The sequence below is a fragment of the Coregonus lavaretus genome (genome assembly GCF_964263955.1).
Source record: "Coregonus lavaretus genome assembly, chromosome: 15".
Taxonomy (NCBI): domain Eukaryota; kingdom Metazoa; phylum Chordata; class Actinopteri; order Salmoniformes; family Salmonidae; genus Coregonus; species Coregonus lavaretus.
The window spans coordinates 28,489,940-28,778,297 of NC_140002.1; the positions used below are offsets into that span (position 1 = coordinate 28,489,940).

A 288,358-nucleotide genomic window follows, 5' to 3' on the forward strand; every position below is an offset into this window, starting at 1 on the left:
GTTAACATCTAAGCCTCCTCCCTAAGTTTGAGTTATTCACTGCGTTAGCACACTCCGCCAACCCTGATGTTCTAGCAGTGTCTGAATCCTGGCTTAGGAAGGCCACCAAAAATTCAGAAATGTCCATCCCCAACTACAACATTTTCCATCTCGATAGAACTGCCAAAGGGGATGGGGTTGCAATCTACTGTAGAGATAGCCTGCAGAGCTCTATCATACTATCCAGGTCTGTGCCCAAACAGTTTGAGCTTCTACTTCTAAAAATCCACCTTTCCAGATAAGTCTCTCTCTGTTGCCGCTTGCTACAGACCCCCCTCAGCCCGAGCTGTGCCCTGGACACCATATGTGAACTTATTGCCCCCCATCTATCCTCAGAGTTCGTACTGCTTGGTGACCTAAACTGGGATATGCTTAACACACCGGCCAACATACAATCTAAACTAGATGCCCTCAATCTCACACAAATTATCAACGAACCTACCAGGTACAACCCTAAATCTGTAAACATGGGCACCCTCATAGATATCATCCTGACAAATTTACCCTCTAAATACACCTCCGCTTTCTTCAACCAGGATCTCAGCGATCACTGCCTCATTGCCTGCGTCCGTAATGGGTCCGTGGTCAAACGACCACCCCTCATCACTGTCAAACGCTCCCTAAAACACTTTAGCGAGCAGGCCTTTCTAATTGACCTGGCCCGGGTATCCTGGATGGATATTGACCTTATTCCGTCAAGTAGAGGATGCCTGGTTGTTCTTTAAAAGTGCTTTCCTCTCAATCTTAAATAAGCATGCCCCATTCAAAAAATTCAAAACTAATAACAGATATAGCCCCTGGTTCTCCTCAGACTTGACTGTCCTTGACCAGCACAAAAACATCCTGTGGCATACTGCATTAGCATCGAACAGCCCCCGCGATATGCAACCTTTCAGGGAAGTCAGGAACCAATATACACAATCAGTTAGGAAAGTAAAGGCTTGCTTTTTCAAACAGAAATGTGCATCCTGTAGCACTAACTCCAAAAAGTTTTGGAACACTGTAAAGTCCATGGAGAATAAGAGCACCTCCTCTCAACTGCTCACTGCACTGAGGCTAGGAAACACTGTCACCACCAATAAATCTACAATAATCGAGAATTTCAACAAGCATTTTGCTACGGCTGGCCATGCTTTCCACCTGGCTACCAGTACTCCGGCCACCAGCTCTGCACCCGCCAATGTAACTTGCCCATGCCCCCCCCCCCCCCGCTTCTCCTTCACACAAATTCAGACTGCTGATGTTCTGAACGAGCTGAAAAATCTGGACCCCTACAAATCAGCTGGGCTAGACAATCTGGACCCTTTCTTTCTAAAATTAGCCACCGAAATTGTCGCAACCCCTATTACTAACCTGTTCAACCTCTCTTTCGTAACGTCTGAGATCCCCAGAGATTGGAAAGCTGCCGCGGTCATCCCCCTCTTCAAAGGGGGTGACACTCTAGATCCAAACTGTTACTGATCATTTCGAATCCCACCGTACCTTCTCCGCTATGCAATCCGGTTTCCGAGCTGGCCATGGGTGCACGTCAGCCACGCTCAAGGTCCTTAACGACATTATAACCGTGATCGATAAAAGACAGTACTGCGCAGCCGTCTTCATTGACCTGGCCAAGGCTTTCGACCCTGTCAATCACTGCATTCTTATTGGCAGACTAAATAGCCTTGGTTTCTCAAATGCCTGCCTCGCCTGGTTCACCAACTACTTCTCAGATAGAGTTCAATGTGTCAAATCGGAGGGCCTGTTGTCTGGACCTCTGGCAGTCTCTATGGGGGTGCCACAGGGTTCAATTCTCGGGCCGACTCTATTCTCTGTGTATATCAATGATGTCGCTCTTGATGCTGGTGACACTCGGATCCACCTCTATGCGGATGACACCATTTTGTATACATCTGGCCCTTCATCTGGCCCTAACAAACCTCCAAACGAGCTTCAACGCCATACAACACTCCTTCCGTAGCCTCCAACTGCTCTTAAACACTAGTAAAATTAAATGCATACTCTTCAACCGAACGCTGCTTGCACCCGCCCACCCGACTAGAATCACTACTCTCGGCGGGTCTGACCTAGAGTATGTGGACAACTACAAATACCTAGGTGTCTGGTTAGACTGTAAACTCTCCTTCCAGACTCACATCAAGCATCTCCAATCAAAAGATGCTTGGCTTTATCTTGGCCAGGTCGCAGTTGTAAATGAGAACTTGTTCTCAACTGGCTTAGCTGGTTAAATAAAGGTGGGGGGGGGGGGGGGGGGGGGGGGGTAGGCATGTTGTGTAAATCAAATTATACAAACCCCCCCAAAATAGGAAAAATGCCTCTGTTCCCCATTGTCCTTGTCAATTATTGTCACGTCTGTTGGTCTCGTGAGTACCCTGTATTGTGCTCTTTTTATTACGGGTCTCGTCCCGTGTATTGTTTAGAGGTTTACACCTCTCTCTTTTGTTTTGGGCTTCGTCCCCGTCGTTTTTCATGACGTACCTTGTGCTGGGTGGAGTAATAAAAAATCCTAATACATATTCCTGCGCCTGTCTTCTAATCATTATAGAACCTGACAGAAGAATCGACCCCGCAAAATGGAGACAGCGGGAAAGGCAGAGCTGGCGACCATCGTAGAGACAGTCCACCATCCCGAGGACTGTCTCTCCAGACTTGGCAGTGCCATGGACAGCGTGCTGGCAACCATCCTGCATTTGGAGAGGAATGTGCATTCCCTCCAGTCTCCAGCACTGGTTCTGGCACCAGCCTCCACACCACCACTACCTACCTCCGTCCCATCTGAGCCAGTCCGCGGAATACCCCTGTCCCTCCCGGAGCGCTTCGATGGCGTGCCAGCGAGATGCAAGGGATTCCTTCTGCAATGCGACCTGTACCTTGCTCACTATGCCGACACTGTCTCCGGGAGAGACAGGGTTGCTACAGTCATCTCGGCACTGACCAGAAGGGCCCTGGACTGGGGTGCCGTGGTCTGGGAAACGGGCGAACCCGAGGTCGAGTCCTACGAGCGCTTCACCCACCTCTTCCACTCGGTGTTTGATCATCCTGTGGAGGGCCGAGAGGGGGGTGAGCGTCTACTCCGACTACACCAGGGATCTAGGACCGCCTCGGAGTTCACCCTGGAGTTCCGGACCATCGCGGCCTCCACCGGATGGAACGAGTCGGCTCTGGTCACCGTTTTCTGCAGCGGACTGCAGGAGGAGGTACAGATGGAGTTAGCCTGCCGTGATGAAAACCTGTCACTCAACCTGCTCATCAGCATGGCGATCCAGTTGGACAATCTCCTCCGGTCCCGACGAAGACCTGGAATCTGGGCCTCTGCTCCTATTGTGGAGAAAGGGGTAATTTCTCCCCGACCTGCCCTCTATCCACTAATAGGCAAGGAGGTGACAAGCCAGGGAATTCCCCTGCTCCAACCCAGGTAGGATGCAAGATCTCCTTTCCTTTTTTTGTCAACTCAACTAGTGTGCTTTCCATTAAATTCCCTGAATACCCTAGCCCCTCACTCCCGTTAGCTCTGATTGATTCTGGAGCTGTCGGGAATCTTTTAGATAGCGCACTGGCCGCTGCATTACGCATTTCTTTGGTTCCCCTACAGTTACCCATTCCTGTTCGAGCCCTGGATAATCGTCCAATAGGGACGGGGCTCGTACATCACATCACTGTTCCCGTTTCTCTGCTGACTCATTTAGAACAGATCACCTTTTTGACACCCCCACGCACCCTGTTGTTTTAGGTCTCCCCTGGTTGAGTTGGCATAAGCCTGTTATTTCCTGGTCTGAGAGGAGACTGCTGGGTTGGTCGAAGGAGTGTCAGGGGAGGTGTCTCGCGGTGTCTGTCAACACCACTACGGTGGAAAGTTCGGACCATGCCACTCAAGTGGATTTACTGGAGGAATACCAGGATCTGCACCGGTTATTCTCTAAGACTCGAGGCTACACGCTTGCCTCCTCATTGCCCCTGGGACTGTGCATTTGACCTGCTGTCTGATGCAGCCCTCCTGAGAGGACACGTCTATCCCCTCTCCTACGCTAGACCGAGGCAATGGAGACCTACATACAGGAGAGCCTATAGCAGTGGTTTATCCGCCCCTATACGCCACCAGCCTCCTCAAGCTTATTTTTTGTTAAGAAGAAAGATTGATTATCGAACAGTGAATAAAGCCACCGTGAAGTTCAGCTATCCTTTACCCCTCACCCCCCATCATCGTCAAGGTGGATGCCTCCGAAGTAGGAGTCAGGCAGTGCTGTCCCAGCGCACTGGAACCCCTCTAAAACTGCGGCCCTGTGCCTTCTAATCCAAGCAGCTGAGCCCCACCCAGAGGAACTACGACGTAGGGGACCGGAACTCTTGGCGGTCAAGAAGGCTCTGAAGGCATGGAGGCACTGGCTGGAGGGGTCCAAACACCCTTTCCTAGTGTGAATGGACCACCACAACCTGGAGTACATCAGGGCAGTGAAGAGGCTATACCCGATACAGGCCAAGCGGGCTCTATTCTTCACCAGGTTCTAATTCACGCTTTCCTATAGGCCAGGCTCGAAGAACGTGAAGGTGGACGCCCTGTCTCGCCTCTATGACGCAGAGGAGAGGAGACCCCAATCATCCCTCCGTTCCGTATCATCATGGCAGTGGTGTGGGACATACAGCAGGCCCTGCGCACGGAACCTGCATCTGTACAGTGCCCGGAGAACCGCACCTACGTGCCAACGGATGTGCGGGCCCGCCTCCTTTCCTGGGCGCACACGGCGCCTATGTCGGGTCATCGTGGGATAGGCCGTAACATCGCCTGCCTGACTGAGAAGTACTGGTGGCCCACCTTGGCTAGGGACGTCCGGGTTTACGTCTCTTCCTGCTTCATCTGTGCCCAGTCTAAGACACCCAGACCCCTCCCTTAGGGAAAGCACCTTCCCCTGCCAGGTCCACAACAACCCTGGTCTCACCTCTCGGTGGATTTTGTCACTGACCTTCCCCCCTCCCAGGGGAACACCACCGTTCTCATGGTTGTGGACCGGTTTTCCAAAGCTTGTCGCCTCCTTCCTCTGCCTGGGCTCCCGTCGGCCATGCAAACCGTGGAGGCTCTTTTTAAGCACGTTTTCCGGCAATGTACATACACCTTAGCCAAATACATTTAAAGTTTTTCACAATTCCTGACATTTAATCCTAGTAAACATTCCCTGTCTTAGGTCAGTTAGGATCACCACTTCATTTTAATAATGTGAAATGTCCGAATAATAGTAGAGGATGATATATTTCAGCTTTTATTTATTTCATCACATTCCCAGTGGGTCAGAAGTTTACATACACTCAATTAGTATTTGGTATTGTTGCCTTTAAATTGTTTAACTTGGGTCAAACGTTTCGGGTAGCCTTCCACAAGCTTCACACAATAAGTTGAATGAATTTTGGCCCATTCCTCCTGACAGAGCTGGTGTAACTGAGTCTGGTTTTTAGGCCTCCTTTCTTGCACATGCTTTTTCAGTTCTGCCCACAAATGTTCTATAGGATTGAGGTCAGGGCTTTGTGATGGCCACTCCAATACCTTGACTTTGTTGTCCTTAAGCCATTTTGCCACAACTTTGGAAGTATGCTAGGGGTCATTGTCCATTTGGAAGACCCATTTGCGACCAATCTTTAACTTCCTGACTGATGTCTTGAGATGTTGCTTCAATATATCCACATAATTTTCCTTCCTCATGATGCCATCTATTTTGTGAAGTGCACCAGTCCCTCCTGCAGCAAAGCACCCCCACAGCATGATGCTGCCACCCCCGTGCTTCACGGTTGGGAGGGTGTTCTTCGGCTTGCAAGTCACCCCCTTTTTCCTCCAAACATAACGATGGTCATTATTTGCCAAACAGTTCTATTTTTGTTTCATCAGACCAGAGGACATTTCTCCAAAAAGTATGATCTTTGTCCCCATGTGCAGTTGCAAACCGTAGTCTGGCTTTTTTATGGCGGTTGTGGAGCAGTGGCGTCTTTCTTTCTGAGCGGCCTTTCAGGTTATGTTGATATAGGACTCTTTTTACTTTGGATATAGATACTTTTGTACCTGTTTCCTCCAGCATCATCACAAGGTTCTTTGCTGTTCTTCTGGGATTGATTTGCACTTTTCGCACCAAAGTACGTTCATCTCTGAGCGGTATGACGGCTCTGTGGTCCCATGGTGTTTATACTTGCGTACTATTGTTTGTACAGATGAATGTGGTACCTTCAGGCGTTTGGAAATTGCTCCCAAGGATGAACCAGACTTGTGGAGGTCTATAACTTTTTTCTGAGGTCTTGGCTGATTGCTTTTGATTTTCCCATGATGTCAAGCAAAGAGGCACTGAGTTTGAAGGTAGGCCTTGAAATACATCCACAGGTACCCCTCATATTGACTCAAATGATGTCAATTAGCCTATCAGATGCTTCTAAAGCAATGACATCATTTTCTGGAATTTTCCAAGCTGTTTAAAGGCACAGTCACCTTCGTGTATGTAAACTTCTGACCCATTGGAATTGTGATACAGTGAATTATAAGTGAAATAATCTCTCTGTAAACAATTGTTGGAAAAATTACTTGTGTCATGCACAAAGTAGATGTCCTAACCGACTTGCCAAAACTATAGTTTGTTTACAAGAAATGTGTGGAGTGTTTGAAAAACGAGTTTTAATGACTCCAACCTAAGTGTATGTAAACATCCGACTTCAACTGTACGTGTTTGTTTTGGGCTTCGTCCCCATCGTTTTTCATGACGTACCTTGTGTTGGGTGGAGTAATCAAAACCCCTAATACGTATTCCTGAGCCTGTCTTCTAATCATTATACAACGTGACAGCCACCCCTATTTGCCATGTCTTTAACCAAACCCTAAGGGAGTGTGTGTGTCCACAGGCATGGAAGGAAGTAATTCCACTACCTAAAAATAGCAAAGCATGCGTTTCTGGTGCTGACAGCCGACCAATCAGTTTGCTGCCTGTTCTTAAAAATAAAATAGTATTGGTCGCGTACACACATTTTGTAGATGTTATCTCAGGTGCAGCGAAATGCTTATTTTTCTAGCTCCAACAGTGCAGTAATACAGAACAATACACACTAATCCCCCAAAATAAATGAAAGAAATCAAGACATTTGAGAATAAGCGATATCAGAGTCTGGAATATAAATATACACCGAGTGTAAAATCATTAGGAACACCTTCCTAATATTGAGTTGCACCCCCTTTGGCCCTCAGAACAGCCTCAATTCGTTGGGGGCATGGTCTCTACAAGGTGTCAAAAGTATTCCACAGGGATGCTGGCCCATGTTGTCTCTTTGGGTGGTGGACCATTCTTGATACACACAGGAAACTGTTGAGCATGAAAAATCCAGCAGCATTGCAGTTCTTAACACATTCAAACCGGTGCGCCTGGCACCTACTACCATACCCCGTTCAAAGGCACTTCAATATTTTGTCTTGCCCATTCACCCTCTGAATGGCACACATACACAATCGATGTCTCAATTGTCTCAAGGCTTAAATATCCTTCTTTAACCTGGCTCCTCCCCCTCTACACTGATTGAAGTGGATTTAAGAAGTGACATCAATAAGGTATCATAGCTTCCACCTGGATTCACCTGGTCAGTCTACGTCATGGAAAGAGCTGTTCCTAACGTTTTGTACACTCAGTGTATATGTACACTACCGGTCAAACGTTTTAAAACACCTACAAATTCTAGGGTTTGTCTTTATTTTTACTATTTTCTACATCGTAGAATAATAGTGAATACATCAAAACTGTGAAATAACACATATGGAATCATGTAGTAACCCAAAAAATCTTAAACAAATCAAAATATATTTGAGAATTGAGATTCTTCAAATAGCCACCCTTTGCCTTGATGACAGCTTTGCACACTCTTTGCATTCTCTCAACCAGATTCACCTGGAATGATTTCACAACAGTCTTGAAGGAGTTCCCACATACGCTGAGCACTTGTTCGCTGCTTTTCCTTCACGCTGCTGTCCGACTCATCCCAAACCATCTCAATTTGGTTGAGGTCGGCGGATTGTGGAGGCCAGGTCATCTGATGCAGCACTCCATCACTCTCCTTCTTGGTAAAATAGACCTTACACAGCCTGGAGGTGTGTTGGGTCATTGTCCTGTTGAAAAACAAATGATAGTCCCACTAAACCCAAACCAGATGAAACTCATGAAGCTGGTTGAGAGAATGCCAAGAGTGTGCAAAGCTGTCATCAAGGCAAAGGGTGGTGTGAGAGTGTGATTTGAAGGAGTCAGGCGCAGGAGGGTAAATCACCAAATACAGAGTTTATTCCGTAGGAAACAGTTACGCTGGATAGCGTCAACAAAATACAGGCACACGGGGAACAATAGCCCCGGAAATACAAGGTACGGGTAGCTCAACCGAGCTACACTCAACTCACAAATAACAATCACCCACAAGGACAAGGGGCCAGAGGGAACACTTATTCATGGACTAATGAGGGGATATGAACCAGGTGTGTAATTGACAAGACAAGACAAATGGAATGATGATATATGGAGCGGCAGTGGCTAGTAAGCCGGTGACGACGAACGCCGAAACCTGCCTGAACAAGGAGGGGAGGCAGCCTCGGCGGAATTCATGACAGGTGGCTATTTGAAGAATCTCAAATATAAAATATATTTGACTTGATTAACACTTTTTGGGTTACTACATGATTCCATATGTGTTCTTTCATAGTTTTGATGTCTTCACTATTATTCTACAATGTAGAAAATTGTAAAAACATTTAATCAAGATAAACCCTTGTGTTCTAAAACTTTTGACCGGTTGTGTATGAATAATGTGTAAATAGTATTTTTGTTGTCTCTTGGTGTCTTTCCAACATATATCTCTTATTACATTTTTCTTTTGAATTTAATATAATATTTTATGTTGATCTTGTCTATAACTGTTCTCTACTTTGTCATGCATTTTTACGTTTTATGTGAACCCCAGGAAGAGTAGCTGCGGCATGTGCAGTAGCTAATGGGGATCCTAATAAACTAAACTCTCCCTCTCTCGCTCTTGCTCTCTCACTCTCTTGCTCTCTCTCTCTCCCCTGCTCTGACTGTCCTAAATCACCTTACCAATCATTGTGTTTACAGCCTTGTCTTGGGGGGCCTCCACCTCCTGCAGAGAGAGGTAAGGGTATCTCAGCTGAATGGGTCAAAAACACATACACACACATATTTCACTTCATGGGTATTCTACTCATTTGTTTGCAGGAAGTGACGTTTGGATAACATTTAGCCTTTAATATTGCCCTTTGACATGACAAATCAAAAATGTTTTCTATCTATGTCTGTTTCAGGTTGTGTCCAGTTTGGGCAGAGGGGAGTAAAGAGGGCTACAGAATAGAGGGCAACATTTCTCTGTTTACAGTCAATATTGTTCCAAATCAGTTATTCATGGACTTAATAAGGAATCTGGTTATGGTTGATTTAAAATTATGTTTGACAGCCGATCTGGGAAAAGTTAATCTAGTCTGTTTTGGTAACATTACAGTTAATGCAGCGATAATAAACTCAGGCTTATCTTCATCTGAGTAATTCGATTAGAGTCATTGATTTGTTTATTGACACAATTACTATTGGTACTTTTGGAGAGAACAATATACTGGAAAGCCTCTCTGGGAGTCATTGTCATGGAGAATCTGTCACCTTGCCATCTTGTTTCTGTAGAATTATGAGTAGATGCTTAGTTCTTAAACTAGGGGACTAGATAGATAGATGTAGGGGTAGAAATGTCACTATGCTTTCCTATGCTTTCCCCTACTGTACCTGCCTGCTTGCTTTCACTGCCTGTCCTCTGATGTGCCTCGCACACGTCCTGAACAATCTGCGCCTAACAACCTGCCCGTCCCAGGCGCTGTCTGTCAGCCCTGAGAAGATGGAGTGGCCGGCTGCATGTGGCGGCGGCGGTGGCGACGGCAGACACAGCTGTGCAGATGTTGTTACTGCGACAGGGTGGCGGAGCAGGCGAAGGGAGGAAGTTGGGGGGGGGGGGGGGGGGGGGGGGGGGGGGGGGGGGGGGGGGGAGTGTGGGAAGGAGGCACAGCCATCCCAACATCTGTGTGCCCTGTGGGAACTACGAAGCAGCACTTTGCAGGAAAGCCAGTCTAGTGGTGTGATACCCTGAGCCCCAGTAAGGATACACTGTATGAGACACTGACAGATAGGGTGGAATAGCACTTAGCACAACAAATTGTTCAGGGTGCTGCTCTCTGCTCTACAGACCTAGGTTAAAATAGTATTTGTTTTCTTTCAAATGTTTAGCTGTGCTTGATTGAGCTTGTCTGGCACAATGGAGCCAATGGAATAGTCCCAAAAGCAAATCCTGCCTATCTGGCACGCTAGGCAAGCTCAATTGAATGCTCTAATTATTTGAAAGAGAACAAATAGTATTTGAACCCATTTCTGGTTCTCTGAGGCTAAGACACCAGGGTAGGTCTCCGGCATAATACTCAGATCCACAGTTAAGATATACCAACAACAAATATAATGACATTTAGGCAGAGGTGGAAAGATAACTAACATATCCTATTCAATTAGATGTATTGTTACTATAATGACATTTTACTCAAATAGAAGTAATAATAATAATAAGTAAAACTACATGTGTAAAAACGACTAAGGTAAAAGTAGAAAGTAGATCACTTAAAAAGTACTCAGAGTAAAAGTAATGTAGGTTCTTTTAAAATAAAAACATTGATCTTGATAATTAACTAATTTCTCTAAGGTTACCTGAACTTTGTTACACATTATATTTTTCATGCAATAAATAGAAAAAGGAGGAGAGGAAATATATGTACAGTATGAACTAAGTTCAGTTATTGTGTAAGTTGAGCTGATTTTCAAAGTGAAACAAGTCTATCCTGGCTCGCTTTGCAGTAAAGAGCAGTCCAGCACAGCTAAAAATATGCTTACAGGCAGCAGAGGCAGGCAGGTCTGTGCTCAGTTTGAGAGACAGCTTCTTTATGTATGGAAAGGATTGAAGCAAGTCAATCTTGTCTGATACACAGGCAAGGTACCCATCCAGCTCCCCTGTACCTTGTGGCCTTTTGGGCATCAGTAATGACAGGAAAATCATCTTTAACAAATGCTGAAGAACATATGCACATCCAGGTACTTTTTGCAGATGCTGGAGTTACAGGTGAATAAAAAGGAAAACGCCGCACACCGCTGCTCATGCTCCCAGGTGATTTTATTATAACAACGTTTCTACCCTTACAGTGCCTTGCAAAAGTATTCACCCCCCTTGGCGTTTTTCCTATTATGTTGCATTACAACCTATAATTTAAATAGATTTTTATTTGGATTTCATGTAATGGACATACACAAAATTGTCAAAATTGGTGAAGTGAAATGGAAAAAAATAACTTGTTTCAAAAAATTCTAAAAAATACATTACGGAAAAGTGGTGCGTGCATATGGATTCACCCCCTTTGCTATGAAGCCCCTCAATAAGATCTGGTGCAACCAATTACCTTCAGAAGTCACATAATTAGTTAAATTATGTCACATCTAAGTGTCACATGATCCGTCACATGATCTCAGTATATATACACATGTTCTGAAAGGCCCCAGAGTCTGCAACACCACTAAGCAAGGGGCACCACCAAGCAAGCGGCACCATGAAGACCAAGGAGCTCTCCAAACAGGTCAGGGACAAAGTTGTGGAGAAGTACAGATGAGGGTTGGGTTATAAAAAACATCCCACAGAGCACCATTAAATCCATTATTATAAAATGGAAAGAATATGGCACCACAACAAACCTGCCAAGAGAGGGCCACCCACCAAAACTCACGGTCCAGGCAATGAGGGCATTAATCAGAGAGGCAACAAAGACACCAAAGATAACCCTGAAGGATAACCCTGAGGTGCAAAGCTCCACAGCAGAGATTTGAGTGTCTATCCATAGGACCACTTTAAGCCGTCCACTCCACAGAGCTGGGCTTTACGGAAGAGTGGACAGAAAAAAGCCATTGCTTAAAGAAAAAATAAGCAAACACATTTTGTGCTCGCCAAAAGGCATGTGGGAGACTCCCCAAACATATGGAAGAAGGTACTCTGGTCAGATGAGACAAAAATTGAGCTTTTTGGCCATCAAGGAAAACGCTATGTCTGGCGCATACCCAACACCTCTCATCACCCCGAGAACACCATCCCCACAGTGAAGCATGGTGGTGGCAGCATCATGCTGTGGGAATGTTTTTCATCGGCAGGGACTGGGAAACTGGTCAGAATTGAAGGTATGATGGATGCCGCTAAATACAGGGAATTTCTTGAGGGAAACCTGTTTCAGTCTTCCAGAGATTTGAGACTGGGACGGAGGTTCATCTTCCAGCAGGACAATGACCCTAAGCATACTGCTAAAGCAACACTCAAGTGGTTTAAGGGGAAACATTTAAATGTCTTGGAATGGCCTAGTCAAAGCCCAGACCTCAATCCAATTGAGAATCTGTGGTTTGACTTGAAGATTGCTGTACACCAGCGGAACCCATCGTACTTGAAGGAGCTGGAGCAGTTTTTCCTTGAAGAATGGGAAGAAATCCCAGTGGCTAGATGTGCCAAGCGTATAGAGACTTACCCCAAGAAACTTGTAGCTGTAGTTGCTGCAAAAGGTGGCTCTACAAAGTATTGACTTTGGGGGGGGGGTATATATAGATCTAGCTAGCTAGACTGTTAGCTAACACTTATCAACTGGTTTTGCAGGCTGAAATATGGCGCGTTGGGATACTATTGGAAACTTTAAAATGTGTAACAAGCATTCGTTGTTACACCCCTGTAATTACAAACTGCAATTACCACCAGTTACATGTTGTTATTACAGTCTAACTATGAATTATTACAATTTATTACAATACTCGTTACAGTGTAATTACAGTGCATTCGGAAAGTATTCAGACCCCTTCCCTTTTTCCACATTTTGTTACGTTACAGCCTTATTCTAAAATTGATTAAATAAATAAAAATCCTCATCAATCTACACACAATACCCCATAATGACAAAGCGATACCCCATGATAAAAAACAGAAATACCTTATTTACCTAAGTATTCACACCCTTTGCTATGAGACTCGAAATTGAGCTCAGGTGCATCCTGTTTCCATTGATAATCCTTGAGATCTTTCTACAACTTGATTGGTACACCTGTGGTAAATGTGTAAGTCGCTCTGGATAAGAGCGTCTGCTAATTTACGTAAATGTAATGTAAATTCAATTAATTGGACATGATTTGGAAAGGCACACACACACACACACACGTCTATATAAGGTCGCCACACACACGTCTATATAAGGTCGCACAGTTGACAGTGCATGTCAGAGCAAAAGCTCAGCCATGAGGTCGAAGGAATTGTCCGTAGAGCTCTGAGACAGGATTTTGTCGAGGCATAGATCTAGGCAAGGTTACCAAAAAATGTCTGCAACGTTGAAGGTCCCCAAGAACACAGTGGCCTCCATCATTCTTAAATGGAAGAAGTTTGGAACCACCAAGACTCTTCCTAGAGCTGGCCGCCCGGCTAAACTGAGCAATCGTGGGAGAAAGGCCTTGGTCAGGGAGGTGACAAAGAACCCGATGGTCACTCTGACAGAGCTCCAGAGTTCCTCTGTGGAGATGGGAGAACCTTCCAGAAGGACAACTATCTCTGTAGCACTCTACCAATCAGGCCTTTATGGTAGAGCGGCCAGATGGAAGCCACTCCTCAGTAAAAGGCACATGACAGCCCGCTTGGAGTTTGCCAAAAGGCACCTAAAGGTCTCTCAGACAGTGAGAAACAAGATTCTCTGGTCTGATGAAACCAAGATTAAACTATTTGGCCTGAATGCCAAGCGTCATGTCTGGAGGAAACCTTGCACCATCCCTAAGGTGAAGCGTGTGTGTGTGTGGCCTGTCATGGCTGATGTGTCCGTCCCTGAATGTTGTCCCTCCACCACCACCTTGCTGGCCACTTGTTACAGTCTGTGACGTGTGTCAGATAGCCCTTCATTACCACCACTGCCCCTCACATACACTCGTGCACAGACACACACATACAGAGGGAAGGGGAGGGTGGAGAGGGGGAGAAAGACTACAAGGTAGAGAAGGAATTAACGAAAATAAATAAATAGGACTAAATACATTTGACCACACCGATAAGGTCAGCCATGTGCCGTGGTTACTAAGCAACGCTGCTGCCACCCGGTGTTGGACAGTTGCGAATCGGAGAAGTCAAACTCAAAGATGTTTATTACAGCTGGTAGTATGACAGGCCAGTGGGCACACCACGTCATTTCAATGTGGAGAATTGGGTAATATTTGGTAGATACGTTGATCAATGAGATTCCAAACTATTTTCACCCACTGAAAAATACAGCCAACAGTTTGTTGAATTCCCAATGTGTTATCACTATTCTTTCAACCATCTAAAAGCACAACCAAATTCCAATGGAAAATCAATGTCAGATCAGGGATGTAGCTCAGTTGGTAGAGCATGGCGTTTGCAAAGCCAGGGTTGTGGGTTCGATTCCCACGGGGGGCCAGTATGAAAAAAACAAAAAAACATGTATGCACTCACTAACTGTAAGTCGCTCTGGATAAGAGCGTCTGCTAAATGACTAAAATGTAAATGTATTGTTGGAGCTAGAAAAACGTCAAAGAAAAAGGGAAATAGTTGCTGTCAAAAAGGGGTAATACTCTGTATTAATAGTACTTGTTTTTGCTCATGTTTGGGTTCCCTGTGTTGCCAACCAGAAATGTGGGAGATTGGGAGAATGTGAGATATATGGTAGGGTAATCTTTGGCATTTTGTAATAATTTAATTATAGTCAAGAGGTATTGTGCTTGTTTCAGCCTGAGGGAGTCGCTTACTCTAGTTGTTGCTTCACCCGCTCTCACTCTACAGTGGCTCTCCCACTAGCCTGCTTAGTCAGTGAGTCAGTTGAATAAGAGGGCCAACTGAAGAGAGAAGCACCAGATTACAAATAATTTAAAACCTTATCTTCATGGTGAACGAGTTATAAAGCATAGGATATGAAACACCAAGTTAAGTCTGAGTGTAATTATATTATTGTTGTAATTTTTTTATGACGTTTTGATACTTTAATTAATTTATAAAAGTTAGCATAGAAGCTAAAATCGGCTAACGTTAGCTCCAGTCAAGCTAGCCTGTCATAGTCATGGTGACAAAGGACTCCAAGGTACATTCACACAGAGAGTGTAAACAAAGGGAAACATTGTAACTTGCTGTTATTAGGGATATGTTGAGAATGACATGGGGTGTGTTCGTAAATGTAATCTGGCCATCTACTCTGATTTCAGAGCACTCTCGTCTGAGTGTGCAAGTGCGCAGAATAACTTATGAATTTACAAACGCTCAACAGCCGTTCAATATGGCCAGTGTCAGTAAATGTTGGCAAACAATCGTAATTAAATTGTTGCCAGCAGCACAGTTACAGTCACCAACGCTCTGGATAACATGAAAACAGCCTAACCAGCTCTGCTAGGGCGAGTAAAATGGTCAGAGTGAAGTGTTCTTTCATTTGTTTCTGGAAGTAGCTAGCAAGCTAGCCAATGTTAGCCAGTTAGCTTGGATGCAGTTGTGAGGTCAGAATGCTCGGATCATCCCTACTCCTCGGACAGAGCGTTCAGTGTGTGCTCTGAACGTTCCGAGAGCGAAACGCTCTGAATTTACAAAAGCCCAGAGCACACTCTCAGCGCACTCTGGTAGTCCAGATTGAATTTATGAACACACCCATGATGAAAATGTATTTAGGGAGCGGTTGAAATTTACATAATTGTTACCCGAAGGAAAATGGGGGAGGGTCATGCTTTTTAAATTTCAGTCAGGGGGAGGGTCATGTAATTTGTAATCAATTAAATGTCATATTGCTCAGTGTTTGAGAATGAGTTGCTTATTATATCTTGATGTGTGCCCAATGCTGCCCCTCATCCCTGATTCTCTGCTGGGAGCGCAATATCAAGTGCGCCAAGTGTGGTCTCAATCAAATGATCCATAGCCTATAGTATAGGCCGGGGTAGGCAGCCCTGTTCCTGGAGTGCCGCAGGTACGGCAAGAATTTGTTCCAACTGGGCACCACACCTGACCAACTGAGCTAATTTGATAATTTCAGTGATTGCCTAAATTCAACACACCTGGTCTTCCAGGTCGGTTAAATCAAAAACATGACGTGGCACTCCAGGACCAGGGTTGCCTACCCCTGTTATAGGCTATAGGCCTAAGCTATACGAAGAGCATCCTCGGAGAAGCAAAGGGCAAAGTTATATTTCTAAGAAAATGCATTTCCTTCCCAAGTTTCTGTGCTGCTGGGATGGTGTATATAAAACTAGGCTACACTGCAATACACACTGCATTGGATAGGCTATCCCAATCATGAGCGCTTCCCTGCTCTTGCTGATGTAAACCCTTTTGTGCTGCCTAACCAATGGCTGTGCTGTGTATGATGGCACTTCAGGAGGTGAGTCAAAGGCTTCTTCCAAAAATGCAATATCTGTGCGCGCGGACTAGGCCTACTGATGTTCAGTTTGAGAGGGAGAGTGCGAAGATGAGAAGGCGGACCGGAGGTAAGCTTGCTACTGCTATAATTGATTTTGATAAAAAAACAATTTGTTTCGTTGCCTATAATGAAGCTATTTATCAGTTATTGACTGCACAATAAGCCATATTCGATTACTATGAAGAGGCAGCCGCGGACATGGACAGCACATTGGTGCTGAAAGTAGGCTAATTCGAAAATACCTAATTCATTTAAACAGTCTTCATTTTAATTTGACTTTAGGCTACTAACAACAAGAGGGCTTTTTGTTGGAGCCTATTTCTTCCTATTCAAGAAATAAAAGGTATGCCTACCTGTTTGACAGACAAAATTATAGTCTACTATCCATAGATTGTGTCAGCCAATTCCTTCAGTCACCATGCACTCCTTAAAATATCTCAGTGTCAGTGAATAGCTTGGTGTGTTAAGTTAAAACCAGGGCTCAAATTGAGGGAGTATGTGAGGGTATGTGATGGTAAATGGCTAAAAGCATAGGCATACCCCTTGTTAGCTTAAAGGGGAAGTTCACCTAAAAAACACTTCTGTGCCCTTTATAACACTTGCCTGGTCGTTTGTCAGTAAATTGAGAAGAGCGTGGGGCCTAGGATCGAGCCTTGGGGTACTCCGTTGGTGACAGGCAGTGGCTGAGATAGCAGATGTTCTGACTTTATACACTGCACTCTTTGAAAGAGGTAGTTAGCAAACCAGGCCAAAGACTCCTCAGAGACACCAATACTCCTTAGCCGGCCGACAAAGACGGAATGGTCTACCATATGCGTAGAATCAAGGGCAATGGTGACATCATTTAGGACCTTTAAGGTTGCAGTGACACATCCATAACCTGAGCGGAAACCAGATTGCATACCAGAGAGAATACTATAGACATCAAGAAAGCCAGTCAGCTGAATATTGACAAGTTTTTCCAACACTTTTGATAAACAGGGCAAAATAGAAATTGGCCTATAACAGTTAGGATCAGCTTGATCTCCCACTCCTGCAATGTCTTGGCTTTGTGCTTAGGGTCGTTGTCCTGTTGGAAGGTGAACTTTTGCCCCAGTCTGAGGTCCTGAGCGCTCTGGAGCAGGTTTTCATCAAGGATCTCTCTGTACTTTGCTCTGTTCATCTTTGCCTCTATCCTGACTAGTCTCCCAGTCCCTGCCATTGAAACACATCCCCACAGCATGATGCTGCCACCACCATGCTTCACCGTAGAGATGGTGCCAGGTTTCCTCCAGACGTAACGCTTGGCTTTCAGGCCAAAGAGTTAAATCATGGTTTCATCAGACCAGAGAATCTTGTTTCTCACGGTCTGAGAGTCTTTAGGTGACTTTTGGCAAACTCCAAGCAGGCTGTCATGTGCCTTTTACTGAGGAGTGGCTTCGATCTGGCCACTCTACCATAAAGGCCTGATTGGTGGAGTGCTGCAGAGATGGTTGTCCTTCTGGAAGGTTCTCCCATCTCCACAGAGGAACTCTAGAACTCCATTGGATTCTTGGTCACCTTCCTGACCAAGGCCCTTCTCTCCCAATTGCTCAGTTTGGCCGGGCGGCCAGCTCTAGGAAGAGTCTTGGTTGTTCCAAACATCTTCCATTTAAGAATGATGGAGGCCACGGTGTTCTTGAGGACCTTCAATGCTGCAGACATTTTTTGTACCTATCCCCAGATCTGTGCCTCGACACAATCCTGTCTCGGAGCTTTACGGACAATGCCTTCGACTTAGCTTGGTTTTTGTTCTGACATGCACTGTCAACTGTGGGACCTTATATAGATTACATTATTGGGTATTGTGTGTAGATTGCTGAGGATTATTTTTTTTAATCCATTTTACAATAAGGCTGTAACGTAACAAAATGTGGAAAAAGTCAAGGGGTCTGAATACTTTCCGAAGGCATTGTACATATGAAAACAGTATGTAAACATTATTAAAGAGACCAGTGATTCGATGTTTATGTACATAGGGCAGCAGCCTCTAAGGTGCAAGGTTGAGTAACCGGGTGGTAGCCGGCTAGTGATGGCTATTTCACAGTCTGATGGCCTTGAGATAGAAGCTGTTTTTCAGTCTCTTGGTCCCAGCTTTGATGCACCTGTACTGACCTCGCCTTCTGGATGATAGCGAGGTGAACGGGCCGTGGCTCGGGTGGTTGATGTCCTTGATAATATTTTTGGCCTTCCTGTGACATCGGGTGCTGTAGGTGTCCTGGAGGGCAGCCAGTGTGCCCCCGGTGATGCATTGGACTGACCGCACCACCCTCTGGAGAGCCCTGCTGTTGCGGGCAGTGCAGTTGCCGTACCAGGCGGTGATCCAGCCCGACAGGATGCTCTCAATTGTGCATCTGTAAAGGTTTGTGAGGGTCTTAGGGGCCAAGCCAAATTTCTTCAGCCTCCTGAGGTTGAAGAGGAGTTGTTGCGCCTTCTTCACCACACTGTCTCTGTGGGTGGACCATTTCAGATTGTCAGTGATGTGTACGCAGAGGAACTTGCGGTCCCAGCGATGTGGATAGGGGCGTACTCCCTCTGCTGTCTCCTGAAATCTACGATCAGCTCCTTCATTTTGTTGACTTTGAGGGAGAGGTTATTTTCCTGGCACCAGTCCGCCAGGGCCCTCACCTCCTCCATTTAGGCTGTCTCGTCATTGTTGGTAATCAGATCTACTACTGTTGTGTCGTCTGCATACTTGATGATTGAGGTCGAGGCATGCGTGGCCACGCAGTCATGGGTGAACAGGGAGTACAGGAGGGGGCTGAGCACGCACTTTTGTGGGGTCCCTGTGTTGAGGATCAGCGTAGTAGAGATGTTGTTTCCTATCTTCACCACCTGGGGGAGGCCCGTCAGGAAGTCCAGGACCAAGTTGCATAGGGCGGGGTTCATACCCAGGGCCCCGAGCTTAATGATGAGCTTGGAGGGTATTATGGTGTTGAAGGCTGAGCTATAGTCAATGAACAGCATTCTTACATAGCTATTCCTCTTGTCCATATGGGATAGGGCAGTGTGCAGTTCAATGTCGATTGCATTGTCTGTGGATCTATTGGGGCAGTATGCACAGTCCTTTTGAGCGGGCCGCGTCGATGGCACTGTGTTATACTCAAAGCGGGCGAAGAAGGTGTTTAGCTTGTCTGGGAGCAAGACACTGGTTGGTTTTCCCTTTGTAATGCGTGATTGTCTGTAGACCCTGCCACATATGTCTTGTGTCTGAGCCGTTGAATTACGTCTCCCCTTTGTCTCTGTACTGACGTTTTGCCTGTTTGATTGCCTAATGGAGGGAATAACTACACTGTTTGTATTCGACCATATTCCCAGTCACCTTGCCGTGGTTAAATGCGGTGGTTCACACTTTCAGTTTTGCGCGAATGCTGCCATCTATCAACAGTTTTTGATTTGGGTAGGTTTTAATAGTCACAGTGGGAACAACATCCCCTATACACTTCCTTATGAACTCAGTCACCGTGTCTGTGTATACGTCAATGTTATTCTCAGAGGCAACACAGAACATATCCCAATCTGTGTGATCAAAACAATCTTGAAGCATGGATTCCGGTTGGTCAGACCAGCGATGAATAGACCTTAGCACGGGTACTTCCTATTTGAGTTTCTGCCTATAGGAAGGGAGGAGCAGAATGGAGTCATGATCTGATTTGCCAAAGGGAGGGCGGTGGAGGGCCTTGTAGCCATCCCAGAAGGGAGAGTAACAGTGGTCTAGAGTCTTTGAAGCGTGAGTACTACAGGCAATGTGTTGATAGAACTTCGATAGCGTTTTCCTCATATTTGCTTTGTTAAAGTCCCCAGCTACAATAAATACGGCCTCAGGATATGTGGTTTCCAGTTTGCACAAAGTCCAGTGTAGTTCCTTGAGGGCCGTCGTGGTATCGGCTTGAGCGGGAATATACACGGCTGTGACTATAACCGAAGAGAATTCTCTTGGGAGGTAATACGGTCTGCATTTGATTGTGAGGTATGCTAGGTCGGGTGAACAAAAGGACTTGAGTTCCCGTACGTTATCACAATCACACCATGAGTAGCTAATCATAAAACATACACCACTGTCTTTCTTCTTCCCGGAGAGTTCTTTATTCTTGTCTGTGCAATGTACTGAGAACCCAGCTGGCTGTATGGACGGGGACAGTATATCCGGAGAGAGCCATGATTCTGTGAAACAGAGTATGTTACAGTCCCTGATGTTTCTCTGGAAGGAGATCCTCACCCTGAGGTCGTCTACTTTATTGTCCAGGGACTGATCATATACTCGGAAGCGGTGGATGGTGTGCACGCCTCCTGAGTCGGACTAGAGTCCACTCCGAATACCGCGGCGTCATGGAGCAGCCTCTGGGATAAGTTCAATTGCCCTGGGGGGTACAAACAAAGTATCCAGTTCGGGAAAGTCATATTTATGGTCGCAATGCTCGTGATTTACCACCGCTCTGATATCCAGAAGTTCTTCCAGCTGTACAGTGGGGGGAAAAAGTATTTAGTCAGCCACCAATTGTGCAAGTTCTCCCACGTAAAAAGATGAGAGAGGCCTGTAATTTTCATCATAGGTACACGTCAACTATGACAGACAAATTGAGATTTTTTTTTGTTTAATTTATTTGCAAATTATGGTGGGAAATAAGTATTTGGTCACCTACAAAGAAGCAAGATTTCTGGCTCTCACAGACCTGTAACTTCTTCTTTAAGAGGCTCCTCTGTCCTCCACTCGTTACCTGTATTAATGGCACCTGTTTGAACTTGTTATCAGTATAAAAGACACCTGTCCACTACCTCAAACAGTCACACTCCAAACTCCACTATGGCCAAGACCAAAGAGCTGTCAAAGGACACCAGAAACAAAATTGTAGACCTGCACCAGGCTGGGAAGACTGAATCTGCAATCGGTAAGCAGCTTGGTTTGAAGAAATCAACTGTGGGAGCAATTATTAGGAAATGGAAGACATACAAGACCACTGATAATCTCCCTCGATCTGGGGCTCCACGCAAGATCTCACCCCGTGGGGTCAAAATGATCACAAGAACGGTGAGCAAAAATCCCAGAACCACACGGGGGGACCTAGTGAATGACCTGCAGAGAGCTGGGACCAAAGTAACAAAGCCTACCATCAGTAACACACTACGCCGCCAGGGACTCAAATCCTGCAGTGCCAGACGTGTCCCCCTGCTTAAGCCAGTACATGTCCAGGCCCGTCTGAAGTTTGCTAGAGTGCATTTGGATGATCCAGAAGAGGATTGGGAGAATGTCATATGGTCAGATGAAACCAAAATAGAACTTTTTGGTAAAAACTCAACTCGTCGTGTTTGGAGGACAAAGAATGCTGAGTTGCAATCAAAGAACACCATACCTACTGTGAAGCATGGGGGTGGAAACATCATGCATTGGGGCTGTTTTTCTGCAAAGGGACCAGGACGACTGATCCGTGTAAAGGAAAGAATGAATGGGGCCATGTATCGTGAGATTTTGAGTGAAACCCTCCTTCCATCAGCAAGGGCATTGAAGATGAAACGTGGCTGGGTCTTTCAGCATGACAATGATCCCAAACACACCGCCTGGGCAACGAAGGAGTGGCTTCGTAAGAAGCATTTCAAGGTCCTGGAGTGGCCTAGCCAGTCTCCAGATCTCAACCCCATAGAAAATCTTTGGAGGGAGTTAAAAGTCTGTGTTGCCCAGCGACAGCCCCAAAACATCCCTGCTCTAGAGGAGATCTGCATGGAGGAATGGGCCAAAATACCAGCAACAGTGTGTGAAAACCTTGTGAAGACTTACAGAAAACGTTTGACCTGTGTCATTGCCAACAAAGGGTATATAACAAAGTATTGAGAAACTTTTGTTATTGACCAAATACTTATTTTCCACCATAATTTGCAAATAAATTCATTAAAAATCCTACAATGTGATTTTCTGGATTTTTTTTCTCATTTTGTCTGTCATAGTTGACGTGTACCTATGATGAAAATTACAGGCCTCTCTCATCTTTTTAAGTGGGAGACCTTGCACAATTGGTGGCTGACTAAATACTTTTTTTTCCCCACTGTATGTAATAACACAAAACATTTTCTGGGCTAATAATGTAAGAAATAACACACAAAAAAACAAAATACTGCAAAGTTGCTTAGGAACTAGAAGCAGAGCTTCCATGTCTGTCGGCGTCATCTTTAGATTGGCCTTTTAATGTCCCCAGCACAAGGCACCTGTGTAATGATCATGCTGTTTTTCCGCCCCCGCGGAAATCTAATTAGCAAAATAAATAAATCCCCATAAAATTGTGTCAGTTTAAACTAGAGATATGTTTTTTTTTGCATTGAATACGTCTCAATCCACTAAATCTGCCTATGTCACACTTCTGCATCTGAGGTGAAAGGTGACAGAGTTAGAGTGGTGTTTGTCAGACCACGAGACATCCCAAAAATCGGTCTTCTCACAAAATCGTCTGTAGCGTCTATGACCCCTCTATGGAAAGATGAGACTCTCACTAACACTTTGGTGTCCTCCCTTTTGCTCTACGACCTCCACGTGTCAGGAGACTCGTCGAACTCGGTACAGCCGATCTGCAAACTTATGTCTGTAGCGTCCGAACCGTTTCGGCTACACTAATATTACATTTTACATTTTAGTCATTTAGCAGACACTCTTATCCAGAGCGACTTACAGTTAGTGAGTGCAGACATTAAAAAAAAATATATATATATATTCTGGCCCCCCGTGGGAATCGAACCCACAACCCTGGGGTTGCAAGCGCCATGCTCTACCAACTGAGCTACACGGGGCCCACATATGACCCCACTGTGCAAAGGTGAGACTCTCACGAACATGTACATGTCGGTTATTTTGCTCTAGGACACACACAGGCCTCACAAGACTCATCTGAAGGTCCCACGGTACCAGTTGAAAAAAGTTATGTAAGTATACAGTGCATTCGGAAAGTATTCAGACCCCTCCTTTACCTTTTCCACATTTTGTTACATTACAGCCTTATTCTAAAATGCATTAAATCATTTTTTTCCCTAATCAGTCTTCACACAATACCCCATAATGACAAAGCAAAAACATGTTTTTAGACATGCTAATTTTGTAAAAATATCACATTTACATAAGTATTCAGAACCTTTACTCAGTACTTTGTTGAAGCACCATTGGTAGCGATTACAGCATCGAGTCTTCTTGGGTTTGACGCTACAAGCTTGGCACACCTGTATTTGTGGAGTTTCTCCCATTCTTCTCTGCAGATCCTCTCAAGCTGTCAGTTTTTTTATTTTTTTATTTAATTAGACAAGTCAGTTAAGAACAAATTGTTATTTACAATGACGGCCTACCAAAAGGCAAAAGGTCTCCTGCGGGGATGGGGGCTGGGATAAAAAAAAATATATAGGACCAAACACACAACACAACAAGAGAGACAACACAACACTACATAAAGAGAGAAATAAGACAACAACATAGTTGGCAGCAACTCACGACAACACAGCATTGCAGCAACCCAACATGAAAACAACATGGTAGGAAAACAACATGGCAGCAGCACAACATGGTAGCAGCACAAGACATGGTACAAACATTATTGGGCACAGGCAACAGCAGAAAGGGCAAGATGGTAGAGACAACAATACATCACGCGAAGCAGCCAGAACTATCAGTAAGAGTGTCCATGATTGAGTCTTTGAATGAAGAGATGGAGATAAAACTGTCCAGTTTGAGTGTTTTTTGCAGCTCGTTCCAGTTGCTAGCTGCAGCGAACTGGAAAGAGAAGCGACCCAGTGTGTGCTTTGGGGACCTTTAACAGAATGTGACTGGCAGAATTGTTGTTGTATGTGGAGGATGAGGGCTGCAGTAGGTATCTCAGATAGGGGGGAGTGAGGCCTAAGAGGGTTTTGTAAATAAGCATCAACCAGTGGGTCTTGCGACGGGTATAAAGAGATGACCAAAGTTTGCTGCTTCAGTGTTTTTAGATATTTTTGTCAGATGTTACTATGGTATACTGAAGTATAATTACAAGCATTCCATAAGTGTCAAATGCTTTTATTGACAATTACATTAAGTTTATGCAAAGAGTCAATATTTGCAGTGTTGACCCTTCTTTTTCAAGACCTCTGCAATCCGCCCTGGCATGCTGTCAATTAACTTCTGGGCCACATCCTGACTGATGGCAGCCCATTCTTGCATAATCAATGCTTGGAGTTTGTCAGAATTTGTGGGGTTTTGTTTGTCCACCCGCCTCTTGAGGATTAAGGTCTGGGGAGTGTCCTGGCCATGGACCCAACATTTCTATGTTTTGTTCCCCGAGCCACTTAGTTATCACTTTTGCCTTATGGCAAGGTGCTCCATCATGCTGGAAAAGGCATTGTTTGTCACCAAACCGTTCTTGGATGGTTGGGAGAAGTTGCTCTCGGAGGATGTGTTGTACCATTCTTTATTAATGGTTGTGTTATTAGGCAACATTGTGAGTGAGCCCACTCCCTTGGCTGAGAAGCAACCCCACACATGAATGGTCTCAGGATGCTTTACTGTTGGCATGACACAGGACTGATAGTAGCGCTCACCTTGTCTTCTCCAGACAAGCTTTTTTCCAGATGCCCCAAACAATTGGAAAGGGGATTCATCAGAGAAAATGACTTTACCCAGTCCTCAGCAGTCCAATCCCTGTACCTTTTGCAGAATATCAGTCTGTCCCTGATGTTTTTCCTGGAGAGAAGTGGCTTCCTCGCTGCCCTTCTCGACACCAGGCCATCCTCCAAAAGTCTTTGCCTCACTATGCGTGCAGATGCACTCACACCTGCCTGCTGCCATTCCTGAGCAAGCTCTGCACTGGTGGTGCCCCGATCCCACAGCTTAATCAACTTTAGGAGACTGTCCTGGTGCTTGCTGGACTTTCTTTGGGGCCCTGAAGCCTTCTTCACAACAATTGAAGCTCTCTCCTTGAAGTTCTTGATGATCCGATAAATGGTTGATTTAGGTGCAATCTTACTAGCAGCAATACCCTTGCCTGTGAAGCCCTTTTTGTGCAAAGCAATGATGACGGCACGTGTTTCCTTGCAGGTAACCATGGTTAACAGAGGAAGAACAATGATTTCAAGCACCACCCTCCTTTTAAAGCTTCCAGTCTGTTATTCTAACTCAATCAGCATGACAGAGTGATCTCCAGCCTTGTCCTCGTCAACACTCTCACCTGTGTTAACGAGAGAATCACTGACATGATGTCAGCTGGTCCTTTTGTGGCAGGGCTGAAATGCAGTGCATGTTTTTTGGGGATTAAGTTCATTTTCATGGCAAAGAGGGAGTTTGCAATTAATTGCAATTCATCTGATCACTCTTCATAACATTCTGGAGTATATGCAAATTGCCATCATAAAAACTGAGGCAGCAGACTTTGTGAAAACTAATATTGGTGTCATTCTCAAAACTTTTGACCACGACTGTTCTGTCTAGCCATACTCCCAAGTACTTGTATGAGGTGTCTACCTCAAGCTCTAAACCTTCAGAGGCAGTAATCACACCGGTGGGGAGAGGGGCATTCTTCTTACCAAACCACATTACCTTTGTTTTGGAGGTGTTCAGAACAAGGTTAAGGGCAGAGAAAGTTTGTTGGACACTATGAAAGCTTTGTTGTAGAGCGTTTAACACAAAATCCGGGGAGGGGCCAGCTGAGTACAAGACTGTATCATCTGCATATAAATGGATGAGAGAGCTTCCTACTGCCTGAGATATATTGTTGATGTAAATTGAGAAGAGTGTGGGGCCTAGGATCGAGCCTTGGGGTACTCCCTTGGTGACAGGCAGTGGCTGAGATAGCAGATGTTCTGACTTTATACACTGCACTCTTTGAGAGAGGTAGTTAGCAAACCAGGCCAAAGATCCCTCAGAGACACCAATACTCCTTAGCCGGCCAACAAGGATGGAATGGTCTACCGTATCAAAAGCTTTGGCAAAGTCAATAAAAATAGCGCCACAACATTGCTTAGAATCAAGGGCAATGGTGACATCATTTAGGACCTTTAAGGTTGCAGTGACACATCCATTACCTGAGCGGAAACCAGATTGCATACCAGAGAGAATACTATAGACATCAAGAAAGTTTTTCCAACACTTTTGATAAACAGGGCAAAATAGAAATTGGCCTATAACAGTTAGGATCAGCTTGATCTCTCCCTTTAAATAAAGGACGCGCCGTGGCTGCCTTCCAAGCAATGGGAACCTCCCCAGAGAGGAGAGACAGGTTAAGAAGGTCAGATACAGGCTTGGCGATGATAGGAGCTGCAACCTTAAAGAAGAAAGGGTCTAAAGGGTTTGATGGGGAGTGTTGCTGCACAGAAATGTTCAGGTCTCTCCAGAGATGTTCGATCGGGTTCAAGTCCGGGCTCTGGCTGGGCCACTCAAGGACATTCAGAGACTTGTCACGAAGCCACTCCTGCGTTGTCTTGGCCTTGTGCTTAGGGTCGTTGTCCTGTTGGAAGGTGAACCTTCGCCCCAGTCTGAGGTCCTGAGCACTCTGGAGCAAATATTTTGTTACTTTTTTAAATCAAATAGCTAAATGATCCTTGGTATGACCTTCTAAAAACAATTCCATATAGCTTAGTAAACAAAAACTCCCCCGGCCTATACAGGGCTTAGACTCTGATGGGTTAAACAGCTTCTTGATATTCCACACATGTCAGGTGGATATCTTGGCAAAGGAGAAATGCTCACTAACAGGGATGTAAACAAATGTGCAACATTTGAAAGAAATTAGCTTTTTGTTCATATGGAACATTTCTAGGATATTTTATTTCAGCTCAAGAAACATGGGACCAACACTTTACATGTTGTGTTTATATTTTGATCAGTATAACTACCCAGACTATCTGCATTGACCCTTTTTGCACCAACTTTTTTGGATCATCACATACGCTGCTGTAACTGTCTATTATCTGTCACTTTATTCGTAGTTGTATGTACATACAGTATCTACCTCAATTACCTCGTACCCCTGCACATCAACTCGGTACTGGTACCCCTTGTATTTAGCCAAGTTGTCATTACTCATTGTGTATTTATCATTACTTTTATTATTATGTGTTATTACTTTGCTTTTATTTCTCTATTTTCTCTCTCTTTCTGCATTGTTGGGAATGGCCCATAAGTAAGTCTCCACCTGTCCTACTCATGGACCTTAACTAGGGAAAGTAATTTTATGCAATCAGTAGCACTACAGAAAACTGTGATGCCTAGTAGAAAATAATATACTATTTCATATCAGTATTGTTATAATGAAAAAGGGAATTGCATCACAAAGCAAAACGTTACCGTTAACAGTAGTAGCTAAGCTAAAAACACCACAAATTAGTTGAGGAAATGGCAAATTAATAACGTTATAAATAACTTTCTGGTGACTAGCTACAGGTGTTAGCAACTTAGCTAGCTAGCAACATACCTTGAATGGTTGGAGCTTTCCAGTCCATGGTGGAAAGACGGTGGAAACAGAACCCGGTTTCAACCGGTCCCCATTGTAGTCAGTGGCCACAAAGTGATCACTGGACACGGTCAACCGCAGCTGGTGAATGACTTCAGGCGTCGTATCGACACCAGGGTGTCAGATGGCCTGCAGCCATGCCTGACTCAAAGCTCCATCGCGGTCAGGAAAAAAGTGGAAATGTGTAGTATATTTGTATCTGACTGAAACATTATTGCACCCGGGTACAATGCACTTCATTTTGGCCAACGTCACTCAGCTACTCAATTACTAACGTTATTCGCCAAGACTTACTTTACTTCAGAGATTACTAACTGCTAGCCTAGCTAGCTACCATCTTTGTTTACTTCCTTTTGTTCTGATTTCCTTTCTTGAAGACCAATAGTAAGACGCTCCTTCGTCCTGCCTCCTGTAATTATCAATGTTAGAACCATTAAGAAGAATATCTACAGGATTACAGACTATATGGAAGACCTTTGCGCTAGCACGAAGTAGGTCTTAGTTTTTTTTATACTTTTTACAATAAACAACACATTTATTTGGCAATTCAATGCTGAAACACCAATTGTTGTTTATGTAATAATAAATACACCGTTTTTAATGCATTTTAGGTAATTTTGGAAATTCTGCATTTTTATATAAAAATACCGAAATCTAAATACTCAAAACAATGGACCTAAAAACTGTCTGGGGTACTGATAAACAGCCAGGCAAATGTTATAACGGGCCCAGAAGTGTTTTTGGGTGAACTTTCTCTTTAAGATTTTGAAGAAAATCGACCTCATTATATAAAGCGATCTATAACGACAGTAATGTGTGACTGTCACTATCAATTGACATTCAGCACTTAAACAGGCTATTAAAAAACATACTAACTCTAAATTAGTCAGGAGCAAGCCAGGTAGCCTAAGAGCCAATGTATTCTTGATCCGAAAACGTGGTCGGAGGCGCCATATGGATGGTGTGACGCAATTGCGGAGCCTTTGGAGGCACGCAGAGACCAAATTGAGCTCCATACCACATCGCAGGTAACAATGTGCAGGGCTGCATATAGCTCCGCATTGACATGATTTGTTGACGGTAGGTCCTGTATAAACACAAACTCACTACATTTTAGTCATTTAGCAGACGCTCTTATCCAGAGCGACTTACAGTTAGTGAATACATATCTTTTTTTTTATTTTTTATACTGGCCCCCTGTGGGAATCGAACCCACAACCCTGGCGTTGCAAACGCCATGCTCTATCAACTGAGCTACATGCCTGCCGGCCATTCCCTCCCCTACCCTGGACAACGCTGGGCCAATTGTGCGCCGCCCATGAGTCTCCCGGTCACGGCCGGCTGCGACAGAGCCTGGATTCGAACCAGGATCTCTAGTGGCACAGTTAGCACTGCGATGCAGCGCCTTAGACCACTGCGCCACTCAGGAGCCACTACCTTGACAACTTTCTTCAAAACATCTCTGCGCTGCTCGGAGAAGCGCAAGAATTATGAATGTCCTAACTTCTGCAGAGGCCATATCACCGTAAATGCTGCACGGCCAATGCAGACATTGGAATGACCATGCAACGCCTTTCAGAGGGAACAAGAATTTGTGACAGCTACAGGCTTGCAGAAGCGCTCAGCATTTCAACAACACATCAACAACAGCACTTCAACATGCCTATACATTTTGCATTTAGGCTGTATAAAATGAAATGTATTATTATTATTATTATTACTTAGAATTAAATAATACTGAAATGAAAAATGCCTTATTAGGCTACACAGTGCTTTTGAATTCACTTTTAGAAACATGAGTTTGGGCAGTCTTTGGTTTGAGGATCATGCGGTGAGCTATGCATGCCTAGTTTGTTAGTTTAGCCTAGCATATGCTCTTATATTCCCTTGCCCTAATCACAGTCAACACAGTCTATTTTGTAACAACAATATCATGGAATAAAATATAATAAATTAGAAAATGATAGTTTCCCAAATGAAAAAGAGTCACAGTGCATTGAGGTCTACCTGATGATATGTGTCTGCTCTGTTAAAAAACGAATGGCTTTTTCTCAAATTCATTGATGATGACTTCAGTTGTAACTGGTTGCGCTCCATTTTTTAAGTTAATAGACAACTTTAGCACTGTTCCAAACATAGACTGCCCTCTTTTTTAACAATAGCCTGTATAGAAATCAAAACATCTCCGGTGCTCCAGCATGCGCTCATCCGTTGTGATGATCTGTCTCCAGGCATGTAAAATGACTAGAATTACATAAAATGCGTTTATAAAAGGCCATTTTTTCTTGGACTGCAAATAAGATGATAGGTTGATGCAGTGGTCTGCGAATCCACAACCTTCTGGCTACTTTGCCATATAAAGCTTACAAAACGAAGATCAGTTTCTAAAACTGCATATCTAAGGCTCAGGTCTGTGGTAGGAGTGAGGGTAAATGGTAGGCATGTTCTCTGCTATTCACTTGATGTTTTAATAATTATTTTGGGTATAGGGGAGGGTCACTTGTTTTTTTTCAAGCATTCAGGGAGGGTCGGATAAAAATTACTGAAGGGAGGGCCATCCATTTTTATTTCAGAGAGGTCCGATTTTCTCCAGGTATCCCTCATTATAAATAACGTTCAGTCCTTTATGAGACAAGATTATAATGTATTGAAATGTATACGAGTAGCCTAGTCAGTTGAATGAGAGAGAGACAACTGAAAACTGTATTGAAGAGAAAAGCACCAGATAAACTAATTATTTTAAACCTTATGTTCAAGGTGTCAGACTCCATTAATTATTCTCACCATACCCTATCGAGGTCCAAGGTTTAAGAGGGTACACTACACTCCTAGACCATGTGTATTGTGGTTTTTCATTATGAACTAAAAAGATTTCAGACCACGGTCGGCCCGCTCATTAGGCAGGATTAGGGGGCCGCCTATGGCGGCAGATTGACGAGGGCAACATTTTCTGAGCTAAACTGACCAAGACGCACCTCCAACAACAACACATCAAACCTCACATAATTCTGCCCAAAAACAATGACAATTTCTCTCAACCAGTGTGGCATATGGTTTTTTAGGTGAGCGCTGATGCGGCCCTGTGATAAGCAGTGCCCACTTTGACAAAGGCAGAGGCGCAAAATATTTTGCCTGTCCATTCCCAGCGTGCCTATCCAGGGTGCTGTTGGAGAGACGCATCGCTGCCGCGCTCCACTGACGTTCCGTCAAAAAAAAATATCTAACATAAATCATGTAGCAGATATAGAATATGGTAGAAATAGGCATTTTCTGTAGCCTACAGGCTGGAGGTAAATTGTATGACAATGTAATGAGACGGACACTTTTTACATCATGCAGATTTCTCCAATCAAATAGCCTAACCTAAATGGCGCTCAATCAAATAAAAAATGCTCTGTCATGTTAACAAACAACATATCCTAAAAACAGGACAGGTCAAAGTAAACTGGAAAATATGGAATGGACAATCACAACTGTTGTCCAGGAGTTTCACCCCATTGTAATGATCAGTGGTTTGAAGTTTGTATCCCAAAATTTTTTTGACAAGCTGATCATAGCGAAGAAAATACTTCTGCATTTCCTGCTGTGTAAACATATTGCAAATAGGCTCAAGATAACTCCAGATAAAGTTGGGTAGCTGATATTCTGAGCTTAAATAGCCAAATTGATTAGTCACAGGAATCAGAATTAATAAAGCCAATGCAACGCCTGGTTTACAAACGGTGGGCCTACTACATGGATGGGCATTCATAGAATTCCTTTGTGGGCCAACATGGTAGGCTACACCCTAGTAAGCATGGGCAGACGTCTTTTGGACGGTAGGCTTACCACATAGATGGGCATTCATCAAATTATATATCAGGCAACAATGTAGGCTAGACCTCAGTAAGCACGGACAGACGCCTATTGGACGTCTTTTTTGGTGCAGTCCGGACTGGCCTGGATTTCCACATCCACGGACATCGGTTTTTGGCCAGGTCTGGACCAAATCTGAGCATATATGTTTGGTTCAGATTTAGACGTCTATGTTTGGTTCAAATTTTGTCTGGTGTGGACCAGCCTTGATTTGGCCCAAACATAGACGTCTATAAATTACTTTCATTCAGAACTTTCATTCAGAACATCCAGAAAAAACACCTTTTCAACGAAAATATGTATTTAAAACATACGGAAAATACTTTTTCATCTTTCATTCAGAACCTAAATTGAACCTAACTTCAACGTCTGTAAAAATAGGCTTTTTAGACGTCTTTTCAACGTCATTTTGCTTACTGGGACTATTCTAGTTTTGCCTGGGGTGCAGCATAGTGTGGCAGAATGGCAAGGACCGGCCCTGTTTCAGAGGGTACACTATGTCTAGGCTTTGCCATTGCAGAGCGAGTAGTCAATGTTGCATTATTTGAGGACCATAAATTACTACATTTTTGGTCACTTTACACAAAAAATTGTGGGACACAGACCATCATGATAAGACATTGTAAACAACTACCATGCTTTCATGTTTTACTACATGTTGCTAGTACAAAACTAGTGTTTTTTTTTTATTGTACTACCATGGTGCATTTTTGTACCATGGTGATACTATGATAAAAATATCATGTTTTTTTGGTCACTATGGCAGGAAAATACCATTGTACTGGTGCAAATACCATGGTATTTTCCTTCCATGGTAGTACAATGAAAAACATACCATGGTACTATCATGTTTTTTTCATCACTACCATGACCAAAACAAACATGATAGTACCATGGTATGTTTTTCATTGTACTACCATGGTACATTCTTGTAAGGGTTTTGCCATAGGGTGGAGAGAAATGTTTTAGTGACTAGCAAAACAACTTAATGTGTTATCACTGTGCTTGATCTAATAGCACAAACAGCTTCATTAAATAATACCCGCAAAACACCAGTCTCAACGTCAACAGTGAAGAGGCGACTCCGGGATGCTGACCTTCTAGGCAGAGTTGCAAAGAAAAAGCCATATCTCAGACTGACCAATAAAAATAAAATATTAAGATGGGCAGTCTGAGATATGGCTTTTTCTTTGCAACTCTGCCTATAAGGTCAGCATCCTGGAGTAGCCTCTTCACTGTTGACGTTGAGACTGGTGTTTTGCGGGTACTATTTAATGAAGCTGCCACTTGAGGACCTGTGAGGCGCCTGTTTCTCAAACTATACACTCTAATGTATTTGTCCTCTTGCTCAGTTGTGCACCGGGGCCTCCCACTCCTCTTTCTATTCTGGTTAGAGCCAGTTTGCGCTGTTCTGTGAAGGGAGTAGTACACAGCGTTGTACGAGATCTTCAGTTTCTTGGCAATTTCTCGCATGGAATAGCCTTCATTTCTCAGAACAAGAATAGACTGACGAGTTTCAGAAGAAAGTAATTTGTTTCTGGACATTTTGAGCCTGTAATCGAACCCACAATTGCTGATGCTCCAGACACTCAACTAGTCTCAAGAATGCCAGTTTTATTGCTTCTTTGATCAGCACAACAGTTTTCAGCTGTGCTAACATAATTGCAAAAGGGTTTTCTAATGATCAATTAGTCTTTTAAAATGATAAACTTGGATTAGCAAACACAACGTGCCATTGGAACACAGGACTGATGGTTGCTGATAATGGGCCTCTGTGCGCCTACGTAGATATTCCATTAAAAATCAGCCGTTTCCAGCTACAATAGCCATTTACAACATTAACTATGTCTACACTGTATTTCTGATCAATTTTATGTTATTTTAATGGACAAAAAAATTGCAAGTGACCCCAAACTTTTGAACGGTAGTGTACATAAGAGCGCTCCAGCTGGAGATGCCTCCACATACAATTTAAGAAAATCATCAAGATAACACAATGAAGCTCAAAAGCTTATTTCCATTGTGGTTCCAGTTTGTCTACAAATTAATAATTTATATGTTGAAATCACGCATCCATTTCAACCAAAACTCTACGTTAAAGAATAGGACTAAATCAAATCAAACTTTAAATGCTCTTTAAATACAGTTTGATTTGATTTAATCTTATTCTTTAACTTTTATTTTTGGTTTTAGATGGAGACATGAATCAAACATGTGTATTATTAACTTGTAGATTCCATTTGTCACGACTTCCTCCGAAGCTGCCTGTCACGATCGTCGTAAGGAATTGACCAAGGCGCAGCGTGTTGAGCGAACATCGTAGACTTTATTTAATTAAAGATACCACGATCAAAACAACAAACCAAAAATGACGAAAGTGAAGTCCAAATCTGACACTGACTAAACAGGATCAAGGAAACAAAAACCCACAAAACCAAGGTGAACACACACAGTATAAATATGGCTCCCAATCAGAGATAACGAGCCGACAGCTGACACTCGTTACCTCCGATTGGGAGTCATATGACTAATAAAGAACAATTAACCCAAACATAGAAATGCACAACCAGAAATCCCCAACATAGAAATACACCCGAACAATGAAATACACAACCCTGGCTCGAATATCAAGGTCCGTGGAGCCAGAGTGCCACAGTACCCCCCCCTAAAGGTGCGACCTCCGGGCGCACCAGCATACAGTCTAGGGGAGGGTCTGGGTGGGCGTCTGTCCCTGGTGGCGGCTCTGGCCCAGGTCGTGGTCCCCACCCCACCTTAGTCACTATCCGCTTCTGTATCCCCCTCCACATGACCACCCCCCAACTAAACCCCACTGGATTAAGGGGCGGCACCGGACTAAGGGGCAGCACCGGACTAAGGGGCAGCCCTGGACTAATGGGCCGCACCGGGCTAAGGGACAGTACCTGACTAGCTGGCTCTGGCGGATCCTGGCTGGACGGCTCTGGCGGATCCTGGCTGGACGGCTCTGGTGGATCCTGGCTGGACGGCTCTGGCGGATCCTGGCTGGCGGAAGGTTCTGGCTGATCCTGTCTGGCAGAAGGCTCTGGCTGATCCTGTCTGGCGGAAGGCTCTGGCTGATCCTGTCTGGCGGAAGGCTCTGGCTGATCCTGTCTGGCGGAAGGCTCTGGCTGATCCTGTCTGGCGGAAGGCTCTGGCTGATCCTGTCTGGCGGAAGGCTCTGGCTGCTCCTGTCTGGCGGAGAGCTCTAGCGGCTCCGGTCTGGCGGACGGCTCTGAAGGCTCATGGCAGACGGGCGGCTTTGCAGGCTCAGTACCGACGGGCAGCTCCTGCGGCGCTTGGCAGACGGACAGTTCAGACGGCGTTGGGCAGACGGGCAGTTCAGGCGCCGTTGGGCAGACGGGCAGTTCAGACGGCGTTGGGCAGACGGGCAGTTCAGGCGCCGTTGGGCAGACGGGCAGTTCAGACGGCGTTGGGCAGACGGACAGTTCAGGCCCCGTTGGGCAGACGGCAGACTCTGGCCGTCTGAGGCGCACCGTAGACTTGGTGCGGGTGGCCGGAACAGGCCGGACCGGGCTGGCGACGCGCACCGTAGTCTTGGTGCGGGTGGCAGGAACAGGCCGGGTCGGGCTGGCGACGCGCACCGTAGTCTTGGTGCGGGTGGCAGGAACAGGCCGGACCGGGCTGGCGACGCGCACCGTAGACTTGGTGCGGGTGGCCGGAACAGGCCGGGTCGGGCTGGCGACGCGCACCGTAGTCTTGGTGCGGGTGGCAGGAACAGGCCGGGTCGGGCTGGCGACGCGCACCGTAGTCTTGGTGCGGGTGGCAGGAACAGGCCGGACCGGGCTGGCGACGCGCACCGTAGACTTGGTGCGGGTGGCAGGAACAGGCCGGGTCGGGCTGGCGACGCGCACCGTAGTCTTGGTGCGGGTGGCAGGAACAGGCCGGACCGGGCTGTGGAGACGGACAGGAGGCCTGGAGTGCACAGCGGCCACCACCCGTCCTGGCTGAATGCCTACCCTCACACACTCTGTGTGAGGCATCAGCACAGGACGTACAGGGCGGTGTACCCCTGGCCTGGTGGCCTCCTGGATACTCCCCCTTTTCTCCTCCGTCAGCCCCGTCGTCCATGCCGTGTGCCCCCCCCTAAAAATTTTCTGGGGTTGACTCACGACCCTCCGACGATGGCCCTGCTGCCGCCGTTGCTCCTCTCTCGCCAGGGCCTTGATCCTTCCCCAAGGTCCCTTGCCTCCGAGCATGTCCTCCCAGGACCACGATGTGCCCACCTGGGCCATCGCCAGCCTCTCCATCTCCTTGCCCGGCGCCTCCTCCCATGTCCAGTCTCCTTGCTCCTGGACACGCTGCTTGGTCTTTCTTTGGTGGGTTTTTCTGTCACGATCGTCGTAAGGAATTGACCAAGGCGCAGCGTGTTGAGCGAACATCGTAGACTTTATTTAATTAAAGATACCACGATCAAAACAACAAACCAAAAATGACGAAAGTGAAGTCCAAATCTGACACTGACTAAACAGGATCAAGGAAACAAAAACCCACAAAACCAAGGTGAACACACACAGTATAAATATGGCTCCCAATCAGAGATAACGAGCCGACAGCTGACACTCGTTACCTCCGATTGGGAGTCATATGACTAATAAAGAACAATTAACCCAAACATAGAAATGCACAACCAGAAATCCCCAACATAGAAATACACCCGAACAATGAAATACACAACCCTGGCTCGAATATCAAGGTCCGTGGAGCCAGAGTGCCACACTGCCTCCTCTCCTTGTTCGGGCAGGCTTCGGCGTTCGTTGTCACCGGTCTTCTAGCCACTGCCGCTCCTCATCTCATCATTCCTTTTGTTTTGTCTTGTTTATTACACACACCTGGTTTCAATTCCCCTCATCAGTACCTGTATAAGTGTTCCCTCTGCCCCCTTGTCTTTGTGTGTGATTGTTTATTGTGGAGGTTAGTTTAGCTTGGGGGAGCTCTTGTATTTTGTATCGCCGGGATATTCACCAGTGTGCCTTGTTGTTTGCAGTGCGCTGTATATTTCCGCACTGGAGTGTTTGACGCATTGCTGCGTACCGCTGTGTCAACGGAATAAACCTGTTATTCTGTGATTTACCCTCATGTGCCTGACTCCTTGAAATCACATCACCACAGAATCACACACCTGCCATGGAGTCAGCAGGAGAAGAGCCCATGCCTGGAGTCGTGGCACGGGTCCACGAGCATACCAGGATGCTAGCCAGCTTTGGAGAAGCGATGAATCGGGTTCTCCAGGTCGTCCAACGCCTGGAGAGGAGAGGACCCAACCCGTCGGGACCAGCTGAGTGACCGGATCCGGCCACCCACACTCCAGCACCCTGAGGGATTCATCTATCCCGACCGAGGGACTTTGATGGGACGGCTGCCCGCTGCCAGGGATTCCTCCTGCAGCTGGACTTCTACTTCGTGAACATCAGCCCGGCTCCATCGGAGCGGGAGAAGGTGTCCGCCCTCGTCTCCTGCCTCTCCGGAAAAGCTCTGGAGTGGGCCAAAGCGGTCTGGAGAGAAGGAGGGACCGCGTTGGACAACTACAGGGAGACGCTGTGCCTCCCAGGAGTCATGTATATCCCCTGTCGCAGGCTGAAACGGAGGCGATGGAGACATACGTCTCCGAATCCCTGCGCCTGGGGTTCATATGTCCCTCCACTTCGCCCGCCTCCTCAAGTTTCTTTTTTGTGAAGAAGAAAGACGGAGGTCTGCGCCCGTGCATTGATTACCGAGCATTGAACAAGGGGACAATACGTTATAGTTATCCTCTGCCCCTCATCCCATCTGTGATCGAGTCAATGCATGGGGCGTGCTTTTTCACAAAATTAGATCTCCGGAGTGCGTATAACCTGGTGCGTGTCCGAGAGGGGGACAAATGGAAGACAGCATTCAGCACAACCACGGGGCATTACGAATACCTGGGGATGCCGTACGGTTTGATGAACGCTCCATCTGTTTTCCAGTCCTTCATGATCGAGGTGTTTCCGGACATGCTTGGTCACGGTGTAGTGGTCTACATCGATTTCATTCTGGTGTATTCCACTACGCGCGCCGAGCATGTGTCCCTGGTTCGCAAAGTGCTCGGCCGACTGTTGGAAAATGACCTTCATGCCAAGGCAGAGAAGTGTCTGTTTTTCCAGCAGTCCGTCTCCTTCCTCGGATACCGCATTACCACCTCAGGTGTGTAGATGAAGGGAGATCGCATTTCAGCCGTGTGTAATTGGCCGACTCCAACCACGTTAAAGGAGGTGCAGTGCTTTATTGGCTTTGCCAACTACTATCGGAGGTTTATCCGGGGCTTTGGCAAGGTTGTAGCTCCCATCACATCTCTGTTGAGGGGTGGGCCATCCCGGCTCCGCTGGTCTGCTGAGGCTGACAGGGCCTTCAGTAACCTGAGGGTTCTGTTCACCTCAGCCCCGGTACTGGCCCATCCCGATCCATCACTACCGTTCGTAGTGGAGGTGGATGCGTCTGAGGTAGGGATAGGCGCTGTCCTGTCTCAAAGCTCGGGCATGCCACCCAAGCTCCGCCCCTGTGCCTTCTTCTCCAAGAGACATTTGAACTATTATTTTAATTTCTTTATCAAAATGCATTTTTTGTGAACTTGCTTGTGCCTTAACAACAAACTTGTATGCCATCTGTAAATACGCATTACATTTTAAAATTACGAGCCTAGTTGGTTTAGCCACTGAAAAAGACAGGAACCTTCCTGCTAGCCACGATTGTCTAAAATAATGTTTGGGCTGGAAATGCCGAGAGATGAGTTCGGCTTGGTCTGCCATGTACCACGCTTCTGTCTGCAACATGAGCTGGTCAGTATGTGTAGGTAATCCTTTCTAATGCTGCTTTTTTTTTAAAAAAGTTATCACGTAGAACTGCAAAAGTGTTGCTCTCCACTTTCTGGAGGACCGAGTTTTGAAATCAGTGGAATTCCCGGTGGAAGAAGAATATGATAACTAAGGAGATGGACAAAATTCTGATGTTTGATTGCAAATATGCAGAGGGAGTTGAAAAGAGAATGAACAGATGGCTGTTGTATAAAACACCTGTCTCCGGGTTACATCTTCAAACTAGGGGCAACCATGGCATCTGTGACAGAGAGGGAGAAGCGTTCATCCATGTATACGGGTAACAGAGTCTAGCTAGCTACATTTTCAGACATTATACGTTTCAAATTTTGTCAGAAAGTCATTTTCATTGCAAGTTAAAGGGTACTGTTAGCTAGCTAGCTAACATTAGCTGGCTGGCTCGCTATCTAATGTTATGTGTATGATCTGTGTAGTAATATTATTCGTATCTCAGAGCCATTTGCATTGCTAGTTATAGCCTAATGTTAGCTAGCTAGCTAACATTGGAAGAGGTTGGTTAGCTAACTGCAGATTCATGCAGGATAGTAACGTTATGAGTTGGGATTATGGTTTATTGTTTAGCTAGCTAGCTAGCTACATGTCTAAACAAAATACATTTTATTTGATATAGTATGTGTTTACCAGAGACGGTAATGTGAAGAACAACATGACCTGCACCAAAGTCAAATTAGGATATAACGTTAGGCCAACGGGACAGTGTCCAAGTTCTAAAATGTTCCAGTAGAATGCCCTGCTTTTATTTCGTCACACTCCCAACCGTAAGCTATTTTCTGTAATTGGCTCGCCATTCACTTGTAAATAATGATCTTGTTGTGAGTTTATTTTCCTGTAATATTGAATACAAATTAGCTAAAGTGAAGACATTGTCAGCTATATGATATGGTCATTATTTGAACTGGCTAGCCAGCTAACTTAACGTTAGCTAGCTAGATAACGAGCTAGAAACTAACCAAAACGATGTTAAGAAATTTGCTATTAGTTCCATGATTTGCTAGATTGACATATACTAAATTCATTTTTAGACGGGTGGGTTTATTGGTGTTAAAATACACCAGTTATGCTATTTTGGATCACCAGGCTGCTGATGTCATGCTGCTTGTAGTTTTTGTGTTTATAATTTTTCATAACGTCAACGACAAGTTTGATGTAGGACGGCAATACAATGTTAATGATGTCACTGCGACAACAGTCAATAGACATAGTATAAACCAGCCTTTAGTCTTGAAATCTTTGGTTGTTTAGTACATTGCCTCATATGTGAATCCTTAAAGAGATGGGTGGGGCTAAGGCTTAAGAGGGTGTGAACGATGCTGAATGGGTGTAGACAAAGAAGAGCTCTCCAGTAGGTGTACCAAAACATTCAAGGGACATTTTCCTTACAGGTTTATCAACTTTCAAAGCAGAATTACTTTCCCATTGTTCCTCAGTTGTAGTCTATGATATACCATTTTCCAGCTCTGAGTCTCTACTTTTATCCAATGTAAAAAACACAATTTCAAATGTTGCTACATAAGACCGAATCGAGTTGGTTGGTCACAAATGCTATATAGGCCTAAATAGCATCATTGATGATATAGGATTGATAAAGTATGGTTACATTTTACTTGCTCTGTTGAACCTACCCTTTGGAATGACTTCGATAGCAACAGTGAATCTATTAAGTGGAGATTTCTCAACAATCATTCTCACAATAGCACATTGGTAATAGTCAGTGACAAATATCAAAGCTAAGCAAGGCTTGGTTAAAACCCTGGATGGCAAGACCAAAGGGATAGCTGTAGATAGATCAACTCTCCAGTAGGAGGTGCTGTCCAGTCTATTGTTTTTTTCTTAAAGTGGATATTATGTTGAAGATCTGACCTTGTTTCAAAGGTATTGAAACAAGGTCAAATTCAACATATTTTATACAAGGGTTGTCTATGTTCAAAATTGATGACATAATCCTGTGGTTGAAATCTTACCCTCAAATCAAATGTATTTTACACGTAGATTACACGTCACAATAGGTTGACAAATTATGTTTAACCAGTTTGTGCCCAGTGGGAGACTATCAGGCAGCCTGTGCTGTCCATGCAATAACATTGAGGTCTTTGAGAGTTCACAAGCTGCTGTTTTACTGTTAATAATAATATGCCATTTAGCAGACACTTTTATCCAAAGCAACTTACAGTCATGTGTGCATAAATGTTTACGTATGGGTGGTCCCGGGGATCGAACCCACTACCCTGGTGTTACAAGCGCCATGCTCTACCAATTGAGCTACAGAGGACCACTATTGACTTATTATCATTAACACCAACACACTCAGATGTATGCTTTGTCAATAGAGATCACCATGACAACGGCTCGTTCCACGGCATTGATAATCAGGTTGACCATGAGCCACAGAGGCAGTATATATCAAGAAATGACCTAACACTCAATCCATTAGTCGTGCCTACACTACATACTGTATAACCAATGTTGTGATGCTAGCAAAGATGGGAAGTTTATAATGCTTAGTTTGTGAGATTTAGATTATTAAAAAGTCAATTCTGATCAGGGCAGAAAGTTTGAACGACACCTCCCATTATATTAACTTATGAAGGAATCAGGGAATATGTATACAGAATCAGTGAATAGCTAGAATGTACCAAAGCAGACTGTCAACTTATCAACAGTATAGTATAGTGCAAAGGAGAACACATTTACTATAGAGATCTCCAGTGCTCAATCAGGACTTGACAGAAATGCATTGAGCCGTGAGATGGAGAACAGTCAATGAATAGAATCAATGTATGGATCCACTAAGGAAAGGGACAACGTGGAGTTGCAATTCAATGGCTCAGACACAAGACGTATGTGGCAGGGACTTCAGACAGACATGGATTATAAAGGTAAAACCAGCAACGTTACGGACACAGACCCCTCACTCTCAGACAAGCTAGGCACCTTTTTCACCAGCTTCGAGGAAAAGAACACAGAGCCGCTGCTCATGAGGACTCCGATCTCTGTAGGTGACATAAGTATGACCTTCAAGCGTGTTAACCCTCGGGAAGGCTGCCGGCCCGGATGGCATCTCAAGCAGCTTCTCAGAGCATGCGCAGACCAGCTGGTTGGAGTGTTTACGGATATTTTCAACCTCTCACTTTCCCAGTTTGTCGTCCCCACTTGCTTCAAGATGGCCACCATTGTTCCTGTACCCAAGCAAGCTAATGTAACTGAACTAAATGACTATCGCCCAGTAGCACTCACTTCTGTCAACATGATGTGCTTTGAAAGGCTAGTTAAGGACCATATGACCTCCACCTTACCCGACACCCTCAGATAATAATTATCAGTGACACAACACAATCAATCTGTGAAGAAGGCACAACAGCGCTTCTACAACCTCATGTGGTTGAAAAAAATTCTGCATGGCCCCTAAGACATTTTTACATTTTAGTCATTTAGCAGACGCTCTTATCCGGAGCGACATACAGTTAGTGAGTGCATACATTTTCACAGACCCTCACAAACTTCTACAGATGCACCATTGAGAGCATACTGTCAGGCTGCATCACCGCCTGGTACTGCAACTGTGCCTCCCTCAACTGCATGGCTCTCCAGAGGGTGAGGCGGTCAGTGGAACGCATCATCAGAGGCACGCTGCCTGCCCTCCAGGACATTTACAGCACTCAGCGTCAAAGGAAGGCCAAGAACATCATTAAGGACCTCAGTCATCCGAGCTACGGACTGATTACTCGGCTACCGTCTAGCAGACAGAGTCAGTACAGGTGCATCAGTGCCAAGACCGAGAGACTAAAAAACGGCTTCTATTACCAGGCCATCAGACTGTTGAAAAGCCTTCACTAGCCGTCTACCAGGTGATGCACACTCTCTCACACAAAACACACACACAAGCTATCACACACACACACACCTCAAACTAACAACACACGCACATGCACACACACACACTCACACACACACAGCCAATGCTGCTGTCCCATGTCATAGAGACATTGAACCACTGGACACTTCACACTGAATATTTACAGTGCATTCGGAAAGTATTCAGACCCCTTGACCTTTTCCACATTTTGTTACTTTACAACCTTATTCTAAAATGGATTAAATCATTTTTTTCCCCTCATCAGTCTACACACAATACCCCATTATGACAAATCCAAAACAGCTTTTTAGAAATGTTTGTACATTCATACAAAAATTAAATTAAATATCACATTTACATAAGTATTCAGACCCTTTACTCAGTACTTTGTTGAAGCACCTTTGGCAGCGATTACAGCTTCGAGTCTTCTTGGGTATGACGCTACAAGCTTGGCACACCTGTATTTTGGGAGTTTCTCCCATTCTTCTCTGCAGATCCTCTCAAGAACTGTTAGGTTGGATGGGAAGCGTCGCTACACAGCTATTTTCAGGTCTCTCCAGAGATGTTCAATCGGGTTCAAGTCCGGGCTCTGGCTGGGCCACTCAAGGACATTCAGAGACTTGTCCCAAAGCCACTCATGCGTTGTCTTGGCAGTGTGCTTAAGGTCATTGTCCTGTTGGAAGGTGAACCTTCACCACTGTCTGAGGTCCTGAGTGGTCTGGAGCAGGTTTTCATCAAGGATCTCTCTGTACTGTGCTCCGTTCATCTTTCCCACAATCCTGACTAGTCTCCCAGTCCCTGCCGCTGAAAAACATCCCCACAGCATGATCCTGCCACCACCATGCTTCACCGTAGGGATGGTGCCAGGTTTCCTCCAGACGTGACGCTTGGCATTCAGGCCAAAGTGTTCAATCTTGGTTTCATCAGACCACAGAATCTTGTTTCTCATGTTCTGAGAGTCCTTTAGGTGCCTTTTGGCAAACTCCAAGTGGGCTGTCATGTGCCTTTTACTGAGGAGTGGCTTCTGTCTGGCCACTCTACCATAAAGGCCTGATTGGTGGAGTGCTGCAGAGATGGTTGTCCTTCTGGAAGGTTCTCCCATCTCCACAGAGGAACTCTGGAGCTCTGTCAGAGTGACCATCGGGTTCTTGGTCACCTCCCTGACCAAGGCCCTTACCCCCGATTGCTCAGTTTGGACAGGAGGCCAGCTCTAAGAGTCTTGGTGGTTCCAAACTTCTTCCATTTAAGACTTCTTCCAAAGCTTTTTACTATCATTCTTTACATCATTTATCTTTGTTTCATAGTACAGTTTCTTTTTAGTTTTTAGTCACATGATTTCTCGATTTGGAGTGCGTTTGCCAATCGGTCATGCAGCCAGACTTATTTGCCATTCCTTTTGCCTCATCCCTCTCAACCATACAATTTTTCAATTCCTCATCAATCCACAGGGATTTAACTGTTTTTACAGTCATTTTCTTACTGGGTGCATGCTTATTAGTAACTGGAATAAGCAATTTCATAAATGTGTCAAGTGCAGCGTCTGGTTGCTCCTCATTACACAACACAGACCAGCAAACATTCATTACATCATCAACATAGGAATCACTACAAAACCTATTGTATGACGTCTTGTACACTAGATTAGGCCCAGCCTTTGGAACTTTGGTTTTCCTAGATATGGCTACTATATTGTGATCACTATATCCAATGGATTTGGATACAGCTTTAAAGCATATTTCTGCAGCATTAGTAAAGATGTGATCAATACATGTTGATGATTTCATTCCTGTGCTGTTTGTAAATACCCTGGTAGGTTGATTGATAACCTGAACCAGGTTGCAGGCACTGGTTAGGGTTTGAAGCTTTTTCACTTTTTATTTCTATGCTTCCCATTCTTAACCTCTGAGAATACAATATTTTGGGTTTGGAAAATATATTTCACAGTGGTTTAGATGGTACAATGATTCTTTACACAATGACTGCTTGTTTTTTCACTAAACTTAAATTAGGTGAACTGTTAGAATTTTTGCAAAGCTATTTCTGCATATTGCACCTTTAAATGATTGACATGTCATTTTTGTTTTACGTTTGCATATGAAAGCAACACAATTGATTGAAGCAATGCAAAACAAAATAGGCTCAACAGCAAAGGTGGTAGTAAAACATAGTGTTTTTAATACATGGTTTTAACAGGGTAATACACAAGTTTCAAATTGAGCTAAATGATTTCTCCATTACTGGTTGTCTTCTGGCAAAGCCTGTATGATGGGTTGGGGTTTAATGGTTGTTTTAATATTATCAAAATACTCTGTGACCTTTGAGTTTTCACACCAGGGGCAAGCTCTCCATTACTATGAGGGAGGAGTATGAATACCAAATCATTATTTTCTCAAATGGTCACTTGTTATGTTTTGATGGTGAGTTCACTGAGGCCTACACGGAGTGTTCCATCGGCATCAAGCTTCTCACATGCTTTTTTTTCTATACTCATCGCCCAGACATGAGCGAACATCTACTGCAGTGTTTTGGTCAAGCCTGGGTACTTGCGTCTTGACGAGTGCATGTCACAATGTAGGCTCTTTCAGATATTTTTAGTCCCTTCATGTGTCTCCATATTGAGTGACATGAACACGCTCGCTGTTGCACTCACATTTTATTTACCATAATACAGGTTAGTGCAACTAGCCTCAAATCAGCTTTCTCCCTTCCTAGCTGTCTCTCTCTCTCTCTCTCTCTCTCTCTCTCTCTCTCTCTCTCTCTCTCTCTCTCTCTCTCTCTCTCTCTCTCTCTCTCTCTCTCTCTCTCTCTCTCTCTCGCGCGCGCGCGCGCGCTTTCTCTCTTCCTTTCACCATCCCCCTTTTATCTATCTGTATCTCTTAGAGCCATTGTTTTGGACAACAAAGGGATGGTGAAACAGAGATTTTTTCTGAACGTGGCGCTGTGGAGGCTCAGGGAGAACAAGCCGCCCCTGCAGGGCAGTATGGGATACGGTCACCTGACACACAGTAACACCAACAACAACAACAAGACAGCTTTTTTTTATTGAAATGTTATGAGAGAACATCATGGAATATTGGGAACACAATACAAATACACATACCATAACAGTTGATTTGGAAGAAGCTTGGAGATTTAGTATTACAGGAAATAAAACAAACTCTGTCTAAAGCCATGTGCAATTGAATGACATGATTTGGTCTGTAGTGAAAACCGTGTCCTTGTTTCAAACAATTTGTTTAAAAAACTACTTTAATCTGTTCATGTATTTTCAAGCTTTTATATTTTCAGCTTCTTTACTGATATTAGCAGGTTGCTGATTGTCTGTATGGATTTTGTGTTGACTAGATCATTGCCATGATATAAGATCTAGAGCCATAATACTTTGATTTCATCATAACCGCCTCATAGCAAATCATGGGTCAAAACTAAGGATTAGAGACCATGGGATTATGACCATGCAGACATTGATTTAAAGCTGATCTCATTATACCCAAACAAACCACTGAGATTAAAGCCACTGACTAAAATAACCTTAACTGTTTCATATGACTTCAGATTAATATATGATTAATGAAACATATGCACCAAATTGATGAGAAAGGTGGGTAATCGGGTCAAATCTTTAGCTAAATCACATGATCATTACAACAGAACAAGAACGAAATTGTGATACCATTCACAACTATTTCAGAAACAATACATATCTTAAGGATGATAGGCCTATTAATGAATAAGACAAAACACGTTAAAAATGTAACAATAGACTGATAAACAAAGATAAATGCTAATAATAAGTGGTCAAGCATTAATCTTATTTTCTGAGAAATTGCTTAATATTGCTAACAGCCTCTGCTAAATGACTAAAATGTACATGTAAATGTAAGAAATCTGCCATATTTGGAGAGCTAAACTGTTGAGCGATTGGTGAGAGCTTGAGAGCTACAGTATTCAATAAACTGTTTTAATAATCCAGTTGAAAAGGCTAGCGGGCGTTGAAAATGGCAGGCAGGCAGGCTGCAGAGAGACCAGTGTCGGTAGAGAGACAGGCAGCCCAGCCTGGTCTCATAGACTAGGCGTAACATAGTAAATGTAAATTCGGGACACTCAAAGTATGATATGTTACGTTTGGTATGGTTACATAAGACAGAAGGTTACTTAAGGCAAAAACTAAAGGAGGGTGGTTGGTCAGGGTGGACGAGTGGCCATATAACACAAATGTCTAGCAACCCAAAGGTTGCATGTTCAAAGCTCATCACGGACAACTTTAGCATTTCAGCTAATTAGCAACTTTTCAACGACTTACTACTTTTTAGCTACTTTGCAACTACATAGCATGTTAACTAACCCTTCCCCTAACCCTAACCTTAACGCTTTTAGCTAACCCTTCCCCTAAACCTAACCCTTTAACCTAACTCCTAACCTTAACCCTAACCCCCAACCCTAACTGCTAACCCTAACCCCTAGCCTAGCTAACGTTAGCCACAAAAAATTAGAATTCATAACAAATCATATGTTTTGCAAATTCGTAACATTATAAATTGTAATATATTATACGAAATGGATGATGGACATTCACAAATTAATACATACCATACGAAAAGTAACATATCAAACTATATGTAGTGTCTCGGATTTACGTACAGAATAATAGGAAATGCTCTGAGACCAGGTTGCAGCGGCAGCCAGGAGCAGGCAGAGAGGACTGGAGCTGTGCAGATTACCCAGAACAGCGCCATAACTGGATGAACAACACACACACACCCCTCATTGCATACAGAGAGAGAGAGAGAGAGAGAGAGAGAGAGAGAGAGAGAGAGAGAGAGAGAGAGAGAGAGAGAGAGAGAGAGAGAGAGAGAGAGAGAGAGAGAGAGAGAGAGAGAGAGAGAGAGAGAGAGAGAGAGAGAGAGAGAGAGAGAGAGAGAGAGAGAGAGAGAGAGAGAGAGAGAGAGAGAGAGAGAGAGAGAGAGAGAGAGAGAGAGAGAGAGAGAGAGAGAGAAAAAACGACAATAACCAAAACCAACACTGCTCAATCACAAATAGTTGAACAATTACAATCTAGTAGGCTACACAACATTTAAGTATCCATTTGAAGACCTCCTTGCATTCCATCTTGGTTGGGATGATTGAAGTCAGGCTTAATGTTAATCATATGTTTTATTTTGGTCTGGGTGGCCACAGGCACAGCACACACTGCATGGCTAGTGACAGGCAGGCCTTGTATTCCTAGTGCATTGCATGTACAGGTCTGATGTGGATACTAAGCATATGAGACAGAGGCTGCATTAGGCGGAGAGTGCTGCAGTTTGACTGGCCCACTAAACAGAACAAAGACACTGGCAGGCCAGGATGAATCTGAACAGACAATACATATACAGTCTCCCTGCTCTAGGGTAGACTGTTGATACTGATTACATAATTAAATAGAACAGGGTTTTATATATCTCTATTATGTTACTGAAATCATCATTATCAACATCACCATCATCATCATCATCATCCTTGTCATCATTATCTTACTATATCATAACACTTGATGTCCAGGTAGGGGAGGGAATGGCCGGCAGGGATGTAGCTCAGTTGGTAGAGCATGGCATTTGCAATGCCAGGGTTGTGGGTTCGATTCCCACAGGGGGCCAGTATGAAAAAAATAAAAAAATAATGTATGCACTAAATGTAAGTTGCTCTGGATAAGAGCGTCTGCTAAATGACTAAAATGTAAATGTAGAAAAGAGTAGACCAAATAGAATAGAAAAAATATCCATGTGATAGACAATACACAACTGCCATAACTACATTGTTTTATTTTGATATGTGTAGCATAAAATAACTCTTATTCACATCAAAGGAATACTAATGGGATGGAAAGGAGTGTAATCCTGAGTGTGAGAATAATGTCTACTCTCTCAGTACTGGCCTTTCATATAATAACATTTTGAAGCAATCCCAGAGGTTCAATTAAAAAGCATTGCTCACGGTGCTGATCTGTTGTGAGGTTGAGTGGTTGTCTGTGTGTCAGAAATACACAGAAAACCTGCTCAAATGTAAAACCCTTGTAAGCCATGAATTTTAAGTATTTGTTTAATTACAAACAAAGCAGGCCTATTTTTCCAGATCACAGTTCGTGATTGCTACATGGGCCTACCCATGATGTTGCACATTATAGGCTAGGCCTAAATGCATGTCTATATTTGGCTAAATCTATTTTCATTTCTGTTTGATTATTTTGACAAATCAAAATATGCCGTGTAGTTTTAGTAAATTACTTACACATGGCTATTTTTATTTTAACATTACTGCATTGGCATGTGTTCAATAGGTTGGCTCGCAGCTTTCAAAGGCAATTTTCACGACCCTCAAAACGTGACAGGAGGGAAACCGCGGGAAGATGTGCAGCACGTGACAAAAGAAAACCCTTTTTTTTTGCTGAGGCTGAGGTGAGTCGGCTTCGACAACATTAACATGCCGCAGTAGAGGCTATTCTTATCCAACCATTCACCGACCATTTTGAGTGTGTAGTTGGCTATCGGCTGATGGATTGGATACATCTCCTGTGTGGTCTCCCTAGTCGCACGAGCAGGGGTTCCTGACATGGCTGCTGTTGACGCCCCTGGTGAGAGGAAGGCCGCTGCTCATATTTGTCAAGGTCAATTAATAAATGCAGTCAAAGGCTGGCTGAATCACAACACGCCCGCGGGGCTCATAAATTATACCGAAAACACATTAAAGGACATTACTTGATGTCTTCCCATTAAGATAATTTAGATTTTTTTCTAAATGTCAGTCACTCCATATCCTAGCTGATAGCAGCTATAATAATCATTGGGCTAATTATCACTTGATTATTTTAATGTAGGCAATATTCATTTCCTTTACCCTGAATAGACACCTTGGTATCCTCTCTCTCATAATGAGTGGAGACGATCCCCTGCATGCAATCTAGCGCTCAGCTGAAGGGATGGAGTGGCGAGCTGCTGCACCTTTAAGGCAATGAAGAAGAAAAGCGGCTGCGGAGGAGGCGAGGGTTATTCCATAATGCTCTGAGCCAGGGAAGGTTAGCGCAGGGACCAGTGTGATTTGTACGGCTGCGGGAAGATGCGTGTGCTTGTTGCTTACTGGATGGAGAGAGGCGGTGAAAAGGAAATTAGTTTTCACTAGGCTACAGCCAACAACTATTGCCTCATGCTTCAAAATTCATACGTAATTTTTTTCAAAATTCAACTTTATGATTTTTGTCACTGGAAACTTTTTTGTCTCATTATTTATTTATAGGGTTTTCTTTCTTTTGTAATTCGAATTATTTTAACTTCATTCTTTATTTTCTTTGGGAATTCCACCTGTGCACATTGCGCTTATCCCTCCTCGTGTCGCGTCTTCAGCCTCCAGTCTCCGCTCTGACTCAGCAGCACTCACCTGAACCGAAGCTCAAGAAGGCAAGTCCCGCATGTACCCCGCAGAGTATCGCGCCCAGACGCGGGGAAAGGCTGCACTAAGGCACGGCGTTGCCACTTCAAGGGAGACGTAGGCCTACAGTTCGATCTCAGCTCTTACCATAAGACAATCACCAGAAGCTCATACCTCCTCTTCCCAACCTAGTGAGAGAGAGAGAGAGAGAGAGAGAGAGCGAGAGAGAGAGAGACTGATTTGTACAGACCATCGTCCATTGCTATTTACATATTGAAGAAATATAAAGAAAATCTAAGGAAGAAAGTGTGTGGAGTGAAAAGTAGAAAAAGCATAGCTTGGATATTGAACGGAGCGGGGCATGTGGATATTGGCTATCATCTTTTTCCAGTGCATCTTGAATGGTGAGTTGTGCTATCTAAAATGAACTTAACGAACTTATGTTAATTTACCTCCGAACAAAACTTACCAGATATAGCCTACAAGCTCTGTGTTGATTATTTACGGAATAATATTATTTATTTTGTGAGAAAATTAAATAGTAAAGTGCTGATGCTATGTCGTGAGGCCAAGGGGAGAACGAGGTTGGATTGGGCAGCAGCAGAAGTAGCCTACCGGCTGTGCTATGCCTGCCAGTCACATCCAGGTTAATTACCTAATGCCTATAGTTGGATACAACTATGTGAAAACACTGATTTAAAAAAACTGAATAAAACAATCTAGACTCTACTTTTTTCTTTGGGGAAATCAACATAATATTTTATAATAAGACATTTTTTGAATAGTGTAACAGTGCATAGGCAGTGTATGTGGGTTGATGATTATGTTTTCTTTCCCCTGATGGATTTATATGAAAATATTAGCTAAATGCTTGTATCATTTTGATACTTTTCTCAGGTTAGACTTCAATAATAAGTAACCTTATTTCAGTTTGGTCTAATTGTACTTTTTTGCATTTTGAATCTAATTCAATTTAGTGATATTGTATATTTTGATTTTTAAAAAACTGTTTAGAAGGTTAACTTCATGTTTAAATTGATATCACATTTATTTATATTTTTCATAATGACCAATTAGTGGTTATTGTAGCTCATTTGCATATTTACATCAATACAATTAGTAATTCCATATATTCATTCATAACAGCGTAATCACATGTGAATTACACTTAAATAGTGTGCCACTTAATTGTAACAATAAAATGCAATGATTTCCCCATGCCACATACTGTATATTGATTGATTCATTGAAAAAAAACATGCTTATTTGCTATATGGGAAATGCAATAGGCCAGTTAATGTTTTATATAAAAAATAAAATGTAGTAACATTCTAGGGATTAAGTAAATTCATCTGTGCATGAGATAATCTGTTTATTTCTATAAAATCAGTCCGGTATTCTATGAGATAATACTGAAAAAGGAAACAACTAGGTTGGTGCTGTCTTTTTTTATGGCGTTACACCCGCCATATTAGAAGTACAAACATGGAGGCATCAGGAAAAAAATAAAACAGTTGAGGCAAGCCCCTTATCGCCCATTTCCCTGTGTTCCCACTGAAACAGTGTAACCCACCTCTTATGTTTTACACAATGCAAAGGTGATTGGCCTGTAATTCCTACAAAATATGGATTTATAAGAGGCAAGTGTTATTTTGGGTTGGGGTTGCCTGAACGCTTAGTGAATACAAGAAGGGTGTGTGTCTGGGGGGGGGGGGGGGGGTTAGAATGAAGCCAGAGAGAAAATTAGGGCATTTAGAGGATCTTTTTAAAGATGGATGGATGGATGGACAGATGGAGGGAGGGGTGGGGGTAAAATGAAAAGTGGACACATGCATGTAAACTGAGGGGAGAGAGGGCAATGCATCAACCAAAGATGACAGGAAAACCATTTTGTGGCAATGCTGAAGGGCTGAATGAGGCCGTCGTTGTTTGCCACAGAGAATACAGTAAGGCAGTGAGGGACGTGTACAAATGCATTTTAACACAACTGAGGCGTGCCTGGTTCTAGAGAGAGCACCTGTTTGTTCCATAGTATGATGTCCATTTCAAATATCAATCCATAATGTTCTACAATATACCCTTGTGTGAGCTGAGAGCACTATCTCTATCTTAGCTTTTAAACGGCTTCACATAGTGTGTTTTGACCATGCAGGCTACAGTGTTGTAAAATGGCTGCTCCTGAAGTGTTCAGCATGGAAACTTAGAATGAAAACACCACTGTGGATTATGATGCATGCAGCGTCTATGGTTGATGTTGATACGCTGTGTTTTATTGACAGACGCACTTTATGCAGGGGTCACTTTGTCAATCTTTGAAGTTATTAAAATTATTGTTTTGTGGGCAGGAATTGCATACAATAATATTATGCAATATTATTTCCCTTTTTTATGCTTGTTTCTTTCAAAAACATGATTTAAAAAAAGCTATAGATCATAGATACGGCTGATAGATGACAAGATGGAAAAGGTCTTATACAGCAGTTTTGCTTATGATATCCGTCTACTTTGCATATTGCTCTATTTCATCCTGATCTGTATTTTTTGAAGGTCCAAGCAGCGTCCACATCACCAGCACTATCCTCTGTTCGAATAGTACAATGTGTAGCCTAGTTGGGGGGGGTATGGGTTGGAGAGAGAGAGAGATATATATATATTGGATTCCAGAAATAAAGGCTTTTAGGGTTCTGTTCTAGCAGCACATGCTCCTGGGGTGGTCTTTTGGTATTTGGTATTTTATTAGGATCGCCAGTAGCTGTTGCAAAAGCAGCAGCTACTCTTCTACTGTCTCTATGGAAACATGGCTAATGAGTGTTGGCGCAGTGTGGACTGGGTCTGAGCAAGTCTGCACTCTGTGCAGGTGACCCCGGAAGATCTTCCCCACGAATTAGACCTGTCACTCCTGCAGCCCCATGATATTGTTGTAGATAGAGAGAGGAGATGTGAAGGTTATTATTGCATATTTTAAAGATGTTATTCTGGTGGTGAGTTGTCCATCGTTCTGATGACAGTGATACATTATTCCCAGGTTTGTGTTATTTTTTCAGGACTGACTACCCCAATCAGTGATAGTTAGGTCATGTCTATTGGTTTGCTTTAGATCTTGTATTAGATTGTGTATTTATAGTATTTGATTTATGCAAAGATATGGAGCAATTTATTTACAAGTTGTTAAATAATGTTTTCTGTTTTTAGCAACAGCCTGACATTTGAAAATATAAATCTCCAGAATGTATAGGGCTCTTTGTGTTGCATATACTATATGCTGCTTTCCGTTTTCAAGACCGAGGTGAAAACTCATTTTGTCTGTGGATACAATTTGCAATCATAAACAATACGCAGTTGCAACAAATAAAAAGCATTGTAGAGTGGATTTCAATGACACTTGTGGTTTTCTAGTGCTCTTGCATCAGTATCTCTATTAAAACTCAAATGTAATAGGAACATCAATGGACTGGGGAAATGGCATAATGTTGTTTTTGCTCAGCAATGCCAGGGGGCAAATCGGACACACGCTCAATTGGACACTAATAATCAGTGCAAATATACAACAATGCTCCTCAATTGGCACTCAGTATCTCTCGCTCTCTCTCTCTCTCTCTCTCTCTCTCTCTCTCTCTCTCTCTCTCTCTCTCTCTCTCTCTCTCTCTCTCTCTCTCTCTCTCTCTCTCTCTCTCTCTCTCTCTCTCTCTCTCTCTCTCTCTCTCTCTCTCTCTCTCTCTGTGTGTGTTTCCTCTTATTTAAACACATACAGTAGTAAGAGTTCCAATGTGGAAAATACCTTCATCTGTGCTTGCCTGTAGGAGGACTCCTGCTTTTGAAGATTAAAGCCATCCTAGGCCTGGCATCTGAATAGCTGTCAGTATCAGTTAGACAGCTCGTTTTGAACAGGAATAGCCTAGGGAACCAGGCTACAGGATTAACCTTGATAAAGCTGTCATGACCACAGAGATTTTAATCAACCCATCTGGGAGATCTACAGAGAGAGAAACCCAGGATTGGGATGATCATAGCAGACATATTGACTTAGTAATTGGGTGCTGTGTTTTTGTCATTGCAATCAGGGACAAAAGAGTGGAAGAAAAGGACAATTGTACTTTGAGTGTAAATGTGTGTGCGAATGATGGATGTCGTTTATCACAAACAGCAGGAATATCTACACACCAAAGATCAGTGTGTACACTTTATATACAAAAGTATGTGGACACCCCTTCAAATTAGTGGATTTGGCTAGTTCAACCACACCTGTTGCTGACAGGTGTATAAAATCGAGCATACAGACATTCAATCACCATAGACAAACATTGGCAGTAGAATGGCCTTACTGAAGAGCTCAGTGACTTTCAACGTGGCACCGTCATAGGATGCCACCTTTCCAACAAGTCAGTTCGTCAAATTTATGCCCTGCCAGAGCTTCCCCGGTCAACTGTAAGTGCTGTTATTGTGAAGTGGAAACGTCTAGGACCAATAACAGCTCAGCCACGAAATGCTAGGCCACACAAGCTCACAGAACGGGACCGCCGAGTACTGAAGCGCGTGGTGCGTAAAAATCGTCTGTCCTCGGTTGCAACAGTGCCTCTGGAACAACATCAGAACAAGAACTGTTCGTCAAGAGCTTCATGACCGAGCAGCCGCACACAAGCCTAAGATCACCATGTGCAATGCCAAGTGTCGGCTGGAGTGGTGTAAAGCTCGCCACCATTGGACTCTGGAACAGTGGAAACACGTTCTCTGGAGTGATGATTCACGCTTTACCATCTGTCAGTCCAATGGTCAAATCTGGGTTTGGCGGATGCCAGGAGAACGCTAGCTGCCCCAATGCACAGTGCCAACTGTAAATAATGGTCTGGGGCTGTTTTTCATGGTTTGGGCTAGGCCCCTTAGTTCCAGTGAAGGGAAATCTTAACGCTACAGCATACAATGACATTCTAGACGATTCTGTGCATCCAACTTTGTTGCAACAGTTTGGGGAAGCCCCTTTCCTGTTTCAGCATGACAATGCCCCTGTGCACAAAGCGAGGTCCATACAGAAATGGTTTGTCGAGATCGGTGTGGAAGAACTTGACTGGCCTACACAGAGCCCTGACCTCAACCCCATCGAACACCTTTGGGATGAATTGGAATGCCGACTGCGAGACAGGCCTAATCGCCCAACAACAGTGCCCGACCTCACTAATGCTCTTGTGGCTTAATGGAAGCAAGTCCCCGCAACAATGTTCCAACATCTAGTGGAAAGCCTTCACAGAAGAGTTGAGGTTGTTATACTAACTTTAAGCATCAGTTGTCAGAGCACCTTACCGATCACTGCACATGTACACAGCCCATCTGAAATTAGCCCACCCAACTACCTCATCCCTATATTGTTATTTATTTTGCTCTTTTGCACCCCAGTATCTCTATTTGCACATAATCTCTTGCACATCTAGCATTCCAGTGTTAATACTAATTGTAATTATTTTGCACTATAGCCTATTTATTGCCTTACCTCCATAACTTGCTACATTTGCACACACTGTATATATATTTTCTGTTGTATTTTATGACCTTATGTTTTTTTTACCCCATATGTAACTCTGTGTTGTTGTTTTTATCGCACTGCTTTGCTTTATCTTGGCCAGGTCGCAGTTGTAAATGAGAACTTGTTCTCAACTGGCTTACCTGGTTAAATAAAGGTGAAATAAATAAATAAAATAAAAATAGCAGCAAAGGGGGGACCGACTCCATATTAATGCCCATGATTTTGGAATGAGATGTTCAACGAGCAGGTGTCCACATACTTTTTGTCATGTAGTGTAGGTAACTGTGTCATTGTGAAGGAAAAGTCTATCTTCACTTCAGATCTGAAAGTGTGAGGAGAGAAAACCGACTATGAGTATTCAGAGAGATCCCCATTGTGTTGAATCCCCCTGTACTAAATACGGAATCCTTAACAAAAAATCATTGTTTCAAATATCAAAGATCAACAAACCTGCACTCCAAACCTGATATCTGCAACTCATAGATTTGGTTTGGGATCTTTTCTCTTTACCTAATATTAATCATTTCACCTTATGAAAGACAGTGAACACTCTGTAAATAAACCGCCCTTATCCCATTATTGTTGTTATTACCAGTAAAAACATTAGACAACATTGTTTGGAGGTCGTGTTTAGGCCAGTGGGAAACTGGATCTGTGTAGGCTGGTGGTATCCTTTGGTATGTATCTGTCAGTTCACATAGAAGCAAACCTGTATCACAGAGCCACAGCAACACACATAAAACATGCACACACACACACACACACACACACACAACACACACACACACACACACACACACACACACACACACACACTATTTTCAAAGTGTGGTGTCCTACAACAACAAAACATTTTTTCTAAAAATTAGATAGTTAAATACCAGCACTGTAAAACAAAGCCTCCCAAAATACATCCTTCCCATAAAAATCTGCATTTGGCAAGTATTTGCAATATCTAAAACACTGTGCAAGATGGATGTAATGTAATATCCTAACATATCCCTGAGCTTGGAGTTAGTTGGCTGTTACATGCAGAACAGACTGAACCATATGGTAATGGATGCACATTGAAATGTTAACTGTTTCATTTAACCCAGGCCAGAATGCTTAAAGAGATGATGTGTGCAACTAAGCAGAGAGAGAGAGAGAGTGTGAGAGAGAGAGAGAGAGAGAGAGAGAGAGAGAGAGAGAGAGAGAGAGAGAGAGAGAGAGAGCAAGAGAGCGAGAGAGAGTCAGCATGTGTTACACACTGTAAGGAAGTAAACTACTACACAAGGGAAAGTTCCCACATGCACATTCAGGTTCTTGCTGGTAAGTGGTGTTTTATATCAGTGAATGAATAAAACAACAAGAACAGTAGTTAGTAAATAGCCTATATAATTTGTTTTCCACTTAGCTGGCAAGCTAATGTTTCCATGTTAAAGTGGGATAGTAGGCTAATGCTCTAACCCTTCAGGATGGCAGGAGCTGATCTAAATGTGGCACAGCTATCCTACAATTGGGGATGCTGTGGACCAAAGGCCCTAATTTATGCACAAGACAAGTATCCTGGTTTTTTTCTTACATTTGACTGTTGTACTGTACAGTGTCTAAGAACTACCAGTTTGTCAATTTTGTATGAGACTTTACGTAGCGAAAGCAAATGCTGTCTTCGTTCAGCATCATAGGCCCTCTTTTACCTTTAAGATACAGCATACCCCTTCAGCTACAATATCACTATAGATCGAGGCCTGAAAGGTACATATTTTAGGATGAGTTGAGTACACAGGATGAGCAGTTTAGGATATGTTATGTACTATGTCAGATCAAAGAGGGACAGGTGCTTAAGCTAACACACACACATAGCTTACAGTATACTGTAGACTTGGCATTGGACATTTAATACATACATCCAACCTGAGCAGCTCCAGGATAAGTTGAAATATAAGGTTTCCTGCTAAAGTCATGGTTTGTGCTCACATGCTCACTCTTGCCCTCTTTGAAATCACCATGGCACTTTACTATAGACTTATCTACTATTTTGAACAAGCATTAGAACAACAGTGCCAACAGTTCTTCCTGAGATAAGGGCTGTGCTCAGGTTGCCAGATCTGGAGACAGGAAATGTCAGTGGCAGAGATTCCTGGGGTCACCAGATCAGGGGAAGAGGTTCCTGCCTGGTGTGTTTCTGTATGTAATGTGGTGCACATACACTGCAGAGCTATTTTTGGGAGGCCATTTCTAAAGGCTGTCACATGGGTAATGGAAGAAGTGGCAAATGACCTCTACAGAAAGACTCAGCCTTCGGGGTTCACACACACACACACACACACACACACACACACACACACACACACACACACACACACACACACACACACACACACACACACACACACACACACACACACACACACACACACACACACACACACACACACACACACACACACCAGGTCAGGCTCCTTTATAACACATGGGACAAGTACCCTGCCATGAAGAAAAGTCTAAAGGTATTGATCTCCTGAGATGATGTGGGATGCAGGTGAGGTGGCTTACGCATCAACACAGAACACACTCTCTTCTTTTTCTCTAGGGGAATGACATTATAGTTGATAACATTAATACTATATATTGCAATGCAATGCAGCCCATTAAAGAGCAACTGCCCCTAAAAAACAACTTCTCATTTAGAAAACAGCCTATGTGGCATCGATATGAGTCCCCCAAAAATATTGTACTGTCATAATTGACTACAAAGTGTAAATAGGATAATTTTGGCCATAAAGTCAGTCTCGTTCAAAACAGAGTTTTGTGAGACTTGTGGTTGTGACTGCATCACAACGTAAATAAAGGTTGGGTTTGTTTCAATTCTGCCCACATGCCCACAGCTGTCAGCACACATGTAATCATCAATTCGGAGTGCAGCTGCACCCGACCGATCGTAATGCCTGTGGTAAATTTGGGTTGACTTTGGATATCCCTATGGGGCTAGTTAGGGACCATCGGTAAATTACAAAATGTACAGTGCCTTCAGAAAGTATTCACACCCCTTGTTACAGCCTGAATTTAAAATGGATTGAATTTAGATTTTTTTGTCACTGGCCTACACACAATACCCCATAATGTCAAAGTGGAATTATGTTTTTCGAAAATTCTACTAATTAATAAAAGATAAAAAGCTATCACAGAATAAATTGCATGGACTCTATGTGAAATAATAGTGTTTAACATGATAATGAATACCTCATCTCTTTACCCCACACATACAATTATCTGTAAGGTCCCTCAGTCGAGCAGTGAATTTCAAACACAGATTCAACCACAAAGACCAGGGAGGTTTTCCAATGCTTTACAAAGAAGGGCACCTATTGGTAGATGGGTAAAAAAAAAGCAGACATTGAAAATCCCTTTGAGCTTGGTGAAGTTATTAATTACACTTTGGATGGTGTGTAAATACACCCAGTCACTACAAAGATACAGGCATCCTTCCTAACTCAGTTACCGGAGAGGAAGGAAACTGCTAATGGATTTCACCATTAGGCCAATAGTTACAGAGTTTAATGGCTATGATAGGAGAAAACTGAGGATGGATCAACAACATTGTAATTTTTCCACAATACTAACCTAATTGACAAAGTGAAAAAAAAAAAAAAAACATGCATCCTGTTTGCAACAAGGCACTAAAGTAATACTGCAAAAAATGTGGCAAAGCAATTAACTTTTTGTCCTGAATACAAAGTGTTATGTTTGGGACAAATCCAGTACAACACATTACTGAGTACCACTCTCCATATTTTGAAGCTTAGTGGTGGCTGCATCATGTTATGGGTATGCTTGTAATAATTAAGGACTGGGGAGTTTTTCAGGATAAAAAAGAAACGGAATGGAACTAAGCACAGGCAAAATCCTAGAGGAAAACCTGGTTCAGTCTGCTTTCCACCAGACACTGGGAGATAAATTCACCTTTCAGCAGTACAATAACCTAAAATACAAGGCCAAATCTACACTGGAATTGCTTACCAAGAAGACAATGAATGTTCCTGAGTGGCCGAGTTACAGTTTTCACTTAAATCGGCTTGAAATCTATGGCAAGACCTAGAAATGGTTGTCAAGCAATGATCAACAACCAATTTGACAGAGCTTAATGAATTTAGAAAATAATAATGGGCAAATGTTGCACAGTCCAGGTGTGGAAAGCTCTTAGAGACTTACCTAGGAAGACACACAGCTCTGATCACTGCCAAAGGTGATACTAACATGTAATAACTCAGGGGGTTGAATAATTAGTGTTTTTAATTAATTTTATTTTTTACAAATGTTCGAATATTTTGTCCGCTTTGACATTACAGAGTATTTTGTGACAAAAAAAATTACAATTAGATCAATTTTAATACTACTTTGTATAACACAACAAAATATGGAAAAAGTCCATGTTTAAATTAAATGTTACATGGGACAATATGTTCAAATTCCAAAAGCTGCAAATTTCAATGAGTTAAAAACCTCAAACCAGCTATTAATTGTAGAAATTCATATTCAAATATTGAAAGCATTTAATGTGAAAACTAAAAGGTGTGCAACATGAAAATATTGTCTAATTTACATTGTGTAATTTATTGACGACCACTATAGTCCCGGAGATAGGCTACACAAAGTCAAACCAATTTTGCCACGGTCTCACACCAGCCGGCTGAAGCTACTTGGTGAAAGAATTTGACTAACTCTTCCCACCTGCTAACAGACACACACGAGACACACCAATCCAACTCACATTTGAATTCAGTCATGGGCACTAGCATTTGTTAATGAACCAAATCTAAAACGAGGCCAAATCAGGAAGTTCAGTCGCCCTTTAAATACAATGTTATACATTGTATCCTATTGCACCAATATTGTGTAAAAAAGGTGTGTAGCCAATTTGGAAGATTTTGTCAAATGGTTGAATTGTCTTCTGTCCATAGAAATAATTCTGAAAAAATAGCTCTCTAAAACATTTGTAAATGACGGCAATTACATGACTTATATTGTTTTAAAAATGTTCCCTTATGAGTTTAACATATTAAATTAGCTAATTTAAAAATAGCCCAATTATAACAAAGCTACATACAAGGTCAGTGTGTTTTATTGCGTGTCAGTGTGTGTATTGATGCGTTTTTGTGTTATTAAGCCAGTGTCTTTGATTGTTAGCTGCTCGGCTGACTATTGGATGCGTTTGAGGCATATCTGACAAGCCCTGATTAGTATTCAAATATCGGCACAATTTCTATAGCCAGAAATGTGTAACATTTTCAAAGATTCTCTACAAATGTCTCATTAAAGTTTTGCTAGCCCCTGGTCCATTCTGTTTCAGTCTCTGCGCTATCAGGCCTTCCCCAGAAGTGATTATGCTAATTACTGTTTGATCAGATGATTAAATTATAATTCGATTAATCCTGTGCACTAAACGCTGTGAATACGTTTACATCCGCTTGGCTGCCTGGCTTTGCAGAGCTAACGTTCCCTGTCACTAGGAAAGCAAACGTGACGGAGGAAGGGAGGGATGACCAGAGAACGACTGAGACACACCATCCAGATAGAAAGAAAAGAGAAACAAATGTTATTTTTAGGAAATAAAATATGTGTCACTTTAGATTGTGTTTCTTTATAAAAGTTAACCCCAAAAACGTTTTGTCTTAATGTGTATCATAATTGTAGTGTTAGATAAATGTTAGTGTAGCCTATTTGTGCAGTGAGTAGAGTACAGTATAGCCTGAATGCAGGTTGGTATCCTAGTGATCATTGTCCTAGTGATTTTTCTGCCTGTCTTTATACAGTGGGGAGAATAAATATTCGATACACTGCCGATTTTGCAGGTTTTCCTAATTACAAAGCATGTAGAGGTCTGTAATTTTTTATCATAGGTACACTTCAACTGTGAGAGACGGAATCTAAAACAAAAATCCAGAAAATCACATTGTATGATTTTAAGTAACATTTGCATTTTATTGCATGACATAAGTATTTGATACATCAGAAAAGCAGAACTTAATATTTGGTACAGAAACCTTTGTTTGCAATTACAGAGATCATACGTTTCCTGTAGGTCTTGACCAGGTTTGCACACACTGCAGCAGGGATTTTGGCCCACTCCTCCATACAGACCTTCTCCAGATCCTTCAGGTTTCGGGGCTGTCGCTGGGCAATACGGACTTTCAGCTCCCTCCAAAGATGTTCTATTGGGTTCAGGTCTGGAGACTGGCTGGGCCACTCCAGGACCTTGAGATGCTTCTTACGGAGCCACACCTTAGTTGCCCTGGCTGTGTGTTTCGGGTCGTTGTCATGCTGGAAGACCCAGCCACGACCCATCTTCAACGCTCTTACTGAGGGAAGGAGGTTGTTGGCCAAGATCTCGCGATACATGGCCCCATCCATCCTCCCCTCAATATGGTGCAGTCGTCCTGTCCCCTTTGCAGAAAAGCATCCCCAAATAATGATGTTTCCACCTTTATGCTTCACGGTTGGGATGGTGTTCTTGGGGTTGTACTCATCCTTCTTCTTCCTCCAAACACGGCAAGTGGAGTTTAGACCAAAAAGCTCTATTTTTGTCTCATCAGACCACATGACGTTCTCCCATTCCTCCTCTGGATCATCCAGATGGTCATTGGCAAACTTCAGACGGGCCTGGACATGCGCTGGCTTGAGCAGTGGGACCTTGCGTGCGCTGCAGGATTTTAATCCATGACGGCATAGTGTGTTACTAATGGTTTTCTTTGAGACTTTGGTCCCAGCTCTCTTCAGGTAATTGACCAGGTCCTGCCGTGTAGTTCTGGGCTGATCCCTCACCTTCCTCATGATCATTGATGCCCCACGAGGTGAGATCTTGCATGGAGCCCCAGACCGAGGGTGATTGACCGTCATCTTGAACTTCTTCCATTTTCTAATAATTGCACCAACAGTTGTTGCCTTCTCACGAAGCTGCTTGCCTATTGTCCTGTAGCCCATCCCAGCCTTGTGCAGGTCTACAATTTTATCCCTGATGTCCTTACACAGCTCTCTGGTCTTGGCCATTGTGGAGAGGTTGGAGTCTGTTTGATTGAGTGTGTGGACAGGTGTCTTTTATACAGGTAACGAGTTCAAACAGGTGCAGTTAATACAGGTCATGAGTGGAGAACAGGAGGGCTTCTTAAAGAAAAACTAACAGGTCTGTGAGAGCCGGAATTCTTACTGGTTGGTAGGTGATCAAATACTTATGTCATGCAATAAAATGCAAATGAATTACTTAAAAATCATACAATGTGATTTTCTGGATGTTTGTTTTAGATTCCGTCTCTCACAGTTGAAGTGTACCTATGATAAAAATTACAGACCTCTACATGCTTTGTAAGTAGGAAAACCTGCAAAATCGGCAGTGTATCAAATACTTGTTCTCCCCACTGTATATACAGTATACATATATTTTTGTAACTCAGTCAGGGTCTCAACTTACTGTTGAGAGTTAGAATAATATAATACACAAGGTGCAATTTCGAAATTTGGTTGTGCATAAGCAGTCACTCAATTAGCGCATGTCAGCTAATTGTTTTTTAGATTGGTAAATTTGTCTCACGGCCAGCTACCTAAACTTGTAGTAAGCATACTCGAATACCGACCGTGGTGGGGCCCATTGATTATCAGTTATCATATTAAAAATGTAAAACATTTGCCTCCACCCTATGGAATTAGTTATAAAATTGCAAAATCTTCTCTCCGCCTCATGGCAAAATGTGTAGGGGGGTAATATAACTGACTGATGAGGACAGTGTCCTGTGTGTCCCCTAGTGTCCTCTACAGCCCTCCTGTTGGGGACAATTTTGGGTGTTCTCTGGGTTACACATACAAACACACACACACACACACACACACACAGGGAGAAAGCATGTTACCTGGCTCTGTCTCCCACTGTCCCACTGTGGTATTAGAGAGGACTCTACTGCAGTAGGCTTACCCAAGATGGAAAAGCCCTGCCTGTGAGGCAAGTGGAGAGGGTGGTGGATGAGGGGGTGAAAGAGAGAAGGAGGGAGGGAGGTATAGAGAGAGAGAGGGGGAGAGTGAAGGGCATGTTTTATGAAGCATCAGGGAATGGCTGTGAGCAGGAGGAAGGCAGTGATGTCTAGTCATCTGCCCCACAATCCCTTTTAACCCCAGGACTTTGATTTGCCCTATTCCTGTTTTAGCCTCTAGCTACTGTAGTTAGCCGTAACAGCTCTTTGTTTCTATGGATGCAGATTACCAATAATTTTAAGATGCAGCTGTTGTTTTTGTAATTTTAAAGTAAATGTTTCTGTCATATTAAATGTTTCTCTGTTTCTGTGGCTGACACCACATTTTATTACAACAATATAGAAAAAAAGATGGAGCTACTGTACCTAATGGCAAGTATACAGTACCACCAGCCATTTGTTTCATACAACCATACAGACATGGAAAGGGCATGTGTCATCCCGATACATTTAACCATTAATAGTCAATTAATGTTCAGATGTTTACTGTGTCAACTGCTTGCCCTTTTCCAAGCACGCAGCAGCTGAAGTCTTGGTGCTGCACGCCATTGCTGATGTTCTTAAAGCGGTATTTATACCCTACGGAGACGCAATATTCGGAGCGTAGGGCAGTGTTGCAATGTCATTTTCCGTCACAAATGGGGTGGCTCCTTGCACTATGCGCCAACATTCGAAGATCTTGGAATGCACCGTGGGGGGCAGTGTTGTGTACAGATGTCGGATCTTAATTTTAACCCTTTCGTCGCAGGAGGAAAACAATCCTGCAGCAGGATGATTTGAATATCTGAAGAAATATTTAGAATCTCCGCCAGAGGGCTGTGGAAGCGGTGTTTGGCTACAGCGCGTCTCGTGTGAATTCTTATGTGGATTAAAGTAAATTGACATATTTGTAGGGGGTAGATATACTTTTCGTTAGGGAAAATTATACATTTATTAAATCAATTGTTTTAGTATATATTGAAGGCAACTAGTAGGCAGAATAAATTATTATTTTTGGATCTGTGCCTGTGTGGTCTTGCGGTTACAGCCACTGACCCCAACACACTATATGCCAGAGTCGGCATGGGTTCGAATCTGGCCCGCTGCCTTTGATTCATGGATGAATGTTTATTTTTGACACATTAATTCCGCGTGTTTACAGGGTTAAAACAGAAACAAGCTTAAAGGTCAACAGTTATGGTTTGGGGAAGACTTATTTAAAACAATTATTTAAAACGACGCACCTAGGTATCATCAATATTCATAGTATTCTTAGTGCTTGCTACAGCATTGTGAACTGCCGTAGCACAGTGGTCTAAGTATCACGCTCCCAGCCTCATGAGTGCTGGGTGATCTAGTGACCAGCCTGAGCCTACCTTAGGCCCACAAGTTAATTGCATTTATTTAAATGTTTTCAAGAAGAAAAAAGAATAGTCTGATAATTTACACATCAAAGAAAAGTGTCTCAGCTCAATGAAATCGTCTTTGGATAGGCTCAAATGCATAAACATCTTGACAGCTTTACAAAATGATATATTAAAGCCACAAAATGCAGGCCTTCAATCCACACCAAAGACCATAACTACATTAAAAAAATTATACTTAGCCTAACTATAAAACGTGGGCGAGCATCCACACTGGAGGAAAGTTTATCGTTCTACAGTAGGCCTACATCTGTCAATCAACTGATGGCCCAAATCAGCTCATCAACTCAGCCAGGGAAACACAAACAGTAGGCTAGCCTATTATCGGTTTTCACACCTTCCATTTTGTGACAATGATTAGGCTAACGGGTAGCCTACAGAATGTAGCCTATTGGAATATAATCAAATAACAAGGGGCCTATTGCAACCATCGATGGCACTACATTATCGCCAGCTGATGTCTCGTTAAACAATCAATAGCGCTAAATTGACCTGCACAGCTGATCTCAATTGCAACCATTATTGGTCACCTCATTACCACTCCCTAAAATACTGACTGTATTTCTCTATTTTGAAAGTTATACACTATATATACAAAAGTATGTGGACACCTCTTCAAATTAGTGGGTTAGGCTATTTCAGCCGCACCCGTTGCTGACAGGTGTATAAAATCGAGCACACAGCCATGCAATCTCCATATACAAACATTGCCAGTAGAATGGCCTTACTGAAGAGCTCAGTGACTTTCAAAGTGGCACCATCATAGGATGCCACCTTTCCAACAAGTCAGTTTGTCAAATTTCTGCCCTGCTAGAGCTGCCCGGTCAACTGTAAGTGCTGTTATTGTGAAGTGGAAATGTCTAGGAGCAACAACGGCTCAGCCGCGAAGTGGTAGCCCACACAAGCTCACAGAATGGGTCCGCCGAGTGCTGAAGCGCGTAGTGAGTAAAAATCGTCTGTCCTCGGTTGTAACACTTTGTTAGACTTCAGTGTGGCTTTTGACATTATCGATCATAGTCTGTTGCTGGAAAAACGTATGTGTTATGGCTTTACACCCCTGCTATATTGTGGATAAAGAGTTACCTGTCTAACAGAACACAGAGGGTGTTCTTTAATGGAACCCTCTCCAACAAAATCCAGGTAGAATCAGGAATTCCCCAGGGCAGCTGTCTAGGCCCCTTACTTTTTTCAATCTTTACTAACGACATGCCACTGGCTTTGAGTAAAGCCAGTGTGTCTATATATGCGGATGACTCAACACTATACACGTCAGCTACAAAAGCGACTGAAATGACAGCAACACTTAACAAAGAGCTGCAGTTAGTTTCAGAATGGGTGGCAAGGAATACGTTAGTCCTAAATATTTCAAAAACTAAAAACATTGTATTTGGGACAAATCATTCACTAAACCCTAAAGCTCAACTAAATCTTGTAATGAATAATGTGGAAATTGAGCAAGTTGAGGAGACTAAACTGCTTGGAGTAACCCTGGATTGTAAACTGTCATGGTCAAAACATATTGATACAACAGTAGCTAGGATGGGGAGAAGTCTGTCTATAATAAAGCGCTGCTCTGCATTCTTAACAGCACTATGAAGGCAGGTCTTATAGGCCCTAGTTTTGTCGCATCTAGACTACTGTTCAGTCGTGTGGTCAGGTGCCACAAAGAGGGACTTAGTAATATTGCAATTGGCACAGAACAGGGCAGCACGGCTGGCCTTTGGATGTACACAGAGAGCTAACATTAATAATATGCATGTCAATCTCTCCTGGCTCAAAGTAAAGGAGAGATTGACTTCATCACTACTTGTATTTGTGAGAGGTATTGACATGTTGAATGCACAGAGCTGTCTGTTTGAACTACTGGCACACAGCTCGGACACCCCATGCATACCCCACAAGACATGCCACCAGAGGTCTCTTCACAGTTCCCAAGTCCAGAACAGACTATGGGAGGCGCACAGTACTACATAGAGCCATGACTACATGGAACTCTATTCTACATAAAGTAACTCATGCCAGCAGTAAAATTAGCCTTAAAAAACAGATATAAATACACCTTATGGAACAGCGGGGACTGTGAAGCAACACAAACATAGACACATGCATACAAAAACATGATAACATACAAACTATACACACATGTACACATGGATTTTGTGTTATAGATATGTGGTAGTAGAGTAGAGGCCTGAGGGCACACACTTAATATGTTGTGAAATCTGTTATGAATGTATTGTAAAGTTTTTTAAATGTATAACTGCCTTAATTTTGCTGGACCCCAGGAAGAGTAGCTGCTGCTTTGGCAGCAGCTAATGGGGATCCATAATAAATACAAATGCAAAATGCAAATACACTATCGAGTTCTAAACTGCTCTGGAAGCAACGTCAGCACAATAACTGTAAGTGCTGTTATTGTGAAGTGGAAACGTCTAAGACCAACAACAGCTCAGCCACGAAATGCTAAGCCACACAAGCTCACAGAACGGGACCGCTGAGTACTGAAACGTGTAGTGCATAAAAATCGTCTGTCCTCGGTTGCAACACTGCCTCTGGAACAACATCGGAACAAGAACTGTTCGTCAAGAGCTTCATGAAATGGGTTTCCATGGCCGAGCAGCCGCACACAAGCCTAAGATCACCATGTGCAATGCCAAGTGTCGGCTGGAGTGGTGTAAAGCTCGCCACCATTGGACTCTGGAACAGTGGAAACACGTTCTCTGGAGTGATGATTCACGCTTTACCATCTGGCAGTCCAACGGACAAATCTGGGTTTGGCGGATGCCAGGAGAACGCTAGTTGCCCCAATGCACAGTGCCAACTGTAAAGTTTGGTGGAGGAGGAATAATGGTCTGGGGCTGTTTTTCATGGTTTGGGCTAGGCCCCTTAGTTCCAGTGAAGGGAAATCTTAATGCTACAGCATACAATGACATTCTAGACGATTATGTGCATCCAACTTTGTGGCAACAGTTTGGGGAAGGCCCTTTTCTGTTTCAGCATAACAATGCCCCCGTGCACAAAGCGAGGTCCATACAGAAATGGTGTGGTGGAAGAACTTGACTGGCCTGCACAGACCCCTGACCTCAACCCCATCAAACACCTTTGGAATGAGTTATAATGCCGACTGCGAGCCAGGCCTAATCACCCAAATTCAGTGCCCTACCTCACTAATGCTCTTGTGGCTGAATGGAAGCAAGTCCCCACAGCAATGTTCTAACATCTAGTGAAAAGCATTCATAGAAGAGAGGAGGCTGTTATAGTAGCAAAGGCAGCACCAACTCCATATGAATGCCTATGATTCTTGAATGAGATGTTCATCCACATACTTTTGGCCATGTAGTGTGTACTTTAGTATCAAAAGTAAATGTAATTGCTAAAATATACTTAAGTGTCGAAAGTATAAATAATTTCACATTCTTTATATTAAGCAAATCAGACGGCACAATTGTTTGGTTTTTTAAATTTACGGATAACCAGGGGCACACTCCAACACTCAGATATAATTTACAAACTAAGCATTTGCGTTTAGTGAGTCCAGATCAGAGGCAGTAGGGATGACCAGGGATGTTCTCTCGATAAGTGCGTGAATTGGACCATTCCTGTTCTGCTAAGCATTTGGAATGTAACGAGTACTTTCGGGTTTCAGGGAAAATGTATGGAGTAAAAAGTACATTATTTTCTTTAGGAATGTAGTGGACTAAAAGTAAAAATATAAATATTAAAGTAAAGTACAGATACCCCCAAAAACTACTTAAGTAGTACTGTAAAGTATTTTTACTTCAGTACTTCACACCACTGGTCATTCCAAATGTTGTCAGATGAAGCATTATAAAGGGATTATATAGGAAGCATTATAAAGGTTTCGTCATATGAGTTTGTGTGTGTGCACGTTCAGCTTTATAGTGGCAGTAGAGGGAGCTCGTTTAGCCATTAGTAAACAGAGTTCCTCTGTTTCCTCATCATGCTAGCTCTCCCCCACTCTCTCTCTCCTCTCTCTCTCCTCCCTCTTCCTCTCTTTCCCCTTGCTCTCTCCTCTCTCTCTCTCGCTCGCTCTCTCTTTCTCTCTCTCACTCACTTTTCTCTCCTCTCTCTCTGTCCCTCTCTCTCCTCTCTGTGATTCAGACATCAGTGTCTCAGTGCTGTAAATTATTAAGATCTCCCAGGCATACCCTCAGGATCTCCTCCCTCCTCACTCCTGTTCCCCGCTCATGTAAATGAGCATTCAGATGCATCAACTAACCCACTTGAATAAAAAAAGAGAAAGTGTGAGAATGACCCTCATCTCATTGCGCGTCCTCACGAGGATCCACATCAGAGGAGGATATCATTGGTTTTACATAGTGCGGAGCACAGTGCCACTAAGCATGCTTCTCAGTATTATTCATGAGAGCAAATTGGGAGCCAGGGAGTTAGTCTGCAGCAGCAGCGGGCAGGCGAAGGCCTTTTCGTTCCTGGGCTGTAGCAACGCGCCTCTTACCGTGTAAGCCCTGGGGGCAGGAGAGGGAAGGGGGTGTGGGAGTGTGCTTTCTTACTGTCACAGGCCCCCATCCTATCCTACCCCTCCCACACACCCCTATTCCACCCCTCCCATACCCTCCGTACCCACCTCACCCCCTCCTATCTCTCCTCTTCCAAGGCGCTCTGCCTTAATTACCTGCAGCTCCAGTCCTGAGCCCTGACGTGGCCTGTCAGTGTACCACAGTCACTGTCTGCCACTGGGGAAGGCAGCCCAGCCCAGCACCGGACCAGACCACACCACAGACACAGACAGAGCCTTGCCCTGCTCTGTCCTCACCAAGCATGGCCATGCTGTTATGGCTAACAGCCAACCAGCAATACTACAGCCACTAGCACTCAGACAGCCTATTCTTAGGAATGGACTGGATGACATAATATGGCCAGTTGCTAGATAACTGTCTGAAGGTCAAGGGATGGTGAGATACTGTACCATTGTTGCACACACTTGTGAATATGGAGGACAATATTAAGAATTCGGTAGGCTGAATTTAGGAGCATTTAGTAGCTTGGCTGTCATCTGTTGTTGAGTGGGTGTTGTTTGGTGGAGGTAAACACATGCACAGAGCTGTAAGCACGGTCAGTTATGATCCTACATTTACTTAAATAAATCGCCTGGGTGGTTTTGAAAGCAGCAGTCGGTGATGGGCAGTTACACACTGTCACTGGACACATTTCACTGGGGCTGATTGAGCAGCCATTGATTTTCACATGAGAGACAGAGAGAGTTTTAAGTGTTCAGTACTAAGAAAAGCTCCTCCCCTAGTCAGCATGAGGAGCTGGTAGATTCCACATAAATGTTTCACATTAATATCTCTATTGTTGATTAGAGCAAGAAAATATTGATTGTAGATGGACACCACCAAATATGTTAATTCAGCGGCGCGCACACACACACACACGCGCACACACACACACACATTCACCTTGACCGGAGGAGTGTGTGATGGTGTGTAACAGACAGGAAGCCCCCAGAGCCAGACCTGAGCGGATAGGACAGGGAGGGAGCATTAGAGTCACCAGCAATCCAGAATCAGAGCCTTCACTATGGGCCTTCTCCAACAGGGAGTAACACTACAGTGCCATACATTATTTCACACCAAGAGAAGGCCCTCTTCCAAACCCAACAGCCAAACCAGCCAAACCCTTTGCTGATAGAGGGAAATAAAAAAGCCCCATTCATTATAGATGTGTTGGATTCATTATTGAACAGTATCACTTTTTTGTTCTTTGTGGTTTGGCTCATGGAAAAATGATGTCGATTAAAGGTGCAGGTCGCTGAGTGTGTTGGGTTTTTTAGAGAGGTTGTCTGTGAGGATGACTGACAGGTCAGTGGATGGTGTGTGTGTGACTTTTGGTTGTGTGTGTGTGTGTGCCTGTGCGTGTGTGTGTATGTGCGTGCATGTGAGAGAGAGAGAGAGAGAGAGAGAGAGGTAGAGGCCTTAAGCTTTGATGCAGGAGGCTGATGAAGAGAAGGTTAGTAGAGATTTGAGTTGTTCTGAATGTGAGTGCATGCGTGTGTCCTGATGCATCCCCAGGTGACCCTGCCCTAGTAGACACAGTAAGGTTAGGGAGATAGTGTGTGTGTTCAGTGGTTGTGTTGACCAAGAAGCTTTACAGTATTAAAGTGTTTTTCCTCCTCATGTCAAACCTGGCTTTCCCTGGCTATTGCATTGACTCATTTACGTCTAGAACCGGAACCAATGAAAATGTATATAAAGATAGGATTTTTCACATCTTTAGGATTAGAGAACCCGGCAACCTATTTAGTTGTGGAGTTGGAGAATCAGGTGCAAAAATAGGTGTTATTTCAGGGATTCTTGAAAGACGGGACAATTTTTTCACACATATTTTTCTTAATATTAACAACATTTGAAATATATATTTTAATAGACCAAAGTGTCAGCTATCACACCACGTAAAGGAACAACCTAATTCTTAAATGTTTTCATAAAATTAAACTAACTGGATTTATGTCAACTCCGTCAGACACTATAAAAGGCATTTGATTTTTTACATTTATTGTCCAACAAGTGTTTGAAGGCCTTGTTTACATTAGATTATTCAAATATGTAATATAAATCTCCAAATCTCTTTTTGTTTTATTTTATAGCGCTATATAATGCTCCAGGGCAAATTTTGTTAGCATTTTGGCATATTTTTCTGGATTCAGAGCATAAAACCAAATGTATAAAGCAAACATTATCCCTTAGATCTAGCACAGCAGATACATCAAAAGTGTAAGCATATGTTGCAGAACAGTGATTCCAGTCTTCTTTCAAAATATTGACAAAGAAAATAAATCTTAACCATCGTGTTAGCCAACAGTGACGGAGCTGACAAGCCACTGACCGAGTTGACAACAAATACTCTAAAAATAAATGTTCAATAGAAACAATGTAAAATATAGGAAATGTGATTAATTGTTCAGCAGTCTTATGGCTTGGGGGTAGAAGCTGTTAAGGAGCCTTTTGTACCTAGACTTGGCGCTCCGGTACCGCTTGCCATGCGGTAGCAGAGAGAACAGTCGATGACTTGGGTGACTGGAGTCTTTCACAATTTTTTGGAACCTTCCTCTGACACCGCCTAGTACAGTGGGGAAAAAAAGTATTTAGTCAGCCACCAATTGTGCAAGTTCTCCCACTTAAAAAGATGAGAGAGGCCTGTAATTTTCATCATAGGTACACGTCAACTATGACAGACAAAATGAGAAAAAAAATCCAGAAAATCACATTGTAGGATTTTTAAGGAATTTATTTGCAAATTATGGTGGAAAATAAGTATTTGGTCAATAACAAAAGTTTCTCAATACTTTGTTATATACCCTTTGTTGGCAATGACACAGGTCAAACGTTTTCTGTAAGTCTTCACAAGGTTTTCACACACTGTTGCTGGTATTTTGGCCCATTCCTCCATGCAGATCTCCTCTAGAGCAGTGATGTTTTGGGGCTGTCGCTGGGCAACACAGACTTTCAACTCCCTCCAAAGATTTTCTATGGGGTTGAGATCTGGAGACTGGCTAGGCCACTCCAGGACCTTGAAATGCTTCTTACGAAGCCACTCCTTCGTTGCCCGGGCAGTGTGTTGGGGATCATTGTCATGCTGAAAGACCCAGCCACGTTTCATCTTCAATGCCCTTGCTGATGGAAGGAGGTTTTCACTCAAAATCTCACGATACATGGCCCCATTCATTCTTTCCTTTACACGGATCAGTCGTCCCTGGTCCCTTTGCAGAAAAACAGCCCCAAAGCATGATGTTTCCACCCCCATGCTTCACAGTAGGTATGGTGTTCTTTGGATGCAACTCAGCATTCTCTGTCCTCCAAACACGACGAGTTGAATTTTTACCAAAAAGTTCTATTTTGGTTTCATCTGACCATATGACATTCTCCCAATCCTCTTCTGGATCATCCAAATGCACTCTAGCAAACTTCAGACGGGCCTGGACATGTACTGGCTTAAGCAGGGGGACACGTCTGGCACTGCAGGATTTGTGTCCCTGGCGGCGTAGTGTGTTACTGATGGTAGGCTTTGTTACTTTGGTCCCAGCTCTCTGCAGGTCATTCACTAGGTCCCCCCGTGTGGTTCTGGGATTTTTGCTCACCGTTCTTGTGATCATTTTGACCCCACGGGGTGAGATCTTGCGTGGAGCCCCAGATCGAGGGAGATTATCAGTGGTCTTGTATGTCTTCCATTTCCTAATAATTGCTCCCACAGTTGATTTCTTCAAACCAAGCTGCTTACCTATTGCAGATTCAGTCTTCCCAGCCTGGTGCAGGTCTACAATTTTGTTTCTGGTGTCCTTTGACAGCTCTTTGGTCTTGGCCATAGTGGAGTTTGGATTGTGACTGTTTGAGATTGTGGACAGGTGTCTTTTATACTGATAACAAGTTCAAACAGGTGCCATTAATACAGGTAACGAGTGGAGGACAGAGGAGCCTCTTAAAGAAGAAGTTACAGGTCTGTGAGAGCCAGAAATCTAGCTTGTTTGTAGGTGACCAAATACTTATTTTCCACTATAATTTTCAAATAAATTCATTAAATATCCTACAATGTGATTTTCTGGATTTCTTTTTCTCAATTTGTCTGTCATAGTTGACGTGTACCTATGATGAAAATTACAGGCCTCTCTCATCTTTTTAAGTGGGAGAACTTGCACAATTGGTGGCTGACTAAATACTTTTTCCCCCCACTGTATATAGGTCCAGTATGGCAGGAAGCTTGGCCCCAGTGATGTACTGGGCCCTATGCACTACCCTATGTAGCGCCATATGGTCGGATGCCAACCAGTTGCCATACCAGGCAGTGATGCAACCGGTCAGGATGCTCTCGATGGTGCAGCTGTATAACTTTTTGATGATCTGGGGACCCATGCCAAATCTTTTCAGTCTCCTGAGAGGGAAAAGGTGTTGTCGTGCCCTCTTCTCGACTGTCTTGGTGTGTTTGGACCATGATAGTTAGTTGGTGATGTGGACACCAAGGAACTTGAAACTCTCGACCCGCTCCACTACAGCCCTGTCGATATGAATGCGGGCGTGTTCGGCCCTCCTTTTCCTGTAGTCCACGATCATCTCCTTTGTCTTGCTCATGTTGAGGGAGAGGTTGTTGTCCTGGCACCACACTGCCAGGTTACTGACCTCCTCCCTATAGGCTGTCATTGTCGGTGATCAGGCCTACCATTGTTGTGTCGTCAGCAAATGTTATGATGGTGTTGGAGTCGTGCTTGGCCACGCAGTTGTGGGTGAACAGGGAGTACAGAAAGGGACTATGCACACACCCCTGAGGGGCCCCCGTGTTGAGGATCAGCGTGGCAGATGTGTTGTTGCCTACCCTTACCACCTGGGGGCGGCCCGTCAGGAAGTCCAGGATCCGGTTGCAGAGGGAGGTGTTTAGTCCCAGGGTCCTTAGCTTAGTGATGAGCTTTGTGGGCACTATGGTGTTGAACGCTGGGCTGTAGTCAATGAACAGCATTCTCACATAGGTGTTTCTTTTGTCCAGGTGGGAAAGGGCAGTGTGGAGTGCGATTGAGATTGCATCATCTGTGGATCTGTTGGGGCGGTGTGCGAATTGGAGTGGGTCTAGGGTTTCCGGGATGATGGTGTTGATGTGAACTATGACCAGCCTTTCAAAGCACTTAATGGCTACCGACGTGAGTGCTATGGGGTGGTAGTCATTTAGGCAGGTTACCTTCTCTTTCTTGTGTACAGGGACTATGGTGGTCTGCTTGAAACATGTAGGTATTAGAGACTCAGTCAGGGAGAGGTTGAAAATGTCAGTGAAGACACTTGTCAGTTGGTCCTTGCATGCTCTGAGTACACGTCCTTGTAATCTGTCTGGCCCCGCGGCCTTGTGAATGTTGACCAGTTTAAAGGTCTTGCTCACATCGGCTACGGAGAGCGTGATCACACAGTCGTCTGGAACAGCTGGTGCTCTCATGCATGCTTCAGTGTTGCTTGCCTCAAATCAAGCATTAAAGGCATTTTGCTCGTCTGGTAGGCTCGCGTCACTGGGCAGCTCCCGGCTGGGTTTCCCTTTGTAGTCCGTAATAGTTTTGCAAGCCCTGCCACATCCGACAAGCGTCAGAGCCGGTGTAGTACGATTAAATCTTAGTCCTGTATTGACGCTTTGCCTGTTTGATGGTTCGTCTGAGGGCATAGCGGGATTTCTTATAAGCGTCCGGATTAGTGTCTCGCTCCTTGAAAGCGGCAGCTCTAGCCTTTAGCTCGGTGCAGATGTTGCCTGTAATCCATGGCTTCTGGTTGGGATATGTACGTACGGTCACTGTGGGGACGATGTTGTCGATGCACTTATTGATGAAGCCGGTGACTGAGGTGGTATACTCCTCAATGCCATTGGATGAAATCCCAGAACATATTCCAGTCTGTGCTAGCAACACAGTCCTGTAGCGTAGCATCAGCGTCAATTGACCACTTCCGTATTGAGCGAGTCACTGGTACTTCCTGCTTTAGTTTTTGCTTATAAGCAGGAATCAGGAGGATAGAATTATGGTCAGATTTGCCAAATGGAGGGCGAGGGATTGCTTTGTATGCGTCTCTGTGTGTAGAGTAAAGGTGGTCTAGAGTTTTTTTTCCCTCTGGTTGCACGTGACATGCTGGTAGAAATTAGGTAAAACGGGTTTAAGTTTTCCTGTATTAAAGTCCCCGGCCACTATGAGCGCCGCTTCTGGATGAGCATTTTCTTGTTTGCTTATGGCCTTATACAGCTCGTTGAGTGCGGTCTTAGTGCCAGCATCGGTTTGTGGTGGTAAATAGACGGCTACTATCTGTTGGTAGATAGTAGATAGTGTGGCCTACAGCTTATCATGAGGTACTCTACCTCAGGCCAGCAATACCTCGAGATTTCCATAATATTAGACGTCGCGCACCAGCTGTTATTGACAAATAGACACACACCCCCACCCCTCATCTTACCAGACGTAGTTGTTCTGTCCTGCCGATGCATGGAAAACCCAGCCATCTGTATATTATCTGTGTCGTCGTTCAGCCACGACTCGGTGAAACATAAGATATTTTTTCATGTCCCCCAACGGGACATTAAAAACATAACAGTTTTTAATGTCCCGTTGGTAGGATAGTCTCAAACGGAGATCATCCAGTTTATTATCCAGTGATTGCACATTGGCCAATAGAACGGATGGTAGAGGTGGGTTACCAACTCGCCAACTAATTCTCACAGGGCACCCCGATCTCCACCCCCTGTATTTCCATATTTTCTTCACGCGAATGACAGAGGTTTGGGCCTGGTCTCATAGAAGCAGTATATCCATCACGTCGGACTCATTAAAGAGTAATAGCTGTTCTGATATCCAGAAGCTCTTTTCGGTCATAAGAGACAGTAGCAGCAACATTATGTACAAAATAAGTTACAAACACTCAAAATAGCACAGTTGGTTAGGAGCCTGTAAAATGGCAGCCATCCCCTCCGGTGCCATTATAAAAGACCCAGGCCCACCCGTGCCTATGCCCCTGGTTTGTGCTCTTAGATAGGTCTAATACAGTAAGGCATAATGTTTGGGATTAACGATAGCACAGGGTTAGCAAGAAATGTTTGTACCAAACAATCAGTCCATTTGTGTGGGGAGAAATGGAGGAAAATGTCCCTACGTGGCAATAGGCCTAGCTCACAGGCACATCACACACATCTTCATTCCCATATAATCCCGTAGCCTAATTGTGATGGATGAATAAGATCCAAAACGCCTGCAAATAACAGATATCAGCAGAGATAGAGTAGGTCTATAGTAGCCTTTCAGACCAAAAGTGGACCAAAGTGTTGCATACAGACAGACAGACAGACAGACAGACAGACAGACAGACAGACAGACAGACAGACAGACAGACAGACAGACATACAGACAGACAGACAGACAGACAGACAGACAGACAGACAGACAGACAGACAGACAGACAGACAGACAGACAGACAGACAGACAGACAGACAGACAGACAGACAGACAGACAGACAGACAGACAGACAGACAGACAGACAGACAGACAGACAGACATCTGTAGTCTGGCCCAGGCTGATGGATGTGTATTGATAGGATAGACATGCATCTTTCATCTGTCCTTTTAAGATTCCCTCTGCCTGGTTTTGAGCTTTCCCTTGCTTTTCTCCTCTCAGTATTACCAATAGATTCTCAGAAGTAGAGCTGATACTCTGTAAAGCAACTGTTTATACTTCAGTCAGGCAGCAATGTTTATTTCATGTGATCTGACCGTTTTATTACTGCTGTTAATGAGATGATTATTCACACAAACACCTTCTACAAGTTCACTGACAGCACCACCCACACACACATGGTCGTTTTTAGTGTTAACAGTCTGTTGATTTAGCTCAGTTTGACTAGGTCATTCAGTTAATAAGACAGCTGAAGATGGCTTGGTCATAAGAGACAGCTAAGTATTTTATGATGTGTGAGGTTGTGGTAGTATTTTACATTACAGCACGGCATAAAGTGGTGATAACGGGGTGCAACAGTCACTGCTCTCAGTGACATTCAGAAAGTAAGTGGTGAGGAGAGCTAACAGTATCCTAGACTGTCCTGATTAACCCCTCCTTGACCATTTTGCGCTTCTCCCCTCAGGTCATCGTTTTAGACTTCCCTAACTCAATAGCAACAGATACAATAACTATTTTATCCCATAGGCCATAAACTTTCTGAATCTGCACATGAAATGAAATGTATTTTTATTGCTGCACAATGTTTGCTCCTTTTTATCAATCTCATTGTTTCATGTTATGTGTATATCGGTTGTATGGTTGTAACTGTTTTTATTGTTGAACCCTGACTGCACAACAACTTTCTCAATTGGTACAATAAAGATTACTTGAACTTGAACATGGCAATAGGTAACAAAGTTAGGCTATATTTTGTTCATTTAGATACATTTGTCTTGGTCAATGAGCATTGCAGTACATACAAGTCCTCAGACTGTATCTATCACATAGCATGTATTGTATGTATCTCATGTTATCCACTGTCTAACTCCAGTCATTTGGGCTGTGAGTCAGTGTGGGCATTCATGGAGGTCCAGGAGAAGATAATAAATGGTCATTTCGGCCAGGACGTAATGTGTACTCTACACTTTGTGTGAGAGAGATGCACTGTCTTGTTATTTGTTGTTTGTTTTCCGGCACCTGCGTCCCCCTGCTCTGTACAGGCTGAGCAAGCCTGGATGCGAGAGACAGGGTCAGGTGACCATGAAGGAGAGCTGAAGGTTACCGAGGAACTGAGAGGTGAGGAAAGGGAGAAAGAGGGGAGGTGAGGGAGAGGGAGAGAGAAAGGAGGGGAGGAGAGGAGAGAGAGTGGGATGGAGAGGAAAGGGAGAGCGAAAGCGAGAGAAAGACAGAGAGAGACAGAATGAAGAGGAAAAAAGGAGGAGTGTGCATTTTCTGGAGAGAGCACTGAAGAGCTGCAGAGACAGCGAGAATGGGAGAATGCCTCTAACATCCCTAGTGGCCTTTTTCACTTTCTCTCTTTCTCTCTCGTTCTCTCTCTGCTAATAACTGCCTGTATCTTATTGTCTGAGTGCTTTCAATCTCTCTCTCTCTCTCCTCACTTTACCTCACTGTTTTCCTTGACAATACTCTGAAAAAAAAAAAAAAAAAAAAATCTCTAAAGTATCTCCTACATTGGGCTCTGGGCTCTGGCAGCGCCTGCATGCGTCCGTCACGGCTTCACTGTTTTAAGGAATCAGCCGTCCAGAAACGGGGGCTACATTTTTTATGAGAATGTAAAAAGGTCAGCCTTTCTTTGTTTTTCGCCTTTCAAACACACTCAGAGCTCAGCTTTGATGGCTCTTTGTTTGCATTTAGAACCTGCAAAGTACAACAGAGGAGGCTGGCCCTATTCTCCAAACAAGAGCTATACACCTTATGTGACCTGTATGTATTCTGACTGTCTCTGCTAAGAGGGATCCAGCCATTGTCCATCCATTCCCTCTGTAATGGCTGACGATGGAGCTGGTTGTATTTATATTTATGAGAGCTTCAGGCTAACTCTTAGCATGTATTAATGCTTTGATGAGCCACCTGCAGCTGCCTAGCTGGTCTGAGAGCTATTGATCTGTGTGTTAAACACAGTGGTAAATACAGCGAGGACACACACTCACTCACACTCACTCACACACGCACACACACACACACACACACACACACACACACACACACACACACACACACACACACACACACACACACACACACACACACACACAAATCAAATTGTATTGGTCACATGCGCCGAATACAACAGGTGCAGACATTACAGTGAAATGCTTACTTACAGCCCTTAACCAACAGTGCATTTATTTATAACAAAAAAAGTAAAAATAAAACAACAACAAAAAAAGTGTTGAGAAAAAAAGAGCAGAAGTAAAATAAAATAACAGTAGGGAGGCTATATATACAGGGGGGTACCGGAGCAGAGTCAATGTGCGGGGGCACCGGCTAGTTGAGGTAGTTGAAGTAATATGTACATGTGGGTAGAGTTAAAGTGACTATGCATAAATAATTAACAGAGTAGCAGCAGCGTAAAAAGAATGGGGTGGGGGGGCAGTGCAAATAGTCCGGGTAGCCATGATTAGCTGTTCAGGAGTCTTATGGCTTGGGGGTAGAAGCTGTTGAGAAGTCTTTTGGACCTAGACTTGGCACTCCGGTACCGCTTGCCGTGCGGTAGCAGAGAGAACAGTCTATGACTAGGGTGGCTGGAGTCTTTGACAATTTTGAGGGCCTTCCTCTGACACCGCCTGGTATAGAGGTCCTGGATGGCAGGAAGCTTGGCCCCAGTGATGTACTGGGCCATACGCACTACCCTCTGTAGTGCCTTGTGGTCGGAGGCCAAGCAGTTGCCATACCAGGCGGTGATGCAACCAGTCAGGATGCTCTCGATGGTGCAGCTGTAGAATTTTTTGAGGATCTGAGGACCCATGCCAAATCTTTTCAGTCTCCTGAGGGGGAATAGGCTTTGTCATGCCCTCTTCACGACTGTCTTGGTGTGTTTGGACCATGATAGTTCGTTGGTGATGTGGACACCAAGGAACTTGAAGCTCTCAACCTGTTCCACTATAGCCCCGTCGATGAGAATGGGGGCGTGCTCAGTCCTCTTTTTTTTCCTGTAGTCCACAATCATCTCCTTTGTCTTGGTCACGTTGAGGGAGAGGTTGTTGTCCTGGCACCACACGGCCAGGTCTCTGACCTCCTCCCTATAGGCTGTCTCATCGTTGTCGGTGATCAGGCCTACCACTGTTTTGTCATCGGCAAACTTAATGATGGTGTTGGAGTCGTGCCTGGCCATGCAGTCATGGGTGAACAGAGAGTACAGGAGGGGACTGAGCACGCACCCCTGAGGGGCCCCCGTGTTGAGGATCAGTGTGGCAGATGTGTTGTTACCTACCCTTACCACCTGGGGGCGGCCCGTCAGGAAGTCCAGGATCCAGTTGCAGAGGGAGGTGTTTAGTCCCAGGATCCTTAGCTTAGTGATGAGCTTAGAGGGCACTATGGTGTTGAAGCTGAGCTGTAGTCAATGAATAGCATTCTCACATAGGTGTTCCTCTTGTCCAGGTGGGAAAGGGCAGTGTGGAGTGCAATAGAGATTGCATCATCTGTGGATCTGTTGGGGCGGTATGCAAATTGGAGTGGGTCTAAGGTTATCTTAGTGTCCTTGGGCACGGGGACTATGTTGGTCTGCTTGAAACATGTTGGTATTACAGACTCAGTCAGGGACATGTTGAAAATGTCAGTGAAGACACTTGCCAGTTGGTCAGCACATGCTCGGAGTACACGTCCTGGTAATCCGTCTGGCCCTGCGGCCTTGTGAATGTTGACCTGCTTAAAAGTCTTACTCACATTGGCTACGGAGAGCGTGATCACATAGTCATCCGGAACAGCTGGTGCTCTCATGCATGCTTCAGTGTTGCTTGCCTCGAAGCGAGCATAGAAGTGGTTTAGCTCGTCTGGTAGGCTTGTGTCACTGGGCAGCTCGCGGCTGTGCTTCCCTTTGTAGTCTGTAATAGTTTTCAAGCCCTGCCACATCCGACGAGCGTCAGAGCCAGTGTAGTACGATTCAATCTTAGTCCTGTATTGACTCTTTGCCTTTTTGATGGTTCGTCGGAGGGCATAGCGGGATTTCTTATAAGCGTCCGGGTTAGAGTCCCATTCCTTGAAAGCGGCAGCTCTACCCTTTAGCTCAGTGCGGATGTTTCCTGTAATCCATGGCTTCTGGTTGGGGTATGTACGTACGGTCACTGTGGGGACGACATCATCGATGCACTTATTGACACACACACGCACACACACACACATGAACACATGCACACACATACACACACTGACTTCAGGACTGATACAGGGGCAAAATTGGTGTGCCGCCGGCCGCTCTGGTCCATGGCTGTGTTGTGGAGCATGCAGTTACTACACCATGCTATTCAGACCACTCATCAATCAGCCATGTGATACTTGGTTGTGTGTGTGTGCTCCCAAACAGCCAATCTATTGAACTGTTAATGTTGGGGTCTCACGGTTTCCTGTTAGCCGATCAATATGGTGCAGTGCTAGACGTCCATAAGGATGGAGCACTCTTGCATTTCCCTTCGCTATTCAATGCTTATGGAAGTCTCAATACAGTTCATGATCATATAATTTTGGTAAGAAACTAAAACAACACCTGCCATCCAATCTTGAGCTCCCCCATGTCTGTAGGTTTGAGGTACAAATAGTTCTGTGACTATGTGTATATAAAGGAAATCCTGTGCATTTAGGTATGTGTGAAGTGAGTGTTTAAATGCAATATCTGCACAACAAACATGAATATTATGCAAGTATTTGTATATGCTATACCAGACTAGGTGGAAGCAGGTTGTGGTGGTTGGAGCCCTTGTTAGGAATTGATGAAGCACTCAAATGTTTGTTCCCAGAGGAGGGGGATTGGCAGCACAGGCAGGCATGTAGGTAGGCTGGGTAGAGACAGGGCAGGGAATGAGGCAGGCTGGGTAGAGACAGGGCAGGGAATGAGGCAGGCTGGGTAGCGACAGGGCAGGGAATGAGGCAGGCTGGGTAGAGACAGGGCAAGGAATGAGGCAGGCTGGGTAGAGACAGGGCAGGGAATGAGTCAGGCTGGGTAGCGACAGGGCAGGGAATGAGGCAGGCTGGGTAGCGACAGGGCAGGGAATGAGGCAGGCTGGGTAGAGACAGGGCAGGGAATGAGGCAGGCTGGGTAGAGACAGGACAGGTAATGAGGCAGGCTGGGTAGAGACAGGGCAGGGATTGAGGCAGGCTGGGTAGCGACAGGGCAGGGAATGAGGCAGGCTGGGTAGAGACAGGGCAGGGAATGAGGCAGGCTGGGTAGAGACAGGGCAGGGAATGAGGCAGGCTGGGTAGAGACAGGGCAGGGAATGAGGCAGGCTGGGTAGCGACAGGGCAGGGAATGAGGCAGGCTGGGTAGAGACAGGGCAGGGAATGAGGCAGGCTGGGTAGAGACAGGGCAGGGAATGAGGCAGGCTGGGTAGAGACAGGGCAGGGAATGAGGCAGGCTGGGTAGAGACAGGGCAGGGAATGAGGCAGGCTGGGTAGAGACAGGGCAGGGAATGAGGCAGGCTGGGTAGCGACAGGGCAGGGAATGAGGCAGGCTGGGTAGAGACAGGGCAGGGAATGAGGCAGGCTGGGTAGAGACAGGGCAGGGAATGAGGCAGGCAGGTAGCGACAGGGCAGGGAATGAGGCAGGCTGGGTAGAGACAGGGCAGGGAATGAGGCAGGCTGGGTAGAGACAGGGCAGGGAATGAAGCAGGCTGGGTAGAGACAGGGCAGGGAATGAGGCAGGCTGGGTAGAGACAGGGCAGGGAATGAGGCAGGCTGGGTAGAGACAGGGCAGGGAATGAGGCAGGCAGGTAGCGACAGGGTAGGGAGTGAAGCAGGTTGGGTAGTGACAGGCCAGGGAGTGTAGGATCACACACCAACAGGTAGGCTTTCTACAATGACAAGACAGGTTGTGGGAATACTCTGGAAAAATATTTGTTACCTAATTAAGTCGCTACAAACTGTGATGAGATGACAAACACACAACAGCAATTCCAATCTATTTGCTATTAAGAAAAAAATACAATTTTGGTATCGTTCTCAACAGTTTGTTTCATATCCAATAATAATCCATCTAACTAAATGACGGCCATATAAGAAGCAGATAATGTATTTAGGAGGACTCACCCCAAAGCCCATGTTAACAATAAGGCAGACACACTAGGTGACATGGAGTGCTTGCCTAGTATCTTTGATTTCCCAGAAGCCTTGGTGCATGCCTACGCAGCACACCATACCAGCTCATAAAGGATTGGTGCAGTATTGGGTTGGGGGGGAAGGGGGAAGGGGTGGAGTAGCAGCATCCACCCGCACACACGCCACGTTTCTTAGGGGGGTCGTGGCTCAGCCCTCCACCAGCAGCCCTCCAGCCGCAGTTTCCCATCATGCACTGTGTTTGTAATCAGGTCTGGTGCTATGCTGGCCCTCCCAGTTCCACTCCTCTCCCTCGGCTCCTCTGAAATGCCTCTTAATACTGAACAACTCTCCTTTCTCCATTCCTCCTCACTGCAGTTGAAAATAGCACTTTGGCCATGCAGTCAGAGCACAAAACCATTACAGCACCACAGACTCAAAGTGAATTACAACATAAGAAATCTTAGCGATAAATGCATAGTAGAGCTCTGTCTATTCCAAAACAAAAGCGTGATTTAAAAGCTCTACTGACAAGGCATTCAGATGTTTTAGTTTAGAAATATTGCAAAATGGCCTCCATTGCTAAGATGGAGACTGGTACTTCTGGCCATTCATCGGTTGTTCTTTGTTAGTTTCAGTTTTTTTTTCTGATACTCAGAATGTTACATTGTTAAACAACCCCCATAAAAATACCCCCCAAATAAGGGGATAGAGAATACATTCCTGAAAAATCGTCTACAAAAACGTAAAAATGCTCAGTGTTTTTTCTTCACGTTGATCAGGATCAGGGATATATTGGTCAAAATCAAAGGTGGCTAAAGGCTGAACGTTGGTTGAGAAGCTGGGCAGCAGAAAACCTAAACGCTACCAATGACTAACATTCCCTCCTCTGCTCTGTTTTCCTTGCAGTTTTCAGTGAAGATCTACGTTCCAGCTTATATTTTGTCAATGCATCTGTGCAAGAGGTAGTGTTTGCCAGCACCACAGGGACCTCGGTGCCCTGTCCCGCCGTAGGCGTGCCCCCCGCCTCGCTGCGCTGGTACCTGGCCACCGGAGAGGAGATCTACGATGTCCCCGGGATCCGCCACGTGCACCCCAATGGCACCCTCCAGATCTTCCACTTCAACCCCTCCAGCTTCAGCAACCTCATCCACGACAACACCTACTATTGCACAGCGGAGAACCCTTCAGGGAAAATCAGGAGCCAAGATGTCCATATTAAGGCTGGTGAGTTGTCCATCTGCTTGGTTTATGCATACAGTAGCAGTGATGGGAGAATTATTATTATTATTTAAAAGATCATTGCTAGGTAGTTAACGTTAGCTAGCGCTAGTCTGCGGTCCCTGCGCCAAAACTCCAGTATTTCTCCTTCTATAGCTTGTTCTCCATCTTCATTTTACATGGTGAGCCAACATGTTTTCAGCAGTTTTATTTCCATGACTGATCAAAACTTGTTTTGTTATGGCTCTCTCTTGTCTCTGTTAGGAACATCAAATCGCAATAAAATCACAGAATCGAATCACAATACATATAGAATCGTGATACATATCGTAAGGGCACCTAAGTATCGTGATAATATTGTATTGTGAGGTCCCTGGCCGTTCCCAGCCCTACAGTATAGTGGTCAGTGGTCAGTGTGGGTAAGGAAATGGACAGTTGATTACAGAGGTGGGAATTAGGGCTGCAGACAGTGTGGATATGTTGAACATAAGCTTGTTGGTCACTAAATGGGGTATAGTATACCACTTGGGTGACTAGTGACCACCAGCTAAACATTTCAGCTGGTGATGTTTAGACAGGGATGTCACATTTGTTACGCTTGTGAGCAAAGCAGTGAAGAAAGTAAAGAAACAAAATATATAGACAGCATATAATTTGCCAGAACAGAAAAAATGAAAGTAAATTCATTGAGGACTCTCATTTCTTGTTTCCCCCATCTCTTCCAGTTCTACGAGAGCCCTACACGGTCCGTGTGGAGGACCAGAAAGCCATGAGAGGCAATGTGGCGGTGTTCAAGTGCATTATCCCAGCCTCGGTGGAGGCCTACATCACTGTTGTGTCCTGGGAGAAAGACACAGTGTCAATCAACGTCCAGAGTAAGTCTCTGCTCTCTAATCACTACTGTAATGTATATAGAGAACATGTTATGTAAAAAACCTTGACAAAACCAGTCTGGTAAATGAGTATCACACTGCAAGAAAAGAAGGCCATAGGTCTGAGATAGCTAAGTGTTTTGACCCCAGGGATGTGTGGATGTGTGGATGTGCTTTGCCCCGTCTGTCTGCAAGGCCTTTTGAGGTCAGACTAGACTAGTAGATTAGCGCCCCTGCCCCTTGTCCCTGTTCCAGCCATGCAACCAACCCATTATGTTGTGTTGTGTGTCCACGTCTGTCGGACCCCATGACAGAGTGTCCCTATTTCCCTGCTGACCCAGGCTGGACGAGAGTCTTCCACGAGAGCAGGGAGGAGGGCATGGCAGCCCTGTGGTGTCACTTAGCCTCAGTGCTATTGACCCAGTTCTCTGGTGATGGGAGCCATTGCACGGTCTGCGTCGCTCGTCTACTCGATTGTTTCCTAGCCCCCGGGGGCATATTCACTTTATGTTGGGCATTTAACAAACTCAATAGACAAAGCTAATGTTGTTTTGGCTTTTGAACGGAGGGCAAATGCAGTGATTTATTTTTTGTTGACGTTTTACAATTTGTCCACTGAGGTGAAAGCAACCATGTTGAAATCTATATCAATCTCTTAATTGTCCATAAATGGATTAGCAAGCCCCCTTTATCAAATCAAATCAAATCAAATTGTATTTGCCACATGCGCCTAATACAACAGGTGTAGACATTACCGTGAAATGCTTACTTACAGCCCTTAACCAACAATGCATTTATTTTTTTATAAAAAAGTAAAATAAAACAACAACAACAACAACAAAAAAGTGTTGAGAAAAAAAGAGCAGAAGTAAAATAAAATAACAGTAGGGATACATACATACAGTATACATTTTACATTTTACATTTTAGTCATTTAGCAGACGCTCTTATCCAGAGCGACTTACAGTTAGTGAGTGCATACATTTTTCATACATGTTTCATATACTGGGGGGGTACCGGTGCAGAGTCAATGTGCAGGGGCACCGGCTAGTTGAGGTAGTTGAGGTAGTTGAGGTAATATGTACATGTGGGTAGAGTTAAAGTGACTATGCATAAATAATTAACAGAGTAGCAGCAGCGTAAAAAGATGGGATGGGGGTGGGGGGGCAGTGCAAATAGTCCGGGTAGCCATGATTAGCTGTTCAGGAGTCTTATGGCTTGGGGGTAGAAGCTGTTGAGAAGCCTTTTGGACCTAGACTTGGTGCTCCGGTACCGCTTGCCGTGCGGTAGCAGAGAGAACAGTCTACGACTAGGGTGGCTGGAGTCTTTGACAATTTTGAGGGCTTTCCTCTGACACCGCCTGGTATAGAGGTCCTGGATGGCAGGAAGCTTGGCCCCAGTGATGTACTGGGCCGTACGCACTACCCTCTGTAGTGCCTTGCGGTCGGAGGCCGAGCAGTTGCCATACCAGGCGGTGATGCAACCAGTCAGGATGCTCTCGATGGTGCAGCTGTAGAACTTTTTGAGGATCTGAGGACCCATGCCAAATCTTTTCAGTCTCCTGAGGGGGAATAGGCTTTGTCATGCCCTCTTCACAACTGTCTTGGTGTGTTTGGACCATGATAGTTTGTTGGTGATGTGGACACCAAGGAACTTGAAGCTCTCAACCGTCCCTCTGTAAGTCTCACTGGGGTTAGGCCCACTTTAGGCTAGGTTGCTATGCAGAACCTAACGATGCACCACTCAAAGAGCTCCAGTGTCTGCATGCATGGAAAGACGGGCTAATGACTGTGAAAAATACACACATTTAAGAAGACAGTGGGTAGGAGTTGCATTGCAGTAAAGTGCATTGTCTATGTCAGTGGTCGTAGGTCAACCCTGGCTGCTCTGTTCTTTATTTGGCTCTTATTATTGTCCATCCTGATGCCTAGTCACTTTACCTGCCTTCATGTACATATCTACCTCAAGTACCTCGTACCTCTGCACATTGATCTGGTACTGGTACTCCCTGTATAAAGCGCCATTCTTGTGTATTTTATTTTATTCCTCTTGTGTTGCTATTTTTATTATTAAACGCTGCATTGTTGGGAAGGGCTCGTAAGCAAGTTGTATTAGGCGCATGTGACAAATAAAATTAGATTTGATTAGATTTTTGGTACTGGTGAGCTACTGGGTGTGCAGGCTTTTGTTGCAGCCCAGCACTGTCTTACAGTACACAACTGATTGAAACAATGTACTGCTTATCAGGACCTTGACTAGTTAAACCAGATGGTTAATGCAGGGCTGGAACAAAAAGCTGCACACCATATACTGTAGTTCTCCAGGCTCAGAGTTGAGGACCACTGATGAATCTAATAGATGATGCATCATTATACTGAACCTTTTTTCATGACATGGTTCAAAACACAAACAATATGGTAACATCATTTTAGATGGAAAGACAAAATGGTAAAGTGATGATTGTGTGGCAGGAATTATAGCAATGATTTGAAGAGGGGAAAATAAGGCTCATATCCTATTAATTTGTGTCTATAGCTACATGCTCTCCTCTGATAAGCATCTGATTCTCACTAAGATATGAGTGAAGATATAGGTGAGGATAAAGCAATGACACCCACACATGTATATTTTCTCTGCTCTGCGGTGTGGCTGGTTGGCTGCTATAGCAGAATGCAGGATCAATCCTGTTATGTATTGTTCTTGAATGTTTTCATTCCAATAGTGAAGGGTTCTAAGTACCTTCCATCCACAACTGTCTTATAGATTTGGTCCTTCTGAGAACCATTTTATGAATCTCATCATGCATTCATTCTTCTTACCTTTACTGTTTGTGAGTCGGACTTAGACAAGGGGATATTATGAGATGTGTCCAATAGTACCAAATCAAGTTTATTTGTCACAGCAGGTATAATCAGTACAGTGAAATGCTTGCTTGCAATCTCTTCCTCAACAATGCAGTCCTATAAAAGAAATGCACACAATAATCAAATAAGTACACCCTCTGTAGAGTACTCATGAGAATAATAAAAGAAATACACACGATAATATACACTATATACAAGGTCAGTATCAGTACCAATTAATGAAAGGGATACTGGTGGCAAGCTCTTCCTGTATCTACAATGCTGATGATACTGAGGGTCTAATTCAACTGAAACCTCAAAAGAGCTTCTCATATTGCAAGAAACCATTTTTGTTGCATTGATAGCCTCTGACAAAACCGTTTTTGTTTCATGCAGAAGTAAACTCTAAATTCTGTTGATATTTTATTGATTGACATTCTATTGATAAAACCAACCCCAACAATTATTCTCCATCAATACCAAAAATAGTGTTCTTATTGGATTTGTTTGTGTCGTGTTGTGTTGCTGATTCTGCTGCTGTTGCCTCACAGAGAGAGACACAGCCCTAGCAGTGTTGCTCCATTCCCCAGGTGCAGGCTGAGGGCTGGGCTGTGCTGCAGTCACTGAAGAAGGCCTTGTAGTGATTTGCCGTGGCCTGATCTGGCCTCCACTGCATTCAGCATGAGTGGGGCCGGACCCCAGCACTGCAGAGAGGCACACACACACACACGCTCTACACACTCTTTCTCATTCCACACACAAGCCACACACCAGGGCCATCGGCCATCACAGTACATAGCCCTTTTCTGCTCCACCCTCCCATCTCTCTCTCTCTCTCTCTTTACCTCTCACGCCACAGTCAATCTCTCTGTCCTTGTACTGTACTGCAAAGTGATAAGATACATAATGACATGGGAAGTCATCCAATCAATATTCAAAATCTACCCTCAGTTGTCTTAGTAGCATCCTGATACTATCAGTATATACAGGGTGTCTGACTGTATGTATTACACCTGATCAGTTCACACACTATGTGATATAATGGTGTTCAGAAACAACACACTATTCATGTTGTTCTTATTCCTGTCTTATTGGTATTCATGCAAGCTTCCCTGATGTCTTCTTCTGGTTGGGAGTTCGACACTGTTGCCTATCTATCTGTTGTATTTCATAGTTTATTGCTCATGCTTAGTTGACATTTTCAAGTCGTTAAGCGTCCAGCTTGTCAGTCGTGTGTCACCTGGCTGCTGGTTGCTGTGTGGGAGACAAGCCAACCACACCATGGTGCTTAATTGGCTGTGTGTAATGTAGCTTTGAAGTAAATATCAAGAGTTTTATCAAAAGCCAGGCCGTTATCATCATGTGCTCATGGGCTGGTGTTTTCCTCTTTCTCCTCTGTTTCCTCATCATGCCAGCTCTCCCCCACTCTCTCTCTCTCTCTCTCTCTCTCTCTCTCTCTCTCTCTCTCTCTCTCTCTCTCTCTCTCTCTCTCTCTCTCTCTCTCTCTCTCTCTCTCTCTCTCTCTCTCTCTCTCTCTCTCTCTCTCTCTCTCAGGGGAATCATGTTGTAGCATTTGTTTCACCCTGGTGTATTGTTACTGGTCTGTATGTCACCATGGACACAGTGAAGACACCACAGGGAACATGGCAGCCGGTGTGTAAACAGTCCGCTCTGTCACTGGGGCCATGATGTCACCACACAATATATACAATATAAATATATATAATATCAGTATTACTATCCGCATTTTGTAATGCGTTGGAGCAACACCATTGAATATTCTATGTCATACATGAATGTAAATGAGTATAAAGCTCAGGTTTGTAGTCTTTGTAGCTATTCAACAGTTAAGTATAAAATCAGCATTTGTAGCTGTATTGATGTTGCCTTATTGTAGACCCTGGGTGAGGAGAAAATAAAATGGGAGGGAATCATTTCTCATAATCAGGTGTCATGGTGTGTTGAATGTATAGGGTAGAGTTCATACAATATAGTACGCTCGCTGTCGGTTTTGCCCAGTATGGAAGCAGCATAGGCATTGGTGAATGCTGCATAGCCTTGAGAAGGGGGCTGGGGCTGGGGCGGAGGAGGGATAATGGTTTTACTGGTCCCTGTGTGCTGGAGACAGAGCGAGAGAAAAGAGGGAGGGGAGGGAAGGAAGGAAGGAAGGAAGGAAGGAAGGAAGGAAGGAAGGAAGGAAGGAAGGAAGGAAGGAAGGAAGGAAGGAAGGAAGGAAGGAAGGAAGGAAGGAAGGAAGGAAGGAAGGAAGGAAGGAAGGAAGGAAGGAAGGAAGGAAGGAAGGAAGGAGGAGGAGGAAGAAGAGAGGGAGAATGACTAACATGGTCGTGTTTCTGGGAGCCCTAGCCATGTTGGAGGAGGAAGGTGGAGTGAGGTGAGGGTTTCTCTCCTCCTTCCTCTCTCTCCCTCTGCCTCCCTCTTTTCCTCTCTCTCCCTCTGCCTCCCTCTTTTCCTCTCTCTCCCTCTGCCTCCCTCTTTTCCTCTCTCTCCCTCTGCCTCCCTCTTTTTCTCTCTCTCTCTCTGTCGACATGCAGGGTTTGGACTCTGACGTGTGACAGGCTGGATGAAGAGTATTTTTTGAGCGCTTGTCATTCCTTCTCTCAATGACTGGCTGGAGTATTGTTATACACACATAAAATGGGTCAGGCGGCCTGTGGAGGATTGAGTGATTGTACAGATGTACGGACCGCAGACACAGACACAGACAAGGCTCGAATTAAGGTTGAATGTACTCTGCAGCCGAGCACTCCTTGCTAAAATAAAGGAGATAAATAAAAAATAAATGGTGTGCTGTATAGCGAGCGAGGGAGAGAGTGTTTCTAGTGTAGCCAGCGTTCTTGTCCTCCTCTCACAGGCTCCCAGCTGGTTCTCCCCCCACGCCCAGTGGCAGGGGGCTTAGCGGGAGAAATAAAGGGAGATATGAAGGGATACACAGAAGAAAAGAGAGGGAGGAAAATCAATACCTGTGCGCATGAATCAGACTGCGGCTGCCACAAAGCATTATGAGAACATGACGAGAGAGATGCATTTGTGCGCAGGGAGGTGTGCACACAGCATGATAAGCATGGGGGTAAGGGGGTAAGGGAGGAGAGAGGAGGGGAAGCCAAAATGTCCCCCTTATTTTATCATCCAAGCACTTCTATTAGATTGTGAAATGTTTTAAAGATCCTATGAAGATCCTAATACTGTTGTAGACCCTCAGTGAGCATTTGTGAGTGTTGATAAATAATGTAATTCAGATCCATATGTGGTTAGCTAGATTCTAACAGTCTAGATTTTATCATCCTTCCCCTGCTCCACTCCCAGACCCAGAAAGTCAGAGATATTAATTCCCTTCTCTCCCCCACCATCAACACCACCACCACCTTCTTCCCTGCACTGATCAAACTCCCACCTCCGCACTGTGGCTGTTTGCTCACGAATAACCACAATTTGTTCCTTATTAAACTCTAGGGGCTGGGAACGATTAGAGCTGCGAGCCGATGTGAGGGAGGGGGGACTAAGCGCAGCTTAATATTTACACTGAGCAAAGGCTCCTAGGTGCTGCTGCAATTTGGCACATGTATCTTGGTGTTGGTAGTGGTGGTAGTGTTGATGCCAGGGCTGTAGGCACTGGGGAGACATGCCCTGCCAGAACCACCCAATCAGATTAAGCAAAAACAAAAATACTGAGGAGTATTACAAAAATACTCCTCAGCAACCCTCCCCCTGCCAGTCATACGTGGCCACCGTCCAAGATACAGATTAGCAATAAACGCAACATGAGCTAATCATGGAAGGAGCCACACATTAATTAACATTTATTTCTGTGGACTGGATGTTTTGGAGGCCCTGATTTATCAGTGGGTCAAAGGGAAGAGAGTGGAGAATGTGTGTTTTTGTGACATTAGGATGGTGGCGTTTCCGATGACTTGAACTATACTAGTGTCTCTCTGGGTCCCTCTTGTTTTGTGGCGAGCCACACACGTGACAAGACAAGGTACATATGAACCATGTTCATCCCACAAGGCCTTTTCTTTGCCTATACATCACAGTCAGGTTGCAGAGACAGACAGTAATGTTGCTCAGTGTATCTGTCATGATAGGGCTCATAAGCTCAGGAACGAGATGAAGACTTATGACTCTGTCTCTCTCCGTCTGAACAGGTGTTGCTAACCAGCATAAGGGCACCATAGAACAAATCCCAAGACAAACAAAATTGTTTCGAAAACATACACTCTTAGAAAAAAAGGTGTTATCTAGAACCAAAAAGGGTTCTTTGGCTGTGCCCACAGGAGAACCCTTTGAAGAACCCCTTTTGATTCCAGGTAGAACCTGTTTGGTTCCAGGTAGAAGCCTTTCCACAGAGGGTTCTACATGGAACCCAAAAGATTTCTACCTGGAACCAAAAAGGGTTCTACCTGGAACCAAAAAGGGTTCTACCTGGAACCAAAAAGGGTTATCCTATGGGGACAGCCGAATAACCCTTTTGGAACCCTTTTTTTGTAAGAGATGTATTTAGGCCTTTCTTTAAATAGTCATTTTCTAGTCATGATTTCTGTCTGGTCTTTTGAGGCTTTACTGTTTTTTTGGGGTTGTACTTCCAGCATATAAGCAGTGTTGAACCATAATGTAAGAGCAGCAGCAGCAAGACAGCAAGGAGAAGTAAGGCAGAAAAAATTGTGTTGTACTGGAGCTAGAGATGACGGTGACAAACACACAACGAGGCGAGCGTCAGTCTCAGCCAGAGAGAAACAAATCTCCTTAGCACCGCGCTATTACTCTCTGTCAGTAAAAAAAGAGGGGAAGGCTATTCCTCCCTCCTCCTCATCTCTACCTCCATCCCTCAGTTTTGCCCATGTTTAACCTTACTGTTGATGATGGTGACGTCAACATTAGGTGATCCATAAGACCGACATTTGACTGGCGACAAGGGCGTCCCGCAATCTCAACATCTGCATGGGAACTGCAGCAGGCTGATAGCAGAGAGAGGTGTGTGTGTGTTTGCAGGGAGGTGGAGGGGAGGGGGGTGTAGGCTGTGAATGGCTGCTCTTATCGTATGTGTGCAGCTGCTGCAGTGTCTTTGAGAGACAGAGGGGCTGTCCCTGCATGCCACTCACTCTCCCTATTCACAGCGAAGACACTCTCTCTTCCTCTCTCTCTTCCTCTCTCTCTCTCTTCCTCGCTCTCGCTCTCTCTGCCTGTGCTGCATTTACTGTCAAGGGAGTGAGAAGGAAATAAGAAAAACATGACTTGAGCTTTGATGCAGACGCAACAAATGGGTCCATGTTTTCACATTTTCAGGGACAGGCGAGAAGTGAAATGTCGTTTGACATCAGAGCATTACTCTTCTGATGTTTGTGTGTGTGTGTGTTTGCGTGTGTGCGCATGGTAGGATGTGTGTGTTTGTTTACACAAGGATTTTGCTTTTCAATAGACCTTTACATATTGAACTATATATGAAGAGTTTCATTCCAAAACGCTACATATACATTTTCAGAAATGTTGGTAAATGACCTTTTTCTCTTAGATGTTAAGTCCACTGTATGAGGGACTTTGAGTGGTTCTGCACCGGTTCCGACTGACATTTTGGTGTACAAAGCGCCCTGTGAACGTCGTAGGGTCCCGTGCCTTATAGTGCCAGAAAGCCCCATCTGTCTGTTCTCCGCTAGTGGTCCTCTGTAGCTCAATTGGTAGAGCATGGCACTTGTAACGCCAGGGTAGTGGGTTCGATCCCCGGGACCACCCATACGTAAAAATGTATGCACACATGACTGTAAGTCGCTTTGGATAAAAGCGTCTGCTAAATGGCATATTATTATTATTATTATTATTACTACTCTCTCAGCGGAGCTGACTTGAAGTGTCAGGTTTCAGACCCCACATTTAAATAGGGGGTGACGTGTCACATTTTCTGGCCTATCCAGACAAATAATAGATTTTCTCTTCCTCTGAACAACGGAACCCAGTCTAGTGAATACAACCATTGTGGTTTCATGATATTCTCAGCAGGATTTAGAGCTCTCAACGTGAAAGAATACTAAATAATTTCATAGAATTTAAACAAAACTAATTTTCCTTGGTCACAGATGGACAAAATTACTTTGTGCTTAAAGCTGTCTGCACACATTTGAATAGTGTCTCTGTGCCACTCAGTGGGCGTTTAGGAGAAAATTCTTTATCGTCAGTTATATGAAATAGTACCAATATTGTACTGTAACTAAGTATGATCATATTTATTTTACAGTTATAAGAAAGGTGAATTCTTATAGTAAGTTATTTATAATTTTATTGTTACTATATTTAGAAAGCATTTCAATCACCATTGCCCCACTTTTGTTGAATAGGGAAAAAATCAAACATGTTTTTTCATATTTTCATAATTTTGTACTATGTACTTGAGCTTGTGTCGTCAAAGGTAAGTACATCTTAGCAATGTATAACTATTGTTAGAAGAAAGGTGAGTTCCAGACCTTTCTAAAACGATGCAAAATTACCAGTTATTGTATATGTGACCGACCGGCTCGATTCGGTCTTACAGTGGCTTGCGAAAGTATTCACCCCCTTGGCATTTTTCCTATTTTGTTGCCTTACAACCTGGAATTAAAATGGATTTTCTGGCAGTTTGTATCATTTGATTTACACAACATGCCTACCACTTTTAAGATGCAAAACATTTTTTATTGTGAAACAAAGAAGAAATAAGACCCCCCCCCAGTCAATACTTTGTAGAGCCACTTTTTGAAGCATTTACAGCTGCAAGTCTCTTGGGGTATGTCTCTATAAGCTTGGCACATCTAGCCACTGGGATTTTTGCCCATTCTTCAAGGCAAAACTGCTCTAGCTCCTTCAAGTTGGATGGGTTCCGCTGGTGTACAGCAATCTTTAAGTCATACGACAGATTCTCAATTGGATTGAGGTCTGGGCTTTGACTAGGCCATTCGAAGACATTTAAATGTCTCAAATCTCTGGAAGACTGAAACAGGTTTCCCTCAAGAATTTCCCTGTATTTAGCGCCATCCATCATTCCTTCAATTCTGACCAGTTTCCCAGTCCCTGCCGATAAAATGAGATGGTGTTCTCGGGGTGATGAGAGGTGTTGGGTTTGTGCCAGACATAGGGTTTTCCTTCATGCCTTTTGGCGAACACCAAACGTGTTTGCTTATTGTTTTCTTTAAGCAATGGCTTTTTTCTGGTCACTCTTCCATAAAGCCCAGGTCTGTGGAGTGTACGGCTTAAAGTGGTCCTATGGACAGATTCTCCAATCTCTGCTGTGGAGCTTTGCAGCTCCTTCAGGGTTACCTTTGGTCTCTTTGTTGCCTCTCTGATTAATTCCCTCCTTGCCTGGTCCGTGAGTTTTGGTGGGCGGCCCTCTCTTTGCAGGTTTGTTGTGGTGCCATATTATTAAAAAAAAAATTATAATGGATTTAATGGTGCTCCGTGGGATGTTCAAAGTTTCGGATATTTTTTTATAACCCAACCCTGATCTGTACTTCTCCACAACTTTGTCCATGACCTGTTTGGAGAGCTCCTTGGTCTTCATGGTGCCGCTTGCTTGTTGGTGCCCCTTGCTTAGTGGTGTTGCAGACTCTGGGGCCTTTCAGAACAGGTGTAGATATACTGAGATCATGTGACAGATCATCTGACACAGGTGGACTTTATTTAACTAATTATGTGACTTCTGAAGGTAATTGGTTGCACCAGATCTTATTTAGGGGCTTCATAGCAAAGGGGGTGAATACATATGCACGCACCACTTTTCCGTTATTTATTTTTTAGACTTTTTTGAAACAAGTTATTTTTTTCATTTCACTTCACCAATTTGGACTATTTTGTGTATGTCCATTACATGAAATCCAAATAAAAATCCATTTAAATTACAGGATGTAATGCAACAAAATAGGAAAAATGGCAAGGGGGATGAATACTTTTGCAAGGCACTGTATGTAGCAAAATTTGAAATTTTGTTTTTACATTGGATAAAAGTAGAGACTCAGAGCTAGATAATGGAATATCATACACTACAGTTGAGGAACAATCGGAAAGTAATTCTGCTATAAAAGTTGATAAACTTGTAACCTCACTTTTGAGAAAATGGCCTTTGAATGTTTTGGTACCTACTGGAGAGCTCTTCTTTGTCTACACCCATTCAGCATTGTTCACACCGTCTTAAGCTTTAGCCCCACCTATCTCTTTAAGGGTTGAGCTGAGCGTTCTGTCCTAACAACAGCCAGACACAAATTAGAAAACAGCTCACTCTGACCATTTTACTCGCCCTAGCAGAGCTGGTTAGGCTGTTTTTATGTTATCCAGAGCGTTGGTGACTGCAAATGTGCTGCTGGCAACAATTTACGCTTTTTTCCCAACGTTTACTGACACCGGCCATATTCTACGGGTGTTGAGCGTTCGTAAATTCGTAAGTTATTCTGCGCTCTGGCACACTCAGTCGAGACTTCTCAGAAATCGGAGTAGATAGCCAGAGCAAATTTACCAGCTACGTCTATCAACAGCTGTCGCAGTGACATCATGAACATTCTATGAAATGGATACTTGCATAGTGGAGTCTTTTGTTTAGACATGTAACTAGCTAGCTAAACAATGAACCATAATCCCAACTCATGACGTTACTACCCTGCATGAATCTGCAGGTAGCTAACCAACCAGGTTCAATGTTAGCTAGCTAACATTAGGCTATAACAGCAAAGCAAATGGCTCTGAGATACGAATAATATTACTACACAGATCATACACTTAACGTTAGCTAGCGAGCCAGCCAGCTAACATTAGCTAGCTAGCTAACAGTACACTTTAACTTGAAATGAAAACGTGTAATTAGAAATTAGAAACGTGTAATATCTGAAAATGTAGCTAGCTAGACTATCTTACCCGTATACATGGATTGACGCTTCTCTCGCTGTCCGAGATGCCATGGTTGCCCTTAGTTTGAAGATGTAATCCGGAAACAGGTTTTTTCTCCACCTCCTTAGCTATCATACTCTAATTCCACTGATTTCAAAACTCGGTCCTCCAGAAAGTGGACAGCAACACTTATGCAGTTCTACTACGCGATATATTTTTTAAAAGCCGCATTAGACAGGATTACTTACACATACTGACCAGCTCAAATAGACAGAAGCGCGCTACATGGCAGGCCAATCCGAACTCATCTCTTGGCATGTCCAGCCCACTCATTATCTCAGCCAATTATGGCTAGCGCGAAGGTCGCTGTCTTTTCTGTGGCTAAACCAACTAGGCTCGTAATGTAACAATTGTATTCGTATTTACAGATGGCATACGAGTTTGTTATTAAGGCACATAAAGTTCACATGTTCCAGAAGGCATTTCTGCCAAAAAACACATTTTGGTTTTAAGAAATGTTTACGTTCAAATGGCTCTCCTGTGAAGTAGTGACGCTCGACATGCGCCTAGTTTCCTGAAACGAGTCACATATGGCCATCTCATGAAAGATATTTGTATGTTTTATATATGTTTTATATATTATATTTATATGTTAAATATACAGGATATGAACATTCCATTCCAGCTAAACAATGGATATATAGCGTTTTGCAACAAAACCCATTTGAATAGACATTTGAAATCTATGAATAAAAAATCTGAGAACAGTAGTGTTTTATACACACAAAAAGGTACCCATAAGCAATCATTTCTGATGAAAAAACACAAATGTGAAAAATTGGTGGATATAGCGTTTTGCAAATAAACTCTTCATATATATTTTACACACATTTATTGAGATATAAAAATGTATATAATATATCACAACACCCCATTATTTTTCACCACTTCTGCAGGTACATAATTTGTACCGTGTTGATACAGAAATCCGCCACATCTGTATGAATTGTTGGAATGATGTGTAATGCACAGCCGAGTGAACCAATGTTTACAGTGCTCTTAGAAAACAAAATCACCTTGGTTACAAGTCCCATGGCCCTGAGATCACCCTCAGCTGCAAAACAAAACAAATCCTCTTTCGAAAACATGCCTGGTTTGCTCATCCAAACTGTCAGTAGACTAAATGTTATTTACTGACAACATACTTTCAAATATTAAATATAAAAATCTAGGAATCTTGATCAACTTAATCAGAGGAAAAGCTCAGTCACCAGGTCAGGTCAGCTCAGTACCCCCCCGTCCCCCGTCCCCCGTCTCTCCCTCCCAAGTTTGTCAAAAGCGTATAGTGTATAGTGATGATGAAACCCCCCAAGGTCATGATGCTAATCAGAAAATAGAATAATTAAGTGAATTAATTCACCAGGGAGGGAGGGAGGGAGGTGCTCCGCCAGGATAAAGGTGACTTGCCATAAGGTGATCTGCCCAAAGGTGTTTCCAAGGCTACAGTACCTCACCTTGATAGATAGGTAGACATGTTGGGCAGCTGGGATAGTGACATCCCTGGGCACATCACTGTGCCGAATACCAGAGTGGGTTCTGGGAGTTCTACCTCCCACCACAGCCCCCATCTCACCCCACCCCGCCATCTCACCCCACTCAGTCCCAGTCTCCCCTATCCAGATGCACTGTCATGTCATGTCTTACTCTTAGAAGTGTATTTATTAAATGCTGTAATAAGGGACCTTGAGTTTGATGTGGTATTGAAGAACAGATCGGGAAAGGATGACCTAAGTAGTGTGTCTACACTGTAAGGCCCTTAGAGGTTGTTTGTTTGTGGGTGTTTTTATTAGGCGATTTTCTTATCATGAGTTGTAATTAATCTATTTTCGAATAGCAAACAGAAATAGGTGGAATTTAGTAGATAGATTCATGAAAAATAGGTTTATGATCACAATGTTCGCAAATTATGAATTTGAATATGGAAATGCTATTTGTTTTATTGATAGTGAATTTCACCGTTTTTACGTTGTGTAATACAAAAAAATGATGGTGGTTGTGAATGTTTTTAATTATTATATTTTACATATCTGAAGTAATAAAATTAAACTAAAGATGACGCATTTATATTTTGCTGTTGCATTTTCTAAGCTAAATTTGTAATGAGATTTTATATAGATAATAGAATTAGTCTTTAATATTATTTTCATTCAAAGACTGCATTTATATTTTTTCATGCTTATATATATTTTTATTGATATGTTAAAGATATTTATCAAATCTGTTTGTTTTTGTTTTTCAATTCAGTCAACAAATTATGTTTCCACTGTAAATATTTATTACAAAATATATTTAGAATAATGTATGTAAAAGTATGTATATATAAAGTAATACTATTGTAATTTAGGTAAATATATGAGTGTTGCACTTAAAAAAAAAAAAGAATGTGGCCCATCACAGGTGAGCTCTTATTTGACAAAGATATACAGTGTTCCCATGTCAAGGCCAGTTTCACCCTGGACCCCATCCCCCTGCTATGCACACTGAAAGCCTACTCATACAACTCAAGTGCACATTGTGTATGTATGGTGGACAGTGGTACAGTGCACATCCAGCTTTTTCTCTGAGGTGTAGAAATCTATTTGCTTTCGGAAGCTGCTTGCATAATCCTTTAGTTACACTTGGCAGCTGCAGAGAGAGATACAATACTAGGAGAGTTGTAAAAATAATTCTGGGCACAAAGGAATTCAACTGATAAATGTGTGTGTAGGGTCCTTTGCATAATCCAGGCTAATCTAGAACAAAGAATACAGAATGAAGTGTATTACCAGCGACTGCGTTCAATTGCAGAGGAAACCTTTTAAATGGCATGATGCAACATGATCTGGTGTGTGTCATTGCTCTTGTCCATGCCTTTGAATGTTTCGATCCCCCAATAAAATATGCAAAATAATTTGCTTCTCTTTCTTCAGGTTTTAGAGCCTACCAGTGTGTACATTTAGGCTATATATGAAATATATGAAAATAACAGAACAAATATATAACAATAATGAAATTCTATTTAATGTGATGTCTTTTATGTTTGCTGTATTAATATTTGTCTGTCAGGAGTCCCATAACATCCCTGATCCTACAGTAAATAGCCATGTTGTTGCTGAGGTTCTCAGTTGATGTTGTCTGAGGCACCTGATTGGTGCATTGGATGGATGACTTGTCGAACGCTTAGCCAATAGCGTTTGCAGTGTATACACTGTTTTTTTCTCTCTGAATAAATTGCCTGGAGAAATTGAACTAAAAATGTAAGAAAAGGAGTGAGGCTTTCATCTCATTGAGAAGCTCATATTAGCTGTGGTGGGAAGATAAGCTCCTCTCTCTCAACAGCTATTAAGTTCACTGTATGTTAGACAGTTTCTTATTCTTTTTTAATTCTGGTTTTTAAAAGCTTTCGCGTGTGTGCACTCACGCCACTGTGGCGTAGGTTTTACCGTGTGTGCGTGTGTGTGTGTGTGGTGTTTGTCACATGATGGGCAGCAGTTGAACCTGCAGAAACATTATTCAAACTCCAAAATGGAGGCCAGACCATGTGACATTGTGCAGCCATTTTCTCTCTGTCTCACTGAGAGAGAGAGAGACACACACACACAGAGCAATCACTGTGGGGTCTCTCACACACATCCCTAGAATTGTAGTGGCAGAACCCCCCTCTGTGGAAGGCACCATGCACTCCTCTTTTCACCACAGAATTTCCTGCCATTTTAATGCCATTTAAAAAATATATGTTTTTCTGCAATTTATGAACTGATATATTGAATATTATGTTATTTTGAATATTTTATTTGAAAATATGCATATTTTAAGTATTTACAAATGCCAAAATGAGTGTTCCTGCAGGTGTTTAATACATTATGGATAGGCTATTTTAATTGGAAAAAATCACAGATTCTTTCTATTTCTATTATTTCTATCTCTTATGAATTCTCCGAAATATTTGAATGGAATTGTAGAATTTGGTAGCACTCTACAGTTGTTTTTCAACGACGTGGTCTGATAAACTTCTCGAATCCTTGAATGGCACATTTAATACTCTCCAATTAATATGCTATAACATATGTTGTAATTGACATTGTAGATACACATCTGTTTGGATTTATCCTAGTGTCTGATTCATTGGGTGTGATGTGTCACTGATTACATTGTGTGCTTCTGGTTCCTTGATCCTAGTTTAGCCCCAAACCAGGATTACTTTTCCACAAAGCCTTGGTCAGTGAGCGCAACGCAAACCAAGATTTCTTGGCATCCATGGCAATACTCGAAGAAAAAGCAATCAACTATCTTATACAACAGATAGTTCTTAATCTTCTCCCAATCAGGGTCAATAGACTGACAGAGAAGGAAGGCCGCTGGAAATGAGTTTATTATTTCCAGGTAGCACTGCTGGGAGCCATGGGGCTATGTTGTGAACCAAATGCAGCCATTTTGTGAGCAGGCCTCTGTTACTGCATCAAAGACAGTGCTGCCTGGGACTCACTGAATATTGAAAAGATTAATTGATCAATATAGAAAAAATATAATCGGCACAGTCTCTCTTTGCAATCTCCCCTAGGCTGTTAATAAAATACTTTAAAGAGCAGAAATGAGTTCTAAACCAAATATCTAGGCAATAACCAGGTTTCAATCCAACCATTTCATGTGGATGAATTACCTGACAAAAGGTCATGACAGGCCTGATGGAAACAAATGTGTCTGTTAAATTTCCCCATGTCAACAAAACATAATACATTAGACGAGGGTGGATAAATTTTCTGTCTGTGAAACGTATTATGCGACAATTACGGTGGAAATATTGATATAATAACAATCATGTCAGAGTAAACTTGGAGTCACGCAATGATATGATACGTTGTAGGATACCACCACGATGTTGATTGGCATGAAGAGTTTGTAGGCAGATGAAATAAGTTATTATGAACTTCATAACTTATGGTGGTTGTGTGCACGTGATGAGCTTCATGCAAATGTCCAATAAATATTGGTGGTATTATTTGAATGCTGGTGACTTGATGATCGGTGTTTGGCTGCCAATTATCAAATAAAAATTATCTTGCTCTTATCCGTATCTCATCTAACCTACCCTGTCCACTTTCTCAGCGAACTGCTGTCTAGAGAGCATGCGCCAAAACCAGATTGGGCAAGTTTGCTATTTATCGCAACAGTTTTTGTGACAAAACCATCGGTAGAGTTGAAAATGCGATGGAAACACATTGAACTTCTGTTTTTTATTTGGTAAATGAAACCTTAAGCACAAAAGTGTTTTTTATGTGCACTACATTATCACACACAGCTTTTTATCTGCAACAAGTACGTTTGATGGAAACACCTTTTTTTAATGAGTATTTTAGAATATTCACATGAAAATCTGTTGCCAATTGGATGGAAACCTAGCTATTGTCTTATGGGTGAAGATTGTGAAGTGATAATACCATAGTTGGTTGATTATCTATTCTCATTGTCTGTGTGACGAAACGTAGAGTTCAGTAACATAAGGAGAAATATAAATAAACACTTATAGGAACATTTAACACGTTACGTCTATGCCATGCCCTATAACATTTAACCCTTTAGAACCCATAAAACATTCTGACTTTATAGAAAGTTCTTGACCTTTGGGGTTTTTCCATTTATCTCTTATAAAACTTCAAACGACTCCAGCATGGTTGCATTGGTGTCACAGACACTGCATCAGATATATGATGCTGTATTCTACTGATTGAAACCGAGACAGAGACAGAGACGGAGGGACGGGAGACTCATACCATGCCAGAGAAACAAAAACCCAGCAACAGGTGTGCTTGTTCATCTGCCACAATCATTTTCCTGCAACTCAAACAGTTCCTTATCTTGTGTGAAAGAGAGCCGCTATAATGGCACTATTGTCTGCATCTGTACAGGCAGAGCAAACAGTCAGGCGAAGTAAGTGATCAGCCAGCCAATTCAAATAGCCCATAATGGCTGTTCTAATTGTCGTTTCTCTAAGGCTTGTTTGCTTGCTGCTCTGTGGCCGTGTGTCTGGCAGATGGGTCTACAGGGATTATACCTGCTAATGAGTGGAGGAGGAGATGGAGGAGGAGGGGTGAGGGGGTTGTGGGGATGAGTGGGACAGGAGGGGGGCAGCAGGGTGGGTAGGTTGTTACAGTTATGAAGTCACCTTGCTAAAGAACTTGTCCGACCCAGTGTCCCCTGTGAGCTTATCTGTGGCAAGCAGACCCCTGTCCTCTCCTCTCTCCTGACAACACAACAACAGCCTGTTGAGCCGGGTACTAAGCCCTTTACGGAGGGATGGAGAGGAGGGAGGAGGGAAATCTAGGGGGAGGGCAGGTTGTTGTCATGGCAATCTAAAAACATATACCTACAACCTCCAAATTGTGTTTATGAAGGAGGAAATGCATTATTGCATAATATACAAAAAGTGGAACTATAGTTTTACAACACAGGAAAAGAGCTGCATTCTGAAGTTGTGTGACTGTATAATGCTCACAATAGTTTTCCAGGCTAATGTTCCCTCCCACCCTCATGTCACTTACAAGAATGCTCTGAGGACTTGCCCAAGGTTGGTGTCTTATGTAAGTATATAACTACTTATTAACTCCTTGTTAAGTGCCCACAGAGACAGATACCTCTACCTCTAGATAGATATCTCTATGGAAGAGACCTCTACCTGGGATTCCAGCATCCTTCCTTCCTTCAGTCTTTAAGATCTAGCGGTCAAGTTGTTTTTCCAACCCCCAACCCCAGCAGCAACAGCTGTGGTGGCCAGTGGCAGGCCTGAGGTCAGAGAGTAGGCCTGAGGTCAGAGAGTTAGGTCAGTATACCAGCCCAGACTAGCTCTAGCTTGTCCTTTACCCAGGGGGGCCTCACTCTGCCTGCATCCACCCAGTCGGTCAGTCGGGCGCTCTTCTCCCAGGATTAAAGCCAGCCTCCCCAGCCTCCCCCTGCCTCTCCCGGTCCCAGTGATTACGGAGGGAGTGAGGGAGGGAGGGCCTGGTCTGGTCCAGACAGTATGGCTCTAGTATGTCTCTAATCCCCCCCAACATATGGAGATGGCAGGAATTAACGCAGCGGAAGAAAATAAATGAGTTAAAGCGGCCAGCGGCTTAAGGCCCCAATATTTTGTCTTGGCTAACCCGTCTGCCATGTCGCAGAGTTTCTTGGGACAGATTGGGACACTTCTGGAAAGCCTTGAGTGATGGCATGGCTCTTTGGGTGTTAACTCAGATGCATTTCAGTAACATACTGTATGACTAAAGGACAACTTATTCTTCTCTTGAATGTTATTTAATGCATGCTCCAAATGGTGCCTGTTTAGATGATTTGGAGGTAGAGGGTGCAGGTAGGAGGTGGGTGGGTGGTGTGAAGGTTTGAATGAGGTGCTTTGAGGTGAGTTAAGGGCTAACGACATAGAGCTAGGCCTGGTTTGGACTAACACATCATAGGCTAACACATCACCATCCCTGACCCCTCTTGCACTCCTGGTATCGCCCCAGCCCAGCCACCCTCCTCCATCACAGCCAGATCCTGTTAAATAGGATTAGACTGGCTACCTGCCTAGCTGTCGCTAGGTGCTTAGAATAGTACTCTTATGCATCTCCTGGTTTACAAAAGGCTGCCAACAACAACATGTGACTTTTATATTGAATAATAATACCAATATTATGATACCTGTCCTGCCCCTCTCCAGAGGTTAGCTTTTTTACTACTAGTGCTATCCCCTCAGTACTGATTTCCATAGCTAAGCATCGTTAGCTATGCACCGTTAGCGGGGCGTTTCATGCCTAATTGGGATCTAATGGGTGGCCTCACACTGAAGGGCACTCAGGCTCAAGGTAATTAGCTGCTTTGATGCCTACTGACTGCTCTGGGTGTTTTTCTACCTCGTCACATTTCTACATCCATGTTGCACTAAACTGTAAATAACAGTGATATAGGCCTTTTGATTTGAAAGTATAGTACACACTAGACAAAATCCCATCATTTGGAAAAAAAAATATTTTTTAATATTTTTATTTTACCTTTATTTAACTAGGCAAGTCAGTTAAGAACAAATTCTTATTTACAATGACGGCCTACACCGGCCAAACCCGGACGACGCTGGGCCAATTGTGCGCCGCCCACATGGGGAGAAAAAGGGGGTGTTTGTAGGACAGACAGATCAGTCTGATTAGTGACGTCTGTTTTCTTAAAGCACATGATGTGATGAGTCCAAAGCGACCTCCCTTTCTCTTTAGGACCAGTGGACACCAATTCCACAGGGTAAGAGGCTTTGTGGCCAAATCCCCTGTTGATCTCTATAAAGTTTGTTTCTTACAATTAAGTACAGATGGGTTGCAGCTGTAAGGCTAGTAAATAACTAGAGCCTCTATTTTTGCCAGGGATTTCTACTGGTATTCCCGCTATATAAAAGTTTGCCAAGATGTAAATCTGCCAATGCTTTACCTAACCCACTTTTCCCTGTCCCGCACTCCATCAAAAAGTTCCTTATCCTCATTAGAATATGCTATCGTTAAGCGGGAGCACAAACTGAGCACATAACTATATCTGTTAACATGGACAGGGATGATGCCAGTAATCTCTCTTATTCATCCTCTCAGTTTAGAGATCCACATCTATAGACAGAGACATTGTCTAGCCGCAAATCTCACTGTTTTATTGTAGAACTTGGGGTATAGATGTGTGACTAACAGTGCAGCCTGGCACACGCACACACACACACACACACACACATGCACACACACACACACACACAAACACCCCTCTAAAAAACAACAAGCAGATTAATAGATGATACATAAATAAAAGACAACATGATACATATGAGCTAGTAGATGTTTTTGTGGATTTTAAATCATAAGGAAGAAATTGCTATAGCTTGCCGTAAACTGGTTAGTTTCAATGGTTTAAGCAAGTCATTACTGGATCAGTATGTTAGATGGATTATGTACTGTAACATGTCATTCACAGGTCAGGTTACATGTCTTCAGCCACTATCAGTAGGCCTGTTAATAGGCCTGTAGAGTTGCAGCAAAGAAAGAGCAGTAGTTACCTCAGCCGATCTGCTGGGTGAATCACAGATACATCCACAGTACCATAAATATGATGCTATTTGCTTAACGTTGGTCTGAGGCTCTGTAGATAATGTATGATTTCAGCTACAGTCCATATAAGAGCCCCATTAAGCCCATCTCTCCTGGGATGGTGCTAGGGCCCAGAGCAAAGCAGGCCTTAATGAGGAGAGCACCATTGGCAGGAGTTACCGCCAACATCCTGAAATTGTGATAATCAGAAAAATAACCAACGCATCTAGGCAACAGTTGACCCCTTATGCTTTTCACATTTGACTGCTCTCATTATTCAAATATATTTATACATGGTCTGTAAGTGGAGAGCTCCGCTCCGGATTCATCTACATAAGACTGCAGATACTCTAGAGCTGGAGTGCCTCGGGATAGGAACAGATGGGAGCGTTTAGCAACCTTATTGCTACCCCTCCACCCTCTACTTCTCTCTTCCTCTTCTCTACCCTTCTCCCTATGCACCCCACCACACGCTACCCCCCGCCAACTGTTCAGTTAACCTGTCACTTGTCATTGCCCAAAAATTCAAGGTACCATATGCCTCGCTGTGAATTCCTCCCCACCCCCACTCGGTCTCCTTCACAATGACTTGAAAGACCCCTGTCGTCTATGAAACATAAGGATGTGTCTTTTCCACTCTGACATCATGTAGTGTGTGGCGCTGGCTGTTACCTTTTAATACAGAGTGTGTTGCTGAGATCACAGACCCCATGTGTAGCTCCTCTTGCATAATGTAGGTCTGTTCATCTTACACTATAGTAACTAGTAGTGCAGCAGGCACAACACTCTGGAGCAAAGAGACTTCTGATAACCATTAGGTCACTCTGGAATGTTTGAAGGAGACAGTGTGTCATGGAATTCACTATATATACAAAAGTATATGGACACCCCTTCAAATTAGTGGATTCGGCTACTTCAGCCAAACCCGTTGCTGACAGGTGTATAAAATCGAGCACACAGCCATGCAATCTCCATAGACAAACATTGGCAGTAGAACGACCTTCAACGTGGCACCATCATAGGATGCCACCTTTCCAACAAGTCAGTTTGTAAAATGTCTGCCCTGCTAGAGCTGCCCCAATCAACTGTAAGTGCTGTTATTGTGAAGTAGAAACGTCTAGGAGCAACAAAGGCTCAGCCACGAAGTAGTAGGCCACACAAGCTCACAGAACGTGACTGCCAAGTGCGCGCGTAGCACGTAAAAATCGTCTGTCCAACACTCACTATTGAGTTCCAAACTGCTTCTGGAAGCAACATCAGCACAATAACTGTTTATCGGGAGCTTCATGAAATGGGTTTCCATGGCCAAGCAGCCGCACACAAGCCTAAGATTGCCATGCGCAGTGCCAAGCATCGGCTGGAGTGGTGTAAAGCTCGCTGCCATTGGACTCTGGAGTAGTGGAAATGCGCTCTCTGGAGGGAGGAATCACGCTTCACCATCTGGCAGTCCGACGGACAAATCTGGGTTTGGCGGATCCCAGGAGAACGCTACCTGCCCCAATGCATAGTGCCAACTGTAAAGTTTGGTGGAGGAGGAATAATGGTCTAGGGTAGTTTTTCATGGTTCGGGCTAGGCCCCTTAGTTCCAGTGAAGGGAAATCTTAACGCGCCAGCATAAAATTACATTCTAGACGATTCTGTGTTTCCAACTTTGTGGCAACAGTTTGGGGAAGGCCCTTTCCTGTTTCAGCATGACAATGCCCCCGTGCACAAAGCGAAGTCCATACAGAAATGGTTTGTCGAGATTGGTGTGGAAGTACTTGATTGGCCTGCACAGAGCCCTGACCTCAACCCCATCGAACACCTTTGGGATGAATTGGAACGCAGAGTGCGAGCCAGTACCTCAGTAATGCTCTTGTGGATGAATGGAAACAAGTCCCCGCAGCAACGTTCCAACATCGAGTAGAAAGCCTTCCCAGAAGAGTGGAAGCTGTTATAGCAGAGAAGGGGGGACCAACTCCATATTGATGCCCATGATTTTAGAATGAGATGTTTGATGAGCAGGTGTCCACATACATTTGGTAATATAGTGTACCTCTCTATTACTGTGACATCATCAGATCTGATCGAGCCCAGTCTGATAGGGACATTCCCTTCTCGGTAATGGGACTGACTGTGTGGCATCACTGATTGGCTGTAAGATAAACAGGACTGCAGTATTCCTGGCTATGATTGGTTGTTTTGTCCAAAGTATGATATTAGAACAGTGCATGTATATAATTATTTTATCATTTATAAAGGAAATCCTAAGCATTTATAATGGCTTATTCATGAGTTATTGTTACGTTATTGTAACTTAATAGTGTGTAACCAGATAATCATAGTGGATGAGACCTGGTTAATGAACCATTGTCCTTCCACATAGGCAGCTCCCAGCAGGCATTGCAACGTCCACGTTGTGTTGTTGTTGTTGTTTATGTTGCTTTTATAAGGTCATCCCCACCACATGGGGCAGCATATTTACTACAGCCACCCCATAGTTCAGTTTGTCCCTGACAGTCTGTTTCTCTGTGGGCTCCCCTGACCTCGTTCTAAAGGTCAAAGAGCTATGGTATCACACTCATCCTCACAGCACTCCAAGACTGTCACAGTAGTTCCATCTCTAGCCGTTAGCTACTGGTCTACTGGTCTACTGGTCTACTGGTCTACTGGTCTACTGGTCTACTGGTCTGCCTCATTCAATCCTGGCAAGGCTAAAGGACGCTTTTGTGTGAGTCAGAGTATAGTCAATAGCAACAGGACTGGTCTGACCTGGTTTGGAGGAAATTCAAACCTAATTTTGGTCAATTCCACTCTATTTGTTTGATAAATGTTCTAATCCAATGTATTTAGTGTATGAAATTGAGAGTTGAAAATAAATAGAGAGTAAATAGCTACAGATGATACATCTATCTGTATGGACTGAGATTATATTGCTTTCATAGAGTGAAATGCAGACCCAATCCTCTGCAGTTCCAGTCTGCACTGTGTGTCTCTAAAACAGGAACAGCTAGGTCAGGTTGTTAGCAGCAGAGCTCTGACAGTCCAATCCAGCACACATTCACCAGGCAGCCTCTTTTGTTTTTACCTTCCCTTTTTCTGCCAGAAGAAAAGAGGGTGCATTGCTCCTCGGAGTAACCCACTGACACCTCCCTCTGATCTGCCTCCTGCTTTCTTCCTAACCCCCCTCTCCTCTTCCTCCATCCCTCTCTCCCTTACTCCTCACCCTCTCTCTCTCTCTCCATGCTCATGTCATCGCCTGAGAGTCACTCTCCTGGTTGCCACAGTAACCAGTTCACCTCTCTCTCCAGTCACAGTGCACCTAAAGAGAAGAATATGTCTGCTGGCGAGGAGAGAGAGAAAGAGGGAGGGAGAGAGGGAGGGAGGGAAGGAGGGAGCGAGGAGGGGTTCTTGAAGTGAGTGAGAGCGTAGACAACCCCCCTCCCCCCAAAAAAGTGGGAGAGACATGTTTCAGAAATGGCAAATTGCTGTTTCACATTTCTGTCTTTCTTCTGTTTTTATCCACCGCCATGCAGAACTCCCCCAGAAAAGATCCAGCTGTCAGGGACGAGAGAGAAAGAAAGAAAGAATAGGAGAGAGATGGAGGGGAGAGGGAGAGAGGGAGAGAGGGAGAAGGGGAGATATGAGAAAGAGAGAGTCGGAGAAGGAGGTGTATGTGTGGAGGGGGGAGGGCGTGGGGCGTTTCTGACATGACAACCTTGCTTTTGCACATTTGCAGGCTTCACAGGACAGTCATATTTATTCAAAATTCCCCATCACAAACCACCATCCACCAACCCCCACCGGCTCCACCTCCCTCCTTCCCTCCACCTTCCCCATCCCTCTCTCCTGGTGGAGGGGGATCTGTCTCTGTCTGCCCAGCCCCAGTGTGTAGAGTAGCCCTGCAGGCAGTCTCATTCCAGAGACAAGGCTAGTCCTTCGTCGGTTTGCCACCTGAGCACTAGCACGCTTTGCTCTGCGCCCTACTGCACGCGCTCAGACGCCGCCATTTACACCCTCATTACCACCTAATTATACTGGACACAACAGCCACTGTTACTGCAGCAATCACAGCTAAAACGCAATATAAATCAATTACATTCATTTTGACATTATTTGCAAGAGGGTTTCTTCAATGGATGGGGGGTGGGGGCTGTCGCATGTTAAAAGGCTCCCCTGGTGATTGTGGTAATTTAGAGCAATATGGTAATGAGGGTGTTGATGGCTATTTCCCTAAGCAGTTTATTTTATTTTATTCATCTTGTGGAATTACCTTTCAGATAATTTTAGATGATGGGTACTGAGTAGTAGACTAATCATTTCAATTTTTCATCTTAATTGTTACCGATACTGTTATTATACTATCATTCTCATCAACATCATCATCCTCCTCCTCCTCCTCCTCCTCCTCATCATCATCAACATCATCCTATGTATGTTGTTCTCTTAATGTGCCACACATACCCACATAAATTTCCCCTCTCACAGAATACAAAATACTAATTGATCGAAATAGAGGGACATTGATTACATTGATGGTGCATTGATTTGTAATGGAGGTACCTAGCCTCACTGTCTCTCTGTACAGTATGGTGTATGTATCCTACCTGCAGGCTCCATCCCAGTCAGCCCATCCAGAGTGTCTCCAGACATCGTGGAGCATGATGTAAATTGGGTTCCCTCCTGCTGGTTAACGAGGGCAAGGGGACATGCTGCACTAATTGCTCTTTGTGATTTATACCGGCGAGCCAGCCAGCCTGGGCCTGGGACAGAGAGAGCAGGAACACAATGAGACTGAGACAGCAGCTGCTTGCCTTCCTCTTAGCCCAATATTTGCTTAACCCTGGGCTGGCTTTGGCTCTGGCACTGGCCTGTTGGGTCTTTGAGGAGACTGGTGTTGTATATCAACAGCAGAGGGGCTGTGCTGTGTTGTGGCATGCATGGTGCCTGGGGTGCTGGTTTTTGACTACCGGTAATTTAGATTTTGAATCCAACACTACCTTTAGTCTTATAACCTCCATAAGAGGACTCAGGTTGCAGTGTTTGATTGATGTGTCAGTGACTGTGGCAGTGGTGGCAGACATCTCCATCTCACTCCCTGTCTGCCTGTCTATCTGTCTGGTTGTGTTGTTTAGAGTGATAGCTGGAAACATCTCAGTTTGCATCCGAAACCTAATTAGTCACACCTCAAAGTAATTAGCTACACAAGACGTAAAAATAGTCCTACTCACATCAATCTGTCTCTGAATGCTTATGTGAGTCAGCAGCATATCCATGCCTCTCTGACACCAAGGAGGGATGCAATCCTAACCAAGGTATTGGGTCCTCTGTAGCTCAGCTGGTAGAGCACGGCGCTTGTTATGCCAAGGTAGTGGGTTCGATCCCCGGGACCACCCATACACAAAAAAAAATGTATGCACGCATGACTGTAAGTCGCTTTGGATAAAAGCGTCTGCTAAATGGCATATTATTATATTATTATTAAAACCAACAGTGATTTTTTTTTTACGATTTAGTGATAGATATAGAAATGACTGGCCAACTACCCTGCACAGCAGACTAGAGACTTGTGAGACTGTGTTGTAATAGTTTGACAATACAGTAGATGACATGGACATACTGCAATGGCACCCCATTGAATATGTACAATTATTTTCTCAGTGAATGACTGTTGTTAGCACTGAACTGTACAGTATGTTTACACTGTACACAGAGAGAAACACAAGAGGGAAGAGAACCCAGAAAGGAGAGGAGAGAAGCTCTGTTCTGTTCTTTTCTGTCTCCACGGTAACATTGATTGATATTCTTCAGGTGGAGTGGCATGGCTGACCACTGCAGGCTAACACTCTTCTCCTCTCCTCCGCCAGAGGGATGGAGGTCAGGGAGAGGAATAGGAGTGGTGGGGGCTGGGGGCTGGGAGACAGGAAGTGAAGTAGAGAGAGGGGAGCTGTAGAGGTAAGGGTAGAGAAAGGTTCAGGGAGCTAGAAAGAGGGGGAGGGGAGGTTGATGATAGAGAGAGGGGGAGGGGAGGTTCATTTAACAGTGCAGCATGTGGTGAAAATGGTGGTGTTGCAGGAAGGAATCAGGAGAATACGTGTTGGTCAACCCCCAAGTCCTTTATCAACACTGTTGAAATGAGGCACAATATACAGTACTTTGCATACGCATGTGTGTGTGTGACTGCATACATGTGAGTGTGTGTGTGTGTGTGTGTATGTGTGTGTATGTGTGTGTGTGTGTGTGTGTGTGTGTGTGTGTGTGTGTGTGTGTGTGTGTGTGTGTAAACCTGTGCAGTTTGGCCATAAATCCGAGGCTGGACTAATGAATGAGTCTAGGCCTCAGTGAACAAGCAGCCTGACCTTGTGTCCTAACTGTTACCATGGCAACACAGGGCCACCTTTGCATGAGGGTAGCCTGCCTGGCCACTCCCCCTGCCTTCCCTTCCTTTAGAGAGGGAGGGAGGGAGGGAGAGAGAGTAGAAAAAAGATAAGGCAAGAAGGGCCTTCTATGCCATCAAAAGGAACATAGAATTCGACATACCAATTAGGATCTGGCTAAAAATACTTGAATCAGTTATAAAACCCATTGCCCTTTATGGTTGTGAGGTCTGGGGTCCGCTCACCAACCAAGAATTCACAAAATGGGACGAACACCAAATTGAGACTGCATCCAGAATTCTGCAAAAATATCCTCTGTGTACAACGTAAAACACCAAATAATGCATGCAGTGCAGAATTAGGCCGATACCCGCTAAATTATCAAAATCCAGAAAAGAGCCATTAAATTCTACAACCACCTAAAAGGAAGCAATTCCCAAACCTTCCATAACAAAGCCATCACCTACAGAGAGATAAACCTGGAGAAGAGTCCCCTAAGCAAGCTGGTCCTGGGGCTCTCTTCAGAAACACAAACAGACCCCACAGAGCCCCAAGACAGCATCACAATTAGACCCAACCAAATCATGAGAAAACAAAGAAGATAATTACTTGACACATTGAAAAGAATTAACAAAAAAAACAGAGCAAACTGGAATGCTATTTGGCCCTAAACAGAGAGTACACAGTGGCAGAATACCTGAGCACTGTGACTGACCCAAACTTAAGGAAAGCTTTGACTATGTACAGACTCAGTGAGCATAGCCTTGCTATTGAGAGAGGCCGCCGTAGGCAGACCTGGCTCTCAAGAGAAGACAGGCTATGTGCACACTGAGCTGCACTACCTCCTGCCAAATGTATGACCATATTAGAGACACATATTTCTTCAGATTACACAGACCCACAAAGAATTCCAAAACAAATCCAATTTTGATAAACTCCCATATCTATTGGGTGAAATACCACGGTGTGCAATCACAGCAGCAAGATTTGTGACCTGTTGCGCACAAGAAAAAGTCAACCAGTGAAGAGCAAACACCATTGTAAATACAACCCATATTTGTTTATTTATTTTCCTATTTTATTTGCACATTGTTACAACACTGTATATAGACATAATATTGTTTATTTCACTTTTGTTTATTATCTATTTCACTTGCTTTGGCAATGTAAACATATGTTTCCCATGCCAATAAAGCTCCTTAAATTGAAATTGAATAGAGAGAGAGAGAGAGAGAGAGAGAGAGAGAGAGAGAGAGAGAGAGAGAGAGAGAGAGAGAGAGAGAGAGAGAGAGAGAGAGAGAGAGAGAGAGAGAGAGAAAACAGCCCATGAACACATGATGCTCTACTGTGTGTTCATTTCACGTCCTGCTTTATTGAGAGGTGGTCAGGCAGAACGCTATAATTACACACACACACACACATTTACTGAAATACTGAGCACATTTGCTCTCCCACATTTACTCTTTGTTGGTTTGTTTCACTCCTTTTTATTTTAAACATTACAGTACAGTTTCAGGTCATCAACTAAAGCAACTCCCCTGCAGCATCACACAGTATCTTTACTTCAGGGTAAAAGGTTTCTTAAAAAGTCAAAAACCAGTTTACATGCAGCATGATACAAGTGGTTGTGATTGTTTTATCTCAGTAAAACATATGCATGTTTAACTGCATCAATCAGACAGCAACTGTTCATATAAAAGATCAGCAGCTGTTCATATAAAAGATTCCCAGCTTTAATATGCCTGCTGTTATGAGCTAGAGTGAGTGAGGTAGAGCACGGAGTGATGTCTTCACACAGTGTGTCTTCTCTCTGCCTCTCTCCTTCGCTCTCACTCTCCCTCGCTCCCCCCCCCCCCCCCCCCCCCCCCCCCCCTCCTCTCTCTCCCCCACTCTCTCTCTTTCTGTCTGGCTCCTGAATATTTAATGGAAGCTAAATTACGGAGGCCCTCAACCATAATGAAGGGAGAATCAGACAATTAAAGCAGAATGGCCTGGGCTTTGAGTCTCACCTCTCCCAGAGGAGCCAGAGATTATTTAAAGTGGCACACTGTTTGATTATCTAATCCTTCCATTGCCCTTCTGTTTTATTTACCGTGCTGCACACTGCCTACTCCCTCCTCTTGCCTCCAAAAATTACCATGAAATGCCAATGAACACTAGATTTATCTAAGACCAGTCTACACCGGAGGGAGGCTAAAGTCAAAGGCAACTACACTATAAGTGTAAAGACATCTTTTTTTAAATGTAAGCTTTATTTTAACAGGGAAGACATTGAGACCTAGGTCTCTTTAACAAATGTGCCCTGTATATACACAACATACATATACACATTACACTGAACAAAAATATAAACACAACATGTAAAGTGTTGGTCCCATGTTTCATGAGCTGAAATAAAAGATCCCAGACATTTTCCATACGCACAAAAAGCTTATTTCTCTCAAATTATGGGCACACATTTTTTAAACATAGGTGCAACTTGTGCTGGGGGCAATAAAAGGCCACTCTAAAAGGTGCAGTATTGTCACACAACACAATGCCACAGATGTCTCAAGTTTTGAGTAATCTTTTAGAATTTGGCAGTACATCCAACTGGCCTCACAACCACAGACCACGTGTAACCACGCTAGCCCAGGACCTCCACATCCGGCTGCTTCACCTGCGGGATCGTCTGAGACCAGCCACCCGGACAGCTGATGAAACTGTGAGTTTGCACAACCAAATAATTTCTGCACACACTGTCAGAAAACATCTCAGGGAAGCTCATCTGCATGCTTGAAGTCCTTACCAGGGTCTTGACCTGACTGCAGTTTGGCGTCGTAACTGACTTCAGTGGGCAAATGCTCACCTTTGATGGCCACTGGCATGTTGGAGAAGTGTGCACTTCATGGATGTGTGGGCGAGCGATTTGCTGATGTCAACATTGTTAACAGAGTGCCCCATGGTGGCGGTGGGATTATGGTATGGGCAAGCATGAGGTACGGACAACGAACACAATTGCATTTTATCGATAGCAATTTGAATGCACAGAGATACCATGACGAGATCCTGAGACCCATTGTCGTGCCATTCATCCGCTGCCATCACCTCAGGTTTCAGCATGATAATGCACGGCTCCATGTCGCAAGGATCTGTACACAATTCCTGGAAACTGAAAATGTCCCAGTTCTTCCATGGTCTGCATACTCACCAGCATTTTGGGATGCTCTGGATCGACATGTACGGCATCGTGTTCCAGTTCCTGCTAATATCCAGCAACTTTGCACAGCCATTGAAGAGGAGTGGGACAACATTGCACAGGCCACAATCAACAGCCTGATCAACTCTATGCGAAGGAGATGTGTCGCGCTGCATGAGGCAAATTGTGGTCACGCCAGATACTGACTGGTTTTCTGTTCCACGCCCCTTCCCTTTTTTTCCAAAGTGGCACCGTTATAGGATGCCACCTTTCCAACAAGTCAGTTTGTCAAATTTCTGCCCTGCTAGAGCTGCCCCGGTCAACTGTAAGTGCTGTTATTGTAAAGTGGAATGTCTAGGAGAAACAACGGCTGCGAAGTGGTAGGCCACACAAGCTCACAGTTCAGGACCGCAGAGTGCTGAAGCGCATAGCACGTAAAAATCGTCTGTCCTCGGTTGCAACACTCACTACCAAGTTCCAAAATGCCTCTGGAAGCAATGTCAGCACAAGAGTTGTTCATGAAATGGGTTTCCATGGCCGAGCAGCCGCACCCACGCCCTAAGATCACCATGCGCAATGCCAAGCATCGGCTGGAGTGGTGTAAAGCTCTCTGCCATTGGACTCTGGAGCGTCCCCATCTGGCAGTCCGACGGACAAATCTGGGTTTGGCGGATGCCAGGAGAACGCTACCTGCCCGAATGCATAGTTCCAACTGTAAAATTTAGTAGAGGAGAATAATGGTCTGGGGCTGTTTTTCATGGTTTGGACTAGGCCCGTTAGTTCCATTGAAGGGAAATCTTAACGCTACAGCATACAATCACATTCTAGACGATTCTGTGCTTCCAACTTTGTGGCAACAGTTTGGGAAAGGCACTTCCCTGTTTCAGCATGACAATGCCCCCGTGCACAAAGCGAGGTCCATACAGAAATGGTTTGTTGAGATCAGTGTGGAAGAACTTGACTGGCCTGCACAGAGCCCTTACCTCAACCCCATTGAACACCTTTGGGATGAATTGGAACATGACTGCAAGCCAGGCATAATCGGCCAACATCAGTGCCCGACCTCACCAATGCTCTTGTGGCTGAATGGAAGCAAGTCCCCGAAGCAATGTTCCAACATCTAGTGGAAAGCCTCCCCAGAAGAGCGGAGGCTGTTATAGCAGCAAAGGGGGGACCGACTCAATATTAATGCCCATGATTTTGGGGTGAGATGTTGGACGAGCAGTTGTCCACATACTTTTGGTCATGTAGTGTATATATACACATTTAAATACAAAAACACAGTCATGGGAAGCACAAATATAACATCACAAGGATTGAAGGAATCTCCACTGATCTTTTTTTCTCTCACTTAGCTGAGTTGGGTTTTCATAGGTGTGTTAAAAGAGGTTTAGCTAGGGGCGGCTTAATTGGTTATCAGAGGTTGCATTGACATCACATTTTACAATACAGAATTTGTTTGAAAAAAAACTGTTTGGACATGAAAGTGGACAGGTGTTTGTGTGTGCGTGCGTGCATGTGGTATCTTCTCTCTCTCTCTCTCTCGCTCTCGCTCTCGCTCTCTCTCTCTCTCTCTCTCTCTCTCTCTCTCTCTCTCTCTCTCTCTCTCTCTCTCTCTCTCTCTCTCTCTCTCTCTCTGACATCCAGAGAGGTGAGTCAGGACAGGTGAAAACACTGATCTCTGGATGCAACTGAGAAAGCGAGAGATTGGAGAGAGGCCAACTTGTTTGTCATGTGCTTAAAAAGTTTATTTGTTTCCAAATGTGGCATCATTTTGTGTGTTCAGATCATAGATAGTAATTGAATAGATAGTGATAGCTTCCTTAATGCTTGCCAGTGTGGTGCGGTAGCCCTATGCACAAAGGTTTCACATCAGTGCAGCTGAGAGGGAAATACTATACATATTCATGAGGTATACAGCTGAGGCCCAACACTGGGGCCATTTAGCGTTGGACAGGGAGAAGCCAATGATAGCATTGTAAATGCACAGCCATCAGTGGCTTAATGACTTGAGTCTAACACTGGCCTATTAAGACGCACAGTCACTCACCATGGCCAAATGGCCCCCATTCATTTCAGAAGAAAAGAGACTGAAACGAGCCTGTGTTCACATCCAAACACCAGACACGTGGCGCTTTTGTATGTGTGTGCATGCATGCTTGCATGCGTGTGTAAGTGTGTGAGTTGGCCATGAAAGAGCAAAATAATAAATAACCTCAGCTCCAAAACATAGAAACCTTAGCTCCAATACAAACTGCTTCAATACAGCAGGAGCATGTGTAGTAGACAAGGGGACAGTGCTGAACTGCTGTAAGCTAGTCCTAATGAGCAGTATGAGCATTGAGTCAGTTCTGCTCATCACAACGTCATCATGCCCTTAAGCCACTACTGTGTGTGTCTGTGTACGTGTGTGACCCTATTTTAGCCTTTCTTGTATCTAGGGAACATCGTCTCAGCATGCTCTTGTCATGGGGTTGTACTGCAGATGATAATTGATTTGGTTTTGATCATTTGTGATGCCTTGATCCTCGTTAGATATATCAATATATGAACGTTAAATATGAATTTAAAACATGCCCTGCAATGACCAACGACAGACAGTAGTGAGTGATTGATACAGTCTCTTGCTCCAGGGCATCGTTAGTTCAACTATTATTGTCTTGTCACTGGGACAATGTTAAACGTCCATCCACAGTTAATAGCAGTAGTGTGTGTTCAGTCAGGCAGAATATGACATCTTTATCGTCCACGCTGGCGTACATACGTACGGCGGGAAGGAAGGAGTCGTTAGCCCCAGGCTACTGTGACTAGTTAATGAGCAGAGGGATGTTGCTCCTGATTATTACCATGTAGAGAAACTGTTACTCACTCAACTCTGCATACATAATGTACATCTACACTACATGGCCTGCCTGGGTTCAATGTTAGATAGAGAGTCTAACATGCCTTCCAGTGTTCCCAAAATATAAGCTCAACAAGTTAAGAGAGAGGAACATATAGCTAAAGAAAAGATGATGTACAGTGCCTTCGGAAAGTATTCAGACCCCTTTTTTTCCACATTTTGTTACGCTACAGCCTTATTCTAAAATTGATTAAATCGTTTTTTCCCTCATCAATTTACCCCATAATGACAAAGTAAAAACAGGTTTTTCGAATTTTCTGCTAATTTATAAATAATAAAACCCTGAAATATCACATTTACATAAGTATTCAGACCCTTTACTCAGTACTTTGTTGAAGCACCTTTGGCAGCGATTACAGCATCGAGTCTTCTTGGGTATGACGCTACAAGCTTGGCACACCTGTATTTAGGGAGTTTCTCCCATTCTTCTCTGCAGATCCTCTCAAGCTCTGTCAGGTTGGATGGAGAGCCTTGCTGCACAGCTATTTTCAGGTCTCTCCAGAGATGTTCAATCGGATTCAAGTCCGGGCTTTGGCTGGGCCACTCAAGGACATTCAGAGACTTGTCCCGAAGCCACTCCTGCGTTGTCTTGGCTGTGTGCTTAGGGTCTTGTCCTGTTGGAAGGTGAACCTTCACACCAGTCTGAGATCCTGAGCGCTCTGGAGCAGGTTTTCATCAAGGGTCTCTCTGGACTTTGCTCTGTTCATCTTTGCCTCGATCCTGACTAGTCTCCCAGTCCCTGCCGCTGAAAAACATCCCCACAGCATGATGCTGCCACCACCGTGCTTCACCGTAGGGATGGTGTCAGGTTTCCTTTAGACGTGATGATTGGCATTCAGGCCAAAGAGTTTCATCAGACCAGAGAATGTTGTTTCTCATGGTCTGAGAGTCTTTAGGTGCCTTTTGGCAAACTCTAAGCGGGCTGTCATGTGCCTTTTACTGAGGAGTGGCTTCCTTCTGGAAGCTTCTTCCATCTCCACAGAGGAACTCTAGAGCTCTGTCAGAGTGACCATCAGGTTCTTGGTCACCTCCCTGACAAATACCCTTCTCCCCCGATTGCTCCGTTTGGCCGGGCGGCCAGCTCTAGGAGGAGTCTAGGTGGTTCCAAACATCTTCCATTTAAGAATGATGGAGACCACTGTGTTCTTGGGGACCTTCAATGCTGCAGAAATGTTTTTGTACCCTTCCCCAGATCTGTGCCTCGACACAATCCTGCCTAGGAGCTCTACGGACAATTCCTTTGACCTCATGGCTTGGTTTTTGCTCTGACACGCACTGTCAACTGTGGAACCTTATATAGACAGGTGTGTGCCTTTCCAAATCATGTCCAATCAATTGCATTTACCACAGGTGGACTCCAATCAAGTTGTAGAAACATCTCAAGGATGATCAATGGAAACAGGATGCACTTGAGCTCAATTTCACATGAGTCTCATAGCAAAGGGTCTGAATACTTATGTAAATAAGGTATTTTTATTTGTATTTTTTAAACCTAAAAACCTGTTTTCACTTTGTCATTATGGGGTATTGTGTGTAGATTGCTGAGGATTTGTTTTATTTAATCCATTTTAGAATAAGGCTATAACGTAACAAAATGTGGAAAAAGTCAATGGGTCTGAATACTTTCCGAAGGCACTGTATCTGTGTAAATCTGTATGTGTGTGTACTAACTTACTGTCCATGCATGTGTATGTGTTTCTATTGTGTGCTTAGTACAGTATGCAGACAATTGTTTGGTAGGAAGGTCCCGGGAGAGGGATAGCGTTGCCCTGACAACCCCAGCAGCTGTCAACAGCTTCCTGTAATGGTGACAAATGGTGGTTATTATAGGAGGGGTAATATGGTGGGATTCCCCTCTACTGTACTGTGCTGTACATTACTGCCTTATAGAGACAGATCAACTTCTGAGGCCTGCTAATTACAGTACAAGTCAGGGCCTCTTCTACTCTGATACTCACACATACAGTGCATTCAGAAAGTATTCAGATCACTTCACTTTTTCCACACATTTTGTTACGTTACAGCCTTATTCTAAAATTGATTAAATTGTCCCCCACCCCCCATCAATCTACACACAATACCCCATAATGACAAAGCAAAAACAGGTTTTTAGACAAAAAATATCATATTTACATAGGTATTCAGACCCTTTACTCAGTAAAGTACCTTTAGCAGCGATTACAGCCTTGAGTCTTCTTGGGTATGACGCTACAAGCTTGGCACACCTATATGAGCTAAGCTTGCAGGTAGCCCAATGGTTAAGAGTGTTGGGCCAGTAACCGTAAGCTGGTTCGAATCCCCGAGCCGACTAGGTGAAAAATCTGTCGATTTGCCCTTGAGCAAGGCAATTTCAAGTCTCATAGCAAAGGGTCTGAATACTTATGTAAATAAGGTATTTCTGTTTTTTATTTGTAATAAATTTGCACACATTTCTAAAAACCTATTTTCGCTTTGTCATTATGGGTTATTGTGTGTAGATTGATGAGGAAAATAATTAATTTAATCCATTTTAGAATAAGGCTGTAACGTAACAAAATGTGGAAAGAGTGAAGGGGTCTGAATACTTTCCGAATGCACTGTATACAGGACAGGACTTACTGTACACAGCAGACCTGGTTTGAAAATAATGATAGTATGTGGAATCTTGTGAGTCTTTCAGAAGTGGAGAGAACATGATAATTATGCAGTTCATGTCTTTTCAACAGCAGCTTCAAATCTCAGTGCAGCACACGCACGCATGCACACACACACACACACGTGCATGCACACGCGCACACACACAGAGGGAGTGGAGACAGAGAGAGCGTGTAGAGGATATATTAATTATAGATGCAGATAACTGCAGGAGGGCCAGCGTACTGCTGTTAACGTTAGATAGTGTGACATTGAGTGGCCAAGGTTACGGTGACAGTAATAACCCCCGTCTCAGGGCGTGAACCAAACTCCACTCCCAAACATGGCACAGCCTGGCAGAGACAGCCTGGCAGAGACAGCCTGGCAGAGACAGCCTGGCAGAGACAGCCTGGCAGAGACAGCCTGGCAGAGACAGCCTGGCAGAGACAGCCTGGCAGAGAGCACCAACTACATCTAGCAGGCTGGCTCTAGAGGGACTGGGCTTCTGCCCTCCTTGGAGGAGAATCAGAATGATGATGAAGCAAATTTCTATTTTTGTTGTTGAAACATAGCTGGGGTGTAGTTTTTATTTATGCGAGCGAGCTGATCAGCCACCACGGTTCAAAGTTCAAAAGTGATATTAAAAGACTTTATGGTCCTAAAAGACAGCTTGTATTGTGACATTATAACATTAACTCAGCAAAGGGATGAGAGAAATGTTTGAGAAAGAAGCATTTAAATGCCTGACGATGTCTCTCCTCCCATCTAGACAGAGACAGAGAGACAGAGACAGAGAGCGAGTCTGTGAGGTTAGAGTCTTCAGGCGCCTGATGGAATCTGTCAAACAGACACGGCTGAAATTTTTTTGATAATTGCTCTGCCTGGCCATGATCTGTATTAGCATATGAAAGTTGTCTTCTACTCTTTTTTCTCTCTCTCTTGCACATTGGTGCATGCTAATTCGTAAGTAATTTCAGATGACAGAGAGTGGTTGTATCTCAGAGATGTTCTCTCTCTCTCTCTCTCTCTCTCTCTCTCTCTTTCGCCCCCCCCCCCCCCCCCCCCCCGCTCTATCCTTGTGTCTGTATCAGTGTACAATCAGCAGGAGCCTCAGAGCTGAGCTGCGGGTCCTATGCGGCAGTTTTGTTTACAGGTATGGAGAAAGCCACCTTTTAGGCAGATGGCATTGGTCACGCAGCAAGCATAGGTCAGCCTGGAGAAAGAGCTCAACAATGTCATCACGTGTGTCCCAGGGAGAGATGATTTGTTATTTTTATTCATTTTTGTGTGTAAGATTGTTGAATTATTTTATCAGTGCAAAATTGCCAAAAACGTAATTTCCTAAATGGAAACCACATTAGAGGACATTTAACAATATAATGTACTAACATGGCTGCAATTCACTATTTTTATACTCCTTTACTATTCATGGATATGATTTTGTGAAGTTTCAGCAAAATCCTCCACTGTAGAGAATACAGAGTCTATGTGAAAGCTCTGCAGCTTGTATGGGGAATAATTGAATCTATTGTGGAAACTCACAGAAGGGGGACTTGTGTCCCTGACTATAGCCATGCCAAGCACCTGGCTAGAGGAAAGAGAGGGGAAGGGGATGGATGGGGCTTGGTGCCACCTGCGGTTGGTGATGCCATTGCCATACTCTCAGACACACACAGACACTTTCACTGACACCCATACACACACACACACACACACACACACACACACACACACACACACACACACACACACACACACACACATACACACACACACACACACACACACACTCACACACTCACACACACACACAGCTCTGCGTTATCACAGAGGGCACTCTCTCCCTCTCTCAGACCTTATTTGTGTTAGTATGCAGTAGGCAGACTGGGGGAGCAGGGCATAGTAGAGCACTGTGGAATGTTATTATTGACCAAGCATCTGTGTAGCCCTGTGCTGCAGAGACACGTTCACACACACACACACACACACACACACACACACACACACACACACACACACACACACACACACACACACACACACACACACACACACACACACACACACACATGCACACACACACACACACACACACACACACCAACAGGGCTTTTTTTCTCAGACACACAGAGCTCCTTGACAGTGAACATGGTGGTAGACAGGGGGAGTGGGAAGAGAGAGAAGAAGAGAGAGTAGAAATAGAGAGAGAGAGAGAGAGAGAGAGGGATGAGGTGAGGGAGGGTCTTCTGCTTTAAGGCGTGGCCCCAGCTAGGATCCATCTCTCAGCAGAGCAGCGGCAGTGCAGTGCCCCAGTGCACTGTGGGATACTTATTGGAGGTCAGAGATGCCAAAGCCTGACCTGACTGTATTATTCATGAGGGAGGGAGGGAGCGAGAAAGGGAGGGACACAGACAGAGAGGAGTGGGGTATGAGGTATTGGGCAGATTCACGTCAGATGTATGGCCATATGTTTAGTCTCCTATGGTTACTGTAGTATGGGACAGTAGAACATTCAAAATGCTAAGTTATCACTAAAGAATTGTTTAAAAAATGTGATTAATTGGGCTTGAGAAAATAAATATGATCATGGATGGTCGTAGAGAGAAACCCCTAAGCATGCATCAGGAATCTGATTTCAGCCCTGCACTGAGTGGAGGAGAGGGATACAATAAACAACAATCTAGAGGCTCTGTGTGTGTGTAATTGTGTGTGTGTGTGTGTGTGTGTGTCACTGTCTCCCAGTGCTGGCTGTTTTAACAGGCTTTTGAAGCACGCACACACACACACCCCTCGCCACACACACACACACACACACACACACACACACACACACACACACACACACACACACACACACACACACACACACACACACACACACACACACACACACACACGCACTGTCTTGCTCACTCACAAACACACACACACACACACACACAGACACACACACACCTTGCTCCACACTCACATTAACCATGGATGACAGGCAGTCTGTTTTAATGAAAGTGCCTCTCATTCATAAACCCATAGAACAAAATCTTCTCAACTTTCGACACCTAGCAGCTTGCCAGGCAAGGTTCAGGGGAAAGGTAGAAGAGAAGAAGGGAGAGAAAGAAAGGCAGGAGAGACTGACTGCTTCCCCCTCTGATAACACACACACACACACACACACTCTCTCCTTTCCCCCTCATTTTACCAGTGGTTGATTGTCACACACAACTGCAGCTAGACCACAAGCTGAAAAGCCCTTCAGGATATCAAATCCATGCTCTAACTAGGTCAACGCTCGCTCCTCACAATACACTACGGCTGCTGCATCCTCCTCGCCTCCTTCTCTTTCTCTCCTTCTCTAGCTATCTCTGTTTCTCCTTCTCTATTTCACCTTTTCTCTGTGTGTATGTTTTTTCTCTTTCTTCATTTCAACTCTCCTCTTTCTATTAAATGTAGAACAGCATCAATATTCTTTAATTAAACATCAAGGACATGAACAGAGGTTCATTTTACTGCTTTCTATGGATTATTGTAGCATTCTATACAAAGGCCCATCCCACTTGGCACAAACTGGTTGAATAAACGTTGTTTCAACATAATTTGTCAACGTATTGTGACGTGGAATCTACGTGGAAAATACATTAGATTTGAAAAAAGTAATAAACTGTTGTTTTGAGAGTGAAATGTCAACCATTGGATTATGTCATCATGGTAACCAAATTTCAACATAGACCAACCTTGAATTTGTACCTTTAAAACAAGGTCAGATCTTCAACGTTATATCCACTATCAGAAAAAACAACAACAATAGGCTGGGCAGCACCTCCTACAGGAGAATGTATATGTTTCTACATCTATCCCTTTGGTCTCCCATCCAGGATTTTAACCAAGCCCTGCTTAGCATAGATATTTGTCACTGACTACAACCAATGTGCTATCATGAGAATTATTGTTGAGAGATCTCCACTTAAAAATTAAATAGGTTCATTGTTGCTATTAAAGTCATTCCAAAGGGTAGGTTTAATAGAGCAAATTAATTTTGACCAACTACTTTATCATTCATATATCATCAATGATGCTATTTAGGCCTATATAGCATTTGCAAAATCATCAACAGCTATTGTTTCAATTCAACCCAGGATTCAATAAAAAAATAGACAATACATATAGGCCTGGGGTTTCAAGCTCTGGTTGATTTCAAATGTAATGATATTTAGTGCTATTGAATTGTGTTTGGTTGTCAACGCAACCAAATATCAACATTTGAAGGAGCTGTATCTTCTGCTTGGATAGTTTCATGTGTGCCACTGATTTATTTTGGGTTTAATTCCAGTTTGTCTGTCACACCCTGGTGTTGGGACTCATTATTGTTTATCCAGGGTGTGTGCAGTCTATGTGTTTGTGTTCTATGTTGGGTGTCTAGGTTGTTGTTTTTCTAGGTTTGTTCAATGACTCCCAATCGGAGGTAACGAGTGTCAGCTGTTCGGCTCGTTATCTCTGATTGGGAGCCATATTTATTTCTGTATGTTTTCCTGTGGGGTTGTGGGTTTTTGTTTCCGTTACGGTGAGTGCACCGTGGAACTTCATGATCGTGGTTTATTGTTTTGTCGTGCTTTAACTTAATAAAGTCTACGATGTTCACTCAACACGCTGCGCGTTGGTCTGCTCCTTCACACGATCGTGACAGAAAAACCCACCATAAGAAGACCAAGCAGCGTGTCAAGCGGCAACAGGACCCAGCTCCTAAGGATTCATGGACATGGGAGGAGATTCTGGATGGTAAGGGGCCTTGGGCACAACCGGGAGAATATCGCCGTCCTCGTGAAGAGCTGGAGGCAGCTAAAGCCGAGAGGCGGCGATATGAGGAGGCAGCAAGGAGGCAAGACTGGAAGCCTGTGGGTACTACCCAAGAATTTCTTGGGGGGGGGCTAAGAGGGAGTGTGGCGAAGTCAGGTAGGAGACCTGCGCCTACTCCCTGGACTGACCGTGGAGAGCGAGAGTACGGGCAGACACCGTGTTACGCAGTTGAGCGCATGGTGTTTCCTGTACGCAGGCATAGCCCGGTTCGGTACAGTCCAGCTCCACGTATCGGCCGGGCTAGATTGAGCATTGAGCCGGATGTCATGAAGCCGGCCCCACGCATCAGTCCACCAGTGCGTCTTCTCGGGCCGGCGTACATGGCACCAGCCTTACGCATGGTGTTCCCGGTTCGCCTACATAGGCCGGTGCGGGTTATTCCACCTCCCCGTACTGGTCGGGCGACGGGGAGCATCAAGCCGGGTAAGGTTGGGCAGGCTCAGTGCTCAAGGGGGCCAGTACGCCTGCACGGTCCGGTATTTCCGGCGCCACCTCCCCGCTCCAGCCCAGTACCACCAGTACCTACACCACGCACCAGGTTTCCAGTGCGTCTTCAGAGCCCTGTGTCTCCTCCACGCACTGGCTCTATGGTGCGTGTCTCCAGCCCTTTACCACCAGTGCAGACACCACGCACCAAGCCTCCTGTGTGTCCCCCGAGTCCTGTGCGTCCTGTTGTTGCTCTCCGCACTAGCCCTGAGATGCGTGTCCTCAGCCCGGTACCTCCTGTTCCGGCACCACGCACCAGGCCTACGATGCGCCTCAGACGGCCAGAGTCTGCCGTCTGCCCAACGGGGCCTGAACTGTCCGTCTGCCCAGAGCCGTCCAGCCGGGATCCGCCAGAGCCGTCCAGCCGGGATCCGCCAGAGCCGTCCAGCCGGGATCCGCCAGAGCCGTCCAGCCGGGATCCGCCAGAGCCGTCCAGCCGGGATCCGCCAGAGCCGTCCAGCCGGGATCCGCCAGAGCCGACCAGCCAGGATTCGCCATTCAGCCTGGTACTGCCCCTTAGTCCGGTACTGCCCCTTAGTCCGGTACTGCCCCTTAGTCAGGTGCTGCCCCTTAAACCGGTGGGGTTCAGTTGGAGGAGGCTACATAAGCGGGAAGTGACTATGGTGGGGTGGTGGTCTAGGCCGGAGCCAGAACCACCACCGTGGACAGACGCCCACCCAGACCCTCCCCGAGACTGTATGCTGGTGCGCCCGGAGTGCGCGCCTTTAGGGGGGGGTACTGTCACACCCTGGTGTTGGGACTCATTATTGTTTATCCAGGGTGTGTGCAGTCTATGTGTTTGTGTTCTATGTTGGGTGTCTAGGTTGTTGTTTTTCTAGGTTTGTTCAATGACTCCCAATCGGAGGTAACGAGTGTCAGCTGTTCGGCTCGTTATCTCTGATTGGGAGCCATATTTATTTCTGTATGTTTTCCTGTGGGGTTGTGGGTTTTTGTTTCCGTTACGGTGAGTGCACCGTGGAACTTCATGATCGTGGTTTATTGTTTTGTCGTGCTTTAACTTAATAAAGTCTACGATGTTCACTCAACACGCTGCGCGTTGGTCTGCTCCTTCACACGATCGTGACATTGTCTACAAATAAAACATGTATATGTTGGATTTATGTCTCCATCTCAATCAAAAATCGAAGTTAAAGAATAGGACAAAATCAAATCAAACATTATCTAAAGTGCATTTAAAGTTTGATTTGATTTAGTTCTATTCTATAACATAGATTTTGGGTTGAGATGGATACGTGAATCCAACATATAAATTATTAATTTGTAGACAAACTGGAATTGAAGCCAGACTAAGTCAGTGGCACAGATATATGGCTCTGGAACAATCCAAGCAGATGATAAATCTCCTTAAAATATTGATATTTGGTTGCGTTGACAACCAAACACAATTCAATTTCACTTTTAAAATACAATAAATAGCCTATTAACTTGTCGAAAAATTTACAAATTATATGTTGGACTCATGTCTCCAACTCAGTTAAAGAATGGGATTAAGACAGTGGCTCAGATGGAACTATTCAATCAGTAGATACATCTCCTTTAAATGTTGGTATTTGGTTACGCTGTCAACCAAACACAAACTTTTGTAATGCAGTAAATAGTCTAAAGTTAAGGCTATTTGACAAACTAATGTAACATTCAACCTTAAAGTGAGTAACACATCCACGGCCACATTTTGAAGTTACTGTAACTATTAATGTCATCTTATGTAATCATAGAAAGTGTGCATGTTTAAGATAGCATGCATAGGTCATCGCAGGTCTGTGGAGATCTTCACAATTGCTGTAATAATCTGTGCAGAATCTCAAACGGCATTGATCACTTGCACCATGTACTTTCAATGTAATCTCAACTGCAATCCACGCCCTCGGCCACAAATTGGGGAAAATAAACATTGTTTTCAATTGACCCTTATTGTAAAAGAGCCAAATTTGTCGTCGATTTTTAGTTATACAGAAATAACAAAACATGCCAAAAAGCTGCTGTGTTGTTCAATGTACATGTAAACATGTCAAGAATCCCAACCTACGCTTCACAATGCTCCCACGTAGGTAAATAGAGTCTGTGAGAAGAGCCCTGTGGCTTCAGGCTATTTGGTGTGGGAGAGTGGGAAATGTGGGGACCCGGTGTCCAAGTAGGCTACACGTAGCTATGTGTGTGGAAAACATTTAATCACAGGTAAGACATTTAACTTATTTATTATAGTCCATTTGTGACTAAATGTACTACTTGTAGCCAAATATTTTTTATAACTAACCCAAGATAGACCAGAGGCTGTTGTTTCCAATGGGAGCAAATTAATCGTAGTGGGCAGAACAAGCAAGGACGTGGGCAGAGCCAAGCATGAGCTAGTGAGATCCTATTGGTACGTTCTAGGATTTATTTGCATATTCCCATTACGGAACGTCTACTCTGTGAAGTGCGCGTGTGCAATAACTCAATTCGCCCTTACACTCCTTCTAAACAACGTGATTTTAAAGACTTTCATAAAGGGTAAAGTCTACAAAACGCAGTACACTCTGTTTGTTACAGATTTTAGTTTTGGAAACAGAACACTGTATGGAGATCAAATATTTCATCAATGACAAAATTAGCAGAATGTCGTCCAAAATCCAGTGGCTCAGATGGAACTATCCAAGCAGTAGATACATCTCCTTTAAATGTTGATATTTGGTTGAGTTGTCTTATTTATTGTATTACTTGTTGTATTACTTATATAATAATACTTGTAATACAGTAAATAGACTAAAGTTAAGGCTATCTTACAACATTCAACCTTAAAATGAGTAACTCAACCATGGCTACATTGAGGTTACTGTAACTATAAATGTCTTCTTCTGTAATCATAGAAAGCATGCATGTTCATAGGTCGTCACAGGTCTGTGGAGATCTTCACAATTGCTGTAATAATTTGAACGGCATTGATCACTTGCATCATGTACTTTTAATGTAATCTCAATGGCAATCCACGTGATTTGGTTCCGCTATTAGATAAAGCACAGTGATAACACATTAATTTGGTGTATAAATAAACAACATTTGACATTGTATTCCTGAACTTTGCTGTGCTTTGAAATAGTTGAAAGCGCAGTGATAGACATTTGGGTGACAACTAAACCAATAATCAGAAATTGTTTTTCCATTGGAATTTTGTTGTCCTTTTAGATGGTTGAAAGAATAGTGAAAATACATTAGAAATGTATCTAACTTTTGGCTGTCTTTTTGACTGGGTGAATATAGGTTGTAATAAAGAATGTGCATTTTTGCCAGTTCAAGACGATTCGATGCGTATCTACAGTAGATACATGGGCTCCGATACGATACAGGAATGATACGTTTTAGTTTGAAACGATTCGGTGCGACTCGGTTTGATTAGAGGAATGAATCGATGCGATTCGGTTCGATGTGATGTGTGTGTGTGTGTAAACATTAGGGACACCTGCTCTTTCCATGACATAGACTGACCAGGTGAAAGCTATGATCTCTTATTGGTGTCACCTGTTAAATCCACTTCAATCAGTGTAGATTAAGGGAGGAGACAGGTTAAATAAGGATTTTTAAGCCTTGAGACGATTGAGACATGTTGTGCATGTGTGCTGTTCAGAGGGTGAATGGGCAAGACAAAGATTGAAGTGTCTTTGAACGGGGTATGGTAGTAGGTGCCAGGTTTGAGTGTGTCTAGAACTGCAATGCTGCTGGGTTTTTCACGCTCAACCGTTTCCCATGTCTATTAAGAATGGTCCACCACCCAGCCAATTTGACACCACTGTGGGAAGCATTGGAGTCAATGCTGTGGAACGCTTTCGACACCTTGTATAGTCCATGCCCCGACGAATTTAGGCTGTTCTGAGGGCAAAAGGGGGTGCAACTCAATATTAGGAAGATATTGTTTGATTTTTCTTTTGAAATCGCCATCACCCACTAATTAATTAAACATTTTTGCAGATTAAAAGTGTTAGAGCTAGTAATGTTTGAATATTTATCTTTAACAATTAGCTATGACATAGCCAATGAATATATCGCACAACTTTGGATTTCACTCTAGTCTCATAATGTAATGGTTTTAGACCATTTGGAAGGTTTGACTGACTTGGAGTGAGCTTCTCTTCTTCTCCTTCTTTGACCATGCAGTGCAGGTAGCAAAAGAGATTGCTGTCCTCGTTATGAAATGATCAACTTTACCCTGTATATCTAAAAATGACCATACTGATTGCTTCACAAAAAACTTCCAAAACTATTGCTGATTGTGAACCTGAACAATCAAAATAAAATCTAATGTAAGCCCCGATCAGCATGTAGCCTACTTATAGCCAGATGAGAGCTGTCTCCAGCATTTTTTCAACAGCGCATTTGATAAAAATAACCTAACAAATTATATTGGTTGTCACTCAACTAATAAAGCCTAATACTTCGCAAGCCATTTAATACATATTTTAATGCTGAAGGTGACACGAACATGTGCCACATCAGGAATAGGCCTACCTCTCATTGGTCATCGTGCAAAGCTGCGCTCAGCGCACAGTTAGGCAGCTGATATTGCCTGGGGTTGTTCAGCATGCAAAATGACTTGTAGGTCAACGACTGTCAACATAATGATATGCTTAGTTCGACACTGAAGGAGAGGATGCAGTTGCCACCAAAGATTAGGTATTTTCGGAAGATAGAAAGAAAGTAATATGAACAAAATATTTTTGTGAACCAGCGATTCATAATGTTTGAATTGATTTTCTGACCGATGCATGCTACATTTGGATCGTTTTGGGGTCCCGTTGACCCATGCACTCGTATCTTAAACATTTGAACCAGGGACCGAAGCTTATCGGTGAATCAATCCCTAGTCTCATTGGTCAACGTCTCAACAAAATATTACCCAATTATCCACGTTGAAATGAAGTGGCGTGACCAGTGGGAAACAATACAGTATGTCTCAATACTAATTTTTCCCTTTCTATATTAAAAAGAAAATTCGGTCAAAATATGGTGAAAATAGTGTAGATTGAAGCAGTGCTGTAATGGGTTTTGTGTTTTTGAGACAATATTCTATAAGAGGTGTCGGTCACTGTACCGGTTCTCATAGCTTCAATACTGACTGGCATAGGCTAGATGGGAAAGAAATGGGACGTACTGTACACATGCCATCCCCAACCCCATCCCAAACAGCATCCTCTATCATCTGTGACTGAGGAATATCCTCCCAGCCTGCTATGACAGTTCCGGCAGGCATCAGGCATTAGTCCTCCCCCCATTCCCAGCTTTCCCACGAATTAGCATGATATTAGCACAACCGACCTGAGCTGCGCCGCGGTGCCAAATCAAAGCTCTGTGTGATCTCTATCCCTGGGTCCCTCGGCTTTAGTCTGAGAAAGAGAGAGAGAGAGAGAGCTACATGATAAAGAGGTGTGTGGACTGCCACAACACACAGCCTTGTCATATTATCTCTTAGATGTGTTCAGCTAAATGGGCTAGAGCAGATGTTCAGTGTTTGTAGTCTCATGGCCAGGCACTTCACAAAAGAGAACTTTGCAAATATTTACAAAGCCACTTTGATTAATATATATATATAACATTTTTATATCAACTCTTAGTAGGTTTTTTTTGAGTGTTTTTATTTGTTTAGTCATATAGAGTCGGTTTCCTGGACAGGAAACTGGCCCATAATGTCTACACATGGTGGTGTTGATTTTAAATTCAAAAGCAAAGCTACAGATGGTTGTACAGTATGTTGCTGTATGTACAGTATGTCTAATGATGTGATGTGTGTTTTTGTCTTGCAGCACCTCGGTTCCTCATCACCTCCACAGGAGCCCTTTACATCCTGGACGTGCAGAATGAGGATGGATTGTATAATTACAGGTGTATGACACGCCACCGCTACACGGGAGAGACCAGGCAGAGCAACAGCGCACGTCTCTTTGTGTCAGGTAAGCAAAGGGACAGTACAGCTTGGATGCCAGTCTGTTGTGCAAGTCTGGGTGCCAATGTTTGCATGGAATACACTCTGAATATGGCTAGGTTTGACTATTGTTTCACTTCACTCCTTCAATCTGGACCAGCTCCAAGCTAGTCAATGGAGTATGGCTAACAATGCAAAATATATATATATATATATATATATATTTCTTTTTGTGTGTGTATTTTACCCCCTTTTTCTCTCCAATTTCGATCTTGTCTCATCGCTGCAACTCCCCAACGGGCTCTGGAGGTGAAGGTCGAGTCATGTGTCCTCTGAAACATGACCCGCCAAACCGCGCTTAACATCCGCCCACTTAACCCGGAAGCTAGCCAATGTGTCAGAGGAAACACCATTCACCTGACGACCGAGGTCAGCCTGCAGGCGCCCGGCCCACCACAAGGAGTCACTAGAGCGCGATGAGCCAACTAAAGCCCCCCCGGCCAAACCCTCCCCTAACCCGGACGACGCTGGGCCAATTGTGCGCTTCCCTATGGGACTCCCGATCACAGCCGGTTGTGATACAGCCCGGGATCGAACCCGGGTCTGTAATGACACCTCTAGCACTGCGATGCAGTGCCTTAGACCGCTGCGCCACTCGGGAGGCACAATGCATGCTTTTGACCATGCTATGCATTAAATATTGAATCCATCTCACCTTTGGCCATTGCTCCTCCCTCAGACCCCACCAACTCTGCGCCGACCATCCTGGATGGCTTTGAGCGTCGCGAGGTGATGACATCACACCGGGTAGAGCTGCCATGCAAAGCGTCTGGTCACCCGGCCCCCAAATACCGCTGGCTGAAGGACAACCGACCGCTGGAGCCGGACACCCGCTTCAGGCAGAGTGTGACGGGGCTGTTGATCGAGAGAGCCCAGTCCAGCGACACGGGAAACTACGTGTGTGAGGTCTGGAACAGCTATGGCAATGCAGAGGTGGTGGGGAGGCTGCAGGTCAAAGGTCAGTAATAGACTGTGTGCAGCATGTGGTGCTAAATGTACAGTATGTTTGTTGTTAATGTGTATGTTTGTCTTTGGAGTTTAAAATCCATTTCAGAGTTGATATGTATTTAGCTGACATACAGTATGTCACATTGACATATGTGTAATGTAAGAGAATCTAAGCCTTTCCCCTCTCCCTTTTCCAGAGCCCCTGAAGGCGGTGGTCAGCCCGAAGAAGGTGAAAGGCAGCGTGGGTAGCCAGGTGTCTCTGTCGTGCAGCGTGAGTGGCTCGGAGGAGTACGAGCTGTCCTGGTACCGGAATGGAGAGATCATCTACCCTGGGAACAGTGTCCGCATGACTGGCAACAACCGGGAGAACCTGGTCATGGCTGGGATGGCTAAGAGTGATGGAGGAGCCTACCAGTGCTTCGCCAGGAATGGCAAGATGTCCACCCAGGACTTTGTCCAGGTCATCCTGGAAGGTCAGTACAATCAGTGGATGTCTGTTTGGTCAGGGATTATTTGATTTCATAGGAGTGATGTTACTGTGAATAACAGTAGGGAACGGCTCTGAATGTGGGTTTTTGTGTTTGGGTATTTGGGTGTTTTTAGTGTATATGTGCGTGTGAGCGTTGTGTGACCATGCATGGTGTGTCCATACATGTGAGTGTGTGCTTGCCTGCATGTTTCTGTGTGTGTTTGTGTGACTATGCAGAATGGGGGAACATCAACCATTGATCAGGTGTGTGTGTGTGTATGTGTGTTCGTGCTAATGAGGGCTGCAGTAAAGCCCTGCCACAGCCCATATTATTAGATTATCTGAACGAGCCTCACATTGCTCGCATCGCCTGAGCACCGTTGCTGCGGCAACTGTCTCCCATTGCCATGGACCAGTATAAAGACAGTATTGATAATCTATAATGATGATGATGAGGAGGAGGAACAATTTCAAAACCTCTCTCCACTCAGTTCTCTCACTGGCTTACGTGTGAAATCCATACAGTATATGCAAATATTCAGTATTAGCCTGAATGGACACTGTATGTGCTCATGATGATCCCCATACAGACATTTCAATATGTTTAACTTGACGTAAAATGTATTTCAAATACATGTACATACATGGACATTTGCATCTTTGCTCAAGTGCATGTAATGCCTGACAAATCCAGAAATGCATAGCTATGACATCTAGAGCTCTATTTTAATAAACCTAACACAATGGTAAATCTAAGCACAGGCGGTAACACAATAGGTTCAAAAATATTTTTGCTATTTTCACTATCACAATTATCGGTGCACTTACTGGCGTTGGTGCGAAAGGGCTGGGTTTTGATGAATAAACAAGTTGTGGGTGTGTCGAGGCTTGGCCCCTCACTGGCCAATCAGAACGTGCTCCATGGCGAAATACGTTAACTTGAACCCATTTGCAGTCCACATTGTTCTAAGTAATTGCATGGCTTCAATAGCATTCGTACTGATGTAGGGACTAGGCCTACTGTAAATTGCATTATGGCTCAGCATGGACATGCCAAACATTTTCAATAAGCAAGATTAAATTCATCATTGATAAGGCCTAAAAAGGGAACAAATAATTCTAATCAAATTCTAAACAAAACAGCAACTTGTTTTAAATAGGCACACTTACAGGCACCATCATTTCTCCCTGTGGCCATATAATATTAAAACAGCGTAGACTATGGATGGTTTTACGGCACATCCACATTTTTCACAGTGGCTGGACAAAGATCCAATATACAGTGCATTCGGAAAGTATTCCGACCCCTTGACTTTTGACAAGTTTTTTTACGTTACAGCCTTATTCTAAAATTGATTAAATTATGTTTTCCCTCATCAATCTACATACAATACCCAATAATGACAAAGCGAAAACAGGTTGTAAGAATTTTTTGCACATTTATTAAAAAGAAAAAACAGAAATACCTTATTTACATAAGTACTTTGCTATGAGACTCGAAATTGAGCTCAGGTGCATCCTGTTCCCATTGATCACCCTTGAGATGTTTCAACAACTTGATTGGAAAGGCACACACCCGTCTATATAAGGTCCAACAGTTGACAGTGCATGTCAGAGCAAAAAACAAGCCATGAGGTCAAAGGAATTGTCCGTAGAGCTCCGAGACAGGATTGTGTCAAGGCACAGATCTGGGGAAGGGTACCAAAACATTTCTGCAGCATTGAAGGTCCCCAAGAACACAGTTGCCTCCATCATTCTTAAATGGAAGAAGTTTGGAACCACCAAGACTCTTCCTGGAGCTGGCCTCCCGGCCAAACTGAGCAATCAGGGGAGAAGGGCATTGGTCAGGGCATTGGTCAGGGAGGTGACCAAGAACCCGATGGTCACTCTGACCAAACTCCAGAGTTCCTCTGTGGAGATGGGAGAACATTCCAGAAGGACAACCATCTCTGCAGCACTCTACCAATCAGGCCTTTATGGTAGAGTGGCCAGACAGAAGCCACTCCTCAGTAAAAAGAACATGACAGCCCGCTTGGAGTTTGTACAATTTGTATGGCGCAAAATACAGAGAGATCCTTGATGAAAACTTGCTCCAGAGTGCTCAGGACCTCAGACTGGTGCCAAGGTTTACCTTCCAATAGGACAAGGACCCTAAGCACACAGCCAAGACAACACAGGAGTGGCTTCAGGACAAGTCTCTGAATATCCTTGAGTGGCCTAGCCAGAGCCCATTTTAGAATAAGTCTGTAACATAAAAAAATATGGAAAAAGTCAACGGATCTGAATACTTTCCGAATACACTAAATAGAAAGGGAGAATGTCCTCTCACCGTTATACTGCTCCCAAATAGGCCTATGTTTTATGAACATAATCGGAACAATTTACAAATCAGATACATTCACACGTCTCCAGAAGTTGCATTGCATGCGTGCCATGGACATTGTAACCATAAAGCCAGGAAGGTGAATCATTCTAATAAGATTTGTTGTTATAAAATTAAACGAAAAACAAGCAATCTGTTTTGTTTTTTTACAACAACAATAAATAAATGTAAAATGTAATGATATCATAAAATCGGTAGGATAAAAAGACACGCATTGCTGTTCAACCAGGCTCGTTATAGTAGGCCTAAGGGAGGGCTTGGATTTTTAACATATGAAATGGGGAAAAAAAGCAATTGTTACAGATATCTTCTAAATAGGTTCACCGGTATTCACCGAGGTTCTCATCTCTTGTTTCATGATGACCATGGAGACGTAGCCTACATCATGGAGGGGGTTTTACGTACGTCCAAAACCGGACATGTATGCCTAAAATAATGTCTGCCTGCCTACAATGCATATACTCAAAGGTAATGTCAGCTCACTGTTTTAATCCTCTCAAACTTTATATTCGAATAAAGCTTTGGTGATTAAGATTGATTTCCAAGCGGTCTCAGGAGCCAAACCCTTTATGGACAATCTTGACTACTTCGCGATTTTATTGGGCAGGACAAAAAAAGCCTTGATTAAGAGGAGGGGAGGCTATGCTTGTTTTTTTTTTAACAAAATAAAACTAATTGGTAAAATACATTTAAAATAAAAATAAAAATCTACATTTGAAATATACAGGCACCAAAAGCACATTAGGCTACTCTTGTTCCATGTACATATGGGCAGAATGCATCACGGCTGGATAGGCTGCATTTCCGCTGTCAAAATTCATGCCATAACCAACTGCGTTACCACTTAAACAAGCTTTTGGTTGGTCTTAAATATCCCTATCAGCGCTGCCTGAAATTGGCTCTTTGGAACATGTTTTTCAGGACACGCCTCAAATATTTCCATCCTGCCCATCTGAGTGCTGATGTTAGACAGGTCAATTCCCAAACCTGGCGTTAGGGCTGGAAAATGCCAGTGCACCAGTTTTTACATGACGAAATTGCATACTGAAGTGCATATGACACTAGCGCTGCCTTAACGCCAGCCGAAAATAGAGCCCCTAGGATACAGGGTGGCCAAAGTGGTTCCTTATTCGGCATATGACATAGTTTGGTCCGTTAGAGGATTCTTAAATTCATCTTTCCGTATTGATCAATGGAGATAATTGTTTTGTCCACCAAGCCAAAACTTTGGCAGTGAATAACAGAAATTGTTATGGTGATAAAAAAAATAAAACGTTTGATTTCACCAAATTTTAACATTCTGTCATAAAGAGCACATGTTCACCTTCATAAGAAAAACTTTTTTTCCCATCTCAAGAGTTTATATTAAAAACAGAAATGACTATAGTAATTGCCTGTCACGATCGTTATACGGAGTAGACCAAGGCGCAGCGTGTTGAGCGAACATACTTTATTTAATTAAAGTGCACACACGAATAACAAAACGATACCGTGACGTCCTAAGTCTAAACACAACCAACTGGAACAAGATCCCACAAACACTAAGGGAAAACCGACAGTTAAATATGGCTCCCAATCAGAGACAACCAGCCACAGCTGACACTCGTTGCCTCTGATTGGGAGTCACTCAGGCCAACAAAGAAATAAACAAACTAGAACTCCCAACAAAGAAATACAACACATAGAATGAACACACCCTGGCTCAACATATAGAGTCCCAGAGCCAGGGTGTGACAGTACCCCCCCCCTAAAGGCGCGGACTGCGACCGCGCCTCAACTAGAACAAAATAGGGGAGGGCTGGGTGGGCATTCCTCCTCGGCGGCGGTTCTGGCTCCGGGCTTGCCCACCACCCTCCAATAAACCCCCCATAGCGCCCCTGGTCCGGTCTGGCCCCGCTGGCTGGAGCTGAACTGGACGTAGCAGGAGCGGTTAGCTTCAGCTCCGTTGTGGAGCAGTTGACCGGTACCTGATTAGGCACCGTTGACCCAGGCACGGGTTGTGCCGGACTGACGACGCGCACCCCTGGCTTGGTGCGTGAGGCAGGAAAGGACCGGACCGGGCTGACGATGCGCACCCCTGGCTTGGTGCGTGGAGCAGCAACGGGCCGGACCGGGCTGACGATGCGCACCCCTGGCTTGGTGCGTGGAGCCGGAACGGGCCTCACCGGACTGACGATGCGCACCCCTGGCTTGGTGCGTGGAGCAGCAACGGGCCGGACCGGGCTGACGATGCGCACCCCTGGCTTGGTGCATGGAGCCGGAACGGGCCTCACCGGACTGACGACTCGCACCCCTGGCTTGGTGCGTGGAGCAGCAACGGGCTTTACCAGGCTGACGACTCGCACCCCTGGCTTGGTGCGAGTAGCAGGAACGGGCTGGACCAGGCTGACGACTCGCACCCCTGGCTTGGTGCGAGTAGCAGGAACGGGCTGGACCAGGCTGACGACTCGCACCCCTGGCTTGGTGCGAGTAGCAGGAACGGGCTGGACCGGGCTGGTGACGCGCACCGTAGGCTTGGTGCGAGTGGCAGGAACAGGCCGGGCCGGGCTGGCGACGCGCACCGTAGGCTTGGTGCGAGTGGCAGGAACAGGCCGGGCCGGGCTGGCGACGCACACCGTAGGCTTGGTGCGAGTGACAGGAACAGGCCGGGCCGGGCTGGCGATGCGCACCGTAGGCTTGGTGCGAGGGACAGGAACAGGCCGGGCCGGGCTGGCGACGCACACCGTAGGCTTGGTGCGAGGGGCAGGAACAGGCCGGGCCGGGCTGGCGATGCGCACCATAGGCTTGGTGCGAGGAGCAGGAACAGGCCGGACCGGGCTGTGGAGACGGATAGGAGACCTGGAGTGAAGAGCGGCCACAACCCGTCCTGGCTGAATGCCTACCTTCACACACTCGGTGTGAGGCATCCGCACAGGACGCACAGGGCTGTGTACCCGTACTGGCATAACAGCACGTGACACTGGCGCAGGATATCCGGGACCGCGGAGAGGCATTGGAGACCACGAGCGTTGAGCCGGCACACTCCGTCCTGGCTGCATACCCACCTTCGCACGACACGTGCGGGGTGCTCGCACAGGACGTACCGGACTATGCCGGACCACTCGTGGCACAGTACGCCGCTCCGCATACCGCGGAACCTGCCCCGTCCCATGCTGCCATGCCTGAGTACGGGAAGTTGGTTCCGCTCTCCATCCAGGCTCCGCCAACCTGCCTTCTGGCCCCCCAAACCCGGTGGCCTCCTCTCCAAATCGCCCTGTGGCAGCCTCCTGCTGCCCAGTCGCCCATGCCGTGTGCCCCCCCCTAAATTTTTTTTGGGGTTGCCTCTCGTCCGTCCGACGACGACACTGTTGACGCCGTTGCTCCTCTCTCGCCAGGGCCTTAATCCTAGCCCATGGCCCTTTGCCCCCGAGCATGTCCTCCCAGGACCACGATTTGCCCACCTGGGCCATCGCCAACCTCTCCATCTCCTTTCCCGGCGCTTCCTCCCATGTCCAGTCTGCCTGCTCCTGGACACGCTGCTTGGTCCTTGTATGGTGGGATCTTCTGTCACGATCGTTATACGGAGTAGACCAAGGCGCAGCGTGTTGAGCGAACATACTTTATTTAATTAAAGTGCACACACGAATAACAAAACAACAAACGATACCGTGACGTCCTAAGTCTAAACACAACCAACTGGAACAAGATCCCACAAACACTAAGGGAAAACCGACAGTTAAATATGGCTCCCAATCAGAGACAACCAGCCACAGCTGACACTCGTTGCCTCTGATTGGGAGTCACTCAGGCCAACAAAGAAATAAACAAACTAGAACTCCCAACAAAGAAATACAACACATAGAATGAACACACCCTGGCTCAACATATAGAGTCCCAGAGCCAGGGTGTGACATTGCCTCTCTTCAGCTTAATTAAATAATGAAAAAATCTAGTCACTGCATGACCGATAAGGTATCATGTTTGTAGTCATTTTTGTAGTAATTTAAATGCATTTAAATGCATTTTAGTGCTTTTGGTATGCTTTTGGTATGTGTCAAGTACAATAAAATAAATTTGGACAAAATGTATTGTAGCTGCAGCAGCCTGTTAGGATCTGGAGATGTGGCTTGTTGGAGGCATGGCCTTGGGTTAGCTCTCGTTGGGCCATCCATCTCATGCCAGTTCATGTGTTATGTTGTATTGTTGTATTCTGTTAATTAAGGTTTAGCTTGTACACTGCCAATTCTGCAGTCTTAATGAGACTGACGTTCACTGAGTGTACAAAATATTAGGAACACATTCCTAATATTGAGTTGCACCCCATTTTGCCCTCAGATCAGCCTCAATTTCTCGGGGCATGAACTCTACAAGTTGTCAAAAGCATTCCACAGGGATGCTGGCCCATGTTGACTCCAATACTTCCCACAGTTGTGTCAAGTTGGCTGGATGTCCTTGATGTGGTGGACTATTCTTGATACACACGGGAAACTGTTGAGCCTGAAAATCCCAGCAGCGTTACAGTTCTTGACACACTCAAACTGGTGCACCTGGCACCTACTACCATGCCATACTTAAATATTTTGTCTTGCCCATTCAGCCTGTGAATGGCACACATACACAATCCATGTCTCAATTGTGTCGAGGCTTAAAAATCCTTCTTTAACCTGTCTCCTCCCCTTCATCCACACTGATTGAAGTGGATTTAACAAGTGACATCAATAAGGTATCATAGCTTTCACCTGGATTCACCTGATCAGTCTACGTCATGGAAAAAGCATGTGTTCCTAATGTTTTGTACACTCAGTGTAAGTGCATGTGATACTAAAGAGCATTTCATTATGATTTGGCTATTTTGTCTATATATTTGCCATACATTTTAATGTGACATATATTTAATGTGACATACTGTATATTTCTTACGACGAATTCATAAGACAATTCCAAATACATTAAAAAATATATTTACCAAATATATCAATAAATACAGTTGAAGTCGGAAGTTTACATACACTTAGGTTGGAGTCATTAAAACTCGTTTTTCAACCACTCCACACATTTCTTGTTAACAAACTATAGTTTTGGCAAGTCGGTTAGGACATCTACTTTGTGCATGACACAAGTCATTTTTCCAACAATTGTTTACAGACAGATTATTTCACTTATAATTCACTGTATCACAATTCCAGTGGGTCAGAAGTTTACATACACTAAATTGACTGTGCCTTTAAACAGCTTGGAAAATTCCAGAAAATGATGTCATGGCTTTAGAAGCTTCTGATAGGCTAAATGACATCATTTGAGTCAATTGGAGGTGTACCTGTGGATGTATTTCAAGGCCTACCTTCAAACTCAGTGCCTCTTTGCTTGACATCATGGGAAAATCAAAAGCAATCAGCCAAGACCTCAGAAAAAAAAGTTGTAGACCTCCACAAGTCTGGTTCATCCTTGGGAGCAATTTCCAAATGCCTGAAGGTACCACGTTCATCTGTACAAACAATAGTACGCAAATACAGTGGGGGAAAAAAGTATTTAGTCAGCCACCAATTGTGCAAGTTCTCCCACTTAAAAAGATGAGAGAGGCCTGTAGTTTTCATCATAGGTACACGTCAACTATGACAGACAAAATGAGATTTTTTTTCTCCAGAAAATCACATTGTAGGATTTTTGATGAATTTATTTGCAAATTATGGTGGAAAATAAGTATTTGGTCAATAACAAAAGTTTCTCAATACTTTGTTATATACCCTTTGTTGGCAATGACACAGGTCAAACGTTTTCTGTAAGTCTTCACAAGGTTTTCACACACTGTTGCTGGTATTTTGGCCCATTACTCCATGCAGATCTCCTCTAGAGCAGTGATGTTTTGGGGCTGTCGCTGGGCAACACGGACTTTCAACTCCCTCCAAAGATTTTCTATGGGGTTGAGATCTGGAGACTGGCTAGGCCACTCCAGGACCTTGAAATGCTTCTTACGAAGCCACTCCTTCGTTGCCCGGGTGGTGTGTTTGGGATCATTGTCATGCTGAAAGACCCAGCCATGTTTCATCTTCAATGCCCTTGCTGATGGAAGGAGGTTTTCACTCAAAATCTCACGATACATGGCCCCATTCATTCTTTCCTTTACACGGATCAGTCGTCCTGGTCCCTTTGCAGAAAAACAGCCCCAAAGCATGATGTTTCCACCCCCATGCTTCACAGTAGGTATGGTGTTCTTTGGATGCAACTCAGCATTCTTTGTCCTCCAAACACGACGAGTTGAGTTTTTACCAAAAAGTTCTATTTTGGTTTCATCTGACCATATGACATTCTCCCAATCCTCTTCTGAATCATCCAAATGCACTCTAGCAAACTTCAGACGGGCCTGGACATGTACTGGCTTAAGCAGGGGGACACGTCTATCACTGCAGGATTTGAGTCCCTGGCAGCGTAGTGTGTTACTGATGGTAGGCTTTGTTACTTTGGTCCCAGCTCTCTGCAGGTCATTCACTAGGTCCCCCCGTGTGGTTCTGGGATTTTTGCTCACCGTTCTTGTGATCATTTTGACCCCACGGGGTGAGATCTTGCGTGGAGCCCCAGATCGAGGGAGATTATCAGTGGTCTTGTATGTCTTCCATTTCCTATTAATTGCTCCCACAGTTGATTTCTTCAAACCAAGCTGCTTACCTATTGCAGATTCAGTCTTCCCAATCTGGTGCAGGTCTACAATTGTGTTTCTGGTGTCCTTTGACAGCTCCTTGGTCTTGGCCATAGTGGAGTTTGGAGTGTGACTGTTTGAGGTTGTGGACAGGTGTCTTTTATACTGATAACAAGTTCAAACAGGTGCCATTAATACAGGTAACGAGTGGAGGACAGAGGAGCCTCTTAAAGAAGAAGTTACAGGTCTGTGAGAGCCAGAACTCTTGCTTGTTTGTAGGTGACCAAATACTTATTTTCCACCATAATTTGCAAATAAATTCCTTAAAAATCCTACAATGTGATTTTCTGGAGAAAAAAAAATCTCATTTTGTCTGTCATAGTTGGCGTGTACCTATGATGAAAATTACAGGCCTCTCTCATCTTTTTAAGTGGGAGAACTTGCACAATTGGTGGCTGACTAAATACTTTTTTCCCCACTGTATAAACACCATAGGACCACGCAGCCGTCATACCGCTCAGGAAGGAGATGCGTTCTGTCTCCTAGAGATGAACGTACTTTGGTGCGAAAAGTGCAAATCAATCCCAGAACAACAGCAAAGGACCTTGTGAAGATGCTGGAGGAAACAGGTACAAAAGTATCTATATCCACAGTAAAACGAGTCCTATATCGACATAACCTGAAAGGCCGCTCAGCAAGGAAGATGCCACTGCTCCAAAACCTCCATAAAAAAGCCAGACGATGGTTTGCAACTGCACATGGGGACAAAGATCTTACTTTTTGGAGAAATGTCCTCTGGTCTGATGAAACAAAAATAGAACTGTTTGCCCATAATGACCATCGTTATGTTTGGAGGAAAAAGGGGGTTGCTTGCAAGCCGAAGAACACCATCCCAACCGTGAAGCACGGGGGTGGCAGCATCATGCTGTGGGGGTGCTTTGCTGCAGGTGGGACTGGTGCACTTCACAAAATAGATGGCATCATGAGGAAGGAAAATTATGTGGATATATTGAAGCAACATCTCAAGACATCAGTCAGGACGTTAAAGCTTGGTCGCAAATGGGTCTTTCAAATGGACAATGACCCCAAGCATACTTCCAAAGTTGTGGCAAAATGGCTTAAGGACAACAAAGTCAAGGTATTGGAGTGGCCTCACAAAGCCCTGACCTCAATCCAATAGAAAATGTGTGGGCAGAACTGAAAAAGCGTGTGCGAGCAAGGAGGCCTACAAACCTGACTCAGTTACACCAGCTCTGTCAGGAGGAATGAGCCAAAATTCACCCAACTTATTGTGGGAAGCTTGTGGAAGGCTACTCAAAACATTTGACCCAAGTTAAAGGCAATGCTACCAAATACTAATTGAGTGTATGTAAACTTCTGACCCACTGGTACTGTGATGAAATTTACATTTTAGTCATTTAGCAGACACTCATATCCAGAGCGACTTACAGGAGCAATTAGGGTTAAGTGCCTTGCTCAAGGGCATATCGACAGATTTTTCACCTAGTCGGCATGGGGATTAGAACCAGCGACCTTTCGGTTACTGGCACAACGCTCTTAACCACTAAGCTATCTGCCGCCCATGAATTAAATAAAAGCTGAAATAAATCATTCTCTCAACTATTATTCTGACATTTCACATTCTTAAAATAAAGTGGTGATCCTAACTGACCTAACACAAGGAATTTTTACTAGGATTAAATGTCAGGAATTGTGAAAAACTGAGTTTAAATGTATTTGGCTAAGGTTTATGTAAATTTCTGACTTCAACTGTACATGTGAAAATATATTCTAAAATACATTGCTTAGTTTTTTTTGCGATGCATTTAACATATATTGGGATATACATTTGGCATACATTTATATATACATTCTAAATACATTCCAGAATATATGTTGGAATGTATTTAAAATGTATTTTAAAAAAATGTAAATATATTATTCGTATTTCTTCCATATGGGTCCCTCAATGCATGTGAATTAAAGTCTGTGAATTACTGTATCTGCTAAACATTGATGTTGATTTATTGTCAGCTAATGCGCTGCTTCTTTGTATACACTCCGGGTAGAAATAGTCTGTAGACACAGATCTAGGATCAGCTGACCCAAACCTCACCTTCAAATCCAATTGAACCTTTAGGGGGAGAAAATGCATCTGACCTTAGATCTGTATCTAGAAGAAACACCTTTAGCTCTAACCCACCTCCCATCTACTAGAATAAACACCTGTACCTCTAACCCATCTCCCATCTACTAGAACAGTGAGTTCCCAACCTTTTGTGGTTACTGTACCACCAACTTAATTTTGCTCTGCCCAGAGTACCTCTGAAGTACCCCCTCATGTGCATTTTAAGCCTATGGTCTCATGGGTCTTCTCAAGTACCCCCTATGGATAGGCCAAGTACCAAGTCCTGGTACCCCTGGTTGGGAACCACTATACTAGAAGAAACACCTTTAGCTCTAATCCACCTCCCATCTACTAGAAGAAACACCTTTAGCTCTAATCCACCTGCCATTTTTCAGAAGATACACCTTAGCTCTAACCCACCTTGCATTACATTGAATGAGCTGTATAAGGCCATAAGTGAACAGGAAAACGCTCATCCGGAGGCAGCGCTCCTAGTGGCCGGGGACTTTAATGCAGGGAAACTTCAATCCGTTCTACCTCATTTCTACCAGCATGTTAAATGTGCAACCAGAGGAAAAAAAACTCTAGACCACCTTTACTCCACACACAGAGACGCATACAAAGCTCTCCCTCGCCCTCCATTTGGCAAATCTGACCATAACTCTATCCTCCTGATTCCTGCTTATAAGCAAAAACTAAAGCAGGAAGCACCAGTGACTCGGTTAATAAAAAAGTGGTCAGATGACGCAGATGCTAAGCTACAGGACTGTTTTGCTAGCACAGACTGGAACATGTTCCGGGATTCTTCAGATAGCATTGAGGAGTACACCACATCAGTCACTGGCTTCATCAATAAGTGCATCGATGATGTCGTCCCCACAGTGACCGTACGTACATACCCCAACCAGAAGCCATGGATTACAGGCAACATCCGCACTGAGCTAAAGGGTAGAGCTGTCGCTTTCAAGGAGCGGGACTCTAACCCGGACGCTTATAAGAAATCCTGCTATGCCCTCCGACGAACCATCAAACAGGCAAAGAGTCAATACAGGACTAAGATTGAATTGTACTACACCGGCTCTGACGCTCGTCGGATGTGGCAGGGCTTGAAAACTATTACAGACTACAAAGGGAAGCACAGCCGCGAGCTGCCCAGTGACACAAGTCTTCCAGATGAGCTAAACCACTTCTATGCTCGCTTCGAGGCAAGCAACACTGAAGCATGCATGAGAGCACCAGCTGTTCCGGATGACTATGTGATCACGGTCTCCGTAGCCAATTTGAGTAAGACTTTTAAGCAGGTCAACATTCACAAGGCCGCAGGGCCAGACGGATTACCAGGACGTGTACTCAGAGCATGTGCTGACCAACTGACAAGTGTCTTCACTGACATTTTCAACATGTCCCTGACTGAGTCTGTAATACCAACATGTTTCAAGCAGACCACCATAGTCCCCGTACCCAAGGACACTAAGAAAACCTGCCTAAATGACTACCGACCCGTAGCACTGACGTCTGTAGCCATGAAGTGCTTTGAAAGACTGGTCATGGCTCACATCAACACCATTATCCCAGAAACCCTAGACCCACTCCAATTTGCATACCGCCCCAACAGATCCACAGATGATGCAATCTCTATTGCACTCCACACTGCCCTTTCCCACCTGGACAAGAGGAACACCTACATGAGAATGCTATTAATTGACTACAGCTCAGCATTCAACACCATAGTGCCCTCAAAGCTCATCACTAAGCTAAGGATCCTGGGACTATACACCTCCCTCTGTAACTGGATCCTGGACTTCCTGACGGGCCGCCCCTAGGTGGTAAGGGTAGGTAACAACACATTTGCCACACTGATCCTCAACACGGGGGCCCCTCAGGGGTCTGTGCTCTGTCCCCTCCTGTACTCCCTGTTCACCCATGACTGCATGGCCAGGCACGACTCCAACACCATCATTAAGTTTGCCGATGACACAACAGTGGTAGGCCTGATCACCGACAACGATGAGACAGCCTATAGGGAGGAGGTCAGAGACCTGGCCGTGTGGTGCCAGGATAACAACCTCTCCCTCAACGTGACCAAGACAAAGGAGATGATTGTGGACTACAGTAAAAAAAAGAGGACTGAGCACACCTCCATTCTCATTGACGGGGCTGTAGTGGAACAGGTTGAGAGCTTCAAGTTCCTTGGTGTCCACATCACCAACTAATTAACATGGTCCAAACACACCAAGACAGTCGTGAAGAGGGCACGACAAAGCCTATTCCCCCTCAGGAGACTGAAAAGATTTGGCATGGGTCCTCAGATCCTCAAAAAGTTATACAGCTGCACCATCGAGAGCAACCTGACTGGTTGCATCACCGCCTGGTATGGCAACTGCTCGGCATCCGATCGCAAGGCACTACAGAGGGTAGTGCGTACGGCCCAGTACATCACTGGGGCCAAGCTTCCTGCCATCCAGGACCTCTATACCAGGCGGTGTCAGAGGAAGGCCCTCAAAATTGTCAAAGACTCCAGCCACCCTAGTCATAGAGTGTTCTCTCTGCTACCGCATGGCAAGCGGTACCGGAGTGCCAAGTCTAGGTCCAAAAGACTTCTCAACAGCTTCTACCCCCAAGCCATAAGACTCCTGAACATCTAATCATGGCTACCCGGACTATTTGCACTGCCCCCCCACCCTCACACCCACCCCCCACCCCATCTTTTCACGCTGCTGCTACTCTGTTAATTATTTATGCATAGTCACTTTAACTCTACCCACATGTACATATTACTTCAACTACCTCAACTAGCCGGTGCCCCCGCACATTGACTCTGCACCGGTACCCCCCTATATATATAGCCTCCCTACTGTTATTTTATTTTACTTCTGGTCTTTTTTTCTCAACACTTTTTTGTTGTTGTTTTATTTTACATTTTTATTCAAAAATAAATGCACTGTTGGTTAAGGGTTTTAAGTAAGCATTTCACTGTAATGTCTACACCTGTTGTATTCGGCGCATGTGGCCAATAAAATTTGATTTGATTTGTTTTAGAAGACGCTCTTATCCAGAGCAACTTACAAGAGCAATTAGGGTTAAGTGTGTTGCTCAAGGGCACATCAACAGATTGTTCACCTAGTCAGCTCGGGGAGTCTACCCAGCGACCTTCGGTTACTGGCCCAACGCGCTTAACCGCTAGGCTACCTGATGTGACTACTAAAAGAAACACCTTTAGCTCTAACCCACCTCCCATCTACCAGAAGAAACACCTTTAGCTCTAACCCACTTCCCATCTACTAGAATAAACACCTTTATCTCTAACCCACCTCCCATCTACCAGAAGAAACACCTTTAGCTCTAACCCACCTCCCATCGAACAGAAGAACACTGTTAGCTCTAACCCACCTCCCATCTTGTCTCCCTCTCCCCCTCTCTCCAGATGGCACGCCCAAGATCATCTCCTCCTTCAGTGAGAAAGTGTTTGGAACCAACGAGTTTGTGTCACTGTTCTGCACGGTGAAAGGCACGCCGGAGCCCAGGGTGACGTGGACGCTGGACGACGAGCCGGTGATCAGGGACTCCCGCCACCGCATCGGCCACTACACCAACCAGGAGGGCCACGTGGTCAGCCACCTGAACATCAGCCAGACCACAGGGCCGGACGGGGGTGTCTACCGGTGCATCTGCAACAATTCGGCCGGGGCAGTCTCCTACCAGGCGCGAATAAACGTAAGAGGTGCTTGTCAGATCAGCTCCTCCAAAACAATTACATTTTACACATGTTTATGAATTCATTTGTTTTTGTTGTTTTTCCTGATGCATGTTTTTGTTTTGTTGCTAAGCTCCTTTGAGAGTGCCTGAATAACCTATTTTGAGCTCTTTCCAGGGTCTCTATGTTGGTTGTGTGTGTTCTGTGTGTGCCGTGTTAGTTGTGCACCATTTGTTTGTTTCTTTCCTTCTTGTTTTGTTTACGTATGTCATCACACAAATATGTATGTGTGTAAATGTGTGTCTGTGTCTGGGTGTGTGTCTATGTGTGTTTGTCTGTTTCTATCTGGTCTGTTTTCCCCAACTGTCATTCTGTCTGTGTCGATGTGGGTCTCTTTGTGTCAACTAGTTCCCCTGTCTGTCTGTCCTCATCTTTTTTCCTTTTGCTTTCATTTCCTATTCAGAACATGGCAAATTTTCCTAGGGGCTCGTATAGTGCTGCGATCATCACTCACTGCTGTCAGCGGTAACTTCTCTAATGCCCTATCTAACACCCGCTGATGGCTTGATATTGGGACACCATTAAGTTGATTTACACTAGCACTAGCATATGACTGAGGAGCATTCTACACTCAGCAGGGAGGTGCCAGGCAGCTCTAAAGCCAGCTACTCTAGGACTGACTGTCACCATGGTTTCTGGGGGTCTATCTAGAGACTCCGGGCCCTCCATCCTCTACTTAATGCTAATTCAAAACAGAAAAGGATAGGCCTATGGTCTGTGTTATGGATTGGATAACTCCTTTTGATTGTTTGCCCCCTGGAAAGTAGGGTTGTCACGATACCAGTATGGCGATACTCAGAGGTATCGCGGCAAGGAAACAAATCATGAAGCGGACAACATTTCCTGAGGAAAACAGTCCTAATGTTGGAAACAAGCAACCTTATGTTGTCACCTAGAATCACATTTATTTTCCAAACTATAGCACACACTATTTTACATAGAGTAGGTTTTGCAAAGGACCAAAGAGTTTAGTCTGTTTTGTGTTTTCCTTTTTGCCATGGAAAATCAGGTATCGTAGTAACGCGATACTGGTATCATGACAACCCTACTGGAAAGCACCATGTTTAGTGAAGGGATGCTAAAGTCTCCAGTTCAGTAGGCTAGCTAGCCTAGCGCAGAGCATAGAAGATAAATCTTCCCAGGTGCCATTGCGGAGACAGTGTAATGACTGTTTCTCGCATTGTTGGCTCCTTAATCATGCTAAAGAGAGTAGCAGTGTGGATGCCTGCGCAGTGCACTAGAGGTGCACACCACCACATATTTAGTTAAACTCTCTTCTATTCGACAGTGCCTTCAAAGTATTCACACCCCTTGACTTTTTCCACATTTTGTTGTGTTACAGCCTGAATTTAAAATGGATTAAATTACGATTTTTTTGTCACTGGCCTACACACAATACCCCATAATGTCAAAGTGGAATTCTGTTTTCGAAAAGTTTACAAATTACCAAAAAATGAAGAGTTGAAATATCTTGAATCATTAAGTATTCAACCCAGTTGTTATGGCAAGCCTAAATAAGTTCAGGTGTAATCATTTGCTAAACAAGTCATATAACAAGTTGCATGGACTCACTCTGTGTGCAATAATAGTGTTTAACATGATTTTTGAATGACGACCTCATCTCTATACCCCACAAATACAATTATCTGTAAGGTCCCTCAGTCAAGCAGTGAATTTCAAACACAGATTCAACCACAAAGACCAGGGAGGTTTTCCAATGCTTCACAAAGAAGGGCACCTATTGGTAGATGAAAAAAAAAAAGCTGACATTGAATATCCCTTTGAGTATGGTGAATTTATTACACTTTTGATTGTGTATCAATACACCCAATCACTACAAAAGATACAGGCGTCCTTCCTAACTCAGTTGCCATCAGTAGCGGTGCGGGGGTAAAATAACTGGGAAAGCCAAGCTGAAAAACAATAGCCACATTACAACCAGTCTTGTGATAATTGCGTTGTTTGCTCTATAACCCATATAATAATAATAATAATAATAATAATAATAATAATAATAATAATATAATGTATGCACTCACTAACTGTAAGTCGCTCTGGATAAGAGCGTCTGCTAAATGACTAAAATGTAAAGGTAAATGTAAATGTAAATGTATAACCTGTTGGTTCATATGCCTTTCCACTGTGATATATAGGCCTAAGGCCAATACAATAAGACGACACAGTGGCAGAATAAATTCAACCACACCTTTGTTTCATCACAAAACTGGAGAGCAACATCTGTCCGGTGGAGTCAGCAAAGCATATTGCATGTAACAAACAGTTACATGTCCTACAGCATGGTCAATCAAGTTAATGTTTCCGACATTTTTGGACAACTAAACAACTTTTGATTTAGACCACTGGAGAGTTTGCGCAAGTCACAAAGAAAACAGGAGCTGTCTCTACTATTCCAGCACCATTTCAACTTCAACATTTCAACATCTTTAAATCATATATGCTTAGTCTAATACAGTGACAACTAAAAGATTCCAAAAACTATTTAGTCCAATCAACGTAAGCTAAATATCATTTGGCTGTCTATGGTACTGATTTGTGTGTGTCTGTGTGTAGAGAAAACATGTTGACTCACCCTACTCGTAGAGAAACGCCAATGGCATCCTCCTCTCTTTCATGTTGCAGTAACGGTCGACTCTGTCATAAAGTACACGCTTTTAGTTTTTGTTGTCCTCGGCTACCTGGCTAAATTGCTTACTCGCTAGCCAAACTTCCTTTCATGGGCAATGATTAGCCAGCTAGTTAACATTAGCCTACAACATCTAGCTACATATTGAACTTCCATCCTCTCAGGCCAGAGGCACAATGTATGAATTTACGGTTGGATCAGAATTGCCATTATAATACTTGGCCAGTACGGAGAATTAAGTAAAACCACAAGTCCAAATCCCTATCTCCGTCCATGGCTAATTTAGGAAAGGGACAATTTTTGCTAGCTGGCTAGCCACCGGAGAGAACACAACGAGATGCAACAATTCAAGTTTATTTCTGTCAAATTACTTTTGGCTTGATGTGATGTGATTGTTGTGTAGCCAAATCCAAACTGGCTTCCTTTGACACTTTTTTTGGGTGAACCAGGACCACTCACAGTTGAGCTCAATCAATTTAGCTCAACGCTGATTGGCTACTATTGTATTTTTTTATGAAGGGAGGCCAAATGGTTGATGGCTTCCCTTGCATTCAATACTACGGGTGACAACAATATCATACTATTTTTGACCAGACAGCATCAGAAAGATGGGCTATGCCTCCCAAGTGGCGCAACGGTCTAAGGCACTGCATTGCAGTGTTGCGGCGTCACTACAGCCTGGGGTTCGATCCCGGGAGTCCCATAGGGCGGCGCACAATTGGCCCAGCGTCGTCCGGGTTAGGGGATGGTTTGGCCGGGGGGGCTTTACTTGGCTCATCGTGCTCTAGCGACTCCTTGTGGCGGGCCAGGCACCTGCAGGCTGACTTCGGTCGTCAGTTGAACAGTGTTTCCTCCGACACATTGGTGCAGCTGGCTTCCGGGTTAAGCGAGCGGGTGTTAAGAAGCGCGGCTTGGTGGGTCATGTTTCGGAGGACGCATGACTCGACCGTCGCCTCTCCCGAGCCCATTGGGGAGTTGCAGCGATGAGACAAGATCGTAATTGGATCGTAATTGGATATCACGAAATTGGGGAGAAAAAGTGGGCTACACATACAGAGACAGAGAGGCTTGGATGCTTTCTCCGGTGAGATACATTCAGCCTCTTGCAAACAATTAATGTTTATTTCTTTTTTTAATTGGGTATCCTTGTAATCGTTAAGGACTGGGGAGTTTTTCAGGATAAAAAATAAATGGAATGAAGCTAAGCACAGGCAAAATCCTAGAGGAAAACCTGGTTCAGTCTGCTTTCCACCAGACACTGGGAGATTCATTCACCTTTCAGCAGGACAATAACCTAAAACACAAGGCCAAATCTACGCTGGAGTTGCTTACCAAGAAGACAGTGAATGTTCCTGTGTGGCCGAGTTACAGTTTTGACATAAATCTGCTTGAAAATCTAGGGCAAGACCTGAAAATGGTTGTCTAGCAGTGATCAACAACCAATTTGACAAAGCTTGAAGAATTTTGAAAATAATAATATACAAATGTTGCACAATCCAGATGTGGAAAGCTCTTCGAGACTTACCCAGAAAGACTCACAGCTGTAATCGCTGCCAAAGGAGACTCTAACATGTATTGACTCAAACACTTCTACACTACCGGTCAAAAGTTTTAGAACACCTACTCATTCAAGGGTTTTTCTTTATTTTTACTATTTTCTACATTGTAGAATAATAGTGAAGACATCAAAACTATGAAATAACACATATGGAATCATGTAGTAACCAAAAAAGTGTTAAACAAATCAAAATATATTTTATATTTGAGATTCTTCAAATAGCCACCCTTTGCTTTGATGACATCTTTGCACACTCATGGCATTCTCTCAACCAGCTTCATGAGATAGTCACCTGGAATGCATTTCAATTAACAGGTGTGCCTTGTTAAAAGTTAATTTGTGGAATGTCTTTCATTCTTAATGCGTTTGAGCCAATCAGTTGTGTTGTGACAAGGTAGGGGGGGGGGGGGTATACAGAAGATAGCCCTATTTGGTAAAATACCAAGTCCATATTATGGCAAGAACAGCTCAAATAAGCAAAGAGAAACGTCAGTCCATCATTACTTTAAGACATGAAGGTCAGTCAATACGGAAAATGTCATGAACTTCGAAAGTTTCTTTAAGTGCAGTCGCAAAAACCATTAAGCGCTAGGATGAAACTGGCTCTCATGAGGTCCGCCACAGGAATGGAAGACCCAGAGTTACCTCTGCTGCAGAGGATAAGTTCATTAGAGTTACCAGCCTCCGAAATTGCAGCCCAAATAAATGCTTCACATAGTTCAAGTAACAGACACATCTCAACATCAACTGTTCAGAGGAGACTGTGTGAATTAGGCCTTCATGGTCGAATTGCTGCAAAGAAACCACTACTAAAGCACACCAATAAGAAGAGACTTACTTGGGTCAAGAAACATGAGCAATGGACATTAGACCGGTGGAAATGTGACCTTTGGTCTGGAGTCCAAATTGGAGATTTTTAGTTCCAACCGTTGTGTCTTTGTGAGACGCGGTGTGGGTGAACGGATGATCTCTGCATGTGTATTTCCCACTGTAAACCATGGAGGAGGAGGTGTTATGGTGTGGGGGTGCTTTGCTGGTGACACTGTCTGAGATGTATTTAGAATTCAAGGCAGACTTAACCAGCATGGCTACCAACGCATTCTGCAGCGATACGCCATCCCATCTGGTTTGGGCTTAGTGGGACTATCATTTGTTTTTCACCAGGACAATGACCCAACACACCTCCAGGCTGTGTAAGGGCTATTTTACCAAGAAGAAGAGTGATGGAGTGCTACATCAGATGACCTAGTCTCCACAATCACCCGACCTCAACCAAATTGAGATGGTTTGGGATGAATCGGACTGCAGAGTGAAGGAAAAGCAGCCAACAAGTGCTCAGCGTATGTGGGAACTCCTTCAAGACTGTTGGAAAAGCATTCCAGGTGAAGCTGGTTGAGAGAATGCAAAGAGTGTGCAAATCTGTCATCAAGGCAAAGGGTGGCTATTTGAAGAATCTCAAATATAAAATATATTTTGATTTGTTTAACACTTTTTTGGTTACTACATGATTGCATATGTGTTATTTCATAGTTTTGATGTCTTCACTATTATTCTACAATGTAGAAAATAGTAAAAATAAAGAAAAACCCTTGAATGAGTAGGTGTTCTAAAACTTTTGACCGGTAGTGTAGAAGTGTTTGATTTTTTTATAAATGTTTTACAAATGTTAGAATTTTCTTCCACTTTGACATTTCAGAGGATGTTGTGTAGATCGTTAAGAAAAAAAGACAATTAAATCCATTTTAATCCCACTTTGTAAAAACAAAATGTGGAAAAAGTCAAGGGGTGTTAATACTTTCTGAAGGCACTGTATCTAGCTACAGTATCCAACTGTAGATTAGTACAGTGTTTTCCAACCCTGGTCCTCGAGTACCCCCAACAGTACACATTTTTATTGTAACGCTGGACAAGCACACCTGATTCAACTTGTCAACTAAGCCCTCAATGAGCTGAATGAAGTGTGTTTGTCCAGGGCTACTAACAAAAATGTGTACTGTTGGGGGTACTGGAGGACCAGGGTTGGGAAACACTGATCTACAGTATGTAAAATATCCAGTATCCAATATGGAATCATATTGTTATATATGCTGTTGGTTTTCCAGTAGTGTGAAAGAGAGAGCGTGGGAACATGAGTAATGGTTTTGATAATAGGTTCATGAGTGGAGAGTGGGAACATTGCACTCCAATGCTTGTCAAACGCAATCATGGCTGGCGTCTAGCAGGTGCTAGAACAGTATAATAATATTCACTTCACCTCAGAGAGTTTAAAATAGGAAGGTAGGTAGACCCCCTCTGGAACACTCAGCTATGGATAGGTCCCAGGATGAGGTGATTTTATATTGCTATTATTTCATAAGACTATTATAGGAAATAAATGGCAAGATTTTACATAAATGAGCACTGCTCTATAATAGAGAAGTATTCATTTTTGTAAAATCTGTTCATTTATGTACATTCTTGCCCTTTATTTACTAATTACAGGGAAAAGAGGTGTTTATATTATTCTAATCTATTATCCACAGTAGGATATAGTAGTCAGGCACTGAGGAAGATATTGTTTTAATATGTTACAATCCCCAATAAATGTTTCCTTTGTCTTTCAGAATGAATCACTGTCTGTATCCATGGTTTTTGACACACTTCAACATCTCACACTTCTAAAGTTTCACATTTCTTAGCCTCAAAATCATTTTAAGAGAGGTATTTCTCTTCTGTCTCCTTTAAGGGCCTGCCAGCATACGACCAATGAAAAACCTTACCGCCATTGCTGGGCGGGACATGTATATCCACTGCCGCGTCATTGGCTACCCGTACTACTCCATTAAGTGGCACAAGGACGCCAACCTGCTCCCCTATAACCACCGGCAGCGGGCGTTTGAGAACAATGGCACGCTAAAGCTGTACGATGTACAGAAGGATGTGGATGAGGGAGAGTACACGTGTAGCGTGCTGGTCTCGCCTTCTCTGTCCACCAGCCAAAGTGTGCACGTCAGTGTGAAAGGTACAGTACACACTCAAACCTGGTCTCACTCTGCCCTACTCAGTTAAATATATAACCCAGGGCTCCCCAACCTTTAGAGCTACCTGTTAGCTCCAAGCATCATCTAACACACGTGATTCTACTAATTAGCTGCTCATCAGGACCTTGATTTGCTGGATCTGGTGCGTTACAGCCCTTGGTATAGGCACGTTACAAATGTCTGCCACAATCAGTGAAAGGTATGGCTCCTATAACTAACAGTGTAAAGGAGCTGATCTGAACATCCACAGCCGCTGTGCCAGTCTCCCAGTACATAACTTCAAATGGCTCTGTAGTCTTCCCTCAATAATGACGCTGCATAATCGGAATCCCCTCTCATGGGTCTCGGCGCCGCCCCCACGTTAAGGAGTGTGCAAGGCGGTGGAAATCATGCTGGCTGTGGCCCTAGACAAAGCTGGGAACACTGTCATTCCCACTCTGCCTAATTTGCCTCTCGGCTGCTTAGCATTCCGAGGCTGAGGAGAGGAGAGGGAATCCCCAGGAGCCCATTATGCCTACTTTGTTGTGAATTAAATAAGCGCTGAAGTGCTGCTTATTCCAATGTTATTTTAAATCATTAATTCTCCAAAGAATCTGTTTCTCACGATGTCTACGGTGTCCCAGGAGAGAGAGGGAGAGGGAGACCACAGCCATGCTTATGCAGTCAGGCATATGCGTGTTATTTCAGTGAGAATTCTGCCTCTCCGCAATGGGAAATATAATCATTTTCTCTCTCACCTGCATCTCCACTGTGTTAAGCCATGCTATTAATAAGGTGATAGACTGGATGTGAAATATTTTCACAGGGGTTTCACAGGATGGCACCTGCTATACTTACAGTGGTACACAAATAGAAGTAACTGAGTTAAATCCTTGCTTTTAGAGATTTTAGAGATTTTTAAATACCCTTACCTTAACTCTACCCCTCTCTTTCTCCCGTAGTTCCTCCCACCATCCATCCCTTCGAGTTCCCTCGTTTCTCCATCGGCCAGCGTGTGTTCATTCCATGTGTGGTGATGTCAGGTGACCAGCCTGTCTTCATCACCTGGCAGAAGGACGGTCGGCCAATTCCGGCCAGCCTGAGCGTAACCATCGACAACATAGACTTCACCAGCTCCCTGCGTATCTCCAACCTGTCTCTCCTGCACAATGGCAACTACACCTGCATCGCACGCAACCAGGCCGCCATCGTGGAACACCAGAGTCAGCTCATCGTCAGGGGTGAGAAGGGGACGGAGAAAGGTGGGAAGTAGGCTGGGAGGGGGGAGTATGTGGAGAGGGGTGAGAAGGGGATAGAGGGAGGTGATGGGGGAGGGAGGGTGGGGAGAGGGGGAAAAGGGGCGAGAAGGCTTGACCCTACTCAAAGATATGAGTCTAGAAGGTATTTGCTAGTTTTGCAAGTATTTTGCTAGATTAAACTCTCTTCATGTGTTCCCCTACAGTTGGAGTGGATCCAAATCAACCTACCACTAGGCCTATGTTGGGTATAGCATAAGAAAACCTGGCAAAACGATATGCTTAAACAAAATATAACCCTAATCCCAATAGCAGCGTTGCACATGCTGTTTTACTGTAATCTTAATATTTTAATATTGTGATGTGAGATGCCACTTATTCCACTACTGAAGGCATGGTTGGGGTCAATTCCATTTAAATTCCAGTCAATTCACAAAGGCTACTGAAATTCCTTTTCCAATTCTCTTCAATGCTTTTCAATTAGGAAAAATTGGAATTGGAATTTTGTTTACTTTATGAATTGACTGGAATTTAAATGGAATTGACCCCAACCCTGCTAATATGCTAACCTACGTTAGCGTTGGCTTGTCTTGTTTTTCTTACACTTGGTGTGAAAATATATAATTTATAATTTGTGCTATTTAAGCCACAAGGTATTACAAACTCATACTAAAACACCATAACAGTATAATCAGTGTTAATAAATTACCTTTTTTCTGTTCCTCTCCTAACTAGTCCCTCCCAAGTTTGTGGTGCAGCCCAAGGACCAGGACGGCATCTATGGGAAAGCTGTGATCCTCAACTGCTCCGCAGAGGGATACCCCGTCCCTACCATAGTGTGGAAGTACTCCAAAGGTAAATAGCACCACAATATACACTGAGTGTACAAAACATTAGGAACACCTTCCTAATATTGAGTTGCACCCCCTTTTGCCCTCAGAACAGCCTCAATTTGTCAGGCATGGACTCTACAAGGTCTCAATGTGTACCATAGAGGAACTTATTCAAGAATGATCAAGTGTAATGTATTATAAAAATAAAGCGAATTGGATGGAATATGGGGGAAAATGCACCAAATTCTTTTTTAATTTTTAACATAGAAATGCTACAAAAAATAATTTACTGAAACTTGTTACAAATGACGGAGTCACCCATGATTCATCAAACAATATTTTGAAAGAGGAAGCAAAGTACTTTAAGCATATGTTTTCGTTTGTCTCCTCCATCTCCACTTTTATTCATGTAAAATTAACAGCTGTATAGAAAGACTCATGTGAAGGCCAAATTACAGAGGAGGAACTTCTTGATGCAATTAAAGCCTTTAAGTCTGGGAAAACTCCAGGGCTGGATGGCATACCAGTAGAGGTATACCAAACCTTTTTTGATATAGTCAGAGGACCGTTATTAGCATGTTTTAATCACTCCTATAAAAATGGTAGATTATCAGATACTCAACAAGAAAGTCTGATTTCATTATTACTGAAACAGGTCCAAGTGGTAAATGTAAAGATCCAGTCCATTAAAATTTTTTGAGGCCCCTTACACGTCAGTGTTGTGATGCAAAAATTCTAGCAAAATGCATAGTGCATAGAATTAAAAAAGGTATTGTCGGATATTATTAATCCTAATCAGACAGGTTTTTTACATGGACGATACATTGGAGATAATATCCTCCCGAGTGGCGCAGTGGTCTAAGGCACTGCATCGCAGTGCTAGCTGTGCCACTAGAGATCCTGGTTCGAATCCAGGCTCTGTCGTAGCCGGCCGTGACCGGGAGACCCATGGGGCGGCGCACAATTGGCCCAGCGTCGTCTAGGGTAGGGGAGGGAATGGCCGGCATGGATGTAGCTCAGTTGGTAGAGCATGGCGTTTGCAACGCCAGGGTTGCGGGTTCGATTCCCACTGGGGTATGAAAAAAAAAAAATGTATGCACTCACTAACTGTAAGTCGCTCTGGATAAGAGCGTCTGCTAAATGACTAAAATGTAAATGTAAATATAAGACAAGTACTGGAAACAATAGAACACTATGAAAATCTGGTTTACCAGGTCTGGTATTCATAGCTGACTTTAAAAGGCTTTTGATAAAGTACGACTGGAATTTATATATAAATGCCTTGAATATTTCAATTTTGGAGAATCTCTTATCCAATTGGTTAATGTTATGTATAGTAGTAACCCTAGGTGTAAAATAGTAAATAATGGCTACTTCTCGGAAAGTATTAAACTGTTAAGAGGAGTAAAACAAGGTTTTCCACTATCGGCAAATCTATTTATTATGGCCATCGAAATGTTAGCTATTAAAATCAGATCCAACAATAATATCAAGGGGTTAGAAATACAGGGCTTAAAAACAAAGGTGTCATTCTATGCTGATAATTCATGTTTTCATTTAAATCCACAATTTGGATCCCTCCACAGCCTCATAGAGAATCTAGATACTTTTTCTAACCTCTCTGGCTTACAACCAAATGATGATAAGTGTACTATATTACGTATTGGATCACAAAAAAATTAACTTTTACATTACCGTGTAGTTTACCAATAAAATGGTCTGACGGTGATGTGGACATACTCGGTATACATATCCCGAAAGAAATAAATTATCTCACTACAATACATTTTAATAGAAAGTTAGCAAAAAAAGATAAGATCTTGCTACCATGGAAAGGAAAATACCTGTCTATTTGTGGAAAAATCACCCTGATTAACTCTTTAGTCATATCCCAGTTTACCTATTTGCTTATGGTCTTGCCTACACCTAGCGACCTGTTTTTTTAAATTATATGAGCTAAAAATATTCAATTTGAATTAGAACAGCAAGCCAGACAAAATTAAACAGGCCTATTTATATAATGAATATGAATTCAGAGGGCAGAAATGATTAAATATTAAAGCATTAGACCTCTCACTAAAGGCGTCAGTCATACAAAAGTTATGCTTAAATCCGAACTGGTTTTCTAGCAGATTAGTAAGAATGTCTCACCCCATGTTCAAGAATTGCCTTTTTCGCTTTATTCAGATTACAACCTCTCACTTTCGGTTATTTGAAAAGGAAATAATCTCCAAAATATCGCTATTTTTAAACAAATCATAGAAAGTTGGTTGCAATTTCAGTTTCATCCACCAGAAAAGACAGAACAAATAATAAAATAAATATTGTGGTTAAACTCAAATATAGTAATTGATAAAAAAAAAACATAATTGTTTTTACATTTTATATAATTGTATATCATCTTTGTAAATGATATTATAAATAGGACTGGTGGAATTATGTCAGAAATGCAGCTGACAAAAATACAGTGCTTTCAGAAAGTATTCAGACCCCTTGACTTTTTCCACATTTTGTTACGTTACAGCCTTATTCTAAAATTGATTCAATTGTTTTTCCCCCTCAATTAATCTACACACAATACCCCATAATGAAAAAGCAAAAACAGATTTTTAGATTTTTTTTGCAAATAAAAAAAGAATAAAGAAAAAGGAAATATTACATTTACATAAGTATTCAAATCAAATCAAATCAAATTTTATTTGCCACATGCGCCGAATACAACAGGTGTAGACATTACCGTGAAATGCTTACTTACAGCCCTTAACCAACAATGCATTTATTTCTTAATAAAAAATAGCTCAATTGGTAGAGCATGGCGCTTGTAATGCCAGGGTAGTGGGTTCGATCCCCGGGACCACCCATACGTAAAAATATATGCACACATTACTGTAAGTTGCTTTGGATAAAAGCGTCTGCTAAATGGCATATTATATTATATTATTAACAACAACAAAAAAGTGTTGAGAAAAAAAGAGCAGAAGTAAAATAAAATAACAGTAGGGAGGCTATATACAGGGGGGTACCGGTGCAGAGTCAATGTGTGGGGGCACCGGCTAGTTGAGGTAGTTGAGGTAATATGTACATGTGGGTAGAGTTAAAGTGACTATGCATAAATCATTAACAGAGTAGCAGCAGCGTAAAAAGATGGGGTGGGGGTGCAAATAGTCCGGGTAGCCATGATTAGCTGTTCAGGAGTCTTATGGCTTGGGGGTAGAAGCTGTTGAGAAGCCTTTTGGACCTAGACTTGGTGCTCCGGTACCGCTTGCCGTGCGGTAGCAGAGATAACAGTCTATGACTAGGGTGGCTGGAGTCTTTGACAATTTTGAGGGCCTTCCTCTGACACCGCCTGGTATAGAGGTACTGGATGGCAGGAAGCTTGGCCCCAGTGATGTACTGGGCCGTACACACTACCCTCTGAAGTGCCTTGCGGTCGGAGGCCGAGCAGTTGCCATACCAGGCGGTGATGCAACCAGTCAGGATGCTCTCAATGGTGCAGCTGTATAATTTTTTGAGGATCTGAGGACCCATGCCAAATCTTTTCAGTCTCCTGAGGGGGAATAGGCTTTGTCGTGCCCTCTTCACGACTGTCTTGGTGTGTTTGGACCATGATAGTTTGTTGGTGATGTGGACACCAAGGAACTTGAAGCTCTCAACCTGTTCCACTACAGCCCCGTCAATGAGAATGGGGGCGTGCTCAGTCCTCTTTTATTTCCTGTAGTCCACAATCATCTCCTTTGTCTTGGTCACGTTGAGGGAGAGGTTGTTATCCTGGCACCACACGGCCAAGTCTCTGACCTCCTCCCTATAGGCTGTCTCATCGTTGTCGGTGATCAGGCCTACCACTGTTGTGTCGTCGGCAAACTTAATGATGGTGTTGGAGTCGTGCCTGGCCATGCAGTCATGGGTGAACAGGGAGTACAGGAGGGGACTGAGCACGCACCCCTGAGGGTCCCCCGTGTTGAGGATCAGCGTGGCAGATGTGTTGTTACCTACCATTACCACCTGGTGGCGGCCCGTCAGGAAGTCCAGGATCCAGTTGCAGAGGGAGGTGTTTAGTCCCAGGATCCTTAGCTTAGTGATGAGCTTTGAGGGCACTATGGTGTTGAACGCTGAGCTGTAGTCAATGAATAGCATTCTCACGTAGGTGTTCCTCTTGTCCAGGTGGGAAAGGGCAGTGTGGAGTGTAATAGAGATTGCACCATCTGTGGATCTGTTGGGGCGCTATGCAAATTGGAGTGGGTCTAGGGTTTCTGGGATAATGGTGTTGATGTGAGCCATGACCAGCCTTTCAAAGCACTTCATGGCTACAGACGTCAGTGCTACGGGTCGGTAGTCATTTAGGCAGGTTACCTTAGTGTCCTTGGGCATGGGGACTATGGTGGTCTGCTTGAAACATGTTGGTATTACAGACTCAGTCAGGGACATGTTGAAAATGTCGGTGAAGACACTTGCCAGTTGGTCAGCACATTCTCGGAGTACACGTCCTGGTAATCCGTCTGGCCCTGCGGCCTTGTGAATGTTGACCTGCTTAAAAGTCTTACTCACATCGGCTACGGAGAGCGTGATCACATAGTCATTCGGAACAGCTGGTGCTCTCATGCATGCTTCAGTGTTGCTTGCCTCAAAGCGAGCATAGAAGTGGTTTAGCTCGTCTGGTAGGCTTGTGTCACTGGGCAGCTCGCGGCTGTGCTTCCCTTTGTAATCTGTAATAGTTTTCAAGCCCTGCCACATCCGACGAGCGTCAGAGCCGGTGTAGTACGATTCAATCTTAGTCCTGTATTGACTCTTTGCCTGTTTGATGGTTCATCGGAGAGCATAGCGGGATTTCTTATAAGTGTCCGGGTTAGAGTCCCGCTCCTTGAAAGCGGCAGTTCTACCCTTTATCTCAGTGCGGATGTTGCCTGTAATCCATGGCTTCTGTTTGGGGTATGTACGTACGGTCACTGTGGGGATGACGTCATCGATGCACTTATTGATGAAGCCAGTGACTGATGTGGTGTACTCCTCAATGCTATCTGAAGAATCCCGGAACATGTTCCAGTCTGTGCTAGCAAAACAGTCCTGTAGCTTAGCATCTGCGTCATCTGACCCTTTACTCAGTACTTTGTTGAAGCACCTTTGGTAGCGATTATAGCCTCGATTCTTCTTGGGTATGAAGCTACAAGCTTGGCACACCTGTATTTGGGGAGTTTCTCCCATTCTTCTCTGCAGATCCTTTCAAGCTCTGTCAGGTTGGATGGGAGCGTCACTGAACAGCTATTTTCAGGTCTCTCCAGAGATGTTCGAATGGGTTCAAGTCCGGGCTCTGGCTGGGACACTCAAGGAAATTCAGAGACTTGTCCCCAAAAAAATATATATGGGGGATTGGAAATGATGCAGACAATTACATTGATGAAAGCCACAATTGTTCTGCAATATTAAAGCTGATCTACCCCTTAAAAAAAGAAAAAGGAAAAAAAAGGTGTCAATGTGTGCCATTCACCCTCTGAAAGGCACACAAACACAATCCATGTCTCAAGGCTTGAAAATCCTTCTTTTTACCTGTCTCCTCCCGTTCATCTACACTGATTGAAGTGGATTCAACAAGTGACATCAATAAGGGGTCATAGCTTTCACCTGGATTCTCCTGGTCAGCCTATGTCATGGAAAGAGCAGGTGTTCCTAATGTTTTGTACACTCTGTGTACAAGGGTTGTGTTTAGTAGAGTAAATGTCTTGACATGGAGTGAAATGGTGCGGTACTGCCTGAACTTGTCCAATTAGAACACATATTTTCATTTTCCGTTGCAAAACGTTTTGCTACAGTACAGTGTACCCTGCTGAACACATCCCAGGATTAATTAGAAGCTACTCTTCTCCCTTCTGACCACTATGATGATCTGTTTACACACTGGGTTCATGATTGAGGAGAACAGAGTTATTTTGTAACTGTGCATCTTCCATTTCTAGTCCTCTGACTATCTTGCTGAATTGCGTAAACACAACATTGTGTGTTCTACTGCAAGCTTTTTTATTGAAGAGCATCCGTTTGAGAGCTAACACAGCAAACACAGTGTCTACAGCCTTGAGGTTGAATGGTGAAAGCGCAGCACTGTACTGTAACTCTAAACCAACAGTAAGATAAAGAAAGGAGAGCAACAGCTTCTCACATTACGATAACAGAGTAAAAGGAAATGTACTGTAATGTTTGTTGACGCAAAACATCCATCCATTATGTAATAATTTCTCATCATTTGATCAAGAACCATGGAAGGGGTGTTTTTAAAACATCTTATATCTCCCCTTCCTTCTCTCTCTCCCTCCATCCACCCCTCCCTTTCTCCCTATCTCCCTCCCTCCCCAGGTGCAGGGGTTCCCCAGTTCCAGCCTATAGCCCTGAACTCAGGCTTCCGTATCCAGGTGCTGGTCAACGGCTCTTTGCTAATCAAACACGTGCTGGAGGAGGACAGCGGCTACTACCTGTGTAAGGTCAGCAATGATGTGGGAGCTGACGTCAGCAAGTCCATGTACCTCAACGTCAAAAGTAAGTCACTGAAGACCCCCATCTTTCATGGCTTTATACATGGACCTCAGTGTCAAATTGAAATCCCCCTCTTTATCCTGGAATGTCTGTGTTCTCCAATGTCAAAGGTGAACATAAAATAAAAAGCTCAGTGTCAAAAGTAAGACCTCTCTTCCTGTAAGGATCATGTACCATAATGTCCAAAGGGAGACCCATTGGGAAGCAGTAGGCTACATGTTGGCCCTCATTAAAGACATTCATGGCAGCCATTTTGTGGAGTCTGTTGTTGAGTTATGTTACTGGTCTGTGCTGGAATAAAGTGCTATAGGGGTGTCAAAGAGCCACATTGTTTTAGCCCTGTATGGGCTCCCCAGTGGCGCAGCGGTCTAAGGCACTGCATCTCAGTGCTTGAGGTGTCACTACAGATCCCCTGGTTCGATTCCAGGCTGTATCACAACCGGCCGTGATTGGGAGTCCCATAGGGCGGCGCACAATTGGCCCAGCGTCGTCCGGGTTTGGCCGGTGTAGGCCGTCATTGTAAATAAGAATTTGTTCTTAACTGACTTGCCTAGTTAAATAAAGGTTAAATAAAAATTAAAAATAAAGTATGGAAGGACAGCGGTTTTTAGATAGTCATCTTTCCCTGTATTTACAGTGGGGTGATCCAGTAATATGCTGGGTAGTGGTGGTGGCGTTAAATGACTGAAGGTTAAGTTGACTGAAGTCATTTATTATTTATTATAAGTCACTGTGCTCTGTGTCAGAGAGGCCACCACCACCACCATGGCCCTTTGTCTTTCTGCCTGAACACATCCCACAAAAGCAACCATGCAGCGTTGCCGGTCTCCATCGCTCTCTTTCTCTCTGAGAAACACTGACGTTTATCCGCTGAGTGGCCATGGACTTAGCTCCCCTCCATTAGGCTCTGAACTCTATATGCAGGCAGATGCTGCCATGTGGAAAAGAGGGTTGGTGGGAGGGATGGGCTATCAGTCCGTTTCCCTCCCTTTTCTTTCCTTCTCTCACTTCTCCCCTCCCTAGGCTGCTCTTCTGTATGTCTGGCTTCCTCTCCTCCTTTCCTCCTCCTCCTCTTCTTCTGCTTCCTATTTTGCTCAGTCTTCCCTTTCTGTCTCTCTCCCTCTGTCTTTATGTGTGTGTAATATTTAACTGTATTTAATTTCTGATACAATATGATTTCCCCTCCCCTGTCTGCCTGTATCCATCTCTCCTCCCTCCTTCCCACCTCGCTCCGTCTCCCATCATTGTATGACTCCCAGTCTAACCACTGGGATTTGATTGGTAGTGACATGATGGGGAGATGTGCCCATCACCCCCCTCTAGAGCCAGTTCCACCCCCCTCATCACACACACACACACATCCACTGATTTGATGTTTTCAATCTTACATCATCTCTACAAATAAATGTGGCATCATTTCTTACGATGCAAGCTAGATGACATACACTATACCATATTCTTGTGCAGCAAGTGAAATAACAGCAGTGTTATTTGACAACTAATCAAATGCGGGATCTCTCCAAGCTCTCCTCACTTCTTTCAATCCGCTGCTCCCACATGCATACCGCATTATACTATACTAAATGTTGTCGTTTTAGATTTTTCCAATAGAAACACTGCCCTCTTCAGGTAAAAAAAGGAAACTGTAGAAAATTGAGGCCAGACTATTGTTTTCATCTTGTCTGTTGGATTTCCACTTTTGATGTTGATGGTGAATAGACTGTGTAAAATGCACTGATTTGCAGTATGAAAGATGAACTGTTGATTCTCCTGAATCAACGTAAACATTATAAGCCAAAGTTGCTGGGTACATTTTTACATTTGACATTTTAGTCATTTAGCATCCAGAGCGACTTACAGTTAGTTAGTGAGTGCATACATTTGTTTTTCATTCTGGCCCCCCGTGGGAAACGAACCCACAACCCTGGCGTTGCAAGCACCATGCTCTACGAACTGAGCTACAGGAGGCCTAAATCAGGCTCTTAGTGTGTCTTAGAGGTGTGTGTTGTTTGTGTGCGTGCATACATGTACTGTATGTATGTATGTATATATATAGTGCATTCGGAAAGTGTTCAGACCCCTTGACTTTTTCTACATTTTGTTAAGTTACAGCCTTATTCTAAAATTGATTAAATTGTTTTTTCCCCTCATCACGCTACACACAATACCCCATAATGACAAAGCAAAAACTGTTATTTTTTACATTTTTGCAAATGTATATAAAAAAAAAACCGTAAATATCGCATTTACATAAGTATTCAGACCCTTCACTCAGTACTTTGTTGAAGCACCTTTGGCAGCGATTATAGCCTCAAGTCTTCTTGGGTATGACACTACAAGCTTGGCACTCCTGTATTTGGGGAGTTTCTCTGCAGATCCTCTCAAGCTCTGTCAGGTTGGATGGGGTGCGTCACTGCACAGCTATTTTCAGGTCTCTCCAGAGATGTTTGATCAGGTTCAAGTCCGGGCTCTGGCTGGGCCACTCAAGGACATTCAGAGACTTGTCCTGAAGCCACTCCTGCGTTGTCTTGGCTGTGTGCTTAGGGTCGTTGTCCTGTTGGAAGGTAAACCTTCGCCCCAGTCTGAGGTCCTGAGCACTCTGGATAAGGTTTTCATCAAGGATCTCTCTGTACTTTGCCCCGTTCATCTTTCCCTTGATCCTGACTAGTCTCTCAGTCCCTGCCGCTGAAAAACATCCCCACAGCATGATACTGCCACAACCTAATTTTTGGTACCCTTCCCCAGATCTGTGCCTCGACACAATCCTGTCTCGGAGCTCTATAGACAATTATTTCGACCTCATGGCTTGGTGTTTGCTCTGACATGCACTGTCAACTGTGGGACCTTATATAGACAGGTGTGTGCCTTTCCAAATCATGTCCAATCAATTGAATTTACCACAGGTGGACTCCAATCAAGTTGTAAAAACATCTCATGGATGATCAATGGAAACAGGATGCACCTGAGCTCAATTGAGTCTTTCACACCCGCGCCCCAACGATGGTACCGGACCTGAAATGATTGGGCGCTTTTTTGAATCTTTCAGTGCTAGAATCAGTTCTTTTAAAAACAATTTTCAGAAGTTCCGAGCTAGCCCTCCTGATATCATTTGACCCCACATGGACTACGACAGAGTCAGCTCCTGGCATCTGTCGTAGAACGGTCGGAAGCAGCCTTTTAATATCCTGTACTCGTTCTCCTGAGTAGCACAGGGTTTTTGCCCCGGGAACCAAGATGTTTCTTACAATAGAGCTGCTGACAACGACAGCTGGTGCAATGGCTGAGGAAGTCTGGCCGTTCTTTCGCCTCGAGTGGTTTCGCAAACCCCTCGTGGACCGAAGAGTGTTGGGGCCCAATGGACCCGAGCTGGCTGTAGTATCAACATCGTCTGTTGAGGGTGGGAGCTCTGAGGATCTGACGCCACCGGAGAGGGAGACAGAAAAGAGGACGAAGGCGTAGGTACCTCCGGATCCGATCTCGAATCGGAAGCCCCTAGGGAAGAAGGCGCCGGAACCTCTGGATCCAGGGCGGCAAAGCCGTTTATGGTCTGTGTCCGGTCCGGGCTTAACATCTCCAAGGAGGCCCCCGTTGCCAGAGGACATTTTCTTCGACTTCCACGGCAAGTGACATATCTCCATGGCTGTTTGGTTGGGTCGAGAACAGGAACATCCCTCAAGTCATCCAGGAGCATCCTACTAGCTACGTTCTCCGGGGAAGGGGGAGACCCCTTCAGGGAGGGATCCCTGCAGAGTACTGGCCAGTCGGTTGTGGAGAACCGACACGTTGGCAACACTTCCAACAGACCAAAGCGGCGTCCGGCTACTGGGGTAGAAGAAAAAGAAAAAGTAGGCGGGCGCGGATTCCCCAGTAGCTTGTGTAGGTTCGCTACTTGTTTGCTAAGAGAAGCCACTTCACCCCTGTAGTCCTCTGCAAGCAAACAGTTGCTACATTGAAAGTACGGGCGGTCCACATTGTCCCGGAACAAAGTAAAATAAACACAGCTCCTACAGCGTTGAAAACGTTCAATAGCGACCTCCATTTGAGACTGCCGAGCCAGTCTGTCTGACTGACTCACTCGCTCATATAATACTCTCACACACTTACTCAAAAACACACACAAATACAATACATGTACCAGGACACTTACACTTATAAACACACACACACTCATGGATGCACACCCCGATAAACACATTTATATGTACTTAGCTAAAATCTTATGTCTAGACACACACAGCAGAGTACCCACAGCAGTGGTCGATTTTCATCCCCGTGTAAATTGTTTGGACATAGGCTGCTTAGAGTGTTGTCTGTGTCCACACACACACACACACCCTGTTATTGATGTCCCTCTGCAGTGTGTGTGTGTGCATGTATGTGTCTGTCTGTGAGCCTGTGTGTCAGTGTTCTCCCTCAGCTGAGCTCAGCTCCCGGAGTGTCAGGTTCAGGTTGTTTTGCGGGTGGTCGGGGTGTTGGTTGTGTCTGGCACTCCTGCTCTCTGGAACCTGAGCCTCCCTGGGAGCCCTGTTCCCTGGTCTCCTGTGGATCAGTGTATTTGTGCCAGACGAGACCCTCATTAACCCACTGAACCTGTCCTGTGCTGAGCAGGTGTAATGTTACATACTGTACACACACCAGACTGTGTCCTCCTCATCATAGACAGTAAGCATGCAGCAGACTACCGTAGCATGCAGTACACTCTGTGCTGTGCTGGTGTGTGTTGTTTATCCAGGCCATACGACACCACTGCTGCTGGAGAAGCTGCTGCCACTTAAGAGGCTTAGGAGACAATTACAGCAACACTGGAACTGACTGGCTGTAAAGTGGTCAGGTGATATACAGTACTGGATGAGCTCTTGGCTGGGTTACGCCACACACAAGTTTACCTGGTTGTTTTCCTGGAAAAGACACTAATAGGCACACACATGCATGCGTGCACACACACACACACACACAGGCCATTACTGAAGAATCATGGCCCTCGCAGGCTGCTACTGTAATTCAATGGTTTAGACAGATTCCATTTGGCCAGGCTATTGTGGCGGACCCATAGGGGAATGAATTGCAGCTATTGTGATGTCGTAGTGAGACACTTCTATTGTTATTAGTGTCTGTGCATAGGCTAATGCCTAACCATAATACACCATGCATCATCGTATATGAACACTGTCACAGACACCTACAGTCAGCAGAAATTGCTTATGTTGCAAAAGCAGTATTTTCACAGCTTTGTGTGTGTGTGTGAGAGAGTGCGTGCTCACAGAATTCACTCTTTATTCATCATAGGTTCATAGTATTTGGCATATTGCCTAGACACCTTAATACTTAATTCTACCTTACTTAAAACTATCCATGTCTTTATTTATATTTTGTGCAGCTGAGGGCAACAACAGGATTTGAACCCATTCCCCTGTCTAAATGACTACAGTCTCCTCTACTGTATACCTACCTCCACTGATGCAATTGACTGGATGCATCACTAATCCAGAGTAGGTTTATTCTATCAGAGTGGGTCAACAGCCACTCAATGTTAATCAGTGCCAATTAGGATCAATTAAGAGCATTACACTCATAACGCACCGAGACACAATGATGAGAGCATGCACATAATAAGACTTAATTGGAGAAAAACAGTGTTGTCACCTGGTCGCCAAGCTCCCAATCACCCAATCAGTAAGAATCATTCGCTCTCTCTCTCTCTCTCTCTCTCTCTCTCTCACTCTCTCTCTTTCTCTTCTTCCTTCCCTTGTTTCAGCCCTCCAACTACCCACACAAAGCAGCATGTCTGGAGCCATATACTCAGCATCATGCTCAATGTCCAACCCAATTGTGCAGCTAAGGGAATTATTTTGGTGCAGTGAGTGGAGCTAGCACCCAGTGAACCAGTCAAATCTGTGCCATCACCGCCCTTCCCCCTACCTGCCCACTCTATATATAAACACACACACACACACACACACACACACACACACACAATGCCCCAGGGGCAGTGGGCTCCTGTAGGGAGTGATCTCGTCTCGTTCTCATCTCACACCCATGGCCCAGGGCACCCTGTGGCCTACATTCCCCAGCCAGAAACTCACTCTGGTGGGGTAAACGGAGCCTGATGCCTGGGGCTGTCCATTCGACCTGGAATCTACAGTCATAGGTTAACGTTACTGTTAGATGGCCATGCTGGGTAGATATGGATATGATTCAATGTACTGCATGTGGATGGAACAGTGGTGTCAGGTTGGTAGGAGACAGGAAGTTTTGTTGTTGTCTGTTTCAACTGACTGAATAAGATGGTGGACATGTAGGCCTACTGTATATTTCACATCTGGCATAAATATGGTAGATCTACAGTCAGGTCCATAATTATTGGCACCATTGATAAAGATGAGCAAAAAATACTAAAATAAAAAATATAAAAAAATACTGGGCTAATAAAAAATTGGGAAATTATATTTTATACTAATACCATTGCTCAGAGAAAGAGATTTTGTTTAACAAGTAATACAAAAAAAAAATACAAAAAATATAGAGATCAAATTTACTAGCCAAAAACAGGGTTGCCTCTGCCAGGAGGTTGACACTTGGCCGCAAGTGGATCTTCCAGCAAGACAGTAACCCCAAGCACTAATCAAATTCCACTTTCAGAATGCACTGTATACAGTGCCTTGCAAAAGTATTCATCCCCCTTGGCCTTTTTTCCTATTTTGTTGCTGTCACACCCGGGCTCTGGGACTCTATATGTTGAGCCAGGGTGTGTTCATTCTATGTGTTATATTTCTATGTTGGGGGTTCAGGTTGTTTATTTCTATGTTGGCCTGAGTGACTCCCAATCAGAGGCAACGAGTGTCAGCTGTGGCTGGTTGTCTCTGATTGGGAGCCATATTTAGACTGTCTGTTTTTCCCTTTGTGTTTGTGGGTTCTTGTTCCGTGTTGGTCTATGTTACCTAGGACGTTACGAGTCGTTTGTTGTTTTTGTTTACTGTCCGTGTTTATCGCTAATGATAAATAAACATGTTCGTTCATCACGCTGCGCCTTGGTCCTCCTCTCTTAACGACGATCGTGACAGAAGAACCCACCATCACAGGACCAAGCAGCGTGTCCAGGAGCAGGCAGCCTGGACGTGGGAGCAGATTTTGGACGGGCAGGGGTCCTGGACCTGGGAGGAAATCCTGGCCGGGATGGATAGCCGGCCGTGGTGTGAGACGGTAGAGGCGCGACGGAGAGAGGAGCAACGGCGTAATCTGTATCGTCGTCGGACGGACGAGAGGCAACCCCAAAAAATTTTTAGGGGGGGGCACACGGCATGGACGACGGGGCTGACGGAGGCAGAAAAGGGGCGTATTCAGAAGGCCACCAGGTTACGGGGGCCACTGGTCAAAGTAGGGAAAGAAGGTTTAGAGGCACGGCGAGAGGTACTGGGGTGTGTTACCAGTCCGGTCCGGCCCGTTCCAGATCCCGGGGTAGAGCCAGTGGTGTGTGTCCCCAGTACGGTCCGGCCTGTTACGGCCCCTCGCACCAAGTGTACGGTGCGCGTCGCCAGCCCGGTCCGGCCTGTTCCTGCCACTCGCACCAAGCCTACGGTGCGCGTCGCCAGCCCGGTCCGGCCTGTTCCTGCCACTCGCACCAAGCCTACGGTGCGCGTCGCCAGCCCGGCCCGGCCTGTTCCTGCCACTCGCACCAAGCCTACGGTGCGCGTCGCCAGCCCGGCCCGGCCTGTTCCTGCCACTCGCACCAAGCCTACGGTGCGCGTCGCCAGCCCGGCCCGGCCTGTTCCTGCCACTCGCACCAAGCCAGGGGTGCGAGTCGCCAGCCCGGCCCGGCCTGTTCCTGCCACTCGCACCAAGCCAGGGGTGCGAGTCGTCAGCCTGGTCCAGCCCGTTCCTGCTACTCGCACCAAGCCAGGGGTGCGAGTCGTCAGCCTGGTCCAGCCCGTTCCTGCTACTCGCACCAAGCCAGGGGTGCGAGTCGTCAGCCTGGTAAAGCCCATTGCTGCTCCACGCACCAAGCCAGGGGTGCGAGTCGTCAGTCCGGTGAGGCCCGTTCCGGCTCCATGCACCAAGCCAGGGGTGCGCATCGTCAGCCCGGTCCGGCCCGTTGCTGCTCCACGCACCAAGCCAGGGGTGCGAGTCGTCAGTCCGGTGAGGCCCGTTCCGGCTCCACGCACCAAGCCAGGGGTGCGCATCGTCAGCCCGGTCCGGCCCGTTGCTGCTCCACGCACCAAGCCAGGGGTGCGAGTCGTCAGCCTGGTAAGGCCCGTTCCTGCTCTACGCACCAAGCCAGGGGTGCGTATCGTCAGCCCGGTCCGTTCCTGCCTCACGCACCAAGCCAGGGGTGCGCGTCGTCAGTCCGGCACAACCCGTGCCTGGGTCACCGGTGCCTAATCAGGTACCGGTCAACTGCTCCACAACGGAGCTGAAGTTAACCGCTCCTGCTACGTCCAGTTCAGCTCCAGCCAGCGGGGCCAGACCGGACCAGGGGCGCTATGGGGGGTTTATTGGAGGGTGGTGGGCAAGCCCGGAGCCAGAACCGCCGCCGAGGAGGAATGCCCACCCAGCCCTCCCCTGTTTTGTTCTAGTGGAGGCGCGGTCGCAGTCCGCGCCTTTAGGGGGGGGGGGGGGGGGGGGGGGGGGGGGGGGGTACTGTCACACCCGGGCTCTGGGACTCTATATGTTGAGCCAGGGTGTGTTCATTCTATGTGTTATATTTCTATGTTGGGGGTTCAGGTTGTTTATTTCTATGTTGGCCTGAGTGACTCCCAATCAGAGGCAACGAGTGTCAGCTGTGGCTGGTTGTCTCTGATTGGGAGCCATATTTAAACTGTCTGTTTTTCCCTTTGTGTTTGTGGGTTCTTGTTCCGTGTTGGTCTATGTTACCTAGGACGTTACGAGTCGTTTGTTGTTTTTGTTTACTGTCCGTGTTTATCGCTAATGATAAATAAACATGTTCGTTCATCACGCTGCGCCTTGGTCCTCCTCTCTTAACGACGATCGTGACAGTTGCATTACAACCTGTAATTTAAATGGATTTTTATTTGGATTTCAGCAAGGGGCACCACCAAGCAAGCGGCACCATGAAGACCAAGGAGCTCTCCAAACAGGTGAGGGACAAAGTTGTGGAGAAGTACAGATCAGGGTTGGGTTATAAAAAAATATCTGAAACATTGAACATCCCACGGAGCACCATTAAATCCATGATTAAAATTTTTTACGAATATAGCACCACAACAAACCTGCCAAGAGAGGGCCGCCCACCAAAAGTCACGGACCAGGCAAGGAGGGCATTAATCAGAGAGGCAACAAAGAGACCAAAGATAACACTGAAGGAGCTGCAAAGCTCCACAGCAGAGATTGGAGTATCTGTCCATAGGACCACTTTAAGACATACACTCCACAGAGCTGGGCTTTACGGAAGAGAGGCCAGACAAAAGCCATTGCTTAAAGAAAAAAATAAGCAAACACGTTTTGTGTTCGCCAAAAGGCATGTGGGAGACTCCCCAAACATATGGAAGAAGGTACTCTGGTCAGATGAGACTAAAATTGAGCTTTTGGCCATCAAGGAAAATGCTATGTCTGGCGCAAACCCAACACCTCTCATCACCCCGAGAACACCATCCCCACAGTGAAGCATGGTGGTGGCAGCATCATGCTGTGGGGAGGTTTTTCATCGGCAGGGACTGGGAAACTGGTCAGAATTGAAGGAATGATGGATGTAGCTAAATATAGGGAAATTCTTGAGGGAAACCTGTTTCAGTCTTCCAGAGATTTGAGACTGGGACGGAGGTTCACCTTCCAGCAGGACAATGACCCTAAGCATACTGCTAAAGCAACACTCGAGTGGTTTAAGGGGAAACATTTAAATGTCTTGGAATGGCCTAGACAATTGAGAATCTGTGGTATGACTTAAAGATTGTTGTACACCAGCGGAACCCATCCAACTTGAAGGAGCTGGAGCAGTTTTGCCTTGAAGAATGGGCAAAAATCCCAGTGGCTAGATGTGCCAAGCGTATAGAGACATACCCCAAGAGACTTGCAGCTGTAATTGCTGCAAAAGGTGGCTCTACAAAGTATTGACTTTGGGGGGGGGGGGGGGGGGGTGAATAGTTACGCAAGCTCAAGTTTTCTGTTTTTTATGGTCTTATTTCTTGTTTGTTTCACAATAAAAAATATTTTGCATCTTCAAAGTGGTATTTTGGGTGTTTGTATCATTTGATTTACACAACATGTCTAGCACTTTGAAGATGCAAAATATTTTTTATTGTGAAACACTGTGGAGTGTACGGCTTATAGTGGTCCTATGGACAGATCCTCCAATCTCCGCAGTGGAGCTTTGCAACTCCTTCAGGGTTCTTTATGGTCTCTTTGTTGCCTCTCTGATTAATGTCCTTCTTGCCTGGTCCGTGAGTTTTGGTGGGTAGCCCTCTCTTGGCAGATTTGTTGAGGTGCCATATTCTTTCCATTTTTTAAATAATGGATTTAATGGTGCTCCGTGGGATGTTCAAAGTTTCAGATATTTTTTTATAACCCAACCCTGATCTGTACTCTCCACAACTTTGTCCCTGACCTGTTTGGAGAGCTCCTTGGTCTTCATGGTGCCGCTTGCTTGGTGTTGCAGACTCTGGGGCCTTTCAGAACAGGTGTATATATACTGAGATCATGTGACAGATCATGTGACACTTAGATTGCACACAGGTGGACTTTATTTAACTAATTATGTTACTTCTGAAGGTAATTGGTTGCACCAGATCTTATTTAGGGGCTTCATAGCAAAGGGGTGAATACATATGCACGCACCACATTTCCGTTATTTATTTTTTAGAATTTTTTGAAACAAGTAATTTTTTTTTTTCACATCACCAATTTGGACTATTTTGTGTATGTCCATTACATGAAATCCAAATAAAAATCAATTTAAATTACAGGTTACAATGCAACAAAATAGGAAAATTGCCAAGGGGGGTGAATACAAGGCATTGTATATACACTACCAGTCAAATGTTTGGACACACCTACTCTTTTTCTTTATTTTTACTATTTTCTACATTGTAGAATAATAGTGAAGACATCAAAACTATGAAATAACACATACGGTATCATGTAGTAACCAAAAAAGTGTTAAACAAATCAAAATATATTTGAGATTCTTCAAATAGCCACCCTTTGCCTTGAGGACAGCTTTGCACACTCTTGGCATTCTCTCAACCAGCTTCATGAGATAGTCACCTGGAATGCATTTCCATTAACAGGTGTGCCTCTTAAAAGTTAATTTATGGAATTTCTTTCCTTCTTAATGCGTTTGAGCCAATCAGTTGTGTTGTGACAAGGTGGGGGGGTATAGAGAAGATAGCCCTATTTGGTAAAAGTCCATATTATGGCAAGTACAGCTCAAATAAGCAAAGTGAAATGACAGTCCATCATTACTTTAAGACATGAAGGTCAGCCCAAATAAATGATTCTCAGAGTTCAAGTAGACACATCTCAACATCAACTGTTCAGAGGAGACTGTGTGAATCAGGCCTTCATGGTCGAATTGCTGCAAAGAAACCACTACTAAAGGACACCAATAAGAAGAAGAGACTTGCTTGGGCCAAGAAAAATGAGCAATGGACATTAGACCGGTGGAAATTTGTCCTTTGGTCTGGAGTCCAAATTTGAGATTTTTGGTTCCAACAGGCGTGTCTTTGTGAGACGCGGTGTGAGTGAACGGATGATCTCCGCATGTGTATTTCCCACCGTAAAGCATGGAGGAGGAGGTGTTATGGTGTGGGGGTGCTTTGCTGATTTATTTAGAATTCAAGGCACACTTAACCAGCATGTCTACCACAGCATTCTGCAGTGATACGCCATCCCATCTGGTTTGGGCTTAGTGGGACTATCATTTGTTTTTCAACAAGACAATGACCCAACACACCTTCAGGCTGTGTAAGGGCTATTTTACCAAGAAGGATGGAGTGCTGCATCAGATGACCTGACCTGCACAATCCCCCGACCTTCACTATTATTCTACAATGTAGAAAATAGTAAAAATAAAGGAAAACCCTTGAATGAGTAGGTGTGTCCGAACCTTTGACTGGTACTGTGTATATCCCTGTTTTTTTGGGGGGTCTGCATTGCGACATTCAGGGCTGGGATAGTGTAATCCTGGTCCTGTAGAAAATCAATGGCTGCTCCATGTTCTATTCCTGGATACTATTAATGGCCTCCCCTGAGGACAGGGATGGAGGGAAAGAGGGAGAGGGAGAGGGAGAAATAGATTGTCCGATGCTGGTTGGCATGGTAACCTGGCCAGGTGAAAGGGAGCCTGGGAGGGGGGAGCTGCAGCTTTTGTCTCGTGGGAGCAGAATATCCAAGAATTCCCTGCAGCCAGGCAGAGAGGCAGGCTGACATGCATCATGTTTGTTGCCCTCTGGGCTGGATGTTTAGAAATGGGGCTCCCCTAACCTCTACTGTGTCAGCCAGAGATACACATACCAGTCAGTGCTGCTAATTAAACCGTGTGTGTGCGCGTGCGTGTGCATGTGTGTTTACTGTATGTAGTCCACTGTGTTAAATAAAAAATGTGTGGCTGTCCAATGTTTAAGTCTCCCAGTGGAGGCGTCACCTCGCCCCCCTGCCCCCAGAGACGTGTTCCTCTGCCCATAATTCCGCCGGAAATTAAAGAAATACATCAACACAGCAATTACAGGCCCATGAAACACCCTGGCACTGTGGCATGTGCCTCGGGCAGACAGACACAGCTGTGCTACTCTCTCACTCACACACTGATTACATTGGTCATGTCTGTGTGATCTCCCCCTGTGTGATGGCCACCTCACCTCATGTAGCCCTGTACAATAGGTGTTTCATTGACTACACATCAACACTGTAGTGTCCCATCAACATGATGTTAGTCTTAGCTAGGCTAGTTTGAGCTTACCTATGTCATAATCATGGTAATACTACACTCGTAGGAGAACCCTTTTTGGTTCCAGGTAAAACCCTTTCGGGGTTCTACATCCAAAAGGTTTCTACCTGCAACCAAAAAGTGTTCTTCAAAGGGTTATCCTATGGGGACAGCCAAAGAACACATTAAGGTTCTAGATAGCACCTTTTTTTCTAAGAGTGTAGTGGTCGAGGTCATAACTGTTTAGCGTAGTATCAGCCTCTGTCGGGGGTAAACATTGCACCTCGGAGCCACTTTAAATGGCACAATGAGATTACTGTTGCTCAAAACGCTAACATTTACAGAAGGGGGGAGGAGTTATTTTTTCCCTCACTACTTCAAGTGCATCACACTAAAAATTCATAGTTTTCATGCAAAATAAATCAACCTTATTTTTCTGTAGCATGGCTCAAAATGGCTGGGGAATGAATAAGAGATGAAACTTAAATGTCTGCAACCCCTCGCCTGACACTTTCCATCACATCACAGGAGCCGTGTGTGTGTGTGTGTGTGTGTGTGTCATTACACACTCGGTTGTGGGGGTAATGAGCTGTGTGTGTAAGTAGTGTGCTGTCCTAGTGTACTGGCAGAGACCTGCCAATAGGGATTTTCTCAGATCCAAGCCTTGGCTGCTTGTTGTCATAAGATGTTTGTTGTCACAGCTCAACATAACAGGGAAGCATGGAGTTCACTGTATTTTATGTTAGAAGTTGGAGCAATATCTGCAGAATGTAAACCAAAACACTTAGCAACCACTGAAGTCAGCAATACTATGACTCAATTAAGTGTCATTTGAGCAGAGAGATTTGATTCATTACAGTGTTCCCCTGTCTTGTAACGACCCTCCATGTGACAGGTATCACTATGATGTCCCACTGGAATTGGATTATGGCTAAATGTGTTTATGTTCAGCCTGTCTTACTTCATAACTAATGTAACATGTCCCGTCTCTCTCTCTCTCTCTCTCTGTCTCTGTCTCTGTCTCTGTCTCTGGCTGTCTCTCTCTCTCTCTATCCGCTTTTTCTCTCTCCTTCCAGTCCCGGCCATGATCACGTCGTACCCCAACACCACGCTGGCCACGCAGGGCAGTGAGAAGAGGATGAGCTGCACGGCCCACGGGGAGAAGCCCATCATGGTGCGCTGGGAGAAGGAGGAGCGCATCATCAACCCGGAGAGCAGCCACCGCTACGTGGTCACCGTCAAAGAGGTGGCCGACGAGGTCATCTCCACCCTGCAGGTACACAGACACACCAGTGGAGTGGTGCTGCCCTCTTCCCAGTTACAGTTACCTCAGCTGAGGCCAGGTGGAGAGCTACTGGGTATGCAGGGCTTTTGCTTGGAGCAAAGCGTTGTAGCAGAAGCCTGCACTAAATTTGTCCGTTTGTAGACCGGTATGATGATGGCTCATCATGAGTCCTGTCTGTGAATGATTTAGCCCAGAATGTGTATTTTCCATGCACATCCTCATCTATGTAGCTGACCCTCTTTTTCCTTTTCCCATAGATCCGGCCTACAGTGAGGGAAGACTCTGGCTTCTTCTCCTGCCATGCCATCAACTCCTATGGTGAAGACAGAGGGATCATTCAGCTAACAGTGCAAGGTACAGCTGCACACCACTGACAATTGTCATGAAAACAAAATGAAATACAAAATTGAACCCCCCAATTAGGGTAATAATGCAAAATAAGCACCCTAGCGTTGTATAACCATGTATGTGACTTTATGGTGTCCCTCAGAGCCCCCGGACCCTCCTGAGGTGGAGATCAGAGAGGTGAAGGACAGGACTATTGCCCTCCGCTGGACCATGGGCTTCGATGGAAACAGCCCAATCACAGGCTTCGACATTGAGTGCAAGAACAAATCAGGTACAAGACAAACAAGAGTTCTCTTTGTAAGAGATGATATGTTCTGGATGCCAGCGGTACAGTAAGCCTACATGGCGCATACCACTGTATGGACAGAATACAAATATTTTCACTTCCTGTGTATTTCTAAGGTCTATCCTGGTGAAATGCTTCTATGTATCCTCATGTTAAGCTGGATGGGCTCCTCCTGTCTTCCAGAGAATGATTATACATGATATTTTTCTCAGTTCTATAATTCAATACAGCAGACTAATGCACTTAGCAGGCTTTGACCTTTAGCCCCACTTAGTGGTCCTCACTAACCCCCATAAACCTTGACCCTTGACCCCGGCCCCACAGGCTCCTGGGAAATGGCCCAAAGGACCAAAGACGTGTCTCCCCAGCTCAACCAGGCCACCATCATAGACCTGCACCCCTCCTCCACCTACAACATCCGCATGTTTGCCAAGAACCACATCGGCAAGAGTGAGGCTAGCAACGAACTCACCATCACCACAGACGAAGCAGGTATTAGACCCACCACTGGTTAAATGTATGCACACAGAGCATGCAGACACAGACATACAACAACAAGGCAAGCACACAGACATGCGTAGCTATACTGTACATACACATTTAGACTGATGCACTTCATATATACAATGGCAAAGCAGGCAAACAGGCAGGATGATGAACTGCAAAAGGAAAGACCTACATACGTGACTGACTTACATACGTGACTAGGATGAAAGAGGTAGAAAAGAGGGTAATGGGGATGAGGAAGTCAATTCATTAACAGCAGAGTGACATCAGCTCTGTTGCATTATTGAACACATGCTGACCCTGCACTAAAAGTGGGACTTTTCAATTAGCAGACCATGTTGTAAATGTCACACTGTGGTCAATAGATCACTGGCCGGCCCCTCTGCAAATTGCTCCTGTTCCCTTTGGTGGTTCCTCCCAATCCCCACACTGCACTTCTCTCTCTCACTTCTCTTCTGACTCTGTCCCCCATGACCTCTCGTAAACATGACCTCCATCTTTATTATTGTTCAAGTGGGCTGGGTCATCTGAGACCAAATAATCTGGTCTACCCATAGATACAGTAGAACTTTAGCCTTCCATGTCTCAGGATCTTTGCCTTAACCTTGGAATAACCTTCAGAATACACTGACTGGATAGTTTAATTCCTTTGCAGACTAATTTCTGCCTTCCTGTACCTCGTCTACTCAACTGACAGTAGCTCAGATCTGAATGACCTTGATGTATGTTCTTCCTTCTAGCTCCTGATGGTCCCCCACAAGATGTGCAGCTTGAAGCTTTCTCCTCTCAGAGCATCAGAGTCTCCTGGAGGGTAAGATATGTTTAATCAATTCCATCAAGACTGAGAAGAACTTACTGTAGCTCTGTGGTCTACTACCTGCATGGTCTGTTACAGTTCAGGTCATTGAGGGCCACAACCATTCTTCTGTCCTCAAGAAGATGTCCCCCAATATCTAAATGTACGTTCCCTTCTCCTCCCTCTTCCCTCCCTCTCTCCGTCTTCCACCAGGCCCCTAAGAAGCACCTCCAGAACGGGGCGATCCGGGGCTACCAGGTGGGCTACAGGGAGTTCAGCACCGGGGGGAACTACCAGTTCAACGTCATCACCATGGAGTCGACGGGGGACAATGACCACAGTGAGAGTGTCACCCTGGACAACTTGAAGAAGTTCACCCAGTATGGGGTGGTGGTGCAGGCCAGCAACAGCGCTGGGACAGGACCCTCCTCCCAGGAGGTCATCTCTACCACGCTGGAGGACGGTGAGGACACACACACAGTCTGCCTTTAGCTATCAGTAACAATATCGTGGACAGTTAAAATCTTACTGATTTCAAACATTTCTTTAGCTGAATTAGGGTATTCTACAGTATTGTGGTGCATCAAGGGTCAAATGACTGATGTTTTGTCTCTGAAGGGAGTGAACTCCCAGGATGGAGCTTTATCGACATCTCATGGATGGTGTTGGTACTGCTGGTGTAGTGACAGCTGATGTTCAGTATTGTAATGGCTGGTCATTTTTGTCATGGCTAAAAAAATACCTGATGAAGGATAGGTCCCAAAACCCTAATTTTTTACTTTAAATAAGCATTATGAAGTTCACTTCCAAGAGTATCTCAATATTCTCCTCTCTTCAGTAAACTCTTCTGTACATTCTACTTGTTTGGAGACTGAGGTAACAATGTTGTTTTTCCTCCTCCCTGGTTGTGACAGTTCCCAGCCGACCTCCAGAGAACGTCCAGGCCACAGCAGCGTCCCCAGAGATCATCTCTCTATCCTGGCTGACCCCTCCTAAAGACGCCCTCAATGGCATCCTGCTCGGCTTCAGGGTCATCTACTGGGCCAACCTGCCCGACGGAGGTACAGCCCACACACACACACACACACACACACACAGATGCATGCAGGCACACACACTCACACACAGATGCATGCAGGCACACACACACACACACACACACACACACACACACACACACAGATGCATGCAGGCACACACACACACACACATACAAATTCACACACACACACACAAAGAGAGAGAAGGATGTAGATGTTACACTGTATCTGCCCTTGTCCGTAACCTCCAAGACACATAGAATGTATACAGTATCAACATGATTACCTATGCATGATAATTCTAGTGGATGAATGAGACATATTAGCTGTGACCCAGGCTTTCTAGTTCAACTCAGACAGCCTGGCATGGCATGCAGTCATCACGTGCTGGAGAGACGTCAGAGTGATGGCTTCTGACAGCACTGTTACTTTTGACCCCTCATCTGTCATATCACATCCCCTCTGATGGACCCTGGATGCACCAATTGAAAAGCAGCACTCAATCTAGTTTGCATAGTAACAGTACATGTCATAGTGGGACACACTCCAAACAATACTACAGCCATAGCCATGTATTACATCTACTATATACATATTTTACATTTTACATTTTAGTCATTTAGCAGACGCTCTTATCCAGAGCGACTTACAGTTAGTGAGTGCATACACTTTCACATATAGATATCTTATGTACCATTGACAACAATTCATATGAATACAGATCTTATTCATTTAAATGAAAGATGTCACTCATTATATCAAATCAAAGTTTATTGGTCGCACAGTTTAGCAGATGTTATAGTGGGTGCAGTGAAATGCTTCTGTTACTAGCGCCTAATAGTGCAGTAAAATGTCTAGCTCCTAACAGTGCAGTAAAATGTCAAACAAGTACACAAATAATCAAAAAAACTAAAATTAAGAAATCAAGAAACGTCAGAAGGAATCCAATTAACAACCCAAGTAACACTGTATCAGTAATCCAAATGCAATCTATATATACACTGAAAATATATACTAAGAATGTGTGATATGTGTGATAGAAATCACATCGATGTATTTATTGTCTAAGACACTTGTCTAAACCTTCAGCCAGGGCCTGTTGTGCTCTTCATTATATTCTAAATATGAGCAATATAAATGTTGTTGTTGGGAAAATATCAAGGGTTGTTTACCTCATGTACCAGCAGAGGGGGATATAGGCCCCTTTTCTAAGATGGTGGAACAACTGTGTCTTATCCATCAACACTGCTCTAAACATTTTTTTACATTTTTTACATTTTTAGTCATTTAGCAGACGCTCTTATCCAGAGCGACTTACAGGAGCAATTAGGGTTAAGTGCCTTGCTCAAGGGCACATCGACAGATTTTTCACCTAGGCTCGGGGATTAGAACCAGCGACCTTTCGGTTACTGGCACAACGCTCTTACCCACTAAGCTACCTTACCCACTAAACATCTGGCACCACTGCAGTAATCAAACTCATCACTCTGTTATTCTACTCAAACAATGATTCCTTTTATTATTTGCATTCTAGCACTCATCAATGGTATATATTTATCAGCCATTTTATGGATTTCAAATACAGTGCATTTGGAAAGTATTCAGACCCCTTGACTTTTTCTAAATGTTGTTATGTTACAGCCTTATTCTAAAATGGATTGCATCGTTTTTCTCCCTCATCAATCTACACACAATACACCATAATGAGAAAGCAAAAACAGGTTTTTAGATTTTTTTGCAAATGTATAAAAAATAAAAAACTGAAATATGACATTTACAGAAGTATTCAGACCCTTTACTCAGTACTTTGTTGAAGCACCTTTGGCAGCGATTACAGCCTTGAATCTTCTTGGGTATAATGCTATTTGAGGAGTTTCTCCCATTCTTCTCTGCAAATCCTCTCATCTCTGTCAGGTTGGATGGGGAGCGTCGCTGCACAGCTATTTTCAGTTCTCTCCAGAGATGCTCGATTGGGTTCAAGTACGGTCTCTGGCTGGGCCACTCAAGGACATTTTGAAACTTGTCCCGAAGCCACTCCTGCGTTGTCTTGGCTGTGTGCTTAGGGTCGTTGTCCAGTTGGAAGGTGAACCTTCACCCCAGTCTGAGGTCCTGAGCGCTCTGGAGCAGGTTTTCATCAAGGATCTCTCTGTACTTTGTTCCGTTCATCTTTCCCTCGATCCTGACTAGTCTCCCAGTACCTGCCGCTGAGAAACATCCCCACAGCATGATGTTGCCAACACCTTGCTTCACCGTAGGTATAGTGCCAGGTTTCCTCCAGACATGACACTTGGCATTCAGGCCAAAGAGTTCAATCTTGGTTTCTTCAGACCAGAGAAATCTTATTTCTCATGGTCTGAGAGTCCTTTAGTTGCCTTTTGGCAAACTCCAAGCAGGCTGTCATGTGCCTTTTACTGAGTGGCTTCCGTCTGGCCACTCTACCATAAAGGCCTGATTGGTGGAGTGCTGCAGAGATGGTTGTCCTTCTGGAAGGTTCTCCCATCTCCACAGAGGAACTCTGGAGCTCTGTCAGAGTGACCGTCGGGTTCTTGGTCACCTCCCTGACCAATGCCCTTCTCCCCCGATTGCTCAGTTTGGCCGTGGCCAGCTCTAGGAAGAGTCTTGGTGGTTCCAAACTTCTTCCATTTAAGAATGATGGAGGCTACTGTGTTCTTGGGGACCTTCAATGCTGCAGAAACATTTCTGTGCCTCGACACAATCCTGTCTCGGAGCTCTACAGACAATTTCTTCAACCTCATGGCTTGGTTTTTGCTCTGACATGCACTGTCAACTGTGGGACCTTATATAGACAGGTGTGTGCCTTTCCAAATCATGTCCAATCAATTGAATTTACCACAGGTGGACTCCAATCAAGTTGTAGAAACATCTTAGCAAATTAAGCTCAATTTTGAGTATCATAGCAAATGAATACTTATGTAAATAAGATATTTCTGTTTTTATTTGTAATATATTTGCAAAAATTTCAAAAAACATGTTTTCACTTTGTCATTATGAGGTATTATAGGTAGATTGATGAGGATATTTTTTTTTAATCCATTTTAGAATAAGGCTGTAATGTAACAAAATGTGGAAAAAGGGAAAGTGTCTGAATACTCTCCGAATGGATTGTACCTACAGTACATTGAGTCAGAATTCGGTGATTACAACTATTAGTATACAGCATATATTTTACTGTACGTTTCCAAATCACGCTATTATGACTCATAAACCTATAACTCACTGTTATATCCCAGAGAACTGTTCTGATCAGCCCACAACACAACTATAAATGAAGGAGCTATAGAGCCATAGATTAACAGATTCCAGAGCTCTTCATATTCCGTTCCAAGATAGCGTAGCAGTGCGGTCGTGTTCTCTTGTGTGTCCATGTAAATAGCCAGTTTTTTGTATATTTTTTTGTATTTTACGTATATATTTCCCTATCACACTTTTCATCCTTCTACTAAATATACTTTCCTGCAACCCGCCTCACTCAATGCGGAACGGATTCTATTATTTACTCACCTTTATCTAGAATCTCCAGTTGAAACTAGCCAGCCAGCTAACTAGCTACTTGCTATTAGCCGCCGTTAGCGGTTTTCACCCAGAACATCGGATTTTCTGCCGGAATAACTGAATCACTGGACCATAACACCGGATCTAGCTAGCCGCAACCGGATGGATGTCGAATGGATGTTGCTGTAGGATAATCACCACTGCCCCCGTAGCACCAGTTAGCCTTGAGCTAGCCCCAGCTATCTACCTCTCTGTCTACCGGACGGGAGTAGCCAGCTAACCAGCTAACTAGCTACTTGCTATTAGCCACCGTTAGCGGCTTTTCTCCATTGTCCGTGGCCTGCACTACCTACCAGCCAGCTCTAGCCTGGACTATTATCGGCCAGTCTGCACTGTCTGCACAGCGAGTTATCGACCCAGAACCTATCGGATTTTCTGCCGGAATCACTGAATCACTGGACCATTAACACTGGATAATCGCAACTAGCTAGCTGCAACCAAATTAACGTTGTTGTTGGCTAATCAGCCTTGAGCTAGCCTTGAGTCAGGCACATCTCCCAGCTATCTACCTCTCTGTCAACCGGACGGGACCTCCTAGAGTCGACACAGAGCCCTGCCGATCCATCACGACTGGTCTGCCGACGTAATCGTCTGTGGTTTCAACAGGCTTCCCGTTGCGACGACCACAAAGATCCATTTGCTAGCCCCGGCCCGCTAGCACAAGCAAACTACAACGTGCTTCCTTCTCGCTGTGCTGAAGCACAAATTTGAACTGCTCTTGGACTCACATATTGCTGTTCACTGGACCTTATGATCACTCAGCTGCACAGCTGATGCCTGCTGGACTGTTCCTTTACACGGTAAAGAACTGCCAAAAGGGGTGGAGTTGCAATCTACTGTAGAGATAGCCTGCAGAGCTCTATCATACTATCCAGGTCTGTGCCCAAACAGTTTGAGCTTCTACTTCTAAAAATCCACCTTTCCAGAAATAAGTCTCTCACTGTTGCCGCTTGCTACAGACCCCCCTCAGCCCCCAGCTGTGCCCTGGACACCATATGTGAATTGATTGCCCTCCATTTATCCTCAGAGTTCGTACTGCTTGGTGACCTAAATTGGGATATGCTTAACACCCCGGCCATCCTACAATCCAAACTAGATGCCCTCAATCTCACACAAATTATCAACGAACCTAAATCCGTAAACATGGGTACCCTCATAGATATCATCCTGACTAACTTACCCTCTAAATATACCTCCGCTGTCTTCAACCAGGATCTCAGCGATCACTGCCTTATTGCCTGCGTCCGTAACGGGTCTGCGGTCAAACGACCACCCCTCATCACTGTCAAACGCTCCCTAAAACACTTTAGCGAGCAGGCCTTCCTAATTGACCTGGCCCAGGTATCCTGGATGGATATAGATCTCATTCCGTCAGTAGAGGATGCCTGGTTGTTCTTTAAAAGTAATTTCCTCTTAATCTTAAATAAACCAGCACAAAAACATCCTGTGGCGTACTGCATTAGCATCAAATAGCCCCCTCGATATTCAACTTTTCAGGGAAGTTAGGAACCAATATACACAAGCAGTTAGGAAAGCAAAGGCTAACTTTTTCAAACAGAAATGTGCATCCTGTAGCACTAACTCCAAAAAGTTTTGGGACACTGTAAAGTCCATGGAGAATAAGAGCACTTCCTCCCAGCTGCCCACTGCATTGAGGCTAGGAAACACTATCACCACCGATAAATCTACAATAATTGAGAATTTCAACAAGCATTTTGCTACAGCTGGCCATGCTTTCCACCTGGCTACCACTACCCCGGCCACCAGCTCTGCACCCTCCGCTGCAACTTGCCCATGCCCCCACCGCTTCTCCTTCACACAAATTCAGACAGCTGATGTTCTGAAAGAGCTGCAAAATCTGGACCCCTACAAATCATCTGGGCTAGACAATCTGGACCCTTTCTTTCTAAAACTAGCCGCCGAAATTGTCGTAACCCCTATTACTAGCCTGTTCAACCTCTCTTTCGTAACGTCTGAAATCCCCAGAGATTGGAAAGCTGCCGCAGTCATCCCCCTCTTCAAAGGGGGTGACACTCTAGGTCCAAACTGTTACAGACCTATATCCATCCTGCCCTGCCTTTCGAATGTTTTTGAAAGCCAAGTTAACAAACAGATCACCGACCATTTCGAATCCCACCGTACCTTCTCCGTTATGCAATCCGGTTTCCGAGCTGGTCATGGGTGCACCTCAGCCACACTCAAGGTCCTAAACGATATTATAACCGCGATTGATAATAGACAGTACTGTGCAGCCGTCTTCATCGACCTGGCCAAGGCTTTTGACTCTGTCAACCACCGCATTCTTATTGGCAGACTAAATAGCCTTGGTTTCTCAAATGACTGCCTCGCCTGGTTCACCAACTACTTCTCAGATAGAGTTCAATGTGTCAAATCGGAGGGCCTGTTGTCTGGACCTATGGCAGTCTCTATGGGGGTGCCACAGGGTTCAATTCTTGGGCCAACTATTTTCTCTGTGTATATCAATGATGTCGATCTTGCTGCTGGTGACTCTCAGAACCACCTCTACGCAGACGACACCATTTTGTATACATCTGGCCCTTCATTGGACACTGTGTTAACAAACCTCCAAACGAGCTTCAATGCCATACAACACTCCTTCAGTAGCCTCCAACTGCTCTTAAACGCTAGTAAAACTAAATGCATGCTCTTCAATCGAACGCTGTTGGCACCCGCCCACCCGACTAGAATCACTACTCTCGACGGGTCTGACCTAGAGTATGTGGACAACTACAAATACCTAGGTGTCTGGTTAGACTGTAAACTCTGCTTCCAGACTCACATTAAGAATCTCCAATCCAAAGTTAAATCTAGAATCGGCCTCCTATTTTGCAACAAAGCCTCCTTCACTCATGCTGCCAAACATGCCCTCGTAAAACTGACTATCCTACCGATCCTTGACTTCGGCGATGTCATTTACAAAATAGCCTCCAACACTCTACTCAGCAAATTGGATGTAGTCTATCACAGTGCCATCCGTTTTGTCACCAAAGCCCCATATACTACCCACAACTGTGACCTGTACGCTCTTGTTGGCTGATCCTCACTACATATTCGTCGCCAAACCCACTGGCTCCAGGCCATCTATAAATCACTGCTAGGCAAATCCCCGCCTTATCTTAGCTCATTGGTCACCATAGCAACACCCACCCGTAGTATGCGCTCCAGCAGGTATATCTCACTGGTCATCCCCAAAGCCAACATCTCCTTTGGCTGCCATTCCTTCCAGTTCTCTGCTGCCAATGACTGGAACGAATTGCAAAAATCTCTGAAGCTGGAGACTCTTATCTCCCTCACTGACTTTAAGCATCAGTTGTCAGAGCACCTTACCGATCACTGCACCTGTACATAGCCCATCTGAAATTAGCCCACCCAACTACCTCATCCCCATATTGTTATTTATTTTGCTCATTTGCACCCCAGTATCTCTATTTGCACATCATCTCTTGCACATCTATCATTCCAGTGTTAATACTAATTGTAATTATTTTGCACTTTGGCCTATTTATTACCTTACCTTCATAACTTGCTACATTTGCACACACTTTATATATATTTTCTGTTGTATTTTTGACTTTATGTTTTGTTTTACCCCATATGTAACTCTGTGTTGTTGTTTTTATCACACTGCTTTGCTTTATCTTGGCCAGGTCGCAGTTGTAAATGAGAACTTGTTCTCAACTGGCTTACCTGGTTAAATAAAGGTGAAATAAATAAATAAATAACAAATATGCTATGGCTGCTTTGGAACAGTTCAGTGTTTGAATGGTTACATTAGAAGAGAGGGAGGAGAAGGAGATGTACTAACAGGGAGGATGGAGCATTAACAGACTGTGGCTCTAATCCAGACTGCAGTAGAGGAGGGAAAGAGAGAAATAGAGAGAGGGAGAGACATCCATTATTCAACACTTAGAGAAGCATCGTCAGAGTCGAGGACAGACACACCAGAACAGACCAAGGATGGGATTTTTAATCCTGTATTTGTGTCCATGGTTTGATTTAATAAGTTGTTATGTATGACATCCTTGGACATCTTATTTTCTGTATGTGATATACTATACAAGTATACACTGAGTGTACAAAACATTAAGAACCTTCTTAATATTGAGTTGCACCCCCTTTTGCCCTCAGAACAGCCTCAATTCATCAGGGCATGGACTCTACAAGGTGTCAAAAGCATTCCACAGGGATGCTGGCACATGTTGACTGTTGTAAGTAACATCAAACTTTCCAGGACATAGACATGTCTTATATGGGCAGAAAGCTTAAATTCTTGTTAATCTAACTGCACTGTCCAGTTTACAGTAGCTATTACAGTGATACCATGCTATTGTTTGAGGAGAGTGCACAACAACAAAAAATGTATCACGGCAACTGGTTTGATACATTCACCTCTGAAGGTAAATAATGTACTTACATTCAGTAATCTTGCTCTGATTTGTCATCCTAAGGGTCCCAGAGATAAAATGTAGCATAGTTTTGTTTGATAAAATCAATTTTTATATTCAAATGTAGGAACTGGGTTCTACAGTTTGAACCCCTGCTGTCTCTGGCTCCACACCCACCCCGCCCGGCCATCTAGATGTGTGAAAGTTAGTGTATAAACTAATTATCCATCATGTATGATATTCCTGGAAGTGTGTAAACTTACATTTTGTTTTACCATATCATTTTTGTATGTTCTCTATAGTTATGTACTTGAAAATGTATAAATGTACCAATTCGGCACATTTGGGCAGACTTTATACAAAATAATCCAGTATTGCAATGCTTCACTGAATCAATCTGAAACTTTGCACACACACTGCTGCTATGTAGTGGCCAAAATCTAAATTACGCCTAAACTGCAATATTATACTGTGGCCTTTCTCTTCCATTTCAAAGATGATGGAATAAAAAACGCATGTTTTTTTGTTTGTATTATTTACCAGATCTAATATGTTATATTCTCCTACATTAATTTCACATTTCCACAAAGTGTTTCCTTTCATATGGTATCAATAATATGCATATCATTGCTTCAGGTCCTGAGCTACAGGCAGTTCGATTTGGGTATGTCATTTTAGTTGAAAATTGAAAAAAAGGGTCCGATCCTTAAGAGGTTAACATGTCTCCTCTCCTTCATCTACACTAATTGAAATGGATTTAACAAGTGACATCAATAAGGGATCATAGCTTTCACCTGGATTCACCTGGTCAGTCTATGTCATGGAAAGAGCAGGTGTTCTTAATGTTTTGTATTTACCTGTAGCGCACAAGCAACTTTTCTTCTAAGTTAGTTGACATTTACAGTAATTCTGCATTTGACATCCTTGTTGTTTTCCCTCCCTTCTTCCCTGTCTCTTTTCCTTGCTCCCTACTTCTCTTTCTGCCTTACTTCGACCCTTATTTCCTTTCCTTGCCCTCTATCCCCTCCTCTCCTTCTCCTATCTCAGAGCTGGGGGAGATCCGTAACGTGACCACCTCTAAGCCATCTCTGGAGCTGGATGGTCTGGAGAAGTACACCAACTACAGCATCCAGGTGCTGACCTTCACCCGGGCCGGGGACGGGGTGCGCAGCGAGCAGATTTTCACCCGCACCAAGGAGGACGGTACGAACACCAGTAGACCAGGAGACTTCTCAAGCACTGATCTAGGATTAGCTTACGCTCCCTAAATTCTAACCTTAACTATTAGGGGGAAGATGCAAAACTGAACTTACATCAGTCTGTAGGGGAAACTGCATCATACTAATCATACTAGAGGTCAGGGGTCAACTGTGGTAGGTCAACCGTGCCTAGATTTACATATCCCCTCTTGCATTATGGAAGAGCGTTTTGCAAAGTAGAAATAATTATGACAGGACTTCTGTTTGAATTTGGTGTGAAATTATATACATTTTTGTTGACAGTTGGTGCAGATGACTCACATAAGTAGGTGAAAAACTGCAGCTCTTGCATATTGCAGATCGCTCTGTAGCATCAGACGTTCAGGCACGCTCACTGGAATGAATGATTTTGACACTGGCAAAACTTAAATACGGAGTGGTTTCCTTAGATGATACACAAAACAAGGATAAGGGTAATAATGTATATTTCCTCAATGTTTTCCCTCACCAGTTCCTGGTCCTCCGGCTGGGGTGAAGGCAGCGGCGGCATCTAACTCGGTGGTGTTTGTGTCGTGGCTCCCTCCTCTCAAACTCAATGGCATCATCAGGAAATATACTGTCTTCTGCTCTAACCCACACCCCACGGTAAAGAGGACACAGAGTACTGGGTTTCACAGTACAGGGATGAAGGCATGTCAGTGGTGGGCATACAGTATATTTAAGAGACCAGACATAAATTGGAGGAGAGGGAGGCACCAGGTTCAAGGGCTAGACTAGATAAGAAGCCCGCATGGCACACAAGGCTACAGGGAGACTGATGGGGTACTGCTGGCTTATAAACCCTCTATCTAACATTGTCAGGGCTGTGTCATCAATGTTCAGCTCCAAGAATTGATAGCTTGGTACAGACATTTGAGTAGGTCCTGTATTTCTCTGCTAACATCATGCCGGTCTCTCCACTCCTACAGGTGAGCAGTGAGTTTGAAGCAGCTCCAGACATCTTCTTCTACCGTATCCCCAACCTGAGCAGGAACCGCCAGTACAGCATCTGGGTGGTGGCCGTCACCGCAGCCGGCCGTGGCAACGCAAGCGACATCATCACCATCAAGCCCTTGGCCGAGGGTAGGTGGAGCTTATGGTTTCCCTTCTCATTATCCTGAAACAGATGATAAGAATAGCTGTCTCAGTCTCTGAATGTTTTTAGAAGACACAAAAGACATCAGCTCATTTTCACTGTGTGCATATGTGCTGATGTGTTTGAGTTGTGTTTTCTGTCAAAGCCTTGATCAGAACATTTAAAGGGGTACAACCCTGAGAAACTCTCCCTATGAGTTGCCTACCTTAGAGCTTATTCAGATTGACAAAAGTTGGAAGAGAGGCATCTGGACGAATTTAGAAAAGAGGAGACTATACTATCTCCTATCACAGGATGTGAATGTAGTTGAAGCGAGCTCATCAAACTGAATGCAAACAGGTCTGCTATTCCACCCTGTCAGCACTGTGCTGATGGTGAGCAGTGATAGGCAGTGTAGTGGTTGGAGTCGGGACCTCGCAACATTATCTGGACATTCTCATCCTGTTAGAGGCAGGGGTGATAAATGTGGTTTCCAGTCTGGAGTTCCAGACCTGATGTGTTTTAAAAATTAGTTTGCTGCCTGATCATCCTCATCCCAAACAGACCACTTTATATCTGTCTAAGCACAGAGATGGGCTCTGTATGCCTTAAGGGGTGCAGGTGTAGAGGAAGAGGTGGTGAATTCAATAAAGTTGGATAAGGAATTAACAGTTTATACTGCTTTTATAGAGCTTCCCTTGAAAGTATTTGGGATGGATTTCCACTTTTGGGTCTATTCCATTACTTCTGTTGTACCAGGAAAACTAAATCAAGTCAGCCAAAGTATTTGACCCAGTTGTGGTGTGTTTGTATGTGTGCAGCTCCTGCTCAGATCCTGACATTCAACGGCACAGTGACCACCCCCTGGATGAGGGACATCGTGTTGCCTTGTAAGGCGGTGGGCGACCCAGCCCCCACGGTCAAGTGGCTCAAGGAGACGTGAGTACAGAGTACAACACGTCATGCTGCATGTAGGACAGACAGTAGCACTTAGAACAGACCATGTTTTGAGTCACTTTTAACGCACACTAAATACCAGTGAAAAAACTGTGGCTCTTTGGAATGCCAATTTTCACTGAAGACCCTGTTTGTTTGCAGTATCCTTTCACACTCATCAGCAGAATGTAAAATAATCGTGGTTGTTTACATGTACTGCATATTCCTACACACAAGTACTGTAACATTATCCAAGACTTTTCAATGATTTTCACTGTGGTGTATCTCACCGTAGTTCATTGTCTGTCTGTCTTTCGTACATTTGTCATTCAGCAATGGAAGCCCCGCCCCTGCTGTGATTGACAGTAGACGCATCGTTCAGGGCAACGGCAGCCTGGTCATCCGCACGGTGAAAGCTGAGGATTCTGGGAACTACACCTGTGTGGCTAGCAACAGTTTTGGGCCAGATAAAATCATCCTCAACCTGCAGGTTCAAGGTAAATGTGTGGTGGAACAAATCAGTTTACCAGTCTTCAATTCAGTGATAGTCATAAAAATACTAAATAGACGTGTATTCATGAAGTGAAAGGATATCATCATGAGTTAGAAGGACTTAAATAAAATCCATATTTTTACTTCTAGTTCCCCCGGACCAGCCTCGTCTCACCGTTACCAAGACGACCACCACGTCCATCACTCTGTCCTGGATACCAGGAGACAACGGAGGTAGCTCCATCAGAGGTCAGACACCAACACAGCTAGCAGCAACAGTAACTATTATAGGATATTTTTGTTTTTTTCCTTGGACAACAGCTTACTGACTTGATTAAATAGGGTTCCCTATTAGCAACACCAGGATGGCTGTTTAGCAGGCAACACTGTAACATCCTAACCTCTCTCTCACACATCAGGCTACATCCTGCAGTACTCAGAGGACAACAGTGAGAAGTGGGGCAACTTTGCCATCAGCCCTAGTGAGCGTTCCTATCGACTGGAGAACCTGAAGTGTGGCACCTGGTACAAGTTCACCCTGACTGCCCAGAATGCCGTGGGGCCAGGGCGCATCAGTGAGATCATCGAAGCTAAGACTCATGGGAAAGGTAGGGAGATGTGACATCCTTTTACATATGGTTTTTATTAAATAGTGACTCCATTTCTTTTACTCAATTAATGAAAAACTAATTATTATGGAAAGACCTCTCATTGAAGTGTGGTCTGTCTCCTCTCTCCCCAACAGAACCCCAGTACTCTAAAGAACAGGAGCTCTTCACCAGTATCAACGCCACTCGTGTCAGGCTCAACCTGATTGGCTGGAACAACGGCGGCTGTCCAATCACGTCCTTCACGTTAGAGTACCGTTCGGTGGAGTCTCCCACGTGGACCACGGCCCAGCGCACCTCTCTGACCAAGAGCTACATCCTGTATGACCTGGCCGAGGCCACCTGGTACGAACTGCAGATGAAGGTGTTCAACAGCGCCGGCTCAGCAGAGAAGAGGGTCAAGTTCGCCACTCTGAGCTACGACGGCAGTGAGTTCACTTGTCTCTTCACTGATACTATACATACTGTAGCAAGTGATAAGTTGAAGGATATACACGCTTATAGTGACTTATTCAGGATATCTGAATAAAGAATGAAGAACTGTAGTTTAAAAGGCATGTACCTTACCATCCCTTGAAAATTGTGTCAAAACTGCCTGAGTCTCCATCAAAAACTTTTGTTTACAGTATGTACTATACCTGCCTTAGAAGAGAAGGAAATTACTTCATATTTAGCTATTTACTGGTGCTTGGAGCTCTTCCCTCGTCCCTGCCATTTAAAGTGGCTGTCTCATGCTAGTCTTTCCCTGGTCCAGGCTTTATAAGGAGGCTCTAACTGATGAATGGGGCAGTTAAGTACCTCAAGTAGATTTTCTGCTGACTCCAGTGGCCATGCCGCTGTTTATGACGCCTCCATCACGGCCCTATCGAGCGCTCGGCACTGCATGGTTTAAATAATTACATGATCTACCGACTGCAGAGGGGCTAGAGGGGGCCAACAGATAAGCAATCACCTGCTAGTGCCAGCACCCCCCCCACCCTCCCCCCTAGGGATTCAATGGCCTTATCCAACCGAACCAAAACCTTACACACACACACCACACCACACCCCTTCCCTAGATCCTGGTCTATTTGTCCCCCCCATATACATCTAACCCCCCAGCCGCCCAGGAAGTGTAAAACAGGGGAGAAAAAGCTTAGTATTCAGCTAAGAAGGATGAGTTTATCTATTTTAAGTAATGAATTCAGTCAACTGGGCATTACTGCCAGTTTGGCAAAAGGTCAGGGGCTGATTGCAGCTAGCGCAGTGCTGCAGCAGCTTGTTGGAGCAGATTGCGTGGGTTTGATGGGAAAGATATTAGGATTGGATGCAAGCTGCAGAGGCACTGTTACCTTGTGCCATGTGCTTGATCCATGTTTTAAACATTAACAAAGGTAATTTACTATTTTCTATTCATCGACAGACACTGCATAGCAGAGGAAGCTGGTGGGAGTAGCTATAGGAGGACGGGCTCATTGTAATGGCTGGAATGGAATGTGGGAACAGTATCAAAAACATAAAACATATGGAAACCACGTTTGACTCCGTTCCATTGATTCCATTCCAGCCATTACAATGAGCCTGTCCTCCTATAGCTCCTCCCACCAGCCTCCACTGCTGTATAGGCTTAATACGTGTTTGTATTTGGATGATTGACAACCTTCTAGTTATTGTACAAGTAACCTAATGTAGCAGGCGTAAAAGAAACGCCTGAGTGCGATGCCACACATTCTGGTCCTGACGAGAAAAAATACTGTCAAGGAGGTTCTCTTCTGCATTATTCAACCAATCACTAAATGTGGAGGAGGAGTTAAGATAAAGTGTCGCCAAAAGCGGAAGTCGCATTACAGGCTCTCTTCCAATTCCCCTGAAAACCTAATTTACCCAGCCCCGCTGAGGGTGTTGTACAGGCAACCTACATTATGTTGTCATAACACATGTCATAACAGTTTGTCAGCTAATGACATCTCTATGACCTGTCTCAAGGTACCATCGCTCCACTGGTGAAGGCTCCAACTGTGAGTGTGGACAGTACGTCCAGTAACGAGGGTCTGAAGATGGTGACCATCATCTCCTGTGTGCTGGTGGGCATTGTGCTGGTCTTTGTCCTGCTGCTAGTCCTCAGGAGGAGAAGGAGGGAACAGAGACTGAAGAGGCTCAGAGGTGAGAGGTCACAGCAGCAACAGGGCAACACCTGATTGGTTAGATTTCTGTAAGATTTCTGTAACTATTGTCTAACTATTGTCAAGTATAGTGTGAGTATCATCTGTATGTAGTGTGATTTTTGTTCTTGTTTGCTCTGTAGATGCGAAAAGTTTGGCAGAGATGCTGATGAGGTAAGCAGGAGCAGTTTGACGTACTGTGAGGGAAAAAAGTATTTGATCCCCTGCTTATTTTGTACGTTTGCCCACTGACAAAGAAATGATCAGTCTATAATTTTAATGGTAGGTTTATTTGAACAGTGAGAGACAGAATAACAACAAAAAAATCCAGAAAAACGCATGTCAAAAATGTTATAAATTGATTTGCATTTTAATGAGGGAAATAAGTATTTGACCCCCTCTCAATCAGAAAGATTTCTGGCTCCCAGGTGTCTTTTATACAGGTAACGAGCTGAGATTAGGAGCACACTCTTAAAGGGAGTGCTCCTAATCTCAGTTTGTTACCTGTATAAAAGACACCTGTCCACAGAAGCAATCAATCAATCAGATTCCAAACTCTCCACCATGGCCAAGACCAAAGAGCTCTCCAAGGATGTCAGGGACAAGATTGTAGACTTACACAAGGCTGGAATGGGCTACAAGACCATCGCCAAGCAGCTTGGTGAGAAGGTGACAACAGTTGGTGCGATTATTCGCAAATGGAAGAAACACAAAATAACTGTCAATCTCCCTCGGCCTGGTGCTCCATGCAAGATCTCACCTCGTGGAGTTGCAATGATCATGAGAATGGTGAGGTATCAGCCCAGAACTACACGGGAGGATCTTGTTAATGATCTCAAGGCAGCTGGGACCATAGTCACCAAGAAAACAATTGGTAACACACTACGCCGTGAAGGACTGAAATCCTGCAACGCCCGTAAGGTCCCCCTGCTCAAGAAAGCACATATACAGACCCGTCTGAAGTTTGCCAATGAACATCTGAATGATTCAGAGGAGAACTGGGTGAAAGTGTTGTGGTCAGATGAGACCAAAATCGAGCTCTTTGGCATCAACTCAACTCGCCTTGTTTGGAGGAGGAGGAATGCTGCCTATGACCCCAAGAACACCATCCCCACCGTCAAACATGGAGGTGGAAACATTATGCTTTGGGGGTGTTTTTCTGCTAAGGGGACGGGACAACCTCACTGCATCAAAGGGACGATGGACGGGGCCATGTACCGTCAAATCTAGGGTGAGAACCTCCTTCCCTCAGCCAGGGCATTGAAAATGGGTAGTGGATGGGTATTCCAGCATGACTATGACCCAAAACACACGGCCAAGGCAACAAAGGAGTGGCTCAAGAAGAAGCACATTAAGGTCCTGGAGTGGCCTAGCCAGTCTCCAGACCTTAATCCCATAGAAAATCTGTGGAGGGAGCTGAAGGTTCGAGTTGCCAAACGTCAGCCTCGAAACCTTAATGACTTGGAGAAGATCTGCAAAGAGTAGTGGAACAAAATCCCTCCTGAGATGTGTGCAAACCTGGTGGCCAACTACAAGAAACGTCTGACCTCTGTGATTGCCAACAAGGGTTTTGCCACCAAGTACTAAGTCATGTTTTGCAGAGGGGTCAAATACTTATTTCCCTCATTAAAATGCAAATCAATTTATAACATTTTTGACATGCGTTTTTCTGGATTTTTTTGTTGTTATTCTGTCTCTCACTGTTCAAATAAACCTACCATTAAAATTATAGACTGATCATTTCATTGTCAGTGGGCAAACGTACAAAATCAGCAGGGGATCAAATACTTTTTTCCCTCACTGTATAACTTTATAGATAGTTACTATTGTCTAATGCATTACTGGAAGAAAAAAACATTCAATACTGTATCTATAGAATCATATCAGAATCACCAGTATCTGAAGATATGATGCAGTGTAATGAAATCTGTATTCAAATCTGTGTATTACGTTTTCTGTGTTCCCCATGCAGTAAAAACACACGACCTGCAGACACCATCAACAAGCAGCAGCAGACCCTTAGAATGCACATCGACATCCCCCGAGCCCAGCTGCTCATAGAGGAGAGAGACACCATGGAGACAGTCGGTGAGTGGACACTCTGATACATTATGATGCTTTCATGTGTTCTCTGAATTATCGGAAACTTGGGACTGAAACTCCCGGAAAGCTCCCGGACATGTCAAAACTCATAATGAGCTTCCAAGTAGGAAATACGAGTGGGAAACTGGTGTAACATTGGATAACAATATGTAAATATCACATATCTGTGGCCTTCCATGTGGTAGTAGTACCTACTCTGGCTATTCTCATCGTACTGTAGTGACCATGTTTGTGAAATGTTTCTCTCTCTTTCAGACGACAGGTCCACAGTGCTGCTGACTGACAATGACTTTGGGGAGACTCAGAAACAGAAGTCATCTACGGTTACCCACACCGTCCACTACCAGTCCCTGTCCCAGGCCACCGGACCTCTAGTGGACGTATCTGACGCTAGGCCAGGAACCAGTAAGTCCAGTACGGACATCCTCTTTACTTTACTAGCGGTGGAGCTAGAATTAGTAAGTGTGATAAGGATTGCATTCATACAGCTGGAATGTATACAGGTAGAGTTGATTCCAGACAACAGACTGGTTTTATTCAGCTCCAGTCCTCAGAGAGTCATCAGAAGCATTATGAACACTGCCACTACCATCTCCACTGATGTTGTTCACACTGATAAGCAATTACTTTCAACACAGTGGTTATTGCTGTAATATTATTTTAAATTCTAAACATGAATGATTATGTATGTGTAGTGCATCCAACCAAAAATGGACATATTTGTGGAGGACTGCAGTCAACCCAATCAAACCGTTTTCTCACTGTTATTGTAAGCTATATGTATTTGTGTGAACACAAGAGGTCCTGAGATTAACTCCATGTGAGATATTGTGATGGTGGGCGTTTTCTTTTTGTTGGTTTATGTGAGGATTGGGTGTCCAGCCGTCATTGCTGTTGCCAGCTACACACTTACTGTCACCCTTAAAAACACTCAGTCAGCTTAAAAAAACAGGGCATTGCAGTACTCAAGATGAACCCTTGCTATGTGACATAACACCTTACTGTGATGTAACGTCCTGTAACCTTCCTTGTCAGATCCCACAGCCCGCCGCACAGCCAAAGCAGGCCCTGCCGCACGCAACCGCTACGCTAGCCAGTGGACCCTGAACCGACCACACCCGCCAGTCTCGGCCCACACCCTGAGCACTGACTGGAGACTGCCCACGCCACGGGTGGCCGGCTCTGTGGACAAGGAGAGTGACAGCTACAGCGTCAGCCCATCTCAGGACACAGGTAACAATGCACATGAAGACGAGACAAGTCTGTAACAACCGCTGTAACAGTCCCCATATATCCTGTAATATCACCCTTAACCATAACAACACCTCTCACCTCTTTAAAAACAACAGATCGGCCTACTATAGAACTTTCAACCATGTCAACAGTTTATAACAATGCTAAGGCTAGCGTTAGCCCCTAACTGCTCTACTAACACGGCCTCTAACCCTAACCCCTGGTGTAGACCGGGCACGGAGTAGCATGGTGTCCACAGAGAGCGCCTCGTCCACCTACGAGGAGCTGGCGCGGGCCTATGAGCACGCCAAGATGGAGGAGCAGCTGCGGCACGCCAAGTTTACCATCACAGAGTGCTTCATCTCGGATACGTCGTCGGAGCAGATGACGACGGGTACCAATGACTACACAGACAGCCTGACGTCCAGCACACCCTCCGAGTCAGGCATCTGCAGGTTCACTGCCTCCCCGCCCAAGCCTCAGGACGTCAGCCGAGTAATGAACATGGCCGCGCCCAAGGCTCACAGACCGGGTGAGGTCACGTAGACACATAGCTAACTCAGCTGTAGCTGTAGCTAACTCTGAGCTCTGTCGCTAACGTTTGCTAGCCTTCACCAGGCTTGTTACCCTAATCTTAACCCTAACCCTAACCCTAAAATCTGACACATACTTTCTTCATAGATAGACTGTGGGGTTAGTCTATGGTCTGTTACCTGTATGCAGAACTGTAGCAGAATTGAAAAACTCTGTGTCGTAACATTTCAAGGTATTATGTTCTTCATATGCCAATAAAAACTAACAAACTGTAATAGCCATTTAAAACACAAAGCTGGTCAGTCAGACCAAACTAATCAATTCAGGGCCATTTCCCTCTCCCTCGTAAATGTCAGGCCAACCAGAACATATCCCAGGGTTTCGGGTTCGTAAATATTTACTGCTGATATATAAATGTAACTGTTCTGAAGCTAATGGTCTAGTAATGCTCAGGGTTGCAAAATTCTGGGAACTTTCAATAAATTCCCTGGTTTTCCCGAAGTCCTGGATGGGATTCCAGCAAACCTGGAATCTTCCAACAAGGATTTCTAGAAAACCAGGGAATTTATTGAAAATGTTTGCAACCCTAGTAATGCTATATAACTACTTGCAGCAACAAATGTGGAGTTTTGCAGACAATGATTTGCATAAATTAATGTATTAATTAAGGTAATATATGAATTACTTAATTAAGCTTATTCTATTGACAAAACTCCATTGCAGGATGACCAAGCTTGAACATTGAACCACTTAAATCTGTTTGAGGCCACTTGTAGTCTGTGAGGTCCCTGTTTGAGATCACTTGCTATGAGGTCACTTCATCTTATAAATTCAGCCTTCTTGTTTAAGTCTTCATCTTATTAATTCTATATAGTTTTGGTTCATTATAGTTATATATTTTATTAAACTCAGGCTTTGTAGACTTTACTCAGATACATTTGTAATGAACTGCACTGGGGGGGGGGGGGGGGGGGGGGTTAATGACATTGTAAAATATTGCCATTTCATTTAATGTTGGTCAAGGCCTAATTCAGATGAAGAACACAGAGAATAATGAACCACTGAAGTATTCTTTGGCATATTACCTCAATAACCAGACAAAGCTCAGCTGGTAGAGCACGGCGCTTGTAATGCCAGGGTAGTGGGTTCGATCCCCGGGACCACCCATACACAAACATGTATGCACGCATGACTGTAAGTCGCTTTGGATAAAAGCGTCTGCTAAATGGCATATTATTATTATTATTATTATTATTATTATTATTATAAAGCAGTATACTTTAATAGACTGTCAGAATCTATGGATGACTTTGGCATATAAGCTACCCTAGTTTTGTGGGTTGGAGTGGAAGATGTGAGGAGCTTGTATCTCACCTAACCTTTCCCCCAGGGGCAGTCATTTCTCTTTACTGAAGTGTTTTGAACCGAGATTTTTCCATAATTCCACTGGCCATATGTGTATTCAATGGGTTTGTTGTCCATAAAACAAAATGCATCATAACTAACTCCCCTCTCTTTCCTTCCTTTGTCCTGTAGGGGGCGAGCTAGTGCACCTGCCTCCTTACCTGCGCATGGACTTCCTACTGAACCGTGGAATGTCATGCTCGGGCACTGGAGGGAGGGGTGGCGCGGGGGGGGAGGGGGCCATGGGCCAGGCCTGTTTGGAGCCCCAGAAGAGTCGCTCCCTGAAACGGCCGTCACGCATGGCGCCCCCTACTCCCACAGAGGCCCCCCAGGCCAGCAGCAGGGCCAGCAGCAGGGACCCAGTGGCCCAGTGGCAGCCTGGCTCAGCAGCCACCCTGCCCCACAGAGAAGGCTCAGAGCTGGCCCAGGCCGCCAAGCTTAGCACCTCCCAAGAGTCCCTGCTGGACTCACGAGGACAACTCAAACAGACCAACAACCCCTACGCAAAGTCCTACACGCTGGTATAACACCAGGGTCATGGGGCCGGACTAAAACTCACACTAACACTAGACTTATTACACTTACAAGTGCAGTAAACTGACTCTCACCACACAGTCCTGTATATAACGTCCCCTTTCTTCTTAAAGGAGGGGTAACTTTTACTAATCTTCTTTTATTTATTTTGGAGCTTTCTTTCTTTGTTTTTTAAACTTGTGAGAAAATTCATTCATCTGAAATGACTCCACACAGAGCTTGCCAAACTAATTATGTTATGAGGGAACATTATTTATTCTTGATTATTATTGTTAATCATTAATTATTAATCAGTGATTATTTGTTGTTAGTTCTCAACTATTAATGATTATTAATTATTGATAACAAATGATCAATTATTACCATTACTACACTATTTGAATAAGAACCTGGACAACTTTTTTTCCTGAGTGTGAGACAATAATTTGGAGCCTGTCATTTTTTTCTATGGAAACTTCCTCTAAAACACTGAATGAATCTTCGGAGAAATCTGGGAATGGAAGAAATCGACACCAGTCCAAACTTGTCAGCTGCTCTCAAATTGTTACTTTTTTGAAGAAAATAATCTATTTCCTATGGATGCATGGGGACTGACCAATTAAAGACGATTAAGAGGATTATGATCACGACTGGACAGCCCAGTTGAGCATTTTTGTCACACTATGAAATGATCAAATGTGAAGATTTATTATTCTTATTACTATAAATATATATATATATAAAAAGAGAAATCACTTTTATTTGTGGATATTACAGGGAAGAATTGATTTGGTTAATAAAGTCCTTAGTCATGTTTGCACATATCTCATTTTGATTAGGAAATGGAGTCTCTGTTGATCTTTCTCTGTGTCCCATACTCTGATGGTGCAATATGAAAAAAGATTATGGAAATTATATTGATACTATTTGCTCTATACTGTACTGTAATGAAAAAATAACTATGTTAGTATACTTACAGGGCGGGACAAACCCCAGCTATGTATTCAGGTGTAGTTTACCATTGCTAATTTGCCAGGGTGGTAGATGAAGTTAGCTAGAACAGGGAGGGTCAGAGATATAATGGTTTGCACTTCACGACACCCCAAAACATTTGTCCAGACAGAACCCCTATTCTCAGTGCACTAGGTAGAGTCTTCAAGGCTCTCACTCTCCTCCTCAGTAGATGTATTGTCGTTGCATTGCCGTGATGCTCCTCTACAGGGAAAAAACTTGAGACAATCCCCCCTTCAAACCAAACCAAAATATATGGGAAATATCTTTCTAAAGTGTGGATATAACTACACAGTTTTAGTTGTTGTTTACCCTGGCCCATTTTTTCTTTATTTTTTATTCCTGGAGGGAGAGATTGATAAGAATGCTGTGAGGTCATTAATGCCAGTTTATATGATTTGTTTTAATTGTCTTCATTATGATATTCCTTTTAAAAAGATGTTGCTTTTTATTTTTAACATGGTGTTCACCATGGTGGCACTGAAATGAAGAGAAACTAACCCACGGTTCACATTTTATTAATAAAAAGGCTGTTCCCCAAATTATCCTTCACAGTTTGACATGAATGACTGGCGATGGGTTGTTTAGAGACATGGATAGAGGAGGGCGCCCGCAAAGGTTGTGGGTGGGGGTGTGTCACTGGGTGAGTGAGTGAGTGAGTGAGTGAGTGAGTGAGTGAGTGAGTGAGTGGTGATAGTGGTGGATTGTTGGGTAATTCATCTGAAATGAATTTGAACAACAGTCATTGATAATCACTAATTCCTTTTTATGTAAAAGCACTCATGAGTCTCATAATAATCAAACTCTCCAAACTAAAATATTGTTGTACCAATGACGTTTCATGTTTTTTCAGTACTAAACCCCCTAAGGGCCCGGGCTGGGTTTCTACTAAGCTAATATATGTAGTTGTTTTAAGATCGTCATACCAAGGATAATGTATACCCCTGTAAGTATCGCCCCAAAATATGTACAAATAATTTGATGAAACATTGAATTTGGCCTTACTGCTATTAGCCCATAGAAACGCATTGAATAACATATTCATACATGGCAAAACAGTCAAAAATAAATCAAAAGGAAGTATGTTTTGAAGTGTCTGTCCTGTATCTGAGAGATATTTTTTATTACCATATTTAACTCTTTTTTGGGGCACTAAAGTACTTCCATATACAGTCGTGGTGAAAAGTTTTGAGAATGACACAAATATTAATTTTCACAAAGTCTGCTGCCTCAGTTTTTATGATGGCAATTTGCATATACTCCAGAATGTTATGAAGAGTGATCAGAAGAATTGCAATTAATTGCAAAGTCCCTCTTTGCCATGAAAATGAACTTAATCCCAAAACAACATTTCCACTGCATTTCAGCCCTGCCACAAAAGGACCAGCTGACATCATGTCAGTGATTCTCTCGTTAACACAGGTGAGAGTGTTGATGAGGACAAGGCTGGAGATCACTCTGTCATGCTGATTGAGTTAGAATAACAGACTGGAAGCTTTAAAAGGAGGGTGGTGCTTGAAATCATTGTTCTTCCTCTGTTAACCATGGTTACCTGCAAGGAAACACGTGCCGTCATCATTGCTTTGCACAAAAAGGGCTTCACAGGCAAGGATATTGCTGCTAGTAAGATTGCACCTAAATCAACAATTTATCGGATCATCAAGAACTTCAAGGAGAGAGGTTCAGTTGTTGTGAAGAAGGCTTCAGGGCACCCAAGAAAGTCCAGCAAGCACCAGGACCGTTTCCTAAAGTTGATTCAGCTGCGGGATCGGGGCACCACCAGTGCAGAGCTTGCTCAGGAATGGCAGCAGGCAGGTGTGAGTGCATCTGCACGCACAGTGAGGTGAAGACTTTTGGAGGATGGCCTGGTGTCAAGAAGGGCAGCGAGGAAGCCACTTCTCTCCAGGAAAAACATCAGGGACAGACTGATATTCTGCAAAAGGTACAGGGATTGGACTGCTGAGGACTGGGGTAAAGTCATTTTCTCTGATGAATCCCCTTTCCGATTGTTTGGGGCATCCGGAAAAAAGCTTGTCCGGAGAATACAAGGTGAGCGCTACAATCAGTCCTGTGTCATGCCAACAGTAAAGCATCCTGAGACTATTCATGTGTGGGGTTGCTTCTCAGCCAAGGGAGTGGGCTCACTCACAATTTTGCCTAAGAACACAGCCATGAATAAAGAATGGTACCAACACATCCTCCGAGAGCAACTTCTCCCAACCATCCAAGAACAGTTTGGTGATGAACAATGCCTTTTCCAGTATGATGGAGCACCTTGCCATAAGGCAAAAGTGATAACTAAGTGGCTCGGGGAACAAAACATCAACATTTTGGGTCCATGGCCAGGAAACTCCCCAGACCTTAATCCCATTGAGAACTTGTGGTCAATCCTCAAGAGGCGGGTGGACAAACAAAACCCCACAAATTCTGACAAACTCCAAGCATTGATTATGCAAGAATGGGCTGCCATCAGTCAGGATGTGGCCCAGAAGTTAATTGACAGCATGCCAGGGCGGATTGCAGAGATCTTGAAAAAGAAGGGTCAACACTGCAAATATTGACTATTTGCATAAACTTAATGTAATTGTCAATAAAAGCCTTTGACACTTATGGAATGCTTGTAATTATACTTCAGTATACCATAGTAACATCTGACAAAAATATCTAAAAACACTGAAGCAGCAAACTTTGTGAAGACCAATACTTGTGTCATTCTCAAAACTTTTGACCACGACTGTACAGTTTACTTCCATTATTTTTTTAACTGGACCCGGGCTACCTTCAGACAAGTCTTGTGAGGCTTGTGGGCGTCCTAGAGCAAAACAACTGACATGTTCGTGAGAGTCCAATCTTTCTATGGTTGGCTCATATTAAGGCGTCCGCATGCTTCCCACCCATAACAGTTCGTGCATACAGTATATTATGACGACATTTTGTGATGTTTTTGTTAGTTTTGGTCTTCGGCAAGGGTGTTTTCGGCTGTTCGTGCACACCATTTTTTTTCCTGAGGCAAGCCGAAGTTCAGTAGCCGAAGTCTACGCCCCTTTGTCAGTAATTGGTCAACAGTAGGGATTCTTCAATGAAGTTGTTGTCACTCGTTTTCATGCAATTTTTTTCACTTGAGAAATACTGCACCAAACATCTTAGTTAGATGTAAAATTGCGCCACTAAGACCTCCTCGGCAAAAATGATCATGATTAGTTACAGAATTCTTGAGTTATCTTAGATTCATTCTGACTATTTTGAGGAAGTGGCTACGGCGTCTCAAGAGTGGCAAACAGTACTATTGTCGCTTTTTTCTCATTTTTTAAAGTGAAGGTCTTTAAGGGAGTATGCAAGACACAGATGTTCACTTCGCCTAGCCGAGTTCTGCTAGGAGCAAACCAAACCTTTTATGCAGACACCTTTAGTGTGTAGCACAAACTGGTTGGACGCTAGAGACAGATGTTGGCAGATCGGCAGTGCCGACTTCAGACAAGTCCTGTGACGCTTGTGGGTGTCGTAGAGCAAAACGGAGAACATCATCATGTTCCGTTCGGCCGCTACAGACTTTTTCGTAAGAAGGCAGATTTTCGGGATGTCTCCTGTTCTGACAAACACCGCTGTACCTCTGCCACCTTCCACCACAGATTCGGAATGTCGACATCAGCGGATGTGGTGGATTAAGACGCAGCCCATGCAAAAAAACAGAAATCTCTAGCTTAAACAGACTGATTTTGATGGGAATAAATAAATAAAATGCTAATTAGATTTCCAGGGGGGTGCGCTGACATCGACGCTAACATGTGCACAACTCCTTACCTGCAGGTGACAGTGTTGTAAAGTTTAGCTGCCTACATGTTGCATTGAATAACATACCTCATCTAACTAATCATCTCCAAGTAGCCTCCAATCATATCAGATATAACACTAACTTTGACAAAATTTGGTAATGATTGCCATCCTGCATGCTTAATGCATTGTGAAGGGTGTGAGACTGTTCATTCCTATCAACTAATCCAATTTTTATTTAACCTTTATTTAAGCAAGGAGTCAGGCTGAGACCATGGTCTCTTTCGCAGATGAGCCCTGCATGAACACATCAATAAACAACAAAAAACAACCATACATTCCTATGTACAAATCAATAACACAATACATGAAAAGCAAACACAAAACATGAAAAGCAAAACACAATCAGATGAAACAAACACATTCTTCAGTAAAAAAGGCCCTCTAACATCCACCTGAATTGCCCTAGAGGCACCAACTCCTCCCACTTTAAGGAGTTTTGGAGATCATTCCACATGAGAGGTGAAAAAAAAGCAGATTTACCTTAATCGGAGATTGAAAGGATCTCTAGGGTTAGCCATCCCTGAGTCCGGGTCTGGTAACTTATACATCTGAAGGTTAACAATGAGGTAAGGTATGGTGGAAGTTTATGCAAGCGGACTTTATAGACAAAAACGGGGGAATTCCGACCCGAGGTAAGCATGCGTAAATGGAATGTAATTACCTTTTTATGCACTTTTCTCTCTATGCGTATTCTGACATTAACTTAAGCATAAGAATAACATGCTATTCACCCACTTTTCGTTTGGGGTGGAGATTAACAAAATTAAGGTGTGGCGGAGGTGTTTCTACAGATATGGCGTATTCTGACCTTGACTTAATTCCCTCATAATTCCACCACCTTTACGAGCGAGGAATCTGCCAGTTACAAATGGGAAAAGGATCTACTTTCTTTTTCCGATAGAAATAACAGCATTCTCCATGCACTGTAATTTATAAATTGATAAGAGCTATTGATAAGAGCTAGGTAAATGAGTAATCTGTTTGGAAAAAGGGATTGTAAATACACATAGCAATTGGTTTAGATAATTGTTCCTTATGATCCATGGAGATTAATGTTAAACCAGTCATATGGATGCAATCCTAAAATCCTATCACCGCATATATTTATAACTGTCACTTTAGTGTTAGTTTCCTTAAATTAGTTACTTACATTTTGCATCATTCCATTCCATTCTGTTTACCTTTCTTTCTTCTGTCACATCCATGTAGTTGTTCCTGAGGGTCACTAGCATTAGTGGATCATATTAGGCTTATGTTGGGCAATAATTTGGGACATATAGCCTATTTGAATCATTATGGAACTCAGACCACATTTAGCAGTTTAAACCTGGAGCCTAGCGCACGGTTCATGACGACTGGACTGTTGTCATACAGTTCCGTGATTAGTGAGGATTAAGGGTAGATTTATACGATTATTGTTCAACCCCTATTGTACACTTTTTCCCCACCTTGCAATATTTAATGGTTTGAACTTGAATAATGCAACTTTCAGGATGAATCAAACAAATCTAGTTTTGATTCATCAATATATTTAGTGTGTAAAGGCTCTCCAAACCTACTTTCCTAACCCTAAGATTTGCCTACATAATCTACAAAATCGGAATATTTTTAAATCTACCAATTGGTGAAATGGAGACAAATATGCATATATTTAGATGTCTTTCTTTCATTGATCCCTATATTCTGAACCCATTCTCTCGATGTATTCTAGTCTGTCGACAAAATTGTAATTAAAGGTACACCATATTTAAAGGGATGGCTTAAGATAAATGTACTGAAAAACTTATTGAATGAAAACTCTGTTGCAGGTCTGGAACATTCATTGTGTGACAAGAAATAACTAGAAGATCTATTATGCTCCAGCAGCTAGAATTGGTCTGTCGACAGTTCAACTGTGTGAACATGGCGGCTCTCAACACCAGACAACAGAAAGAGCTGGCCGCTACTATACAAGAGATTGTTTGTGAGGAGATTATCTCTCCCCTTGACTTACAATTAAAACCGGTAAATGAGTCATTGGGAGTGCTCACTGCTAAAGTGCATACCTATTCAACTAAAGTGGAAAGTCTGGAGAAGACAGTCAATTCGACAGAGGTGCGACTCCATGACCTGGAAACAGCGCGAGCTAAGTTGGAAGGGATAATCAAACTCCTAAAAGAGAAAATGGAATCAGTCGAAAATCATTCCCGTAAATTCAATGTGCGGATCACAGGACTTGAAACTGTTGCACAGGAGGTTGGTGGCACCTTAATTGGGGAGAACGTGCTTGTGGTAATGGCTGGAGCGGAATGAGTGGAATGGTATCAAATACCTCAAACACATAGTTTCTTCGAAAAGCACATCAAATCCAACACACAAGGGGACAAGACGACAGATGGAACCCCATGACTGGCTCATTATTCAGGTGGCTATCCATGCACAATCAGACAATGATGAGGACACCCCTCATTTGGGTACAAGAAACAATATTACTATTATTGCTGATCATTGAACTTGTTATATTTATATTGCCTATGGTCCAGGACATTTACACAGTGATGACACCATGCCAAGTAGCCCTTTCCTGCAGTCAAATGACCAAATCGCCCTCTAGTGGCTTCATGGGTGGAATGTTATTCATATTTTTTATAATTTCATAATTAATAAACATTATACATTTTTTAACTGCTGAAAATCTGGTGTTTCTATGTCAAATGGTTTTGTTATATTTCAGTATTCTGTGATGTATATAAAGTATAATATTGGGTTGCAGACTCAAATTTGAATACATTTCAACTCTATATCTGACATGGTACAGGTGTCTTCTTTTTTTAAGCCCCTAACCATGTGTGTGAGGTGTATACTTTTGTTTCAAGGTAGATTTGTTTAAGACTACCAAGAAACACTCTGTGTGACCCTAATTTAGCCCACTGGAGAAAAAGGTAAATGAACAATGGACAATATATGGAGGTGTCATATGTACTGGGACTGTTTTCTTGTGTGGCTACAGCGCATTGGATCTGTTTGAGCTAAATATAGCATTATAAGTTGGTAGTTATCCCTCCGCTAATTTTGTATTACTTTTTTGCTACTGGCAAGAAGAGGTGGCCAGTCCTGTATAGGCTACTACTAAACAATTGCTTTTTTGATTTTGCTTGTTTTTTCTTCCTGTTGATTCCTGTCCCGCTCTGTTTAGGCTACTGAATTTATCTCCTAGGGAGGACTTGCCCTGAAGGGAATGATTTTGCAGAGAAGGGTTTATAGAGAGGGTCTTCTGGGTGGTGAACGACCAATGGGTGGGTTTCCCTGTGGGTCCTGCTTTTTATTTTACATCCATGGGCTGATCAGCACTAAAGATAACCATTCTGTTTTAGAAAAAAACAATGGCAACACTAACTATTCTCTCGTGGAATTTGAAAGGAGGGCTGATATATCAGAGGGCTGATATAAATACTATGCATGCCAGTCTCTCTTGGCTAAGAGTTGAGGAGAGACTGACTGCATCACTTCTTCTTTTTATAAGAAACATTAATGTGTTGAAAATCCCAAATTGTTTGCATAGTCAACTTACACACAGCTCTGACACACACACTTACCCCACCAGACATGCCACCAGGGGTCTTTTCACAGTCCCCAAATCCAGAACAAATTCAAGAAAGCGTACAGTATTATATAGAGCCATTATTGCATGGAACTCCGTTCTATCTCATATTGCTCAAATAAACAGCAAACCTGGTTTCAAAAAACAGATAAAGCAACACCTCACGGCAGCTTCATTAAATAGTACCCGCAAAACACCAGTCTCAACGTCAACAGTGAAGAGGCGACTCCGGGATGCTGACCTTCTAGGCAGAGTTGCAAAAAAAAAGCCATATCTCAGACTGGCCATCTTAATATTTTATTTTTATTGGCCAGTCTGAGATATGGCTTATTCTTTGAAGCTGCCAGTTAAGGACCTGTGAGGCGTCTGTTTCTCAAACTAGATACTCTAATGTATTTGTCCTCTTGCTCAGTTGTGCGCCGGGGCCTCCCACTCCTCTTTCTATTCTGGTTAGAGCCAGTTTGCGCTGTTCTGTGAAGGGAGTAGTACACAGCATTGTACGAGATCTTCAGTTTCTTGCCAATTTCTCGCATGGAATAGCCTTCATTTCTCAGAACAAGAATAGACTGACGAGTTTCAGAAGAAAGTTCTTTGTTTCTGGCCATTTTGAGCCTGTAATCGAACCCACAATTGCTGATGCTCCAGATACTCAAATAGTCTCAAGAAGGCCAGTTGTATTGCTTCATTAATCAGCACAACAGTTTTCAGCTGCGCTAACATAGTTGCAAAAGGGTTTTCTAATGATCAATTAGCCTTTTTAAATGATAAACTTGGATTAGCAAACACAACGTGCCATTGGAACACAGGACAGATGGTTGCTGATAAAGGGCCTCTGTACGCCTATGTAGATATTCCATAAAAAATCAGCTGTGTCCAGCTACAATAGTCATTTACAACATTAACAATGTCTACACTGTATTTCTGATCATTTTTATGTTATTTTAATGGACAAAATAATTGCTTTTCTTTCGAAAACAATGACATTTCTAAGTGACCCCAAACTTTTGAACTGTAGTGTATACAGTGGGGAGAACAAGTATTTGATACACTGCCGATTTTGCAGGTTTTTCTACTTACAAAGCATGTAGAGGTCTGTCATTTTTATCATAGGTACACTTCAACTGTGAGAGACGGAATCTAAAAATCCAGAAAATCACATTGTATGATTTTTAAGTAATTAATTTGCATTTTATTGCATGACATAAGTATTTGATACATCAGAAAAGCAGAACTTAATATTTGGTACAGAAACCTTTGTTTGCAATTACAGAGATCATACGTTTCCTGTAGGTCTTGACCAGGTTTGCACACACTGCAGCAGGGATTTTGGCCCACTCCTCCATACAGACCTTCTCCAGATCCTTCAGGTTTCGGGACTGTCGCTGGGCAATACAGACTTTCAGCTCCCTCCAAAGATGTTCTATTGGGTTCAGGTCTGGAGACTGGCTAGGCCACTCCAGGACCTTGAGATGCTTCTTACGGAGCCACTCCTTAGTTGCCCTGGCTGTGTGTTTCGGGTCGTTGTCATGCTGGAAGACCCAGCCACGACCCATCTTCAATGCTCTTACTGAGGGAAGGTGGTTGTTGGCCAACATCTCGCGATACCCATCCATCCTCCCCTCCTCCCCTGTCCCCTTTGCAGAAAAGCATCTCCAAAGAATGATGTTTCCACCTCCATGCTTCACGGTTGGGATGGTGTTCTTGGGGTTGTACTCATCCTTCTTCTTCCTCCAAACACGGCGAGTGGAGTTTAGACCAAAAAGCTATATTTTTGTCTCATCAGACCACATGACCTTCTCCCATTCCTCCTCTGGATCATCCAGATGGTCATTGGCAAACTTCAGACGGGCCTGGACATGCGCTGGCTTGAGCAGGGGGACCTTGCGTGCGCTGCAGGATTTTAATCCATGACGGCGTAGTGTGTTACTAATGGTTTTCTTTGAGACTGTGGTCCCAGCTCTCTTCAGGTCATTGACCAGGTCCTGCCGTGTAGTTCTGGGCTGATCCCTCACCTTCCTCATGATCATTGATTCCCCACGAGGTGAGATCTTGCATGGAGCCCCAGACCGAGGGTGATTGACCGTCATCTTGAACTTCTTCCATTTTCTAATAATTGCGCCAACAGTTGTTGCCTTCTCACCAAGCTGCTTGCCTATTGTCCTGTAGCCCATCCCAGCCTTGTGCAGGTCTACAATTTTATCCCTGATGTCCTTACACAGCTCTCTGTGTTTACTTAAAAATCATACAATGTGATTTTCTGGATTCCGTCTCTCACAGTTGAAGTGTACCTATGATAAAAATTACAGACCTCTACATGCTTTGTAAGTAGGAAAACCTGCAAAATCGGCAGTGTATCAAATACTTTTTCTCCCCACTGTATGTTATATATCGATAACAGTCACTTATTAAATAATTACCTCTTATCAGTCTCATTCTGAACGTCGCATGAATCAGCAATACACAAATTGGCTTAATTAATTATTTATTTACTAACTAACTAAATGATAACACAGTATACAAACACACACACACACACATAGGTTATTGATTACTAACGTAATACAATGAGAACAGGTCCCTAGTGGACTGGACGAACAATAGCATGAATGCTTGGATAGAAGGGAGAGACAGAGATTCAAACTATCGTTCTTATTTTGGAAACTACACTCACAGTAATCATAATACTTATGCACCCTAATAACCGCTCATTCGGATTAGAAATGCAACATGTAGTTGATGATGTAGGACTCTCGTTTGCCCCCAAGAGATCCCACTGTCCTTGGTAGAGTTTCTGGTCATAGTGGTGGTTAGAATGGATACTTCAGCGTACCCTGTAGTTCGTGGAGTTGATCTGTTAGATAGATAGTTCAGATGCTAAATGGCATATTATGTACCAACAGTTGTCTGAGAGGGATTGTCCTTCCCAACTCGTGTCTTTAGTGAAAGTTCTCTAGACGACTACACATGCCAGCTGCAGACTGAGATGATAAGGTCTAGTGCGTTGTCTTCTTCTTCACCTAGTGTAGAGGTTGAGAGTTTCAGAGTTTCACCATTTTGCCATATTCAGCTCGCGCTGCATGTCTGCTGGTCTGTGGCTTGTCAACCATTGTAAGCCGTGGGGCTTCCTGGTCTAACCATTTTAAGCCATGTAGCTTCAGCTTCACGCTTCCTGGTCTGGTAGAAACTCAACCATTTGCAACATCTGGTTTATACCGTATTTGCTTGGTCTGAGGTGAATTTCGTCACAAGGGGTTTTATACGAGTAGAAAAGGTGGCGTTTCATCATGTTTGTGCTCATCTGGGCGTGGCCACTGACTGAGAACAAATCAATATGGAAAACCACACTAAAATCACACTGTTATCTTCACAAAAGTATTATTATACTTAATCATTCGTTTTATACAACAATTAGATGCAAACCTCATAACTGGGAAGTGTACACCCCCAGAGATACATTTATATTGTTCCACTGTCTTTAATGACATCACAACAAAGTAATGAATTTGACATGATTGTTCTTTAAGTCCCCACTGACCATTTTCCACATTCTTTGAAGTAGGAATATTGTTTCATTATCCACTTTTGGATGTTGGAGTCTTGGCGGGAAGACTTCCTTTATTCCACAGGGAAATTCCCTCTCCTAATACTGCATGGCACGGAAAATAAAGTTTCTGTAAGGAATTTACGACCGGTCATAAAACTGGCCCCCAGGAAAGGGGGTGTTCAAACCTTTGCCTAGCCGGCATCTTTGATCCTCAACCCATGAGAGCAAGTCATGACATAAGCAATCCCAGATAAAATTAACAAACTTACTAAGAGGGAAAGACATAGGAGGACTCTCCGTACCAAACTTTAAATTGTATTTCCAGGCACTAACTTTTCGTTCCATCCTAAATTAAAAATAAGAGGATCAGTGTTTATCTGTTTGGTATCTCTAATACATGCAATAGGACAGTGATCACTGAGATCATTAGCAAAGACACCACTAGACAAGTATTTGTGGGGGCTATTTGTCAGAATTAGGTCAATCAGTGAGGAGTTTGCTGAATTTTCTACATTAATCCGTGTGGGTTTTGCAATCAGTTGAGTCAGGTTAAAGTCAAGACAAATATTCTTTAAATGGTCTGAGGCCGGGGTAAGCCAAATTAAAAACCCCTGAGACAATTTATTCAGATGACAGAAAAGGTTTTAAATACTCAGAAATTGTACCAACAGTGTCCGCCCTGCAACAGATACATGTGTATTTTGGCTGACGGCCACATATATAACCAAAAGCTCAAATTCTTTGTGGATAGTGATATTTAGAGGACATGATGCCACAATAGTTGATTTCTCAAACAGTGCCTTGCAAAATTATTCATCCCCCTTGGCATTTTTCCTATTTTGTTGCATTACAACCTGTAATTTAAATTGATTTTTATTTGGATTTCATGTAATGGACATACACAAAATAGTCCAAATAATAACTTGTTTCAAATAATTCTACAAAATAAATAGCGGAAAAGTGGTGCATGCATATGTATTCACCCCCTTTGCTGTGAAGCCCTTAAATAAGATCTGGTGCAGCCAATTACCTTCAGAAGTCACATAATTAGTTAAATAAAGTCCACTTGTGTGCAATCTAAGTGTCACATGATCTGTCACATGATCTCAGTATATATACACCTGTTCTGAAAGGCCCCAGTGTCTGCAACATCACTAAGCAAGGGGCACCACCAAGCAAGCGGCACCATGAAGACCAAGGAGCTCTCCAGATCAGGGTTGGGTTATAAAAACAATATCCGAAACTTTGAACATCCCACGGGGCAACATTAAATCAATTATAAAAAAATGGAAAGAATATGGCACCACAACAAACCTGCCAAGAGAGGGCCGCCCACCAAAACTCACGGACCAGGCAAGGAGGGCATTAATCAGAGAGGCAACAAAGAGACTAAAGATAACCCTGAAGGAGCTGCAAAGCTCCACAGTGGAGATTGGAGTATCTGTCCATAGGACCGCTTTAAGCCATACAATCCACAGAGCTTGGCTTTATGGAAGACTGGCCAGTAAAAAGCCATTGCTTAAAGAAAAAAATAAGCAAACACGTTTGGTGTTCGCCAAAAGGCATGTGGGAGACTCCCCAAACATATGGAAGAAGGTACTCTGTTCAGATGAGACTAAAATTTAGCTTTTTGGCCATCAAGGAAAACGCTATGTCTGGCGCAAACCCAACACCTCTCATCTCCCTGAGAACACCATCCCCACAGTGAAGCATGGTGGTGGCAGCATGATGCTGTGGGGATGTTTTTCATCGGCAGGGGAAACTGGTCAGAACTGAAGGAATGATGGATGGTGCTAAATACAGGAAAATTCTTGAGGGAAACCTGTTTCAGTCTTCCAAAGATATGAGACTGGGACGGAGGTTCACCTTCCAGCAGGACAATGACCCTAAGCATACTGCTAAAGCAACACTCGAGTGGTTTAAGGGGAAACATTTAAATGTCTTGGAATGGCCTAGTCAAAGCCCAGACCTCAATCCAATTGAGAATCTGTGGTATGACTTAAAGATTGCTGTACACCAGCGGAACCCATCCAACTTGAATGAGCTGGAGCTGTTTTGCCTTGAAGAATGGGCAAAATTCCCAGTGGCTAGACGTGCCAAGCTTATAGAGACATACCCCACAAAGTATTGACTTTGGGGGGGGGGAATAGTTATGCACACTATAGTTTTCTGTTTTTTTGTCTTATTTCTTGTTTGTTTGATGATACAAAATATTTTGCATCTTCAAAGTGGTAGGCATGTTGTGCAAATCAAATGATACAAACCCCACAAAAATCAATTTTAATTCCAGGTTTCAGGCAACAAAATAGGAAAAATGCCAAGGGGGGTGAATACTTTCGCAAGCCACTGTATCAAGCAGGTCCATGTTTGACATCAAACTTTGTATGTTGATAGCTGGAGCCAAAAAGGGTTCTTCAAAGGGTTCTCCTACAGGGACAGCTGAAGAACCCTTTTAGGTTCTAGATGGCACCTTTGTTTCTAAGAGTGTAGCCAGGAGACGACTAAAGAGTTCCATTCCGTGACCTATTGTTGGTAGAGGCCCGGAAATGAGAACCCGCTTGTGTGGTATTTTCAAAGACTATTAAGAGAAAGTGTAGTCATGGGGGGAAAATGTGACCTGACAGGATCGATAGCCAGGATGGATAATACTAATCAATCCTTACGTTCCTGCTGCAAAGAAGTGTGTGTGCCAATTACAGTGAGAATTAGCCTACATTCAACTCTCATGGGACTGCTTCGCATGTGTTCTGTGAAGAGTGAAACCTAAACAAACAGACTCAGTTGCTACTGGAATGCAAAGGCTATGTTTCAGGGCCTAACAATTAAATCCCTTCAAACAAAAGCTCTCTGAGGTGCCAGTTGAGGTGTCAGTTGCTGGCACAACTTTAACCCATTAGGTGCTAAAACTGCTCCTACATTCAATTCTCATTCAATGCTCATGTGAGCTGTGACTCTAGAGTAGAGGAGCTCCTTTCTCATAAATTGGTCTATTGATTGAGAGCCTTCCAGACCGTCACTCTGGAGATTCAGCCTGAGCTCCCCAAACAACGCCTCAGCCCGAAAATTCCACAGTCCTATATCACAGACTAATGGGAAGGCGTATTACTCAGCATGACAGCAATATTCACCATCCTCTTCTGAAGTACACAACAAATTAAGCGTGGTGACAGAGATTTACTCGGACTGCTACTCTTGGCCGTTATAAACTGCTGTCATAAATAAAAGGCAGGGCCAGATTTAATTATTCCCTCTGATCTGAAGGAGAAATATGGAGTTTTCTGTCACCGAGTCGGATGGGATGTTGATTGCATATGGGGAAGGACGTGGAGTGCAACTTGATTTGCTTTAATTAGGACGTGTTAAACGCAATCACACAGTCGGCCAAGGGAGTAAGGGAGTGTGTATGCGTGTGCGTATGTGTGTGGAGAGAGAGAGGGTGGGGTATGGAGTCGGTGTGGCATACGGAACATACCATTTTCTTTATGAGATAGTGGGACATGGGTATATAATGACAGGGAAGTGGGAAGATTGATTGTTTCGCTGTCCTCATTTCAAATCCTCATTAAAACTATGAACATATGACTCAATGGAGATGATATAAGCATTATTGAACTGGGTGTGTGTTCCAGTAACCTACAATTGCGTACCATACATCCCTTTGGGGATCAAGAATCTACTGCATTGGTTTTTAACCTCCAATATACCACCATCCTACTCTAAAGTCAGTGTATTTATCCAATCTACCACCATCCTACTCATTATATCGGTCTATCTCAACTCCCACTCCGAACCCCTGGCTACCCGCGTGCTTTGACATCCCAGTATTTTTGTCTCAGAATTTACTTTGATCGTAGAACTTTATCTAGGTGATTGAGTGATATGAATACAAAAATAGCTTCTACATCATACGTGTAGTGAGTATCCAGAGCTCAATACATTACCAGAGGGAGAATATAAGAATACTGCAGCAAATTCAGGGGTGACCTGAGTGGGACTTGAACCAAAAATCTTGCAGCTTTTTTTCAGGAAGAGAAACCACCGAACCACAGACATACCTCAAATCACCGGGCAGTACATCCCACTCTGACACCAACGTTGCAAATATGAAGTTCCATCTGCGTGGGCTCAGGGGTGCATTAAACCCTTGGTAAATCGCTACTGAGTGTCATTGGTCGCGTGCAATGTATTTAGTGTAGAGCGTTGAGTGTCTCTGTCACCTCTGACGCAGACCCTCCTCCATTGACTACAAGCACTGAGTCATAAGGCTGTATCTCTTGGTACGTGAAAGTGCGCAGCAGCTGTCAGTGGAAAGGATGAATAGGACATTCCTGGGTTAGGGTCAGTCCTAAAGAAATTCTACACAGACTGAAGAGGATTGGCTATCTCCATCACAGTACAAATTATGGTGCTGTAAATCAATAGTCTCTCCATACAACACATTCATGATCCTATCCTGTACATTGAGTAGGTATGGGATTATAGTAGCTTTAAGGGACAAAAAAACGTGGGTCCTTTTTTTTCACCAGATGGCTCTTTTTCATGGATCTTCGAGCTGGATAGGTACAATTGTCCTGGACTATGACCAGTAATGAGATAAACCATGCCCCAGACAAGGGACACACGCTGGCAAAAAAAGGAGAACGGGGAACTTCAGCAGACCTCCTGATTTGTGTTGCTGTCCCCCTACAGGAAGGAACACGCCAGACGTTAGTTGGAGGCCTACCAAAACTACTTCAGAGAGACCATGACACTACGCAGGCTTAGAAGACCTGCAGCGCCAGTCCTGAGTCCTGTTCCTGCCCAGCAGCCGGAACCAACCCAGCCTCTACGGCTCCAGTCGCCAGCCTTTGAGCCAGCCGAGCAGTTGCCAGAGCTACGTCCAACAGCGGTGCAGCCAGACCAGCAACTGCCGGTGCGCGAGCCTCACACAACAGCCGCTAGAGCCAATCCGTTTCAGTAGCCGGCCAAGCACCATCCTGCAACGCAGCCGGTGCCACCACGAGCAGCACCTGAGCCATACAAGCTGTTGCTAGTGCTGCAGCCTGCCCTGCAACCAACAGAGCTCCAGCCTGCTCAACCTCCGCCTGCAGACTGCCAGCCCAATCTGAAGCCACTGGTGCCTGAGCTGACACCCTAACCGACACAACCCATGTCTCTCCTGGTCAACCTGCTGTCAGCAGACCTGACCACTGTCCTGGACCCAGTGTCCACTGCCGTCCTCGGGGACCAGTTCAGCACTGACATGGGCCCATCTCCAGACCCAGCACCAGCTCTGAGCCCGATGCCCGGCCCTGTCCTGGGCTCACCGGCTGACTCAGTTCCAGTCTTGGCCCCGCCATGTTACAGGCCCAACGCCATCAGCTACAGCACTAGTCCATAACCTTCACCGCCCCCTGAGGACACAGCACAGCCAGACCCACAACCAGCACCGGTTCTGAGGCGCAATCCTGCCCTTGGGACACCACAGATCCAGCACCAGCACTGGATCCACCGCCCAGACCAGATCTGGGCCATACTCCGGTACCAGAACTAGATGCACATCCAGCACCCGTAGGAGAGCCTCCAACCTAACCAGCGCTCTTGCCCTGTTCCCGCCTAGCCCGACTTTGTGGGATGGCCTCTTCCACCAGCCTGGGCACCTCCAGCAGCACGGGCATGGACCACCCCTGACCCTTGCTGGACATGTCTGTCTCACAGACACTGTGAGCACCTTGACCATCACTGCCCACTCCATCCATGCCACGGATGGCCAGGAGGACACGCAGCCACATCCTCACAAGAGGGTTTCCTTGAGATTAAAATGTCCTACATACATTTGAAGGGGCAGCTGTACAAAACCCTCACTGAACCCTCTCGCTGGCTGGAACATAGAGACATAAGCTTTGTGAATTTTACTGCTGAGGTAGGCTACCATCCCCCTCCTCAGCCTGACTCCTTTGTCCAGGGTCAGAGGCAATTCACACCTCTGCTCATGGAACACTCTGTTGCTTGGGGCAAACAGAATCCCATGACCTAGTCAGCCAATCAGAGGCTCTACCTGGGAGCAGCAGAATCCCACTCTGCCTCTGAACTCTTCAGTTGTTAGGTGGAGATAATCTCTGTAAACTCCTGTCCTTCCCCTCAACTCATATCTGGACCCTTTCCATAAGGACAATCCTGCATCTGGACATTCCTGTGTGGCTAAAGTTGGTAGAGCATGGTGCTTGCAACGCCAGAGTTGTGGGTTCGGTACCCACGGGGGACCAGTACAAAAAAAGTATGAAATTGTATGTACTCACTACTGTAAGTGGCTCTGGATAAGAGTGTCTGCTAAGTGACAAAAAATGTAAAATGTAACAAAACAAATCCCAACCAGTGTTAGTGCGTATTTCACAACGTAAATTGACTTAGCCGGATAGGGTTAATCTGCTGTATACATTCTTCCTTTGTATGGGATAAGCCCCTGTTACTGTTGTCATGACTCTCCCTGGGTGAGGATCAAAGGCCTCACATCAGCTTGGCAAATGGCCGACAACAACCAGACCCTCTTACCCACAGGGGGGCTGTGCCGGTCTTGACACGTTAATACTGCCATAAATTAGAGAGGAGGAGAATCTATCTCTGGCATTTTAGTATGGTGAAAGGAATGCCTTTGGTTCAGAGACTTTTTGCCACCCAAAAACTTCAACATCCAACAAAGAACATTGGGACAATATATTTAAACATCCAAATGTTGGGAATGATGAGTAATGGAATATGGAAAATTAATGTATATATTGTGATGTCATTACAATTGGTATAAAGGCGTTATAACGAAAACATTGTGACTTGAAGAGCTTTTCCACTGTGTATATCAGGTTTACATCCTTTACCTTGGGTAGAAAATATCAAGGAGGAAGACAATGTTTTCGTGAAGATAGGAATGTGATTTTAGCTTTCTAATGAAATCATAGAAATAATAATACTTTTACCTCGTAACTAGCCACGCCCGAGGGAGCTCAGAGAGCGTGTCAGTATAACGGACATGCCCCTCTTTACAAGACTGCATAAAAGATTGAGATAAGAATTATCAGATCATACTAGACAGACCTCAAGCTGCAGCTTTTGTCCATATTGGTCCCGACCCTGAAAATCAACACGAGGTGAAGACAACAAAGTTGCCTCCACTAACAATCAATGTTACGGCTGAGTAGCTGTTCTAAGTACTGTATCTAAGAAGGTGAATTTATGTGGGACCATCCTGTTACTCTCTTCAAGCCATCGTCTACTACACTGCTCTCATCACCCCACAGGGGATAATCGACACGGCTGATTAGCCGTCCTCAGAAGACCACTTCCAGAACGAGTGAAAGTAAACAGACAACTAAGAAGAAGGACATTGTGACCTCTTGTGGACAATCTGAGCCTTACATCTAAAAGGCCATCCAAAAGAGAAGGCCCAATCAACCCTTTTCCACAAAGGCCTGGGTCCAACAGAGATACACGACGAAGACCTCCAACACATAAATACATGCATAGCTTTTCTTCCCAAACGGACGGCAGTTCAGGGCAAAATATTAGGATTACTGTGAACATAGGTCCATGTGTATCCAAGTGTTTTCTCTCTCTCTCTTTAACTCGCCATCTTTTGTAACAAGTGTCATATTGTGTTAGTCCGCTAGGGATCCGTTTTCATTGTCTTAAGCTTCTAATCCCTACCTATACCATGTACGTGTTTGTATCTTGTGTTATAATTTTTTATTAGTTAGTAAATAAATAATTAAATCAATTTGTGTGGTATGGGATGATCCGTAAGACCTGGGTTCGTGCAGATTTAAAGAGTCTACGACTTTCAGAATGAGACTGATATGAGGTAAATTATTAATAAATGACTGTTAAATGATCAGAGATATCTAGATATCTTTAGAGTTAATTTGGGAAACGGTAACTCGTTAAACAACTTTTCCCGTTGTGCCCCAAATTCCTAATGCGTTAATTGTTACATGATTAATTTAATCTAGTAACAATTAAACATAGAAGGTAATTATTCGATAAATAATAGTCATCACAATAATGAAATGAAGGGACAGGTGGAGAGAACCAGGAAGCTAATGACAAAAGCCAACAAAGACAAGATGCTGCTAGCCGAGGAGCTTCATTTGAGAACGGATCAATTAAAAGACACTTATGACGAAGAACGAGTACAAACTCTCGAACAAATGCGTTTTCCACAAGAACAACTCGATTTTGCCAACAGTAAACATGACGAAGTCCACGCAAAACTAGATGAATCTGACGAGCTAGCTAAAAACAACGGCAACCAACTTGATGCCCTGCAAGCAGTTTTAAAATGACACCACTCAAAGCAATAATGTTCTATTCCAAAAGCTGCAGACCAAAGACGATCAGTTAATGAACAACTTGACCAAGTTGGATGACAAAATAGCGGAACTCATTGAAGTCGCTGACCGAATGAACAATGAGAGAACCCAGGTGAGGAAGTTGGAAAACTTGACCTCTAAGCAAGCAGAGGACATCTCATCACTGAATCTCTCGCTCCGCACTCGAGACCTCTCCCTGCAAACCATGACAGATAAGTATGAGGCCGAACAGAGCAACTGCGACACTCACACGTCTAAAATAAATACCCTCAGCTCCCAAGTGGACTCTGCGATGCATCAGAACACCACCCTTAGGTACCATCTGGAGGAACTCCAGAACAGCCATGCGCTACCACATGACTACCCAACCGAGCAACCAAGCTCACAACCGGAGCCTAGGGAATGAAGGAGTGTAGACGACAGGAGGTTTCAGACTTCACCTCTCTTAGGGGTCCCTCAGTCTTTTCATCTTGGTCGATCGGCCCAGAGTAACATAGCGCCTCTTTCAATTTTGCTTCTCCTCTTGGCCCTTCAGTCAAAAATTCCCCACGGAAGGAAGCAGACATTACCCGCACACATGGCATGGAACGCCTTGACAAAATCGTCAAAAACTTCTGCATCTTTGACCCCGTTCCAGGTAAGCCAAAACGACACTGAGACGTTCTTAGCAGAAGCTACCCGAATGCTACGAATACTGACAGGCTTTACCTGTTGAAGCGAACGTCCAACAGAAACGTGACAAGGTGAGTCCGTCTACAACAGCAACACGTGCAAAACGACTACGCTAAACTTGCCACAGCTTTGAAAACAGAATTCAGTGGTTCTGCGACTTGCAAACACGACAGCTCACTGGCTAACACTGTCAAACAAGGTTGGACTGAACACCCACAAGCCTACTATCATAGGCTTCGTTCAGCTTACTTTGCCATGCTCACTTAAACAGGAATGGAAGAGCTATTACCATTCAAACAAATGTTTCTGTCAAACATGTTTAACTACTTGGGCCCTACTACCCACGTTGGGTTGCCAATCTCGGCACACCGAGAGCTTGCGAGCACAGCTTTTGATGCATCTTCACAGCTTTTGATGCCACTTCACAGAGCACCCTTGCAGCGCAAGGGTGTGTCTTACCCTTGGAGCTTGATCCAGATCGACTGGGTCGGCCCTGTTGCCAGGTCGGCAAGAGGCAACAAGTATCTCCTCACAGTCACTTGCGCATTCACAAAGTGGGTGGAGTGCCTGCCCGCACCCAATGACACAGCGGAAACCACAGCCGTTCTTTTGCTCAACCACGTTTTCAGTCGTTTCGACTCGCCAGGAGAAACCGTGGACAGCGACAAGGACCCATTTTTCGGTTGCTGTAATGACCAAACTGTGGCGGCTCCTGGGAGTCAAAGCTAAACTCCACATCGCGTACCACCCTAGGAGCTCCGGCAGGGTAGAAAGGAGCAACCAAACAATCGTCACAATCTTGAGGAAATATGTGGCAGCCAACCACAAAGATTGGGACCTCAAACTCCCACTGGTATTGATGGTGATCAGAGCCACACGCAACAGGTCTACGGGAATAACACCATTTGAGATGATGATGGGTCGGCAAATGACGCTTCCACTGCATCTCCTGTACCAACCGGGAGATGTCGCGACGGCCACTGCGTACACGGCCCATCAATACGTGACGGACTTGCGAACCCACCTCCAGACTACCTTTGCGTACGCTCAAGGAAAGTTGGAAAGAAGTGCGGAAGGTAATAAGGCCTCACACCAGGAGTTTGAGGTCAGGGATACGGTGTGGTACTACGTATACACCAAACCCGTGGGCGTTGCGAAAAAGTTCCTGCCCCACTGGACAGGGCCACATAAGATTGTGTTAAAGCTGTCACCAGTTGCTTATCAAATCAGAATCAGCAAAGGTCGACAGAACATCACGTTCAAGTGGGTCCACAGGAACCAAATCTAGTTGTACACTCCCCCCATGGGAATAGAAGGGGTGCAAGCCAGCCCCGAATAGATAGAAACCTAGCCAATCAGAGGTACTAACAAAATTCTTAAGTATCCTCAGCTGATCCCTTCCGGGAGGTCAGTACATTGCACCTAACATCTTTCCTTCTCCTTCCAGCTACAAGACACACATTTCGTTGTCATTGTTGATATTGTCCTGCGTTGTGCTGTTCAAAATTGGAAAATCCGCTACATTTGTTGTCAAAACGTTTATATAAAAATAAATTTAAAAAAACTAAACAAAACACTACTGAGATAATCAAACAATATCTCTAATTATGCGTTTTTGTAGGATGGAGTTCCTTTGGATGACCCTGACACTCTGCGCCCTGGTCAAAACCAATCCAGCAGATGTACAGTGCCTTGCAAAAGTATTCATCCCCCTTGGCGTTTTTCCTATTTTGTTGCATTACAACCTGTAATTTAAATGGATTTTTATTTGGATTTCATGTAATAGACATACACAAAATAGTCCAAATTGGTGAAGTGAAATTAAATATTTTCAAAAAATTCTAAAAAATAAATAACGGAAAAGTGTTGCATGCATATGTATTCACCCACTTTACTATGAAGCCCCTAAATAAGATCTGGTGCAACCAATTACCTTCAGAAGTCACATAATTAGTTAAATAAAGTCCACCTGTGTGCAATCTAAGTGTCACATGATCTGTCACATGATCTCAGTATATATACACCTGTTCTGAAAGGCCCCGGTGTCTGCAACACCACTAAGCAAGGGGCACCACCAAGCAAGCGGCACCATGAAGACCAAGGAGCTCTCCAAACAGGTCAGGGACAAAGTTGTGGAGTACATATCAGGGTTGGGTTATAAAAATATATCAGAAACTTTGAACATCCCACGGAGCACCATTAAATCCATTATTAAAAAATGGAAAGAATCCACACCCCCCCCCAATTTAAAAAAAAAATAATAATAAATAAATGGAAAGAATATGGCACGACAACAAACCTGCCAAGAGAGGGCCGCCCACCAAAACTCACGGACCAGGCAAGGAGGGCATTAATCAGAGAGGCAACAAAGAGACCAAAGATAACCCTGAAGGAGCTGCAAAGCTCCACAGCTGAGATTGGAGTATCTGTCCATAGGACCACTTTAAGCCATACACTCCACAGAGCTTGGCTTTACGGAAGACTGGCCAGAAAAAAGCCATTGCTTAAAGAAAAAAATAAGCAAACACGTTTTGTGTTCGCCAAAAGGCATGTGGGAGACTCCCCAAACATATGGAAGAAGGTACTCTGGTCAGATGAGACTAAAATTGAGCTTTTGGCCATCAAGGAAAATGCTATGTCTGGCGCAAACCCAACACCTCTCATCACCCCGAGAACACCATCCCCACAGTGAAGCATGGTGGTGGCAGCATCATGCTGTGCGGAGGTTTTTCATCGGCAGGGACTGGGAAACTGGTCAGAATTGAAGGAATGATGGATGTAGCTAAACATAGGGAAATTCTTGAGGGAAACCTGTTTCAGTCAGAGTACACACACAGAGGGTGTACGTCCGCCTAGATGCAGAGAACGTGTACCGCCAACACATTTCCCCTGCAGCACATATGAGTTGGGCCGGGGCTGACTGGACCACCCAGGCAGTTAAGCACACTCAGCTAGACACTGACCACATGTTGGCCCAACTCCAAAAGTTCACAGTCACCCAGTCAGAACCAGCAGAGCCCAGGCGAGAAATACGATTCCTCGGGGCGCTACTCTCAATAGGTGCAGCTGTAGGGTCACTATTTGCTCCAGGTAACACTGCCGTCAACGCAGTCAGTCTAGCCACGGTCAAAACGAATGTTAGGGAGATTACTGAAGAGATGCCACTTATCCAGCAACAGATGCAATCACAGGCACTCAGGTTGCAGCATGTGGGAAGGTCTCTCCAGGACACTATTCTGGTGGTAAACACACATGCTACTCTCCTGAACAAAACCCTCCTGTTGGTAGGCAAGCTTGTAGAGGTCATGAACCATGACTAAGTCCATGTCCAATTGGTTCGATTGTTGTTGGAGGATTTTCTCCGTGAAGTTAGCTCTTCTGTGGACCACTTGGCCATGAATAGAATCCCCTCATATCTAGTGCCCCTCTCAATGGTGCACAACATATTGACCTCAGCTACCACAACCATGATAAAGCCATTACAGTCACACCTGGCCTATAGTCTGGGGTCTGCAATTCCCATGTGAAAATCATCACACCTCCAGTCGTAGCTTATCACGAACACAATCCAGATTTCTATCTCACCCCTAACCTGTTAATGTGTACTCTAACCAAAGACGTCCACTACTTGTGTCCTAGCAAACCCTTCGTCAGGGATAACACTGAGCGCCTTTGTGGCCTTAAGCCTATCACCAGCGAAGAACGCTGTGGAGCCAAACTAACAGCAAGAGGTGGAGTCACCACCACGCAAGTGGAAGTGGTATGGAATCAATGGCTGATTAACACCCCATTCACCTCCGCCACTATGATTTACGAATGCCATGACTCAACCACCAAACTGAACCTCCCCAGTCAGACAATTTTTGTTAAGGTACCAGAGGGGGCAATTATCCACATAGACGACCTAGCCCTATACCAACTTCCTGACGACAGGATAGACACAGATATTGAAATGCCTGATGCTTTTGCTAAACGTTCCCTTGAGTTACCACCAGCTATTCAAAACCAAATTCAGTACGAGGGACCGCTGACTGTTGATCTTAGAGTACTGAATGAGCCACTTTTAGCTGACCCGATTGGCTATAAGCCAAAAGATTGGTCTGTCACCCGCTCTTGGACGGTTCCGGACAGTATTTTGACTGTTACCATGATCATGATGGTCTTATTGTCCTTGGCGTGTGCACCTACTATGTACACAGGCGCACACGCGCAATTGAAGACCTAATGAGGTCTTATGCTAGGATCACCTGTGGGACGGAAGCAATTCCGATTTTCGGAAAAATGGCAATAGATTCCAAAACCCCATCAGGTGACCCATCCACAGCATCCCCAGCTTCTTCCCCAGAGTTCGCTAGGTCAGCCCTGTAGTGACAACAATGGAAGTTTTGTCATTCAGGGTGCCATTTTAGAGAGTGCCTTAACTACCCACCTTCAAGTAGGATCGCCCAAGATCTGACATTAGACAAATGTCATGATAGAGTCATTTAGCCAAAACCATGGACGTACATAGAATAGAGTCCAAGTAGATGAATAAGGTGTTTTTATTCTTACATTTTTGTATTTTCCTTTGACACTAAGGAAGTGATCTTGCCACAAACAAGTTCCCCATACGACCACCAGTTAGTGCCACAATGCCGCCCATTTGGGGAAGAAATGTAATGATGTATTGCCTGAGTGTTGCGCGTTGTTAACGTCTGTGTAAGTTACTGCCTAGATTTACAAGCCTGGACAACCGGATGACGGGCCGCAACGATGATCCACAACCAGGACATCCCGTAGTAATTTTTTTATGGTGGGTTGCAAACTTGCAGAATCCTTCCAAGGTTGAACCACTAGAGGGGGACTGTCATGACTCTCCCTGGGTGAGGATCAAAGGCCTCACATCAGCTTGGCAAATGGCTGACAACAACCAGACCCTCTTACCCACAGGGGGGCTGTGCCGGTCTTGACACCGTACTGCCATAAATTAAAGAGGAGTAGAATCTATCTGGCATTCTAGGATGGTGAAAGGAATGCCTTTTGCCGCCCAAAAACCAATGAACATTGGGACAATATATTTCAACATCCAAACGTTGGGAATGATGAGAAATGGAATATGGAAAATGAATGTCTATTTTGTGATGTCATTAAAAATTGTATAAAGACGTTATAACGAAAACATTGTGACTTGAAGAGCTTTTACACTGTGGATATCAGGCTTACATCCTTTACCTTGGGTAGAAAATATCAAGGAGGAAGACAATGTTTTCGTGAAGATAGGAATGTGATTTTAGCTTTCTAATGAAATCATAGAAATAATAATACTTTTGCCTCGTAACTAGCCACGCCCGAGGGAGCTCAGAGAGTGTGTCAGTATAACGGACATGCCCCTCTTTACAAGACTGCATAAAAGATTGAGATAAGAATTATCAGATCATACTAGACAGACCTCAAGCTGCAGCTTTTGTCCATATTGGTCCCGACCCTGAAAATAAACACGAGGTGAAGACAACAAAGTTGCCTCCACTAACAATCAATGTTACGGCTGAGTAGCTGTTCTAAGTACTGTATCTAAGAAGGTGAATTTATGTGGGACCATCCTGTTACTCTCTTCAAGCCATCGTCTACTACAGTGCTCTCATCACCCCACAGGGGATCATTGACAGAAGACCACTTCCAGAACGAGTGAAAGTAAACAGACAACTAAGAAGAAGGACATTGTGACCTCTTGTGGACAATCTGAGCCTTACATCTAAAAGGCCATCCGAAAGAGAAGGCCCAATCGACTCCTTCCCATGAAGGCCTGGGTCAAACAGAGATACATGACGAAGACCTCCAACACATAAATACATGCATTGCTTTTCTTCCCAAACGGGCGGCAGTTCAGGGCAAATTATTAGGATCGCTGTGAGCATAGGTCCATGTCTCTCTCTCTCCTCTCTCTCTCTCTCTCTCTCTCTCTCTCTCTCTCTCTCTCTCTCTCTCTCTCTCTCTCTCTCTCTCTCTCTCTCTCTCTCTCTCTCTCTCTCTCTCTCTCTCTCTCTCTCTCTCTCGCCATCTTTTGTAACAAGTGTCATATTGTGTTAGTCCGCTAGGGACCCGTTTTCATTGTATTAAGTTTCTAATCCCTACCTATACCGTGTATGTGTTTGTATCTTGTGTTATCATTTTTAATTAGTTAGTAAATAAATAATTAAATCAATGAGTGTGGTACGGAATGATCAGTAAGACCCAGGTTCGTGCAGACTTAAATAGTCTACGACTTTCAGAATGAGACTGATATGAGGTTAATTATTAATAAATGACTGTTAAATGATAAGAGATATCTAGATATCTTTAGAGTTAATTCAGGAAACGGTAACTCGTTAAACAACTTTTCCCATGGTGCCCCAAATTCCTAATGAGTTCATTGTTACATGATTAATTGAATCTAGTAACAATTAAACATAGTAGGTAATTATTCGATAAATAATAATCATCACAAATGTAAATAATGAAAGTCATGTCACAACACTGTAATACTACTTATTTACAGCTGTGTGCTTATTCATGCAAGGTTTACATGTTGGTAACTATACATGATGAGTATTAGCCATGTTATATACTTTACATATCTTGTCTACTGAGCCCCTTGGCATAGTTCTGGGTACAGTACTGTATCCAGGCCATGAGGAGTAGTCCTTACATTGTCTGCTATGTAACCTAAGATGGCTACCTAGTCATTGTTATACAACCGGTATGGCCAACTGGTAATGTCATCACACCAGGTCACTTCCTGCCGCCATGGCCTTGCTGTTGTTAACATGCTAGCTCAGCATCAGTAGCGTAGCATGCTACTGCTACTTGCTATTGTCTATACAGCCATACTGTGTGCTATAGTAACCCCACTAGCCAACACTGTTAGCCTAACCCTGCTAAAAGTCTCTGTGTGTATACTGTTTATATTTTTTGCTATGCCAGTCAATAGACTAAGGCTTATTAGCCAATTATTCCTACTGACTAGCCATCATACTATGGCTAGCCTATATCCCTGCTATTTCTTTACCGCCATTACTGCTAGCCTATATTGACATTCGTTTGGGATTGCGCTATGTATCCAAGATGGCGTAGTAGTGCGGTCGTGTATTCTGTTGTGTCCTCATGTAAATAGCCTGTTTTTTTTTGTTTGTCTTTTTTCGTATATATTTCTCTATCTCACTTTCCATCCATTAACTAAATATACTTTCTTGCAACCCGCCTCACCCAATGTGGAACGGAATCTATTATTTATTTATTTTTATCAAGAACCTACAGCTGAAACTAGCCAGCTAGCCAGCTAACTAGCTACTTGCTATTAGCCACCGTTAGCGGTCTTCACCACTGTCCGTGGCCTGCACTACCTACCAGCCAGCTCTAGCCTGGACAATTATCGGCCAGTATGCACAGCGTGCTATCGACCTAGAGCATATCGGATTTTCTGCTGGAATCACTGAATCACTGGACCTTAACACCGGACCATCACAACTAGCTAGCTGCAACCGAATGGCAGTTGTTGGCTAATCACTGTCCCGACGTACCAGTTAGCCTTGAGCTAGCCCCGAGCCCATCTCCCGGCTATCTACCTCTCTGTCAACTGGACGGGACCTCCTAGTGTTGACACGGAGCCCCGCCGATCCATCACGACTGGTCTGCCGACGTAATCGTCTGATGTGGTTTCAAGAGGCTTCCCATTGTGACGACCACGAAGATCCATCTGCTAGCCCCAGCCCGCTAGCACGTGCAATCAACAGCCGTGCCTCCTGCTCGCCTGTGCTGTAGCAGCCTACGAACTGCTCCTGGACTTACTTATTGCTGTTCACTGGACCTTATGATCACTCAGCTACACAGCTAATGCCTGCTGGACTGTTCCTTTACACGGTACCCCATCCTGTTTATCTGTTTAGCCTAAGTCCAAACTTTCGTCGCCATTACCAGTTGTTGTCTTAGCCCTCTCGAATAACACCTGTGATTTTGTTATGCCTCTCTCCCATGTCCATATGCCTAGCCTATTGCTGTTTGGGTTAGTTCTTATTATACAATTTTACTGTAGAGCCCCCAGTTCCGCTCAACCAGCCTCAGAGAGCTCCTTTGTCCCACCCCCCATACACGAGGAGACCGGCTCAATCGGTACCTCCAGTGATGCTATCTCTTTCATAGTTACCCAATGCTTAGGTGTACCTCCACTGTACTCATATCCTTCCATATCCTTGTCTGTACATAATGCCCTGAATCTATTCTAAAACGCCCGGAAATCTGACCCTTTTATTCTCTGTACCCAACGCACTAGAAGATCAGTTCTTAAAGCCTTTAGCCGTATCCTTATTCTATTCCTCCTCTGTTCCTCTGGTGATGTGGAGGTTAACCCAGGCCCTGTAGTCCCCAGTATCACTCCTACACCCCAGGCGCTATCATTTGTTGACCTCTGTAACGGTAAAAGCCTTGGTTTCTTGCATGTTAACATCAGAAGCCTCCTCCCCAAGTTTGAGTTATTCACTGCGTTAGTACACTCTGCCAACCCTGATGTTCTATCAGTGTCTGAATCTTGGCTTAGGAAGGCCACCAAAAATTCAGAAATGTCCATCCCGAACTACAACATTTTCCGTCTAGATAGAACTGCCAAAGGGGGCGGAATTGCAATCTACTGTAGAGATAGCCTGCAGAGCTCTATCATACTATCCAGGTCTGTGCCCAAACAGTTTGAGCTTCTACTTCTAAATATGTGAATTGCTTGCCCCCCATCTATCCTCAGAGTTCGTACTGCTTGGTGACCTAAACTGGGATATGCTTAACACCCCGGCCGTCCTACAATCTAAACTAGATGCCCTCTGTCTCACACAAATTATCAAGGAACCTACCAGGTACAACCCTAAATCCGTAAACATGGGCATCCTCATAGATATCATCCTGACTAATTTACCCTCTAGGGTATTTGCATCCTGTAGCACTAACTCCAAAAAAAATTGGGACACTGTAAAGTCCATGGAGAATAAGAGCACCTCCTCCCAGCTACCCACTGCACTGAGGCTAGGAAACACTGTCACCACCGATGAATCTACGATAATCGAGAATTTCAATAAGCATTTTGCTACGGCTGGCCATGCTTTCCACCATTTCGAATCCCACCGTACCTTCTCCGCTATGCAATCTGGTTTCCGAGCTGGTCATGGGTGCACCTAAGCCACGCTCAGGGTCCTAAACGATATTATAACCGCGATCGATAAAAGACAGTACTGTGCAGCCGTCTTCATCGACCTGGCCAAGGCTTTCGACTCTGTCAATCACCGCATTCTTATTGGCAGACTAAATAGCCTTGGTTTCTCAAATGACTGCCTCGCCTGGTACACCAACTACTTCTCAGATAGAGTTCAATGTGTCAAATTGGAGGGCCTGTTATCTGGACCTCTGGCAGTCTCTATGGGGGTGCCACAGGGTTCAATTCTCGGGCCGACTCTATTCTCTGTGTATATCAATGATGTCGCTGTTGCTGCTGGTGACTCTCAGATCCAACTCTACGCAGACGACACCATTTTGTATACATCTGGCCCTTCATTGGACACTGTGTTAACAAACCTCCAAACAAGCTTCAATGCCATACAAGCCTCCTTCTGTGGCCTCCAACTGCTCTTAAACGCTAGTAAAACTAAATGCATGCTCTTCAATCGAATGCTGCTTGCACCCGCCCGCCCGACTAGAATCACTACTCTCGGCGGGTCTGACTTAGAATATGTGGACAACTACAAATACCTAGGTGTCTGGTTAGACCGTAAACTCTCCTTCCACACTCACATTAAGCATCTCCAATCCAAAGTTAAATCTAGAATTGGCTTCCTATTTCGCAACAAAGCCTCCTTCACTCATGCTGCTAAACATGCCCTTGTAAAACTGACTATCCTACCGATCCTTGACTTCGGCGATGTCATTTACAGAATAGCTTCCAACACTCTACTCAGCAAATGTCTGTCACTGTCTATCACAGTGCCATCCGTTTTGTCACCAAAGCCCCATTTACTACCCACCATTGTGACCTGTACACTCTCGTTGGCTGGCCCTCACTACATATTCGTCACCAAAACCCACTGGCTCCAGGTCATCTATAAATCACTTGTAGGCAAATCCCCGCCTTATCTTAGATCACTGGTCACCATATCAACACCCACCCGTAGTATGCGTTCCAGCAGGTATATCTCACTGGTCATCCCCAAAGCCAACACCTCCTTTGGCTGCCATTCCTTCCAGTTCTCTGCTGCAAATGAATGGAACGCAAAAATCTCTGAAGCTGGAGACACTTATCTCCCTCACTAACTTTAAGCATCAGTTGTCAGAGCAGCTTACCGATCACTGCACCTGTACACAGCCCATCTGTAATTAACCCACCCAACTACCTCATCCCCATATTGTTATTTACATTGTTATTTATTTAGCTCATTTGCACCCCAGTATCTCTATTTGCACATCATCTTCTGCACATCTATCACTCCAGTGTTAATACTAAATTGTTATTATTTTGCACTATGGCCTATTTATTGCCTTACCTCCATAACTTACTACATTTGCACACACTGTATATAGATTTTCTATTGTGTTATTGACTGTTTGTTTTGTTTATTCCATATGTAACTCTGTGTTGTTGTTGTTTTTATCGCACTGCTTTGCTTTATCTTGGCCAGGTCGCAGTTGTAAATGAGAACTTGTTCTCAACTGGCTTACCTGGTTAAATAAAGGTTAAATAAAAATAAAATAAATAAATGTACTACTGCTGTGTACTACTGCTAGCATAGCACTGTTAGCATTGCTATTACAGTGAGGGAAAAAAGTATTTGATCCCCTGCTGATTTTGTACGTTTGCCCACTGACAAAGCCATGATCAGTCTACAATTTTAATGGTAGGTTTATTTTAACAGTGAGAGACAGAATAACAACAACAAAATCCAGAAAAACGCATGTCGAAAATGTTATCAATTGATTTGCATTTTAATGAGGGAAATAAGTATTTGACCCCTCTGCAAAACATGACTTAGTACTTGGTGGCAAAACCCTTGTTGGCAATCACAGAGGTCAGACGTTTCTTGTAGTTGGCCACCAGGTTTGCACACATCTCAGGAGGGATTTTGTCCCACTCCCCTTTGCAGATCTTCTCCAAGTCATTAAGTTTTCGAGGCTGACGTTTGGCAACTCGAACCTTCAGCTCCCTCCATAGATTTTCTATGGGATTAAGGTCTGGAGACTGGCTAGGCCACTCCAGGACCTTAATGTGCTTCTTCTTGAGCCACTCCTTTGTTGCCTTGGCCGTGTGTTTTGGGTCATTGTCACGCTGGAATACCCATCCACGACCCATTTTCAATGCCCTGGCTGAGGGAAGGAGGTTCTCACCCAAGATTTGACGGTACATGGCCCCGTCCATCGTCCCTTTGATGCGGTGAAGTTGTCCTGTCCCCTTAGCAGAAAAACACCCCCAAAGCATAATGTTTCCACCTCCATGTTTGACGGTGGGGATGGTGTTCTTGGGGTCATAGGCAGCATTCCTCCTCCTCCAAACATGGCGAGATGAGTTGATTCCAAAGAGCTCGATTTTGGTATCATCTGACACAACACTTTCACCCAGTTCTCCTCTGAATCATTCAGATGTTCATTGGCAAACTTCAGATGGGCCTGTATATGTGCTTTCTTGCACAGCGGGCGCTGCAGGATTTCAGTCCTTCACGGCGTAGTGTGTTACCAATTGTTTTCTTGGTGACTATGGTCCCAGCTGCCTTGAGATCATTGACAAGATCCTCCCGTGTAGTTCTGGGCTGATTCTTCACCGTTCTCATGATCATTGCAACTCCACGAGGTGAGATCTTGCATGGAGCCCCAGGCCGAGAGAGATTGACAGTTATTTTGTGTTTCTTCGATTTGCGAATAATCGCACCAACTGTTGTCACCTCCTCACCAAGCTGCTTGGCGATGGAATTGTAGCCCATTCCAGCCTTGTGTAGGTCTACAATCTTGTCCCTGACATCCTTGGAGAGCTCTTTGGTCTTGGCCATGGTGGAGAGTTTGGAATCTGATTGATTGATTGCTTCTGTGGACAGGTGTCTTTTATACAGGTAACAAACTGAGATTAGGAGCACTCCCTTTAAGAGTGTGCTCCTAATCTCAGCTCGTTACCTGTATAACAGACACCTGGGAGCCAGAAATCTTTCTGATTGAGAGGGGGTCAAATACTTATTTCCCTCATTAAATGCAAATCAATTTATAACATTTTCGACATGCGTTTTTCTGGATTTTTTTGTTGTTATTCTGTCTCTCACTGTTCAAATAAACCTACCATTAAAATTATAAACTGATCATTTCTTTGTCAGTGGGAAAACGTACAAAATCAGCAGGGGATCAAATACCTTTTTCCCTCACTGTATATAGTCATTAGTGCCATTATGTAATACATGCTCTGTATTCTCTTCTGTCCAGAAAATCACCAATCACCATCACTATCACTTTCATTATTATCCTCTTCCTGTTTTGTGTGTGTGTGTGCCTGTCTGTCTGGTAATAAACGTGTGGACGTATCTGTTCTCTAACCGGGACTCCAGGACAGTTGTACCTATTATCTAAACCGGCACCTCTTTCGGAGACCGCTCTTTTTCAATGAGGATACCTGGACCACCTACTGAGATGTGCCTTTTGTTAAGTAAATCAGGTGATAAATGAGGTGAAAAGGAGCCTGGAGTGTGGAGCATTATTATAATTATGTCACTCTCACAGTAACACTGTTATCAACCTGTTAATTGCAGAACCATGTTTCAACACAACATCTCTGTCAGGCCATGTCCCAAACCCTCTTTTTGTACACTTTCCACACATGACTGTCCATCCACTCATCCATTCTCTGGCCTCATGTGACCTTTGACCCTGGTCTGATCCCTATGGCTGTAACTCTAATCTGACAGAAATGAATGACTCCGCACTGTGCTGGCTCCTCTGGCTCCTCTGGCCTCCCTGTGTCAGCAGCTTATTGACCTGTAAAATAAAAGCGCCACCTCAGGCTCAGTGCCGATGCTTCCGTAACTGAGACCCAAGCATCTCATAGATAAGACACAGAAAGTTTTTTTTTTTTTTTTGCCAGAATGGCAACTTCCTCCCCTTAGCATCAGCTCTCACAGTAATTGTCTTGTCCTAGGGTGGAAGGTGTTTTGTGGATTGCTGCTGATGTCCTCGATTGTACTGACGAAACAGAATTTTCTACAGTTCTATTACCAAATTTCTCTATTAGGGAATAGGGTCAATGTGTACACTCTCGTTCCTATTCTATCCATGCATGGATAGAATAGGAACATATCACACATATCTGAAAACCGAATCCACTGTTATTGATAACAGGTTATTAGTGTGAGTTTGGCATGGAGACAGTACTGTGTAAGGGATATTGAGGTGTATGGGAAAAGTTACGTTGGCCTATCCGTTGTACTTTTAAAGGCACTTGATCAGCAGGTTTTCAGTGCAGGGAGAGATTAAATGGTCTCAATTGACTGTTGTGTCATTATTGGCTTTAAAGCCATCTAGTAAATCACCTAGATTGATCAATGCAGTCAAGTTCAGACTCTGAGTTTATTGCAAGCTCAGGAAGAAATATCAATCTAAGTAATGCTAGATGCCTGCAGTGTAATGATATTTAGCTTCAAAAAGTTAATGGTCCAAGCACACACCTTACCTATCAAGCTGACGTTTATCTCTCAACACTTTCTGCCCACCCCAAGTCCTATATGATATAGTTTTGTTTTTAAGATAAACTACATGACCAAAAGTATGTGGACACCTGCTTGTCGAACATCTCCTTCCAAAATCATGGCCATTTGCTACTATAACAGCCTTCACTGTTTGGGGGAAGGATTTCCACTATATGTTGGAACATTGCTGCTGGGTCTTGCTTCCTTTCAGCCACAAAACCATTAGTGAGGTCGGGCACTGATGTTGGGCGATTAGGCCTGGCTCGCAGTCGGCGTTCCAATTCATCCCAAAGGTGTTCGATGGGGTTGAGGTTAGGGCTCTGTGCAGGCCAGTCAAGTTCTTCCACAACGATCTCGACAAACCATTTCTGTATGGACCTCGCTTTGTGCACGGGGGCATTGTCATGCTGAAATAGGAAAGGGCCTTCCCCAAACTGTTGCCACAAAGTTGGAAGCACAGAATCATCTAGAATACCATTGTATGCTGTAGCATTAAGAATTCCCTTCACTGGAACTAAGGGGCCTCTACCGAACCATGAAAAACAGCCACAGACCATTATTCCTCCTCCACCAAACTTTACAGGTGGCAGGTAGCATTCTCCTGGCCTCCGTCAAACCCAGATTTGTCCGTCGGACTGCCAGAAGCGTGATTCATCACTCCAGAGAACGAGTCCCCTGCTCCAGAGTCCAATGGCGGCGAGCTTTACACCATTCCAGCCGACGCATGGCATTGAGCATGGTGATCTTAGACTTGTGTGCGGCTGCTCGGCCATGGAAACACATTTCATGAAGCTCCTGACGAACAGTTATTGTGCTGACATTGCTTCCAGAGGCAGTTTGGAACACGGTAGTGAGTGTTGCAACCGAGGACAGGCGATTTTTACGCGCTACGCGCTTCAGCACTCGGTGGTCCCGTTCTGTGAGCTTGTGTGGCCTACCACTTCGCGGCTGAACCGTTGTTGCTCCTTGACGTTTCCACTTCACAATAACAGCACTTACAGTTGACCGGGGCAGCTCTAGCATGGCAGAAATTTGACGAACTGACTTGTTGGAAAGGTGGCATCCTATGACTGTGCTACGTTGAAAGTCACTGAGCTCTTCACTAAGGCCATTCTACTGCCAATGTTTGTCTATGTAGACTTCATGGCTGTGTGCTTGATTTTATAAACCTGTCAGCAACAGGTGTGGCTGAAATAGCTGAACCCACTAATTTGAAGGTGTGTCCACATACTTTTGTATAAAGTGCATTCAGAAAGTATTCAGACCCCTTCACTTTTTCCACATTTTGTTACGTTACAGCTTTATTCTAAAATGGATTAAATAAATCATCTACACACAATTCCCCATAATGACAAAATGAAAACAGGTTTGTGGAAATGTTTGCTAATTTATTAAAAAATAAAAAACAGAAATACCTTATTTACATAAGTATTCAGAACCTTTGCTGTGAGACTCGAAATTGAGCTCAGGTGAATCCTGTGGTAAATTAAATTGATTGGACATGATTTGGAATGGCACACACCTGTCTATATAAGGTCCGACAGTTGACAGTGCATGTCAGAGCAAAAACCAAGCCATGAGGTCGAAGGAATTGTCCGTAGAGCTCCGAGACAGTATTTTGTCGAGGCACAGATCTGGGGAAGGGTACCAAAAAATGTCTGCAGCATTGAAGGTCCCCAAGAACACAGTGGCCTCCATCATTCTTAAATGGAAGAAGTTTGGAACCACCTAGACTCTTCCTAGAGCTGGCAGTCCGGCAAAACTGAGCTCATCACCTGGCCAATACCATCCCTACGGTGAAGCATGGTGGTGGCAGCATCATGCTGTGGGGATGTTTTTCAGCGGCAGGGACTGGGAGACTAGTCAGGATCGAGGGAAAGATTAATGGAGCAAAGTACAAAGAGATCCTGGATGAAAACCTGCTCCAGAGCGCTCAGGACCTCAGACTGGGTTGAACGTTCACCTTCCAACAGGACAACGACCCTAAGCACACAGCCAAGACATAGCAGGAGTGGCTTCGGGACAAGTCTCTGAATGTCCTTGAGTGGCCCAGCCAGAGCCCGGACTTGAACCCGATAGAACATCTCTGGAGAGACCTGAAAATAGCTGTGCAGAGACGCACCCCATCCAACCTGACAGAGCTTGAGAGGATTTGCAGAGAAGATTAGGAGAAACTACCCAAATACAGGTGTGCCAAGCTTGTAGCGTCATACCCAAGACTCTAGGCTTTAATCACTGCCAAAGGTGCTTCAACAAAGTATTGAGTAAAGGGTCTGAATACTTAAATAAATGTGATATTTCTGTGTATTTTTATTTTATTTCTTAGCAATAATTTCTAAAAACCTGTTTTTGCTTTGTCATTATGGGGTATTGTGTGTAGATTGATGAGGGAAAAAAACAATTTAATCAATTCTGACACAATGTTTACCTCTTTGGGATATTTATTAAGTACATATGCTTTTAAATATGATGGTATTGTACAGTATATTTTACTCATTTGGTTTTGAACAATGACTTCAAAGTAAACAATGGGGATTCAAATCACAAGTACAATATCTATCAATAGAAACACACAATCAAAAACAACGAATGTAAAAAAAAAGTCATAAAAACAACTAATAAAAACATTTTCTATTGACGTGGATGTTAAAGGGAAGAAAAGAAGGAAGAAAAGATCCACAATTCTCATGTGAATAATGGAATAAGCCCTAGATTTAGTTGCCAAGTTGCAGAAACATCGGAGACATTGGAATGCAAATTTGACCCATTGATTCAATTCTAAATGCTTCAGTCTTAAGGTATGAAATACACTGGGCGATGCGCTAGCTGGGAGTGATCAAACAAAACAAGCTGTATTGTCTGGAAACACTCCACAGCAAGAGGGAAACACCATTAACAGACCTCCTAGGAAAATAAAATATTTCGATTTATGATGCCACAGCTGAAAATAATGCCAATGCAATCATGACTGGAATCTGACGATCAATCATAACGATACATGTTCCTCCTGAGGGTGATAAACCCTAGTTCCAGTTTCTTAATTGCTTTACGAGCGAACCTACTTATCAAACAGCTTTTTACTGTTCAAATGTGTATATTACAGCGTACAGGACATGAGACATGAGAGGACTATTAAGGGTTTGGACTGCTACAGCAACTGGACAATATAGAGAGTATAACACTATCAATAAAAACTGAAATAGCTAAATCATAGGAAATATCAAGATATATCCTGAATTTAACCATAATTTATGGATACAGCAATCAATAATAAGTTACGCATAATAATTTCACAAAGATATCCGTAGTGATCCCTTGATTCTTGAACCCCAAACCCTCCCTCCAGGACTCCCCCTCCCCTCTACCCCCCCCCCCCCCCCACTCTCCCTCAGTTGAGTCCATAACAGTGTGGTTTGATTGACATGCAAGACCAAGCCCCCAACTGGTGCAGTCCCAGCCTATAGGAGACAGAGCTGCCCGGCCCTGTCCTGCCCACTCTAGGACTTCACTTCCTGCTTCTTCTTGCTCTGGAACTTCCTGAACTGTGATTGGATGGCCACAGCAGCCTTCTCCGTCTCCGGGGCCTTCATGTCGATGTCCGCGAAGTCCTCCTCAGGAGCATCCTTCTTAGAGTCATCTGTAGGAATGGAGAGATGGTGATAGACCGGAAGAGAGAGTGGGACAGCATAGAGCAAATTGGGGTCACTCCATTTCAATTGGGGTCACTCCATTTCATCCTTACATCATGAAGTGAAAAGCTCATTTTTTATATATATTTTTTTCAGTTTTCAATTCATGAATTGACTGAAATGTTTTTGAAATGGAATTGACCTCACCTCTGGCATTCACTAGTCTTCCTAGGAAAGAAACCTAAGACCTGTATCACCAACAGTAAGAATCAGTATCACCAACAGTGCTCTGCTGCCTCCCTTAGAACAATGTGGATTATCCCATGATGTCGGCCTGCTGTTTCTTCTTCAGATTGTCTCTCTTTTCTTTCAGGGTTTAACCTTGGTCTTTTGTTAACAGCTTTAGAACGTGCCTAAGTCTGTAGAAATGAGTTTGATTTGAATTCAATTCAATAGATTATGTTTAAGAAGCAACCTTTTATAAACATATACACAGGATAAACAGTCAAATATGAAGCAAGGCAAGGCCTTTCTAATCTCTCATACATATACTGTACATGGTGTCAAGTCCTCTATTCATCCAGGAGGATTTCATTGTCTAACTCCCCTTTCATTATTCATACATTGCCCCCTTTAATCCAGAAGACAAAATAAATGTACGGTAATGAGTATACATCAGAATATAAAAATGTTCATTTACTTACAAACGTAATGTTAAACGTTTATTTAATAAATAGATAATTGCAGCCAAAATGCCAGCAAAGACAAAGTGGGTTCAGGTCAGTCCCCATGCTAGATACCAAAGAGTGAATATTTTGTGAATATTAAGCCTTGATTGCTTAAATATTAGGGGTGAACATACAGAATTGGATTTGTGAAGTGACTGTGAGTGGCCTAACAAGCAATAGTGGGTCCAATTTCAGTAGTGGTGGAAAAAGTACCCAATTGTCATACTTGAGTAAAAGTATAGATACCTTATTAGAAAGTTACTCAAGTAAAAGTTAAAGTCAGACAGTAAAATACTACTTGAGTAAAAGTCTAAAAGTATTTGGTTTTAAATTCACTTAAGTATCAAAAGTAAATGTAATTGCTAAAAAACTTAAGTATCAAAAGTAAAAGTATAAATCATTTAAAATTCCTATTATTTAGCAAAGCAGACGGCACAATTGTCTTGTTTTTTTAAACTTTCAGATAGCCAGGAGCAAACTCCAACAATCGTTATTTACAAAAGATGCATTTGTGTTTAGTGAGTCCGCCAGACCAGAGGCAGTAGGGATGACCACGTGTTCTCTTGATAAGTGTGTGAATTTGACTACTTTCCTGTCCTGCTAAGCATTAAAAATGTAATGAGTACTTTTGGTTGTCAGGGAAAATGTATGGAGTAAAAAGTACAATATTTTCTTTAGGAATGTAGTGAAGTAAAAGTAAAAGTTGACCCCCCACTTTTCCATACCCTAGGTATAGCTGAACTGACGCCACTGGTTGGAGCTGATGACGCTGAGATTTATGCTGCTAAGGGACACTGGGACAATGATTGATGAAAGTCTCAGAACATCTAGGTGAGAGCACTCAGTATAGAGGGGTATTACAATAGCTGCAATCCAGACTACATGAAATCCCCACTACCACGTGTATATAATCCACCAAATTTGATCTAACCTGCAATGGAACACGACTACAATAAAACATAGCCAATATAATTCCCTATGGTAAATGTATTGTACACGTATTCTATCAACTTAAACTTAGGCATTGAAATATGACCATAGTGGGCAAATTCTAGTTGCTTAGGTTACTAAAACATTTAAAGGTTAAAACAAATAAAGTAGAACTTCGCAAATGCCAAATACATTTTATTCACACCTCAATCAAATTCACACATTCAATCGACTACAGCTATGGTAACTGGATAGATCATTCAATCATTAAAGACACTCAGGGCACAGCTGATGGGTAGTATGTATGGGACTTCACATACAGCTTATACATTTCTTTTGAATTTTTCAACCCTATGATCCTATCACAAAGTTATATATATATGACTAAATTAATCACATTGATCTAATCTACATTATTGTAAAGTTAAACTTCAGAGGTAATGAGAAACATTTACATTATTTGGTCCAGAATCAATTTTTCATCTAGTCACATTCACTTTACCCGGATAGCTGAATTCTACACTTAACGTCATTTCTGGATATCAAAGTATCCTGCCAAGTATTGCAAGCCTAATTTTACTGTCTCTAACTCCGGGGATTTGAATTACATTATCATGACAACAATACCATGCCCTAGTTTTGAAAGTAGGTCTTTCTGCGATTCCCTGGCTTGAATGTGCCCAAGGTGGATCGAGAGTCTTTATTTATTACTTAATCATGGCGTCTTTTCATTCATTAAAAAACACAAAAGAGAGCTAGTCAAGACAAATTATCTGTCAAGTTCTGCCATTCAGTTCTCCATGAGTAGAAGTGGAGACTGTGGACTCTCACTCAATGTGTTCTATGACTCTCACTCAAAGTGGTCATATGTACCAACATGGATGGAGTTTTCAGTCATGAATATTAGTTATACAGTACAGTAGGTCTACATGATGTATGGTTGTACACTATGTTGTGTATTTTGTCATATTTGTCCTATATAAATCATGTACACACCTTGTCCAGAAGGTTTGCTGTTTCCACTCATGGCTCCAGATCCTTGTCTCTGCAAAAGAAGAGAAAGAAAGTGATCAATATTCCTCCTTCAATACTATACATATAGGGCAAAACTTAGAGGTAGACCAGTAGCCAGAATGTAGCTGGTTCAAATCCTGGGCCGGTTGGAGAAAAAGTGGGAATTGAACTCATACATGCATACATGTGTGAGCTTCAACTACATGAGAAAGAGTGTGTTCTAAAGTAGCAGCTGAGCAGCAGAGACTTCTGCTCTGTGGAAGAAGCACACCCTCCCCATCCTGCACATCACATCACTACCTGAATTATTAATCCATGGCTTTCAATGAATTTCAAACACAGCAGCTCAGCTTTGATGTTAGTCAGGCTGCTGAGGAGGGAAAACACAACAAAAAAACGTCAGCTTCCTCCATTTTCTCAGTTCTCGTATAAAAGCCAGAGGAAGGAAGGCAAACTCATTTCGAGGCTTTGCCATCTGTCTCACTGTTAGTGTGGAAAAAATCACAAAGATTCACTGGGGTGTTGAGATGGCTTCCTTGCTTGGTCTCATCTGTCTGTGTTATATTCTGTCACATGGTGTGAGATTGATACTGTGGCTCACCAGAGGCTACTACCACCCTATGGTGATGCTACTACCACCCTCCCTTACTCTCTCCATCTCTTTTCCTTTCCCCCTCACTCCATTTCTACCTCTCTTTTCCTCTCGCCCTCTTTTCTCTTTCTTTCTCCTCTTTCCTCTCTTCCAGTCTCTTCCTGTCTATAATATGAGCTGCTCAGTATGTGTAGGTAATCCTTTCTAACGCTGCTTTTTTGAAAGATATCACGAATAACTGCAAAAGTGTTGCTAAGGCTCTCCACTTTCTGGAGGACTGAGTTTTGAAATCAGTGGAATGCTCGGTGGAAGCAGAGTATGATAGCTAAGGAGATGGAGAAAATTCAGGCGTTTGATTGCAAATGCTGAGGGAGTCGAAAAGAGAACACAGAAGGCTATTGTATAAAACACCTGTCTCCGGATGATATCTTCAAACTAAGGGCAACCATGGTATCGGTGACAGAGAGGGAGAAGTGCTCATCCATGTATACGGGTAAGAGAGTCTAGCTAGCTACATTTTCAGATGCTATACATTTCTAATTTTGTCAGAAAGTCATTTTCATTGCAAGTTAAAGCGTTAGCTAGCTAGCTTATGTTAGCTGGCTGGCTCGCTAGCTAATGTTACGTTTATGATCTGTGTAGTAATGTTATTCATATCTCAGAGCCATTTGCATTAATAGTTATAGCCTAATGTTAGCTAGCTAGTTGACATTTAACTTAGTTGGTTAGTTTTAACTACCTGTAGATTCATGTAGGGTAGTAACATTATGAGTTGTGATTATGGTTAATTGTTTAGCTAGCTAGCTAGCTACTTGTCTAAACAATAGACTCCACTATGCAAGTAACAATTTTACTGTACCGTTTACTCCTTCTGTATCCTGTGCATGTGACAAATAAACATTGATTTTATTTGATATAGTTTGTGTTTACCAGAGACGGTAATGTGAAGAACAACATGACCTGCACAAAAATCAAATTAGAATATAAGGTTAGGCCAACGAGACAGTGTCCAAGTTCTCCAGTAGAATGCCCTGCTTTTATTTAGTCACACGCACAATCGTAAGCTATTTTCTGTAATTAGCTCGCCAATAACTTGTAAATAATGATCTTGCTGTGAGTTTATTTTCCTGTAATAATGAATACAAATTAGCTCAAGTTAAGACGTTGTCAGCTATTTGATATGGTAATTATTTGAACTGGCTAGCCAGCTAACTTAACGTTAAATATCTAGCTAAAAAGCTAGAAACGACCCAAAACATTGTTCAGAAAGTTGCTTTTAGTTGCCAGGTTTGCTAGATTGACACATAGTAAATTCGTTTTTAAACGGATGGGTTTACTGATGTTAAAATACACCAGTTATGCTATTTTGAACCACCAAACTGCTGATATTTGTGTTTATACTTTTTCATAACGACAATGACAAGTTTGCTGTCGGACGACAATAGAATGTTCATGATGTCACTGCGACATCTGTACACAGACATGTCAATAGACGTAGTATAAATCAGCCTTGAGTCTTGAAATCTTTGGTTGTTTAGTACACCACCGAACTCACTGTTTAGCACATGGCCTAACATGTGAATCCTTAAAGAGATGGGTGGGGCTTAAGAGGGTGTGAATGATGCTGAATGGGTGTAGACAACGAAGAGCTCTCCAGTAGGTGTACCAAAACATTCAAGGCAATTTTCTCAAAAGTGGGGTTGCAAGTTTATCAACTTTCAAAGCAGAATTACTTTCCCATTGTTCCTCAACTGTAGTGTATGATATACAATTTTCTAGCACTTAGTCTCTACTTTTATCCAGTGTAAAAAACACAATTTCAAATGTTGCTACATAAGACCGAATCGAGCCAGAGAGGAGAGAATACCTTTATCGCTTTTTCCACTGGTGCTGCTGTGATTTACAGTAGAGCTGCTCAACACATATAGAGTGGTTACAGAGGTCAATAAAAAAAACAGTCATCGCTATCTAATCTGCTCTAATCCTGTTGTTGCTTGTTGTCATTGGTGACCCTGTAATAGTTTAATGTTTGTTTTCTCTTTAATCACACACCAGCGGCCAACAGATGTTATAGGGAGCGGCTGTGATGAAAACCATTACCATAAAGGATGGTTTCTCTTACTCTACATCAGTTTGAGGTGAATCCCTGATTCAGGATTGCATGAGCTCTTTGAACGTGCCCCAGTCTCTACACCCTCCCTCCATCCCTTCCTCTCTCTCTCCCTCTTCCTCCTCCTCCCCCTCTCTGTGATCCCTCTCTCTGCCTGGATACGGTTAGAGCTTACATAACCAGGCTGGTCATAATGTTCAGGAGGATTACTCTGAACACACTGGCACATTATTCCTCTTTCTTCTATTCTTTTATATTTCTTTCTCTCCAGTGAGGCTCTTATCTCTCCCTCTTTCAGCTCTATCTTTGTTAAACAGCCCCTAATAAATGTGTAAAAAAAAAAAAGAACGACATTTGCATTTAGACTTCTGCTTGGCTCCTTGATGCTTAATGATCCCTCACTCATGTCAGTTTAGCAGCTTTTGTCAAAGTCCTGCCAGCAACATCATCAATAAATCATTCAAATCCTCATTATGTATTCTATATAGTACATAATTATGGGTCACATACTCATTGTGTTGTGGCGGCTTTCCGCACATTAACATTTCATTACACCAAACACAGGTGCAACTAAGTGTGGGCCGCTGTCAGATGAAGTGATGAATCTGTATCAGTTTGTTGTCCAGAATGAATAGGGTTACATGTGGGGCACAATCCCTATCTGAGCCACTCTACTACTGTAGAGTAAATACTGGATTCTGTAATAGGAACCACTACTAATCCCAGTGGCTAGATGTGCCAAGCTTATAGAGACATACCCCAATAGAGTTGCAGCTGTAATTGCTGCAAAAGGTGGCTCTACAAAGTATTGACTTTTGGGGGGGGAATAGTTATGCACGCTCAAGGTTTCTGTTTCTATGTCTTATTTCTTGTTTGTTTCACCCCCCAAAAAAAAATGCATCTTCAAAGTGGTAGGCATGTTGTGTAAATCAAATGATACAAACCCCCCAAAAATATATTTTAATTCCAGGTTGTAAGGCAACAAAATAGGAAAAATGCCAAGGGGGGTGAATACTTTCGCAAGCCACTGTATATAATATATATATATTCTGTGTATCCATAAGGGCAGACAAATGTCAAAGATTGATAGAAAATATCCATAGTTATTTTATGGTGGTTATAAATCAGGGCTCTCCAACCCTGTTCCTGGAGAGCTACTGTCCTGTAGGTTTTCACTCCTACCCTAATCTAGCACACCTGATTCTAATAATTAGCCGGTTAATAAACTGAACCAGGTTAGTTTCAACTGGGATTGGAGCGAAAACCTACAGGAGGGTAGCTCTCCAGGAACAGGGTTAGAGACCCCTGTACTACCACAGGAGGTTGGTGGCACCTTAATTGGGGAGGACGGGCACGTGGTAATGGCTGGAGTGGAATTGTATCAAATACATGTGCTAGTCCAACTAGGCTAGCAAGCTAGCTAACGTTAGGTTACCTCTAATCTTCAGTTTTGTTGAGAAGGAAACAAATTGATGGTATCGCATCACTTCTCAGCTGTCGTCGAAATGGATTCCCCATCAGTTCAGCCTGAAAATCCCTCTGATAATCTTTGGTCACCACATCATTCGTGATAGCCGCAAGCCACTAGCAGAGTCTGTGTGAATCTCTGGTAGGTAGAACGGTGAAAGGTAACTAATATTAGCACTTGTTTGTAATTAGCCCAAGCCAGGCACAGAACACCACACTGACATGATGACAAACATTAGTGAAAAACAAACGTATAAAAAATATATTGTCTAGAGAAGTTCAGAGATTACTGTGTGTTGGTCGTTCTAAGTAAACAACGCCATTATTCAAGTTTGTGGGCACGCCCCCTCTTCATAGCGGGAGGTATCAGTGTTCACTATGATTGCCAGACTTTGTGGTTCGCTATGAGCAGACGAATACACAGGGAGTCGAAACTTCCCGATTCTAGCAGTGAAATGAAAATGTGTGAGTTCTAGCTTGTGGTTTAGATAATTGTGATGTTTATGATAAAAACGTAATGTTGTTAATATAGTATTGACTATATGCCGTGGCAGAGCCGGGGTGAAATTCTCCTTTAACATAACAATGTGGTCAGTTGGGCTCTTTTGTTGTTGTTTCTTTGTTGTACGTCTGTGGAATGGCATCCGTAGTCCACCAATAAAGAGGCATGAGAATACAGACTGTCAGCCTGAACTTGTAAGCAGGAAAAATGTTTTGTGACATCTTCCATCAAAGAGGAGAGAAAGCAGTGGATCATGAATATTTGGTGCTTCAGGGTTTGGGGAGATACAAACTGCCTTACTTGTCTTTGTGTGAAACTCGTGCAAAATAGCAGCTTTTGCATTTTCTAGCCAAGATACAAATACCCACACAAATTAATTTGTGACTGGCAAGAGTATCACCACAATACATGAGGAGACATTGACATGATCCGTACAAACATTTGAGTGCTATTAGCATTTTCTCTCATGGGGGAAGGCTTGAATTAATATGTATGTCACAATGTGCACTAGCAGTTTGGTACTGAGGAGAGACCAGCAGATTTGTCACGCACCTGAAACCCTGTCCCTGGTAGACCCCAGCATTCACACACACACACACACACACACACACACACACACACACACACACACACACACACACACACACACACACACACACACACACACACACACACACACACACACACACACACACACACACACACACACAGCTCCTCCACTGCTCTCTTCCTCTTCCTCTCCCTCTCCTCCTCCTGCGCTCTCCCTCCTCTCCTCCACTGTGTTTAATTGCATTAGCCCACATACCTATCATAAAGGATGACCTTGTCTCCACCTCATCTCATCTTCACTGATAGAGATGTTCATGACATGAGAGAGCCTAGGACACAGAGAGAGTCATGACTGAAAGGTGCTACGGTGGAACACTTAGGAACACAGCACCAAGGCCCAGACTAACAAAGCTTTTACACTACGACACCTTTTGCACATTAAAATGAGAGGACAAATAAAGTTTAAAAGAAGGAGTAGAAAAAGATAAATAGGTAGGGCTTTACATGTTTTACAGTATCTACTCTACAGGTTTTTGTTAAATATAAAGTAATGCACTTTTTTCCCTGTTGCATAAGCTTGGTATATGTGGTCCTACAAATATTAAATATCAACACTCAGCTCCACTCAGCATCCCTGAAAGTTAGCTGAGCAGAGCAGGGGTGAGGGGGGCGGGGCACATTTAAAAAATGCTTAGTGATGCTGAGGCATCAATGTGAACAGTCTTTGCCCGCTCTGGGTCACAGAGGAAGAGATTGTGGCCGGCCCCTGACCTCATTGGCCGGGGCTATCCATGGTGAACGCCTGTGGTTGTGGGTCACACTCCCCGACCGTGTCATGCCGATGGTCATTCAGGAGCACCGTGCAGACACATTGAGACATCTGTCACAACATTATGTCAGACTCACACTGAACACGCCAGCTCGCCATTTATCATTTTACACTGCATGCAGGCAGAGGCATAATATATATACAGTACCAAAAGTTTGGACACTCCTACTCATTCAAGGGTTTTTCTTAATTTTTTACTATTTTCTACATTGTAGAATAATAGTGAAGACATCAAAACTATGAAATAACACATATGGAATCATGTAGTAACCAAAAAAGTGTTAAACAAATCAAAACATATGTTATATTTGAGATTCTTCAAATAGCTGCCTTTATGACAGCTTTGCACACTCTTGGCATTCTCTCAACCAGCTTCACCTGGAATACTTTTCCAATAGTCTTGAAGGAGTTCCCACATATGCTGAGCACTTTTCCTTCACTCTGCCAAAAGTGTTCAAAGCTGTCATCAAGGCAAAGGGTGGCTATTTGAAGAATCTCAAACATAAAATATGTTTAATACTTTTTTGGTTACTACATAATTCCATATGTGTTATTTCATAGTTTTGATGTCTTCACTATTATTTTACAATATAAAAAATAGTAAAAAATAAAGAAAAATCCTTGAATGAGTAGGTGTGTCCAAACTTTTGACTGGTACTGTATATATATATATATATATACACACAAGCCAAAACAACAACAACCAAAACACTAGATTATCCTTCTGGGCCACCAAGCAGCACAGCACAGCCACTTCCAGAAATGCCACTCATTAGGAGTAGGAGATAGGCGAAAGAGGAACAACAACAGCAGCCATGGTTCACTGAGTCCATAGCATAGAGTCTTTCACTGAAACTCAGGCTGTAACATGGCCAGTTAAACTGTGAGTGGGCAGAGTAACTGCAGGAACTGCAGAGATAATCACTAAGCTAACAACACATCCGCCACGCTGATCCTCAACAAAGGGGCCCCTCAGGGGTGCATGCTCAGTCCTCTCCTGTACTCCCTGTTCACTCATGACTGCATGGCCAGGCACGACTCCAACACCATCATTAAGTTTGCCGATGACACAACAGTGGTAGGCCTGATCACCGACAACAACGAGACAGCCATGTGGTGCCAGGACAACAACCTCTCCCTCAACGTGATCAAGACAAAGGAGATGATTGTGGACTACAGGAAAAAGAAGAGGACCGAGCACGCCCCCATTCTCATCGACGGGGCTGTAGTGGAGCAGGTTGAGAGCTTCAAGTTACTTGGTGTCCACATCACCAACAAACTAACATGGTCCAAGCACACCAAGACAGTCGTGAAGAGGGCACGATAAAACCTATTCCCCCTAAGGAGACTGAAAATATTTGGCATGGGTCCTCAGATCCTCAAAAGGTTCTACAGCTGCACCATCAAGAGCATCCTGACTGGTTGCATCACTGCCTGGTATGGCAACTGCTCGGCCTCCGACCGCAAGGCACTACAGAGGGTAGTGCGTACAGCCCAGTACATCACTGGGGCCAAGCTTCCTGCCATCCAGGACCACTATACCAGGTGGTGTCAGAGGAAGGCCCTAAAAATTGTCAAAGACTCCAGCCATCCTAGTCATAGACTGTTCTCTCTGCTACCCCACGGCAAGCGGTACCGGAGCGCCAAGTCTAGGTCCAAGAGGCTTATAAACAGCTTCTACCCCCAAGCCATAAGACTCCTGAACATCTAATCAAATGGCTACCCATTTTGCATCAAAATGTGATTTGATTTAATGAGTCCATGGCGTTCGTTCAGTTCAGTTCAGTCAATTCCCAGCTGACAGGCATCATGGGCACACAGCTTGGACTGAGGCGCTAAGACGCTGCTGTCACGTCACGCTCCCCCCAGAGAAGACTAAGAGAAGATTAATTAACTGATGGGACAAGGGTGATGATGGTGATAGTGGTAATGATGATGATGTTTTCAGCACATAAGGCTTGTTTTTCCTAACATGGTTGAGTCATAGGCTACAGTGAGCACACAGCTCCCACAGCAGGTAGATAACACAGCATTGAGAGCTGTGATTCTGGTGTGTCAGTAATCCCCAGGGCATGCCCAGCCTGGTCCTATATCCCCATGCAGAGCTTGGCACGCACCACAGCGCAGTGCGTTTAACCTGGTTCCACCCAGAGGTCTGCACTCAGCACTCCACAGCCCTTCAGCCTGACTCTTCAGCCTGTATGCCTGCCTGACACTGCCACCCAGAGTCACGCCAACCTGCTTCCTCCCTTCATTGCATTTTAGTTTTATAGTTGATTTTTAAACCACTACATGGCCTGGTACCCGAATACATGTCTGATATGCTTTTAAGGTATGTGCGCGGTCGGCCCCTCAGATCTTCTGGCACTGGTCTTTTAGTCGTTCCAAAGGTAAGAACTAGTCAGAACCAAAACTTTTGGTGAGGCTGCCTTAAGATCCCGGACTGCATCTTTAGTTAATGTATTCATCTCATCTCTCATGATTAAACTGAGTCAGATCTCTGCTATAGTCTAAACATAGATCAGATCATCGCTTCCTCTTTGATGATAAAGACATGTACTGTATGTTCAACCATTGATATCATTTATATAAAGCACGCCCTCACATCCCACAGTGATGTGATCAAAGGATGCCGTGGTAGTGTTGGGGGGTTGAATTAGTCAAATAAATTAATAAAATCTCCTCGCGGCCGTTTCTAGGGCTATTTTGGGTGTTTCTGGGAGCTTGGGCTCTCCAGAGGGGCTCCACACTGCACTCAGTGTCAATTAACTATTCAACAAGGAGGAAAGGAGGAGACGCTAGGCGAACTAGGCCACAGACGACAATGTCGACGACTCAGCCCCAACCAACACGTTACAACTCCTCAGCAACCCCAGTGTGGTGGGGTGTGCAGGGGAAGGGACTCAGGAGCTCAGAGGGATAGGAGAGAGGTGGGAGCAGAAGGGAAGCAGGGTGCTGGTAGGATGGAGCCGGCTGCTGAGACAGGGTCACTCAGACACTGGACCATGACAGCTATGGTTCAGTTGTGTAGCCAAACACGTGCACTCAAGCTTAGTAGGTTTTCTGCTGTCTAGCCCCCATTGTGATTTGGTACTATACATGGACACTGAAATTGTATCCACCTAAGTGTTGTGTGCTCACCTAAGCTTATCTACAGTGCATTCGGAAAGTATTCAGACCCCTTCACTTTTTCCACATTTTGTTAACGTTACAGCCTTATTATAAAATTGATTAAATTATTTTTTTCCTCATCAATCTACACACAATACCCCATAATGACAAAGCAAAAACTGATTTTTAGAAATGTTTGTACATTTATTACAAATAAAAAAACTTAAATAAGTATTCAGACCCTTTACTCAGTACTTTGTTGAAGCACCTTTAGCAGCAATTACAGCCTGGATTCTTCTTGGGTATGACGCTACAAGCTTGGCACACCTGTATTTGGGGAGTTTCTCCCATTCTTCTCTGCAGATCCTCTGTCAGGTTGGATGGGGAGTGTCGCTGCACCGCTATTTTCAGGTCTCTCCAGCGATGTTCGATCGGTTCAAGTCCGGGCTCTGGCTGGGCCACTCAAGGACATTCAGAGACTTGTCCTGAAGCCAAACCTGCATTGTCTTGCCTGTGAGCTTAGGATCGTTGTCCTGTTGGAATGTGAACCTTCACCCCAGTCTGAGGTCCTGAGCGCTCTGTAGCAGGTTTTCATCAAGGATCTCTCTGTACTTTGCTCCATTCATCTTTCCCTCGATCCTGACTAGTCTTCCAGTCCCTGTTGCTGAAAAACATCACCACAGCATGATGCTGCCACCACCATGCTTCACCGTAGGGATGGTGCCACGTTTCCTCCAGACGTGATGCTTGGCATTCAGGCCAAAGAGTTAAATCTTTGGTTTCATCAGACCAGAGAATCTTGTTTCTCATGGTCTGAGAGTCCTTAAGGTGCCTTTAGGCAAACTCCAAGCAGGCTGCCTTTTACTGAGGAGTGGCTTCTGTCTGGCCACTCTACCATAAAGGGCTGATTGGAGGAGTGCTGCAGAGATGGTTGTCTTTCTGGAAGGTTCTCCCATCTCCACAGAGGAACTCTGGAGCTCTGTCAGAGTGACCATCGGTTTCTTGGTCACCTCCCTGACCAAGGCCCTTCTCCCCCGATTGCTCAGTTTGGCCAGGCAGCCAGCTCTAGGAAGAGTCTTGGTGGTTTCAAACTTCTTCCATTTAAGAATGATGGAGGCCACTGTGTTCTTGGGGACCTACAATGCTGCAGAACATTCTGTGCCTCGACACAATCCTGTCTTGGAGCTCTACGGACAATTCCTTCGACCTCATGGCTTGGTTTTTGCTCTGACATGCACTGTCAACTGTGGGACCTTATATAGACAGGTTTGTGCCTTTCCAAATAATGTCCAATCAATTGCATTTACCACAGGTGGACTCCAATCAAGTTGCAGAAACATCTCAAGGATGATCAATGGAAAGAGGATGCACCTGTGCTCAATTTCGAGTCTCATAGCAAAGGATCTGAATACTTATGTAAATAAGGTATTTCTGTTTTTTATTTTTAATACATTTGCAAACATTTCTAAAAACCTGTTTTGGCTTTGTCATTTTGTGGTACTGTGTGTAGATTGATGAGGATTTTTAAAACATTTAATACATTTTAGAATGAGGCTGTAACGTAACATAATGTGGAAAAAGGGAAGCGGTCTGAATACTTTCAGAATGCGCTGTATATAAACACATTGAACACTTGTCACTTCATATACTATTTATATACTGTTGTTTACTCACTGTGTATGTACAGTGGGGTCTGAAATGATTGACGCCCTTGATATAGATTAGCAAAAATGACTGTATAAAATAAATAATTCAAATACTGAGCTATATTGTATGCACATTTGTTTTGGAAATGATATTATTTTGTACTAGTACAATTGCTCAGAGAAATGGATTTTGTTTAACAAGTAATATGTGTTTCTCTCAAAAAGGTAGGAGTCAAAATGATTGACACCCCAAAGATTCTTATAAAGTAGTCCAACGTTTAGTATTTGGTCCCATATTCCTAGCAGGCAATGACTACATCAAGCTTGTGACTCTACAAACTTTTTGGATGCATTTGCAGTTCATTTTGGTTTTGGCTGTTGAGCGTGATAAACCTCAGCAGCTTTACAGTTGTTGACACAAACCGGTGCGTCTGGGACCTACTACCATACCCCGTTCAAAGCCACTTAAATCTAGCCCATTCACCCTCTGAATGGCACACACACAATCCATGTCTCAACTGTCTCAATGCTTAAAAGTAATTATTTAACCTGTCTCCTCCCCTTCATCTACACTGATTGAAGTGGATTGAACAAGTGACATCAATAAGGGATCATAGCTTTCACCTGGTCAGTCTATGTCATGGAAAGAACAGTTTTGTACACTCAGTGTAGCTCAGTATTTGAATAATGTATTTTATACAGTCGTTATTGCTCATCTTTATCAAGGGTGTCAATCATTTCGGACCCCACTGTATATTTTATTCTCGACAGCCCATTCTAATATACCTACTATTTTACATACAATTTTCTTTACAAATAATACAGTATACTGTCTATACACAACACATATTTATGTTCAGGAATATGAACAGCTCACTCAAATATATAGGAATATGAACTGCTCACTCTAATATATCTATTTTGGATTGTGGACTCGTTCTGACATTTCTCGATTTTTTGTATTTTGTTATTATTATTTGTATATTTGTATTGCATTTTCTAGACATTCTATAATAATAATATGCCATTTAGCAGACGCTTTTATCCAAAGCGATTTACAGTCATGTGTGCATACATTTTTACATATGGGTGGTCCCGGGGATCGAACCCACTACCCTGGCGTTACAAGTGCCATTCTCTACCAATTGAGCTACAGAGGACCACATTCTACTGCACTATTGGAGATAGCAACATAATCTTTTCGCTGCACCTGCTATAACACCTGCAAATATGTGTACGTAAACTTTGATTTTGAGAGGAGTTCTTTGCCAATTCACAGATTTTTCAAATTGATTTTTTTATGCACTGTCAGTTGCCAGTTGGTCACTCAGAAGAGATTACACCAATTAATATGACATTTCCACTAACAGATTATCTGTGAAAGATTCTTTGTTCAGGTCAGAGACGAGGCAAAACAACTCAAAATAGAAACGCTAAAACAACAAAAAAGTAACTTTAGCTTATTTCCTCAGACTTCCATTGACTGAGTTCATCTACAAATCTGTCCAACAGGCACTTCTGAGCTGAATATAATTTACTCTCGCTGACTTTAATTAGTAGATACAGAGGGTGAAAAGGACACAGAGACTACTCTGACCTTTTTACACTAATTGGTAGCAACCCTCTCTGGTTCTCCTTGTCCATTTGATGTACACTACCGGTCAAAAGCTTTAGAACACCGACTCATTCAAGGGTTTTTCTTTATTTTTACTATTTTCTACATTGTAGAATAAAAGTGAAGACATCAAAACTATGAAATAACACATATGGAATCATGTAGTAACCAAAAAACGGTTAAACCAATCAAAATATATTAACAGGTGTGCCTTCTTAAAAGTTAATTTGTGGAATTTCTTTCCTTCTTAATGCATTTGAGCCAATCAGTTGTGTTGTGACAAGGTAGGGGGGGCATACAGAAGATAGTCCTATTTGGTAAAAGACCAAGTCCATATTATGGCAAGAACAGCTCAAATAAGCAAAGAGAAACGACAGTCCATCATTACTTTAAAGACATGAAGATCAGTCAATACAGAACATTTCATGAACTTTGAAAGTTTCTTTAAGTGCAGTCACAAAAATCATCAAGCGCTATGATGAAACTGCCCTCATGAGGACCACCACAGGAATGGAAGACACAGCGTTACCTCTGTTGCAGAGGATACAGTGGGGGAAAAAAGTATTTAGTCAGCCACCAATTGTGCAAGTTCTCCCACTTAAAAAGATGAGAGAGGCCTGTAATTTTCATCATAGGTACACGTCAACTATGACAGACAAAATGAGAAAAAAAAATCCAGAAAATCACATTGTAGGATTTTTAATGAATTTATTTGCAAATTATGGTGGAAAATAAGTATTTGGTCAATAACAAAAGTTTCTCAATACTTTGTTATATACCCTTTGTTGGCAATGACACAGGTCAAACGTTTTCTGTAAGTCTTCACAAGGTTTTCACACACTGTTGCTGGTATTTTGGCCCATTCCTCCATGCAGATCTCCTCTAGAGCAGTGATGTTTTGGGGCTGTCGCTGGGCAACACGGACTTTCAACTCCCTCCAAAGATTTTCTATGGGGTTGAGATCTGGAGACTGGCTAGGCCACTCCAGGACCTTGAAATGCTTCTTACGAAGCCACTCCTTCGTTGCCCGGGCGGTGTGTTTGGGATCATTGTCATGCTGAAAGACCCAGCCACGTTTCATCTTCAATGCCCTTGCTGATGGAAGGAGGTTTTCACTCAAAATCTCACGATACATGGCCCCATTCATTCTTTCGTTTACACGGATCAGTCGTCCTGGTCCCTTTGCAGAAAAACAGCCCCAAGCCTGATGTTTCCACCCCCATGCTTCACAGTAGGTATGGTGTTCTTTGGATGCAACTCAGCATTCTTTGTCCTCCAAACACGACGAGTTGAGTTTTTACCAAAAAGTTCTATTTTGGTTTCATCTGACCATATGACATTCTCCCAATCCTCTTCTGGATCATCCAAATGCACTCTAGCAAACTTCAGACGGGCCTGGACATGTACTGGCTTAAGCAGGGGGACACGTCTGGCACTGCAGGATTTGAGTCCCTGGCGGCGTAGTGTGTTACTGATGGTAGGCTTTGTTACTTTGGTCCCAGCTCTCTGCAGGTCATTCACTAGGTCCCCCCGTGTGGTTCTGGGATTTTTGCTCACCGTTCTTGTGATCATTTTGACCCCACGGGGTTGAGATCTTGCGTGGAGCCCCAGATCGAGGGAGATTATCAGTGGTCTTGTATGTCTTCCATTTCCTAATAATTGCTCCCACAGTTGATTTCTTCAAACCAAGCTGCTTACCTATTGCAGATTCAGTCTTCCCAGCCTGGTGCAGGTCTACAACAGGTGTCTTTTATACTGATAACAAGTTCAAACAGGTGCCATTAATACAGGTAACGAGTGGAGGACAGAGGAGCCTCTTAAAGAAGAAGTTACAGGTCTGTGAGAGCCAGAAATCTTGCTTGTTTGTAGGTGACCAAATACTTATTTTCCACCATAATTTGCAAATAAATTCATTAAAAATCCTACAATGTGATTTTCTGGATTTTTTTTCTCAATTTGTCTGTCATAGTTGACGTGTACCTATGATGAAAATTACAGGCCTCTCTCATCTTTTTAAGTGGGAGAACTTGCACAATTGGTGGCTGACTAAATACTTTTTTCCCCACTGTAAGTTAATTAGAGTTACCAGCCTCAGAAATTGCAGCCCAAATAAATGCTTCACAGAGTTCAAGCAACAGACACATCTCAACATCAACTGTTCAGAGGAGACAGTGTGAATCAGGCCTTCATGGTCGAATTGCTGCAAATAAATCACCACTAAAGGACACCAATAAGAAGAAGAGACCTGCTTGGGCCAAGAAACACGAGCAATGGACATTAGACCGGTGGACATTTGTCCTTTGGTCTGGAGTCCAAATGGGTGATTTTTGGTTCAAACCGCCGTGTCTTTGTGAGACCCGGTGTGGGTGAACAGATGATCTACGCATGTGTATTTCCCACCGTAAAGCATGGAGGAGGAGTTGTTATGGTGTGGGGGTGCTTTGCTGGTGACACTGTCTGTGAATTATTTAGAATTCAAGGCACACTTAACCAGCATGGCTACCACAGCATTCTGCAGCGATACACCATCCCATCTGGTTTGCGCTTAGTGGGACTATCATTTGTTTTTCAACAGGACAATGACACAACACACCTCCAGGCTGTGTAAAGGCTATTTTACCAAGAAGGAGAGTGAATGAGTGCTGCATCAGATGACCTGGCCTCCACAATCACCCAACCTCAACCAAATTGAGATGGTTTGGTATGAGTCGGACCGCAGAGTGAAGGAAAAGCAGCCAACAATTGCTCAGCATATGTGGGAACTCCTTCAAGACTGTTAGAAAAGCATTCCATGTGAAGCTGGTTGAGAGAATGCCAAGAGTGTGCAAAACTGTCATCAAGGCAAAAGGTGGCTATTTGAAGAATCTCAAATATAAAATATATTTTAAATTTGTTTAACACTTTTTTGGTTACTACATGATTCCATATGTGTTATTTCATAGTTTTTATGTCTTCACTATTATTCTACAATGTAGAAAATAGTAAAAATAAAGAAAAACCCTTGAACGAGTCGGTGCTCTAAAACTTCTGACCGGTAGTGTATACTAGATAGAAAGGCTGGAGTGAAACAGAGGGTTTTGCTATGTAGACACCAAAGCCACCATGCAGTCCCATGATAAGTTAGTGTTGGCAACACCATATTGGACTCTTCATTTGATGCATTGATTTTACTTAAACAGAGCATCAGTATGTTAAGATTTAAAAAATACTCATTTTTAAAAAACAATGTAATGGAATGGATTAGGTTTCTCTATCATAGCAATGTAATAAAATATGACAATATCAAGTCACAGCAATACACCACTGTTAGTTGATCAAAACATGCATGATTGGTGGTTTTTGAATTATTAAACCATTTCCTTATTCTTCTGCATTTACTGTAAACACATCCATATGAATGGCCCACTACAGTACTTGTCATCTTAACCTACAGCGACAGGCATTCCAGCTCATCACCACAACTTTCATACAATGTGGACATGGTTGTGATTGTTTATTTTTATTATTATTATTAAAATACTATATTAAAATTATTATAAAATCACAGGTCCTCATCTGGCAGCTTCATTAAATAGCACCCGCAAAACAGCAGTCTCAACGTCAACAGTGAAGAGGCGACTCCGGGATGCTGACCTTCTAGGCAGAATTGCAAAGAAAAAGCCATATCTCAGACTGGAAAATAAAAATAAAAGATTAAGATGGGCAAAAGAACACAGACACTGGACTTTTTCTTTGCAACTCTGCCTAGGTCAGCATCCCAGAGTCGCCTCTTCACTGTTGACATTGAGACTGGTGTTTTGCGGGTACTATTTAATGAAGCTGCCAGTTGAGGACCTGTGAGGCGTCTGTTTCTCAAACTAGACACTCTAATGTATTTGTCCTCTTGCTCAGTTGTGCACCGGGGCCTCCCACTCCTCTTTCTATTCTGGTTAGAGCCAGTTTGCACTGTTCTGTGAAGGGAGTAGTACACAGCGTTGTACAAGATCTTCAGTTTCTTGCCAATTTCTCGCATGGAATAGCCTTCATTTCTCAGAACAAGAATAGACTGACGAGTTTCAGAAAAAAGTTATTTGTTTCTGGCCATTTTGAGCCTGTAATCGAACCCACAATTGCTGATGCTCCAGATACTCAAATAGTCTCAAGAAGGCCAGTTTTATTGCTTCTTTAATCAGCACAACAGTTTTCAGCTGTGCTAACATAATTGCAAAAGGGTTTTCTAATGATCAATTAGCCTTTTAAAATGATAAACTTGGATTAGCAAACACAATGTGCCATTGGAACACAGGACTGATGGTTGCTGATAATGGGCCTCTGTACGCCTATGTAGATATTCCATAAAAAATCTGCCGTTTCCAGCTACAATAGCCATTAACAACATTAACAATGTCTACACTGTATTTCTGATCAATTTGATGTTATTTTAATGGACAAATAAAATTATTTTCTTTCGAAAACAAGGACATTTCTAAGTGACCACAAACTTTTGAACGGTAGTGTACATACACACATATAAACACATATTTTATTTTACCTTTATTTAACTAGCCAAGTCAGTTAAGAACAAATTCTTATTTACAATGACGGCCTACACCGGCCAAACCCGGACGACGCTGGGCCAATTGTTCACCGCCCTATGGGACTCCCAATCACGGCCGGTTGTGATACAGCCTGGAATCGAACCAGGGGGTCTGTAGTGACACCTCAAGCACTGAGATGCAGTGCCTTAGACCGCTGAGCCACTCGGGAGCCTTTAAAAAAATATATTTCCCTTTTATACTTTCCAACCCCACCACCCCTTCCCTAATTGAAGTGAACTAGTGAACTTCCCGCTTATACATACTATATACATTTTATGGACACAGTCAATTTTACAATAATTATATTTTGCTTGTTTTTACTCTTGAACTTCATCTACCCTCAACCTCTCTGATCATTTTTCATGATGTCCATCCGGTTTGCTTCTATATGCCATATCTCTCCAACTGTGCTCCTTCACAAAAGCTCTCAACCTATAACCTATATACTTATTTTGGACACAGCATGCTTTACATTAGTTATCTTGCTCTTATTAGTTGTTGTTAGTTGTTATTAGTCCCATCCTTCAGCTCCATTCAACACCTCCCATCTATCTCTTAACACCATCCATATTGGATTTCTATTTGCATATATTTTTCAACTGTACTGTGATGGTTCACAAAAGTTCTGAACCATTCTATTCTCATTGTTTCTACAGATTGTACATTTTGTATTTTATTTTGCTAAAAGTATTATTATATTATTGATCGATTGACTATGACTTTTCAGATCACCCAGTGTATTTTATTTTTATTTAACCTTTATTTAACCAGGTAAGCCAGTTGAGAACAAGTTTTCATTTACAACTGCGACCTGGCCAAGATAAAGTAAAGCAGTGCGATAAAAACAACAACAACACAGAGCTACATTTTTCCCCATATTCCATCCAGTTTGTTTTATTTTTATAATATATTACACTTGATCTTTCTTGAATAAGTTTCTCCATGTCTTTTGTTTTTCCTCTAATTTATTCTGAGCCTCTATGTTACAATTTTTATTGCTATCTATCTGTTCTGTCAGACCTTCTATTTCCTTTGTTAGTATGGACTCTTTTGACCTAAATTGCTTTTGTTTTTGAGATGAGTACTGAATTGCATGGCCACTAAAGGCACATTTAAAAGTGTCCCATACAGTAAGGGGATTTGCTGTACCTATGTTACGGAAAACATCAGTTATAAATTCCTCTGTCCTAGTTAACAACAAGTTATCATCCAATAGGCTTTGATTACATTTCCAATATCCTCGCCCACGTGGAAATTCAGAAAGAGTAATGTATATGCCAATTATATGATGGTCCGACCACATTCTGTCCCCTATCAACACTTTTTAAACTTTTGGTGCCAACGAGAATGACATAAGAAAGAAGTCAAGACGACTAGCTTGATTGAGTCTCCACCATGTATATCTCACTAGGTCAGGATATTTAAGCCTCCATATATCTACTAATTCTAATGTATCCATGACATTCATTATTTCCTTAAGAGCATGAGGGTGATAGATTGTAGTGTGATTTCCTTTATGGTTCATTGAGCTATTTAAAACAGTATTATAATCTCCCACCATAATAATAGAGTATTGTATTGCTTGAAGGGTTGATAATGTATTATATATATTGTCAAAGAAGTGTGGATCATCATTATTATTTGGTCCGTGAAGGTTAATGAGCCATATCTGTTTATGGTCCAATAACATATTTAAAATCATCCATCTACCTTGCGGATCTGTTTGGACAATTTGCACATTTGGATCGAAATTACTGTTAATTAATATCATCACCATCATCACCCCTTTTGAGTTTCTTTGCCCATGAGGAGAAGTATATTTCGCCCCCCCCCCACTCCTTTTTCCACACAACTTCCTCTAGAATTGTTGAATGAGTTTCCTGTAAACAATAGATATTATATTCCTTCTCTTTGAGCCGTGTAAATATTGTTCTTCTTTTGTTATTATCTGCTAAGCCATTACAATTATAACTGGCTATACTTATTTCACCACTTACCATAATGAGATACAGGTTTCAAATCTATTTATTATAATATATGTTTGTAAATTTACCAATAAAAAATACCATAGTGATTGGGTGTCTATATAGCTGTTATTTTCATTGCTACTAAGTAACCCTCCAATTGTTCTCCACTATTCCCCCCGCTAAAGCCCCTCCCCATCCCAAGTTGGTTTGTCATCCCAGTGATCGGCATACCACCCCTGTCCCCCCGGATCCCTAGGCCCCCCGAGAGGCCAGGACCCATCCTTCGAAAACAACACACAGTTCCACCCACAAAACAGAAGGTGGTCAACCGCCAAAAGCATTTCCAATGCTCTCACCTCAATATATATATAGCTATAAAAAAAACATATCTATTCAAATATCTTGCCTATCTTCATTTCCATCATTAGCAATTAATATGCGTAATAATGTCGGCAGTTCATGCGAAGGATTGTTACCTATAACCTGGATTGCCATTGTATTACATTACATTTTTGTCAAGCTATTCTTATTTTAGCAAACAATTATTGTGGTTCATCCTATATTCTCCCTAACATCCTTACCCCCTTGCAACAGATGTGGGATACACACACACACGCACATACTCTAACACTCTCAACCCCTTTCCTCCACAATCAACCATAAACTCAGATGCTCAACGGATGTTACATCCCAGAAACCAACTCAAGAAAGGACCTGATTTACGAATGCATATACAGTTACAGCTGTTTGAGAAAGCATGTGATTGTTTATTTGTTTGTTCACACTTTGATGATGTCCTTCCATGTGAGTAAGTCATATATGTTCCCTGTTTTGAAACTCAGCCATTTCTGTTTCCATCTCTATCCACATGGAAATCAACAAATCACTGGACCATGCTCTCAAAGCTAATCAGACAAGGCTGACTGCACCCTGTTTTTAAGCCTGGAGGCGACACTGACTGTACTGCTCTATCTGTCTGTCTATATATCTATCTATCTGCCTGCCTCCCTTCCATTCCCATCTCTCTACATCTACTTTATCTATCTGCCTGCCTGATCACAATCGACAACTAACTCAGAGACATTGGTTAGGTTAATTTATAGCACGTTAAGGTTAAGCGTCTGGTGGTTGGGTCCCCCAAGGCTCTACAGAACAGGGATAGAACATTCTGCATCATCTACCCATCATCTTAACTACACTGCACCATCACTGTGGAGGCAGCATCTTATCACATCATGTTTCATACTTACATAACATCACGGTTGATGTACTAAAATGCATATTTTCCTCCCAAGATAAATTTGTAGGCAAGAGAACATAAATGTTGTGTTGCAGCCATTGTGAAGAGGACAAATCCAATTGAACCCATGTGTCTCATCAAGACGACAGATGTCATGGCTGTTGAATGTGTCTGACCTATCTCAATCTGTAAGTGATAGCAGGGGATACAGCACAACACAGACAGATCCAAATATCCACTCGAGCAGTTACATAATCCTGCCTAGCAACAAAAGGATTGAACAAATCTGCTTAATATCTGCGTGTTTGACGAGAGCATTCTAATTTAGCCTGCCAACAGAGCTGGTTGAGAGAATGCCAAGAGTGTGCAAAGCTGTCATCAAGGCAAAGGGTGGCTACTTTGAAGAATCTCAAATATAACATATATTTTGATATGTTTAACACTTTTTTGGTTACTACATGATTCCATATGTGTTATTTCATAGTTTTGATGTCGTCACTATTATTATACAATGTAGAAAATCGTAAAAAATAAAGAAAAACCCTTGAATGAGTAGGTGTGTCCAAACTTTTGACTGGTACTGTAAGTATTCACACCCCTGAGTCAATACTTTGTAGAAGCACCTTTGGCAGCAATTACAGCTGTGAGTCTTTCTGGGTATGTCTCTAAGAGTTTTCCACACCTGGATTGTGCAACATTTGCCCATTATTCTTTTTTAAATGATTCAAGCTTTGTCAAATTGGTTGTTGATCATTGCTAGACAACCATTTTCAGGTCTTGCCATAGATCTTCAAGTAGATTTAAGTCAAAACTTTAACTCGGCCACTCAGGAACATTCACTGTCTTCTTGGTAAGCAACTCCGGTGTAGATTTGGCCTTGTGCTTTAGGTTATTGTCCTGCTGAAAGGTGAACTCATCTCCCAGTGTCTGGTGGAAAGCAGACTGAACCAGGTTTTCCTCAAGGAATTTGCCTGTGCTTAGCTCCATTCCATTTATTTTTTATCCTGAAAAACTCCCCAGTCCTTAGGTTAGTATTGTGGAGTAACTACAATGTTGTTGACCCATCCTCAGTTTTCTCCTATCACAGCCATTAAACTGTGTAACTGTTTTAAAGTCACCATTGGCCTCATAGTGAAATCCCTGAGTGGTTTCCTTCCTCTCTGGCAAATGAGTTAGGAAGGGCACCTGAATCGTTGTAGTGACTGGGTGCATTGATACACCATCCAAAGTGTAATTAATAACTTCAACGTGCTCAAAGGGATTTTCAATGTCTGCTTTTTTAATGTTTACCCATGTACCAATAGGTGCCCTTCTTTGCGAGGCATTGGAAAACCTCCCTGGTCTTTGTGCTTGAATCTGTGTTTGAAATTCACTGCTCGACTGAGGGACCTTACAGATAATTGTATATGTGGGGTACAGAGATAAGGTAGTCATTCAAAAATCATGTTAAAACTATTATTGCGCAAAACTTATGCAACTTATTTTGTGAGTTGTTAAGCACATTTTTAGTCCTGAACTTATTTAGGCTTGCCATAACAAAGGGGTTGAATACTTATAAACTCAAGACATTTCAGCTTTTTATTTTTTATTAAGTTGTAGAAATTCAGAAAAAACATATTCCACTCTGACATTATAGGGTATTGTATGTAGGCAAGTGATGTGTAATGTGTTTTCTATTCAATATGTTTTACTTTGGTAGGGTTGGCTGGGCAGGTTTCCCTCAGCCATACACTGAGGCAGCCACTAACCAAGCCTCTCCATTGGACCACCTATCCAGGCAGAGTGGTGTGCTAGGAGAGAGAGGGGGCAGCTGTGGAGAGGGGAGGGGGCACTGCTGTAGAGCTAAGAGGACTGGCCCCATCTGTCACTACCACGGCCAGCCCAGTCTGTCTATCTCTCTGTTTCTCTGTCTCTGTCTGTCTATCTCTCTCTCCTTCTCTATCTCTCTCTCTGCCCGTACCGGCTTAACATACAGCAACTGCTGTTGGAATCCATTGACTTTGATGGAAAGGCCAACTGTATTAGCCTATACATCAGGCAAGCTACCAGAAAAGAATGCAGCTTAATTGTTTCCAAGATTGGCCCATTGTTTTGAGCGAACGAGACAGTGATAAGGTCTCAGATTGGGGGCCTCATTTATTTCCATTCCCACCTGCGCTATGCATGCAGTGACAGAACAGAATGTGTTATTTCAATGGGTCAGCGGCATGCCTTGAATTATTCAGTAACTGCCAGCGCTCAGTGCAGTGTTTGCATATAGCAGATTCTGGGATGGCTGGTGCTGTTTTTCTCTAGCAGTGTAATAAGCACAGAAACCCATTGCCTTCAGATAAGACATGATGATTATAAACATGGCTATTATGGCTTAACTGAACTGACTGATGCATTCGGTTGATTGGCAGACTTTGTGTCTCTAGGTCAATATCACCCCCGCTTCATCTAACACATATACTGTTCATGCTGGAATAAACATGAACTTACAAATGTCATGGCTCAACAATCTTGTTTATCAAAGGATTCACACATGTAGACTATTCCTGTATGTAGGCCTATACTCTCTCACACACAAACACACACACACACACATCTTTCTCCTTATCACTTGTTCTCTTTTTCTCTATTTCTCCCTCTATACTATCCATAGCATTACTAAAGCCTAAAATCGAACGTATTCACTGCAGTAACTTTTAATTGATAAAGTAGTTCTGCCTACATCATGTGCAAAATAACGTTTGCTTCTTAAAGTGCAATGAGAAGACTACATGAACAAGTGACTTAATTGAAACATGAAAACAACTAGGCCTTTGCAGTATGACAACAACCATTAAATAAAGAATGCATAAAACATGTAAGTAAGGCCATTAGTCCACTTGTTTTCAATTTCCCGGAATATTTGTATTTTGTGCGCGGAATTCCCGGAGTGGTACACTGGTTTGTTCTCCTGTGATTGCTGCCCGATTTAACCGAAGATTAGAGACCATACGAAACTGTATCCATTCAACAAAAGTCTTTAGTTATTATGTAACCACGTAAGTTAATGTCCTCACTTTTAAGTATAAAGTTAGACAGATGATTTAGGGTTTCTCTTCCAGCCTATTCCTTATTGCAATACGTTAAAATCATAACGCACCAGAAAACATTGTGGAATTGTGTTTATTTTAACATAACTTTACCCACTCGGCAAAAACTGGTTGAATCAACGTTGTTTCCACGTCATTTAAACCAAAGAAGTCAATGTGATCATGTTGAATGAACTTGGAAAACTGATAGGTTTATTTATTTTTTCAAATCGAAAGGGAATTTCGTATTTTTTTCACCCAACTTATAACCTAAATCCAATAACACGGTGCATTTTTTGTTGTTAATTTCACGTTGAATTCACGTTAGTTGACAACTCAACCAAATGTTAGTCAAAACTAAACCTTGAAATGAAGTCTGTGCTCAGTGGGTAAGGGTTGCACAATCGCCCATGTCTAGGCTACACAAATAAGCATGCAGGCTACATTTCCAAAGCTATGTTGTCTATAGGCTACATCCCATCCATACCAGCATACATCATTATCTAAACTATCTCTACAAAAAAACATCTTAAGGACAAAAATCACGAATGGAGGATCAGAGAGGAGTTGGATAGCCCGTTTGGAGTTGGTTTCCCGGGAGTTGGATAGCCTAATAAATACTTTTAGACCTGCTGGACTTCAGTGACACTTTCTTATATTGTAGCAAATCTTTTAATATCATTGCCATCCGCGAAACTACAAACAATTTAATCTATTGTAGCATTAATGGGCTGCTCTGAAACAATTTGGTTGCGCTCCGTTTGAATGCTGGAATTAGCAGTGTTGCAGCAGCAACTATCCATGGATGCGCTTATTAGCCTGCGGTATGATAAGAACGACAATTATACTTAAAAGGAATAGCTTTTTTAAATAAAGTACACCTACCTCACTCATGATTTATAAGTGTTGTAGTTACGATGATTCCAGTACTTGATATAAACTTCTCACTCGTACGCAGTCCTCCCGTCCACGATGCCTGGGTCCGTTATAGAGGGGAGGTTTTATACTATGTGGAGTAACCCTTTCATTTCATCACGTTTCCATTCAACCAATAGGAATGCCGTCGGCATCCTTATCTCGTCACAACTCAAGAGCTCAAATATTCTTTATAGTCGCACACATAGGCAGGCAGCCTTATCAACTTATTGCCACAGCTCATTGTTATATTAAACCAACGAATAGTACTTCTGTTGCCACAGCGCAGTGGAGGCTACACATCTACGTGTGCTTTCATGTAATGCAAAGCAGCTCCCCACTGGGCACAAACTGTTTGAATCGTTGTTTCAATGTGACTTGTCAAGTATTGTGAAGTGGAATCTGAAATAGCCTACATTGGATTTGAAATAAGTAATCAAAAACTGTTGTTTTGAGGGTGACATTTCAACCACAGGCTTGTCATTGTGGTAACCAAAGTTCAACATAAACAAACCTAGTATAAAATATGTTGAATTTGTACCTTTACAACAAGGTCAGATCTTCCATGTTATATCCACCAGTGGAGGGTCCTCAGAGAGAGAGAGAGAGAGAGAGAGAGAGAGAGAGAGAGAGAGAGAGAGAGAGAGAGAGAGAGAGAGAGAGAGAGAGAGAGAGAGAGAGAGAGAGAGAGAGAGAGAGAGTCCACTGCTCTTGGAGCACATTTAAGTGCAGTTTGAAATCAATCTCATCTTTAATACAAGAGCAGGGGGAAGCTGGTCCACTGTTAGAGTATTAGCCAGACGTCCATCTTTTTCCCTGTTTCAAGAAACACAATGAACTGCCTCACTGCAGTAGTACTGGATCACCCACTAACACAAAATAATGGGTCTTCCTGTATGTGCAGCATGGAATAGTATTGTGTATGATTCCTGTCTTTGAAGGGGTTGAAGTCCCCTGGCCTGTTCTGTTGTTTGTTGAGGTCCATTTTGGCGACTTTGGTTGTCCTTATCTGTAAAATGGGATACGGAAAGTATTTTTCCTTGAGAGTTACCAGGATTAATGTTTTTCTTTGTATAGTAGCTCAGTCCATAATCGATTATTTGGATTAAAAACCACCTCACGTATGTGTTTGCACTGTAAATTAATCAGGGTATGACTGGCAAACTCTCAATCAGTCACTGTTCCACCTCACAGCCAGTTGGAGCACCCAGTTGCATCAGAACCAGCAGACCCACCTTCTCCTTCTGGGCCAGGCAGGGGGATTGGGGAATAGCGCTATATGCTTTGCCTTTCATTGATCATCAGTCACTCTGCTCATGGATTTAACTGGATTGCTTATGGACACCAGGAATTAAATGTGTAAGCCCTACTACTATTACACACACACACACACACACACACACACACACACACACACACACACACACACACACACACACGCACACACACACACACACACACACTGAAAGACAATCCCCAGGGGAGACACAGAGTTTGTTGTTACAGGTGGTTCAGTGAAACACAGGTCTCTTCAATTCTTCATGTTTGTTATGTTATTAAAATACAATTCTATGGATACAGGTCTTACAGTATTGGTATTCTGTGAGCACATTTAATTGGTGCAGCTGTATTTGCATAACCAGCTCCTAATAACTCATTTGGCAGAGCAAGATGACGAGCAATCGATGTGAGATGAATTAATGTATACAATTTACGGTGTGAGTTCCTGGTGATTAAGGTGCTCCAATGGTGTTTGGTGGGAAGAAGTGGTGCAGGCCTGCATTCTTAGCACACATCCAGTTCCCATAGCAGGATACAGCACTATCTTTCTACAGCTCCAGCTCTGAGATGAGAAATGCTCGAGTCCTCACAACCAGGTTGAATTGACGTTTACCTCATAATATACAGGAAGTTTACTTTGAATTGTTTGTAATATTATTCAAGATCATTGGCAAGCTGCTCACTCCAGTCTCTTGGATGTATCTGTATGAGATCTATGTGGCAGATGCTTGAAATATAGATCATGACATGAAGCAACAAGATCATTAACTTTAGTTTCTAAATGTCATACTGGAGAAGTTCATTCAAGAACAACATCTACTCTGCAAAACTACGTATGCAGGCAGGATATCATCATTGCGCTCTTGAAACAGCCCTAATTGATAACCTCTAAATATCTTAGTGTGAGGTAAGAGGCAACATGTGAATAGCCCTGTCATTGAGTCACATTCGCTCCCCGACCGACAAGACGCTGCAAAACTACTGTCAGGATGGCTGCAGAATAAACCTCTTTGATGTGGGGAATATTTGAATAGGCTCTCTGATGAAAACAGGCACTAAAATAGCCGCCTAAAAACAGTGGTGTAAACACAGGGAGGATTTCAGCCTGATTGGCTGTTTCATTGTACCGTCCTATCTGTCTGTATGTCTCTCTGTCTCATGGTGGCTCTGGCCTTTGGAATGGTCAGACAGCTAAAGTCAGGCTGTGAGTCACCGCTCTGCTCTCCTTTTTCATGTCACATTATTGCTTTTAGTAGAGGTGTCTTAATTAGAGAGGGCAATTAAATAGCACTCTGTGATACCCCCACTCCCACCCAGCTACCCAGTCACCCACTGCCTCCCACCCAACCACCCTGTGACACCCCCTACACCTAGCCACCTCCCAGCCCAGGGTAGTGACTCTGGGTCTGGCAGTGCAGGGGAGGGCAGGCCGTGGTGCTGTCTAGAATGTCTTTCTGTCTGTCATCAGGACACTGTTAATGAAGGCTTTAGTATGCAGCATGTACATGCATGGCTTTGTATGTATAGCCAAAGGCCAGCTAACCTAACCTCAGCCTTGTTTTAAAGGCTAATATACTCTGCCAAGCACTGGCCCTCTCCTATAACTCTGCTCACCTCACCTGAGAGACACTGCTGGGTTAGTGTGTCTGAGTCCCTGCTCATATTACCAACACTTGGCCTTCCATTCAGCTCCAGGGCATCTGTCTCTCTCTCTCTCTCTCTCTCTCTCTCTCTCTCTCTCTCTCTCCCCTGCATTCTCTAAACAGCAGTGAGAGAAAGGTCTGTTTTTGTGTGTTAGGCTGGCGACTGGCATCTAATCCTGGTAGTCTCTCCTCTGCCTGTGGCCAGTGTGCAGAGACAGCTGCCTGTTGACAGCCTGCCTGCATGGCTGCCTGCCTACACGGGGAAAGTCCTCCAGCCAGCCCTACGTTTTACTGAGGGTTAGGCTTGGCATGTCAAGGCAAGGCACAGAATGTGAGAGGTTCCTATTTCAGGCACTGCTGGTTGTTTGAGGTCCTGCACGACTCCAGGACAAGGAAGCGTGCAGGAAAGATCATCGCCAACCCCTTTCACCCCGGGCACCCCCTCTTCAAAAGACTGACAAACGGTTCAGGTCAATCACAACCAAAACCTCCCACCACCTGAACAGCTCTTCCCACTTATAGACGTTGCACTCTGCATTATTAATCCAAGGACTATGCACCCTGCACTTTCATCCTAGACTGCCTTTGCACTCTGCCACAGACTGACTCCCACATATATATTTAACCCATTGCACATCATCCTGTTAAATTGTTTCTCTTCATTTGTTTTTATTCATTCATTTCTACACATACAGTTATAATGTAGCTTATAGTGTTTATAGTATAGTCTGTCGTTTTTAGCTTCAGTTCCCATAGTGTACATACTGTATGTGGATTGTATAAATTCTGTGTATATATATTTTGTCAGTATTTTCTGTCTATCGCCTGTCTGTTTATTGTCTGTCTGTTATTGTCTGTAACTTTCTAGCAGCACCATTTCACAGAGTCAAATTCCTGTATATGCGAATGTATTTGGCGAATGAAGGTGATTTTGATTCTTCTGATTCTGATTCAGCAGCCTGTTTTAGTGGCCTTTATCCACGGGTTGAAGCAACTATTTCATGGGTTCATTTATGTAGTTCTTACAAATAAATGTTGTTATACTATCTACAGTATTTCATATTTGATCATCTGTAATTCTTGGGCGATTTATTACAATGACTAATGGTATTGTGACAGCCCAGGGGAGTCAGATGTGAAACTCACAATAAAATAAGACAGCGGGAAACCGTTTTGCGGTACTCAAACAAAATATGTTCTTTAATAAAGGTTGGGGGGAACGGGGAGGGGAGAAATACAACTGAAAGGCCTCTCAGTTAACAGTGGGTCACTCTGTGTCTGGCGTGGCAGCTCCTCAGACCACATGTGTTAATGAACAAAACAGAGAGAGATGAGTCCGGGGTTTCAATACATGCTCTCAACTTGAGCCGGGTGGCGTGCTGCCCGGGAATGGGTCCTCTTCTCCGGTTCTTCTGAGGTCTAGGCGTACCCTCTGCCTGTCTGCCCCAAGCGCCAGCGTGACTTCACCTCTACTTATACCCATTTGAGGTAACGAGGGACAGGTGGAATCAATTCCAGGTGCCAATTGGTTGGAGCACCTGGACTGGGTAGTATTGGTTTTAAATCACCAGCCCCAGTTGGTGCCTGTAGAGCTGTCCATGGTGCTGACTCAACTTGGCCTTTCTAGCCCTCTGGAGCTGACCAAGGTCCTGCTCCTTCCTTTGTAGCTCCCTGCTGGCCCCCGGGTTGCCACAGTATTTACACACACATGTAGGCTGAACAGAAACACACAAGCCTACTGAATATGAGACTGGGACAGCACACCACAGTTTTTGAAATCAATTTACCGGACTGTGCTTCCTTTTGATAAATACGAATACGGAATACGGTCTCTCATTGCTAAGGTCAGGTTTGTATATGCAAGACCCATCTCCTGATGAACGTTTGTGATGGTCTCAGTTGTGGTAGTCTTTTGCAACATGTATCAGGACATCAGTGGAGGCTGCTGAGGGGAGAACGGCTCATAATAATGGCCGGAACGGAGCACATGTAATGGCATCAAACACCTGGAAACCATGTGTTTTATGTATTTGATACCATTCCACGAATTCCGCTCCAGTCATTACCACAAGCCCATTGTCCCCAATTAAGGTGCCACTAACCTCCTGTGCAGGACATGCACCGACTGATAAGCAGTTATATTTCACCGTCAATACAACAATAGCATGCACATAAGAAATTGCTTAATGTAGTGCATTATCACAATGAAGATTCAAACTAACGTGCGTTCTATTATCTCTCCCAGCACAAGGCACACAGTCTCAACTCCCTCGTCCAGGCAGCCAATTTCATGATTAAGTCTGCTTTGTGAGATTACTTTCAGGGCCATTCCATATGTGGTGGAATTGAACTGCTTAGGGAAGCGGACCCACTCACAAGGCAGTCGGGTCCGGGCACTGAGAGCATGGAGGAGTTGAGAGGCCACATTACTGATGTCCTATCAATACCCATTACCACAGCACTTTTTATTATTTCTCATCACTCCCACTGTCCCTGTAATTGCCTATGCTGAAGAAAGCAGGGCTAGTATATATCTATATGTTTCTCAGCATCAATGTATGTCCCTGACATTTTTTGTAGACCAATCAATATCTGAAGCATTTAGTTGTAAAACTGTGTAGTCTGGAGAAAATGTAAGATTATACAACATTCTGTAACCTCTAGAGGGCAAACAGCGTGTGGGACATAGGCCAATTAGCGACAACAGAGAACAAATATCACACCGAGCTCACACGCTGGTCAGACACAGGGGAAAGGTCACGACAGAGGAGATTACAGAAGTGTAGATCTTTGCAGACTTATACCTAACAATTGATCATCCTGGATTATTACGATACACTTGTATTTGTGACGACAACACTAGATTGAGTGTCTATTAGTAGCCTTGCACAAGCCTTGGCTTGGCTTGTGTAAGCCACAACATCTCAAAGGAGCAGGAGCCTATCTCCTGTTTCTGTAGCGTGAGGCAGCTTGATGTACAAGTACACCCCCTGGACAGGACGCTAGTCTATCGCAGGGCCTTACCCCCAATCTATCTCCATGTGTCTATTGGCTAGTCACTATTTATGGTTATAAATGGCTTGACCACAGACTAAATCCTTAACTAGTGCTTATAGAGCTCCTAGGAGAGCAGGTAAGTCATAGGCTACAACATATGTGCAAGGCTTTTAAGTCAAATAGGCCTACTCATTTTATAAGACGGCATGAAAGCTCATAAAAACCATCTTTATTAGAGGCTACAGTGAGGGAAAAAAGTATTTGATTCCCTGCTGATTTGAGAGACAGAATAACAACAAAATATCCAGAAAAACGCATGTCAAAAATGTTATAAATTGATTTGCATTTTAATGAGGAAAATAAGTATTTGACCCCCTCTCAATCAGAAAGATTTCTGGCTCCCAGGTGTCTTTTATACAGGTAACGAGCTGAGATTAGGAGCACACTCTTAAAGGGAGTGCTCCTAATCTCAGCTTGTTACCTGTATAAAAGACACCTGTCCACAGAAGCAATCAATCAATCATATTCCAAACTCTCCACCATGGCCAAGACCAAAGAGCTCTCCAAGGATGTCAGGGACAAGATTGTAGAACTACACAAGGATGGAACGGGCTACAAGACCCTTCGCCAAGCAGCTTGGTGAGAAGGTGACAACAGTTTGTGTGATTATTCGCAAATGGAAGAAACACAAAAGAACTGTCAATCTCCCTCGGCCTGGGGCTCCATGCAAGATCTCACCTCGTGGAGTTGCAATGAACATGAGAACGGTGAGCCCAGAACAAAATCCTGCAGCGCCGCAAGGTCCCCCTGCTCAAGAAAGCACATATACAGGCCCTTCTGAAGTTTGACAATGAACATCTGAATGATTCAGAGGAGAACTGGTTAAAAGTGTTGTGGTCAGATGAGACCAAAATCGAGCTTTTTGTTATCAACTCAACTCTCTGTGTTTGGAGGAGGAGGAATGCTGCCTATGACACCAAGAACACCATCCCCACCGTCAATCATGGAGGTGGAAACATTATGCTCTGGGGGTTTTTTTCTGCTAAGGGGACAGGACAACTTCACCACATCAAAGGGACGATGGACGGGGCCATGTACCGTCAAATCTTGGGTGCGAACATCCTTCCCTCAGCCAGGGCATTGAAAATGCAGTGGATGGGTATTCCAGCATGACAATGACCCAAAACACACAGCCAAGGCAACAAAGGAGTGGCTCAAGAAGAAACACATTAAAGTCCTGGAGTGGCCTAGCCAGTCTCCAGATCTTAATCCCATAGAAAATCTGTGGAGGGAGCTGAAGGTTCGAGTTGCCAAACGTCAGGCTCGAAACCTTAATGACTTGGAGAAGATCTGCAAAGAGGAGTGGGACAAAATCCGTCCTGAGATGTGTGCAAACCTGGTGGCCAACTACAAGAAACGTCTGACCTCTGTGAGTACTAAGTCATGTTTTGCAGAGGCGTCAAATACTTATTTCCCTCATTAAAATGCAAATCAATTTATACATTTCTTTGCTTTTTTCAGATTTTTGTTGTTGTTATTCTGTCTCTCACTATTCAAATAAACCTACCATTAAAATTATAAACTGATCATGTCTTTGTCAGTGGGCAAATGTACAAAATCAGCAGGGGATCAAATACTTTTTTCCCTCACTGTATTAGACTCCTCAACATACTAATTCAGTGCTATACGTCTATCTTACAATGTTGTAAAGGGTTGTAAGTATTCACCAGTAAAACATTGCTAGATGAAGTTGACTAGACTCTTCCTGGCTGTGACCTATGGTGGGATGTGTTCTCTATTCTGTCCTGTCAGATGTTCCTTGTGTCAAGCCGACACTGTACCAAAGTGGACTGCAGTCCATCACACTTGAGGCAGCCTTTCAGAGTAATGACAGAGTGAACAATCAAGTTGCTGAACTATAGATGCTCCTGTTGCTACTGCTCCAGCCAATCATACCCATGAGGGATGGGGAGGTGTTCTGAATCATAAGGAAATGTTCCTGGGAAAAATATTATTTTCTAAAGGATAGTCAGAATATTATCCAGTGATGGATATTGGACAGTATCTTGCACAGACATCAGCTTTCTATTAGAAGACTAGTTGGTACTAGGCCCACAGTAATCGGGCATACTGTAACTAGGATCATTTTGCAGGTTCAGCGTGTCCTGGAGGCATGATAAAACAACAACAAAAGTCCAACTATGAATTCAAATCAAACCGTTTCAATCAAAAACAATACTTATAAAATCTTCTAAAAAACTTGACCAAATGGTTGTCCCAGTGTCCCTGGTGGCTGATGATGAATCGTACTCTATAGACCCTCTATTTCCCTCACTGAGCATTAGAGAAAACAGCAGCTATGTTTATGGATTAAACAGCACTGCAGAAAATGTAGACTTGATGATACTCAGTCAAGCACAGTCTGAATGTTTAATCATAGCCCTGACGGCTTTGTAAGTAGTACGTAAAATATGTCATAAATTATGTTTCAGAGATCGATTAATTTGCATTCATATGCGTGGTTATTAATATGATTTTCATCTTTAGACACAGAGGGGGGAATATACATTAACTACAGGACATCAATGACATGGTGTGTCTCTTATATTGTTTTCCATTAGCTCTCTCTTCTATAATGTGACTTCCTTGCTTCAGTTACTTATAACCTTAAATGTTTCTTACTCCGTGCTTAGCCTGTTCATCATCATATTTCCCTGCAGGAAGGTTTGTCTGCGTTGCCATTGCTAGTGGTGTGTCTGTCTGGTGGTCACCCCTCTCATCTTGTCTAGCCTGTCCTAGAAAAGACACAGACCCCTGCCCACCAACAAACAGCCAGCCCAAGGCTGCAGGACATGCAGCATGGTAATGTGGATAAATAAAATAAACTGGCTGACCTTCCAAATTCTCACTTCTGCAGTTATCTGCCCATGGCCGCGGCAGCCATTTGAAAGAAATCAAATTAAATTAAACTAATGAAATTACTGCCTAAATTTGCCAACATTGGCTAGTTTACTCTCCTGCCATGTACTCTCCTGCCACATTGCTGTGAACACGCAGTCAAACTTGACGCAAGAACAGAGAGATCTTATCATCACACAAGTGTGTATGGGTGCGTGTGTGCGTGTGTGTATGTGCATGAGTGTGTGTGTGTGCATGTGTATGTGTGTGAATGTGTGTGTGTGGAACATCGAGGCTCCTAAGAGCATTGGTGTTCGATCTGGGCCCAGACACAGGGTGAGTTACTCCCTGCTGACACATTGTGAAGCACAAGCGCAGCATTTATTGTTTGGCTGGCGGTCCCTGGGCTGCCAAGCGCAGGTCATCTGGGTTCAGACCCTGTTATACAGAAGAGAAACCAACCGCATGCTGACTAGTCAGGCTGAATTTGCTCAAATGAATACTTGTGGCAGCTTTGCATCGCTTGTGGGCATCAGAATACATTTCCATATTAAGAGATTAGAATTCATTGAATTGTGATCGCAAATAAAGCATATGCTGTCAGTACCCCGCCACTACCACAAACCAGGCTGGCACCCTGCCTTAGTGTTTTTAGGAGAGAGCCTGGCCATGTCCGAATACCCATACTAACGTACTACATCAAATCAAATCAAGTTTTATCTCAAAATATAGTAGTATGCGACAATGAGTACATAGTATGCAGTTTAAGTAAGTATTGTTTTTTATCTTATGTTTGTTGTGTAGTAAATATTTCAGCTTTTATTTTCATAGCTTTACAAGAAAAAACTAATAAAAAACTATGAAAATAAAAGCTGAAATATTTACTACACAACAAACATAAGATAAAAAACAATACTTACTTAAACTGCATACTATGTACTCATTGTCGCATACTACTATATTTTGCAACTACTTAGCATGTTAGCTAACCCTTCCCCTAACCCTAACCCATTAACCTAACTCCTAACCTTAAACCTAACCCTAACCCCTAGCCTAACTAACATTATCCACCTAGCTAACGTTAGTGTTAGCCACCTAGCCACCTAGCTAACATTAGCCACAACAAATTGGAATTTGTAACATCATACGTTTTGCAAATTGGTAACATATTGTATGAATTGGAATTCGTAACATATCATACGAAATGGATGATGGACATCCACAAATTAATACATACCATACGAAACTTAACATATCATACTAATTGGAGTGTCCCGGAATTAAGTTTACTATGTCACGTCTACCCCCGAGGCCAGGTAGACTATTTAGCACATACCTTTTAGTAAAACTAATGCAGTAGGCCAATCTCACAGCCACAACAAAGTAGTGGCTCCTGACTGGCTGAGTAGGTGGGGTAGGGCCGAGTGCGGGTGGATTTTTCCAAATTCAACAAACATGCATCAAATTAACCAGCCTGATAATTGCAAATTTCCAATTCAATTAATTTCTCTAAACTCTGAATAGAATAGGAATGGCATAGCTCATGTAGCCCATCCATCCTATTGTAAAAGGACTGAAGACAGAACCAGATAATTTGGTTACATATCAAGTGCTGTAACATACAGTGAGCTATCGCGTCGGGGCGAACAACGCCATTTACCTGTGACTGTATTCATGATACAGCACTGCCTCTTGTGCCTTATTGCTTAAACATGACATCAATAACCCAGCCACATTCCAAGTCCCCAGTGCCGACACATTCAGAAATCAAAAGATGGTTTTATATTTAGTTTAAAATCTTTGACGAAGGCCAAGAGAACAAGAAACACTTTTCAATGAGAAAACAGAAATCCACTTTGGGTAAAAAAAAGAAAAAATACTTCTGTTTTCAAAGATGTAGCCTACGATGCAATAGTCGTGATCATTATAAGGAGAACAAAAAACACTTAGCCTACATTTGAACACCACCGCAGAAGCTTCACTATTCGGTATCTTCCCAATTAAGTAGCCTAGTTTTGTTGTTTGGCTACTTGAGGAGAACTCGCAGCCCACCTCTTCCAATGCATTGTGGAAAAGTGTCCATCGAATTCTACTAGATGAAGAGCCGAAATGAGTACAACATCCTGGCATTTAAACCATACTCGATTTTAGAAAATTCACATACTATAGAACATAAGGGTTTTGCTGTCAATGGGTGCTGAAGGTGGGTGTGGTGTATGAATCAGGCGCAGGACGCAGAGGCTCAGTCCAAAAGACTTTAGTGAAATATTCACGAAAAGAAATAAGCACAATAAGCCCAAAGGCGAATACACGGCGCACACAGGCGTCAAATAAACGGCGCACTAACATGTGCAAAAAGAACCTCTCCAAAACACTGGAGGGAAATAAGTAGCTCCAACACGAAACAGAAGAGCAATCACACACAAAGACAAACACAACCAACGAGAACTAAATAGGACACTAACGAGGACTAACAAGACACAGGTGTACAACATCAAGACAAAACCAAACGAACATGAAACATAGATCGGTGGCAGCTAGTACTCTGGGGACGACGACCGCCGAAGCCTGCCCGAACCAGGAGGAGGAGCAGCCTCGGCCGAAACCGTGACAGTACCCCCCCCCCCCTTGACGCGCGGCTCCAGCCGTGCGCCGACCCCGGCCTCGGGGACGACCAGGAGGACGCGGAGCAGGGCGCGCGGGATGGTCCCGGTGGAACTCCGACAGGAGAGATGGGTCTAGGATGTCCCTCCGCGGACCCAGCACCGCTCCTCCGGGCCGTACCCCTCCCACTCCACGAGATACTGGAGACCCCACATCCGGCGTCTGGAGTCCAAGATGGACCGAACGGTGTACGCCGGAGCCCCCTCGATGTCCAGTGGGGGCGGAGGAGTCTCTCCTATCTCATTGTCCTGGAGTGGACCAGCTACCACCGGCCTGAGAAGAGACACATGGAACGAGGGGTTAATATTCTTATACTCAACAGGTAGATGTAACCTATAACACACCTCGTTCAATCTTCTCAGGACTTTAAAGGGCCCCACAAACCGCCGACACAGCTTCCGGCAGGGCAGGCGGAGGGGTAGGTTTCTGGTAGAGAGCCAGACTCGATCTCCGGGTGCGTACACCGGCCCCTCACTGCGGTGGAGATCGGCGCTCGCCTTGTGACGAAGGACGGCCCGCTGCAGGTGGACGTGGGCAGCGTTCCACGTCTCTTCCAAGCGCCTCATCCAATCATCCACCGCAGGGGCCTCGATCTGGCTCTGCTGCCACGGTGCCAGAACCGGCTGGTAACCTAATACACATTGGAAGGGGGTTAGGTTGGTAGAGGAGTGGCGGAGAGAGTTCTGGGCCATCTCGGCCCAGGGAAGGTACCTTGACCACTCCTCAGGCCGGTCCTGGCAATACGACCTCAGAAACCTACCCACATCCTGGTTGACACGTTCTACCTGCCCGTTACTCGCCGGGTGGTACCCTGAGGTAAGGCTAACCGAGACCCCCAAACGCTCCATGAACGCTCTCCAAACACGGGAGGTAAACTGGGGGCCTCGATCAGACACTATATCCTGGGGCACCCCGTAATGCCGGAAGACGTGGGTAAATAGGGCCTCAGCGGTCTGTAGGGCAGTAGGAAGACCCGACATAGGGAGAAGACGACAGGCCTTAGAGAACCGGTCCACAATGACCAGGATGGTGGTATTCCCCTGAGAGAGGGGAAGGTCTGTCACAAAATCCACCGAGAGGTGGGACCATGGTCATTGTGGAACGGGCAGGGGTTGTAACTTACCCCTGGGCAGATGTCGGGGCGCCTTACACTGGGCGCACACCGAGCAGGAGGAGACATAAACCCTCACATCCCTAGCCAAAGTAGGCCACCAGTATTTAGTGCTAAGGCAATGCACTGTCCGGCCAATACCCGGATGTCCAGAGGAGGGGGACGTGTGAGCCCAGTAAATGAGTCGATCCCGAATCTCGAGCGGAACGTACTTCCGACGCTCAGGACACTGTGGAGGGCTGGGGTCGGTACGCAACGCTCGCTCGATTTCGGCATCGACCTCCCATACCACCGGTGCCACAAGGCAAGACTCCGGTAGTATGGGAGTAGGCTCAACGGACCTCTCCTCCGTGTCATACCGCCGGGACAGCGCATCTGCCTTACCATTCTGGGACCCAGGGATGTACGTGATTTTAAATACGAACCTGGTGAGAAACATACTCCATCGAGCCTGGCGAGGGTTCAGTCTCCTCGCTGCCCGGATGTACTCCAGGTTCCGATGGTCAGTCAAAATGAGGAAAGGGTGTTGAGCCCCCTCAAGCCAATGCCTCCACACCTTAAGGGCTTGAACTACAGCTAACAGCTCCCTGTCCCCAACGTCATAGTTACGCTCCGCCGGGCTGAGCTTTTTAGAATAAAAAGCACAGGGGCGGAGTTTAGGTGGCGTGCCAGACCGTTGAGAGAGAACGGCCCCTATACCTGCCTCAGACGCGTCCACCTCAACCTGAAAGGGTAATGCGGGATCCGGATGCGCCAGCACCGGAGCCGACGTAAACAGGTCCTTCAGTCTCCCAAAGGCCCTGTCCGCATCAGCTGACCACTGCAGGCGCACCGGACCCCCTTTCAGAAGGGACGTGATGGGAGCTGCCACCTGTCCAAAACCCCGGATAAACCTCCGGTAGTAATTCGCAAAGCCCAAGCACTGCTGCACCTCTTTTACAGTAGTTGGGGTTTGCCAATTACGCACAGCGGACACACGATACACCTCCATTCTCACCCGTGACGCGGACAACCGATAACCCAAAAAGGAGACCGACTCCTGGAAAAACAGACATTTCTCTGTCTTGACATATAGGTCGTGTCCCAACAGCCTCCTCAATACACGACGCACCAGGGTTACATGCTCGGCTCGGGTAAACGAGTACACCAGAATATCATCAATGTACACGACCACCCCTTGTCCCTGCATATCCCGGAAAATGTAATCTACGAAGGATTGGAAGACTGATGGAGCATTCATCAACCCATATGGCATGACCAGATACTCGAAATGACCTGACGTGGTACTAAACGCTGTCTTCCATTCGTCGCCCTCCCTTATGCGCACCAAGTTATACGCGCTCCTGAGATCCAATTTTGTGAAAAACCGCGCTCCATGCAATGACTCCGTCATGGTCGCAATCAGAGGTAGTGGATAACTGTATTTCACAGTAATCTGATTGAGACCACGGTAATCAATGCACGGGCGCAACCCTCCATCTTTCTTCTTCACAAAAAAGAAGCTTGAGGAGGCGGGAGAAGTGGAGGGCCGAATGTATCCCTGTCTCAAAGATTCGGCTATGTAAGTCTCCATAGCTTTTCTCTCCTCTTGAGACAAAGGATACACATGGCTCCGTGGGAGCGCTGCTCCTGCCTGGAGATCAATCGCACAATCCCCCTGTCTATGAGGAGGCAACTGTGTCGCCCTAGTTTTACTAAACACGAGAGCTAAATCCCCATATTCAGGCGGAATGTGCAGTGCGGGCACTTGGTTTGGACTTTCCACCGAAGTCGCTCCCACGGAAACACCCAGACATCGCCCCTCGCACTGAGCAGACCACCCATCGAGAGCCCTCTGTTGCCACGAAATAGCAGGGTTATGGGTGCTTAACCAGGGAATTCCCAGCACCACCGGGTACGCAGGAGAGTCGATCAGATACAGCTGTATAGTCTCTTCATGACCCCCCTGCGCACACATCCTAAGTGGCGCTGTGATCTCCCTAATCAGCCCCGACCCCAACGGGCGGCTATCTAAGGCATGAACGGGAAAAGGGTTTTCAACAGGTAGGAGAGGGATCCCTAAATCTAAACAAAACTTCCGATCAACAAAATTCCCAGCTGCGCCTGAATCTACTAGCGCCTTATGCTGGGAATGAGGTGCAACCTGTGGAAAACAAACAGGTATACAAAAGTGCGCAACAGAAAGCTCTGGGTAAGTGGGACGTCTACTCACCTGGGAGGCCCCCCCAGTGCGTGGCCTGTTGTCTTCTCCCCCGGAGAACCCTCCCCAGCACCTGGCCGCAGTGTGCCCTCCACAACTGCACTTGGTGCAGGAGACAGGCCCCCTCGGGCTCCTCCTCCTCCTTTCTCTAGCGCCGGCACCCCCGAGCTCCATAGGGCTCGGCTCGGAGGTGCCGGAGGGCGGAATGGAAGGACCCCCCTCGGGACGTCCACGGGTGGCCAGCAGGGTGTCCAGACGGATGGACATATCGACCAACTGGTCGAAGGCAAGATGGGTATCCCTGCAGGCCAACTCACGTTGAACGTCCTCCCGTAGGCCACATCGAAAATGGTCGATGAGGGCCCGTTCATTCCACCCTGCGTCCGCCGCTAGAGTCCGGAACTCTAAAGCAAACGCCTGTGCGCTCCTCCTCCCCTGTCTCAGGTGGACTAGACGCTCCCCCGCCGCTTTGCCCTCAGGTGGATGGTCGAACACGGCCTTGAAGCGACGGGAGAACTCGGCGTAGGAGATGGTGTTGGCGTCCATCTTCCTCCACTCGGCGTTAGCCCACTCCAACGCCTTGCCCGTGAGACAGGAGATGAGGGCGGAATCGCTCTCGTGTCCCGAGGGCACCGGGTGTACAGTGGCCAGGTAGAGCTCCACCTGCAGGAGGAACCCCTGACACCCGGCAGCTGTTCCGTCATACGCCCTCGGGAGCGAGAGCTGAATCCCCCTGGGTTCCGAACCTGGGACTGGTGGACCGGCCGATGGGGTGGGCAGGGTAGGTGGGGGTGTGGGTACCCTGCTGGCCTCCCATCGGTGCAAGGTGTTGATTACGTCCTGTAGAGCGGTCCCCAGTTGTCTTATCTGGTCATCTTGCCCACGGATATGCTCCTCGAGCGACTCAGGCGTAACTGCCGATCCTGCTGATTCCATAATGGGGTGTGTGATTCTGTCAATGGGTGCTGAAGGTGGGTGTGGTGTATGAATCAGGCGCAGGACGCAGAGGCTCAGTCCAAAAGACTTTAGTGCAATATTCACGAAAAGAAATAAGCACAATAAGCCCGAAGCCGAATACACGGCGCACACAGGCGTCAAATAAACGGCGCACTAACATGTGCAAAAAGAACCTCTCCAAAACACTAGAGGGAAATAAGTAGCTCCAACACGAAACAGAAGAGCAATCACACACAAAGACAAACACAACCAACGAGAACTAAATAGGACACTAACGAGGACTAACAAGACACAGGTGTACAACATCAAGACAAAACCAAACGAACATGAAACATAGATCGGTGGCAGCTAGTACTCCGGGGACGACGACCGCCGAAGCCTGCCCGAACCAGGAGGAGGAGCAGCCTCGGCCGAAACCGTGACATTTGCATACTGAGACTGCGTCATTCACGATTGCTTTGTTTACCACTACTTGTTGATTTCGGCAGCCCATCCCATATCTAATTGAGCAATTGGGCATTTAAAGTATACTTGATTTTCAAAATGTTGCATACTATTAAACTTTCTTTTTTTCCCGCATACTTAAACAGCCTACTATTTAGGACGCAAGTATGGGTTTTCGGACACGGCTCCTGACTAAGCTCAAAATTGCAAATTTATATGTGGGGAAATATGACTTGTTTAGTTTCTGTCCCCTTGATGTTCAGTCAGAAGATAGCTGTGATATGTGCTCTGTCCTGAGGGGAGGATGAGGAGGACAAGAGGCAGTGGCACGACACTTAACAAGCCAAACTGGAACATCCACAAAGTCTGGCCATTCACTGTTATAGCTAAGAATACAAATATGCAGAGCTACACTACATGACCAAAAGTAAATGGACACCTGCTCGTCGAACATCTCATTCCAAAATCATGGGCATTAATATGGAGTTGGTCCCCCCTTTGCTGCTATAACAGCCTCCACTTTTAAAGGAAGGATTTCCACTAGATGTTGGAACATTGCTGTGGGGACATGCTTCCATTCAGCCACAAGGTCGGGCACTGATGTTGGGCGATTAGGCCTGGCTCGCAGTCTGCGTTCCAATTCATCCCAAAGGTGTTCGATGGGGTTGAGGTCAGGGCTCTGTGCAGGCCAGTCAAGTTCTTCCACACCAATCTCGACAAACCATTTCTGTATGGACCTCACTTTGTGCATGGGGGCATTGTCATGCTGAAACAGGAAAGGGCCTTCCCCAAACTGTTGCCACAAAGTTGGAAGCACAGAATCGTCTAGAATGTAATTGTATACTGTAGCGTTAAGATTTCCCTTCACTGGAACTAAGGGACCTAGCCCGAACCATGAAAAACAGCCCCAGACCAATATTCCTCCTCCACCAAACTTTACAGTTGGCACTATGCATTTGGGCAGGTAGAGTTCTCCTGGCATCCGCCAAACCCAGATTTGTCCGTTGGACTGCCTAATGGTGAAGCGTGATTAATCACTGCAGAGAACGTGTTTTCACTGCTCCAGAGTCCAATGGCGGCGAGCTTTACACCACTCCAGCTGACGCTTGGCATTGCGAATGGTGATCTTAGGCTTGTGCGCGCCTGCTCGGCAATGGAAACCCATTTCATGAAGCTCCCGACGAACAGTTATGTGCTGATGTTGCTTCCAGAGGCAGTTTGGAACTCAGTAGTGAGTGTTGCAACCGAGGACAGACGATCTTTACGCGCTACCCGATTCAGCACTCTGCGGTCCCGTTCTGTGAGCTTGTGTGACCTACCACTTCGCGGCTGAGTCGTTGTTGCTCCTAGATGTTTCCATTTCACAATAATAGCACTTTCAGTTGATCGGGGCAGCTCTAGCAGGGCAGTAATTGGACAAACTGGCTTGTTGAAAAGGTGGCATCCTATGGCGGTGCCACGTTGAAAGTCACTGAGCTCTTCAGTAAAGCCATTCTACTGCCAATGTTTGTCTATGGAGATTGCATGGCTGTGTGCTCGATTTTATACACCTGTCAGCAACGGGTGTGGCTGAAATAGTCGAATCCACTAATGTGAAGGGGTGTCCACATACTTTTGTATATATAGTGTATATTGATTAGTTTGCAATTCAATATTAGTTGTGCAAATGGAAGGTGAATGAGAAAAATAATTCAAAGAAGAAAAAGAGACAGCACATTATGCAAGATTGTCATTGTGCAAGATTCTGGGAGAGAATCTGGGATCAACTAGTGCTGCCTTGTCCTCAACCCTAAGGCCAGACCTCCACAGCCTCTCCCCTCCCACCAGGACCAACCACCCTGGGCTCAACATGTCTCCTCATTACCCATCTGGAGTCATCAGGAGCTGGGAAGGTTTGAACTTTCCACTGAAATGTCAGTCAGTCTCTACAGACCTCAAGAGCCTACAGAGGATTCATGCTTCCGTCAACTCATCTATAAAGCTTTTCAGATTCATGTCGCTCTAGTGATTCCTGTATATTTGTCTATCATAATTTCTCCTGATAATGTTATGTTTACCACCAATGTAGGGTTGAGTTGCAGCCATGAAATCTCTCACATACAGATGTTTTATCATAACTTGATCACTCTTTGTCTCACTCCTGCTGCATAAGGAAATTCCAATGAGCCTCCTGAGTCCCTGAAAATGAGCAGTTCCCTTTCGCTCCATGCAGGGACAGTTGAGTCATTGGGATCAGGGCTTGCTATCAAAATAATTTTCTCTCTCGCTTGCTCAAACTCTAGGCCTAGGTCCATTCAAATGACCTTTTATGTCTCTGTGTGAAGGAAGTTGCTAACTAGCGCTAGCACAAATGCTAACTAGTATTAGCATAATGACTGGAAGTCTACGGTGTCCGCTAGCATGCTAGCAGATACCCATAGACCTCTAGTCATTGTGCTAAAGCTAGTTAGCATTGGCTCGCGAAACTACAGTCGTATGAAAAGGTTTGGGCACCCCTCTGAGGCTGCATAATAATTTACTCTGTCGTCACAGAAAATGATCACAGTGGCATGCCATTCCTTTTCTAATAAAAGCTGAGTACTGGGGTATTGTCCAGACAAAGATTTTTAGTGTAGCAATATTAAGTTGTATGAAATTAAATCAGATGTGAAAAACAGGCTATGCAAAAATGTGGGCACCCTTGTCATTCTGTTCATTTGAATACCTGTAACTACTTAGCACTGATTAATTGGAACACACAATTGGTTTGGTGAGCTCATTAAGCCTTGAACTTCATAGACAAGTGCATCCAATCATGAGAAAAGGTATTTAAGGTGGCCAATTGCAAGTTGTTGTTCTCTTTGACTCTCCTCTGAAGAGTGGCAACATGGGAGCCTCAAAACAACTCTCAAATGACCTGAAAACAAAGATTGTTCAACATTATGGTTTAGGGGAAGGCTACAAAAAGCTATCGCAGAGATGTAAGTTGTCAGTGTCCACTGTGAGGAACATAGTGAAGAAATGGAAGACCACAGGCACAGTTCTTGTTAAGGCCAGAAGTGGCAGGCCAAGTAAAATATCGGAGAGGCAAAGGCGAAGGATGGTGAGAACGGTCAAAAACAGCCCACAGACCACCTCCAAAGACCTACAACATCATCTTGCTGCAGATGGTGTCACTGTGCATCGTTCAACAATTCAGCGCACTTTGCACAAGGAGAAGCTGTACAGGAGAGTGATGCGGAAGAAGCCTTTTCTGCACACACACCACAAACAGAGTCGCTTGAGGTATGCAAACGCACATTTGGACAAGCCAGCTTCATTTTGGAATAAGGTGCTGTGGACTGATGAAACAAAGATTGAGTTATTTGGTCATAACAAGGGGCATTATGCATGGCGGCAAAAGAACACAGCGTTCCAAGAAAAACACTTGCTACCCACAGTAAAATTTGGTGGGGGTTCCATCATGCTGTGGGGCTGTGTGGCCAGTGCCGGTACTGGGAATCTTGTTAAAGTTGAGGGTCGCATGGATTCCACTCAATATCAGCAGATTCTTGGGAATAATGTTGAAGAATCAGTCACAAAGTTAAAGTTATGCCGGGGCTGGATATTTCAACAAGACAACGACCCAAAACACTGCTCAAAATCTACCCGGGCATTTTTGCAGAGGAACAAATACAATGTTCTGGAATGGCCATCCCAGTCCCCAGACCTGAATATCATTGAGAATCTGTTGGATGATTTGAAGTGGGCTGTCCATGCTCGGCAACCATCAAACCTAACTGAAGTGGAGATGTTTTGTAAGGAGGAATGGTCCAAAATGCCTTCATCCAGAATCCAGACACTCATTAGAGGCTATAGGAAGCATCTAGAGGCTGTTATTTTAGCAAAAGGAGGTTCTACTAAATATTTATGTGATTTTTCTGTTGGGGTGCCCAAATTTATGCACCTGTCTAATTTTGTTTTGATGCATATTGCACATTTTCTGTTAATCCAATAAGCCTAATTTCACTACTGAAATATTACTGTGTCCATCAGTTATTTGATAGATCAAAATGAAATTGCTGATCCAAACACCCAATTATTTATAAATGGAAATCATAGAAATTGTCAGGGTTGCCCAAACTTTTTCATACGACTGTACCTCCAACTTACTTCATACTTGACACAGAGACATAAAAATGGTATCCACAAGTTAATCTGACTCTGGGGATGTAGATGGCTTGCTGTTACAATGGCTGTAACAGCAAGACCACACACATTGAGGCCACCAAAATAATTTATTCTGCCTATTGCTTGCCTTCAACACAAAAAACAATTTATTAAAAAAAACGGATTTTCTCTAACGAAAAATACATACAGTGAGGGAAAAAAGTACTTGATCCCCTGCTGATTTTGTACGTTTACCCACTGACAAAGAAATGATCAGTCTATAATTTTAATGGTAGGTTTATTTGAACAGTGAGAGACAGAATAACAACAAAAAAATCCAGAAAAACGCATGTTTATAAATTGATTAGCATTTTAATGAGGGAAATAAGTATTTGACCCCCTCTCAATCAGAAAAAATTCTGGCTCCCAGGTGTCTTTTATATAGGTAACGAGCTGAGATTAGGAGCACACTCTCCAATCTCAGCTTGTTACCTGTATAAAAGACACCTGTCCACAGAAGCAATCAATCAATCAGATTCTAAACTCACCATGGCCGAGACCAAAGAGCTCTCCAAGGATATCAGGGACAAGATTGTAGACCTACACAAGGCTGGAATGGGCTACAAGACCATCGCCAAGCAGCTTGGTGAGAAGGTGACAACAGTTGGTGCGATTATTCGCAAATGGAAGAAACACAAAATAACTGTCAATCTCCCTCGGCCTGGGGCTCCATGCAAGATCTCACCTCGTGGAGTTGCAATGATCATGAGAACGGTGAGGAATCAGCCCAGAACTACACAGGAGGATCTTGTCAATGATCTCAAGGCAGCTGGGACCATAGTCACCAAGAAAACAATTGGTAACACACTACGCCGTGAAGGACTGAAATCCTGCAGCGCCCGCAAGGTCCCCCTGCTCAAGAAAGCACATATACAGGCC

General features: G+C 43.9%; 1 protein-coding gene across 1 annotated transcript; it reads left to right on the plus strand.

Moving 5' to 3' along the window:
* Positions 1-50,365: 50,365 nt before the first annotated feature.
* On the plus strand, positions 50,366-201,950 carry LOC311142507 (cell adhesion molecule DSCAM-like; the record flags this gene model as incomplete). Its single annotated transcript, XM_084178167.1, has 33 exons — positions 50,366-50,408; positions 84,076-84,393; positions 85,113-85,262; positions 132,262-132,408; positions 133,120-133,398; positions 133,586-133,861; positions 148,406-148,702; positions 155,663-155,938; positions 156,899-157,177; positions 157,928-158,047; positions 164,368-164,547; positions 178,495-178,694; positions 178,961-179,057; positions 179,194-179,322; positions 179,662-179,829; positions 180,585-180,655; positions 180,854-181,103; positions 181,555-181,701; positions 190,707-190,862; positions 191,370-191,503; positions 191,827-191,980; positions 192,794-192,911; positions 193,242-193,405; positions 193,551-193,649; positions 193,820-194,008; positions 194,146-194,436; positions 195,974-196,150; positions 196,293-196,323; positions 198,122-198,237; positions 198,508-198,666; positions 199,288-199,485; positions 199,715-200,017; positions 201,556-201,950. 33 exons carry the CDS (start codon positions 50,366-50,368, stop codon positions 201,948-201,950), a joined length of 6,111 nt encoding a protein of 2,036 aa, XP_084034293.1.
* Between the last annotated feature and the right edge of the window lie 86,408 nt (positions 201,951-288,358).